This window comes from Molossus molossus, unplaced genomic scaffold, assembly GCF_014108415.1.
Source record: "Molossus molossus isolate mMolMol1 unplaced genomic scaffold, mMolMol1.p scaffold_m16_p_14, whole genome shotgun sequence".
NCBI classification, from domain to species: domain Eukaryota; kingdom Metazoa; phylum Chordata; class Mammalia; order Chiroptera; family Molossidae; genus Molossus; species Molossus molossus.
The window spans coordinates 35,054,551-35,257,380 of NW_023425349.1; the positions used below are offsets into that span (position 1 = coordinate 35,054,551).

Consider the following 202,830-nt stretch of genomic DNA (forward strand, 5'->3'; position numbering starts at 1 on the left):
GGGGATGATTGAGCTTTGGTTTAACAGGGTGCCTAGTCCATCTCTACACCCTGTCCACACACTTCTAGTTTCCAAACTGGGACTCCAGGGTCCCTTTGGTTTCTCCTCAGAGGAGAGGCCTCTGGCTGCCACAGGCCTGCTCAGATCTAGGCCCCCTTGTAGAAGCCACCTCATTGTGGACCCTTAGCTGAGAATGCCCGGGGATGGGGCCAGGTTGATGGGTACCTTTGGCTGGGGGTGAGGGGAAAGTGTTAGACTAGAACCCCAACCGGGGGAGCTAGGCACAGCTTTTTTCTGAGTGGCGAAAACAAGAAGAGAGAAGTGGAGTCAAGGTTGTGTGTACACTGAGCCTGCGCAGTACTCCCCATGGCAGGCTCTGATACCACACCTCCACTAACAGAAGGGGCCGACACACACACACACACAAATTTAAATCCTTTTCCTCAGACCAGGGTACAAAAATGGACATTCCTTACTGGTCTCACCAGGCCTGCCTGGGATCATGCTCTGGGAGGAGGATTCAGAGTCCTCAGCACTGATGAGTCGGGCCTGGACAGGACTTGGGGCCAGGTAAGGGGCTCAGAGTGAAGGGGCCTGGCTCTCCTACGGCCAGGACCAGTGGAGAAGGGTGTTCCAGCTGGGAGATCCCATGGAAAGCAAAGGCCTGATGTCAGTGCAGAAAGGCCTGTGGCTTTTCAAGCTGAATAGCCCCAGCTGTGGGAGCACATGGCTCCTTGTTCATGGGGAGAAGCTTCCAGGCTGGACATATGGTAAGTGGCTGTGGACCTGCCTCTGTACCCTGGACCCCCAATTCTGCCTGCCTGTCTGGTCCCTGCAAGGTGTGGCTTGGGCCTGAACCTGCACTCAGGTCCAGTATCAGTGGAGGGGACAGGGACCACCGACTGTTGCCAAGGACATTGTATTCCTGGGATGGGTCTGAGCCTACCCCTTCCCTATCCTTGAAGTATGGGGGCTGAAGTTAGGGGGTCTCTGGCCTGTGCTGTCTTCCTGCCTTGAGAGCCTTGGTCAACCCTGACCTACCAGCCGCCCACCCAGGGCTTGGGCATCAGCAATCTGGCCTCCATTAGCAACATGGGAAAGCAATTATGTGGGGTCTGGGGAGGAGGGGTGGGGTGGCTGCTGGAGCCTTGGAGGCTGGTAGGAAGGAGGACTGGGGCATCTCCCTGCCCCCAACCCCAAGAGAGAGACCAGCCCCTTTCCAAGCCCTAGGGTGGCTAGAAGGGCAGTGCTATGCCCCTAACCAGACTGGGCCTGGAGTCATCCCTCCTTGGGAGTTCTGGCCCTTGGCCTCACAGAGGCTGCTTGCCTTGAAGGGGCTTGACTGTTATCTGCTGCTGCCTCTCTCAGGCTCTTCCTTTACATCCATTATTTCTCATGGTGGTTCTGGGGATAAGTACAGACATCACATTTTGAAGCTAAGTCAGAATCTGGAGAATTAAAACACTGCTGAGGGGTCTGCTGTGGGGGAGTTGGATCTAAGGCCCAATGTGCATAGCAGCCCAGCCTCTCAGCTCACGAGTTCTTTGTTTCCTCAAGGTGCTCTGGCGATGGGGCACTCCTCTAAGCCCCATTGTTACAATGCTAATTTGTCTCTGTCCCTAACCACTTCTTGCTGAATCAATCCCTATCTCTGTCTCTGTTTCTCCCATTCCTATCTCAAGATATTTCTTTGTCCCAGTCCCTATTATGTTTCTCTCCTTATGTCTTTATTCCATCTCTGTCTCTCTGTGTCTCCATCTCCTATCTCTGCTGCCCTGTTTGTCTCTCTCTAACCATCTCTTTCTCTGTCTTCATCCCTGTCTTTGCCTTCTTGTTTCTCCTGTCTCTCAATCTTCCCTTTTTCTACCTTTCTCCCTTTCTGTCTCTGTGTGTCCACCACCATCTCAGAGTCTCTGTGTGTCTGTTTCTCACTGTTTATCTCCATCTTCGTGTCTCTTTGCCTCCCTCTGTGTTCCTGCGCTGGTCCAGACTCCAGCCTGTGGCCGCTGTGTCTCTCTGACCTGAGCTGGGGGCTATCCTGGCTTCTGCTGCCCCCTCTCGGCCACCTGCCTGCCCTTCATTCCTGCTTCTGGGCAGGCGGCTATCCGCACACACATCCCACATCTGCCTTCCAGCAGCCAGCCAGGAGAGAGGGAGGTGGTTGGGAGACACTAGGCAGGAATCCCTCCTGAGTAGCCTCCGGCCCTGAGAACACCCCAGAGCTAGTGAGCTCACTAACAACCTAGGCTGGGACTCTGAGGAAGTTCATTTTCACATGGAGAGAACGGAATGTTTGGCTCCAGTCCCTAGCTTTGTACACTGCACCTGTGTGTCTATGTTTTGAGGCCCACGTGTTCACTGTGCCCACACCCCAGAGCTACTGAACCTGACCCTCAGATGGTAACACCTGTCTTGGGGTGCAGGGCTAAAGCCCTGGGGGCAGAAAGGGTTGGGTATAATCTTCACACCCTTCTGAAGGAGGGCAAAGCAGGGAAGGAGATCTGAGGAGTGGAGTCTGATAGAGCCCGTCTGAGGAGGGAGGCTGGAGGGGACCTTATCTGATGGCCACTCTGATGAGGAAGGCTAATTTGAAGGTGAGTGGGTCTGAGGGCCTGTGTGACATGATTACTCTGAAGGGAGGCTGGTCTGATCCATGCTGCTGAAGAGATCTTGGAGAGGCCAATCTGAGGGGTAGGCCAATCGAGAAAGGGTCTGAAGGGTCCAGTCTGAGGAGAGACTACTCTGAAGGCACATGGGTCTGAGAATAGGATTACCAACTAGTCCTAACTTGCTTGGGACTTTCTCAGTTTTAGCACTGAACATCTCAAATCTTGGGAAACCCCTCAATCCCAAGCAAACCGGGACTGTTGGTCACCCTATTTGAGAAGGCCTTGCCTAACAGCACCAGACTGATGGGGGAGGCTGATCTGTGTGTGAGTAGATTCCAGGGGGCCTGGTCTGAAAATGCCAGTCTGAGGGAAGAGGCTGTTCAAGGGTAGAAACATTTTTGGGCAGTAATCAGGCCCAGAAGGGAGTAGATAGTTAAGGTCCTTCCAGAAGGGCAGTGGCTTGGGGCGTGGCCACCAGGGGGCAGGGCAAGCTCTCAGGAGAATCAGAGGCAAAGGCCCCAGGAAGGAGCCAGTGTGGAAAGTGTGCCTTCAATAGCATGCCCTGTGCCTCACGAGCTAGTTTGTGGTGATGGTGTACAACCATGTAATTGTGTTTTTGAGTGACTAGGTGACCAGGGGCACATGTGTGGTGTGTGAGTGTGTGGTCTGTGATGGAGAGTATGTATACCTAGTGTGGTTATGCCTGAGGCCTTACCTGGGCCTATATGGAAGAGAGCAGAAGCACCTTGGAGCGCCAGGGCAGGGAGGCAGTGGGAGTGAAGCAGTCAGAGAAGGTTCCCTGGAAGGGGCTGAGATGGGGAAGAGAGACGGGATCCAGGCTTCCCGACCTGTGCCTGCTCCTGCCCACCATAGTATTCCCTGAGAATCCCGACACAAGAGGTAAGTGCTTTGCTCACACTTAGGCATAGCCCCAGACCAGTCTGCATGACTAGGCCCTGCCTTCCTCTCTAGCTTCTCTCCTGCTTCCTTCAGCTGGCTCTCCTCCAGCTGAACACTGCCCCTTCTCCTGCCTAGCCCTGTTCCCCTAACATTGTTCCTATCTCCTACGCCCACACCTGGGTTCATGCTGCGCCCTGCCCAAATGCTCTCATGTGAAGCATTTGCGGTCCCTCTGATGTTGCCTTCATGAAACACTCCCTGTTCATTCCCTCTTTACCACGGACTGAACACCCACTATGTGCTGAGGCCTAGTCCTGTGGGCCTCTTTCTCCACAGGGACTTGAAAGGGCTGGGGACTGGGAGCTGCTAAGGTCTTGCCCATTGGAGGTTCTGAGGGGAGAGGTGTGGACCAGGCAGGCAAAGCCAGGGATCTTTGGGTTAGGACAGCAAAGTGAAGCCGGCATAGAATCACTTCACCCCATCCTAACCCCCACTAACAAAATGAACAAACGCCAAACAAAACAAAACAAAAAATGCTGCAGCAAACTCAAGTCCACCCAAATAAGGAAATTCTTTTTATAAACCTTAAAAATGTGATAGCCAACCCTGGCCAGGTGGCTCAGTTGGTTGAGTGTCATCCTGTACACCAAAAGGTTGTGGGTTTGATTCCCAGTTAGGGCATATACCTAGGTTGCAGGTTTAATCCCCAGGAGGCAACAAATTGATGTTTTTCTCTCATATTGATGTTTTCCTCTCCTCTCCTCTTTTCTCTCTCTCTCTCTCTCTCTCTCTCTCTCTCTCTCTCTCTCTCTCTCATATCCTTGGGTGAGGATTAAAAAGAAAAGTTATAGCCAAAGAACGTAACAGAAGATGATTCTGGTGCAAAAAGTGAGTGGTATGTTTCCTCACCCTATGCCCAAAACTAGCATTGAGAAAAGGCGAGTCAACAAAACACTGAGAATTCTTACTATTATCCTGTAATCTGAGAGAAGTGGACTGCTGAGTAAGTAGATTTAGGGAAAGTCTGGAAAAAAACCTCTGTAAGTAGAAGCTCCTGTGTTCCTTCATGAGACCCCAGGAGAGGCAAGAAGAGCCGCCATGGCTTTATATCTTCCCCAGTGTGGAGCTCAGGTTGGGGGAGACAAGCCAAAGCCTACAGGGTGGGATGTTCCCCACACCCCAGCTAGAACAAGATAGCTAACAGGACCTCAGAGAAGAAACAGAAGTCAGGCCCCAGTCAAGCCACCCTCAGACCACAGAAATGGTGGTGGGTGGGTTTGAAGGCAACAGCCAGCTTTCAAACCATAGCTCCTAAGGAAAGACAAATTGGTCTAGAGAATCTGAGAAGGAGCTCAAGGACCTACATTTCAGAGCAAGGAGAGGTCTACTAAAGTGAGCCATGGTAAATAGTTGTAAGAGAAAAGAAAACGGCATGGCCTTTAGGTATACAAACCACAGCCACAATATAGGTAAGAAGGAGGGAAAGTATGAAGGAAGGGAGAGACGGAGGGAGGGAGGGAGGGGGAAAAAGGAGCAAGGAATACTGAATAAAAAGAAAATAGATGAAGAACCCAATCTAGAAGAAAACACACCAAAGGAATAAAAGCAGATTCCTGGAATGTTCTTCCTGTAATAGAGGGCCTTAATTATAGTATAAGATTAATAGAACAAGAACTCAAAGACAAGATGATAAAATAAGATGAGATAAAGAGAGATTATAGAACTAAGAAAAAATAATAAAGGACCAAAACAATACCATTACAGATGTAATAAACCAGAAACAGCAAAAAACAGAATAGGTATGGCTGAAAATCAAAGTAATGAATGTTGTATAGGAAAGCCTTGTGATACTGAGAGTAAATGTGATGGGCAAAGATATTAAAGCAATCAGAATGACGTTAATAGATAGGACAAAAACAAGCTACCATGAACATAATTGTTGGCAGCCCTAAAGTAGAGTTTCCAAAAGTTAAATAGAAAAAGATATTAAGGTATAAAATACAGAAAAGCTTTCCCTGAAATGAAGGAAGACCTGAATAATCAGATTGAAAGTGCACACCATACACCAGAAAAATTGGTACAGAATAATTGACGTTAAGACACTGATTTAGTTACCAAACTTTGACAATAAAATAAGAATTTTTTTATGCCTAGGTTTTTTACCACAGCTTTTTTATAAAAACCTAGGCATAAAAAGCAAGTCACATACAGGGGAAAATGCAGCCTGATCTCAGATTTCTCTGAGGTAACACTTGGCAAAGATAATGAAGAATCTATCTATCTATCTATCTATCTATCTATCTATCTATCTATTCATCTTTGTTTTGGTTTAAGGCAAATAACTTTACCTCCATGAGCCTCAGATTCCTAATCTTCAAACTAGGGGTAACAAGATTTATCTTAGAGGATTTTTTTTTGTTTTTGTTTTTTAATTAATTTTTGTTACAGATGTTTCTCCTCCCCCCCCCCCCACTGATTCCCCCCTCCCCCACCCTCCCTGCCCTGTCCCCAGTTTGTTGTCCATGTCCACTGTTCACGCATACATGCGTATAAGTTATGTGGTTTATCTCTCTCCTCACCCCCTCTTCTGAGGATTGTCAGTCTGTACCCCACTGCCATGTCTCTGGGGCTACCCCATTCCTCAGACTGTTATGTTCATTATATTCCACAAATAAGTGAGATCATATGATACTTGTCTTTCTCTGTTTTGCTTGTTTCACTTAGGATGATACTTTCCAGGTCCCTCCATGTAGTCTCAAAGGATAAGAGATCTTTCTTTCTTACAGCTGCGTAGTACTCCATTGTGTATATGTATCACAGCTTTTTTATCCATTCGTCTACTGATGGACACTTGGGCTGTTTCCAGATCTTAGCTATTGTAAGTAGTGCTGCTACAAACATGGGGGTACATATAGTCTTTCTGATTGGTGTTTTTAGCTTCTTAGGGTATATTCCTAGAAGTGGGATCACTGGGTCAAATGGAAGTTCAATTTTTTATTTTTTGAGGTAACACCATATTGTTTTCCGTAGTGGCTGCACCAGTCTGCATTACCACCAGCAGTGCACTAGAGTCCCCTTTTCTCCACACCCTCGCCAACACTTGTTGTTTGATGATTTGTTGATGGCGGCCATTCTGACAGGTGTGAGATGATACCTCATTGTTGTTTTAATTTGCATCTCTCTGATGATTAGTGATGATGAGCATTTCTTCATATGTCTCTTAGCCATTTGTATGTCCTGTTTGGAGAGGTGTCTATTTAGTTCCTCTGCCCATTTTTTAATTGGGTTCTTTGTCTTCCTTTTGTGGAGTTGTATGAGCACTCTATATATATTGGAAATTAACCCCTTATCTGATATATCATTGGCAATTATGCTCTCCCATACAGTGGGTAGCCTTTCCGTTTTGATGATTGTATCTTTCGCTGTGCAGAAGCTTTTGAGTTTGATGTAGTCCCATGTGTTCATTTTCTCCTTTGTTTCTATTGCCTTAGGTGATGCATCAGTGAAAATTCTGCTGCGTATGATGTCTGAAATTTTGTTGCCTACAGTTTCTTCTAGGATTTTTATGGATTCATGAGTCACATTTAAGTCTTTTATCCATTTTGAGTTTATTCTTGTGTAGGGTGTAATTTGATGGTCTAGTTTCATTTTTTTGCATGTAGCTGTCCAATGTTCCCAGCACCATTTATTAAAGAGGCTGTCTTTACTCCACTGTTGCTCTTGCCACCTTTGTCAAATATTAATTGAGCATATTGCCTTGGGTCCATTTCTGGGTTCTCTGTTCTGTTCCACTGGTCTATATGCCTGTTCTTGTGCCAGTACCAGGCTGTTTTGATTACGGTGGCTTTGTAGTATAACCTGAAATCTGGTAATGTGATTCCTCCAACTTTGTTCTTCCTTTTCAAGATTGCTGTGGATATTCGAGGTCTTTTTTGGTTCCATACGAACTTTTGAAGTACTTGTTCTAATTCTGTGAAGTATGCCGTTGGTATTTTGATGGGGATTGCATTGAATCTATAGATTGCTTTGGGTAATATGGACATTTTAATGATGTTAATTCTCCCAATCCATGAACAGGGTATGTGCTTCCACTTTTTTATATCTTCCTCTATTTCTTTTTTAAATGTCCTGTAGTTTTCTGTGAATAGGTCCTTTATTTGTTTGGTTAAGTTTATTCCTAGGTATCTTAATTTTTTTTGCTGCAATGATAAATGGGATTGTTTTTTTAGTTTCTCTTTCTGTGAGCTCATCCTTGGTGTATAAGAATGCCATCGATTTCTTGATGTTAATTTTGTATCCTGCTACATTGCCAAATTCATTTATTAAGTCTAGTACATTTTTGATGGCGTCTTTGGGGTTTTCTACGTATAGTATCATGTCATCTGCAAATAATGACAGTTTCACTTCCTCCTTTCCAATTTGGATCCCTTTTATTTTTTTCTTCCTGTCTTGATTGCTGTGGCTAAGACTTCCAGTACTATGTTAAATAAGAGTGGCGAAAGTGGGCATCCTTGCCTTGTTCCTGTTCTTAAGGGAAATGCTTTTAGTTTTTGCCATTGAGTATGATATTGGCTGTAGGTCTTTCATATATGGCCTTTATTATGTTTAGATATGATCCCTCTATTCCCACATTGCTGAGCGTTTTTATCAGAAATGGATGCTGGATTTTGTCGAAGGCTTTTTCAGCATCTATTGATATGATCATGTGGTTTTTATTCTTCATTTTATTTATGTGGTGTATCACGTTTATTGATTTGCGAATATTGTACCAGCCTTGCATCCCTGGGATGAATCCCACTTGGTCATGGTGGGTAATTTTTTTTGGTGTATTGCTGGAGCTGATTTGGTAGTATTTTGTTCAGGATTTTGGCGTCTATGTTCATCAGGTATATTGGCCTGTAGTTTTCTTTCTTTGTAGTGTCTTTTTCTGGTTTTGGAATTAGAATTATGCTGGCTTCATAAAACGAGTTTGGAAATCTTCCTTATTCTTGAATTTTTTTAAATCGTTTGAGGAGAATGGGTGTTAGTTCTTCTTTGAATGTTCGGTAAAACTCCCCCGTGAAGCCATCTGGGCCTGGGCTTTTGTTTGCTGGGAGAGTCTTGATTACATCTTCAATTTCTTCTGTTGATATTGGTCTGTTCAAGTTTTCTATCTCTTCCTGGTCCAGTTTTGGGAGACTATGTGTTTCTAGAAATTTGTCCATTTCGCTTAGATTGTCAAATTTGTTGCCATATAATTGTTCATAGTAGTTGTTAACGATCTTTTGTATTTCTGTGGTGTCAGTTGTTACTTCTCTTCTTTTATTTCTGATTTTGTGTATTTGGGTTCTCTCTCTGTTTCTTGGTGAATCTAGCTAAGGGTCCATCAGTCTTGTTTATCTTTTCGAAAAACCAGCTCTTTGTTTCATTGATCCTTTGAATTGTTTTTTTTTTTTTTTTTACTCTATGTCGTTTATTTCTGCTCTGATCTTTACTATTTCCTTCCTTCTACTTGCTCTGGGGTTTTCTTTTTGTTTGCTCATCTTAGAGGATGTTTTGAAAATGGTGAGATAATATGCCATCCTCCTTTGTGGTAGGCTAAATAATGGTGCCCCAAATATGTCAGCATCCTAATTTTCAGAACTTATGAATGTTAATTTATATGGCAAAGTGATTTCACAACTGTGCTTAAGTTAAGGATCTTGACATGGGAAGATCGTCCTGGATTACCAGGTGATCCAATGTAATTACAACCATTCTAATAGAAAAAAGTCAGGGAGAGGTGATAGGATAATGGAAGCAGAAATAGGAAGATGGAGGAAGGGTCCACAACCAAGAAATACAGGCAGCTGCTAGAAGCTAAAAAGGCAAGGAAATTGACTCTCCGCTCAGAGCCTCCAGAATGAACCAGGCCTGCCCACACCTTGACTCTTGAGCCCAGTGAAACTGATTTCAGACCTTTGACCTTCAGACTGTAAGAGAAGAAATCTGTGTTGTCTAAAGCCACTAAATGTATGGTAATTTGTTAAAATAGCAATAGAAAACAGATACTTACACCTTCTTAGGAACTATTCCCCAGGCCCAAGTTGACCTCCCCATCCATCTTTCATCTCATCTCCTAATTGTTCATATTCTATTTAAGTTTCCTTGAAATTGCCTACCTTCCAAGGCTGCTCAGAGGTGGATAGGTCTCTCTTCCTTTCTGCCTACCTAGCCCAGAAGAGGATCCAGCTTGTTGACAAATGAACAGATGAATAAATGAGGGCTAGGTGAGTAGTTGGTACTTCTAAATAACCATACTCTCTTTCCCTGGTGTCAGGATCTCTCCCTTCCCTATTTCTACCTCTCTCTCCCCCTCCTGGCCTGTCCTCCACATATACACACTCCTTCAATCCCAGAACACTGACCTGTGTCTATATCTCTTACTTCTTTCTTCAGCCGTTGGTCCAAAACATTTCCTGTTGTGAGTCTGTTAGTAGGTTTACGTGTGTGTGTGTGTGTGTGTGTGTTATGGAGACCTATGAATACCTTTATGTGTATTTTCCTGAATATGTGATATGTGTGTAGTGAGTGTTAGACATGTGTCTCTCCCTATATGTGTTTTCCTGTGCACACCTATGTCTGTGAGTAGGCTTGTTGCTTCTGTATACATGTGTCTTTGCTTGTATGTATGTGGGTCTCTGACTTTTGGCTTGTGTGTGTGTGTGGTAGTGTGTGTCTATATATTCAGGGAAGGATACCTTTAAAAAAATTTTTTTATTAATTTATTTTTGTTATAGATGTTTCTCCTTTTTCCCTCATTTACACCCTCCTCCTGATCCCCGCCCCCCATCCCCAGCATGTCCATTGGTTATGCATGCATGGATATAAATTCTGTGGTTTATCCCCCCCCCCACTCCCTCTTCTGAGGTTTGTCAGTAGGGAAAGATACCTTTTGATTTCTGCCCCCAAGGGATTTGACCACCTGATGCAGCAGTTTGTGTGCTGGGATAACTTCTTGTCTCAGGCAGAAGGCTTTTTCCTCCGTGTCTCTTGGAATGAGGATCTCAGGCCCAAGGCAGAGTCAGCCACAGACATTTTTCTGACTCTGGCCTTCTAGAAGCCTAAGCTTGAGAGGGTTATGCTAAGGAGAGGGGACAGGGGGCAAAGCAATTGAGAGTCCCTCCAGATGAAGAGGGGGTCTATGTTTGCATGGACAGGTGGGATCCACAAATACCCTCTAATGATGCCGTAGAAGTGGGGGCAGAGTGGGCTTAGGAAGGGGGGATCCTGGACATTAAACCCCCAATCTGAGCATCTCAACAGGGATCACATGAATCATAACATAAAATACCCAGGACCTCTGCATAGTTGGGGAGGATGGGGTGAGGAGAAGCCCGCAAAATGACCTTCCTACTGGCTCCAGGAGCTGGGAACCGGAAGAAGAATTACACTTACTTTTGTTTTGCTTTACTATTTTAACCATTTTTAAGTGTACAATTCTATGGTATTAAGTATACTCACATTGCAATATATATTTATTTAGCATATATATTTAATTTTTTATAAAACAGAGAAACATTACCAATTTTGCTCACACACCAACTGAACACACCAGTGACTGGGCTCAGTGTCACCAGAAAAACACATACCAGTTGGGGGAGGGGCGCTGTGGAGAGGCAGAAGACACTTCCTACCCCTGTGGGGGAGAGCAGGGGAAGGATGGGAGGGAAAAGCAGGAATGGTGGCTGCAGAGGTGGTGGAGACAGGCAGCCTGGGCTTTGAAAGCCAGGGGCTTCTAAGTGTCAGAGGGCCCTGGGAGCTGGGGACACCTGGTCAGATTTGTGCAGAGGAAGGTGAGGAGAGAGGAGAATGTGGAGCCCTTGGTGGCTGAGAGCACGAGCAGGCCTGAGTGAGGTGCCTTTAACGGATGATGTGGGAGGCCTGAGAGCAGGTAGGAGAAGAACCAGGGCGAGGGCAGCAAAAATGGTGTTTTTTCAAGCACATAGTTACCAAGTCTTGATAAATGTGGGATGGAGAGAGGCAGGAGAGGGAAGAGTCTTGTACAACCCCTGTTGACTGAGAGATGGTAGGACTGTTTATTGATCTAGTTAGTATAGGAGGTCAGGCTTTGCAAAAGTTGCTAATAACCAAGGCTCAGACATTCAATCACTTGCCTATAGTCACAGAGCAAACAAGGGGCAGATGATCTCAGAGGTAGACATGTCAAATGTAAGGCTTGGGGGACCTCTTGGTAGAAGGCATCTGGTCAGTAGTTAAAAGAATGGATGCTGAGGTCAGACAAACATGGGATCCTGTTGACCTTGGACAAGTTGATTAATCTAAGGTTAGTTTCCTTAAGTGAAAAATGGGAAGAGAGTACCTATCTCATAGGATCACTGTAAGGATTTAATAAAATAATGTATATAAAGAAATTAGCATGGTGCCTGCCATATTGTAAACACTCCATAAATCTTAGCTCTCTTAATAACCATAGTAGCAGCAGCAGCAGCAAATATTAGCCTGGGACTTGGGAGTGAGGTCTGGGTTAGTGTTAAAGCATTGTCAGCACAGACCTGGCCAGTGACTCAGTTGGTTGGGCAGCATCCTGTGCATGAAAGGTCATCAGTTCGATTTTTGGTCAGGGCACATGCCCAGGTTTTGGGTTCTGTCCCAGTCCAAGTGTGTGCAGGAGGCAACAGACTGATGTATCTCTCTTACATTGATGTTTTTCTCTCTCTCCTTCTCCCTTCCTCTCTCTCTCAAATCAATAAAAACATTAAAAATAAAACAAAGCATTGTCAGCACAAAAATGGGCACTGCAGCCACAATGCAGGGGAGATCACTTAGGGAGATGAGAGGGTGGGTGCAGAGAGCACAGCCACCAAAGAAGCTGAGGAGGGACCAGAGAGGTGAGGGAGACAGACAGCAAGCTTGAGGTAAGGGCAATGCAGCAAACTTGGGTTTTAATCCAGACTATCATGGCTGCTATGGGCACCTTAGAAAACGCCTCGATTGCTTTGAGCCCAGATTCCTTCATCTGTTCCATGCACCTGTCTTACATGCAGGTGAGGAATATCTATGATGATGTAAAGCTCTGACAGAGTCTAGGCATTTAATAAACAATAGCTGTTTTAGAAGGAGAAATAAAATCCCAGAGAGAGTGGAAAACAAGGGAAGATGGAGTTTCAAAAAAAGGATCAACAACTTCAATGCTGCCAAGAAGTCAACAAAGATAAGGACTAAAAAGTATTCATTGGATGTGACAAGGGGGTGAAAGTGACCTTGGTTATCCAGCTTCAGGAATGATGAGAGCAGAAGGTGGGGGCAGTGGCTGAGGAGTGATGGGAGGTGAGGAAATGGAGCTGTGAAAGGAGGGGACAGCTTTGCAGGGATGATGAGGAGTGAGCAGGTGGGTTCCGGGGCCGGGATAGGCACAGTTTTGAGATGGGGAAATCAGAACAGGTGGCAAGTTTGCCTGTGTCAGAGTGTAGCTGCTTTGTGTCCACCCTGCCCCCACCTGCCAAAGACTGGCTCCAACCCTGGGACTCTTTGTTCTCCACACAAGGCCTTTCTGTCTAGGTATAGACCACAGTACCATCCCAGAGCCCTGGGTCACCTAATGCTGAGGCCAAGCACCTCCTCTCTCTGCCCTACTTTCCAGTGTGGCCTGGGAAAAGCGAACTGTTTCACACCTTCTGCAAGGGCCTTAGCTTCTGTCCCTGTCCTTGCCTAGATCTGCACAGTCCAGGGGAGATGGACAGTAATAACATAAAGAGCTATTCATTATATCCTTTCTCCTGGTTCCTTCCCACCGTACTTAAACATGGCTACATAAGAAACATATAAGAAATTTTTAAAAATGAAAAAGCTTCCTCTGACTCCACATTCTTCCAATCCTTCCATATCTATTCTCCCTCCTAATTCCTATAGTAAATCATCTTGAAAGAATCATCTATATTGCATCTACATTTTACTCACTCTTGAAACCACTAAAATCTGTCATCTACCGCATACCCCATCTCCACTGCCCACTAGAACTATTTCTTTTTCTTTTTTTTATCCTCACCCAAGGACATTTTTCCACTTTTTGTTCAGATAGAGTGGGAGGGAGAGAGAGGAAGAGTGATAGAGAAACATCAACGTGAAAGGGACACATCGAGTGACTGCCACCCGCACGACCCAACCAGGGCCAGGGACAAACTGCAACCAAGGTACATGCCCTTAGCGGGAACCGAACCTGGGTCTCTATGGACTGCAGGCCGATGCTCTAACCGCTGAGCCAAACCGGCCAGGGCTAGAACTATTTCTTGCCAAGATAATCAACAAGCTCCTTGTTCTTAAGTCCACTGGTCCCTTTCACATAGACTACTGGACTTCTCTTTGACATTTTGGATTGCTGACCCTTCCCTCCTTGAACCTCTGTCCTTTCTTGGCTTCCCTGAAACTATGTTCCTTCCTGGTTTTCCTTCTACCTCTGACAGCTCCTTTCTTAATTTACCTTGCAGATTTATCTTCCCCCTGCATCCATAAAGGTTAGTATGGTAGACTACTTTATGTTTTGTTTGAATTGCCCTCCCTTCTGATGGGAACTACTTTTCATTCACATGATTATCATGGGAACAACCATCTTATAACCCTCCCTGGTGTAGGGAATGGCATCTGACCAAAGTCAGGCTGATGAAAGCAAGTCCTTAGGAATTTTGGAACTGGAACTGAAAAGGAGAAGCTGGAACTAGAACTGAAAGAGATGAGCCAACATCTTGTTGGGTACCTGGATTTAAGCTGTAAAGTTGAGAATCGTCAGAAACTGGGTTTATTATTAGGTGGACTGGAGAAGCATAGGAAGCATATCTGGAGAGGAAAAAAAGAGAGAGAAGAGGCAGGGTGGGGATAACAAATGGCTTTCCAGTTCCTCTGACTCTTCCAGTGTATCTCCATCCTGATTGCTAGGCCCTGTCAGCTTCCTAACCAGGCCATCAACATTAGAGAACAGCCAATAAACTCAGCTTCTGCAATTGAGCAAGGCACCTAGCAGTCTGAGGTCAAGACTGAAACACATTTCCTTATCCAACTTAAATATTTACTCTGTTGTCCCCTAACTATTTACAGACCACCCAGTTAGATGTCCCTGTCAGGCAAATGTGATGATGCTTCCCATTGTAAAGTGAGTTGAGTGGAATGCGAGTGAGGCAAGGGCATCATTCCAGGGCAGGTTGAAGAAAAGCTTCCAGCCTTGTCACTCCAGCTAATGATTCCCTATGAAGCCAGAAGGCATAGTCAGAGAGACTGAAAGAGACCCTAGACATAGTGCTAAAAAAGAGAAATCACTCCTTCAAGAGTTTGAGCAGGCCCTGAGTCTTCTTGGCAAACCTGGAGAATAAGAGAGCATGGTTCTACAAAATTCTAGTATTGATTATGGTAGTAGACATATGTTGTATTCATGGATGTCCTTCACCTTTTAGTTTTCTTATTGGAAAATTGTCATTTAAAAACTCAAGCTTCCTCAGCCCTGGCCAGTGTGGTCAGTTGGTTGGAGTGTCCTCCCATGCACTGAAAGGTCATGGGTTTGATTCCTGGTCAGGGCACATACCCAAGTTGTGGGTTTGATTCCCGGTCGAGGTGCGTATGGCAGGCAACCAATCGATGTTACTCTCTCACATCAATGTTTCTCTCTCTCTCTCACATCAATGTTTCTCCCCCCCCCCCCGGAAAGCCATTTGTTGTCCCCACCCTGCCTCCTCTCTCTCCTTTTTTCCTCTCCAGATAAGCTTTTTATGCTTCTCCAGTCCACCTAATAATAAACCCAGTTTCTGATGATTCCCAACTTTACAGCTTAAATCCAGGTACCCAACAAGATGTTGGCTCATCCCTTTCATCTTCATAGCAAGAAGATGGCATCATCATAAGATGGAGTCTCCAACAGCCTAGATCCCTGAGTGACCACAGTGAGCAAGACGACTCTTCTTCCTTTCATTCTGCTGGAAATAATAGCATGAGCAAGAAATACCCATCTTTGTTATTTTAAGCCAGTAAGGTTTGTTACTGCTGTGTTACCTATCTAATCCGGACTGTTATAGGAAAGAAGCAGGTTGGACATAGGGCTTTGATTTCTGCTCTTGCTGGTAGTACCACAAGTGTCCAGCTGTTGGGTGTGGTAGTGGTAATAGCAGTGGTTTCCCAGTGGTTGCAATATTGAGTTCCTACCACAGAAGTGTCATAGAGCTTGTAAAGTTGGCAGTCAAATTGAACTCTTGGTGCTTAGTATTTGGAATGGCAGTGGTGTGGTTTCCTCATCAGGTTGTGTGGTATGGTTTGGGTGTTGTTCCTAGAAACTTAGCCTCAAGCCCTCCTAACAATTCTCAGCTAAATAATATCTTTTAACAAATCTCTTTTATGCTTCAACTATGCAGAGTGGATTCTATTATTTGTGAAAAAGCACTCTGACTAATAAAATTACTATATTTAATAAATCTCATGTTCCATGAATTATAAGAGGCAAGTTATTTTATGAACTACTACAAAAAAAACAGGCTAAAAAACTATTACATGCCCTTAATTGAAAGACATATTCTGATTTCAGAGTTATTTAAACTAGAAAAAAAAAAAAAAGTGCTTTAGAGTCAATGACATATGTTATTAGCAAAAGGAATTCTCTCCCAGATGAAACGGACAGACAGCTGATTATGGTTTTAAAAGAACTATATCATCTGGGAGGAAAAATAAAACCACACCCAATCCTCATAAATGCAGAGATCTATATCTGCTCAATCCCAGAACAATCCCTCAGACACCAGCAGGAAGTGCAGTACATTAATCAGTACAGTGCCCCACAGAGAAATCCTCTACAATGGCACTCTCAGAATACTGGATAAGGGATCTCATCCCTGTAGGCAAGACCTTGGGGCAGCCAATCAGGAACCCCGTAGCTAAAGAAGTATGTCAATAGCCCAGCCGGTGTGACTCAGTGGTTGAGCAGCGACCCATGCACAAGTGGTTGAGGTCGTCAGTTCGGTTCCTGGTCAGGGCACATGCCCAGGTTGTGGGCCCAATCCCCAGTGGGGGGCATGTGGGAGGCAGCCAATTGATGTTCTCTCTCATCGATGTTTCCATCTCTCTCTCCCTCTCCCTTCCTCTCTCTCTAAAAAAATCAATAAAGAAAAAAAAAGTTTGTCAACAGATGACACGAGATTTCCTAGTCCCTTCATTTTCATTGTTATTTGTGGCCAAAAGAATATAGATGATGCTTGGGATTAGTGACCACTGTACAATGCTTTCTTTTTACTCCATTTTATTATCTATTTCTTCTATCTCTAAATATTAGGAGGTTTGGATTTTTTTTAGGTAGGAGGTTTAAAGGTAGTTCAAATGTGCTTTAAACAAAGGTAATAGGATTATTGGAAGCCATTTTTACACCTTGTAGAGACCTGACTATAACTATAGCACAAAGGGACATTATCCAGAGAACCTATATTTGAAGAATAGTGGCCCTATGAGATAACCACCAGAAGCAATAGCTGGATGTGTCACTGAGCTGCCCTCCTTTGGAGAGGAGGTGAATTTACTGGCATATGTATGTGGGATAGTTGGATTATGTAGGTGAAGGCATTTTTGGAATCATATATATAGGAAAACAATATGTGTTGGGCAAAGGGTGAACTACAGTGAACACTTGCCATTCTGCTTTTTCAGGATCTCTCTTCCCCTAGGAACCCCACCCCATCCCAGTGTCCATGGGGTTATCTTGTGGGCCACATTTGATCTTCATTTATTCCTTGACCACAGTTGATTGGTCCCAAGTTAAGTATCTAATTAAGCGGAGCCAATCAGAGTACTTTCTGAGGAATTTGCAAACTGCAATCAAGAAAGAGCCAGTGTCTGGTTGGATACCTCAACAATAAGAAGTTAAGGTTGGGGATTGTCTGAAGTCAAGATTTTCATCATGTGGACCAGAAGAGCATTGGAAGCCAGTCTGGGGGTAGGGATGACAGAGGCTGGGGTGGAGGCAGGGGAGGGAAATGGAGACAGACAGGAAATAATAAAGATGACAGGTGGAGACAAAACCTAATGGCCTTTGAGTCTATTAGTTCCAGTTGTTCCTGAGACATCCCTGTCTTTAGGTTTAAGTTATCTGATTACAAATGTATCTTTTTTTGCTTAAACCAGTTCTTACTTTTCCTGGGTGAGCTCATCACTTTTCTGATTTGACTGCTACCCTTTGCTATTAACTCACAAAATGTTAAATTCCGCCTGGACCTCTCTCCTGAACCTCAGACCTGTTTATCCAACTATCTATTACAGACATCTCAACGTGGGTGTCCAATCGATACCTCAAATGCATCGTATCCAAAACTGAACTCATCTTCCCTGCCACAGCCCCCTGCTAAAGCTCACCCCTTCTCATGTGTTCCCTATCTCAATAAATGGCATCACAGTACCCCTAGTCATCAATCTGGGAGTTATCCCAGATTTTCCCTTTCTCTTACCCCCATATCCTATAGGTCTAAGTGCCTGAGTCCTACCAATTGTGACTCCCAAATGTCCTCAATACTCTCCTGTTCTTTCCACTCCTACTCCCCTACATCATTTCAGTCCCTGTCATTACTCCTTGCCTTCACTCTCAAATACTGTCAATTCCTCTTTCCACCCAGCAGCTCAAATCATCCTTCTGATTTCTGGATATGATCACATTACCCCTCTGCTCAAAATTCTTCAGTGGCTCCCCACTGTTTTCAGGATAAAATCTGAGCTCATGCAGCTGGGTTGCAAATTCACTCACATTACACTCAGATGTGCAATGATATAAGTCCCCTCTGTTTCCTAGAATCAATTTGATCTTGCTCACATTCCCCTCACCCTGCTGGGTAAAAAAAAGGGCAGGGGAACTATAATCAATTCACTCTGGTGAACTCAGTAGGGTCCAGGAATTTTGGGGGGGACAGTCTCTAAGTAATTCAGTAGGTTTGGATGACTCCATCTTTCAGATTATTTTACCATTTTCTTTCTCATTTTCAAGATAGCATTTGGATTTATAGGAATTTCATGTGAATTCCATGGCATTGGGGGAAGGGATCCTTTAGCCATGTAGTCCTTGGCGTTGTCAGTCTGCATTTACTGTAATGTGGTTGGTCTGGTGTAAGTGAATTAGTGAATTACAACCTGGAGAGGTAGCTATTACTATAGCCATTTTACAGATGAGGAAGCTGAGGCTAAAAGCAGTTAATAACTCTGGCCAGGTAGCTCAGTTGGTTAGAGCATCTTCCTAATACACCAAGGCTGCAGGTTTGATCCCCCATTAGGGCACATAAAGAAGCAACCAGTGAATGCATAAATAAGCGGAATAAGAATTTGATGTTTTATCTCTCTCTCTCCCCCTTCCTCTCTAATTTTGTTTTTAGAAAAAGGGTTAATAACTTGCCCAAAGTCACAAAGTTAGGTAAGTGGCAGAATTAGGAATCAATGCCACCCTGATTCTGGTAGGCACTTGGATCTGAGTTTAGAATTCCAGAGATAAGTTAAGGCTGGATTTGGGAGCACTATCTTCATAGTACAGCTTCAGGGATGTGTTTGTCCATGGAGAATATGTAGAATGGGGGTGAGAAGAGGATCCAGTTCAGAACGCTTCGGAATATGAGGTACGGTCGGTCAGAAGGCCTGCCTGATGGTTCCTGCCTAAGCGGATCTTCCCCTTAGGGGAGCTTCCAAGGATGGAGTCATGCCTGTTCCAGCCAGGGCTGAGCCATCCCTCTAGGTACCCCATTCCTGTCTTTCCCAGGGTCCGTCACAGCAGCTCAAAGCACAAATCTCACCCTGGCCAGTTTGGTTCAGCCGTTAGAGCATCAGCCTGCAGACCAAAGAGTCGCGGGTTTGATTCTGGTCAAGGGCATGCACCTCAGTTGCGGTTGAGTCCCAGCCCCGGTCGGGGGTGTGTGTGTGTGTGTGTGTGTGTGTGTGTGTGTGCAGGAGGCAACCAGTCGATGTTCCTCTCTCTCTCTCTCTCTCTCTCTCTCCCTCCCTCCCTTCCTCCCACTCAATCTAAAAATAAATGGAATGATATCCTTAGGTGAGGATACTAAAAAACAAAAACACAAAACACAAACCTTAACTGATACTGGGTGGGAACTCAGCAAATGTGTCCAAAGAACTTGTATTGGCAGAGGTGCTCACACTTCCTGGGCCCAGGGAATGTAGAGCCAACTACAGACCCTCTGGAGTGGGGAAGCAGATTCCAACCTAGGTGGGAGTTGACGTGAGGGAGTATAGGGAGTTTTCAATATGAGGAGGTTGTCTCTTCCCAGGTGTGGGGATGCAGAGACCTCTACCAAGTGTGGAGGGGTGGTCTCCTCGGATACGGGGGCACAGAAGCTTTGGCCTTTCTCAGATGTTAGGTGTTCAGCTCTTCCAGTTGCAGAAGGTGCAAGAAATCCGGCAAGTAGGTGAGCCTCACTGCCTCCACCTCCCTCCCCTTGGAAAAGGATGAAGACCAATAAATAGCCCCTTCTGCCCTCCACCCGCCCCGCCCCGCCCCGCCCCGCCCCGCCTCGCCCCGCCTGCCCAAGGGGCGGGCCAGTCCCCACCCCAGCTCACGACCAATGGCACGTGAGTCTGGAACAGTCAGCCAATTGAACGGCGGTAGCGGCGTGGGGATGGTTCCACCCCCCACAGGCCGCCGGCCGCCGGCCTTCCAGGAGGCGGGGCTCTTCGTTGTTTTTGCGGTCGGCCGAGCCGGGCCGAGCTCAGCCGAACACAGCCGAGCCCAGTCGAACCACGTGTCCGGACCGCCGCCACTGCCGCCGCCGCCCGAGCGCCGCCGAGCAAGCAAGCGAGCGAGCGGCCGCGGCCGCGGAGGAGGCGCCGCCCCAGGGGGAGGAGGTACCCGCTCACCGCAGACCGCCAGCGGCAGAGGCCGCCCCGGTCGCGCCGCGGCGGGAGCGGCCGGCGGAGGCTGCGCGGCCGAGGGGAAGGGTCGGGGGAGGGGACACCGCCCCAGTCCGCCTCCCGCGCCCCCCGCCCGCAGGCTTTCGAGCCTCAGTCGGCGCTCAGCATCTCGCTACCCTGGACCCTCTGGCGGGCGTGCACCGGGCTCAACTCAGGTAGGGGGGCCCTTCTCCCACAGACACGGGGGCTGAAACCCAGAGACAGAGGTAAAAAGACCGACACAGAGACACAGACACAGCCGAGAGAGAGAGACAGACAAAAAGACAGACACAAAAGAGACGCACAGAACCACAGAGACAGACCCCACGGAGAAAGAAGGAAAGACACGTTTAGGGGGACAGAGGGACATACAGCCATGAAAAAAGAGGAAGAGACACTAGAGACCCATAGACACAGGCAGGGAGAAAGACAGAGACTGATACAGAGATACACAAAGAGACAGACTGGGAGAGAAATGAGACATACAACAGAAGCTTAGAGATGGAGACACACGGAGAGACACACAAATATAGAGATGGGTGTACAGATGCAAAGGCACACATCCAGGTAAGGGCATCGAGAAACACACAGACACACACCTGACCTGGAGACAGTCCCACCTAGTTACACAGAGGTCACACCTAGGTACACAGACTCACACATGCCCGCCAGGGCCTCCACAAAGTTCCCTCTGTGTGAGCTGGTGCCTCCGGAGGTCTTGGGCTGGATGACTGGAGTCTGGAGAGTGGGGAGGCAGCCAGGCCATGCTGAAGCTGGTCACAATCCCAATCCTCCAAGGCTTTGGGCTACCTGGGTGCTACCCACTCACAGAGTGCTTTAGAGGGCTGAAAGCTGGGTGGGCAGAGCCAGAGTATGCCCACCTAGTCTAAGAAGGATGAGATATAGATTGCCTGCTCCAGCTTCCCCACTGTGTCTACACACCCCTCCAGGTGCCCAGAGCCAGGCCTGAGCATGGGGTGTTGTTGGCTCTGTAGAGTATTTGGGCCTGCTGGGTCCCAGTCCTCTGCCAGGGAGCCAGAGATGTAGCTCCTTTCTCTCCTCCTCTCCTAGGCCTCACCCTGTTCCTTCTCACCACTCTTTCCTTTACTCTGTACCCCCCACAGGCTCAGGACTGCAGGTGGATATCTCTACTGCCCAGGAATCATTGAATGTGTGGACAGGACAGAAGACCAGCTATACCAGAGTTCCGCCTCGGCATGGGACTTGCCATTGAGGCAGCCCCACTGTTGGCCCTGCTGTCTGTGCTGGTCTGAAGGTGCTGCCTGTCATGGGGGCAGCCATCTCCCAGGGCGCCCTCATCGCCATTGTCTGCAATGGCCTGGTAGGCTTCTTGCTGCTGCTGCTCTGGGTCATTCTCTGCTGGGCCTGCCACTCTCGCTCTGCCGACATCGACTCGCTCTCTGAATCCAGCCCCAACTCCAGCCCTGGCCCCTGTCCTGAGAAGGCACCCCCTCCCCAGAAACCCAGCCATGAAGGCAGCTACCTTCTGCAGCCCTGAAGGCCCCTGGCCTAGCCTGGAGTCTGGGACCTAAGTCCACCTCACCCAGAGCCTGGAATAAGGATCCCAGGGTCCAGCCAGCCTGGGGTCCAGAACTCAGAGTCCTGTCTGGAGCTGGACCTAGCAGCCCAGAGTTTAGCCAGCCTCGCTCCAAGAGGGGCTCTGGTGGCCCTGGGTAAACAGGCCCAGGGTGAGGGTTTATGAGTTGGTGCTAGGGCCTGGGCCATCTGGACTCTGCTCCATCCCAAGGGCCAGGGGCTGGGTCCACCCTCTCCCTAGGCCTAGTGCTTCTAGGTCCTCTCAGTTGGGGAAGCAAACTGGAATCCTTGGCAATAATGGGAGGGTGTCCAGGCTGGGCCCCTCCTCTGGTCCTCCCACTGTTTGCTGGATAATAAATGGAACTATGGCTCTACCCTGAGATTTTCTCCTCTTCCTGAGGGCCCTGAAATAGCAAAATTAATTGTGGGGGGTGGGCTTCCAGACACAAGATTTATTTGTATAAAGTAGGAATGGGTAATGGTGATTGAGGGCTGAGTCCTGGGGTGAGGTCCTGGGACCAGGGCTAAAGCAGGATGTTAAGGGCAGATGCTGGGACCTGATCAAGGGTGGGGTCACACATTAGATGCTAAGGCTGGGCTTATTACTAGGATCAGGGGCCACAGTACTAGATTCAAAAAATAAGAAAGGGACTGAGGCCAGGTCCTTAAATCTTGGGTTTTACTTCCCTCACCAGGTTCAGCAGTTTGTCCAATTTTGCGATCTCCACAGCTGGACCCTTCTGCACCTCCTGCCCTTTTTTTTCCTGGGGAGAAGGGAAGTACATAGGGATGGATGGGCCACTTCTCTCTGGGTTTCAGCAATACCTCCTCTGCCCAGCCTGCCCCGCCCCAGCTGTTCCCTGCCCCTCCCCTGCCCGGTTAGATTCTAGATCCCTGCCTCCCCCACCCCTACCTGATCCTTCCCCAACTCAGGATAGGTGACACAAGGGCCCAGCTGAGGTTTGCAGGAAGCGTCCAGATCTGGCTCTGAACCTCATATGGACATAGGGTCTTGATGCCAGGAGGAGTCGGGGAGGGTATTCACCCACCAACCCTCAGAGGAACAAGCCTTTCAAGCTAGGGGAGCTGTAGCCCTGGGGAGAGGTGGAATCACTGAATGGTGGGACCACCCTTCCCATAGGCAGGTCCCTGGCTGAGTTCTAAGATGGAGCTAAGAGGTATGTGTATTTTAGAAGGAGATGGGTGTGAAAAAAACACAAGTGCCCTCTCCTAGCACTCTAAACCAATATTTTTAGGTCAGGTTGGGAGTGGGGTGCTATTTGGAGCCAAGCCTGCTGTGTCAGACATACCCAGGGTGTCAGGAGACCCAGGAGGGCAGTTGGGATATCCCATGTGATTCTAGATGTCCTTGGCTGGGACAGTTCCTCAGAGAAGCAGATCCTGAGTTTATGACCTTCCCCTCCTACAGAGCACTAATGTTTTAGCTGGTAAGCTGGATTCTAAGTAAAAGAAACTTGGGACACTGAGCTGTGTGTCACTCACAGGCCTTGAGAGCTCCTTGGCAGATGAGCACCAGTCCTATCCTCCCTTCTGTCCAGACAGTGGGGTGTGGGCTAGGCTTGGGCAGCTGCCATTTCCTGCCTTCCCTCTGCTCCAAGCCCCTGCCCTCTCAGCCACCTGTGTTCAGTAGCACCTGCCCCAGCCTTGCCTGCTGAGAGCTCAGCCTGGATCTGGCCTGGGCTGTGAGATGGGAGAGAGTACAAGACCAGCAGCCCCCTTCCTGGCCCCATCCTGGCTGCTGATACCATTCAGAGCTCTGAGTTCCTCCCTGGTGTGACCCTTGCACCTGCTACCAAATCTGTCTCCCCTCTGCTTGTGGGCCAGTTCCTTTGCCACTACTACTACATTTACCTCTGTACTCTAGAATCAGAGAACAAAGATGTCTTTTTCTCTCCTTCCCACATTCCCAAATTAAGTTCATGTTCTCTTCTTGGCCCCATTCCATCCCCTGGGAGGTAGGAGACCTGGCTTTTAGTTCCAGCTTTGTCGTTAACCCTCTATATGACTTTGGGCAAATCCCTTGCCTTTCTAAGCTTCAATTTCCCACCTATATATGCAGTAGTTAGGGTAAGATAGTCCTTGACCTTTGACAAACTTCCCACGGGAAACTCCCTGGGCCAGGAGTTGGACCTATGTGGCCAATCCTGCTTGGGAAGGGCAGGGGGGCTGCAGCCCGCAGAGGAGAGATAACCAGGGGACTTCTGTTTCCACCAATCATTTGGCTGCTGATAGGATCAGATGGCAATTTTACAGGAACCTCCAATCCACCCAAGTATCAGCTCTTAACTGTCACCTGCTGAGGTTCTCTAATCCCAAAGTACCCATGTTCTCGGGTCCTCAGAGACATAGGTCACCAGATACACAGAGTCCAGCTCTCCCAGGCATGACTGACCCTTGCTCTGAGAGGAGTTGAAACTGACTGTGAGAGATCCTTGCCTCCCTGGGTCAGAGTGGGCAGGGCAGGTCCCACCCAGTTCTACCACCCTCACCTCATGAGGGCTGTATTTCTGCCCTAAGAAATGACCATCATCTCTCCCACAGGGCAGTCCAGCTCTGCCAGCTCAAGCCTGGGTCTCTCTCCTTACTAAATTAAGAGCAGATTTTATCTGTTTCACTAATTGTGCTGCCTCCTTCCCCCTCCTTGAGGCCAACTAGCTGGGCTCCAGCAAAGAACTTAAGACCACACCCGACCACCCCAGCCCCAGCCCACCACAGCCTCTGGGCCACAGCTGCAGGCGCTTAGCAGCCTTCTGAGTATTTATAGCCAAGTCCAGCCCCCTCCCCCAGCTGGCTACAATTATAGGCCCAGCCGAACTTCCAGCCCTTGCCTCCCTGCCATGGAAGGGAATAGACCAGGCCAGCACCAGAGGGATGGTGCAGTGGCCCCTGGCTTAGTAGGGGTGCAGAGGGGCAAGTGTCAGTTGTTGAAAAAGACAGGCCCCTGCCCTTGCCTTAAATTGCAGTAAATGCCTCAAATTGCAACTACGGATTCTGCTCATCAGGGCAACTTGGCCCAGCCCTGGCCCAGCTCTGATCCTTGCCTGGAATTTGGCAGAAAGCAAGTTCCATTTCCTTGCTTAGCAACCAAGTGTGCAGGACTGGACTCTGAGCTCCTGGGCTCTGGTTTTTAAGTTGGGCCCTTGAGCTCTGGATTCTAAGGTCTGGGTTCTTAAGTCTGAATCTGGACTCTGAGATCTAGACTTTGAGATCATGGCTTTGAGCCCGAGGGCTCTGGGTAGGGTCTCCAGATCATTAGAGATCTCAGAAAAGAACCAGAGCTCAAAAAGAGGACTGCCTGGCTGCTGACCTAGTTATCCTCCTCATGGCTCATTTCCTTCTTCCCTGTGTGGTCCCACAGTTCCCAGCACAGGGACCGCTGGAGCTGAAGCCCTGTGTAAGTAAGCTCAGCCAATGAAGCAGACTAAGCCCCAAGCACCCTGCCTGGGTGACCAAATAAACCAGTGGTGCTCACGTGTTTCCCCCAGACTTCAGATCTATATGGTCTCCTACTCACCGGATATCTTCACCTGGGGGCCCCCACAGGAAACTCAGATTCAGCATGTCTAATCTGATCTCATTGTCTCCTCACAAACCTGCTTCTCCTATGCGCCTCTTTTGGGATATGACATCACCCTTACCCTGGGTCTCTCAAACCACAAATCTGGGGTTTACCCCCTTGCTTCTCCCATTTCTCCCATCCCCCACCACCCTGGAGACTGTTTCTTTTGGTAGCCTAAACTCTCCAAGCATACCTTTGGCATCTTGCGCAAGTTGGGTGAGAGTTTGAGGCAGGTGACATGCCCACGGTCATCGCCCACAATGATGATGGGGTGGATGGGATTGAACTGCACGTGGGTGATCTTGTTCTTCTTTTTGGCCACTACGGGCTGGTTGCAGATAGCTTCGTACTTGTTGATGGCTAAGTCAAACACATGGGTCTGTAGAGAGGTGGGTGTCAGTACACTTGAGGCTAATGAGGCTTCAGAGGAACCACCCTGGGCTCTCTGGGGAAAGAGGATAGAAGCCTAGCGCACTGGAGCTGGATGCTGTAGAGGGGATTTGTGTCTGCTTATAAAACGTTTAGTAGAAAATTTAAGTCTATAAGAATTAACAATAATAGCAGCTACCACTTATTGAACACTTACTATGTACTAGACTCTGGGCAAGCATGGTACATGGTTGTATCATCTAATTATAATCTTCACAGCCACTCTATAAGGTAGGTTCTGTCATCTCCATTTTATAAATAAGGAGACAGAAGCTCTTAAGGCTAACTTGCTAGTAAGTAGCAGGGTCAGGGTTCCTACCAGTTAATATAAGTAAGGTATTCAGATAGTGTTTGTCATATAAGTACTCAACAAATGTCTGCTCTAATTTTTACCATGCCCTAAGTCCAAACCATTAGCAACTTTTGCCTGGACAGCTGTGGCGGTGTTCTAACTGGACTTCCTGCTTCCACTCTTGCTCTTCTACTACAATCCATCCTCCATGCAGCTGCCAGGCTTAGCTTTATAAAAAATCTAAAATCCTCCAGTAGTCTCCCTCAGCATTATACATAAAACCCAGATTCCTTACTCTAGATTCTCCACTCTCATCTCACATTCTCTCCCCTTTGTTCACTAGACCCCGGCCACACTTGCCCGCCTATTCCTTACACTCATCAAACTCACTTTCACCTCCGGGCAGCTGCACTGGATGTTCCCATGTGTGGATACCGCCCCCTCCCCATCTTCACGTGGCTAGCTCTTTCTAAGCTAGAAAGAGGTGCTTTCTAAGCACCTCTCGGAAGAAGCTTTCCCTGACCACTCTATCTGAGAGACCACTCAGTCCTTTTCTTTTACATCACTCCCTTTCTAAAATAGAACAGCTTTATTGAGATATAATTCAACTATTTAAAGTATAGAATTCTTGGTTATTAGTATATTTGGTTATGCAATCATCGCCACAACCACTTTTAGAACATATTCATCACTCCAAAAAGAACCTTGAACCCATTAGTAGTCATTCCCTATTTTCTCCCACCACCACCACCCTAGCCCTAGACAACCACAAATCTACTTCCTGTCTCTATAGATTTGCTTATTTAGACAAATATAAATAGAATCATGTAAGGTGTGGTGCTTTGTGACTGGATTCTCATACTAAGAAGGCGTTCACGGTTCATCCATGTTATAGCATGTTATCAGTACTTTATTCCTTGCTATTGCTGAATAATAATCCTGTTGGATATACATTTTGTTTATCCATTCATCAGTTGATGGACATTTGGATTCTTTCCACATTTTGACCATCAGGAATAATGCTGCTATGAACATTATCCTCTTTTAATTTCTGCCTAGCACTTAGCACTAGGGGAATTTTGTTGTTGTTGCTTTTTGTCTCTTTCCCTTCCCTAGAATATAAGTTTCATGAGAGCAGGAACCTGAATCATCAGGCCCTGGCCTGGAGCTGGACATCAGAGTTGGCCCTTCATAAACATCTGTTCAGCAAATAGATGACTGACTGACTTTAATGGGATGCCTTAATCACTGCATTCAAACCATAAGCCTCTCAGTTTATATCAAAGTCCACAAGGAAAATGGGTTTGCATCTCAGAATTTTCTTACAAAATACTTTTTGCTGAGCTTTTATCAGTTAGTGTTGAATTCCCATCTCCCCTTCTCAGATTCAACTTGCACATTTCCAGGGTGGGGACTTCACTACCTTGTAGACACTAATTCAATCACAGATCAGCTTTGACTCATAAGTTTTTCCTTATGTCAAGCTGGTACTTGTACTCTGTATCTCCCACCCCAGGGGCCTCAGAGAAGATAACGGCTCTTCATGGCATCCCCCATGCTCTCTCCTTCAAATGAACAGCCCCATTCTCTCCTTGAGACCTCATGGGATGAACAATTCCTCTTCTGACAGGGCCCTGGGTAGCTTGGCCCTTGAAAATACACAGACAGTCCTTGTGTCCTGTCTTCCCCATCCTGGCCTGGGCACAGGGTATGCTCTCTAGGAGGTAGACCCTGGGATACTCATCCTATCTCCAGTAATCGGCTCAGCAGGGTTGCAAAGAGGACACTCACCTTCCCATTGGTAGTGACTGCAGCAAACACAGTAGAAGAGTATGGTGCCCAGGCCACATCACCCACAGCTGAATTTAGATCATAGATGAACATTGGGGTCCTGCAGTGGTGGAGGGGTTTAAAATTCATGACACAGAAGGTTCACAGTGCTAGGGCACAGAGGTCCCAACCCAGGGTGGGGCCTGGGAAAGACAGGGCCAGGGCCAGGTCCCTCACTTGATGGTGTGGTCCCAGATCTTCACTGTCCAGTCGGAACTGCAGGACATGAAGACCTTGGCGTGGTATGGATTCCAGGACACAGCATCCACTGCCATGTTGTGGGCATCATAGGTATCCAGGAATTGGCTGGAGTAGGATTTAGAGCACTGTGGGTTGAGTAAGGGATCAGGAGTCAGGAACGAAAGAGAAGTCAGCAGCCACCACTTCCTTGGAGACCCTGGAGGATCAGAACCTGAGACTCCTCTTCTGTCCTTATCCCGCATCACGTCACAGAGAAGCCGGGGCCAAGCTTCTCTCAGCTCTTCTCACCCACAACACATCAGAGAGAAAGGAGGAGCTTAGACACCTGGGGGCTGGGGTGAGCAGGGAAGCCTTCCTAGAAGCTGTGGGAATATGTTGTAGTCTTCCCGGAGGATTACAGGCCAGGCAGAAAAGGCCTTTTCTCCCTGAGCCAAGACAGAGTGGACTGGGGGTCCTGGGTGAGGTGTGGCCTAGCCTGTGTCCAGGCCAAGGCCTGTGGACAGACAGACAGAGCCCTGGGTCCATCTGCAGCCCAGATACAGAATCCTTGCAAAAATGATAAACCTCTGGCCTTGCCCAGGTACGAGCAGCTACAGAGAAAGGAGCAAATCCCAATTTTATGACTTCCCATTTGGTTTCTTGCTCTGACCAGCAAGCCTCTGTGCCCTCTCTCCTGGAGACAGTGTGACTAAGTCTCATTCCCTCCTAGGCCACCAATGGGAGGAGTGGAAAGGGGGTGGGGATCTCTTTTGCATTCAGACCAGCTCTAGCTGGGCCTCAGGGGGCTCCTGGGAGGCTGCCTGTAATTAACATTCTGTGTCTCTAAGCCTAAGAAAAGCTTGCAGTAGAGCTATTTCTGGATGGATGGAGAGGTTCAAAGGATGTTCACCTAACACAGACCTTGCAGAAACTGGCCATGAAGTTCCATCCTGCCAGCTGGGATGCACCCGATATTCAGAGATAATTTTTCTTGTTACTTGGCCTTCAAAGCTCAGCTCAAGTTCGGATCTCCACTAGGAAATCTTCCCAGAATGTTCCAACTCCCACCCCCACCTCTACCCCCTCCACTCCCAGGAAGGGAGGGAGGGCTCTGAGGGAGGGCTGGGCTGGACTCAATTCACCCTCTAGATTCTTCCTCCCCTTTCCTGCAGTCAGCCCCTCTTTTTGCCACCCAGTTAGCTCAAGAAAGACATTTTCTTCCCTCCAGAAGCCTTCTAGATCTGATGAGTAGTACTAAGATGTGTCAGAATAGGATCTGTTGCGAACGTTAAGCTCCCGGGATACTTAGGTTTAAGCAACCCTGTAAGAAGCTGGCGCAGGGGCCAGACTGCCTCACCTTGTAAATTTTTCCCTCCTCTGTGCCCACTAGGAACATGTAGTCGATCTCTCTGTGGAAGTCAAAAGCAGTGCCACAGCCTTGGGAGAAAAGAGAGCAACCTTAGCTGGGGCCTGGGCTGGAGGCTCCCAGCACCTCCCCTCCACAGCACATCCCCCAGGACAGCCTGGGCCCTGCCCCTGTGAGGGCTGTGGTCAGTCAAGCAAACAGGAACCAGTGCTCTGGCCTGCTGCTGATCCCAGGCAGTTGGGACTCTGCAAACGGCCAGAGCTTCTGCAGACAGGAATGGGGCCTGGGTAAACAAGGCAGGGATTGAGTTTAACAGGGTCAGGGTCAGGGTAAACAGGGACAGGGTCTGCAAACAAGGACGTTGTCTTCTGTGCAAACAGGGATATAGTCTGCATAAACAGGGTGGGGATTGAGTAAACAGAGACAGAATCTGGGTAAACAGGGACCTGATCTGCATAAACAGGGTCGGATCTGCATAACAGCACCTGATCTGCATAAACAGGAACAAGGTCTGCAAACCGGGATGGGACCTGCATAACCAGGGAATGTTTGCAAACAGCCAAGGCCTGGGCAGACCGGGCCAGGCTTTGCCATTACCTCCAGTCCTGGCTTCAGCACAGTACTCAGTACTGGAGAAGGCTATGATCACTGACCCTCACGGGCCGAGTGCTGTGGCTGGGCCTGGATGTGAGTGAGCTGAGGTTCCTACCCACTGTGTGTAGCTGTAGCCCCTCTAGACCTTCTGTGGTGCTGCCCTCCACCTTCAGCTTGATGATATCCGAGTGAACCAGTTCGCTCTGCAGTCACAGAGGGGATGGGGAGGGTACACAGACTGGGCTGGATCAGCAGGGTTGGGGGGTACCTTTTCCATTCAGCTTCCCCCACCCCCCATCCATCCCTGAAGACCCTTTCTAGGAAACAGGCACCTTCACGAGCGTCCAAGACACGATCCTGCCATCAGATGACACAGAGAAGAAGTTAAGGTTGTTGTCCATGTCATCCTTCTGCCACTTGACCTGAAACATCCCAAACTGTGAGCTTTGGGACTCTGCATGTGTTAGGCTTGTGAGCTGAGCAGGGCTTCCTCAAGAACCCATCTGAGGTTCAGAAGCAAGTTCTGGAAGCCCATTTCCCAGAGTCCCATGATTGGCCCACCCTTCCTCCTTCTATCCATTTCTGTCTCTTATCCCTTTACCCTTGACTCTCCTGGGGCAACAGGGCCAAGTCAGGGCACTGCCCTAAACCACTGGCTTGTCAGTGGAGGTGCCCGATTACTCCCTGGGTTGGGTTCAACCTCCTCACATAGACAAGGCCTAGAAAGGACAGGGTCCATCAACCAGTTTCCTCAGTTATAAAACAGGAACCGAACAACACAGGTTTGTTATAAGGAAAAAAAAAAAAAAAAGAGATAATAAATGTGAGGCCCTTAGGTCAGAACACAGCATAAATTAAGTGTTCAATAAATATTAGCTGATGTCCTCGTTATCACTATCATCCTAGGAATTGGGGTGCAAATGTTCTGCAGCTGGTTTTTCCCTGCTTGCCTCCTCCCCGATATCCTCTCCCAGGCTTGCCTTTCTCTAGGCAGTCTTTCCTCTGTTCTCACCTTCACTTCACTACTAGCTCCTGCTTCCAGAATCTTCCTCTCAAATCTCAGATTTGAGCTGCATTTCTCCATCTGCAAATTGGGGTTAATAATCCTGCCCCACCCATCTTCTCAGGGCCAGAAGCAAACATATGGGAAAGTGTTTTGGAGACAGAGCTGTTGTCTTATGAAGATGACATGCTTGAGGCTCAAGTTTCTGTTGCCAGATGTGGAGGCTGGGCTAAGCCATGTCCCGAAGGGCTGGGGAGGGGCTGGGTGCCTAGAGCTTTCCATCCTCCTGCTCCCTCCAGACCTCACACGCTGGGACCACGGTCCCTTCCCTTGTCACAGGCAGAGGCCCAGTGAGGGAGGGCAGGAGCCCAGGGCCACTGCTTGTAACCACAGCTGTCACCATGACTGTTGAGGGGTGCTGGCGGGGAAGAAAAAAGGGGTTGCCCTTCCCCAACCACTACCCAGGCCTGGCAGATCAGAGCTGCAGAAGGGCAGCTGCTCTTTTGCGCTTTCACTGGGGTGCCTGGAACACCACAGAACCTGTGAGACACAAGTCAGAGCTGGCCCAGATGCAGAGACCACTTCCCCTTCAGTGAAAAGGTAGTCCCTTTAAAGAGGGAAAGGGGTGGGAATGTCAAAGGCCAGGCTGTAAGAGGCGCTAGGGAGCTGCAAAAGGAAGTGTTTAATGAGCAGCCGCCAGCATGCATGGAAATTGTATTTCACACCCCACTTAGCAGCCTGATGCCCAATGCGGGGTGGTGTGTGCATTTACAAGTGAGTGTGTATGTGTGTAAGTGTGTGCAAGTCACTCACATGCTCCTGGGGTAGAGGTAGGAGGGTAGGAATAAAGTGTGTGGGGGTGCAGGTGGTAAGTGGGGTTAAGAGAATGAATGAATGCCCAGGAAGCAGGTGGTGGGGAGGAGATGGAGGCTGCTTAACAGTTTCCTTCTCCTCTGCCTTATCTAATTAGGGCAAACCTGCTTGACCCCAGTTTGTGCTCATTTATTTTTCTTGCCACCTTCCCCAGTGTTGTACAGAACACACACACACACACAGAGCCAGCAAACCCTTGCTGGTTGAGGCTTCACAGTGGGCCATGAATGGGGCTGGGTTACTCGGGCAGGCTCCCTGGGGAAGTAGCCTGTGTCATGAGACAGGAACCTAGTTCTTTTTGAACAGACAGCTTTCTCCCCGGTTCCAAAACCTTCCATGGCTCCCTGCTGCCAACAGAATAAAGTTCATCTGCCGCAGTCTGGCATTTGAAATCCAAAATAACCTCCTTAGTCTCCCTGACACACAGTCCCTTTGAGAAAGATCTAGACTCTGATGTTTCTTATATCTCATTCACCAGCCTGTCTCTCCTTTAAGTTCCAGGCTCACACGGTCAACTGGCTGTAGGACATCTCCTCTTGCATCTTACATTAACTTCTGGCTAAACCTGTTCCTCTGTTGCATTTCCCACTTCTGCATATATCCTACTGGGCACCCCAAACCAAATTCCTGGGCACCTCAAATCAGAGCCCCAGGCAGCAGCATCAGTTCTTCCCTTTTCCATATGTTTCCACCCCGCCAGTGTGGCTCAGAGGTTGAGCATCTACCCATGCACCAAGAGGTCACCAGTTCAATTCCTGATCAGGGCACATGCCCAGGTTATGGGCCCGATCCCCAGTGGGGGGTGTGAAGGAGGCAGCCAATTGATGTTCTCTCTCATCGATGTTTCTATCTCTCTTTCCCTCTCCCTTCCTCTCTCTCTAAAATCAATAAAGAAAAAAAAATCAGTTGTTTCCTTCTATTAGTGTTACTGCTTCAGCAGCTGTGGACCCTATCTTCTCATTTCTCTCTCACTGCCTTGGCCTTAGCTCAGGCTTCAAGATTTCTCATGCTGCAGCCAGAGGAAAACTCCAAGACACAAACATAGCTATGTTACTCCTCTGCCCCAAACCTTCTAATGGCTGGGCAGTGGTTTTCAAACTATGCTGGGGTAAATCCTAGGATCCTGGGGAAAGTACTTCAGGGGACAGGGAGGTGGTAATGGGGACTCTGATCCTACCAGTGCAGCTCCACTTTCATCTTTTTAACATATTGGGCTTCCATAAGAACACCTCATTTGAAACCACCGACCTACAAAGTCCAAGCTTCTTACTTGCTAGAGAAGCACACTCATGACTGGGTGCTTGTGCTTTTCTTAGGCCTTGCTCCCTCTCCCTGTCTCTCACACTCTGCTCCAAACGATGTGCTGTTTCCCAGCAGGCCACTCTGCTTGATGCCCCTGTGTCATTGCACCTGTGACCTCTTTGTATCCTTCTTCATCTAACCAATATTTCTCATTCCTCACAATTCAGCTCAGGTGTTACTTCCTCTAGAAAGGCTCCCTGGCCCTATTGGCCCTGCTCCCCATCCCAGACAATCTGAGTGCCCCTCCTCAGTGCCCCCATGAGCCCTCTGTAGCCCATAGCATACTGCCCTGCCATGCTCAGCCTGTGGCTATGGTTATCTCCTCACCAGGAACTCCAGAGACCAAGCCCTTAAGCATCTTTGGCTCCCGGAGGAGCTAACAGGGAGGAGTTACCAAATGGATGAATGAGGAGGAGGAGGTCGGGAAATGAGGGAAAGAAGGGAACAGTGAGAGATAGGCAGGCCCTTCCCATGTCCCAACCCATGATTCCAGCCAAGAACTCTGAATCTTTGGTTTTGCAAAGGCAGCAACCCTGTTTTACTGACAGGATGGTGGGAGAGCAGAAGGCCACCCCTCTCCAGATGACTTCCAGTCTCCCTGGCACCTGCCCAGTGAGAGGGATAATGTGGCTTCTACATGCCCCATTTCTTTCCCCAACCTACTATTTGATTTGAAGAGCATAGCAGAGTGGGAGCAAAGTGGTTGGCTAAGCTTAGCCTCTTGCCTCAAGTGGGCTTTAGGAGGGTGGTCAGGCCAACCAGAGATACCCCACGCTTAGCCTTGGACTATCTGAGAGCAGGGGCAGGGCTGATACTAGTTCAGGCCTGACAGAGCGGCTCTTTTCTCTTCTCCCTGGGCTTTAAAATCCCTGCAGATATCTCTGGATGGAGGCAACGAACTGGGAGGTGTGTTTTTTCAGTAGAGAGAACTCCAAGGTTGCAAGTTCTGGCTCCTGCTTTGGTGGAGAGTGGTGGGGAGAGTGGTTAGTGGGTGGGGCACTTCCCTCCCTCTGCCCCAGCTCTGGGTGGAGGATGAAGCTGAAAGAGCACCATGTCCCCTGTGCCTGGTATTCTTCCCTCTGCTCAGGCCTGTCTGTGAGCTGGGAACCAGAACCTGAGGCAGGCGTCCACATGACTCAGGGAGCTCAGGGCCAGAAGAGGCAGGGGTGTACCGCCTGACTGCAGACTGTCAGGACAGGGGGCAAAGGAAGATGGTAGTCCCAGCACTACCTGATGAGCCCAGAGACCTTGAGTGACTTGAGGCAAAAAAAACTGTCCTTAGATTCTCCCATAAGGTCAGGGTACAGAGCCTCAGAAGAAAGTGGACCTTTGGAACAATGTCAGAGCAATTGAGAGTGAAACCATGAAATGAAACCCACTCCCAGTGTAAAAAGATGGGAGACAGGGTAAAATCTACACCCGATGTCCAAGTGTCTGGAAAAGAGGGGTGTTACAGAGAAGCCTCAGGGTCAGACCTTGCCTACCAGGCCTTATAGTCCCACTCAGAGGGCAGACAATGGGCAGCACCCACCCCTCTCTGGGAGTTCCCCCAAATCTAGCTCAGATGCCATAGGAGAGCCTTGTGGGGAATTGAAGAAACCCATAGACAGGGAACTGGAACCCTTGACCTACTCAGCAGAGGCCTATCAGGCCCTGGGGGTTTCTAGCCACAGGCTCTGGGTCACTAATCATCACACTTAAGAGAACCTTAGCAGACAGATGAGTCCTTTTGATGCGAGCTCTGGGGTAGCAGACTGAGCTCTTACTGTAGACCCTCTTACCTTCTGATTCTCGCCTTCAGCTCTTCTCTGCCGCTTCTCATCCCCTTGGCCTCTGTCATTCCCATCCCCTTGCCTATGGCCCTCTCCTCTCCAAAGTCCCTTCTTCAGTGGCTCCCAGGCCCACATGCTAGTCATCCATACCCAAGTTTCCCCTCCTGGTCCAAGGCTGACCTGCCATACAGGGTCTGTGTGCTTGCCAGACTTGGCTGAGCTGCGGAAGGCGGGCTGGGATTGGAGCTTCTTGAGGTTGTAAATGGCCACATTGCCATCATAGTAGCCTACCACCACCAGGTAGGGGTGGTCCACATGCATGTCGAGACACATGATGCCGCTCTCGCTGCTGAAGGTGTATTCAGGGAAGCTGGGGTTCTTCATGCTGTAGAGTAGCAACATGCCTCGGCTCTGCTTCATGAAGTCATCTGCACCGAGGAAGATGGGCCTCTGTGGTTGGAGGATCTAGTTGCCCTTCCAGGAAGCCCCTGGGCCCCTTCCCCACTGGATGGACAAGCCCTGCCCTGTTCTGCCACTGCCAGAGGACTTCATCTTCTCTGTCTGTGAAATGGGATCATAACCCTTGGCCTACCCTTTCTCAGGGTTCATGGGAGGATCCAACAACCAGTAAAGCTGACCAGGCTTATCTGAGGGACTGACCATCATTCTCTACTCTGCCTGGGGTATAGGAAAGGGGTATGCAGGCTCAAAATATTGGAACATAAAGAATGTGTGTGGGCTTGGGAAGGAGCAGTATCCTTAGAGAGGGTTCAGATGCCTGGGCCAGGGACAGGTCACTGTCCTTAGATGCTTCCATGATACATATGTGCCTCCCAGCCCCCTAGCCAAGGACAGGGGTTTGGTTTGGACTAACATGGAATTAGCCACCTCTGGGCACATTCCCATACTCTCTGGCCCATAATTCCCTGTTGCAGCCTGAGCCCCAGCTCTAGGCATGTTCCAAGAATTGAGAAGTCCCAAGCCAGCCAGTCAGGCTTCCACAGGCCACTGTGCTATCCTTCTGGCCTGGGCACAGCTTTTGTTGATCCACCATGGACCACTTGGCAGAGTTCCTGCTTCCTGTCCACCTCATGTCAAGAGAAGGCTTCCCACTCTTTCTTTCATTCTCTGTACACTTGGTGCCCATCCTGACAATCCAGTCTCTGAACAGAATCCAGTCCCAAGCCCTCAAGTCCAGCTCTCTTGCCACCAGCCCAGGGCTCTTTCCAAACTCAGAAGAGCCAGAGCTGGAGAGGTGGAAGGCTAGAGCCACCCTTCATCTTGGAGGCCCCATACTAAGTAAGGCAGCCTTTGGCTGAAAAGAGGACCCTCTCCCACACACAGTGGTCAGGAAAGAAAATACTTCTGCTCTGGGATAAGTGAGCTTCTCCCTGCTAAGTGCCCCTCCTTGAGGAGCTCCTCTGCATGTATCTCATTATTATAGATGAGCAGGTCTTTCACTTAGTCTTTCACCAAAGGATGGAGTAAGCATGGCCTGGTGTGGCCCAGTAGGCTTGCTTTCTCCAGTGGGAGGGTTGCCTCTTGCTAACTCTGTTTTGCTGGATCATTTCTAAGGCCTCTCTGACTTGCTCTTCAGTGATCCACAAGATTTGGAGGAGGAGAATCAACCATCTCCTAGAGCCTGAGCTGGCAGTTCTCAGAAAGTCATGGTCTTAGGGAGTGATAGCTTAATCCCACCATAGACCTCTCGCTGCCCTTAGTTCCCTCTGCTAGGGCTCAGGCATAGAGTCGTGCCCAGTGAGGATCATAGATGAATGTCTTCTTGAACTGGTAATCACCAGTGGGGGCCTCAGCCCTCCAGCTCTATCCTTGCCCTGCAAGTAACAGCTATAGATTGTGGGGGGGTGGGGGTCACTCTAGAAGAGTTCTAGCTGTCAGGAGAAGCCTGGTCTCCTGCTCAGGATTCAGGGAGGGCAAGATAGGCAGAGGACATGTTGGAACATCAGGCTAAAGCCAGGTCAGTGGGCACAGGGAAGTAGATGATAAGCTGCAAAGACAAGGATACTGAGCCAGCCTCGGACAGCAGGTCCCTCCTCTCTTACTGTGGCATCCCAAATGACTCCAGTTCAGGGCTGCAGCTGTTTTATGACTCCCTTTATTAAGTCATATAAGAGGCACAAGAAGGGATGTGTGGTAGGCTGAATAATGCCCCCTTCCCCAAAGATAGCCATGTCCTAATCCCTAGAACCCATAAACATGTTACTTTGCACAGCAAAAGAGATTTTTACAGATGTGATTAAGTTAAAGACCTTGAGATGGGAAGATTATCCCGGATTATCTGGGTGGACCCAATGTAATCACAGGAGTTCTTATAAGGGAAAGAAGGAGAAAAGAGTCAGAGAAGGAGATGTAACAACAGAAGCAAATGTCAGAATGATACAATTTCTATCTGGAAGGGAGCCACAAGCCATGGAATGTGGGCAGCATCTGGAAGCGGGAAAAGGCAAGGAAATAGATGTTCCCTTGCAGGGGTGGGGAACCTTTTTCTGCCAAGGCCTGTTTGGATATTTATAACATCATTCACGGGCCATACAAATTATCAGCTCAAAAATTAGCCTGCTATAGTTGGTCAGGCTAATTTGGTGAGGCATGTGATGTTAGCTTGTATGGATTTCGTAGGCCTTAGACAGTTCACCGGCTGGACGTTCCCCACCCCCGCTAGAGCCTCCAAAAGGAATGAATCCCTGCCAATCCCTGATTCTTATTCAGTAAAATCTATTTGAGACCTCTGACCTCGAGAACTGTAAGATAATAAATTTGTGTTGTTTTAAGCCAATATGTTTGTGGTCATTTGTTATAGCAGCAATAGGACACTAATGTTGTAGGCAATCGGGGAAGGCTGACCCAAACCCTACCTTTAGGAATCAGAAGGAGATGCCCCCATAGAAGCACCTTTTCCTGGGATCGTTTGGAAGCAGTCCCTCTAGAAGCCAGGGGGATGGATGCAATGATCCTCAGCACTTCTGATGACAATAATGAAATCCTCCCTCAGTTTCTTACACCTAAGCCCTGCCACCTTGGACTCCAGGAACAGAAATGGCCCTTGGATCAGGATTTTCACAGTCTCCAAAGGCAGGGAACCACCCAAGGCTGCCCCAAGAAAGGGCATCAGTGCTAGAGGGTTCCAAACCTCCAGCATGGCCCAGAAGCCATGGTGCCAGGCTGGGCTCAGCCCCCCAGGCAGCTGGGCTTTTCCAAGCACTCTTATCCAATTAGAATTCATATTTAAGCAGTGTGGGAAGTAAGAGCAAAGCCTTGGAGACAGAATACATCAAGCAGGATATTTAATTTGATTTAGGGAAAATGAGGCAAACATTTGAGAACCTAAATAACTAACCAGTAATTAAACTAACAACAGGAATGCCCTTGCACTACCACCCTCGAGCACAGTGGCCTTTATGGACTGTATTTACAAAGAGACCTGACAACATAATTAGTACCGTAAATTTTACGCAGCCTGCAGCAGAGGAGTGATGGATTTGGAGTATGAAGGATGAACAGGGAGAAATGAGGTGGATGAATTTCCATTTTCAGTAAATGAAATTAACATTGCTTAATTAGTGAAGCTGACAAATAAATGATCAGGGAAGATTTAAATCCCTACCAGTGTATCTTTGGCCTGGGCAAGTGCAGGGACAGGCCAGGATGTGGTGTGACTGAGTGGGAATGGGTTTAGTCCTGGGACTCAGGGCCAGGCTTTGGCTCCTTTTGATGGTGCAACCCCTAGAGGGAGGCTGGGCTAAAGGACAGCTTGCTCCCCATCTTCTGTATGATAGCCAATCAGGTCCACACAGAGTTTCTAAGATCTGTTCTATCATCCCTTCCCGACAGACCATAAGGAGTCCCTATTCTTGTGCCATAAACTGGCTAATAGGTTGGAAAGGGCCCCATCAGTGCAGCAGGCCAGCATAATTGCAACCCTACTTTTCTGCTTTTCCTGGACTAGCTCCCTTTGCCCTCCAGTGTTCTTCCACCTGCTTTCACTTGCTGATAGCCTCTTTCTCCACTCTGCTGGGAACATGGAGCCTTGCACTAGGGGGCACCCAGTCTCTGCCCTATATGCTGCAGCCTGGCATGCCCATCACCTGGCACCCAGCAGCCCCAGAGGGGAGGCAGGTGTGAATGCTTCTGTGCTGCTGAAGGCAATTGCCTGGACTCCCTCTCCCCACCAGCTTGCTCCTGGCCTGGTTCAAGGCAACCTACATTGTCCCCCAAATGGAGGATTGCCCCCTGTCCTTCCTAAGGTACATAGCTATCCCTGCCAAAGTCTCATTTGGCTGGGTCAGAGAATAGTCTGGGAATTCTAGGCAAGAGGAGGCCTGGGCTGATCTCAACAGGGTCAAACCAACAACAAACCCAAAGGCTCACTCTGGTGTTTGTTCACATGAGGCAAAGTCTGATGATGGAAGGCTGGCATCTGGAAGCTTCCAAAGACTGTGATGGATGCTGGTGAGCCAGCTGCTCCTTACAATGACCCTATCTAGTAACTAGGGTGCCTTTGCCCTGCCTCAGCTTTGCCTCTTTCTTCCAGGGAAGCACCTGGGCACTCAAGCATGGGACTCCCAGACTCCCAGAGGCGACCTCAGGAGTGAATGTAGGGGCCCTTCTGAGTCCCAGCCCAGCTTGGCTCTGCTCCGGCCTTTGCAGTGTTGTGTGAAGATATGTGGGGCTCTGGAGAATAGATGCCTGTCGAAAGTGGTCAACAGCCCCTGTACCAGTAACATCAACAGCAAACACCACCGCTGCCACCAGGCCTTGCTCCCTAAAAAGAATAGGTAGGGGCCTCGTCTGACTCCCCTATGTCCTCACAGCTTTCTTTGTCTGCTCAGGTCCTCTAAGAGTCCTACAGAAAAGCTAAGGGAAAGACCAATAGACAAATCAACAATGATTGTCCTTTAAGCATGGGTGGTCCCACAGCTTACAGGGCACATTTGCCCCCTTTTAAATAAGTGTGCCTCACAGTAGCCCTGGGTTAGAGGGCTGGCAGGTGTCAGCCTCTCCCTGTCACCAATGAGAAAACTAAGGCTCAGAGAGGCTTCTGGCCCCAGGTCACACCACTGGAAAATGACCCACCAGCCAGAAGGCTTGCAGCTGAGTGGCACCTCCCAGGCATGTGGATGTGGCTGAAAGAACCAACAAAGAGACCCTTCCTGGGCAAGTGCCTGTCCCAAGGAGGCTCCTGGGCCTATTGGACTTGAGGTCATCTATTCCTGGGGGGTGGGTTACTCTTCTCCACTGCTCCTGGAAGAGGCTGCCTCCATGCTCCACATGATTCTGATCAGCCAACCCTGCTTCTGGCCCTAGGTGGGAGGAGGGTGGGGCAGAGCACATGCAGTTTCTTCTCCCACCTGCTGGGGAGCCTGCACACCCCTACTTCAGGCCTGGGCAGAGAGCCTGGACTGAAAGCAGCTTCGTACCCATTCATGTCCACACCCATTCCTGGGAGGGCCTGCCCAGCCCCCCCTCCCTGTTCCAGGCCCAGTAGCTGCAGCAGAGAGGGAGGAATGTGCTAGTTCCTTGCCAGAGGGGGAGGGTGCTTCCAGCTTGGCAGCAGCCCACCCTTAGGAGTGGGGACACAAAGCGGGCATTTAGGGCATCCTCAAAGGCAGCCCAGACCACGAGACTGGGAGCAGCTCCAAGATCTCCTCCCTGAGAGGAATGACAAACACTAACTCTTCTTTACCCACCCCCCCAACTCCCCACCCTGGTCAAAGAATGGGTAGACAGGCAGTCTGAGGGGCAGAGACTGGGAACTTGTAAGCCTGCCAGCCAACAGCAGCTTGGAGAATGGAAAGGTTTTCCTGTTCGCAGAAGCTGATCCTCCCAGCTAGAGAACAAGCTGTTAGCTTGGGGAGTTGCAGCTAACACGAAGTGTGGGGCCCTCTCCTGTTAGGAAGGGGGAACATCCAGACCAGCAAGGAGGTAGGGGTTTTTGCATGGACCCAGGAACATGAAGGAAAAGCAAATTGTCACAGTTACCCACAGTGCTGTCTCCTGATGAGGTGGGGGAGGGCAGGACCCCCCTGAATAACAGTGGTCTCTCAGGGCCCGGGGGCCAAGTAATGACATCCCCCACCCCTTCCTGCTCTAGGGTCTGGTCAGGAACACTCCCCTCCCTCAGCTCCCTATCCTATCCTTCTTAACCATCCCATCCTTCCCCAGGTCTGGTCCAGTCTACCTTTTCATGCTTCTCAAACCCACTTCTCCTTCCCCACTCCATAGTCATGGTTCAGATCCTGCACCAGTCTCTTAACTGGTCTCCCAAATCCAATCTCATGCCTGCAATTCCCCTACACTGGTCATGTCCCTGCCCTTCTCAAATTCCTTCAGTGATTTCCCCTTGGGAGAAGGTCAGGAGACTGTCCTCAGGACAAGGGCCAAGTTTCTTGGAATGGCTTACCAAGCCTTTGGAAGCTGACCCTGGTCCCCTTGACAGCTTCACTTCCCCGACCCTGATTCCCTTGACAGGTTCACTTCTCGCCATATCTCTTGTGCCTCCAGACCTTTGCAAATCCTGGCCCCTCTGCCAAAAGCGATCTCCCTTTCTTTCTTCACCATAACAACTCCTTCAAGGCCCATTTTGGCATATTTCTTTACCCAGCAGCACAAATTGCTGCTGTGATTGTTGTCTTATGACAATTGTGAGCTCCAAGGGCATTGACTGTATTCTAGTTATCTCTGTATCTTTCACACTTGGCAAAGAACTCTGCACTGAATAGGCACTTAGTTATTGCTAGCTAAGTGAGCAAATAAATAGGTATTACTTACAGGAACCATGTCCCACCGCAAACAGATCATTGTACTTTGGATTCCTGCAAAAGAAATATGAACCCATTGGCCCAGGAAATGGACATGGCTCTCCCATGGACATGAGATTTCCTGTGGACATTGGTACCTATTGACACTGAAGACATCTACTCTGGAGGTTAGAGACCCGGTTTATTCTACAATCTCATAAGAATCCCAGTCCCATTTTCTCTCATGATGCTTCGTGTCACCCTCAAGGTAGCTAAGTGCAGCAGAAGTGCCCTGCTTAGGGCTTGGCAACAGGAGACACTCAGGGACTGTAGGTTTGCTGCAATGCCTACACTCACCAGCAGAGGGCGGTGACGGCCAGGCGCTTGGCTTTGTCGTTTTGGAACTTCCAGAGAGGCAGCAGCGTACCCTCCTGGTCCCGGTATTCATCAGCAGCATCCTCATAGTACTTAAAATCTTAAACACACAGACTGTCAGCCTTGGGACTGCCACATTATGGCAAATCCCAGTCCATCACCTTCTATCTGTACCTCTTTGGACAAAACAATTAACCTCTCTGTTTCAGACTGGGAATAATAATAGCACCTATCTCAAGGGACTCTTATGAGGATTAACAGAGTTATATATGTAAAATACTTAGAAAAATACCTGGTACATAGTAAGCTCTCTATATGTGTTATCGTTACTGTAACCATTGTTGTTGGAGGTAAATTACAATAAAGCGGCCATGTCTGCACGGATAAAATCCCAGGTTTGCCCATCTTAATAGCCACTGCCAAGCCCCACTATAGTGAAACTGCCTGGATCCCTTATGGTTTCTCTGAAATGAAGTTCATCTCCTGGCCTGAATTATCCTGCCTCTCGTTTCCCCTAACTTAGGTAGAAGCCCCATCCATCTTTCTACTTATCTAAACCAGAAACCTGGGTAACCCTTGACTGATCTCTTTTTTAAAAAATATGTTTTTATTGATTTTTGAGAGAGAGAGGGAGAGAGATTGAAACATCGAAGTGAGAGAGAAACATCGATTGGCTGCCTCCTGCATGTCCCCCACTGAGGATCGAACCTGCAACCTGGGCATGTGCCCTGACTGGGAATCAAACCAGGACCACTTTGTCCATGGGTTGACGTTCAATCCACTGAGCCACACTGGTCGGGCTTGACTGATCTCTTATATCTCTCATATTTTCCTTCGGATTATCTCTTTAATCCACTCACTTATCTCCAAACCCTTAGCCATTGTCCAGGTTAGGCTCCAACAACAATCACATGGATCATTACACCATTTTTCTAACTGGTCTCCCTACCTCCAGTAACTCCTCCTCCAGCCCATGTTCAGAGCTACCAAGGTGGAAACAAATAAATCACCTCACCATGTATCTCCCCCACCCTGCTAAGAACTCAATGGCTCCTCTTGCACGAGCTCCCTGGTCAAACCAAGGCTCCAGACCACTACTTCCATGTCATTTCCAGCCCACTGTTCACGTACCCTCTATGTATCAAATAGTGTCTAAAATGTCCTACTCCTCTGTCTTCCTGGCAAATTCCTACTCACTCCAGATCCAGATCAAACTGCTCCTTTGCTGTGAGACCTTCACATTCTAGTTGTTGTTTTTTTTAAATTTTTTTTTAACAAGGAATTTATTTTTATTTATTTTATTTATTTATTTTTTAATCCTCACCCGAGGACATTTTTCCATCTTTTTGTACAGATAGAGTGGGAGGGAGAGAGAGGAAGAAAGAGAGAGAGAGAAACATCGACGTGAAAGGGACACATCAAGTGGCTGCCACCCGCACAACCAACCAGGGCCGGGGACAAACTGCAACCGAAGTACGTGCCCTTAGCGGGAACCGAACCCAGGTCTCTCCGGACCATAGGCCGACGCTCTAACTGCTGAGCCAAACTGGCCAGGGCCACATTCTAGTTGAACAGAGTTTATTTCTTTCTCCATTACAGCCCAGTGCCTCTCCTCTGCTGAAACATCTGTCACACTGTGTTACCTCTATCCTTTGCCTGTCTCCCCTACCAGACAGCTTCTGGAGAGCAGGAAGTATGTGATAGTCGTCTCTGGATCCACAGTGCCTAGCACAGGGCCAGCCACAAAACAAACAACCAATGACTGTTCGAAGAACACAATAAAATAAATCAACAAAAGTGAATGGTTCTGTCTTCTTTCCAACCAAGGGTGACCTATGAGAAAATGAATCCTTTTATCCAGTATGGTCAAGGACATGCTCAGACATGGCACCAACCCCTCTCACAATGTCCACACATTGTGGGACTATATTCAAACCTCAAAAATGTCTTAGAACAAAAAAATTAGAGTGGTCAGAGGCATGAGCCTTTATCACATCAGAGATCTCTGAGCTTGGGCTATCTTTGAAATTGCCTTATTTCAGAAAGACTAATTGGTAACACTTCTCTGTTTTCACTTCTCCTTCATGATTACACTTTCCCAGGGGGAAAAGAATATGCAATTTAAAAAACATCAAAGTTCAGTGCATTTTTATGTTACTGTGTTCTTATAAATGAAAAAGGTTCATCAAGGCCAATTTCTCCATGGAAATTAATCGTGTTTGCCACCCTTTGGGGGGCTAGTTTCAGAGGCTGGGTTTCAGGAAACCAAGCTGTGTGAGTGACAAATTCATTCAGAGCTACTGTGTACTTTGATAGCTTTGAAAAGCACTCAAGGTCATTTCCCAGCCTGAATGATAACAAGGGGGCTTGTTTAGGCTTCTGGTGTTGGCAACCCTGGTTTCTATGTCCCATGAGTGAGCAGTGAACATCAAGTCACCAAGAAGAGCCCTAAGCTGTCAGCAAAGGAGACCAGCCAGCAGTCAGGAGCTACCAACTCGGGGGATGCAGCTGCTCCATATAAATGCACAACCTCTTAGGGAAATATAGGCCACTTGGGAATGTGCTGTACATGCCCTGGGAAGGATTCCGTTTTCCTGGCTCTGTCAAAGACATAAGAATTTCCCAGCCCCCAGGATTTAAGCATATCTGAATCAATCTCTTTCTTCACCTCATCACTAATTAATGACCAGCATAGATCTATTGAATGTTTATTTGAAATGTCTCTTCCACCTCAGTGGCTCTGTGGCCTCATGCTGAAGTGCTTAGGCTATGGATCCAACGGGCCTGTTTCTGAGTCCTGATTACACCACTCACACCTCACACAAGATGTAGTTTTGAACAAGTGGCAAAAATACAGTCTGAATTTCTCATTATAATGTGAAGATAATGGTATTACCATGAGAGTGTGGCTGTCAGGATTAAATAAAAGAACACATGCAAATAGCATAGCATAATGCCTGGTACATAGGTCATTCCCAGGGAATGCTGGTGCTTGTTTTTCATTATTACAAGTGTTCCTTTTTCTCCATCCCCTTGATGCAGTCTTGGCAAGGTGTGGCAAGGCCCACTCCACCCCACACCTGAACCTCACCTTCACCTCTGTCTCTGTATCCTGCCCAATCACATTCTCCTCCAGCCCTGCTCTCACGGGGTCGCATCCCTGCTTGGATAGTATGGTTGAACTGTCTTCAGAGAAAGCTCAGATTTCCTGTGTGACATTCTTGGCCCTCCATTAATTAACTGACTCTAACAACCTCTCCAGCCTGAATTTTCATCATTTCCAACAAAGCTCTATTTGGGTCACTGAGCCTACTGCCCCTTGTCCTCAGAGTCCACTGCAATTCATTTTCACCACCAACTCACTGCTTATGCTATCCCCTGCGCACAACATCCACCCTTCTGCTAATCTCCTACTCAAACTCTGCTTACCCTTTGGTATCTAGCTCAACCCTCCCTGAAGCCTTCCTTGATTGCTACCATTTATTGCTCATTTCCCTTCCTTCATTCTCAAGGTTCCCTAGAGAAGTTTCTGTCTGCATCCTAATATTTATATTGTCCCCAAGCAGGACAGAATAAAGAACAGAATTAGAAAGCTCAAGACCTAGCTTTGGGTCCTCTCTGCCATTCACTAGCCAAGTGGCCTTGGCCAGAGCTTCTTCATGTATGAATTAGGGTTAATAATTTTGGCTCTGCCTGCCTCCTAGGAATCCTGGAAGATGACATTGGTTCACTATTGTGAAGGTGTTTCTTGTTGCACCATTGTCAGATTTCATAATTACACACATTTTTTCTTATGCCATTGTTCATGGTTGACCTGTGTTATAGTCTTATCTCCCTAGTCATATCCAGAGGAAAGAGGGATTATTTGTTCTCCCCTTGCACTTACGAGACCTATCATGGAACATTCAAATACTGATCCTGTAAGAGGGATTTTTAATGCAGGCTATAATGGTTGTTGCCAGAACTTCAAATCTTACCCTGAGCAACATCATCATATGTGTTCTGGTTGACCATCCGCTCCACAATTTTAGCAGCCTGCGTCACTTTGGTGATATCATCACTCTGTGGAGATTCAGAGGCAATAGGTTCTCTCATAAGCCAGCACATGAAAGATCATACCCTGAGCCACGACCCAGACTTGCAAATGGGTCAGCGATGCCATTCTGATACCACCCACTCCAGAAAGCTCTGTAAAGGTATCTCATCATGCCTCAAGGTCCAGCTCATCCCATCACACCCTCTGGGAATGCCCAGCTCACAAGTAGCACAAGCAGTCTACACTGCCACACCTGGCTCCTGGGCAGAACTTGCTTTGTGCTCTTTCATTCTTAGCTTATTCTGGAGAAGGCAGATCTCTGAGCATAAGACAGGGCATTAAAGAGAGTCCAAGAAGGGTACTGGAGCAGAGAGCACACAATGGCAGGTAGGGGACTTTTTTTTTATAGGGATGGAGAGATTTCACCAGCTAAGACAATGACAGACTCCCAATAAGGGCCTCAGAGATTTAGTCAAGAATTGAGGAATACATAGAAGCCAAGAGGGGAGACAGACATGCTTGTACACAGGGAGTATCAGACAGAACTGACTCCCAGTCCAGGGCCCTGTGCACTGCCCAGACCAAAGAGAAAGCAGGAAGTTTCATGTCAGAGAAAAATTACTCATTTTGAACCAAAAAACAGATAATCATTCTGTGGAATTCCACAAATCCACGAGGTGAACCACTTAACAGGTTATCAGAGGAGCAAAGAGTTTAGGCTGGCAAGAAAAACCCAAGAGTTTAGGGCAGGTGGCAGGAATGAACCAGCTGAGTGGACAGCCCTCCAGAAGGGCTCCAGAGGACCAGGACCATGGTTTTCAAGGATGAGATTTCCCAGGAGTGGCAGTGGCATGAAGTGGTTATTAAGAGAATGCGTTCTGGAGCCACCCAGGGCTGCATTCCCATCCCACTCCACAGATTAGAAGCCAGGTGGCAACTTTGGCAAGTTGCTTAACTTCTCTGAGTCTTAAAGTACTTGTAATACAGTGGGGATGAATAATTTCACCTGCATCATAGGGTCATTGTAGCATTAAATGTAATAATGCACAAGGTATTATTAACTTAGTGCCTGGTTGGTGACGGTGGTGGTGGTGTCAGAGGAAATATGTAGACCAGTGTGGTGGGGGTTTATAAAGTCATATATGGGGAACTGCCCTTTGAGAGCCTTTTGTCAGTTCTCAAACTGACTACAAGTTTATCTCAGAAAACTGACCAAGGACATTCATGAGAGTCTTACAATCACAGTCCTTAGAGTTCACCTAGTCCCAGCTACTGCCTCTACTGCTTGATTCAAAGCAGAAATCCTTTCCACTCAGCAGCTTCCTGGCAAATGACTCTCCCCACGTCAGACAGCCTCTTCTGTGGTCAGAGAGCCTGTTGGCTGAAATCTACTTCCCTGGGTCTTTTACCCATGGTCCTAACTCTGTCCTCTAGCCACAGAGAATTGTGCATATGGTAATCGCTCCTCTGATGCAGGGCACAGTGCCTCATCCCCTGAGTCAGCACTTCTTCGAGTGAACCCTCCCAGCTCCATCAACTGTGGCTTGACACCATCTATCAATCAGTACCAAGCAAATACTATGTTAGGAGCTGTACATACATTATCTTGGATTCTCACAACAATCTGGCAAAGTAGTTATCATTAGGATGTCTTTACAGATCAGGAAACAGGTTTTAGAAAAACCTAGCTAATAACAAGTCTGTGGAATTCAGGGCCCATACTCTCAGTCCCACACAGAGAGCCAGTTCCTTTGCAATCCAACCAGTTAAGGTTTCTGTAACCATGGTCCCAGCTCAGAGCCCATAGCCAAACCCCTGATATATCGTCAAGTGAACACTGACCCAGGCCAACAGCCCCTCTGAAGCCCCTAACCTGTAAGGGAATGATGAAGAGAAAGTTAAGGGTATGGACAAGGCAATCTGTAGCACAGAAACTTTATCTTTCACCCCAGGATTCCAGTATCCAACATGGTCATCATCACTAAGTACTTGGAATAAGACTGAATGAAACAATTGGGGCAATATCTATTGAGCCAAGGCAGGGAATCCTCAAACATCTCCTAAAATATTTTTTATCAGGCGCAGGGAATTGAGTGGAAGTGGGCATACCTCAGACAAGGAAGCAGAACTACCTTTAATCCATCTGGCTGCTATTCTGGGGTGGAGCAGAGTCACTGTCCTCAGAGCTTTCTGGGAGCTCTCCAGGGTGCTGAACCCAGATTCTGGCTTCCTGTGGACCTCATTCTTCCCACCCTATTGCAGGTCAAACTCATCCTGATTTCCATACTGAGACTCTGGCTCCTGACCCAGCTTTCTCTGTTTTGAAGGGACAAATGTGGCCCTTCAACATCTCCCGGTGGTGAACCTTCTTGCAGTGACCTTTTACTGTAACTTCCATGATGATGGTCAAACCTATGCTGGCTACACCCACAGTGAGCCCCTTAACCATGACCTCTATAACAACTCCTACATGGCTCCTCATGGTAAATTCATCCCAGAGGGGCAAGACTCATTGGCCTAGATTTGCTGGTACCCATGATAAGCTTTGACTTGGTTTCTGGTCCTGAAGACCCACCTAAAAGTTTGAGAGCAAGTAAACCCAAGGACTAAAGGTCAAAGAGTAAGTCATCCTTCCATCAAGGCTCCTTATTCTCACATCCCTTCAACCTGGGAAGACTCCCCAACTCTTCCAGGGTGCACATCAGGCTTTCAATAGCATTCCTCTCTTCTGTTGTCCCTAGCCCAACAATACTGAATCTCTTCTAGCTTCCAGATCTATATAAAACTAGGGGGAAGTGTGGAATGCCAGAGGCAGTTGTAGCTCTCCTCAAATCTTCCCACAAGGAAAGAACTATTCATACTTCAACAACAGCCCCCAACCCTTTGCATGTCTATAAATTCTTCCCAGATAGCCAGGCTTATGTCTACCCAGGGGCCAAGGTCCAACCCAATCATTCTCTGTGACAGAGCCATGGTAACCCTCACCAAACCTGGGACTCCATAGATGTCATCTTCCTCATAGACATCTTCCCCATTTTTTTAGCCACTGGTGTCTTTGTCTTCTCCTTCTCTTTGGTCTTTTCCTGCTTCTCAAGTTCCTCTATGTAGGCATCATAGATTTCCCACTAGGCAAGGGTGAAATGAGAAGGATCAATGCAGGGCAAAAACTTCAGCAAGCCAGCTCCTCTTCAGCCTTTAGGTCCGAGGAACTGATCACACCAACCCCTATCCCATGCCTCCACATCATCTTGTACTTGGCCCACTGTAATTATGTATTCAGCATCTGTTTTCCCTGCTAGCCATCAGATCTAGGACAGGAATAGAGAGCTCTCGGGGAACCTCTTGGCTGGAATTCTACTCTGAAGCCCAGGGGCTTGGTTGTCAGCTGGAGATCAGTATGTTCCAGCCTACTATCCCCATCAGGCAAAACAAATGGGCAAACATCAGGCTAGCTCACACTTTTCTTAGTGATTTATGCAACTCTGAACTAAGAAATTAAAAAAAAAAATTTCCCCCATAGATATGGAATAAACTTATTGGCTCAGCTTGGCTGTCTACAGTACTGACCATACCTTCTCAGCATAAGAAGATAAACAAAAATTAGGGACCCCTACTAACTGTATCTGACAGCAAGAGAAGCCCAAGGACAGCAGAGAAAGCAGCAAGGACCTGAGGCTGGGCAAATGGCCTAGATCACACTGTGTGCTCTCCAGAGCTGGGCAGTCACTGCCACCTGGAGGCCAGAGAGGCACACCTTACATTTAATAATTCACCTATGGGCCAGTACTTCATACTGAAATGTACTTCAATGATATCTCATTTAGAGCCCTCCAACAACCCTGTCAGGCTGCCTGTTGTACTCATTTGACAGAGAAAGAAACAGGTATTAAGGGTGGCATGGTTTGGCCAGGATTTTACAGTATGAGCAGTAGACTTGGGGCCTGAATTCAGGTCTCTTGGCAACATATTCTGCCCAAATCAGCATGCCTATCCAGTAGGACTTGATGGGGAAGTAGGGTCAGCAGGAACACTGAAGGTTGTTGGAAGGGCAGGATTAGAAAGTTAATGCTTCAGAGTCAGCCACAGGGTGGCATGAGTTACAGGGAGTCCATGGGAACAAATGTTTTCCCCTGGTCTTGGAGGAACTTCCAAAAGCCATGCCTCTTTCCTCTTTGGTCAGCTTTGCCCCAGTGGGCATGTGACTGATCCAGAGCTCACTGGGTGGGGACCTACTGTCTGATCAAGAGATTGTTGGATGGGAACCTAGTGTCTCAAGTGCCTGATGTTCAGAGCCTGAACAAGGAGCAGGGAGGTGGATGGATGAGGAGGGTAGACTGTCAGAATCTTTGACCACACCAGTCTCCCTTGTTGTCAAACCAGACAAGGATGCATGGTGGGTAGGGAGAAGGTGAGGGTTTTTAGACTGGCTCAGCGTCTTACCTGATTTGCTGTGGCTGAAAAGTTTGTCCTGGGAGGAGGCTCCATTTGGCATTCTCGGTCCTAGAGAACAATGACAACAGGAAACCTATAGAAAGCATTTAAGCGCCATCTCACTTAATCCACGAGTATATCCATGGGTGAAGCATTTTGGCTGGAGCTGAGGGCAAGGTGGGACACAGAACAGGGGAAGTAAAGAGGGCCAGGACCAAAGTCAGGGAAGTAAAAAGGACCAAGTGACAGAGTCAAAGTCTACACTTTCCATCTAAACCTCCTTCAAAAGAAGGCTAAGCTAGAAAGCAGGGTCAGTGAGGTCACACTGTGCAAGTTTCAACAAGAAAAACTAAATGGGGGATGGACAGATCTGCAAGGAATCAGGCTTGTGGTCAGCCTCCAGAGGTCAGCTTCTGATAGGCCATTGGCTAATTAACATCCCTCACCCTGAGAAGTCTTCTCCTAATACTGGGGTCTCTGGCTCCACCAGGAGCAGGCACATCTGTTTGACCCCCCCCCCCCCAACGGTGTATCACTCAGATTACCAAATGTCAGCATAGGGACTACAGAGGGTGATTAAGAGCTGCCCAAAACCCACCCTGTTGACCTCTGCCCTCCATTCACAAATTCATTTATGTAGAACACTACCTTTTACATATGTGTCTCTCACCTGAAATCCTGAGAGATTCTTTCAGGCTGGTACTCAGGGACCTCCATACTTATGAGCCAGGGAAATTTTCTAGCCTTTTCCAGCTAGTCTATCACATAGACTGTCAACTTTGGTCAAATTGGCTCCTAGCCCCACTTCCCCGGCTCATTCTGGCTTCCTGTCTCTTCCCCAGATCCTGACCTTTTCAAGACCAGTTCAAGATTCACTGTCTCAGTGGGGGCTCTAGTCTCCTTGTTACTCCCTCTGAACTGCTGCCTGGATGGCTTACAGGGACCTAAACACATGCTCCCAGCTCTCCTTGGAGAAGTAACCATGGCATCTACTCTGTCACCCTGCCACACTGAGGGCTGCTGGGGCTTGGGCCAGGCCTGCTTCTTCCCTCCCATGCACAGTACAGAGTTGTGAAGTAAAGGGGCTGGGGTTGAGGCTGCTCTACCCGGAGAGGGTTGTTGAAGGTCTGTGAAGCTCTTTCACTGAAGTTGAACTGGTTGGTGAGCATTCTCTCCTTAGGCGGTTTAGGAGTCATCAATTCTTCTTCAGTCACTTTTTCAGCTACCTGGGTGGGGGAAAAAGACCCATGGGACCAGGACTCAGCCATGAGAAAAAGGTGGTGGGGAATTGGGAGAGGGAAGAAGTCATGTCCTGGAATAGGATGGCAATGGAAAATGGTGTTGATGCCAGGCATTGGTACCTGCAGCCTCTAACTTCTCACTTTCAGCCACCTCCTGCAATGAATCAGCCCTGAAGCCTCTATCTACAGCTGGAGTGGGAAGGGGCAGATAGGTTGGAGAGCAATACTGTACTGTACCTCAGTTGCAGGCACATCTGTTTGACTCCCAGCTTCACCTTCTGCTTCCTTGGGCTCTTCTTCTTCTTCAAGGATTTCTGTTTCTGAAGTTACCAACCTGGAAGACTCCTGAGAACCTTGGTAGGATATTGTTGATAAGCTCAAAGTCACTTCCCTATTCCCTGGCAAAGAAGGCCTTCTGGGTTCCTGCCTTTCAGACCCCACCTGGGTTCTCCTTGGCCTGAGCCTCATGGGTTATCTCTCAGACCTATCCAGGACAGCCAGCAGTTGGATTTTACATAAATAGATCCTCTCCAAATTTCTAGCTTAGCAATCTACTCCTGAGAGTAACCAGAGAAAGGGGACCAGGCTGCAGCCTCAGGCTGGCCCAGAGGCCTACCTGTCGCTAACTCAGCATGGTAGTGCTGCCGCCGTCCTTCATCTGAGTCTTTGGGGATCAGGTTCCCGTCCTGGCTGTAGTGAACTGCCAGTTGGTTCACAAAGCCAATATGCTTATATGTGCCTTCCTAAAAAGAGATGGGGCTGAGTCAGACCAGGGGTCCTCAGAGGGGCTGGAGTCAGAATGTAGTCTGTCTTCATTCTCTAAGGCCTAAGACAGTCTGTCTGTTAATAGATATATAACTCACCAAATCCTCAGTTAGCCTGAAGTTTTCACTGCATTCCAATTTAAAGAAGAGGAGAAAACTGGAATAATTTTTTTAAGTGTATGTGTGTGTGTGTGTGTGTGTGTGTGTGTGTGTGTGTGTATAATTTGTTTATTTTAAATTGATGTTTACAGTGAGGGGAAGGGAGAGGGAGTGATAGAAACATCAATGAGAGAGAAACATCGGCTGCCTCCTGCATGCCCCCTACCAGGGATCAAGCCCGCAACTTGGGCATGTGCCCTGACTGGGAATCAAACTGGTAACCTCTTTGTGCATAGGCCCCCACTCCACCACAGAGCCACACCAGCCAGGCAAAGATATATTTTAAAATACCTTCTCCTTCCAACTTTGAATAGTTCTGGATTTACCTATCATTGGCTCCTATATCTATGCCAGGGGATACTGGCTCACCCGTTTCACCACACAGCCAGGTCACACATAGTCAGCAGATGCATTTGGCCTGGCCTTCTCTTCACTGTACTTAGTGGATGCCAGGGCTAGATAGATCCTCAGAGACATTCAATCCCCAAAACCCCTGTTCCATAAAAGAGGACCACAGAAAACTAAAAAGGGTTGGAGTTTGGCACTTGTTTAGGTCACACAGCAAATGAGAAGCAGGACTAAGCTTAAAGCCCAGGAACCTGGTTCATTCCTTCTTCAACAGATAATTTTTGAACAGCTACAATGTACCAGTATTTTCTAGGTTTCAGGGATATAAAGCTTAGCAAAAACAGACATAACCACTGTAGTCATAGAGCCTAGAGTCTCGTTCCTCTACACCAGCGGTTTTCAACCTTTTTAATCTTATGGCACATATAAACTAATTACTAAAATTCTGCAGCACACCAAAAAATATATTTTTTGCCAATCTGACAAAAAAAATAGGTATAATTTTGATTCATTCACACTGGATGGCTATTGTTGTGTTGGCTGTTGTCATTTTCTTATTTGACAATCTAAAGGAAAAGTGGTCAGTGCCCCTGACTAGCATTGCGTGTTTAAAAAATTCTTGTGACACACCAGTTGAAAATCACTGTGCTAGATTGTCTCCTCATTGATCAGCAACCAAAGGTCCCTTCCTTCATTTAATACAGTTCTTCTCAGCACTTTTCAAGTCATACTGAAAATTACTACATTTGTATGGCATACTGGGTAAACTCACTACAGAGGACACCATCTTATAGGTTCCAGTTGTACCAGACCCACCTGCCCCTGGAGGACTGAAAAGATCACTATTTCTGAACATAGGTTGGGAAGTTCTGGCTTAAAAAATCATCACAGCCTGGCTGGTGTGGCTTGGGGGATTGAGTGTCGTCCCATGGACTGAGAGGTCCCGGTTCAATTCCCGGTCAGCACACATGCCCAAGTTGCATGCTTGATCCCCAGTGGGGGCATGCAGGAGGCAGCCAATCAATGTTTCTCTCTCACATCAATGTTTCTATCTCTTTCTTCCTCTCTCTAAAAAAAAATCAATAAAAACATATTTTATTTATTTTTAATCTTTACCCAAGGACTTTTTTGCATTTATCTTCAGATAGACCGGGAGAGAGAAAGGGAGGAAGAAAGAGAGGAATATCTACATGAGAGAGACGCATCAACTGGTTGCCACCCACATGACCCCAACCAGGGCCGGGGACAAATTGCAACCAAGGTACGTGCCCTTAGTGGGAACCGAACCCGGGTCTCTCAGGACCACAGGCCGACGCTCTAACACTCAGAAAATTGGCCAGGGCAATAAAAACATATTTTTTTAAAAAGTCACTACAGCCCTGGTCAGTGTGGCTCAGTTGGTTGGGCATCATTCCGTGCACTGGAAGGCTGGTTTGATTCCTGGTTGGGCTTGATCCCCAGTAGGGGTTGTGCAGGAGGCAGCCAATTGATTTATCTCTCTCACATCAATGTTTCTATATCTCTCTTCCTTCCTTTCTCTCTCTAAAAAAAAAAAATCAATAAAAACATTATTTATAAAAGAAAAAGTAGTAGCTTTGGAGACCTAAAGCTATTGAATCACAGTGAAGGACCAATGAGATGCAGACCAGTTCTGTGGAGGGTGCCAGGTGGGTTTGGGGGGCTGTTAGAAGGTTGGTAAGGTGAGCCTACCTGGGAGCCTGGGGCTACCCAGCTGGCAGTTGACTCAAAGGAATATTTTCTAATAAGTAGGCTTCCCAGAGAGCAAGAGGAGTGCACTGATACCCACAAGGCAGTGCTAATCCTCTCTGTGTGGCATGCCTCCCAGGCCAACACACTGAATCCTAGAAAGACCCTCTTTCACATGTCAGAAGGACAGGAAGGAGCCCATAGAGTGCACCACACTCCAGCATAAGATCAGGGAGGGCAAGGCAGATTCCTTCTGCCCCTCTGCCCCTTTATGGGCTGCCCAAGAAAGGCCATTAGCACAGCTTAGGAGAGGAACCTTTCAGGAAATATATCTGTATTTGTTCTGACTTTTTTGTGGAGGGGTTGACTACTCAATCTGAAATAAGAAGCAGTATGTTCACAAAACTTCACCAAAACTTGTTCACAATTGTTCATAGCTGCATTGTTCATGATAGCCAAAGGGCAGAAACAATCCAAATGTCCATTAACTTATGAACTGATAAAATATGGCATATTTATACAATGAAATATTTGACAATAAAAAAGAAATGAAGAAAGGATACATGTTACAACATGGATATATCCTGAAAACATGCTAAGTGAAAGAAGGCAGTCACAAAAGACCATATATTGTATGATTGCTTTTATATAAAATGTTCAAAATAGACAAATGTATAGAGATGAAAATGTATTAGTGGTTCCTAAGGCTGGAAGGGATGGAGGACTGAGGAGTGACACCTAAGAGGTACAGGGTTTCTTCTGAGGGAAATAAAAATGTTCTAAAATTAATTGCAGTGATAGTTGCACAATCTGTAAATATCCTAAAATCCATTGAGTTATATACTTTATTTATTTTTTATAATGTATTTTTATTGATTTTTAGAGAGAGAGGGAAGACAGAGGGAGAGAGAGAGAAACATGGATGTGCAAGAGAAAAGTCCATCAGCTACCTTCTGAATGCACCTTGACTGGGAGTCCAGCCCACAACCAGGGCCCTGACTGGGAATTGAACCAGTGACCTTTTGGTGCACGGGACGATGCCCAGTCACCTGAGCCACACCAGCCAGAGCTGACTCGTATACTTTAAATGGGTGATTGTGTGGTATATGAATTATATCTCAATAAAACTGTTGTGTTTTGTTTTATTTTTTAAAGAAAGAAACTATTAATAGTGGTGATCTCCAGGGAAAGGGACAAGGTTGGGCAAAGTCTAATTTTCATTATACTTTTGACTCTTTTGAAATTTGTACCATGTGCTTCCATTATATATTCAAAATAATTATATATGTCTTAAAAAGAAGTGTAATGTTGCTTTGGAGTCAGCAAACTTGTTCAAATCTTGCTTTGAATCCTGGTTGTGTGACTTTTATAATTTGTTTTATCTAGTTGAGCCTCAGTTTCCATAAAATAAAGATAAAAATAGTTCCTATATCAAAGAAACCTGAGGATTATTTGAGATATCATATGTAAAAGGTCTAATATAAGACCTGTCACTATTACACAGTAAGCATGTAACAAATGGATCTTAACATAGTAAAATAAAAAACATAGCCCTGGCAGGTTTGGCTCAGCGGTTAGAGCGTCAGCCTGCGGTCCAGAGAGACCCGGGTTCGGTTCCCACTAAGGGTGTGTACCTTGGTTGCAGTTTGTCCCCAGCCCTGGTTGGGTCATGCGGATGGCAACCACTCGATGTGTCCCTTTCACGTTGATGTTTCTCTCTCTCTCTCCCCCTCCCATTCTATCTGAACAAAATATTGAAAAATGTCCTCGGGTGAGGATAAAAAAAACACACAAAACATACCCAACACTTCCACCTTAGCTCGGATTGTACTTGAGAGCTTTCTTCAGTCAATACTCATAAGAGCTGATTTTGCTATGGCTGAAAACAGTGTTGTCCTCCTTAAAGATGTGCCACATACGTGTCTACTGAGAGAGAACATGTCCATACCACATGTACCAAGAGAAGTCCCTGATGGAGTCACCTGCCTGCCTGAATGTGATTTTAAGAGACACTGGAAACAGAGCCAACTGGGGCTTTCTCCCAGGCAGGAATGTTGGGAAAAAGACCAGCTCCTTGTCCAGAGGGGAGTTTGTACTCCACCCAGGTGTCTGGCTGGAGGATAACCCAGCTTTCAAAGGCCCAATAGTTGACGTTAGTGGAAAATGTGTTACAAACATTGGAAAACTATTTTTCTAACCAAATGATTGACTTCAGGATTCTTGAAAAGAGTGGCTCTGCAGGGCACTTAAGACAATGCAATTAGCAAGAATGCAAGGGAAATTCATAAAGAAATTTCAAAAATCTCTGGAAAACGCCATGTAAAATCTCAGTGTTCCAGCCAAAGACCTTGGTTTAAAGGTAATCTCTCTAATAGCTGAGAGGCTTTTGCAACTCAGCAAGTCATTGCCAACCAAGGAGCTCCTGAGGTGCCTGCCCCAGAGGGGATGACTTACTTACTTTAAAGCTGTACCTGACAATGTTCTGGGGTGCATGAGGGTTGTTGGCAGTCAGAATTCGGGTAAACTCCTCCTTTAGCTCCTAAGGAAAAGAAATACCAAGAGGGTCATACACAGAGGGCCTCCATCCTCCTCTGAGGCTTGGGAGGACCCTGCTGGGTGTCAGCAGATATCTCACACCCAGGTTCTGTGCAGGCTCCTAATCAGTACTGTGGAGGAACACACTCTGAAGCTGGAGGAGTTGGAGAGAACAAGAGTAGGATGCTGCTAACTCACTGCATCAGTCAAATCCAGCTGGTCAGGGGGTCTGACTGTGGCTTTGGACTGGACCCATTCATCTGTCCCTTCTCCCACATCGGTCCCTGAATCTTCATCCTGGAAAAAAATCTCATGTGAGGACCAGAAATGCCTGATCTGCTTGGACAAGTGAGCATGCTGCAGAAAGCCCTTTCATTCAGATACCTCGAAGCCAAGCTCTGCCCTGATACATAGAATACAAAATATACAAAAACCTACTCATGAAAGAGTCCAAAGGAACTGCTCAGGCCAGAGTTTTCATTGCCTGAAAGATCATGGCCACATCAGCCCTGGGGGTCAGGACTTAGCTGGAACATTGTGGTGGGCCCTTGGCCCCAGTAGTGTACCAGAAGTTCTCTCTACTGCCTCCCACCCAGCCCGGAAGCTGACAGCCAGGATCAGCTGCCAAACACAGAGCTTTATGCACTACAGAAGGCCACCTTGCTGTTCTTTAAGCTACTTCAACTTTAACTCATATTTTACCTTCCAATTTGCCACCTTAAGTTTAATCTTACAGCAATACTCTCAGTACTTGGTAACTTTAAGCCTCATCAGATCCTTGGAGCAAAAAAAATCAAGGACTAGGAGTTTTACCTTTCCCTGACAGACAGTTAAACACCTTGCCAACGTAGCCCATGACATAGTAAAAAATATTCACTGTCACAAGCAATTAAAAGTGTACAAATTAACACAATGCAGTTTTTCACTATAAAACTGGTGAAACTTAAAACAAAAACAAAAAACCCCACCACCAAAAAAAGAAAAAGAAAACCAACAAAACAAAACTAATATCCAGTGTTGGTGAGGTTGTGGGAAAATGAGCACCCATAAATTAGCACTGCTTTTCTAAAGAGCAATTTGGAAATATTTATTAAAAGCCTAATAAGTGTTTATACTCTTTGACTCAGATTTATATGTATAGAAATTTATATTAAAGAAACAACCAAAGATATACCCAAAGATTTAAATGCATGCATGTTTGTTGGAGAATTGATTGTAATAGTGGAAAAGAGAAACCATCTAAACGTCCAACAATGGCTTTAAGGACTATATGGTAAAATACTAGGCAGTAATTTTAAATGATGCTATAAAAGTACATTTATTGGTAATGAAAAGCACTCTAAATATATCATGTAAAAAGCAGATTATAAAATAATACCTACAGCCCTGGCCGGTTTGGCTCAGCGTTTAGAGCATCGGCCTGTGGATCAAAGAGTCGTGTGTTCAATTCTGGTCAAGGGCATTTACCTCGGTTGTGGTTCGTCCCTGGCCCTGGTCAGAGTCATGCAGGAGGCAACCAGTCGCTGTGTCTCTCTCACATCAATATTTCTTTCTCTCTTTGTCTCTCTCTCTCTCCCCCTCCCATTCTATCTGAAGATATTTGAAAAAGTATCCTCAGGTGAGGATTTAAAAAAAAAGAGAGGGGAGCCCTGGCCGGTTTGGCTCAGCGGTTAGAGCGTTGGCCTGTGGTCTGGAGAGACCCGGGTTCGGTTCCCGCTAAGGGCACGTACCTCGGTTGCAGTTTGTGTCCCTTTCACATCGATGTTTCTCTCTCTCTCTCTCTCTCTCTCTCTCTCTCTCTCTCTCTCTCTCCCCCTCCCACTCTATCTGAACAAAATATCGAAAAATGTCCTTGGGTGAGGATAAAAAAAAAAGCGGGGAAAAAATAATATGTACAGTTTGAAATTCTATCTAAAAATAAATATACGTAATTTTTTTTTTATCCTCACCCGAGGACAGTTTTTCCATTTTTTTGTTATGATAGAGTGGGAGGGAGAGAGCGAGAAAGAGAAACATCGACGCGAAAGGGACACATCGAGTGGTTGTCACCCACACGACCCAACCAGGGCCGGGGACAAACTGCAATTGAGGTACGTGCCCTTAGTGGAAACCGAACCTGGGTCTCTCTGGACCGCAGGCTGACGCTCTAACCGCTGAGCCAAACCGGCCAGGGCAATACACATAATTTTGATATATGCATGGAAATATCTTGGAGGATACAATATCACATATTAACCAAGAGGTTTCTGGGGGTGGTAGGTTTAAGGGTGATTTTAATGTTCTTTTAGCTCATTTGAATTTTCTTAAAAATAAATAAATAATACTTTCAAGAGAAAAAGTGCTATTAGCTTTTGGTTGAGAGATTGTGGTGGTTTTAGCACTTACTCTCTTCCTGGCTCCTCTGCCCGCAGTGATGCTCTGAAAGAATGAAAACAGAAGGTAAGTCATAAGCAAATCTCCATGGGGATATCAAGGATAGTATTACAGGGAGGCTTCTGCCCAAGGACCTTGCAGAGAAGGGACATTGAGCTTTTCCAAGTCTCAAAAATAGACCTCTCAGTGGCAACATGTGTTTCTTAGCCCAGCCAAGGAAGTCCTGTATTTGAGGCAACCCCATTCCACCATCAGTGGGACTGGCCTATGGAGAGCAACCAAGTACCTTAGCCCTGGGCATGTCTTATTTATAACTAGTTCAACAAACCTTTTTTAAAAGCCTATTTTAAGTGCTCAGCTCTGTACTAGACATTAAGGGGATTTTAAGAGCAGATTATATTCCTAAACACTTGTTTAGGATGAATGTAAGTTCTTTACAAGCAGGTACTTTGTTTTATACACTGCTGTCTCATAATATAATAGGTGTTCAAAAATAGTTGGATAAATGAATGAATGCCATCAAACCCATTAGTAATCATGACCCTAGAAAAAATGTTTTTCCTCTCTGGGCCAAAGTTTTTCATTGGTAAAATACATGGGATTGAATATAATGACCTTCCAGTTTTAACATGCTCAATTTTTATGTTCCCAAGATCAGCATACTCAATTAAACTTGATAAACATTTTTTTGCATATCAATCAGCTCTTGTTTTATTTGTGTTTGCTCTTGTTTCATATTTTTCCTTTTCAAAATAAAAGTTATTTATTTCTCTAAGCATTGTAAACATTTAAAAATTTTTATCGCCCTGGCCGGTTTGGCTCAGTGGTGAGAGTGTTGGCCCGCAGACCAGAGAGGCCCTGGTTTGGTTCCCGCTAAGGGCATGTACTTCCGTTGCAGTTTGTCCCTGGCCCCGGTTGGGGTTGTGTGGGTGGCAACCACTCAATGTGTCTGAGACACATCGATGTTTCTCTCTCTTCCTCTCTCCCTCTCGCTCTATCTAAAGATAAATGCAAAAATGTCCTCGGGTGAGGATAAAAAAAAAAAATTAAAAATTTATCAAACTTTTATAAAATCCTGAAAAGATTTTTTTTTGTATTATTTTTAAGCTTTTGAACATTAAATTCTTCATGCATTTAGAATTTTGGTTTTTAGAAGTGGGAGATTTTGTTTTCCCCCTTCTTCTCTCCCTCTGAGTACATCTGTGCAATGCTTATGCAATTTCTTCTACAACTTGATAAACATTTGTTGAGCATCTATTTATGTGTCAGACACTAACCTAAGCAGTGGGACGAAGACAAAGAGAGATAATGTACCTGTCCCAGTTTGCTTAGGGTCCATGGAGGACAGAAGAGTATGATCAGTGCTCATCATTTACTTACTCACTCACTCAGCATATGTTCCTTTGAAAGCCTGCTCTGGCCCTGGCCGGTTTGGCTCAGCGGTTAGAGCATCGGCCTGCCGTCCGGAGAGACCCGGGTTCGGTTCCCGCTAAGGGCACGTACTTCGGTTGCAGTTTGTCCCCGGCCCTGGTTGGTCGTGTGGGTGGCAGCTACTCGATGTGTCCCTTCACGTCGATGTTTCTCTCTCTCTCTCCCTTCCTCTCTCTCCCTCCCACTCTATCTGTACAAAAAATGGAAAAATATCCTCAGGTGAGGATAAAAAAAAAAAAAAAGAAAGCCTGCTCTGTGCCAGCAATAGAGATATGTATGCACAGGGTGCTGTAGGAATGCATGGAGGCACCTACGCACCCTGAGGTGTATAAGAAGGGCTTCCAGAGATGGCAATTTCTTAGCTGGGTATCAGAGAACAAGTAGGGGTGTCCAGATGGAGAAAATGTTTTTCAGAAGGGCTTTTCTGAAGAGCACAGCATGTACAAAGTCAAGAGGAGAACAGTGGCAGAGACAGTAATATGTTCCACAAACAAACAAAAACCCTACAGTAGCTATACAGAACAATAGGTGTTTCAGATGATGGATCAAGAGGGAGATCAGTGAAGGCTGAAAATGTGAGGGAGGAGCTCTTGGAAAAAGCCAGCCTAGGGCTCCGCAGCCTAGGACAAGGCAGCAGAGAAGACAAAGGACACATGTTGGTGTCAGCTCTCGCTGACAACCTGTGTGATCTTGGTGAAGTCTCTGGGGCTCAGTTTCCCAAATGCAAAGTGTGGGAGTTGGACTAGATGAGCTCTTACAGCCCTTATGTGATAGGGTCTCTGGGAGAGGTTTTGGTGGTAGAGAGGAGAAGAGAGACTCCAGGGGAAGAACAGAGTATGTCTCAGCTTGATCTGGGATTGTTGCTAGTAGGACAGGCAGCAGGATTCAGATTTCTGCCACGTTGCCAAGGTTTCCAGTGATGGGAACCCTTCTCTGAGACTAAGCTGCATGAACCAGAAAGCTGCTTTCCTTTGAGGGGCCTCTGATCCCTAAGGTAACGAGATGGAAACGCCACAATGCCCAATAGCTTTCTGGCCCACATCAGGGCCAATCCCAAACAAAACTGCCAGCCTTAAATAGAAAACAAGATCCAGTTACCACTGCCCCCATAAATATGTCTGTAAAACATTTATCTGGCAATAAAAAAACGGACAAGGCAATTTGAGTGTAATTGTTTTTGGCAGTTGGAAATATTTCAATTAACACACTATAAAAGCCACACTATAATAAATGCAAAACAGGCCAGTGAAATCAGCTACAACCCTGACTTCCCAACCATGGCAAAGGAGATTGAATGTCAGGCTGCCACTTTGGGCCCTTGGTCTTCCAGAAGGAGAAGCCTGACACAGACAAGCCAGAATTCCTGAAACGCTTTTAATGATTCCTCCCAGAAGCCATCAAACCACAGGAAAAAAGAGCCCAAACTCCCTGCCCTGGCCCTCAGAACTCTACCATCTGGCTGCAAGTCTCTATTCCAGTCTGCTCTCCCACCCTTCATGTGCTAGGACTTTGAGATGCAGTCCAGTGAGGCTACTCACATTTCCTGAGCTTGGCCTGTGATTTCCCACCTTTACACTTTTGCTTTTACCATTCCTCCTCCCCAGGAACATCATCTTCTCCTTCACCCTCCCTGCTCCCACCGTCTTTGTCTAACAAAACCCTACCCAACTAGCCTCTGCTAGTCCTTCATCTAACCCTGACATATTATCACCTTTCTCTGACCTCCCTCTACTCTTCTTTCCCTCACTTTGAGCAAAACTCTGCCCCATCTTCCATCACCACCACAAGAACTGGTCAAATGGACACTCTGTTGTCTCTGGGTTTTGGTCTGCAAACGGGGACAGTACTACAAAAAGGAACATAATACTACAGTATTATGTATAGGGGCAGCTTGGAGATTCCAGCAAAGGAGGTCCACCATTCTTATACCATTAACCAAAGAAGGTCCTCTACTCTTGAAGAGGTCATTCTATTTGGCCACGAGTGATACAGGAAAAGGAATCACCCCCGCCTCCCTGACCACCATGGCAGTCCAATTAACCCAGATAATCAATGGGATAACAGATGTCCTAGCCTGAATTCCTTCATAGTAGAACATTTTTCTATTCTTGTTACAGATTTTAGTGTGAGCATTCTAAGAGCAGCAACTGGTAACAACACAGCTGCCTAGAGGTCACTCCTCAGTTCTCTTATAGGACCTGACATTGCTGAGGGCTCCCTTGCTCCTTCTTTAAACTCCTTCTCCAACTTTATTTCCATCACTAACCTCTCCAATAGTTCCTCTCAACATCCTTGACCCCCCCAGGAATATATACTTGACCCCACAGTCTTCTTATTCTATGTACTCCTCTCTTGGGGAGTATGTAGCATATTCCCACCCATAGTTTCATCTTCTTCCATGTGATGAAACTCAAATCTATTTCTATAGCTTGGACTTCACAGAATCTTGTATTTAAATTGATGACAGAGTACTCAAACTCAACATCTTAAACACTGACCTCATTATGTTCTTTATCAACCCTAATCATTATATTCTTTTTCCACACCAAACTTCCATTTTTTTCTAGCATTTCCTATATCACTCAGTGCACCACCGTCCATTTAGTCACCCAGGCTGGAAATTGGGAGCCATCAAAGAGACCTGCCTTTTCCTCACTCTCCCATTAGTATATTTCAAAGTCTAACAATTCTCTTTAATATCTTTCCTAACTATCCTCTCCAGTTATACCCCTCTTAATTCAGACCCTTACTATCGCTTGCCTAACTACATTTGATCTCCCTGACTTTTATTTCTCTCTGTTCTAATAATTACATCATTATTATCATTTTCAACTATTGAGTACTTATTCTGGGCCATTCACTTACTGAGTAATTTATCTTTTTATTTATTTATTTATTTATTTTTATTAAATTTTTTTTTACTTTATTGATTTTTAGAGAGAAAAGAAAGGAGAGAGAGAGAGATAGAAAGGAGAGGGAGAGAGAGATAGAAAGGAGAGGGAGAGAGAGATAGAAACATCCATGAGAAAGAACATCGATCAGCTGCCTCTTACATGCCCCGCACTGGGGACTGGGCCCACAACCTGGGCATGTGCCCTGACTGGGCATCGAACTGGTGACCTCTTAGTGCATGGGTCGATGCTCAACCACTGAGCCACACCAGCTGGGCTAATTTATCTTTTTAAATTATCTCATTTAATCTTCAAAAACATCCTATAGGGTAGGAGCTATCATTATTCATATTTTACAGATGAGGAAACTAAGGCATAGAGATATCAGAAACTGACCCAATCATAACTAGGAATTGAAACCAAACTAATCAGTATCCAGAAGTGATCTTTCTAAAACAAATCTAATCATGTCATTCTCCTGATTTAAAGCCTCCAAAAGCTCCCCTCAGACATGACATGAATCCCAAGCTCCTTAACACAGCATCTACCTCATCTCCGACTCTTCTTCCTACAGCTTTTGGGAGGGTGCTATGAAAATAAAAATTCTGGCCACTGTAACAGGTGATTATTATTGCCACCTATTGGGCATTTATTTACCTGCACTTAGAACTGACTCATAGAATAATATAAGCAACCCATTTGTCCCTGAGAATATTTTAGGGGTAAGAGGATGAAAAATTCTTAAGCTGTTTATAATCATGTAAGTGCCCCCGCGGGAACCGAACCTGAGACTCTCTGGTCCACAGGCCGATGCTCCAACCACTGAGCCAAACCGGCCAGCTTTATATTTTTTAAAGTATGTGATCAGATGTACCCATGAAACCTAAATGTGGGCTTTTAAGTCAACGTTACCTGGGTTTGAGTCCCCACTCTGCTAGTTCTATGACTCTAGGCAAGTTACTTGTCTCCCTTGAACCTCAGTATTCTTACTTTTAAAATGGACATCATAATGACATCTTCTCAAACAACCATAGGCTTGTTAGAAGAATTAAATGAGTCGATGCACATAAAGTTCACAGAGTGGTGGCTGGCCAGAGTTTGTGTCCAATACATAATAGTTGGCAGCATTATATTCCCATTTTAGACCCTGCTGTGCCCTCAGCCACACAGGATCTGTGTAGCCCTTTGCCTATTAAGAAGCAACTGCAATAGGGATAACTCTACCCTTCAACAGCTCACATCTCCAATGAAGAGTTCAATGCTGAAACATGATTGTTCTTGGAAAGAGGAGCTCTTTGAAGCATGCAAACCCACAGATGCAGCAACCTCTTGCCTGGGGCCCAGGAGACTTCATTTACCATTTCAGTTGTCTTGGTCCTTATTTTGAAACTCACTACCAGGTTTCCATTAAGCTGAATTGAAACTAAATACCTCACCAGCTTGCAGTTTCCTGCTTCTAAAAGGGTAAAGTTCTTAGTCCCAAAGGAGCAGTAATTCACCAACAAATATTCCTCTAACTACACAGACTGCATTTCAAATTTCTGAGCCTAGTGCAGTGTCTAAAGAACACAGAAGGCACTCAATAAGTGTAGTTGAAAGAGATTACTAAATTTTGAAGCACTTGATAAAGGGTAACAGGCACTATCATATACTATTTTGGGAGTGGCACCTGACGAAAACTTTTCACAGGGTTATTTGAATATCTACCCAGCTTTTAAATGCAGATACCCCTCAACTCAGTAATTCCACCTTCTTGAATTTTCCTCTAGAAATATTCACACATGCATAAGATGTATGTTCATAATTGCTCACTGCAACATTATTTGTATTATTTTTAAAATGTAAAAACCCAGCTTTTATCAATAGAAGTCTAGTTAAATAAATTATGGTATAGAATGGGATAGTATACATATTTTTAAATATTTTTTATCCTCACCCAAGGATATGTTATTATTGATTGATTTTAGAGAGAGAGGAAGGGAGAGAGAGAGAAAGGAGGGAGGAAGAGAGAGAAACATTGATGTGAGACAGAAACATCTATTGGTTGCCTCCCATACACTCCCTGATCAGGGATCAAACCTGCAACCTAGCTATGTGCCCTGACCAGGAATGGAACCCACAACATTTTTGGTGTACAGGACCAAGCTCCAACCAACTGAGCCACCTGGCCAGTGCTATTATACATATTTTTTTTAAAGAATGATATAAACTTTTATGTATTGTTATGGAAAGCTCTCCAAAATGTATTGTTAATTTTTTTTTTTAATCCTCACCAGAGGATATTTTTCCATGACCTTCTAGACAGAGTGGCAGGGAGAGAGGGAGAAAAAACATCAATGCGAGAGACACACACACCGATTTGGTTGCCTCCCGCATGACCCCCACCAGGGTGAGGGATCAAACCCGCAACCTCGGTACATGTCCTTGACCAGAAATCAAACTCGAGACCCCTCGGTCCACAGGCTGATGCTCCAATTGCTGAGCCAAACTGGCCAGGGCTATTGTTAATTTTTTTTTTAAGTGACAGGAATTGATGACCCATCTGCTTACTTTAAGAATATGTGTGTGGCCCTGGCCGGTTTTGCTCAATGGTTAGAACTTTGGCCCATGGACCAGAGAGTCCGGGTTCGGTTCCTGCTAGGGGCATGTACCTTGGTTGCGGTTTGTACCCGGTTCCGGTTGGGGTTGTGTGGGTGGCAACCAGTCGTTGTGTCTCTCTCACGTCGATGTTTCTCTCTCTCTTCCCCTCTCTTTCCCTCCCGCTCTATCTGAAGATAAATGCAAAACAAAATGTCCTCGGATGAGAATAAAAAAAAAAAATGAATATGTGTGTATGCCTGTTGAAATGGCTATCATCAATAAATCAACAAACAAGTATTGGCGAGGATGTGAAGAACAAGGAACACTTGTGCACTGTTGGTGGGAATGCAGATTGGTACAGCTTCTGTGGAAAGCAGTACAAAGTTACCTCAAAAAATTTAAAATGGAACTGCCTTACGACCCAGCAATTCCACTTCTGGGAATATATCTGAAGAAACCAAAAACACTGATTCAAAATAATATATGCACCTCTATGTTCACTGCAGCATTATTTACAATAGCCAAGATTTGGAAGCAGCCCAAGTGCCCATCAATAGATGAGTGGATAAAAAAGCTGTGGTATATCTACATAATGGAATACTACTCAGCTGTAAAAAAAAAAAAAAAAAAAAGGAAATCTTACCATTTGCAACAGCATGGATGGACCTGGAAAGTATTATGCTAAGTGAAATAAGCCAGTCAGAGAAATATAAGTACCATATGATTTAACTTATATGTGGAATCTAATGAACAAAATATACTAACAAGCAAAATAGAAACAGACCCATAGATATAGAGAACCAAATGACAGCTGTCAGATGGGAGGAGGAGTTGGGTGGCTGGGTGAAAAAGGTGAAGGGATTAAGCAAAGAAAAAAAAATTACTCATAGACAAAGACAACAGTATGGTGATTACCAGAGGGAAATGGAGAATGGGGGAAGGTAGAAGAGGGTAAAGGGGAGATAAGTGGTGATGAGGGAGACTTGACTTGGGGTGGTAAACACACAATACAGTATATAAAAGGTGTATTATAGTTCTGTACACCTGAAACCTGTATAATTTTATTAATCAATATCACCCCAATAAATTCAATAAAGTTTTTTTTAATGCCCAAATGTAAATTGACTCTAAAACCAGTCCATGTAAAAACCAAAATGTGTGTTCCTTATTGGCAGGCAGTTCTCCCAGTGGTAATTCTGGGACCTGGGCTTTTTCTCTCTGACTCTATCTTAATCCCTCACTTTGAAAGCTGCTATCCTGACCTTCATCAAGCTGAAAGAAGGAGACAGAGCATGGATGACTGCTTGTTGGAGGTTTTTATGAGCCAGGCCTGGAAGTTGCAGACGTCATTTCTTCTAACATTCCACTAGGAAGAACTCACCCATAGAACCACATCTTAGTGAAGCAGAGCCTGGGAAATGTAGTGACTATTGAGTGAACTCAGCCACAAATTGTTTTGATGGTCCAAAATGGGAAGACATCAGATGAGTGTAAAGTAATTCTTGGACAAATACATATATATCCAGCAATGCAGAAGTTATTAATACTTATTTCTACTATTAACTATATATCTTTGTTGATTTTAATAAAGATATTTCTGCTGACTCAGAGAAAAAAAGAAAAGTGTGTTGTCCATGTCCCAAGAAGCCCTTATTGAAAAGGGGCCTATAAATCTGAGGGTGTCACAGCAGGGGGGGGTGACAATAAAAATACCTTGCATTTATTTATTTATTTATTTATTTATTTATTTATTTATTTATTATCCTCAGCCCGAGGACCTAACCAGGGCTGGGGACAAACTGCAACTGAGATATGTGCCCTTAGCAGGAACTGAACCCGGGTCTCTCTGGACCGCAGGCCGACGCTCTAACCGCTGAGCCAAACCGGCCAGGGCTACCTTGCATTTATATAGCATCTTTCAGTTTACTAAACATTTGCAAGTATATCATCTTATTTGACTCTTATACTAATATTTTGTGGATTGATGTTAAATTTTGTCAAATTTTTTTCCTGAATCTATTCAGATATCATATGATTTTTCTCCTCTTTTCTGTTAATATGAAGAAGTACCTTGTTTGCCCTGGCCGGTTTGGCTCAGCGGTTAGAGTGTCGGCCTGCGGTCCTGAGAGACCCGAGTTCGGTTCCCGCTAAGGGCGCGTACCTCGGTTGCAGTTTGTCCCCGGCCCTGGTCGGTTGTGCGGGTGGCAGCCACTCGATGTGTCCCTTTCACATCGATGTTTCTCTCTCTCTCTGTTCCTCTCTCTCCCTCCCACTCTACCTGAACAAAAAATGGAAAAATGTCCTCGGGTGAGGATAAAAATAAATAAATAAAAAAAAAAAAAAAAGAAGTACCTTGTTTGATTTTGTTTTTTTAATCCTCAACCGAGAACATTTTCGCATTTATCTTCAGATAGAGCAGAAGGGAGAGAGGGAGGAAGGGAGAGAGGGAGGAAGAGAGAGAGAGAAACGACGACGTGAGAGAGACACATTGACTGGGTTGCCACCCACACAACCCCAACCAGGGCCGGGGACAAACTGCAACCGAGGTACGTGCCCTTAGTGGGAACCAAACCTGAGTCTCTCTGGTCCACAGGCCGACGCTCTAACTGCTGAGCCAAACCGGTGAGGGCTTGATTGATTTTTTTAATGTTGAACTAACTTTGAGTTATTCGAATAAACCCCACTTGGACTGATATATTATTCTTTTTATATATTGCTGGAAAAGATTTGCTAAATTTTGTCGGACGTTTTGCATCTCTGTTCATGAGGAATATTAGCCTATCATTTTCTTTTATTATAGAGTAATAGCTTTGATTTTGACATCATCAAATGAGTTGGGTCTTGTTTAGTTCTCTTCCACTTTCTGCAAGACGTGTAAGATTGGTGCTATTTATTTCTTACATATTTGATATAATAAAACCATTTGGGCCTGAAGTTTCTTTGTGGGAAGGTTTTAAATTATGTATTCAACTTCTTTGTTTATTTATTCATTCATTTATTTATTTTTAAAATATGTTTTTATTGATTTTTTTTTTTTTTTAGAGAGAGGGGAAGGGAGCGATAGAAACATCAATGAGAGAGAGAAACATTGATCGGCTGCCTCCTGCATGCCCCCTACTAGGGATCAAGCCCAAAACCCAGGCATGTGCCTTGACCAGGAATTGAACCAGGACCTCTCAGTCCACGGGACAATGCTCAATCCACTGAGCCACCCTGGCCAGGCTGTTTATTTCTTTTTGATTTTTATCTTTGTTAATTCTCACACGAGGATATTTTTTCCATTGATTTTTATTTATTTATTATTATTTTAAAATTTTTTTAAAATACCTTTTCTTTATTGATTTGAGAGAGGAAAGGACAGGAAGAGAGAGATATAAACATCGATGAGAGAGAGCTCCCCACAATTTGTGATATATATTCATTACTATTTAATTAAAAATGTTTTCTAGTTTCCCTTGTGCTTTTTTTGTTTGTTAATCCTCATCCGAGGATATTTTTTTTCACTGCTTTTTGAGAATGGAGGGGTGTGAGGAGGGGGAGAGAGAGAGAGAGAGAGAAATAAATTGGTTGCTGCCCACACATGCCCCGACCAGGGACGGGGATGGAACCTGCAACCCAGATAAATGCACTTGACCAGGAATCAAATTTGCAACACTTCGGTGCGCGGGCAACGCTCTAACCATTGAGTCATACAGGCCAGGGCTCCCTTTTTTTTTCTTAAAGTGTTTTTTTTTCTTTATTGATTTTAGAGAGAGAGGATGGGAGAGGGAGAGAGAGAGAGAACATCTATTGGCTGCCTCCTGCATGCCCCCCACTGGGGATTTGGCCCACAACCTGGGCATGTGCCCTGACCCGAAACCGAACTGGCGACCTCTTGGTGCATTGGTTGACACTCAATCCCTGAGCCACACCGGCCGGGCCCTTGTGCTTTTTTTTTGACAAGTATTATTTAGAATTATGTTCTTTAATTTCCAAATATTTGGGGACTTAAAACATATTGCTATTTACTTTTATTTTTATTCTATTTTGGTCAAACTATTTCTAGCATGCCATTCTTTCTTTTGTGGAAGGATCTTTGAATTAAGTTAAAATCTGTTAGATTTTAATCTTTTCAAATATATTGAGATTTATTTTATGTCCTAGTGTATGGTCTGTTTTTATGAACATTCTGTAGTTCTTGGGTGTAATTTTCATTCTACATTTTTTGGCTGTAGTGTTCTATAAATGTTAAGTAGGTCAAGCTGATTAACAGATCTTCTGTATCTTTCAATTACTGATAAAGGAGTGTTAAAATCCCCAACCATCATTGTGTATTTTTATATTTCTCCCTTTAGCTCTGTTAGTTTTTGATTCAGATATCTTGAAGTTTTATTAAGCACATACACATTTGTGATTACTTGTCTCCTCTTGAATTGACCCTTTATCATTATAAATATCCTTATTTTTCTTTGGGAATACTTCTTGTCTGGAAGCCTTCCTAGCTTTCTTATGCTTGCCATTGGTATATTTTTCCCACTCTTTTATTTTCAACCTTTCTATGTCTTTACATTTAAACTCTACTTCTTATAGGCAGCATATAATTGAGTCTTATTTTCTTCTTTCCTCGCCTGATAAACTCTGCCTTTTAATTGAAAGTATTGGTTTTTACCATGTTTTTCTTTTTCTGTTTTTCTATCTGTTTTTGTTCCTCTGTTGATCTTTGTCTTCTTTTGTGTTAATTGAGGTGGGTTTTTTTTGTTTTGTTTTGTTTTTTAGTGTTTTATTTTATTTTCTCTATTGGCTTTTTAGCTGTGCCTTTTAGTGGTTGCTCTAAGGTTTGCAATATGCATCCTAAACTTACCATAGTCTACTAAGAATAAATAAATATTATACCACTGCCTATTTCACAATGTAATAACCTTATAATATCTTTCTTTTTAAAAAAATCCTCACCCTAGGATATTTTTCCATTAATTTTTAGATAGAGTGGAAGGGAGGGAGGGGAAGAGAGAGAGAGAGAGAAACATCAATGTGAGAGAGACACAACAATTTGTTACCTCCCACATAACCCTAACCGGGGCCAGGGATCAAACCTGCAACCCAGGTACCTGCCCTTGACTGAAAATTGAACCCATGACTCTTTGGTCTGCAGGCTGATGCTCTAACAGCTGAGCCAAACTAGCCAGGGCTAAGATTGGGTTTTTGTTGTTGTTTGTTTTATTAATTAATTTATTTTTGTTACAGGTGTTTCTCCTTTTTCCCCCATTGACACCCTCCTCCAGATCTGCCCGCCCCCCCCCCCCAGCATTATTGTCTATGTCCATTGGTTATGCATATAAATTCTTTGGTTTATCTCTTCCTACCCCCTGGCCCCCTCTTCTGAGGTTTGTCGGTCTGAACCCCACTTCTATGACTCTGGGTCTATTTTGTTCATCAGTTTATTTTGTTCATTATATTCCACAAATAAGTGAGATTATGTGATATTTGTATTTCTCTGATTGGCTCATTTTGCTTAGCATAATACTCTCCAGGTCCCTCCATGTAGTCTCAAAAGATAAAATATCTTTTTTTATTATAGCTGCATAGTATTCCATTTTGTTTATGTACCACAATTTTTTTATCCATTCATCTATTGATGGACACTTGGACCGTTTCCAGATCTTAGCAATTGTAAACTTGGTGCTATGAACATAGGGGTACATATATTCTTTCTGATTGGTGTTTCAGGCTTCTTAGAATATATTCCTAGAAGTGGAATCACTGGGTAAAATGGCAGTTCAATTTTTAATTTTTTGAGGAAACACCATATTGTTTTCCATAGTGGCTGCACCAATCTGCATTCCCACCAGCGGTGTACTAGAGTCCCTTTTCTCCACACCCTCGCCAGCACTTATTGTTTGATGATTTGTTGATGGCAGCCGTTCTGGTAGTTGTGAGGTGATACCTCATAGTTGTCTTAATTTGCATCTCTCTGATGATTAGTGATGTTGAGCATTTTTTCATATGTCTCTTGGCCATCTGTATGTCCTGTTTGGAGAGATGTCTGTCCTCTGCCCATCTTAATTGGGTTAATCTTGTTTTGTAAATTGATTTTTACAGAGAGAGAGAGAGAGAGAGAGAGAGAGAGAGAGAGAGAGAGAGAGAGATGTAAGGATGATATATCAATTGGCTACCTCCTGCATATTCCCTAACGGGGATCAAGCCCATAACCCAGGCAAGTGCCTGACCAGAAATCGAACTGGTAACCTTTCTGTGCACAGAACAATGCCCAGTCAACTAAGCCACACCAACCAGGCACCTTACAACATCTTAATTACATTTACCACCACCACCTCACCCTTTGCCCTATTGTTGTCATGTATTTTATTTCTAGGTACAGTATAAGTCCCACCTTACAATGGTATTATTTTTGCTTTAAGCAGTCATATGTCTTTTAAGAAAACTAACAGAAGGAAAAAAGCTAGTCTTTTATCTTTAGCCACATATTTACCATTTCCAGTATTTTTTGGTTCTTCCTATAGATAGAGCTTCCATCAAGTATTATTTACCTTCAGCTTAAAGAACTTCCTTTAGTAATTCTTATAGTAAATGTCTACTGAGGACAAATTCTCTCAGTTTTAGTTCACCTGAAAATATATTTATTTTGCCCTCTTTTTTAGTGGTATTTTTTCAACTGATCTTTATTATTGAATGTATTACAGATGTCCTCCTTTTTCCTCATTGATCCCCTCCTCCCCAATCCCAACCCCTCCTGCCTTACCCACACTATTGTCTGTGTCCATTGATTATGCATATATGCACAGAATTTCTTTGGTTTATCTCATCCCATCCTCCCTTCCCCCCTTCTGTTTGAGGTTCATCAGTCTAACAACCAATTTGTACTTCTTAATTCCTTCATCTTTTTCACCCATCCCCCCAGTGCCCTCCCATATGGCAAGCAACAAAAAGTTCTCTATATCTGAGTCTGTTTCTGTTCTGCTTGCTCATTTTGTTTAGATACAATTGTTGATAGATATGTATTAGTTACCATTTTATCGTTCATATTTTTGTTCTTTGTATTCTTCAAGAAGACCCTTCAACATTTCATATAATACTGGTTTGGTGGTAATGAACTCCTTTAGTTTTTTCTTGTCTGGGAAACTCTTGATATGTCCATCGATTCTAAATGATAGCTTTGCAGGATAGAGTAATCTTGGTTGTAGGTTGTTGCTTTTCATCACCTTGAATATATCTTGCCACTCCTTTCTGGCCTGCAAAGTTTCTTTTGAGAAATCAGCTGACAGTCTATGGGAGCTTGTAGGTAATGACCTGCTTTTCTGTTGCTGCTTTTAAGATTATTTCTTTGTCTTTAACCTTTTACATTTTGATGATGATGTGTCTTGGTGTGGGCCTCTTCAGGTTCATCTTGTTTGGGACTCTCTGTGCTTCCTGGACTTGTATGTCTGTTTCCTTCACCAAGTTAGGGAAGTGTTCTGTCATTATTTTTTTCAAATAGGTTTTCAATTTCTTGCTCTCTCTCTTCTCCTTCTGTTACCCCCATGATGTGAATGTTGACATCCCTGAAGTTGCCCCAGAGGCTCCTTACACTATCCTCATTTTTTTGGATTCTTTTTGCTATTCTGATTGGGTGTTTTTTGCTTCCTTATATTCCAAACCAATGGTTTGCTTCTTGGCTTTACCTACTCTACTATTGATTCCCTGTAAATTATTCTTTATTTCAGTTAGTGCATCCTTCATTTCTGATTGGTCCTTTTTTATGTTGTTGATGTTCTCACTAAGTTCTTTGGAGTTCTCCTTAAGTTCCTTGAAGTTCTAAGTTCCTTGAGCATCCTTATAACCAATGTTTTGAACTCTGCATCTGATGACTGCTTATCTCTATTTTGCTTAGTTCTTTTCCTGGAATTTTGTTCTTGTCTTTCATTTGGGACATGTTTCTTTGTCTCCTCATTTTGGCTGCTTTCCTGTTTTTGTTTTCATGTATTAGGTAGAGTTGCTATGTCTCCTAGGCTTTGTAGGGTGACCTATTACTGTAGTTGTCCTGTAGGATCCAGTGGCACAGCCTCCCTGATCACCCCAGCTGAGCCCTCAAGGTGTACCCCTAGTGTGGACTGTACAACCTTCTGTTGTAATTGAGTCTTGATTGCTGTTGGCACAGGAATGGGAGGGATTTACTCAGGCTGATCAGCTGCAAGGACTGGCTGTGCACACTGACCACTGGCCTCTGACTATTGGAGAATCAGCTATGTAGGGGCCCACCACAGAGAACAAGACTTACTTCAGCAAAGCTCTGGTACCCACTGAGTCCACTCATTGAATGTGTCACTTGTGGAGGTGGTTGGGTGGTGGTGCTTCGACGTGGTCTAAAGCGGTCCACTGGATGTGCTGGCTCTGGGGCAAGGTTAGCCATGCCTGTGTTCTATGCGGGACCACCCGGCATAAACGACAAAGTGATCTGCTGATGGCTGCTTCTTGTGCTGGGCTTGGAGGTACCCAGGAAAAGCCAAGTTGTAAACCAAGGCTGGCTGCTTCTAGTGCCAGGTTTGGGCCACTTAACGAGAAGTATGGGGCTCACTGAGACCGGATGCTGCTTGTTTGAGAGATTTTAGGAAAATCTGAAGCAGGATCCAAGACAGGCCAATCCTATGGTAAAACCATTGGAAACAGCTTGGGTGGGCCCAAAAGTTGGGTGGGGCAGAGCCTCAGGGAATCACCAGGGCAGGGCAAACAGTGTGAGCCAGGTTGCTAGAGGCCCAGATATGGCGGCCATCTGCCACCCTGGGGAAGGGCTCACCAAAGGAACAAAGGCCTCCACCAGCACGTCTGTCGGAGAGAAAGCTGCCCTTCTAGTCTTTGTCCCGAAACCAAACAGCTCAGTTCTTCCCCTTATGTCTCTGGTGCCTTTCAAGCTGCCTCCCCTCCATGCTGGAGCTCAGAGGGAGCGAGTTCAAGTAAGTCTGTGCATAGGCCCTTTATGAGGAACTGTCTGGAGCTCCAGTAGCCTCGGCCTCCCTCAGCCTCAGTTCCCACTGGTTTTTACAGCCAGAAGTTATGGAGACTTCTCTTCCTGGCACTGGAACCCTGAGCTGGGTGCCTAGTGTGGGATGGGGACCCCTCACTCCTCAGGTAGGACCTTCACAGCCAAGGTAGAATCCTGATTTTTATCTGCCACACATGGGTGTGGGATCAGTTTGTCCGCGCCTCCACCCCTCCTACCAGTCTCGCTGTGGCTTCTTCTTTAATTTCATAGTTGTAGGACTTCCATTCAGCTCAATTTTAGGTGGTTCTGAATGATGGTTCTTCTGTAGTTTAGTTGTATGATATGGTTGTGGGAGGAGACTAGTAGTGTGTTTACCTATGTCACCGTCTTGACCGGAAATGTTCAGTGGTATTTTTGCTGGACATAAAATTATGGGTTGACAGTAATTTTCTTTCAGTGCTTTAAATATGTCATTCCATTGTCTTCTGACCTCCTTTGTTTACAGTGAGAAGTCAGCTATAATCAAATCATTATTCCCCTGTATGCAATGTGCCATTTTCTCTGGCTATTTTCAAAATTTTATTTTTATCTTTCATTTTTAGTATTTTGACTACGAGAGACCTCGGTGTGGTTTTCTATGTATGTCTCCTTCTTGGGCTTACTGAGCTTCTGATAATACTATATGTTTTCCATCAAATTTAGGATATTTTTGATATTATGTCTTCAAATATTTCTGTGCCTCTTCTCTCTTTCCTTCTGGGATTCCAACTATATACATGTCCCCAATACAATATATGACATATTCCCACAGGTCATTAAAGTATTTTTGTTTTTGTTTTTGTCTTGTTTCTCTGTTTTTCAGATTGGACCATTTCAATGGATCCACCTTCACATTTTTTGTTTCTGATATATATTTTTTCATTGTTTCAATTTTTCTGCTTAGATTCCCCATCCATTAACTGAATATTTTCTTTAAGTCAATAAATAGATCTATAACAGCTGCTTTTAAGTCACTGCCTGCTAATTCTAATATCTAGGTTATCTCATTGGTATCATCATACTCTCCTTTAGATCTATCTCCCTGAACCATAATTAAGAAATTGTCTGAGGCAAAAAGTAAGGATAAATACATAACTCACGTTGGGTGTTTTCCTTCCTTCAGAAATCACTGTTGGGAAGGAATGCCTAAAAGAGTTGCCTCATACATTGTGTCCAGGATTAGAGTTGTTTACAGTGAGAGGGCAAGTTCAGTATGAATTGCTCCAGCATTGCCAGAATATAAATCCCACATGTCAAGGTCTTTAAAAGCTATATATAAAGTGTGCTGCATTTTAAAATCATTGCAGAAATGTGCCATTTAAAAAACAACAACAAAAAAGCCCTAAAGTAAAGACTTGTGTAATGGACAGAACCTTTTGTAATGTAAATATCAGCCCTGAATGAAGACATTGGGCTGTAAAAAATCTGAGGCCCTTCATGCACAACGTATGAGAAACAGATTTGTCAGAAACAATGTAGAGCCCTGGCTGGTTTGGCTCAGCGGTTGGAGCATTGGCCTGCAGTCCTGAGAGACCTGGGTTCGGTTCCCGCTAAGGGCATGTACCTCGGCTGCAGTTTGTCCCCGGCCCTGGTTGGGTCATGTGGATGGCAACCACTCGACATGTCCCTTTCACGTTGATGTTTCTCTCTCTCTCTCTCCCTCCCACTCCATCTGAACAAAAAATGGAAAAAATGTCCTCGGGTGTGGATAAAAAAAAGAAACAATGTAAAAGTTACTTTGGAGTAAAGCAGGTTATACCTTGTACTGGAGAAGCCAAGGAACTATCATACTTCCTTCTAAGGGAAACTGCCCTGTTCACAGCTTTGGCTGCTAAAAGAGCCATAGGATCTTGTTCCTCCTGGATACAACCTAGCATAAATGGATGAGCTGGAATCAATCAGATTCCTTCCCCAAAAGTATAAACTGGGACTACAGAGAGAACTAGTGGTTAGATGGAGATATTGATGGAGATGCTTGTGAGATAGAAAGAGGCCAGAGTGCCCTGGCTGGTTTGGCTCAGCGGTTAGAGGGTCAGCCTGCGGTCCCGAGAGACCCGGGTTCGGTTCCCGCTAAGGGCATGTACCTCGGTTGCAGTTTGTCCCTGGCTCTGGTTGGGTCGTGCGGGTGGCAGCCACTCGATGTGTCCCTTTCACATCGATGTCTCTCTCTCTCTCTCTCCCTCCCACTCTATCTGAATAAAAAATGGAAAAATGGCCCTGGCCGGTTTGGTTCAGCGGTTAGAGCGTCGGCCTGCGGTCCGGAGAGACCCGGGTTCGGTTCCCGCTAAGGGCACGTACCTCGGTTGCAGTTTGTCCCCGGCCCTGGTTGGTCGTGCAGGTGGCAGCCACTCGATGTGTCCCTTCACGTGGATGTTTCTCTCTCTCTCTCCTTCCTCTCTCTCCGTCCCACTCTATCTGTACAAAAAAAAAATGGATAAATATCCTTGGGTGAGGATAAAAAAAAAAAAAAAAATGGAAAAATGTCCTCGGGTGAGGATAAAAAAAAAAAGAAAGAGGCCAGAGTGGCCATGATGAGCTGCTCAAGTGTGTTTCACAGAAACCATGGAAAACTTGGCTGGTTGGGAAATGAAAATAAGGAATGAAACATTCTTGCTAAGAGAAGTAGAGAAAGTAATTACTACTTAATGGGTTTTAGAACCAATAGTTTTCCAGTTATAATTCTAGGCTATTTATGTATTTATAATGCGACCGAAAACCCCCGACATATACACCTTCCCCCTTCATACACCTCCCTCCTTTATTTGAGGTAACTTGAGTGAGCCTCTGTTCTTTGCAACTTAAAGAGCTTAATTAATATACATGTGCCTTAGAGTTTTCCAAGCCCATAAATGGAAGGAGAAGTAGGAAAGCCTTGAGCATTCTAAGCAAAGGGAACATAATCATCAACAAAGATATAGAGGCTTGGAACCACGTGTCTGTCTAGGGATCAGCATTTTTTTTACCCATTTATATTCCAATTTGTCCCAAAGCAACATTTAAGGCTGAATATGTCACACATGAAAAATAAGTAAATGAGAAAATGGATGTAAGGTAAAAATAAAAGTAGAAAAATAAGCCTAGCATTGGTGTAGGGTCCCCACATAACTAACAGAATTAGGCTGCTTTGCATAGAATGAAGGAAGCCTAAACTACTTCTTCTGCAAGCCTAGAACAAGTTAGTTTTCAGAATACTGCAATATGTACCTTTTCATTATTTATTTATTTACTCATCAATGAATTCATTCAGTCATTATTTATTTACCCAATATTTATTAAGCATTTACTATGTGTCAGATTCTAGGATGATAGCTTAAAAAGAACCAAGGTTGAGTTGGTCCTACTTCAAGGGTTCTCAGCCTAGGAGGTAAGATAAATGGAATACATAAACTCACGAAACAAACCAGAATCCAGTGACTCCATTAGTAGGACAAAGTGTTGTGAGACACAAAGCAGTGAAATCGAAGTTTGATCAGTAACTGTGTCTTTTGCTTGCTTCTTCCATATAACTCTGTCTCAGCAATTGGGAAGACTAAATACTCCCTACAAATTTCTAACTGACAGAAAACAATTTCATGTGGCTTGCTCACAGCTGGGAGCCAGAGAATCAAAATTACTCTTCAGCACCAGTTTGCAGGCTGCAAATCCCGGAGATGAGCACAAGAGCTCTCTGCCTTTATTATTTGAGTACCTGGCATGTACTGAGTACTAACAATATACTAGGCTCTCCACAGCAAACAGGGGAGGAGACCAAGTTCAGCCTCCAGTGCTCACAGCTGTTTTGTAATCTGATAATTGTGTATGGCAAACCTCAGACTATAAATCTGAAAATAGCATGACTGTAATTATAACAAAATGCAACAGCCATTGGCAAAATTTGTTTTCTAGTTATCACTTCCATAAGGAATTCCGTAACACTACTAGGCAAAGAGAAGAGAAAACTCTCTCAACTTTGTGCCACTAACCCTCTGAATTATCATCTTTCTCTTTTCTCCTCTCCTGTTACAAAGTGTTCCATCTTCTCTCCATAACTCATCCACTCCCACTTCCTCAGAGATTGGCTGTACCCATTATTTTATGTGTCTCCTTCATCTTCAACTTCTGTCTATGCCAGGGTCCCTCCCCTCAGCATTTAACATATTCAAATTTCACTTTCATCTCTTAAAAAATCCTATCTACATGGTCTTTACTGCCTTCGTAGCTCAATTCAGTCTTCCTTTTACCTCTGAAATTGTTCTTTCCAAGATCCCCAATGACTTACTAATTATTCGATGTCTAGTTCTTAGCTTCATCGACCTCTCAGCAGCATGCAACATGACTGACCACATACTTTGTAAACTCATTGTAAACATGTTCTTCCTTAGGCTTCTGGGACATTATTCTTCTTTGTTGTCTTCTAACTTCTATGCTCACTCCTTACCCTACATTTTGGACTCCTTCCTCTTTCCAAACCTTCAATCGTGGCATTCCTCCTAGAAATGTTTCCTGATTCCCCCAGAATCAGTGTTAAGACCTCCTACCACATGCTCCCATAGAATCCTATGCTACTTCCCCAACCACAGACAATTATTCATTCAATAAGCATTCATTGAGAGTTTCTGATGTGATGGTCACTGTGTTAGGAACTGAGAATACAGATGTAAGCAAAAACATTCACAGGCCCTGTTAACAAGGATTTCAAGTCCAATCAGAGAGACTTACAATAGTTACACAGACAAGTGAATAATTACGCACTGTGATGCATGCTATAGAAGAAAGGATCGAGAGTAATGAGACTATGTAATAGAGGAATCTTAACCCTATCTTAATTAATACTGCAGGAGGCATTGGAGCAGGTTGTAGGGATTGATGTTTGGGCTGAAATATTAGGAGTGCATGTGTGAGGGAAGGTGTGAAGAATGTTCCAGAAAGAGGGGACAGCACATAGAACTGAAGTACAGCAATAATAGGGGAAAAGTGGTACAAGTTAAGGCTTAGAGACCCAAGTAGACCTCAGCTCATATAGGCACTTGAAGGGTTATCTTAAGAGCAATGGGAAGATAATGAAGGGTTCTGAGTGGGGGATGATATAATCAGGTTGACAGTTTGAAAAGATCATTTGATGCAGTGTAGAGAATAGATTGTAAGGGGCATGAGTTGGTGAGGGGAATACAGGTTACAAGGCTTTTATAGCACTCTGGGTGAGAAATGATTGTAGGATGGGCTATGGGGGTGGCAGTGAATATGAAAAAAATGAAATAATTCTAGAAATATTTAGGAGGTCTAGGGGAAAATAATTATATTTAGGACTTGAGGAAAGAAAGAGGTATAAGGATGAAACTAAAGAGAAGGGTCACAAGAACAAGAATATCTTACTTTGGACATATAGAAACATATCAACTTCCCTTAGACTCTGCTCAACCTCTCCTGTCCTCTCTTCTGTGGATCCCAGGTCTAGTCACCAGACTCAAAATCTCTGAATTATCTAAAACTCTGTTTAAGCCTTGTTCCCAATCTTGCCCACTCACCCCTACCCTAGTCTCCCTTCATCAAGATCAGTAGTATTACAAGTATTTTTTCAGAGGGGCTTCTGGAGAGACCACAAAATGATCCAAAAATGCAAGTCTTTTCATTGGCTCTTACAGGCAAGTGATGCAAAATTCTAGACTTTCATATTTTTTATGGTAACCAACTGAGTTATAAAGGAGTACTAAAATTTGTTAGTTATAAACTAAAATTAGCTTTTAACTGAAGTTCACAGAAGACTCTAATTCAGTTCTCTACTAAGAAGTCTGGCTGCCAGGCAATATTTGGCAATGTTGCAAAGCTCCTCCTGTACATATACATATGCAGCCGGTTAGAATTCTCACAATTTTCAGGAAGGACACTTTGTTATTGGGGCATTACTAGTGATGTTTTGAGCTGGTCATGGTTTATGGTGCCTGACATTCATGCATTTTAATGACACATTATGATTCATGGAGCTTCATCATGATCAATTTAATATGCCATGGATTATTTGATTAACCCTCTGGGATAGAGGGATGCATCTCTCTGAACTTATTTTCTGCCACTTCCCTCTTTCCCCTTCCTTGCTGATCTAGAACATGTGTAGCAAGCTCCTATCTCAGGTACTTTGAACTTGCTATGCCCTTTGTCTGGAATGCTTCCTCCCTAGATATTGCATTGCTAAATCTTTCATTTCCTTCAGTTTTTTTCACAAATGTCACCTGTGTGAGGCCTTCCCTGATCACTATATTTAAATCATAATCTTCTGATTTCCTGAACTTCCTACTCTATTTCTCTACTTTATTTTTCTTCTTGACACATACCACACCATCTGTAAACTATATATTTTATTTATTTGTTTATTGAAAATTTACCTCCCACTAAAAGTTAAGCTCCATGAGAGCAGAGGTTTTTTATTCTTTTGTTTGTTGCTCTATCACTAAAACCTAGAACTGTACTGGGCACATAGTAGGTACTCAACAAATTATTGTTAAATGAGAATGGCTATTTATCATAAGAACTTTTTTATTTCTTAATCTCCAATACTCAGCTTTTAAGGCATGGGTATATGTGGTTCAAATGTGAATTATTCATAGCCCTATTGCCAAAGCAGATATTAACGTGAACCTGGAAAAACATGCTTCTACTGTGACATTTCCTTGTTATCCCTCCTTTCTTGTCTCCCCATCCCAGGTTCATCCCTTCCTACCCTTCAAACACACTCAGAGCAAAATTTCCAAAGAACAGCTTGAGGCATTCAGAATTCATATTCAACTCATTTTCAGAAGTTACTATATTCCAGGCATTGTGTTAGGTACAAGGGAACTGAATCAACAATGAACAAAACAGGAAAAAATAAAATAAAATAATCGAAAACAAAACAAACAGCCTTGGCCAGTTTTCTCAGTGGTTAGAGCACTGGCTCACGGGCCGAAGGGTCATGGGTTTGATTTCCAGTCAAGGGCACGTACCTGGGTTGCAGGTTCGATCCCAGCCCTGGTCAGGATTGTGCAGGAGGCAGCCGATCGATGTGTCTTTCTCACATTGATGTTTCTCTCTCTCTCTCCCTCCCTCCCTCCCTTCTACTCTATCTAAAAAAAAAAATGAATGGAAAAATATCCTCAGGTGAGAATTACCAAAAACAAAAACCAAACAAACAGAAAAAGCAAGACAAAACAAACAAACCAAAAAAACAATGAATAAGGCAGACATGATTCTTGCCATCAGAGAGATTATATTCTAGTGGGGATATTATCCAATCCTGCCTCCTGAAAGGGTACTTAATCAGTTGTAGGAGAATATAGTGGCAAACCTGAGACCTGATATATGAAGAGGAGATGAAGGAGAGATTTGGGGCAGGGTGGCATAGAGCAGGTGGGAACAGACACAAAAGATTGTACCAGGCAGGTAGGCAGAGGAAACAACATTTTCAAAGGCCTAGAGGAGAAAGAGAATGTGACTGTCACTTTCCAGGAAGTCAGGACAGTTCAGTTGCTTTGGTTGTGCAGTTTTCACAGAGCAATGATGAGATCTGAAGTAGGGTGGGTAGCAGAGGCTAAAGCTTGCAAGGCCTTGCAGGCCATACAAAGCAAGCTGGACTTTTGGGACTTTATTCTAAAAGCAAGAGGAAGTCACTGAAAGGTCTGATCAATGGAGCAACATGAACAGTACAATTTAAACTCTTCTCTGTCCCCTAACAAACCAACCCTGATCTTCCCTTCTCCACTGTAGGCATCCAAGCCATAGCTGTCTCACATCCACCCTGAAGCTTTTCTGCTGCTCCAACCTGCATGTCTCCCTCCTCAGCTCCAGGAATCCCATTCTCTCTTGTATTTGTATGCCTGGGTTCTGCCCCCCCCACCCCCACCCCATTGGACTGATTGCACAGAGAACAGGGACAACTTCTCAAACCTTTCTAGGTTGTCCCACACTCAGCTCATCACTGATTGGGCTTTACTGAGACAAGAGGGTGATAAATACAATCCAGCCTTTTCTCACACCCCACAAACCAACATTTACATTGTATTAAAACAACCCTTCCCTGGGGGAAGTGGGGGAAAGTGTTGGAGTATGCAGGTTTCTCTGCTTCCTGTCTGTAGTCACCTCTCTCTGCTCTCAGTGTAATTAGCCTCTAACGTCTCCCCTAATGGGCTAGAAAAACTCATCCCTAAACTTATTCACACTGCAAGTGCTAGAAAAGACAACTCTAATCTGTAGTGACAGAAAGCAGATCAGTGGTTATCTGGGGTGGGGGGATTCAGGAGAACTGACTGGGTGGAGGCACAGGGTAACTTTTCAGGGTAGAGGAAGTGTCCTATATCTTGATTGTTGTGGTGGTTCACAAATGTACAAATTTGTCAAACCTTGTCAACATGTACAACTGAAATGGTCCATTTCATTGTATGTAAACCAGACCTCAGTAATGCTGAACTTAAAACAAACTAGACACAGGCAATCGTGTGAGGAAGGCCTGGGATGGGGCAGGGGCTAGGTGGAGGGGAGCAAAATGGTGGGGGGACACCTATAATACTATCAACAATAAATAAATAAAAATTTAAAAGTCAATAGACCAAAGCACAGTACATACATGAGCTTCAAAACAAAGTGCAACCCTGCCATAAAACTAGGGCATGGCCATATGGGAAAAGCAGCTTCCCCATGGTTGTAGAGATCTAAGAAAGATGTGTCCACCTGCTATGGAAGGCCAGATGAAAGAAGCAAAGGAACAAAGGCTAATATGGAGACCAGACCAAACTATGTAAAGTCACAACCAGCATGGACACAGATTTGTTCTCTACAAACCTCCGAATACCTAGGCCTGAGTGACGATTAGTGGGAGAGAGAGCAAGAAAGGGTCAAAGGTCAGTGAGAACACAGGCCAGCGGTTACAAGGAGAGAGAAGATTGGAGTCAACAAGGAAAGGATGATGAAGGACCAGTAGAGAGGTATGATCAGTAGTCATTGGCGGTGGTCAGAGTTCATCGCGAGAGGGCAGGTTGAAGTGTTTGTTACCTGCCTACGTGGCTGCTGTTTCTGGGGCATCTTCAAAGAAGTAGAAAGCACTTCAATATTTGGAGCGTCTACAAAACAATCCCTCGTCTGAAGACAAGAAGTTTGTCCGTCACCTCGATCATGCACGGGAAATCCGGTTCTCTTTCACGTCAATTCCCAGTCTCAAGGGTTCTTTGGGGACAGCCGTCAATGTGGGTCCCTGAGCCTTAGCGAGAGGGAATCGGCTCCTCCCCGACGCGGTTACCCAGCAACTAACCAGCAGCCCCCGCGCAGGCGCTTCTGACTCCTGGTCCCCGCTCGAGGGGGAGGCGGGGCTGGGCACGAGGGGAAGCACAGTTTCACTAAGTTCCGCCCCCTCAGTAACACTAAGATACCACCCCCTCATGAATAATGCACATTCGGGCGGTGTCCCGGACCCGGAAGTGGAGTTGCCGAGTCACCGCAGTGGCTGAGCTGCTGACAGGAGGCGGTGGCCGAGGAGGAGGCGAGGCCAGACTTGCGGCTCTGCCCCGCTACAGCCGCTGTAGTGCTAGGCGAGCCCACGGAGCCACGCGGGCCTTAACCCGCCAGCGAACCTTCCGCCCCGCTCCCACCCGTCGATCTGCTCGGCCGCCTGCCCTCCCTACTCGTCCGGGGCGGCCTAGTCTGCACCACCCAACCGGCTCCTGGGGCCGCCGCCCCGCGCGGTACTGTTGGCGTCCCTGGCCGCGCCCGGCCCTGGGCCCGCTCGCTCGCCGGCACCATGATGGAGGAGATCGACCGGTTCCAGGTGCCCACCGCGCACTCGGAGATGCAGCCACTGGTGAGGGGGCGGGCGGCGGGCAGGCCAGGGTCGGGAAGGGTCGCTGCCTAAGGGGGAAGAAGGAATCAGGCCTTGGGGACTGTACGAAGGGAGCGCCTTCAGATGGGGCAAAGAGAGCCATGAAAACATCGCTGGGGAGGGTGATCTGCAGGACATGAAAACCGTGGGAGAATCCGCGAAGAATGACGGCAAAGGAGCCTGTAAGGGCGGAGGGCACGGTCTGAGGAGGCAGGCCGAGGGAACTATGGGGAATGCCGTCGGATGGAACCGAGAGGGGTACAGTGATGCAAACCAATCAAGGCCCATAGCTGGGAAAGAAAGGAAACTGGCCTGGGGCACCGTGGGCAGCAGGCCTAGTAGGTTGGCGTGAGAGATGGGAAGGCGTTTAGCCCCGGAGGCCTGTGAGATTCAGGGCGGGGGATGGGGCCGGAGAGCAGTCAGTCTAAGAGGGCCTGGGAATAGGCTTGTACAGGAGGAGGGGCCTGCCCGCCGGTTTGCTAGATTTGGATGGGAACGCGGAGGCAGAGAACCATAGGCCAGAGGGTCGGTGCAGGATCCGGGAATTCCCTTCTCCGGAGGAGAGCGCAGGTAGTCTAAGCTGGCGGTACCGGAGCCAAGGAGGAGAGAGCGCAGAGGCGAGATGAAGAAATCAGAGGCACAGATGAGAAGGCTCCGGAACCGACGGGAGAGGGGGCGGGGCTGCGCTGGAGACGCTAGTGCCCACCGTTTGGAAGAGCCCCTATCATCCTAGGCCTACAAGCTTGGAGCCCTTGCTGGGCGCCGATCCTACCGCCTGTCAGCGGTCTCGGAGTAAGGGAGGAATGATGTCATCGCTGCCGGCTCAGAGGAGATGGAAGGGGGAGGGAGACGCGGGCGCACCGAGGCCAGGCCTAGGGCAGACCATGCCCGCTGCCCATAGCCCCGGAGTGGGGGTGGAGGAGTGGGGGCACCGGACTGGCTTGTCCGCCGCCAAGTGGAAGAGAGGCCTATTCTGTCAGTATAGGGAGAGGGAGGCGCGAGGGAGTGCCCGGGCCCTGTTTGCTTTTCTTTCTCCTTTCCTCCTTGGAGTCTTAGAGGGGGAGCGGGAAGGAGGCAGAGCAGGCCAGAAACCTAAAGGTTGGGTGCCCTATTCTCTGAGCTCTGCTGGAACCTAGCAGAGCTCTACAAGCCTTGAAGAGATTGGGCTCTCCTGCCCAGCCTGTGTGGCTCAGTGGTTGAGCGTCGACCCATGCACCAAGAGGTCACCAGTTCGATTCCGGGTCAGGGCATATACCCAGATTGTGGGCCCTATCCCCAGTGAGGGGCATGCAGAGGCGGCCAATCTATGTTCTCTGTCATCATTTCTCTCTCTCTCCCTCCCCCTCCCCCTCTCTCTAACATCATAAAGGAAAAAAATTTTAAAAAGCCCTGGCCGGTTTGGCTCAGCGGTTAGAGCGTTGGCCTGCGGTCCGGAGAGACCCGGGTTCGGTTCCCGCTAAGGGCACGTACTTCGGTTGCAGTTTGTCCCCGGCCCTGGTTGGTCGTGTGGGTGGCAGCCACTCGATGTGTCCCTTTCACGTCGATGTTTCTCTCTCTCTCTCTCTCCCACTCTCTCTGTACAAAAATTGGAAAAATGTCCTCGGGTGAGGATAAAAAAATAAAAAAATAAAAAGAGATTGGGCTCCCTAAGGCTCTTCCCTCTGTGTTAGGCCAGGAGGAAAGAAACAGTTTCTACCCTTGGGCCCCCAGGCCCCTGGCTTACAGATGTGCTTTGTGACTTCCTGAGGAAGCAACCTTCCCATTACAGCAGCCAAGACAGACCTTGGCAGGAACCCATGACCTACTCTAAGCCACACCTTTTGGGAGATGGGAGAGAGAACCATTAGAGGCTACCTAGCAAGATATAAAAGGCATCCCCCCCCCCCCCTTTTGTGACTACTTAGCTCCAGAAGCCAAAATAGAAGCTACATAGATGTGTACCATATTAAACTGAGGAGAGAGATGCTAGCCTGATGCTATCATTAGATTATTTAGGGGGTCAGAAAATCTTGGGGACTAGTTTATCCCATAAACTTGAAGAACTTTGGGCTAGGTTAAGAGGACTTTCCTTTCTGGACTATTTTTCCAGCCAACCTGGCTTGTCAAACTAAATTGCCTTTTCAGTTTTAAGTATCTAATCAAAGGGAGGGTGGATGAAGGAGGAGAAGGAGGATGTCCTAGTGAGGCAGAAGAAAGCAATGAGTTGGTTCTTGCCTCCCATCTGGGGTTCCTAAAAAGGGAGGCAATAACTGTCCAGGGAAAGGGGGAAAGGAATCGAATCACAAGGCTCTCTCAGTTGTCCTTGATGCCTCTGTCATTGCCTAAAGTTCTCAGTGATGGTTTGAGTGAGTAGTGGCCCCAGAAGACTCCTGAGCTGCTTCTTGTCTGTGTGGCTCTGGAATAAAAGTGCAAGGAGACATTTATCAGAAAAACTGTAATTGCCTTCAGACCTTTTCTTGAAGTCTAAAGGAGCCCTTCTTGCTAGGGGCTGCTTTGTTGCAGTTGAGTGAGAGCCTTGTTGAAGTAGCAATACAGTCATCCCCCATTTAAGGGTCATAGACATTGCCCTGCAGATTTCAGCTTCTTGACCCTTGTTCCCAGGTTGAAGCCTAGAGGACTCCCAAAACTCCTTAAATGCTCTGTGTATTATTGAGACCGCATAATCTTGTGTAGAGTTTCCCCAAGAGCCTTTATTTCAGGGTGTAAAGACTTAAGATGTTATACTACATAAGAGAAAGTAAAAGTGGCTCCTAAGAGATATTTGGGTAGACTGTAAAAACTAGGGTCCCAGGTTTGAACTCAGCCATGACCTATTTCCTTCCTTCCTTCCTTCCTTCCTTCCTTCCTTCTTTCCTTCCTTCCTTCCTCTCTCTCTCTCTCTCTCTCTCTCTCTCTCTCTCTTCCTCACCTGAGGATATTTTTTTCCATTTATTTTCAGAGAGAGAGAGAAACATCGATGTGAGAGAAACAATCGACTGGTTGCCTCTCGCATGGCCGCAACCAGGGCCAGGACTGAACTGCAACTGAGGTACAAACCCACAACTTTAGTCCGAGGGCTGACGCTCGAACCACTGAGCAAACCAACCAGGACCCTATTTCATTTCTTGCCATTATTTATTGAGACCTCTCTCTAGAGTCTCCTCTTCTCTGGACTTAGTTTTCTCATTTATAAAATAAAGACAAACTATCTTTTTAAAGTTTAAGCAATAGCTCCTCACTCTCTCTTCCAAAGAATATCATAGGGACCTGATATCACTGAGTCAGCAAATTCATTCACCTTATATTTATTGAGCATCTGCTCTATTCTAGATACTACACTAGGTGTTAGGGACACAGTGGGTAGCAACATAGACACAAATATGGCCTTGCCTTCCTGAAACTTACAGTTCAATAGAAGTTTATCATTTTTGCTCACTCCCTCAGTGTGAGCCCTCTGAGGGCAGAATGGGGGCTATCTCCTTAAACCCTAAAGGAAATAAAGCAATGCCGATGTTAGCATCATTTCCCCTTTCTGGACTAAGCTGTACTCATACAGGCCTGTCACATGGGCTCCATCATCAAATAATCCTCCCCTAATAATAGTGGTGGGAAGAATCCAGAAGCCATTCCTCTGGGGGTGAAATTAAGCTATGGAGGGAAGAGCATCTTTATTTTTTTATTATTTACTTGAAAAAGAAACTCAAGCTTAAAAAAGAGGCCTGGAGGAATGGCAAGAGTAAAAAGAGAAGGCACAGCCAGCACATCTGGGTGTTTCCAAGGTGCTAATTTAAGTATTAGTTCTCAACTTAGTGGGAGGAAGAGATCCCTGCCCTGTTGCTGCTGCTGCTGTTGTTGCAGCTGTCAGGAGTCTTCTGTCTGGGGTGGGAGTTGGTGGCCTCCCTCTTTTCCCCTTCACACCAATTATTTCATTGGCCTGGTTGTATCTCAGCAGCTGAACCAGGCCTGGGCTTATCCCTGAGAGCTCCCCAGGGTCTCTTCCTGTCTCATTATGAAAGGAATGAGAGCTCCTCTTGGAGACCTAGTCCCTGGACTCCACTCCTGCTGTGTCTATCTTCTAGAAAATCCTTAGTGTTTTTGAGCACAGATTTTCCCAAAGAAACTGCCAGGAATGTAAGTTCTGTGTCCAAGCCACATACCTCTCTGATCTAGAGAGCACCCATCTATTTGTTTAAGGCTCTCTATTGAGCAGTTGGGTTGAATTTGGGCTATTGTTTGCATGTGCAGCAGCAGTCGGCTCTCTGGCCCTATTGTCTGTCTTCTAGTCTGGTTGGTGCAGCCTCACAGTCTATGTCTTCTACTTGGCTACAACTGGAGAGGAAGAGAATTGTTGGGGGGGAAAAAATGGAGCTTTTAAAGTTAATTATGTCAGACAAAACCCTGCCCCCTATGTTTTCAGAGACCAACTAGACTAAAAAACAGCATATGGCATCAGACAGGGTCTCTGTACACTTGACAGAAATGCTAGTCTAGCCTTCCTGAAACCCAGGTTGTCTGTTAACTCATTTGTTTAGTTCGTGAGCATATGCTCAGTTCCAGGTACTTTAAGGATAGAGACAAGTGAGATCTCTTCAGTGATTGGCCAGGAGAAGGATGGACTCAAATGGCTACAGGAAAGTTTTAGATACATGTCAAGAAAGAATGGGGATTAATGGAGGGTGTTCCTGAGAAAGGGTGATACCTCCCTTGGGAGAAGATGAGAAATGCTGAAGTTCTGACCCTTTAACCATCTGAACTTAGAAAGTAGTTTCAGGTATCTCCTGCCTCCTGACATTCAGGGATGGGGAAGGTCAGGGAATTAATTCAGCGAGTGAGCAACAGTAACCCCTGAAAGTGGCAGAGAAAACATTGTGAAGATAGCTAGAGCCACGATGAAAAATTGACCTATGTTTATTCTGTGGTCAGGGAGCCTTAAGTTGCCTCTTTGTAGTCAAATGACTTTTCGATTGAAGGGTGGATTCTCCTAATGGGTCCATGTGGCTCATTACCTAGTAGTATTTCTCAGGTTCTGGGATGAGGCCCACCCTTTTCTCTTTTCCTATATTGCAAAGTGAGGATCAGGTTTACTAGGTCTCTACTTCATCCCTTACTACTCATCGCCTCAATCAACAATATTAAGAACCTATTTTTTGCTAGATGTTGTGCTGGGTTCCCTAACACAAAATTTTGCTCCAGGGATATGCACAATTAAGATGGATTGTGGTACCACAGGGTAATGAGCACTGCAGAAAGGAAGAGCCAGGTCCATCAGAGCCAAAGGAAAACAGGAAGGGCTTCCATCGTGATCAGGGAAGGCTTCACAGAAGAGTCATGGCTGAACTGGCTTTTAGAAGAGGAGTAGAAGGTTGGCAGACTGATAAGATGAGATGAGGTCAAGTGTTTCAGGCAAAAGGCATGGAGGAAGAAACAAAAGGATGCATTTGGATAATTGAAGGGCTTAACTTAAGGGAATAACATCATTCAATTTTAATTTAGGACTAACATTTTAGTAGTGAATAAGAGATTAGAGAAAGTAAGATTGGAGATCTGAAAACTAATATAAAGGTGGGTGCAATAATACTCCAGGAAGAAATGATTTTAGTCTAGAGCTGAGAGGACGGGACAGATAAAGCAGAATAGGCAGGATGTGGTACCTATTTGGAGGTGGGGTGGAGAGGTAGGGAGTCAAAGATACATCCCAGGTTCCTGGCATGGTATCTAGATAGCAAGAGGCACCATTACCACCCCCAGAAAACTCAGGGGCCTGTGGACCTCTTGGCTTTAGGGACTGCTTATATGGGAGAAGCCTGCTGTTTTCCTTTGCTCTGCTGTTGAAGCTGCATTATTAGTGTTATGGGGGACTCAGTCTTAGAAAATTAAGGAGCAGTGTAACACTGGCCCCACAGCCTCAAAAAGGATACTGAGAAATGCCTGCCAATGAGTACTTTTCCCCTGTGATGAATGCAAGTGAATTGGTGGCAGCAAGGAGCCACAGTGTTTTTGTTTTGTTTTGTTTTTCTGGCAGCACTTTGGTAAAGAAAAATAAAATCATTTCTTGGCAAGAGAGTGTTTTAAGTTGCAGTTTCTGGCCGGACCTTTTACCAGTATTCGAGGCAAACCTATGGTTTTCTGACTGATAGGCTGAGCCAGGCGCTTTCACTGACTTCTTTTGCAAGAGTCAGAATGGGAAAAGATAACATGTTTCCTTTCTTTGAGACCAGCCTGGAAAACTGCAGTTGGGGTAGAAGCAGTGCCAAGGGAGCAGACTTCTGGGATGAGATTGCTCAAAGGTGACTTGGCTTCTTAAAGGCCCCAAGTGCAGCCTCTGTAGGCAGGCACTTCCATGGTAGCTGGGAGTCAGGATGAGTCATTTCCACCCAGGAGCTGCCTGCTGCCTGCCTGACTATAGCCCAGAGTGAACAGAAATGGAAATCAGAGCCTTCTGCACTTGAACCTGACTAGCCTCAGGGACCCTCTCCTCTCCTTGAAAGGGCAGATGGAGCCTGTGTTTAGAAAGGGGACATGGGCCCTGGCCGGTTTGGAGAGACCTTGGTTCTGTTCCCACTAAGGGCAGGTACCTTGGTTGCAGTTTGTCCCTGGCCCTGGTTGGGTCGTGTGAGTGGCAACCACTGGATGTGTCCCTTTCACGTCAATCTTTCTTTCTCTCTCTCTCCCCCCACCTCCCACTCTATCTGAACAAAATGTCAAAAAATATCCTCGGGTGAGGATTAAAAAAAAAAGAAAGGGGACATGGGAGACACAACTCCTTGCACTTAGTTGCTTCATCCATGCCATCCAGCAGATCCTGGGAGGACGGGCGCAGGGAGCCCCACAGGGGTGAGAAGGAGAGAATCAGGCTAAGAGTAGATACCGAGAGGTGCTGGTTGAAGGAAGCAAGGGCCTGGCTCAGCAGCCTCCCAAGGCATTGTTTCCTAAGGAGACTCTGGTGGGAATCTGGCCATCAGGGCTGGAGAAAGGAAGGAAGAAAGCAGGCGGAGCTGGGACCAGCTCTGAATCTGACTCTGCTCTGGGGTTCAGAAGTTGGCACATGACCCAAAGGCCTCACTGTGGGGCAGCCTAGTGAACTCTTGATTTTTAGGGAGGGACTCTGTAGTAGGGAAGTAGTCTTGGAAGAAGGCCCAGAAGGTCTGGCCTAGGGGAAGGATAGATGGGGATATGTAGGAGTTCCCCCTAGACTTTACATTCTTAGGAGCCAGTTCAAGCAAAAATGTACTTGCATTTGTTGTTGTTATTCAAAGATATCAAATTGAGGATTAAATGGTTATGCTTCTTGAGGGTCAATTTTAAGTTTCTATGATGATGATGATGTATGAGTATGTGCACAAGTAAGAGGGCAATGATGGTCATGAAGGGTGTTCTCTGAATGACCATTCTAGCCCTGAAAAGTATAAATATGACAAGAGGCCACACCCAGGCAGAAATGAGTCCAGCTACTGTGGTTCCTGGCCTGATTTTGCCTGTTTTCATCACCAGACTCTTGGCTGTCATAACCAGAGTCGACCCCATCTATCTACTTAGAACAATACCTGAAGGGATACTTTAACTAAGATTTATTAAATTAACTGCATCCAAACTGTGGAATGGGAACCATATATATTTTATTGTGTAGTTAACTTAAACAAAATTATGTACAAGCTATAAATTATTTATAGTTCCCATATTAATTTGCAATTTTATCCTTATAAAGGAATTGGTGAAGCCCTCAGCCAAACATGGCTTAGACCAACATTTCCTATAGTATAGTATATAGTATATCTTTAGGAATATTGGTCCTTTGAGATACTTTATGGGTGGGGGGAAAATCTGTAGATAAATTCCTTTGGGAAATACTGCACACTATCCCATCACAATGTTTACTAGCATTTTAAAGGCTCTGAGAAGTTCTGCAGTAAAGAAACCTTTCCAGCTTTGTTTAACTCAATGGTTTCCAAGATTATATAACCATGGAAATTTTTTTCATGTTCTAGTTATTAACATCTTATGGAACCAATGTGTTTCATAAAATACTCTTTGGGAAACTCTGGCTTAGAAATTAGTATCTCTCCTGATTCAGTCTAGATTTATATTCTTCTCAGTCTTTTTGACCCCCTTATAACCCACACCTTTTTCTTCCATACTAGTCTCTAATGGGATGTTGTTGCTTTGTATCAGGGTCTGAACTTATTGCCATCAGTAGGAAGATTTTAGTGAACTTTGGTCAGGTATAGAAGCAAATACTAAATGCCTAATTTTTCTCAAGATATTGTTTAGGGGCATTTATTTCCCTTTGAGTCCCTCTACTAACTGATAATGTGGTGAAACCAGCATTTTCACCATTAACTTTTTTTGACAGTTTCACTGAGATATAATTCATATACTGTACACTTTACCCATTTAGTACTTTACTTTTAATTCTAGTGTGGCTGCTGCATGCCTCAGTTCTTTTTCTCCTTTTTACCTGTGGGTTATGCTCTGCCTTTTTGTGTTCTGCTAAGCAATAGAGAATATAAAGATTATAGTTCAAATCTCTCATCAAGAAGAATCCCATCTCAATTGAGATTTAAACTGAAAACTGGATTCCTGATTAGGGTTCCTCACTATTTCCTCTGCAGTACCATTAAATGTTCCTGCTAATTACAGCAGCTGAAGAGGCATTCCTGCATAATAATTTTACATATATAAAATGGGGCCTACTTTATGGGCTAGAAAAAGCATGGATGATAAGCAGATTTTATCCCTTATGCTAATGCCCATTGATCAGCTGTGGCTGCCTGGAGCATGTATTAAGGTGTATTCTGAGGCAGAGTCTTGGTTCAGTGAAAAAGAATGACATGGTTGGTTTTCCATGTCTGCCATGGTCTTCAGCAGGGGAAATATCACTTCTAGTACTCTGCTTGCCATCCCAGCAGTCCTGAATCATTATAGTTATACTAGGCAAAGAACACAGGAAAGGAAAACTCTTGGAGATGATAGCTAGCTCAGCGATCTGCTTCACTGAGGAGTTGGACTCTTATGATGTGGCTCTTTAATTAATGAATGGAGAAAAACGGTCTTTCCTACTCTGATCTTCAGCATGGGTTTTTGAAGTATTGACTTGATATAAAATTAATAATCCTTCTTAAATAGATAGGTCAGGTAAGAGGGAGTATCCTTGGCTCTGCTGAGCAGATAAGATGGGAAAAGAGGAAGATTCAGGGAGAGATCTCATAAATATCACATAAGTGTTTGGCCACACTTATGGTGAAAATATAAGCCCTCACCGAAGTAGCAAGAAGAAGAAGTAAACTACTAGAGGAGACCTTAAGCCCAGCAGTTACTGGAGATGAAAGGCCCTACTGTGGGCTATATAGCCTTAGCACTCTTTCCCCCTACCCCTACCCCCAAGCTAAACAGTCCCTGTTTTTTTCTCTACTATTTTCCCAGAGACTGGTTTCCAAATCCCTAGTCACCCTGGCTGCTCTAGTAAATACTTTTGAGTTACTGACTCTTGTAACCAGACACAGACCTCTCCATGTGATCTGATCTGCCCAGATTACAGTGGGGCTGTCATTCTCCATAATATTGGTATTGTACTTATATTATTGTTACTTGAGGTTTACGATCATATTTAATAGCTATATCTATTCTTATAGTGAACTCAGGACACACCTGAAATAGGGTAGCCCTTTGCCTTAGCAATGTAAAATCAAGGCAAGAACCTGGAAGGACATCATGGGCTAGGCTGAATGCTAATATAGGTAAGGGTCCACTGGGTCTAGTGAGATGATGAATTCATACCTATTAGAAACTATACCACATGTGTCTATTTTGACTCTTATATTCTCAGAGTAGTAGCTGGCTAAATTCAGCAATGGAATTTAAATAAGAATCTAGGTATGCCTTGGCTAGTTTTGCTCAGCGATTAAGAGCATGGGCCCACAAACTGAAGGGTCATGGGTTTGATTCCAGTCAAGGGCATGTACCTGGGTTGCAGGTTTGATCCCTGGCCCCATTTGGAGGTAACCAATCGATGTGTCTCTCTCACATCAATGTCTCTCTGTCCCTCCCTCCCTCTCTTCCAGTCTCTCTAAAAAAAAAAAAAAAAATCCAATAGAAAAATGTCCTCCCTTGAAGATTAACAAAAAATAATCTGAGTGAAGCTGTGTGATTGGGTAGCCTAGGGTGGACCTTCAAAGAGAGCCAATGTTTATGTGAACAGAAAACATAATGTAAGTCTACTATATGACATAGCCACCAGAAAAGCTAATGTGCTGTTGGGCTGCATTAATACAAGTATGAAATTTGGGTCCTAAGAGGGATAGTCCTTCTCTGTACTGGTTAGCGCTATCTGAAGTCCTGCATGAAGTCCTGCGTTCTATGCTGATATCATCATTCAGGAGGGAGTGACTGGAATGATTAAAGGAATCAACACCATATGTGAGAACAGTTTGAAAAACTGAGGCTGTTCAGTCTATTTTTTTTTTTTTTTATCCTCACTCGAGGACATTTTTTTATTTTTTGTTCAGATAGAGTAGGAGGGAGAGAGAGGAAGAGAGAGAGAGAGAGAGAGAGAGAGAGAGAGAAACATCGACATGAAAGGGACACATCGAGTGGCTGCCACCCACACAACCCAACCAGGGCCGGGGACAAACTGCAACCAAGGTACATGCCCTTAGCGGGAACCAAACCCAGGTCTCTCTGGACCGCAGGCCAATGCTCTAACCGCTGAGCCAAACTGGCCAGGGCTGTTCAGTCTATTAATAAAACAGTCTCAGGGAAAGCATTTCATGGTTTTCAATTGCCTGAAGAGGACTAGAGTTAAGAAAGGAAAGATGGTTAGACTTCATATTACTTGTGGCTTCACAGGGAGGAACCAGGGCCATTGTATGGGAGTGTGAACATGCTTTGATCTCTGGACTCCACTGCCCCCTGTTCCCTGTGTTAGCAGTATTTATTTATTTATTTATTTATTTATTTATTTATTTATTTATTCATTTATTCATTCATTCATTCATTCATAATCCTCACCTGAGGATGTTTTTCCATGGATTATTAGATCTAATGGAAGGGAGGGAGAGAGGAGGAGGAGGAGAAAGACAGAGAGAGATGGAGAGAGAGAGATAGAAACATCTATGTAAGAGAGAAACATTGATGAGTTTCCTTCTGCACGGCCCCAGGGGATTGAACCTGCAACACAGGTATGTACCCTTGACCAGAAATCAAACCTGCAACCCCTTTGGTCCATGGGCTGATGCTCTAAGCCGCTGAGCCAAACCGGTCAGGGTTGTTAGCAGTTATTATTATTATTATTGTTATTGTTATTATTATTATTTTATTGATTTTAGAGAGAGAGGAAGGGAGAGGGAGAGAGAGATAGAAACATCAATGAGAGAGAACATCAATTAGCCACCTTCTGCCTGCTCCCCACTGGGGATTTGGCCCACAATCTGGGCATGTGATTTGACCTGGAGTTGAACCAGCGACCTCTTGGTGCATGGGCTGATGCTCAACCACTGAGCAACACCAACCAGGCTTGTTAGCAGTTTTAAACTGAGCCAGAGGCCAGAGCGCCTGGAAGACATGTTGCTCTTTGTAAAGGGCCACACTCTTTCTAAAGTAGGATCTAGGAACAAAATTCTACCAATAAACATGGCTTATTGTGTATGTGCAATATAATCATGTCAAAATATCCTCTGTGGAACTTAGTATAAACAGCACTTTCCTGGTTTTCTGTTAATGTGTATTTGCTCATCTTTCCTATCTTTTAAGGCCTATCACAAAAGTGCCACCTTCTTCTTGCATTCTTTTCTTTCCTTTGGTAAGGTGTGCACCCTCTGTTCTACTTGTCCTGTGGCCCCAATACATTGTCTTTGTGTGAAATTTGTGGATGCAGTTGTCTTATTCTTATCTTAAATTCCTTTTTAAGGTAGATGAAAGATGTTTCCAAAGTACCTGAACCACCTTGTGAAGGAGATTGGGGAAGTCATTTTTGCCAATTATATAGCTATGTAAGCAGAATCCCTGAAAAGTAACTAGGCTTGGCCACTATCCAGCTGGAGTTTGGCATGGCCTAGACTAGAATTCAGGTATTGTGACTCCCAGGCCCATGATATTTCCTTCAATTTGAAACCAGTTCAGTTCTTCTGCATCATCAATTAAAATTTCTCCAGTAGCTTTTAAGGCATCTACACTAGGCTTTTTTCTCACCCAGCTGGCCATACTTTCTCCCATTCATGCCAGCTTTCTAGTCCAGCCAGGCCCTTTACCTCCTCTCATCTATTGGCATCCTGATGCCTTCTCTCCTCTTAAGAATTCTCTCCCCTCTCCTTCTCTGCCTACTCCACTTCTACTCATTCTTCAGAGGTCCATATAAACTTCCCTTCTCCAGGAAGTCTTCCCTTGAGCTCTCAATCAATTCTAAAAATCTCTATAACCTTTAGCACATATCTTTATACATATGATATCCTGTTTTGGGTTGTCCACTTTGATATGTTGTGAGTCTTATAACCCAAATCCCCCTTTAACTCCTTGGAAGATAGCTTTTGCCCTCAGAGCTTACAGTCTGGCAAAGAAGAGATGTGCTCTTGTGAAACAGAACTATAGAAGACAACAACTGTTTCCTTTAAGGGTCGGTAGGAGTAGATAGGAGGTTGAGAAGTTATTCTGAGGAGGGGACCAGTCGAGACCCAAAGGGGAGTGTATAGGTAGGAATTAATGAGTAGAGTAGAAGGTACATGTGGGCAGTTGTGGGAGATTCAGAGGGATACATGGATTGGTGCACTCATTATTCAAAAATAATGAATTTTGAGCATCTGCTATATGCAAGACCCTGTACTGGACACAAGGAATAATATGATGAATAAAGCAAACATGGCCCCAGCCTTAATGAGTTGGCCATCCAATGGGAGAGACAGATATAAGACAAATAAAGTGCACAAACAAAATTACAGTTACAAACTATGACAAGTGATAGAAAAGATAAGAAAGAACAAGGTAGCATGCAAGAGAATAATAAAGCCATCATTTTAGATTGGTGATGTCAGGTAAGGCTCCTATGAGAAAGTGATTTTTTTTTTTTTTTAATCCTCATCCGAGGATATTTTTCCATTTTTTGTACAGATAGAATGGGAGGGAGAGAGAGGAAGGGAGAGAGAGACAGAAACATCGACGTGAAGGGACACATCGAGTGGCTGCCACCTGCACGACCAACCAGGGCCGGGGACAAACTGCAACCGAAGTACATGCCCTTAGCGGGAACCGAACCCGGGTCTCTCCAGACCGCAGGCTGACGCTCTAACCGCTGAGCCAAACCGGCCAGGGCGAGAAAGTGATTTTTTAGCTCAGACCACAAGAGAAGGACCTTGAATGCTTTGACTTGCTTCTTGCTCTCTAGTGGGGTAGGGTTTCCCAACTGAATTGGTAGTCTGAATCCCTTACAAATTGGCCTTTCTCCCTTTGCAGGATTAGGCAAGTATTCAGGAGTGAGGGACGTAGAAGAACATTGGAGGGCTATCCAGCCCCTCTCCCATTGATAGTACAGCCAATGGGATGACTATGCTGCCAGCTTTGTTGTGAGGCTGGAGAGGCTATTTATAGAGTTGTGATGTATAATATTTAGTGAGCTCTGCTGATGGAGAGCTCCTTCTTGTCTTACAACATTGTATGACTTGCACACATTCTCCTGTTGAAGGAAAAAATATTTGAGTTCTTGGAGGGAAGGAAGAGTGCCAGCATGGATGTCCTGTTCTTTGTGCATCAAGCAGGAGGTTCATTTTCTCTTTACCACAAAAACCAAATGCTACAAGCAGTTTTGTTCAGGGACAGGCCTGCCTCTGGAGGGGAAGCCAACATTCACATTGGCATGCAGATTGGAGCAGTTGGTGAGAGGGGCTTCCATTGGGCTTCCTGCAAATCCTGAAAGTGTTCCCCATGGATTTTAGCTTCCAGAAAGTCCTCTCTGCTCTCAGCTGGTCTGCTGATTCCAGCCTAGGCTCAGAGTTGATCACAAGCTCAGAGAAAGGCCAAGTGGGGATAATGATGTAGTGAAGTGGTGGTGGCTAGTGGTTTGGGGAAGAGGAGGAAATTATGTGGAGTTAGAGAAACCAAGTTGGGGGTGATATTCAAGGTAGCAAACATTGGCACCAAAAGGAACCAGTCAGGAACCAAGGTTTGGCCACCTATCAGCCTCCTTATCAACTTCCTGATGGAACCTCACGTTTATTATCCTTCATTCAGTCAGGAGCGAGACTTACAGGAGTGAGGTAACCTCTGGGAGCTCCCATGAGAGCAGTTGGTTTGAGTATCCTTGAGGGGTATAGAGATCAGGGTGAACTAGTGAGGGCCATGGGCTTTAGACAAGAGCTGTGCACAGTAGTTGTTGGCTGGGTACATTCTAGCTCTATCGCTTTTGTTATGACCTTGGTCCAACCTATTTATAAAATAAATAATATCATGTAAGTATAAATGAACTGCAAATTACTGTATCATTTCTGATATAAGAATTGATGGTGATTAAGAGAATAGTGATTTCCTTTTTTTTTTTGGTCAGCATTTCCCAGTGGAGCTTTCTGGGGAGAGGGTAAAAAGATGGTTCATTCTTCTCATCACCAAATGAGAAGAGTCCTTAGCCAATTTGACAGGACCATGATGAGGCTGGTTTAAGATGGAAGTGGTCTGTGCTCCCATTGATTCTCAGAGGGGGTTCCATTGAGTGGGCCTGGACTGGAGGAGGCTCTGTCCCTGCCCCTTCCTGCCATGGCTGTTGCAGAGTCCTGTTGGAGTAGAGTCTTTCTGGAGCACCCCACTATGGATACTAGTGGAGGATGTCTTTCTGCTGTTTCAGCTCCCAAAGGCTGAAACAAATCTCAGGGCTCAAGAAACATTTGAAAAATCCACATTGCTACTATGGTTACTACTCTCCCCACAGAACAATAGGCTAAAGAAGGAGGCAGATTGCAGTCTAGACCTTCTTCAAATTTTTTAAACATATTGTCATGGAAATTTTCTAACATATACAAAGTAGAAAAAAGGTCAAATGAACCCCCTAGTACTCATCACCCAACTTAAACAATTATCAACCCAGAACTAATCTTGTTTCATCTATACCCTACCTACTGGATTACTGTGAATAATTACTTCATCTATAGTCCTCGGTCTACTGTATTTCTGCAAACTGTTAATTAGATTTCAGGGTTTGATCAGATTCAGATTTAACTGTTTTGTGAAGAATACTTTAGAGTGTGTTCTGTGTGCTTCCTATTGTATCACATCAGGAGGCACAGGACACATGGTTGTTCTACTTTATGTAATGTTCAGATTGATTAGAGGTGTAGTTAGCCTGGTCTCTTCATCACAAAAGTTCCCCTTCGGCCTTTTACCTAATGTTTTTAGCAACTATTGATAGTCATTGTCTCAGTACATTATTTCATCAAGAGTTCCCTTCACATCTGGACAACAAAGAATCTGTCAATTCTCTGCCTTCATCCCCCACAGGTATCACAGATATCCCTAGCACTTTCTTCTTTAGGTCTACTTTTTCTATCACTTCCCTTATCCTATACCATCATTTCATTCCTTGTCAACCCAGGATGGCCTTAGGAAATCTTCAGGCTACATGTACCTACCCTGCTTCACTGTGGACCTATGTTTCTGAGGGGAGGGTTCTTCCTTGGAGTCTGTTGTCACTGAGACACCACTGTGTCTTCTGGTGAAGCTCTTGGTTCTGCTCTGTGAACTCTGCTAGGACCACGCTTGACCATGCTGGGGTGTAATGGCAGCTCTAGTCTTTTTCTCCTGTGGGAGAGAGTACAGCAGAGGCTGGGTTTATTTTACCTTCCCAGGGATTTCTGAGCAGCCTTCTTCTATGCTGAAGAGTGTCTTTCTTACTTAGTTCCTGAGCTTCCTGCCCCAGCCGGAGCCCTGGCAGGTAGCCAAAACTGGTTTCCTGTTTAGCTGGGCTGTAGTCTGGGAGAGGTTGGAAGAGGAATTGGGATGGGCAACTCTAGCACTCTTAGGTCCTTTTCTCCTTCCAGCCAAGTTAAAAAAACCAATGAGGACTAGAAAACAGCTACCACCTTCTGGTACTTTAGCATTCCTGTACTGCCCAGGATCTCCACTCCTAGTTTCTCTCCCTACATAAGAAAGACTATAGAGACTATGTACTTCTGTGTGAGCATATGCCCCAAACAAACAGTGCATGTACCATGGGCACTGGTGAGCCAGCTAACCAGGTAGACACACAGAGGTTGAGTGCTGCTTCCTATAAACCTAAATACCCGTGGGCGCTGTGCCTGCCCACAAAAGAGCTGTACCTTGCCCTGGCCAGTTTGGTTCAGCAGTTAGAGGATTTGGCCCCATGGACCTAAGAGTCGCAGGTTCAATTTCTAATCAAAGGCACATACCTGGGTTACAGGTCCAATCCCTAGCCCCAGTCAGGGTTGTGCAGGAGGCAACCAAATGATGTGTCTCTCTCACATCAATGTTTATCTTTCTCTCCTCTTCTCTCTCTCTCTCTCCCCTCTCCACCCCCCCTCCCCCTTCTACTCTATCTAAAAATCAGTGGTGAAATATTCTCAGGTGAGGATTAACAACAACAACAAAAAGTGCTGCACCTCCATTACCCCAGCCTAATAGCTGTTAGTCCCCTTAGTTTTGTTTAATGCACTGAAGCATCTGAAGGATCAGGAAGTCTGAGAGGTGGAGGCTGACTAGGGGCTGGTGGAGCAGCTAAAAAACACTAGAAGTTTTATAGTGACAGCCCATCACCCAGTATAGGATTTCTGATCAGAGTCTCGCAGCCCTGAATGCCCCACTCACATCCCTCCACATGTCTAGTTCTTCTTTGGGTAATGAGGATGCTGAGGGACTCATTTTAGGAAGAGACCTGTTATAGATTACTTCTTTGCTCTCCTCTTTTGGATGGCCACAGTGGGAATTGTGTGAAGCCCTCTCCTTTTCCTTCCCATGAAAGGAGATATCAGAGGAAAGTGCTGCCAAATAGCAGGGATGCCCAGTGCAGACCCTTACATTTCAACAGCTTCTTTCTTGCTCTCATTCTAAATACTTGAATCCTTAACATGGAGTGCAAGGCCTTATGTGGCCCAGCTCCTGCCTGCCTCTCCAACTCATCTTATAACACATCACTGCATCCAACCTTACTGGCTTTTCTTTGATGTCCCAGGTTCCCCTCTGCATTAGGCCCTTTGTACATGTTGTTCCCTCTGAATGGAATGCTTTCTCTGTACCTTCTACCTTTTTTTTCAGTTGACTCTTACTCATCCTTCAGATCTTAACTTAGCTGCAATGTAATCACAGATGGCTTCTTTTAAACTCTAGATTTGGTCAGTGGCCTTCTTCCTGTTGTACTTTTATATTTGTGATTTTACATGTTTGTATGGTTATTCTATTCACATGGGTACTTTTGAAGGCCAAGTTTCATGAAGGCAGAGGCCATATGTATTTTTACTTTCTATTATGTGTACTCTGCCTTGTAAGGTGCCTTACACATAGTAAACATTCACTAGATATCTGTTGAATGAGTGAATGAATGAATTAACTGAATAAATTCAATCTTTTGTATCCTTTCCTTGGTAATCCCATGTCATATCTGAATATCATATTCAACCATACACCCTACAGATATGTGTCCTGCTATTTATGAGCACTTATGGTATATCTGCTGCCAGACACACATTTTATTTAATCCTTTTTTTTATCCTCACCCGAGGACATTTTTCCATTTTTTGTTCAGATAGAGTGGGAGGGAGGGAGAGAGAGAAACATCGACGTGAAAGGGACACATCGAGTGGCTGCCACCCGCACGACCAACCAGGGCCGGGGACAAACTGCAACCGAGATACGTGCCCTTAGCAGGAACCGAACCTGGGTCTCTCTGGACCGCAGGCCGACGCTCTAACCGCTGAGCAAAACCGGCCAGGGCCATTTTATTTAATCTTTCAACAGGGTATATGAAGAAGATATGCCCTTAATCTACAGAGAAGGCACACTGACACCCAAGGTCATGCAGCTAATGAATGGCAAACCCCAGTTTCAAGCCCAGGTGTGCTGAATCTAAGCTCATACTCTTAACCACAACACGACACTGCCCCCTTTTGGCAGTTTGGAGAGTTGTCACTGAGAGCCTTCTGTCACTGGGCCCTGGTTAATTTCAACCCTAAATCAATACTTTTTGGAACATAAAGTCCCCAAGAAGCCATTATCCAGTTTCAGCCCTCATTGTTTTAGGAGGGACTGTGGAAGGACACAGAAAAGGGAATTAAACCAGGACGCCCCAATGTCCCTGGATGCATGTGTCTTAGGGTCTGCCTCCCATCCGTTTTCCATGGGCCTTTGACACCTTCAGGGTTTAATGAAATGTCCTATTTTAATGACCAGAAGGATCAGCTGTAGAAATGGCCTGATCAGCAGTGTCTTAGAGAGTAAGAATGGCCTGATTAAGATCCTTAAAAAGATAATTGAGAGTGAGAGAGTTTGTCTTTCATTTTTTAAAAAATATGTTTTTATTGATCTTTTAGAGAGAGAGAGAGAAATATCAATGAGAGAGAGAAACATGGATTGGATCACTTCTGCACCCCACCCCACCCAGCCCCACTGGGGATCAAGCCCACACACAACCCAGGCATGTGCCCTGACTGGGAATTGAACCAGGACCTCTCAGTCCATGGGATGATGCTCAACCCACTGAGCAACACAACCTCGGCAAGAGTTTGTCTTTTTGTGATTTAGTCACTAAAGATAGAGCTCTGGAAATTAGCTTCAGTGCTTTCCTGGGAAACTCAGACTCAATAAGAAGGCAATAACTCTTGCTGTTGATTAGAAAAGCTCAAATTAGTCAATATTCCTAGCTCCTTTTGGTGACCAGGGAAATTGGGACTGATGAATACTTTAGACTATAGACTAGATAGAAACAAAGTAAATGAGGAGAGAGTAACAGAAAATAATAATAATTTTAAAAAGCTACTATTTTGTTATATGTGTCAGGCATGCTACAAAGCATTTTACATACGTTATTTCATTTCATTCTAATACTGGCCCTGCAAAATAGGTAATGTTACATCTGTGGGAAAGCAAGAGACATGAACAAAGGTAACCTGCCAAAAGTCAGACAACCAGCTGGCCTTTAGAACTAATCCAGGTCTTTCTGACTTCAAAGTCTGAGTAACCTCTCCACCTCCCAGTTTGTGAGAAATATACATTGTCACAGCCTCTCTGGAAAGAAAACAGGCAACATAATGTGTGCATGCCCATTGACCCCCCCTCAGCAATTCCACTTCTAGGAATTTATTAATTTAAAGAAATAGATAAGTGTATAAAGACTTTAATATCTTTTTTTCTTTATTGATTTTAGAGAGAGGAAGGGGGGGGAGAGAGAGAGAAAGATGGAAACAGCGATGAAAGAGAACATCAATTGTCTGCCTCCTGCATGCCCCCCACTGGGGATTAGGCCCACAACCTGGGCCCATGCCCTGACCGGATATCGAACCTCTTGGTGCATGGGTCGACGCTCAACCACTGAGCCACACCAGCTGGGCAAGACTTTTTGAACAAGATAAAATAGTTATAAATAAATATAATGTTGCAATATTATAACATTATAATAGTTGCAATATTATGATTATGATAATGGGGCGGGGGTGGAGGAAGCAAACAACATAAATCTCCATCAGTAGGGACTGATTAAATAGGAAGCCTTTTTTTTTTTTAAATCCTCATCCGAGGATATCTTCATTGATTTTAGAGAGAAGAGAGGAGAGAATGAGGGGAAAAAACGCATCAATCTAAGAGAGAAACATCAAGTGGTTACCTTACATGCCCTGACCAGGAATTGGACTGGCAACCTGGGTGTATGCCCTGACTGAGAATCGAACCTGCCACCTTTCAGTGTACGGGACAACACTCCAACCAATTGAGCCACAATGGCCAGGGCCATATAGGAAGCCTTTTAAAAGGAAGGGTAGCCCTGGCTGGTTTGGCTCAGGGGTTAGAGCTTTGTCCCGTAGACCAGAGAGTCCCGGGTTTGGTTCCCACTAAGAGCACGTATCTTGGTTGCAGTTTCTCCCTGGCCCCCATTGGGGTCGTGTGGGTGGCAGCCAGTCGATGTGTCTCTCACATCGATGTTTCTCTTTCTCTCTTCCCCCCTCTCTCCCTCCTGCTTTGTCTGAAGATAAATGCAAAAATGTCCTCAGGTGAGGATAAAAAAATAAAAATAAAAATAAAAGGAGGGGGTAAGATCTAATATGAATTGACAGGAAAAAGATGTTCAATATATATATATATACACACATATATGTGTGTGTCTATATATTTTTAATCCTCACCTGAGGATACCTTTCCATTGTTTTTTAGGAAGGGAGAGAGGGAAAGAGAGAGAAAAACACCAATGTGAGACATATATCGATTGGTTGCCTCCTGCAGAACCTCCACCAGGGCCAGGTATCAAACCTGCAATCCAGGCGTGTGCCCTGACCAGGAATCGAACCGGGACCTCTCAGTCCATGGGACGATGCTCAATCCACTGACTCACACTGACCATGCAGATATATATTCTTTATTGTGGTAAAATGCATATAACATAAAAGTTACTATTTTCACATATATTTGAAATATGGATAATCTAATTAACCTATGCTTAAGTTTGTGTGTGTGAATACACATTTTAAAAATCTGAGAAAATATAATAAACTGGTAATAGTTCTGACTTACAGGAGAACTTTCATGTTCTTTTATGTGTTTGAATTTGTTTACCTCAAAGTATTTGAATTTGTTATGACAAACCAATATTATGTTTTCTCTGATCATTTTTTTACCATTTTAGGAAACAAATGATCAAAAATCTTGCTCTTTCTACTGTATCATGCCTACCCAGGAGATACAGCTCTTGCCTCATAATTCCATATTTTTCAATTAGGTATGCACACCAACAAATTGGTGAGACAAACTGGCTATAAAAATGCTGCCATGCCCTGGCCAGTTTGGCTCAGCAGTTAGAAGAGTCGAAGAGTTGCACGTTCGATACCTGATCAAGGGCACATAACTCAGTTGCAGGTTCGATCCCTGGCCCTGGTCAGGAGCTCATATGGGAGGCAGCCAATCAATGTGTCTCTCTCACATCGATGTTTTTCACTCTCTCTCTTTTTCCCTTCCACTTTATCTGAAAACAAAAAAAAATCAATGGAAAAATATCCTCAAGTGAGGAAGAAAGAAAGAAAGAAAGAAAGAAAGAAAGAAAGAAAGAAAGAAAGAAAGAAAGAAAGAAAGAAAGAAAGAAAGAAAGGGAAAGAGAGAGAGAAAAAGAAATGCTGCCAGATACCTGTATGCCACTTGTCTGGCCAATCTTATTTCTGCTGGGCACCACCAGCTTTGGCCACACTTGACTCAAATCTATTCACTTCCTTCTCAAGTTCTGTAGAACACTGTAGCTTTGGGGAGGCAGTTTCTCTGGAAATAGAAAGCCATCCACATTGATCAGATACATTCCTGGCTCTTATTGCCTGTTTAGAGATCTCCTACAGTCTCATATTCACCATAAAGAAAAGCATGGGACAAAATTATTCTCACATTCCCCAAGGTAAAGCCATGATCGCTGATGTGTCAACAGTCTTCTTAGTGGTTCTCTTTGGCTCTGGCCTCCCTCCCATTAGTGTTGCTGCACACTGTGTTGTGGTTTTCAGTATGGCCTTTTAATGTGGTAAAGTAGGAAAGAGGTCCAGAAACTTGGAACCAAGCCCTGGCTAGGTGAGGGGAGCTGCTTAGCTTTATAGAGTGTCAGCTTTTTACTCTGTAAAATTAGGGTAAATAATAGATGCTGGATTTTGAGGCCAATAAAAATTGTCTGTATGATACCATAATGAAGGATACATATAATTTTATATTTGTCCAAACCCATGGAATGTACAACAAACACAAAGAGTGCACCATAATGTAAACTGTGAACTTTGGGTGATTATGATGTGTCAGTAGGTTCACCACTAGTAACAAATGTACCACACTGGTGGGGAGTATTAACAATGGGAGAGGCTGATTATGCATATGTGAGGTGCAGGAGATATTAGGAAAATCTCTGTATCTTCCCCTCAATTTTGCTGTAAACCTAAAACTGCTCTTTAAAAAGTGTTAATTTTTAAAATGGTACTATTTCTCTCTCTTAGGCTTGTCAGAGATCAAATGAGGAAAGGCTTTGAAAGTACAAGTTACAATGCAAACATCAAGATCTATTTTTTTGAACTTAATCTTTTTTTATTTGCATTATAAATTCTTTAGTTAAGAAGCATGGAATAAGTTGGTAAGAACATGAAGCAGGATTTTGGCTGAGAGTATGTAAAAAAATAAAATTAATTAAATTATAAAAAGATGAATGTTAGATATTTTGAAGGAAGTGCTACCTAGGCTCATGCTTAGTTTACCAGAGGGAAAAAGGGAAAGAGGTGGGTCAAAATAACCCCCTAGGCACGTCAAAAGAGATAGGAGGCAACTTGATACCCTGGCTGGTTTTGTTTAGTGGTTGGAGCATCAGCCCAAGGACTGAAGGGTCACAAGTTCGATTCCCAGTCAGGGGCACTACCTGGATTGCAGGTTCAATCCCTAGCCCAGGTCAGTTGGGGTCATGTAGGAGGTGACCAGTCTATGTCTCTCTCACCTTGGTGTGGAAATATACCCTTGGGTGAGGATTAACAAAAAAAAGAGAGAGAGAGAGAAAGACAAGAGGCAACTTGAAAGGGCTCCCAGAGGCCAAAGCTGGAACAATTTGAGCAACAAAATAAATAATGATAGTATTGGATTATAACCTCAAAAGAAAATAAATATAATTAATCCATTCTGATATAAATGAGTGAATAAATAAACTGGGAATAAGGAACAAATTATTAATTTAGAGTTATAATTTTTATGTATTAAAAAGTTATTAATATTTATTTTAAAGTTTTATCTATAGAAAGAATGAGATAAAATTTTAAAATACCTTTAGAACATCATAGTAATCATTGCTGCTGGCAAGATCCACTGGTTGCTAAAACTGATGGATAAGCCCTGCTGATGTGGCTCAGTGGAGTGAGAGGTCCATGGACTGAGAGGTCTCAGTGGACTGAGAGGTCCCATGGACTGAGAGGTCCCATGGACTAAGAGGTCCCAGTTTGATTCCCAGTCAGGGCATGTGCCCAGGTTGTGGGCTCGATCCCCAGTGGGTGGCAGCCAGGAAGGAGGCAGCCGTTTGATGTTTCTCTCTCACACTGATGTTTCTATCTTTTTCTTTCTTCCTCTCTAAAAAATCAATAAAAACATATTTTAAAATAAAAAAAAGCCAGGCTGGTGTGGCTCAGTGGTTGAGCATTGACCCATGCACCAAGAGGTCTCTGATTTGATTCCCAGTCAGGGCACATGCCCAGGTTATGGGCCAAATCCCCAGTGGGGGGCATGCAGGAGGTGTCCAATCGATGTTCTCTCTCATTGATATTTCTATCTCTCTCCCTCTTCCTTCCTCTCTTTCTAAAATCAATAAAGAAAAAAAATTTAAAAGAAAAAGAAAATAAAACTGGTGGGTGAAACTTTAAGAAGAAACAAGATATTTGCATAGCCTGTAAGACTCTCAACCAAAATATGTATTAATTATTGTGGTAGTTTTAACTGATGTCCACAAGTTCTCTGATACTCCTTTCTATAGGAAGTAGAACTTAATTTACCTCCCAATGATTGTGGCCTAGACTTGCTTCTGATTAATGGGATGTGGTCAGAACAAGAGAAAAATAGTAACTTTATGGTGAAAATATCTGGCAAATACCACCCTAAGTGATTAAAGTTAACATCACCAACAGTAAGTCATATACCCCCTGATGTGCTCTGATGCAACGGCACATCACCTATATGGTATTCTTCCCTATAATCTATAAGCTCAGTCTAATCATGAGAAAACATCAGGCAAATCTAAATTGGAGGAATATTCTAGAAAATGTCTGCCCAATACTTTTCAAAAAGTCATGATCATGAAAGTCAAGAAAAGACTGAGAAACTAAGGAGACCGTGGAGACATATTGATGAAATGCAGTATAGATCCTGGAACAGGATTAATGGAAAAACTGGAGAAATTGCATAAAGTCTGTTGTTTAGTGAATAGTGTAGATTTGATTAATGTGCATGATTGTGTAAGATGATAACATTAGGGGAAGCGAGGTGAAGGGTGTACAAGGACTCTGCACTGTCCTTGTAACTTCTGTAAATATAAAATTATTTCAAAATAAAACAATTTTAAATGACCCTCTACTTTTTAAAATTTACTTAACTGGGGAAATGGTTGTGCCATTAATAAGATAAAGGTAGTTAGAAGGAAGAAGTAGGTTGGGGAGGGGTATGACATCAGTGGAAGTAGTAGGCGTTGGAGATGTGCATCTGGAGCTTAAGAAAGAGGTCAGAGCTAGAGATATAGATTTGGGATTAAATCCCAAAGAGATACTATTATTATATTATACTTTCAAATGCAAGAAGAGAACATGTGGAAGGAAACAGTGACCACACTGAGGAAAGGATATGTGTCTAGAGTATGAGCAGAGAAACAGTAGGGAGGGTGGTCAAAACAGATAGGGGTAGGATGTTTTCATAAAAGCCAAGAGAAAATATAATTTCTAGGAAGATCTAGTCAGCACTGTCCAATGATACTGGAAGGGGCTGGAAGATCACCTGAGAAAAGAACACTGGGTTTTAAGTAGGAGCTTAGTGCTGATGTCAAAAACAACAGTGTTGCCCTGGCAGGTTTGGCTCAGCAGTTAGAGCATTGGCTTGCGGTCCGGAGAGACCCAGGTTCAGTTCCCGCTAAGGGCGGCGTGTACCTCGGTTGCAATTTGTCCCCAGCCCTGGTTGGTTGTGTGGGTGGCAGCCATTCAATGTGTCCCTTTCACGTCGATGTTTCTCTCTCTCTCTGTTCCTCCCTCTCCCTCCCACTCTACCTGAACAACAACAACAACAACAACAACAAAATGGAAAAATGTCCTTGGGTGAGGATGATAAAAACAAAACAAAACAACAGTGTTAGTAGAGTACATAAGGAGAGGTGGGGTGGTAGACATAGAAACCAAATGGCCAGAACTCAGCCAAGTAAATGGGTTGAGCAAGCCAGTGTTGGTGCTGAGGGGAAAGGAGCCTTTGGAGGAGAGTGGGACATTCCTGGGGAGAGAGACAGAAAGCACTGGCCAGAGCAGGTGGGCCAAAGGGCTGAGGCCCAAAGCTCAAGAAGTAGAGAGAACGTTGACCAAAAGGAATGTCCTGCCATTTTCTGGCTGCAGGATTCAGGCTGAAAACTAGAAGCCCCGGGTCAATAACTGCTTTTTTTTTTCCTTCCTGAGCTAGGAGGCCATTCTGTTTCCCAAGTCCCAGCTTACCCTCACTGTGGCCTAGAAAGTTAGGCCAGGCAGGAAATGAAGTAAGTGGAACTTATTCATCCTATCTGCAACTTTTATCTAAGATGGAGAATAATTTATGTATTAATATTAGGCATTAAATAGCATTACAGAATGATTTCTATGGGGTATGTGTATGTGTAATAAAAGCTACCCTTGACTGATTACTTATCATGTGTCAGGGACTGTGTTAAGCACTTAATATGTACACATTATCCCATTTAATTCTTTCAACAAGAATATGCAATGCATACTGTTACTTTCCTCATGTTAAAGGTAAAAAACAGACCCAGAGAGATTAGAAATTTGATCAAGATCACACAGATAAGTAAATGGCAGAGTTAGGACTTTCTCCAAAACTCACTTTTAACCACTATGCTATACTGCCTCTTACAAACATTTATGTGTATGTGTGTGCACATGGACACACAAGGACTCAGGCTGTGTGCCAAGAGGTTAACGGGGATATAACTCTGGGTGTTATGACTAAGGATGTTTTTAAAAATATTCTTTTGTGCTTATCTTGACATTTTACAGTGACTGTGTATTCCTCTTGAAATCAGAAAAAGAAATTGATATTTTATTTATGTAACTTTTAAGTTTGGGTGTTCTTTGCCAAAATTCTGTAATACCCCTAATGGGAACAAAGCAGATGCTTTCTGCTCAACTGCAGACAAAGGAAACTCTGCCTTCTCTTCAGCAGTACAGGCTCTGCAGTGACAGTAGGGAGAATCTGGCACGCGTGCACACGTGTGTGTGTGCGCGCGCGCACACACGTGAGTGCAGCAGCTGCGGAAATGAGGAGAGGAACTCTCTGAAGATGTGCCAGATGGAGAACTCTCTCCCTCACCTACCTTGTCCCTGTGCCAGGCCTCTTTAGTCCTGAGCATCCAAAGGTACTGGAGATATTTTTCACACATACCAAGATCCTCAACTTTACCCTTTGTTGAAAATCTGGTCAGGGAGCAAGATTGCTTGAGTAAAGCCCAGACTGCAGCTATAAAGAGTAATGGGAATCATTCTGGAGCTACTTCAGGCCATGAAGGACATGGTTCAAGCAGGCAGTTGGTATTAAGGCTGGGCAGGGAGGAGCCAGCAGCATCTAAGGCTGGCATTAACCGACAGGTGAGGCTCTTGTCCAAAGCTGCCAAGTCTTCAGGTAGAGGCAATTCAGAACCCTGGAGAGCTCCTAGAGAGGCCTCAATCCCTTCCAGGTCTGAGAAGCCTAGCTGCCTAGTCCTTAAGGCCCTTGCTCATTTAATTTTAAACAGCCTTCCTACATGTGTCTCTAGCTGTGAAAGGGCCTGCCCTCTTCTCTTCAGAAAATAAGTTCTATGGATCCAAGGACTCCCCCTTACCCCTTCTGGCCCCTGCCCCACCTTTCCCCACAAACATCTAGCCTGACTGAACTCTGTTGAGGTCACCATCACTCTGAAGGTGAAATAAGCTTTTGAGACAACCATGTCAACTCCTAAGGTGTCCTTAGCCAGGGCCTGACACCCTGATACCTCAAAGCTGTAGGACTCTGGGGGGAGGGTAAGGGTGGTGGAACAAGGGAGTGTGAAATAGGCCTTTCTCTCTAATACTCCTGTACCTGCACTGCCCTCTTCAATCTGAGAATGAGGCAGGGGAAACTAAGGGGAAATACTGAGCAAGTTTCAAAGCCTGAAGCTGCAAACTTGCATTACTGGACTGTTGGCCTGGTATTGGGAATACACTTGATTTAAAGACATCATTTTTAGGGGAAGGACATTGAAATATAGTGGAAGGTGGTAGATGTAGGAAGTAGAAGCAGAAATGAACTAGTGAGTCTGGGGCTTCACAGCCTGCCACCCCCACTCTAGCCATACAAATGACCCCTAGACAGAGAATTAAATACCACTGTGGAGGGGTTCTTTCTAAATCCTCCAAATCATCTAGAGGAGAAATGTGTGTGTAAGGGCAGAGGAATCATAGTCATTTACTAGGGATTTGATTTTCTAGTTGAAATTTCCTCCTCTACCTCCAGGCCTCTTCCATGGCTAAATGAATCAGAACCAGCAAATAAGATTACTATGCCCTCACTTTGATTGCCTGGTTTGGTGAGTGAGGAGGAAGGTAAGTCTAACTGAATTGAAGCTGAGTGAAAACACTCAGGATCCCATCCCTGCCAAGCAGCCCTGCTCTGGGCCTTGTGCAAGGCTCTCCTCCATTGCTTTCTTCACCTCTTAGAGTCTCCTGGGTCCCTTACTGAAGAAAATCTCTGAGCCCTAAGGCCATTTGATATGTCTTATAACTCAAAGAACGTCCTGGTCAAAGAAATAAGCATTAAAGCAATAGTGAAACCACCAGAGAACAGCTGCATGCTCCCTCCCTTAGCACCAGCCAGTCATAGTGGGGCAGGGAAGAGTAGGGAAGAGAAAAGAATGGTGTTTTCTAAGCCATAAGTGGACCTGTCAGAGTTTGGGCTGGCAGGACTAGGATTGCCCCTACCCCTGACACTCCTGGAGATGAGAGCATAAACAATGTAGTAACTAATTTATTGAATGAAAGATACTCAGAGGATCTGGATCCAGACTGTTTCTCAGCCCGGCCCCTCTCTTGCCTTTAGATATAGTGTATTCCAGCTTCTGGGGGAGGCTCTTCCTATAGGATTAAGCACAGGGTTTTGATACACAAGGAAACCTGTAGAAGAAATTATAACAGAGGAGGACTCATTCAGATTCCAGGAGAATTGTTAGTGTTGGTTTCTATTAAAGTAGAACATGCCTAACCTCATCTGATGCTTGCTTTTGGCCTGTTCTCTCAGGGGCAAAGGTGCCCCACCCCCCACATGCTTGCCTTCCTTACAGTCATTGTTTTATTTAGGAGCAGTGATTATGTGACCACAAACCTTACTAAACTGAATACAATCCTGAACATTCAGAAGAAGAAACAGTTTAGGACTCAGGGGAGGGAGCAGCTGGCTGGAAAGAAGGGTCCATGAATTTTAATCCCAGGAATGCCATCTGGTATTGACCTGGGACAACTTATTCACTTTCTGCCGTGCAGACTCTTTCTAGAATCTCAGAGCCTGAATAAAAACAGACCTGTGAGCTCAGAGAGTGAAACAACCTGTCTAGACTCCCAAAGTCAGTGCAGTTCACAAGCAAAACTGGAATCCACAGACCCTACTCTCTAGCCAGAGATTTTGATTACTGTTCAGGGAGGTTTCTTATGTCTCCTTTGCTGCCTCCTTGCCCTTATGTCTGAACTCCCAAGAACTTTCCTGCCTTGGGCAGTACACTTCCATGTTTATAAGCCTCACACTGTTAAAAAGCTCTTTGAACAGACAAAGGATCAAGCAGCCCCATTCTTCTATCCCTCCAAAGGGTTTCCTGATGGTTTAGATTCCAAGCTGGCTGCCCACTCCTCTAATACTCAACAATAAGAGTTGGGTCTTACTTATATAAAGGCCCAAGTAGAATTCTATATCTGATCTGCAAGCAAAATCGGAGCCTTGCCCTTGAGTCACAGAGAAAGTTCTGTCTGCCCAGCTAGTGATCAGTTCCCACGAGAAGCTGACTTAGGTTTGAGCTGCTGCTTTGGCCATTGACCTCAAGTGGGGTTTTTTGTTTGGTTGGTTGGTTGTTTTTGTTAATCCTCACCCGAGGATATTTTTTTCATTGATTTTAGGGAGAGAGTGGAAAGGAGGGAGGGAGAAACATTGATGTGAGAGAGACATATTGATTGGTTGCCTCCCACACAACCCTGACTGGAATGGGAGTCAAACCTGCAACCCAGGTACGTGCACTTGACTGGAATTGAAGCTGTGACCCTTTGGTCCATGGGCTGATGTTCTAATCGCTGAGCCAAACTGGCCAGATCTTAAGTGGGGTTTTAACTAGGCCAGGCCTTTAAGTAAGCAAGTGAGAGAAGGTTTTGAGGACTCCTACTTTGGCTGTTCTCCAAAATAACTTCCTGTAAGGTAACCTTTCAGCCCCTGGCAAGAGGCTTACATAGATGAAGTGGTACTATAAGAAGCACACAATACAACATCTGTCTGGGACACTATTAGACAAGCCCTGGCATAGCCTGGCAGGCCACTGGCCTTTCGCCATCTCTCTGTTACAGAAATATCTTTGCTGTGGCTTCAAACCAAGTAGAAGGAAATCTGTTTGTTATCAGATTATAGCCCTTCATTCTCTGTGCTAGGCACTGGGAGGATAGAGTGGAGAAAAGCATGGTCCTTGCCTTTATGAACATTTACTAAACAAATAAATTACACAAATAATAATTTAAGTAAAATATGATAAGTACATGAAAGGAATGTATGAGGGAGGGACTGTGAGAGTATATTATAGAGGAGCCTAACCCAGCCTGGTATTGATGGGAAACTTCTTTTAAGGGATGATGTGTCAGCCAAAGCATGAAGGACAAGTAAGATCTGGACATGAGGCAGAATGATCTTGGTGCTCCACTAGGAGCAAAGAAAACTGGTGATACAAAGTAGTAAGGTAAAGGAAGAGTGCAGAGATGAGGTTGTGGGAACATCATTCTTTACCACCATTCTTAGCTCAGTTTGAGTGACTCCTTTAAAAAGGGAGGGGGGGCTAGTTGCGACACACCTAAAGTGCCATGGCATGATCCCCCCTCCCCCGCCCCTGGGAGGCTGGTGCTTGTTCTACCTTCATGGCACGGGGGACGCTCACAGACATGCTCATGAGAGATGCTTCTAGCCCCAGCCTGGGGTTCACACAAATAGAGTGGTCCTCACCTGGCAGCACAGCTCAGAGGAGGGAGGAGGCAAGAAAGACTAGGCACTTATTTTCACTACAAATCCTCTCTGTATATTTTTCCATTGCTTTGAACTGTTTATTAATACATGACAGAAGCCATTTCCCTATTTAGATGGTTCCACTGGGAATTCTATACCATCACCCCTCTCCTGAGGTAGATAAAAAATGTCAGCTTTCAAGATTTTATACTTGGATTTCAGAAACTAAATTACATTACTACATCCGGTGAGACGGCGCCGTTGTCTATTTCTATCTGCACGCTCCAGGCACTGAGACCGATAACATCAGTGTGTCGAAGCAGTTCAATCCAGACAATTTGCAGCTGGCTGGAGCTGGGCCAGAGGGTAGGGAGTGGCAAAATTCTCTCAGAATCCAGAGCAGCCCTGGGTTGACTGTAGACTGGGATCCAGGATTTTCAGGTTCTTCCCATAGACCATCAGTTCTCTCCTATCTGTAGAGAGAGAACACATCTTAGATGTAACAAGGAGTTGAAAATTACTCTCTTAAACACTGGAACAAGATAAAATCACTGAGGATCTAATGCCCAGGTTTTCACTGAAGTGAAAGATAGAAGGGAGTGGGGTTGAGGGGGGAAGAGTGGAAGTCATCATATAGACAAGGCAGGTTCCAACTACCTATGAAATTAGGTGTCCATATAAAAGTCAAATATGCCTGGAAATGGTTATTCTATGCTTCTTTGAAACCCAGATGCGAGGACTTGTAACTAACCTTCTGACTGCTACATGGTTGTGGAATGAAGAGAAAGCATTGTTCTCCTGCCAGGAAACACAGGAACTTTTGAAGTTTCCTTGCTAATTGTAACCAACATTTAACCCTACAGAATGAGCATCCTTTCACAGCCAAAAAAAATTTGTTTATTTGCCAGTCCTCTGCCCTAATGCAAACCTGGCTTTCCTGTACCTCAATGCTCTGCCCACTCACCCATAGGTTCTAGTGGTTGGATGGACAGAAGAACTAGGATCTACCCGAATTCTAACTGTATAGTTCGGGTATAATGTAGTTACTAACTCCATTACTATACCTGAGGGATGGATTAATAATGAGGCCAAGTGATTCTTTAGTTTTATAGAAAAATATTATTGAAGGTAATGTTCATACTTGGTGAAACAGGTATTCAGTGTTCTAGAAAAATCTCAATGCAGCCTGTTCTACACTGTCCTAGATTCCCAGGCTGCTCCTGTTAGGTCTGTGCAGGCCTCTGGCCCCAAGAACTAGAAGCCCAGGGTCTTTGCTGCTTTCTGCCAATGCCTGGGGTGGATGATCCAAGACTAAGTCAGGGGACTGTGGTACAGCCAGAATTGGGGGCAACTACTCACCTCTCTGCTTGATGTTACTTTGAAGTTGGCCAGGCCCTGGTCATCCCCCCTTGCCTTCAGCCCACCCTTGCCCAACTTCTTAAGAAATAGCAGACCTGCCATGATCTCTGGACCATGGCTGGACCTATCTACTGGATGGCTTCTCCCTGTGGGGAGTCTCAAGCCTGCCAAGGATCAGACACATAACTGTTGAGAACAAAATAAAATTGTTACTGAAATATCAGCAAACCGGAGAAGAAACACTGTCTTGAGTTTTCTTATTTGATGTTTTCAAACAGCTGGTCCTTCTCTGCTGCCTCTTTCCTGGGACTACCCTCAACTATCCTCTAGTCTTTCATCATTTAAGTGCTCCTCCAGGACTCTTGTTCTGGTTCCTCCATTATCCTTCTCAAAAAAATGTGTCCTTCTCAGACATCCATGACACCAAACTCTCCTTGGTCCCCTGACTCTGATCACAGCTGTCCATCTTCTACTACCCCTTCAGTGTTGGTGCTCCCCAAGTTCTTTCCTCTGACCTTTCATATCTATGGACATACCAGTGCACAAAACAAAATCATTAGAACTTGCTCTTATTTCTGTTTCTCTGTCTTGTTTGGTGGCATCACAATTCACCCAGTCATCTGAACCAGGAGGAAACCTGGCAGTCATCTTTGCCTTGTTCTTTACCCTCAAACTCAGATCCAGTCAGCCACTGAGCCCTGAGTTTGACCTCAATGTGTTTTTCTGCTTCATTCCCTTTTCTCCAACTCCACTGACTGCCTTTTTCAAGTTTTTGTCACCTCTTGCAATGCCTCATATCTGGTTACCCTGCCTACAGTTTAATCATTCCTTCCCATTCTCTCTACATGGCTCCCAGAGTGATCTGTCTATATAAATCTGACAATGAGCTGAAAATCCTTCAATAGTTCCCCATTGTTTCCAGTTAAAGTTGGAAGCTCTGAACATGACTTATAAAGCCCTTCATGATATTAAGCCTTCCCCCCATTCTAGTCTCATCACCTGCCACTTTACCCCCTACCATGTAACATTCCAGCAAAATGGAGCTATTCCTTTTGCCTGCTGTATAGTCATACATGTCTTCCTCTCCACTTCTTTCTTTTCTTTTTGTTCTCTATTCCTTTCTTCTTCATCTGTTTCACTTCTACCTTCTACTCATCCTTCATGCCTCGGCTTTCTTTGGAGAAGCCTTCCCTAATTTCCCAGGGTGAGATAGGTGCTTCTGTCCTGTATACCTACAACACTCTATACAAACCTCTGTTCCAGCACTTGGCATATTAAAATTATCTACTTATTCATCTGTCCTACTCACTGGTCTATGAGCTCTTCATGGGCAGAGATCATATTTATATACACACTACCCATTATAGTGCCCCTAAAATGTGAAACCAGAATTGAATTTTGGTGGCTAAGATTTTTCATCTCTTGTACTGTCCTCTGCTTTTCTCTCCTGGGCTCAGAATTCTTAGTTCCCAATGCCTTTTTTTGCCTCTCTCTCTCTCTCTCTCTCTCTCTCTCTCTCTCTCTCTCTCTCTCTCTCTCACTTTCCTTCTTGAGTTACTGACTACTTCAGTGGCTCCAATATGTCCTTCCTATAGAGAACTCATTGAACAGGCAGTTGGTAATCAGAAAGCATCCATGCCATTTTCTAAAGAGGAGTTCCAAGTGTGTGCTGAGCACTGAAGACATAATTAGACTAGTACCACCTGTCAAGTGCCTGCTTTACAAAATAACAGTCCTATAGTTGTGTAGTTCTGATATGCTATTAATCTCATGACTTTATCTGATGTCTCTGAGGAGGGGCTGGGGTACAAGAAATGAGCAAATTAGATTCAAATCCTAGTGCTACTATCTTTAAGGTGTGACTTTGAATATATTACTTTATACAACTTGTTCACTTTTATTTTATTCTATTTTTTTAATCCTCACCCAAGGACACTTTTGCGTTCATCTTCAGATAGAGCAGGGGGGGGGGGGGAGAGAGAGAGAGAGAGAGAGAGAGAAACATTGATATGAGAGAGACACATCGAGTGGTTGCCACCCACATGACCCCAACTGGGGCTGGGGACAAACTGCAACCGAGGTACGTGCCCTTAGCAGAAACCAAACCCAGGACTCTCCAGTCCACAGGCCGATGCTCTAACTGCTGAACCAAACTGGCCAGGGCTGATTTTCCACTTTTAAAATGGGAATGATATTTACCTTACTTGGTCTTTTAGGAAGATTGAAAGATAATATATATAAAGTACCCAACACCATAGCTGTACATATAGCAGGTGTTCAAGCAATATTGTCTAAATGATTTGATGAATTCTAAAAGAACCATACCTGGGCTACGTTGTTTTGAACAGCTCTCTTCCTGGGCCCAGCCAGAGCTCTTAGCAGAGCTCCCTCCCCAGTATGAGCTTTGGGTGGTCCCCTACTTCTTCCCTCGCCAAACTATTGCCCTCTTTTCACACCAAGGTTATAACCAGGTTAAGGCTGGGGAAGAGAGCTCTTTGTGGGACTTGTCTGGAGATGGTATAGTTGTAGAGGGGCTATTCAAAGTGTGGTTTCTATACTGAGAGGTTGTATGAAATGCAGACACTCAGGCTCCACTCCAGACTTACTGAATCAGGATCTGCATTTAAACAATATCCCCTGAAGACTTGTATGCACATTAATGTTTAAAAAGCACTATCCGAGAGATTCATACATAGACTCAGCCAGTGTGGAGGGATGTAGGCTGTGCAGGGTGTCAGAACTGCCTAGAAGAAGTGAAGGCAGCACAGGTGGGGAGGAGCTGGGGGGAGGTATACTGAGAGCAAAGGAGGTGTTCTTCAGAGGTGTGGGCTGCAGTGCTGTAGGGAATCTCTTTGGGTGGGTGTTGGTTATTGGTTGTTTTAGGGACCGGTTTCTCTTCACCACTCACCTTCATACTATTTACTCGTCCCTCAGGTCCTGCCAATCTTTTTTTTTTTTATTGTGGTAAAATATACACAACATAAAACTTACCATCTTAACCAACCTATGTATTCCTCAGGAATGAGATTGTACCCTTGAGTAAGTCAGCGTCACTGTACCAGCCAGGGAGTGACAGATGGGCAGTGAAAGGCCCTCTATCACCCTGAGCCAGGGACTCCAGGACCATCTTGCTTAACAGATGAATATTGTATGCCTAAAGAAATATATAACCAGCAACTGGCTAGCTTCATGGCTGAGAACTTGCCTTGAGCTTATGCTAGGCTAGAATCTCATTTTCCCTACTCTTCCACTACTAACTGGCTACTCCTGTGCCCCTCTCTCATTCTCTCTCTCTCTCTCTCTCTCTCTCTCTCTCTCTCACACACACACACACACACAAACTGACTTCTTGGCTAACACTCTCCAACCTCCTTTACTTTTGGACTGGGCCCTGAGCTTCCAGGGGCCCTTAGCATTGACCTCCCTGAGCAAAGCAGGCCCAGTTACAGTGACTGCTGGCCCTAGGCTTTGTTGGAGGCAATGAGAGTTTGTTTCACCAGAGCCACCTATTTCTCTGTTAAACTCTCTTAGGACTGAATCCTTGTTTGCCTTTCCAATAAAAACACTTCCCCAGCCACCTACCTAGAGCCTCTTTTTTTTTTTTTTCTTTATTGATTTTAGAGAGGGAGAGAGATGGAAACATTGATGAAAGAGAACATCGATTGGCTGCCTCCTGCATACCCCCCTCCCCCCGGGATCAGGCCCACAACCTGGGCATGGGCCCTGACCAGGAATTGAACCAGTGACCTCTCGGTGTGTGGGTCGACACTCAAACACTGAGCCATACCAGCCAGACATACCTAGAACCTCTTAACCCTTCTCTGTGGGAGACTTGTTTGTGCATCTTAGTAAAGGAAAGCTCCTGCTCTGCTCAGCCCACCCCTGTGGCAGTGTAGGGGTTGTAGCAGCAGCAGCAGCAACTAAAAGTAGTAAAAATAGAGTCCAAGCCCCAGAGCTGAGCCAGTCATTGCTCTATATTCTCTTGCCAAAGTATACAATTACCTAATACCCGGATTTTTTATTTAACCAGGCTTCTGTGCAGGCCTGACCACCATTCATGCATTCCTGCCTCTCGTGCTCCTCTCCCTCTCCACCTTAATATGCTAGTTTGTGTGCCTATCATCTCCCCACCTTTATACTGAAATATCCTTGGCAAGAATCAGGTCTTGATGTTTTTCTCTCCCCAAAACACATTGTGCCCTGACTGTCCCTTGTTGGTATTCAGTGAATATCAAGCTTTTTTTTAACACATGGCAGGCTCATCAATGTTTATTTATTGGGATGACAAAAAGGAAAGAATAGGAGGCTGCTCTGGTTAGAGAGCCGAGCTTTAGAGATATTTATGAGCAAAACATGGGGCTTGCCAGGCATGATGGAGTTAGAAAGTTAGAACAGGCTGAAAAGGAGAGGAAGGGCAAGAATAGGAAATGCCACAGAGGGGAGAAGCTGTTTGATACCAGCCCTCCAAGTCCATGGTTCATTGCAGACAAGTAGTTCTTTACTCTTCCAAGGCCAAAGGAAAGGGATCAGAGATGACAGCTCTGTGAAAGCCTTTTATAGACTGACAGACTATTACTTTTCTTTCTTGGGAAATCAAGGAGTCCAAAAGATTCATGAACCAATGCAGGCCAGGCATAGTTCCTTGAATAACTGAAATTACTAAAATCCTCAAGTGATATTTGGGGCTAAGATCTAGACAAGGATCTATGACAGTCTGGCCCAGACCAAACATTAGTGTCCACTGACATTTCTCCTGCTTTAGCTTTCTTCTATATGCAGGGCTGGGGACCCTTCAACCAAATGCCCTTATTGATTTCTGAGTAGCATCTCTCCTCAGTGTCCTATGCCTCCTTTCTTACCTTGGGAAACTGGAATCCACATCCTGGAAGGAAATGGAAAGATTCTCTGGACAATGCTCCCTAAAGCTCTGTTAGCCCTGAACATCTGGTTCCTTTCTTCCCCTCCTCTGGGACCTGCCTCCAGAAACTAAACCCCAAATCCCCCAGCCCCTCCAGCTCTCTTGATTTTAGAATCATTTCCCCTCTCCTAAGAAAGTCCTCATCCCCAAAAGCTGTGTTGGCTGAACCTGAATAAAAAAGAGGAGTAGGGACCGCTTTCTCTTCACCACTCACCTTCATACTATTTTCTCGTCCCTCAGGTCCTGCCAATCTTTTTTTTTTTATTGTGGTAAAATATACACAACATAAAACTTACCATCTTAACCATTGATGGTCTATTTTTATTTATTTTTTATCCTCACCTGAGGACATTTTTCCATTTTTGTTCAGATAGAGAGGGAGAGAGAAAGAAACATCGATGTGAAATGGACACATCGAGTGGCTGCCTCCCACACAACCCCAACCGGGGCCGGGGACAAACTGTAACTGAGGTACGTACCCTTAGTGGGAACTAAACCCAGGTCTCTCTGAACCACAGGCCGACGCTCTAACCACTGAGCCAAATCAACCAGGGCAGTGGTCTATTTTTTTTTTTTTATCCTCACCCGAAGACATTTTTCCATCTTTTATTCAGATAGAGTGAGAGGGAGAGAAAGGAAGAGAGAGAAATATCGATGTGAAAGGGACACATCGAGTGGCCGCCACACTCATGACCCAACCAGGGCCAGGGACAAACTGCAACCGAAGTACATGCCCTCAGCGGGAACCGAACCCGAGTCTCTCGGGACCGCAGGCCGATGCTCTAACCGCTGAGCCAAACCGGCCAGGGCAATTTTTAAAGAAGTTTACACCTTCACCCCTTTGTCCATTAAGTGAGATGGTCTTTTCCTAAAGAGGTTGAAATAGGAGAGGAGCAGGATTAGCGGCAGGATGGTGGGCTCATAAACCTTTTAGTTCACAAGACTGTATAGGCCAATACCTGTGTCTCTAGCTGGTCCAAGGTAAGGCAGGAGCCTCCTCAATGTCTGGTTGGGGGTGAGCTTAAAGGTGGGAATGAAGGGGCTAGGTCAAGCCCGGCTTCCTAGAGGAACGAAGGTTTCTCACTTTCTGGCTCTAGCTCCTACCACCTGGGTCATAAGGCTTGTCCCCTAGGCTTTTATGCACAGGCTTCTCTTAAGCCACAGGTGCTACAGTGGATATCCCTGAGTTGAAGTATTTGTCCTATATCCCAAATGAAGGCTTCTTGATTATAGGGATTCTCTGTGAGTAGGAACAGGAATGAATAGCAGAACATCAATCTAGAAAAGCAGTCCTACCCATGAAGAAGACAGAACAGGATTCTAAATCTTCTTTTTTAAAACTCACTGATATCGCCCTGGCCAGTTTGGCTCAGCGGTTAGAGCGTCGGCCTGCGGTCCGGAGAGACCCGGGTTCGGTTCCCGCTAAGGGCACGTACTTCGGTTGCAGTTTGTCCCCGGCCCTGGTTGGTCGTGCGGGTGGCAGCCACTCGATGTGTCCCTTCACGTCGATGTTTCTCACTCTCTCTCCCTCTCACTCTGTGCAAAAAATGGAAAAATATCCTCAGGTGAGGATAAAAAAAAAAAATAAAAATAAAACTCACTGATATCTTGTTTCCCCATTCAAAAATAAATCTAGTTCTTTGCCATCCTAGTACTAGCTTCATATATCTTATGCTTTTCTCTCTTTGTTTCTGAGTAGCTATTTTTTCGAAAAATAAATTATGGAAAGGGAGTAGGAGCTGCCATTCCCACTGGTATAATTCCAGAACCATTTTGGCTAATTCTCCCACCCCAAGTCTGAAGCAAGGAAGACTCACTTTGTGAAGTTCACCTCCTGACTCTGCAATTACAGTCACAGTTTCTACAGCTGATGTGCTGGCACAGGCCAAGTACCAGCTGAAGCGTGGGGCCAGCTACTAGGAAGTGCTGCTGTTCCATTTAGAGCCTTTCCTAAGCTTCAATATAACAAAGTCTCCCCTCCTTTTTAAAATTTGTAGCCTCAAGTCAGGAGTATTTTGTCTGGCAGGTGATGCACAGAGGAAATTATATTTTTTGAAAGAAGATTCCCCATAGGGAACCAGGTAAATAAGAACTGCAACAGAACTCTCTCAGAAGATAATGGATAGATGTGATGACCTGAAATTCCCTGACACACAGTAAAAATTAAAGTATTAAAAACCAGCTACAGAGCCCAGCCAGTGTAGCTCAGTGGTTGAGCATCAACTCATGCACCAAGAGGTAGCCGGTTCAATTCCCGGTCAGGGCACATGCCCAGGTGTGGGCCAAATCCCCAGTAGGGGCATGCAGGAGGTGGCCGATCAATGTTTTCTCTCATCAGTGTTTCTATCTCTCTCTCCCTCTTCCTTCCTCTCTCTCTAAAATCAATAAAGAAGGAGAAAAAAATGTATAAACCAGCTATAGCTCTCAGTCATGATTCAAGGCATGGTAAATGGGAAAAATCCTTTGTGAAAGCAGTTTGGCAATATGTATCAAGAATATTAAAAAATGCTCATGTTTTTTACTTAGTAATTCTTCTTGATGTAGAAAATGATTCTAAATGCAAATATCTATGGATTTCAGTGTAGCATTATTTATTGTAGTGAAATTTTTAAACAACCTGAATGTCCCAAATAATTGAATGGTTTAAAAGTTATTGTATATCTCCTCTAGGGATAGTATGCAGCCACTAAACTGATAGTTATAAAACTATATAAAAGTATGGAGAGTTGATTATTTTCTAATACTAATTTTTAAAAATACAGCATATCAGATACAAAGTGTTTTTCTTTAAATGTTGTTCTATGTACATGTATTAACTGGTACTCTCTAGTTGTAGGAACAAAATCAACCTCAAGCTAATTTAAGCTACAAAGGAGACTAGACTATAAGGACATGAGTTTCTCATAGTGTCTAAGGTCAGGCATGTAGGCAAGCCTTGAAAGGGTAGGGCAAGCTGTAGAACCAAAGCCTGAAACCTAGGGAACACTTTCTCTATCTCTGGTGTTTGCTTCTTTCTGAACATCAGCTTTATTCTTGTCTCCTTGCCCAATGGCTTTCTCTGCTACCTAATCCACAGTCTTGAGCTTTATATCTCCCCTTAGTCCCACTTCCCAATTTTGGGGAGACTGATGTGTTCCACCTGGTCCAAGCAGGGGTGGGACCACACAGAACCAACATGGTACCTGGAGGCCCATCTCTGTGACCATGAGGACAGGAGCAGCACTAGCCTCCAGAGAGGGGAAACCCCAGAGTGCTGCTATATTAGTACACATACAAGACTCAAATACACTAGAACATTAACAGAGGTTGGCTCAAGGTGGTGAAACTAAAGGTGACTTTTTAAAAGTTTTAGCACATATTACTTTATAATAGATCTATTAAACTTGCAGTGGCTACAGCTGGTTGTTACTAAGTCTGGGATCAGCTGCACCCTCCTCCATTTTGGTTTTCCCAGTAACAGCCACCACAAAAATATTAAAGCTTGGTGGTGCTTGTTTTTAGTAGTGAATTATCTTCTAGGAACTGTATAAGGATACAGAAAACCCTCAGCTATTTACAGGGCCAATCTGAGTTTTCAAACTCTAGTCTGAGCATAAGAATCATCTTTTTTTCTTTTTTGGAGAACTCTACTTTGTCCCAAATGCTCTGTAGAAGTGTAGTGTGTATAAAGAAAGAGTGTTTTTCTCCTCTGCATTCTGCTATCAGCACCCAGTTCAGAGCTGGAAAGAAAGTGGACACTCAGTGTTTTGGCTTTATTTGACTTGAATCTTCTTTTAGAGAAAAACCTAGAAGATTGCTGAGATTTAGACTAATGAAAGAGGCCTCCCTAAGGATCCTCTGCCTTTCCCAAATTCAGGCTTCACAGATTTTTCTCCAACTTTTCTCTTCTTCTTCCCCTCTTTGTAAGAACCATTAACAACATTTGGAGAGATGGTCTCCCTTCTGTTTCTGTGATTCTCCTCCAGATTTCCCCCAAAGACTTTACCCCTGTGAGAGGTCTTTGTCCTTTCCTATAAGTGGGACTCCTAAGACTCTTAATATGTCCCTAAAGGATAAAAGTCCTGGCCAATTGCCTGGCACTGCAGGCAGCTCCTTGAAGAAATCCTGAAGAAGGGGAAGTGGGGAAATAAAAGTGAGAGCTACCCAACAACTGGACTCAGGACATGGGACTCAGGACTTCAGGTCATACCACAGAGTAGGAGCTGTCATTGTCTAAATGATTCTCATGTTGAGGTATGGAGTCAGAGACAGATGGGAATGCCACAGAGGCTGAATGAACAGCCATCTGCAAGAAACTAGAGAAGTATAACCAATGCCTAAATCGCTACTGAATATTCTTGGATAGGAGACTAAGATTCTGCCCAGCCATGGACATTGGACATAAAGGCATTATATATCCCTCTAAAATATGATATCTAAACATGCTTATCCCCATCCACTGCCAAAACATGTTTTGGGAGAGAGACATAACCCTGAACAGGGGGACCAGAGCCCCAGGTAGTTTCTGAAATGACCTCTGGACAAATTGTGGCAGAAACAGGAGTTGGTCTTTGATACCATATCATGCTGTGCTCACCTGTCAGAGTGGTCTGAGCTCCTGGTCTTACCTGCTTTCCTGTTTCCTTATCAGTACCATCTGTCTTCCTGGCCCTGTTTCTGCTCTAGGTCTATCCTGCTTCCTGCTTGTGCCCAGGGGGGAATGAACAGGCTATAGACATGACTTTATTCTAGAGGTAGCCTTTCAACATTTCACAACTCAGATCTGCATCTGCCAAATCCCTTCTAACACTAGAGGAAAATTCATGTGTGTCCAGCAAAGAAAGGTTAGATAATGTTTGTACAAGCACTCTGCCTCTTCATACCTCATTCTAAATCTATTTCAATTTCCAGCATCCTGATAATTAATGCTTGGAGGCAAGGACAGAGATTGTCTTTCCTGTGGGAAAGCTAAAATTGAGTCATGTCTCTACCCTGAATCATCCATGCTCAGTCCACAAGACAAACGCAGAATTGTTCAGCACCATGGAAAGCGCCTTTCATCCTGGTTATGAGATCAAGGGTGGGTGAAAGATGAGAATTTGTAGCTGGGAGCACAGCCAGTCTGATCTCCTTCCACTCTTGGCCAGCCACCAAGTACCCCTCTTTTTCCATCCCTGTAGTATTCAACTCCTTCCCTTACCTAACTAGGCTTTTAGGAATGAACTCCTTTAACTTTTCACCTATCTTTCTGCCTCCATGTCATCTGCACTCCCCACCCATCTTCACTTTCCTTCCATTTCAGTAAGGAGCCTTCCTCCTCTGGCTCAAGGTTCTGGTTCCATCTCTTCTTGACTCCTCAAAGACCATTTCATATCAAACATCTTTTCTACCCATTTTCCTTCCCCTCAGTCTAGCACAGTGGTGTTCCCTAGCTCCAAAGGAATCTTTCAACTCCAAAGACTCCTCTGGCTATTATTCATTCTCATTTCTTCACTTCCCAGACTGGATCCTTGAAAGAATAGCCTGTGTTCCATTTCTACTTCCTTAGCTACTATTTCCTCCTAAATCTCCTATAATCTTGGCCCTGTTCCTACCTTTCCATTAAAACTGTGCTTTCTGAGGCTACCTATGACTCTTATTTCTAAATATTGCCTTTATCTTATGGATCCATCTGTTTATTTGACACTGTCGATTTCTTCCACCTTGAAACTCTACTTAAATGGCTTCCTAGATCTTTTCCTACATCTCATCTTTCTGCTTCTACTCAGTCTCCTTCTACTCGTTCCCTAAAATTGAATATGCCCCAGGGTCCCATCCTTGATTCTTGTCTTTTAACACTCCCTTCAGTCTCTCTCAGATGGCTTATTCACCTTTGTGGCTTCAATCACCACTAGCCCTTACCTTTTTCCTGAGATACCAAACTTTTTTTTTTTTTTTTATCCTCACCTGAGGACATTTTTCCATTTTTTTGTTCAGGTAGAGTGGGAGCGAGAGAGAGAGGAACAGAGAGAGAGAGAGAAACATCGACATGAAAGGGACACATCGAGTGGCTGCCACCTGCACGACCAACCAGGGCCAGGGACAAACTGCAACCGAGGTACATGCCCTTAGCAGGAACCAAATCCAGGTCTCTCAGGACCACAGGCCGATGCTCTAACCGCTGAGCCAAACTGGCCAGGGCTAGATCCCAAACTTTAAGTGCTACTGACTGATGATACCATCCAGGTGTCCAAAAGACACTTTAAAACTCAACATGTCCCAAACTGAACTCATTTGGTTTTTCCTGGCAGAGTAGCTGTGCCTTCTCCTTCATTGTCTATCTTGCTAATTAGTGCCCCTTTCCCAATTATTCCAGGTAGAAATGTCTGGACTCCTCTGCCTACATTTTTTTTTTTTTTAATCCTCACCTGAGGATATTTTTCCATTTTTTGTTCAGATAGTGTGGGAGGGAGAGAGAGGAAGGGAGAGAGAGAGAAACATCGACGTGAAGGGACACATCGAGTGGCTGCCACCCGCACGACCAACCAGGGCCGGGGACAAACTGCAACCGAAGTACATGCCCTTAGCGGGAACCGAACCCGGGTCTCTCCAGACAGCAGGCCGATGCTCTAACCGCTGAGCCAAACTGGCCAGGGCCCTCTGCCTACATTTTATCTCTAAAGTCTGCCAATTCTACCGTCTTTAACATCCTCCTTTCTTTTCTTTCATCGTCTGCTTCTGCTTAGTGTAAGTCCCTACCATATTTTCCTGACACTGCCGCAATAGTTACCACCCGTCTCATTCCCCTGTGGCTATTAGAGGGTCCTTCTTCATCTCAAATCTGATCATGTTACTCTCCTGCTTAAGGCTTCATTGGTTCCCCATTATCTTCTGCATAAAGGACAAAATCAAGGTCCATCTTCCACCACCATCTGAGCCCTTCTGACTCCATGACTTCATTTCCTGCCACTTTTCATCATACCTTCTAGGTTTAAACTATAACAAAATACTGACTTTTCCTTGAATATGCAATGTTAGTCTTATGCTTCAGAGCCTTTGAAGATTTTTCTGAATGGCCTTTCTCCTTCCTCTTAAGCCAACTGATGAATTAATGTTATGAGAGCTTTTAAAGTGGCTTCCTCTATGAAGTTTTCTCTGATCACCCTCCCTTAGTCACTTTCCCTCTACTTTTCTATGGCTTTTGTTACCTTTATTGATAATTACTGGGAGCTCCTTAAGGATGGGCCTATTTTCTATTTATCTTTATGATCCCCAGGCCTGCCATTGTTAAATAAGTGAGGGGAAAATCCAGCATAGTGGAGTAAGGAGAGAGAGGAGTCAGAATGCCCCTTTGGTCAGGCCCCTCCTCACCCTGTGGAGAGAAAACCTTTTCCACAGATAACCTCCTCACATAAATCAAGCCCCAATCTGTGGGGTGCCAGGGCTACAGCTGTTGGCCAGTCACTCCCAGAGCACACTGTCCATGATGGTGTGGGCTAGCACAAATACAGTGCTCAGTATGTACTATCTGAGTACTATTCTAAGTGCTTGCATATATTGACTCATTTTAGCCTCACAAAAACCTTTGACATGGATGCAGTATTAGCATTAGTCTCATTTTAAAGATGAGGAAACTAAAGCCCAGATCACACGTAAATGGAGAAGCTGGGATTTATAAAAAGAATGGGTTGATAAGCTGATATTTGTTGAAGTTAGTGATTTTTTAAAAATATTTTTTATTGATTTTTTTTTAGAGAGAGAGGAAGGAAGAGATAGAAACATCAATGTGAAAGATAGACATCAATTGCTGCCTTCTGCATGCCCCTTACTGGGGATCAAGCCCAAAACCTGGGCATGTGCCCTGACTGGGAATCAAACCAGGACCTCTCAGTCCATGGGACAGTGCTCAATCCACTGAGCCACCTTGGCTGGGCAAAGTTAGTGATATTTATCCAAGATCTCACTATATTATTTTCTCTACTTTTGTGTAAGTTTAATTATTTCTATAATAAAACACTTTTTAGCCCTGGCCGGTTTGGCTCAGCGGTTAGAGTTGTCGGCCTGCGGTCCTGAGAGACCCGGGTTCGGTTCCCGCTAAGGGCGCGTACTTCAGTTGCAGTTTGTCCCCGGCCCTGGTCGGTTGTACGGGTGGCAGCCACTCGATGTGTTCCTTTCACATCGATGTTTCTCTCTCTCTCTCTGTTCCTCTCTCCCTCCCACTCTACCTGAACAAAAGATGGGGGAAAAAATGTCCTCGGGTGAGGATAAAAAATAAAAAAATAAAAATAAAACACTTTTTAAAGACCAGATTGGATTAAATCAATGAATTTTAACTTTTTTTTTTAAGCAACAGAACCCTTTCTCCAACCAAAATCTTGTGGAAAGGCTGATATGTAAATGAAATAAAAGTAGATCTACTCTGATTTAAGAGAAGCCAGACACCCTTCTATTGGTCCCTTCTTGCACTCAGCCCCTCCCAAGGCACAGGGTTCAGAGAACACAGTTTAATGAAAATCACTGGATCAGATTAAATTTAAGGATTCTTCTGGCACTTTTGCCTTCCTCTAGTTATATTGGTTCTGCACTGGCCATTAGTCTATATATCCTGTTCCAGAAACAGTAAGACAGGGCTATTAATCATTTCTGTAGTCAGTGGAGAATTTGAAGTGTTGCAGAAACAAGGGTTACTATTAGAGATGAATTTCAATGTCTGTCTCTGCTGAGTGTTTATTAATAATCTTGCTAATCCCCACTCTAGTTCCTGGATCTAACTCCTGTCAGATGTCCTTAGGGGCATTTTAAATTCTCCCTGATTTCTTGGAGCCAGATACTTCCTTCTGCCTATATTCCTCTCTGATACTTACATTCATGAGTATTCACATTTAATCTCCCTGATTACATTTCCATGTGATGATCATAGTGTATTGGCTGCATTTCTCAGAAAACACATACAAGAAGCCCATAGTAAGGGCTTGAGTTTGCAGGCACGGTGCCAGAGATCTTTGTTCTTGCCACTAAGATGGCCTTCTATTGTGGACAGTGACAGAGAGATGCTGAATGGTGAGGAGGAGCCTGACCAAGGGGGCATTCTGACTCCTCTTGGTCTAGGGCTTTGCACCCTGGCTCATGACCCAAAGGGACTGACAGTTTCACTCAGGGATCAAATGTCACCAGGACCTTCCCGGTAGCCATGAGGATGACATGTGGGTCCCTGTGACCAGAGTTGCCCAACAGCTTCCCAGCCCTGAGTCAGGCCCCATCCTTCCTGCACAGTCTCCCTACAATATTATCATTGTTGCCAAGTACCTCCAGCCTGAGAGAAGAAACTGGTAACTCATCTGTACTGAGGAGGGAAAAGTTATCCCCAAATGCCTGAGGGCTTGTGTTTAAAAGTCAGTTCAGGGAAAGGACAGTGAGGCTTAACACTCTCATGGGATGGACGGGGTAGAGGGTAATAGAAAATATGCACTCTTGGAAGGCTAGACTGTAGGAGATATCAGGGTTCCCCAAAGAGAGAAAGGATGGCTGAGGTCAGGACCCTGAAGAAGAAGAAACAAAGAGCTGTGGGATGAGATAGAAATGAATGTCCCAAAAGCCAGTGAAGGAAATCATTTTCAAATGGATGTGGTATGTGTGACATGTGACAAATGCTACAGAAAAGGTAATGTGACTAAGGAAGTTGGAAATGTCCCACAGGTACCTTTATGGGATTTACCCTTTGAGAAGCCCCCCTCAGTCTGCTTTGGGATTGACCCCTCCCTGTGGCCTAGGGGAAAAGTTAGAGCCCAGCTGTCAGGTCTCCATGTCTCCTACAGGTAGCACCTGCAAGGCAATTTTGGCTGCAGAGAGGCATGTAAGGGTCGCTAGAGGCCTGCTTCTCCAAGGATTCAGGGAACAGGTGTTGTCAGTAAGGAGGAGCTGAGCCAGGGAAGCAGAGGATGAAGGATTGGAAAGATATGTGGCATGGGAAGTTACCTGAGATGCAGCCACTGCAGCACCCAAACTTCTGAGCAGAGCCTCCTGCCCTGTCTGCCTCAACTACAGCTAAGGGTTGGGGGTCAGAACAGAGGACAGAAGCCCAGGTTCTGCCCTCCGAAACTTGAAAGCCACTGTAACAACACAGCCCACCCAGAGCCTTGCACTCTGGATGGCCTGAAGGAACACAGATAAAGTCAGGATTCCCTCCCAGACAGTCTAGACTTTTCCCTTTCCCCTTAGTGACAAGCATGTTTTCATTTCTACTGCCTCATTCTAAACTTTAGAATCAGAAGCCACCGTAATGGTTATATTTCCTTCCCTTGCTGAGTCACCAACAGCCACTCGAATCTCTGGGTCTGAAGCATTCTTCCTGCCTGTCTGCCTGCTCCCTGTAACCCCAGAGGCAGAACAGGCACAGCTTTGGATCCACTCTGCAGTCCTTAGACTCTGTAGGCAGACACCTTGGATGGCAGCACTTATATCAGTGGGCCATCAGTTTTTCATGGAGAAGGTGAATGACTCCAGCCCCTTCCAACTGACTTAGGCAGGGTGGGCCAGGGCCCTGGATATTGTAGCAGTAGTTTGTGGCGTTTTAGAGGGATGAGTGAGGTTAGATTAATGAGTAAGCAGCACAGGACTAACTGGCCACCAGCTGATTTATCATTATTTGGCTTCTCACCTACCATACCCAGCCAACCTTTCAGGTTTTCCCAGAAGACAACTTTAGGACTAATCTGTGAAATAGAGAAGTCCTCATAAGAACTCTTTTTTTGTCCAGTGGCTGCAGCCATGAAGTATGGCCTGGGTTGGCCAGTCAGTTCTCTGGATCCTATGAAGGGACCTATCCAGTGCTCGGGGAAGTGGAGGGAGAAGGTCTGTTTTAGGGAGCACCTACTCTGACCTTAATGCAGACTTAAACTCACAGGAACCTAGAAAGACCTTTCCAAACAAGTACACAGGAAGGGCCCCGAGGAGCAGGCAACTAGTATGGGAGGTTGAAGAGGAAATCCTATGAGTTTAAAGAATTGCAGGAAGCTGGATTACACAGGTAAGTATAAGTGAGGCCAAGATCCTTGGCTCTTCTACCCAGTTCAGGGTTCTTTCAAGGTGGATGGGTCTGCCTCTCCCTACCTGAATTTCCTGCCTGTTGCCAGGGGCAAATGCCCTCAGAGGCCCAGGGGACAGGTGGTAAGGCCAGCTTCAGGGCTGAGAACAGCCCCATGTGTTCACTTCCATACAACTCCCTGACTCTGATTTCTCCCTGCCAGGACCCAGCCGCCGCCTCCATCTCAGACGGAGACTGTGATGCCCGGGAGGGTGAGTCAGTAGCCATGAATTACAAACCATCCCCGCTCCAAGCGAAGCTGGGTGAGTGGGTCTGGGGGGTGAGAGAGATGTGGGGAGTGAACAAGGTGCTCTAGGCCGGGTCTGCAATAAGGTGCTACAAATAAACCAACTCAGGCTAAATGATTTCAAAACTCAAGCCACCAAGTCGTTGGCACTGCCTGGTATCTTATTTCCTGCAAGGTAAAGAGGGAAGTTACAGTTTTCTGCAGGACCCAAAACTCTAGGAGGGATCTCTGAGGCCAAGATGGCTCCAGTTATTCCAGGGAATAGCTGCAGCAATAAAAGCATGGAACCCCAGAGAGAGGGTTGGAAGTCCCATTTGATACTGAGCTAGGCTGAGAAGAAGCTGCTGTAGAGATGGGTGTCGGTTGCTATGTCTGAGGGGCAGAAAGGAATGAGGATTCCAAAGCCTAGGAGCTGAGACTCTCTCCCCATTCCTTCCTCTGTCCGTCTGGAGATCTCAGGGCCTGTTGGTTCCTGTTTTGGCAAGTTTTTCTTAGTTTTTCTTAGTAAACTCAAATATCTCTCCCACTTTCCAGGGTCACTTTTCCCTTGGGGTTTTTCTCATGTCCACTCTTATGTCAGTTTACACTACAGCCCACTCTTTGGAGCCACTTGGCTCCTAGCCACAGCCTATAGCCCCTGCACCTACTGATCTCTCTTCACCCTAGACTGAACACTGCCCTTCTCCCTTTAGGGACCAAAGTTTTGCTCACCCAAGCCTGCTTCATATAATAGACTTTTACTAAAAATTTGGGTTTCATGAAGAGAAATTACAAGACGGTACATCCAGAAAAGAGTTTTCAATTAAATACAGGTCATCATTATCCTTCAACTCCTCTTCTACCCCTTTCTTCTCAGGCTTCAGCTGCCCACCAGATAGTGACCCCTTCAGCAGTCCTAAGAGTGCTTACCCATCTATTCTTTTTTTTTTTTAATCTTCACCAGAGGACATTAGTCTATTTACCTTCAGATAGAATGTGAGGGAGGGAGAGAGAGAGAGAAACATCGATGTGAGAGAGACACATCAACTGGTTGCCTCCCACATGATCCCAACCAGGGTCAGGGATGAATAGCAACAGAGGTACCTGCCCTTGATCAGAATCCAACCCGTGACTCATCGGTCCATGGACTGACACTCTAACCACTGAGCCAAACCAGCCAGGGCTACCCATCTATTCTAAAACCTTCTCCCACTACAGCTCCTAGGACTCCTTTTCACAGTTTTGTTTGTTTGTTTTACCTTGCTTTTTTTCCTTTCAGACCACATTAGGGAACCCCTCAGGCTATTTTTCTAAACAAGAGAGCAGTTCTCTAAGTGGAATTTGTTCCTCTCCCAAAAACACTAGACTCAAAGTGCAGCCAGTTTTATGTACTATTGTTTTTGTTTGTTTGTTTTTGTTGTTTTTAATCCTCACTTGAGGATATTTCTACATTTTATCTTCAGATAGAGTGGGGGAGAGAGAGAGAAAGAGAAGGAGAAACATTGATGTGAGAGAGACACATTCATTGGTTGCCACCCGCAGGACCCCCAACTGGGGCTGGGGACGAACTGCAACCAAGGTATGTGCCCTTAGCCAGAATTAAACCCGGGACTCCTTGGTCCACAGGCTGACGCTCTAACCACTGAGCAAAACTGGCCAGGGCTTATGTACTATTGTTTAATTTAATAATACAAGTGTCTTAACAAGTATAACTTCTTTTATTCTCCCCAAGATAATCATTCCAAGCTTTAAAAAATATTTTATTTTGTATTTTAACAGAAGTGGTATCATACTGTACACATTTTCTGAAACTATTTTTATTTTTTTTTCTTTATTGATTTTAGAGAGAGAAGAAGGAAGAGAAAGAGATAGAAACACTGATGAGGGAGAACATGGACTAGCCGCCTTCTGCAGGCCCCCCCACTGGGGATTGGGCCCACAACCTGGGCATGTGCCCTGACCAGGAATCAAACCGGCAACCTCTTGGTGCATGGGTCGACGCTCAACTACTGAGCTACACTGGCCGGGCTTAAATATGTTTTTATCAATGTTTTAAAGAGAGAGAGAAAGAGAAACATTGATATGAAAGATACATTGATCCACTGCCCCCTGCACAACCCCTACTGGGGATCAAGCCCACAACCTGGGCATGTGCTCTGACCAGGACCTCTTAGTCCATGGGGCGATGCTTAATCCACTGAGCAATGCCGACCGGGCTTCTGAAACTTTATTTGTTTTTGTTTTTGTTTTTCACTTAATGTCTTGGAGCCCCTTCCACTGTTGGTATATAGAGAATGATTTCATTCTTTTAAGTGGTTGCATAGTAGACTGTAGTTTGATTTTGCCAGTTTACTATTTGCATTTTTTTTACTTTTAAACAATCCAAACATGCTTTTAAAATAACACTTTCCCTCCCTTTCCATTACATTACCATCAAAGCTCCTCATTAAAATTTACTACCTTGTCCCAGTAGTACTAAGGGAAAAAAAATCACCACCTCCAGGAATTTTAAGGCAAATTGCACCCCCTTGAGGTTTGGAGTGGTAATAGTAGCTACTGCCTGCTGAAAAGAAGCTGAGCAAAAACTGAAGGAGTCTGATGAGCTGTGGCAAAGAAAGAGGGTCAGCCATCTGGAGATGAGACAGTCAGTGACATGGCAGCAGGGGAAATTCCAGAGTCACCATAGCTGGAAATGCCCAACCATCCTTCCTCTTCAGAGCCTGTGGTTATTTTCTGAGAGCTTTCCCCTAGCGTCCCTCTCTACCCAACAGTCACTTTTTCTACACCTGAGTTTTACTTGAGATGAGTAGGAAAGGGTAGACAAGCCTCTTCCAGGGCCCAGACAGATTCCTGGCTACTGGTAACAGTGTCACACACCAGACAGTAGGTCACCTGGTGGCCAACCCTATGATTCTGGTAAGCTCTGGAGCCTCAGAGAACTCAGAGGCTGGCAGAGGAGTCAGAAGTATAGCCAGAGGCACTCCTCCAGCGTCTTGCACCTTAATCTGCAGGCCCCATTCTGCCCTTCCCACTCCACAACCTTTGATGGCTCCTTTTCCTTCCTCATTAATCTCAAACCCCTCTATCTGGCATTCAAGATCATGCCCAAGTTTGTAATCAGAGGGAGCCCCCAACCCCTTAGCACAGGACCTGGGATTGGTGACACAGATGTTAATACATAAATGACTGAATAAATGTATTCTCCTTTTCAACCTGTCCTCCCTTCATCCCATCCAGATCTACACATACTATGCTCACTTCTAAATGCATTTTTGTATACACTATCCCGCCTTCCTAGAATTCCCTGCACTTTCCAGCTCAAGATATCATCAGTAGGGAGCCCCAACTGCTCCATCTCTCCCTCTGTAGCCATTCTCAGGTATCAAGCACACACTAACTGCTCCATATGGGAGTACAGCTTCTGGAAGACAGGGGTCAGCTTCCTCCTTTTGTCCCTCACTATCTGTCTCAGGTTGTACAGGGCCAAGTACTGTCTCCACCGAGCAGTAGGGCCTGGAGTTAGGATCCCTGCCACAGTTCCTGGAGAAGCAAAGGGTTTCCCAATGGAGGCCCAGACTAGGCTGCCCCAAGCAATTAGGTAGGGTGACCCTGGGGGCAGGACACAGCTTCCTTCCCATGTTTCCCTGCAGAGAAGCAACGGGAACTGGCCCGGAAGGGCTCCCTGAAGAATGGCAGTATGGGTAGCCCTGTCATCCAGCAACCCAAGAAGAACAATGTCATGGCTCGGACAAGGTAGAGGCCCCACACCTCCCCACCTGGGCCCTGCCAGTCAGCATCTATCTCTGTTGGTCCTGAGCCTTCCCCTCTTCCCTCCTTCTTCAGGCCTAGCTCCTCTTGAGAGGAGAGAATTTCAACAAGATCCAAGGCAGGGGGTTGGGGGAGGAAAGGGAAGTGGGGCCCAACCCAGTTCCTTGCCAGGCTTATGTGCTACAGTTGCCAATCCAATACCCCAAATTCTTCACCCAGGCTGGTCGTTCCCAATAAAGGCTATTCTTCGCTTGACCAGAGCCCAGACGAGAAGCCACTGGTAGCCCTTGACACTGACAGGTGTGTATGGGGATGTTGGGGCAGCTGGGCAAGCCACAGGAACCTGTGTGAACATACAAATGAACTGTACAGGTCACACCTGTTACATTGTTAGTATTGGGATATTCCTTGGACAGCCAGGAGCTCTCCAAGGGTGAAGCCCCAAGGAATGGAATTTTTTACCTGGAGGTGGGGAAGAGCAGAGAGAGGAAAACGGGACTGGTGAAGTCTGCTGCTATTCTGGGGCAACTGATCCAATGACTGCCCTGAGAATGGGCCCTGATTCAATGCTTAATGCCCTCCCCCTTCAAGGGAGCAGTCCTATTGCTGGGAACACATCTGGTTAGACCTGGACTTTGGGGAAACCCAACAAGCCAAGGTGATTTGAGCCTAGATAAAAAGGGGGAGTGTTGAGGGGAAAGGAATAGCATCTTTAACTCAGAAGGAGGTTAAGGGTGGCCATTTATTTAGAATGGTGGGGCTAGGGAACCGGTTTTAAAACTGCATTTGTACAGCAAGCACTGTTTGCATTTAGATCATGCTGTTTATTTGGAAGTGTAAGAGAAGGGTGGAGTATTGATTGATCAGGGTGGGGGGGGGGGGGTGTAGGGAATTTTCTATTTAATTTCCAGGAATCACTTCCCCTCTGTCTTCTTTCCTCCATGGCCAGCGATGATGACTTTGACATGTCCAGATATTCCTCCTCTGGCTACTCCTCTGCTGAGGTGAGGCCCCACCCTAGACACACTCCTCCGAGAAGGCATGGAGCCAAATGCCAAGTCACACCTGAGGGGAGTTGTGGGCAAAGCTAGGCAGAGCCCCTGTGGGGGCGGGGTCTAAATAGGACCAGGCCTGGAATGGGATGAGTCTGAAAAAAGGTGAGGCAGTTACACCTTGGCCTCAAGTTAGTGGATCCCGGGATTAGGGGAGGGACTTAAGTCCAGCATTGGCACTTAAGTAAAATGCAGTGTGAAAAATAGGTGACGACTTTTAGCGGTGGGCCTGAAATAAGGTCCGGGCCCTTGTAGAAGCAGGACCTGAGGTGGTAAGTTGTCCTTAGAATGGGGTGAGGTCTTTCATGGGCGGAGCCTCACAAGGAAGTGCCAATAAAGAAAGTGAGGCCAGAACTGAATTCAGGGCGAAGTCAGGGCTTTTAGAGAGACCCTGGGAGCCGAAGGCCTGGAGAGACCTTCAGGCTGTGGGTGGTACCTCAAGATCTCCCGAGCCTGACCTCCCTCCCCTTTGTCTACAGCAGATCAACCAAGATTTGAACATCCAGCTGCTGAAGGATGGCTACCGGTTAGACGAGATCCCAGATGATGAGGACCTGGACCTCATTCCCCCCAAATCCGTGAACCCTACCTGCATGTGCTGCCAGGCCACGTCCTCCACTGCCTGCCACATTCAGTAGCGGGTGGGGCCCCGCAGCCAATGGAGCTGGGCCACTGCGGGCCAGGTTAGACTGGGCAGGGGCTGACCCCTCCCCAGTTCTTCTGCCTGCCTCCTGGCCCTGCGTCCCCTACAGCCGCCAACCTCGTAAAAGTCATTGCTTCCTCCTATGGTAGGACGTGTACCTCCGTGTGTTCATGGAGCCGGAGAAACCAAAACCGGGTCTCTCTCCACCCCAGGGGCTGAGGAGGGGAAGGGGCTGTTTGTTCAGTTACTTGGGGGGACTTTGCTCAGCACCTTGTCTCTCTCCCAAAAGGTGTAATCCAGTGGGGGAGTGGGGAACTGGACAGCAGAGAAGCCAACAGTAATGTGTGGGGAGGAGGAATCGCAAAGCCAGGGGCTTGGCCCCACCCCAGCGAAGCCATGAACCCTCAGCCCAATAAGGAAAGGGGCTCTGAGGGAGAAAGGCCCCCGGGCAGTGGGGGCAGGGCCCAGCACTTTGGAGCCCCTTTGGCATCTCCTGCCTGCCCATGTACCTATTTGCATTTCCCCCCTCACCTCCAGATGGGAAGCCTGGCAAAGTTGCCCACTGGGATATTGTCCCCCACCTATCAGATCACTGCCTTCTTCCTCCTCTTTGCCCCATTCACCCCTCCTTCCTTGTTCTCTGAGTTGAGGGTAAGGTGGGCCTTAGAGACAGGCCAGCATTTGGGATGGTTGGGATGGTATTATCTGTCCTCACCTGCCCCTAAACAATGTATCTCTCTGCCAACTGCTCCCCACCACACACACACAGAGAGAGAGAGAGAGAGAGAGAGAGAGAGAGAGAGAGAGAGAGAGAGAGAGATGCTTCAATTCATTGGTCTCTGTCCCGGGCTGGAAGCAGGCTGGCCTCGAATGCCCCGTTCCCATGTTACTCCAGCCCTAGATTTCAGATCCTGCTTCCCAATAAGAATCTCCAAGGAAGCAAGCTGAGGAGAGTACTGTGGCTGCATATGTATGCTAGGGAGAGCTTGGCAGAATGTGTGTGTGCCTGAGTCTGTCAGGGTGTGTGTCTGTCTCTGCAGTGGGCCTGTCTTTCTAGATGTCTGTTTCTGTCATAGATGGTGAGGAAGTGACTGTGTGGTCTGTTACCAGTGTGAGAGGCTGTTCAGCAGTGCAGTGAATTGACAGCCCTGGACTGGGGGTCAGAAGCCTGGGTTCTAGACCTAGCTCTGGCATTGTCCCTGTGGTCTTTAACAAGCCAGTTGCATTCCCTAGGCTTCAACTGTAAAATGAGTAGCATCTGAAATTATTTTTAAGGTTTTGGAGGAATTTTTTCATAAGAATTTCTGTGGAGGTGTATAGGGAGGACTCTGTGTCTTTGAGTACACCTGGGAGGCTTCCGGAGTTGTATATCTGTGTGAAAAGGAGAAAAGGAAGTTTCTATGGGACCTGTGTATGTCTGAGTGCATGTGGATCTATTTGGGAATACATGTTTGTGTGTCTATGAATGTGTATGTATGTGTGAGTATATTTTGTGTCTGTGGGTATATATTGTGTATGTAGCCATATGGGGTGTCTGTGAGTCAGAAAGTGTGTACTGCTGCTTCTGCTGCTGTTGCTGGGGTGGAGAAGATGCCAGAAAAGCTAATGATGAAAGTCAAAAGGGAGGAGGTGATCAAGGCCCTCCCCTGGGACTGAGCAATATAGACCTGCTCCCATGTGAAGAAAAATGAAAGCACAGTTAGTCTAAGACTGCTCAGGTCTATGCTCCACAAACCCCATATCCCAGGGCCAGGGTATATATCCCGCATTCTTCCATACTGCCACTTCACAGCCCATTCCCTGGATGTCATTTCTGGGAGGTGGGAGCTGGAAGGGGGAGAGGGTAATGGGGAGAGTAAGGCTGCTAGCTTAGGAAGGGTAGCAGCTCTCCCTACACCATACCCAGGGGCTGCCAAAGTGCTGAGGTGCAGCTCTACACTCTCAATTCCTCCAACCCACCCCTACCTCCTTTAGTACAGGGACCCTGGTTAGATGTTGAGAAAATGCCAAAGGGAGACAAGGACAGAGACAGTACCTGCAGGGCCCACAAGGCCTATACCAGCCCCCATCTGTGCCCATCTCTCCCACCATGGTCAGATCCCTACACCCTGTCATCTGGGCCCCAGAGCCAATCGTCCTACTACTATCACCACCACCCTGGGCTCCTTGACTTGCCCTTTGAGAACATAGGTACCTCCTCTTTTCCAGGCAGGGCCCCCATCAGGGCTGATTTAGACTGCTACCTTTGCTGCTGACTTGCTGTGTGACTATGGCCCACTGCTGAACCCTCTGGTCCTGAGGAACCAGGGAGAAGCTCCCTCCCCACAGGATATACCTAGTTCCCTGGCAAGCAAGGGCTTGACTGAGGTAGTGTACAAATGATAGAGGGAGGTAGGAAGCTGACAGCCAGCACTTTCTGGATCTAGAGAGTGTGTGGTTCCCTCCTTCCCTGTCTGGGAGGATGGAGAGGAGGAATTGAGGCCTTAGCTTGCCCCCTGCCACCCTCCCCCCTTGTAGATACTGCCTTAACACTCCCTCTACCCTCAGCTCTGGCTGCCACCCAGCCAGGTTTCTCCGTGCTTACTAATTTATTTCCAGGAAGGTGTGTGGAAGACATGAGCCGTGTATAATATTTTTTTTAACATTTCCATTGCAGTATTGACCATCATCCTTGATTGTGTATTGTGTAACACAAATAACGATATTAAAAGCATCAAACAAGCCAGCCTCAGCTCCCTACCTGGGGTATGGGCAAGGGGAAGGTGGGCTGGGAAGGGGAGAAAACTGATCCTCTGAATGCACATTTCACTCTACCTCCACTCATGGGTTCCCAGGCCAGGCCTGCCACTGACCTGCTGCAAGACCCTGGTGAATACTTGACCCCTTGGAACCTCCATTTCTCTTCATCAGAGTAAGAAGCTTGGCCTAGAAGATCTTCAGGGACCCTCTGAGGGAGGCAGAGGCTGGGAGTAGGAAGAGAATTAGACCTCCTCAGTTCCCCAGGGCTGGGACTAAGCCAGGTGATATCATAATGGGCAGTGCCCATCCTGGAGGGGGAAACAGGGTGGGGTAGGAACAGGAAGGCTGTGGGAGAGGAAGGTTGAGAGATCCTCCATAGAAGGGGTCACACCAGCTAAGAGCACCTGCTGGGTTGGAGGTGTGGGTGACCTAGGAGAGGGGGTGATCACTGACGGTTTGCAAGATCCGGTGGTAGGTAGAGCCCACCACAGCATTCCCTAGACCCTACTATGTTCCTCTTCTCTCGAAAGACCAAGACCCCCATCAGCACCTACAGTGACTCCTACAGGGCTCCTACCTCTATCAAAAAGGTCTATAAGGACCCACCTCTGTGTGCCTGGGAAGCCAACAAGTTTGTGACCCCGGTAAGTAGAGGTTGGGGGTAGGGGCAGGGGTAGACCAGTGTGTATGGCCATGCATGTCTGGATGACTAGCAGTGAGTGGTTTTCATTATGTTTGTTATTGTTTGTAGCTTTGCACATGTGTTTTTTATCCTTTTGCCTAGGTGTGGAATTTATAATGATATATATAAGAGAACAAGATCCTGCCTTAATGGTGCCCTACCACACCATGGTAGGAGGTGTAAAGAGTTAGATAATAATCAAGAAATAAATAAGACTTTTATAAATTATCCAAAATGCTATAAAGGAAATAAACAGGGTAATGGAAATGGAAAGTAATGAGAGAGAAAACTACTTAAATAGAGAGATCATAGAAGACCTAGATGAAAGCCATGTGAAGTGATGAAAGAATAAGGTTTCAGTGCAAAGGTCCTGAGGCTTCCTGTAGGATATGCCAGAAAATGTTCAATAAGCATGTTTTTATACATGTGTATCACAGTCTCCTTGTATCTGTCTGTGCAGCTTGCACAAAATGGAGAGATCTGTGAATCTAATTGTGACTGCCTAAGGAAATTTATTTGCGCACACCATCCAACAAACTTTGTTGAGGATCTACACGTGCCAGGCACAACTTAGATATAACAATGAAGGGCCAGGCACTGCCTTTCAGGAGCTTTCAGCCAAGAAGTGAACAAAGTCCTGTGTAGAACATGCACCAGCAAAGGCATGGGCACTAGTACAAGAGCTGGAAAGGGGAGAGCATTCCCAGGACTTTAGGGCAGGTCTACTAAGAGATCCAGGGGGAGGAGGCTTCCTTCCAGCAGAAGAATCATAAAAAAGGGCAGCCTGGAGGCTAGGACCCACCAGGAACTGAGAACTGCTGGAGCAGAGTGAGAGGTTAGCCATATGGTAAGAGGAACCTGCAGACCACAAAGGGCCTCAGGCTGTGTTGAGAAACTGAAGACATAATGCTCCAAGTTTTTAAATCTATGAGTGTCATGATTAGATTGTGAGTTATGCCACTCTGGCTACAGTGGCAGGAGATTGAAGGGGCTGGGGCTGAGGACAGAAAGCTGAGTGAGATGGTAGAGGATGAAGGAGGAGGATGTATGTGGGAGATAAGAATAGACAATAGTGCCCTGGCCCATTTGGCTCCGCGGTTAGAGCGTCAGCCTGCGGAACAGAGAGACCTGGGTTCAGTTCCCGCTAAGGGCACATACCTCAGTTGCAGTTTGTCCCCGGTCCTGGTTGTGTCGTGCGGGTGGCAACCACTCGATGTGTCCCTTTCACATCGATGTTTCTCTCTTTCTTCCTCCCACTCTGTCTGAACAAAAAATGGGAAAAAATGTCCTGGGGTGAGGATAAAAAAATAAATAAATAAAAATAATAGACAGTAGCCCTGGCCGGTTTGGCTCAGCAGTTAGAGCGTCGGCCCACGGACCAGAGAGTCCCAGGTTCAGTTCCCGCTAAGGGCACGTACCTTGGTTGCAGTTTGTCCCAGGCCCCTGTTAGGGTCGTGTGGCTGGCAACCTATCGATATTTCTCTCTCTCTCTTCGGCTCTCCCTCCTGCTTTATCTGAAGATAAATGCGAAAATGTCCTCCAGTGAGGATAAAAAAAAGAATAGACTGTAGTAGTAAAAAAAGGGAATTTATTGGATAAAAGAGAATTTCTATTTTTATTTTTTAATTTTATTTTTAAATATTTTATTTTTAAATTATAGTTAATATATCCTCCATCTTGACTGGAAGTCCCAATTATAGGCGAGAATTTTAAATATATATGTATATATATATATACACATATATATATGTGTATGTTGTGTATATATATATATGTTGTATATATCAAATGTTCCTTAAGGATAAATTCTTAGACATGAAATTGTTAGGAGAAAGGACATGAACATTTGAAAAACTTTTGATATACATTTCAAATTGCTGTAATAAGGTTTGTAATAATTTACATGCCCCCCAGCAAAATATGAGAGTGCCTGCCTGCTTTTCCAGACTCCATAGAAGAAATTTTTTTAAAAATAGATCAACATATCTTGGTCACTATCAGGATATAAAGAAGAGAGGAGAGATTAGGATGATTCCTAGGTTTTGGGTTCTGGCAGTTGGAGGGATGATAGTGCTACAAACTGAGATTTGGAATCACAGACCATAGAGAAAGATTTGGAGTTCATTTTGGGACAAAAATATTCAAGAATTTTCAGGGAAAGATGTCAGTGGATAGTTATATATACTTAGCGCTGATGCAAAGGAAAGAGGTTTGGGCTACAGATATAGATTTTTAAATCATCAATATATAGGTGGTAGCTGAAGTCATAGCAGTGAATGGAATCACCAAGGAAGAGTAAGAAAAAGGCCAATGACAGAACTATAGAGAATATCAATATTGCCCTGGCCGGTTTGGCTCAGCGGTTAGAGCGCCCGCCTGCGGTCCGGAGAATATCAATATTTAAGGAGTAGGTAAAGAAAGAAGAGCCATAAAAGGATACAGAGTAATAGGAGGAAAGTCAAAGAGAAACCAACCAAGATGGCATTGTTAGACAAAGGCCAGTATCAAATGTTGTTGACACAGAAAGGAATTTCTTTGATGTAGTAACCCTTAGTAGTAACCTGGCCAGACAGCTTCAGGTTAAGTGGGATTAAGGATGAAAAAAAGGCTCTGCTTTTGGCAGTACGGTGGTCTAGAAAACTCTGAAAGGCCCCTATGCTTCAAAACAGTTATATCCTGCATAAAAATTAATTTTTATTTTGTTTTGGACTCTCATGTTGGTGAGCAGTAAGTATACTTAGAAGAAGGATTGCCCTGAAGACAAATGCCAATATCAGCACTACACGCAGGAGTTAAAGCCTTAACCTAACTGAAAGATGGAGGAACTAAACCTGTAAATTCCAAACTGAACCGGAAAATTCAGTGATCTCTGGCTCCCTGCCCCCCAAAACACACACACACACACACACACACACATACAATATGAATGTATATCTTTTATGGTGAAAAATATTTTCAACGTATGTTCAGGTATTCTTTAGAATAAGGCCAATCGAATCTGAGCTCACATTAAGAGATATAAGGAAACAGCCCTAGATGGAGTGGCTCAGTTGACTGAGCATCGTCCCATGCACCAGAAGGTTGCAGGTTCGATTCCATACATGTCCAAGTTTCAGGCTCAATCTCCCAGTTGGGGACGTGCAGGAGGCAGCCGATCAGTGTTTCACTCTCACATCGATGTTTTTTCTCTGTCTCTCCCTCTGCCTCCTTCTCTCTCTAAAATCAATAAAAACAGTTTTTAAAAAGAAGATAGAAGGAAACAAGCCACCATGTGATTGCAGAAACAACAGATTTAAACCTCCAAGAACTTCAGCTATTGGAATTAACAGTTAAAGAATAAAAAATAATTATAAATTTTTAAAAATAAAATGTAAAATTATCAAAATGAGCAAACAAGAGATTATATTTTTAAAATACCAGACAAGTGTAAAAAAGAACTGAATAGGAATTTTAGAAATGAAAACTGTATGTGTTAAGACCAAATATTCATATTGAGATAGTGGATGGGTTAAAGAACAGATTAGACACAGTTTAGGAGTGTCAGTGAAATGAAAAATAGAATAAAATACCTGGCCGGTATGGCTCACTGGATTGAGTGTTGTCCCATGGACTGAGAGGTCCCAGTGTGATTCCTGGATAGGGCCAATCAAATCTGAGCTCACATTAAGAGATATAAAGAAACAGCCCTAGATGGAGTGGCTCAGTTGACTGAGTATCGTCTCATGCATCAGAAGGTTGCAGGTAGGGGGCATGCTGGAGGCAGCCTATCGTTTCTCTCTCACATTGATGTTTCTCTCTCTCTCTCCCTTCCTCTTTCTCAAAAAAAAAAAAAAAAAAAAATCAATAAAAACATATTTTTTAAAAGATAGAATAAAAAGTTTTCCAGAACGCAGCACAGAGAGACAAAGAGATAGAAAATATGAAAGAAACATTAAGCAATATCAAAGATAGATAGAGAAGATCCACACACATTTAATTGGAGCCCTAAAAAGAAAGAACAGAAAGAATGGACATTATCTGAAGAGTAAAAAGCTCTGAATTTTCCAGAATTAATGAACAAAATTAATCCACAGCAACAGAATAAATAAAGAAATTTCACACTTAGGTACCCCACAGTGAAATTGCACAACACCAGCTTAAAAACAGACAGAAATTGTTTTCCAAGTGTCTTCCTTTCAAAAACAAAATAAAGATAAAGAAGAAAGATCAAGACATTCACAGGCAAATAAAATCTAAAATGTTTACTATAATCAGACATATAGTAAAGAAACTTCCAAAGGATATACTTTGGGGAGAAGGAAAATTATCACAAAAAGAAGGTCTGAGATGCAAGAAGAAATGGTGAGCTAAGAAACTGGCAAACATGAGATAAATTTAAGCAAACATTGTCTATAGAAAATAATTATAATAACTTTTAATTTTCAAAATTTATAAAAAAACCAAAATATTGGAAAACAATATCAGATAAGTTGTATATTGGAAAATAATATAATGTGAAATGCATGGATAGGAAAGGACTAAAAACTGTCAGTCACAGATGATATAGTTGTGTATATAGAATCTACAAATTATCAGAATAAAAATTTAGAAAGTTGGATGAATATAAGATAGAGTCAATCAATCTTTACATCAACAAATATTTAGAAAGCATAATTTAAATATCTATATCAGCCCGGCCAGTGTAGTTCAATAAGTAAGCATCCACCCATGCACCAGGAGGTTGCCAGTTCGATTTCCAGTCAGGGCAAATTCCCAGTGGGGGGCATGCAGGAGGCGGCCAGTCGATGTTCTCACTCATTGATGTTTCCATCTCTCTCTCTCTCTCTCTCTCTCTCTCTTCCTCTCTCTCTAAAATCAATAAAGAAATTTTTTAAAAAAATAATAAATAAATATATATATCATTCTAGCAACAAAAATTAAAAGTAAGTCGAAATAAATCTAGCAATGTATGTAAACTGTTTGAATAATACTATAAAACTTTGAATACTTAAATGGAGAGGTATCACATGCTGTGGATAGGAAAAGTCACCAAAATAAAGATTCAGTGTAATTCTGATTAAAATCTCAATATATATTTTTAAGAACTTGACAAGCTGTTTCTAAAATTTATAAAGAGGATCAGAAGTTCAAGAAATTGCTAAAACAGCACAGGCCGAGGTGGCTTAGTTGGTTGGGTGTCATCCCAAGGCAGCTGATTGATGTGTTGCTCTCATATTTCTCTCTCTCTCTCTCTCTCCCCTTCTCCCTTTCCCTTCTTTCTCTAAAAATCAATAAAAATATTTTAAAGTAAAGTAGTTTTACTTCTTCAATAAAAAATTAATTTGTTTTGAATGAAAAAAAATTTTTTGAAGAAATAGCTAAAACACACCTAAAGAAGGGGACTTGCCCAATCAGATATTAATATTTACTGCCAAGCTATATAAATGCATAAAGCATGGTATTACTGCATGAATAGGCAAATGTACTAATGAAATAAAATAGATCAGAAATGGAGCCACGCATATATGGAAACAATGTGCAATAGAGATGACTGAAAGTAAAGCTATGGGAAAAGGTAGATCAGGCTTGGGTAGCATTACAATCTGTGGGGGGAAATAAATACTTAGTAGGACAATTGGTTATCCATATAGATAAAAATAAAATTGATCCTGCCCTGGCTGGTTTGGCTCAGCTGTAGAGCATGGGCCCACAAACCAATCAGTCGCAGGTTTGATGCTGGTCAAGGGCACGTATTTTGGTTGCGGTTCATCCCCAGCCCTGGTCAGGGTCCTGCAGGAGGCAACCAGTCGATGTGTCCCTCGCACGTCGATGTTTCTCTCTCTCCCTTTCTCTCTCTCTCCCTCCCACTCTATCTGAAGATAAATAGAAAAGTATTCTCAGGTGAGGATTAAAAAATAATAGTAATAATATAAAAAATAAAAATTTTAAAAATTGATCCCTAACTCACACCAAACCCGAAAAGCAATACCTGACTAATTAAAGACTTAAGGAAAGTAAACTATATAACTTTTAGAAGAAAATATAAGACGTTATCTTAGAGTGTAGATGGATTTCTTAAACAAATCACAAAAACACTACATGAGAAATTAATAAATTCAACTATGTTAAAATTAAGAACTTCTGTTCATCAAAAGATACTACAGAGAAAATGAAGATATAACAGGCCTCAAACTGAGAGAAGATATTTGCAACATGTGACTGACAAAGAATTAATAGATACAATATATAAAGAACTATAGTTCTCTGGGTTAAAATTAAGCAAAAAACCCAACTACAGTAAGTGGATATTTAAGACATAAACTCACAAGAATAGTGAGAAAGAAGACACATGGCAACAAAATTTCGGAAGCTGGAGAGTATAATAGATTGTTAGTAAGTGACTTAGCAGATCTGAGAAAGCTGAATCCAAAGCCAGCAGTGGGAAATACAAGACATAATTCAACGTAAAAGTACAGAATCTTGCCCTGGCTGGTTTGGCTTAGCAGTTAGAGCATTGGCTCTCAGACGGAAGGGTCAAGGGTTTGATTTCTGGTCAAGGGCACCTATCTGGGTTTCAGGTTCAATTCTCGGCCCCGGTTGGGATCATGTGGAAGGCAACCAATCTTTCTCTCTCCCCTCCCCTTTCTATTCCATCTAAAAATCAATGGAAAAATATTCTCAGCTGAAGATTTTTTAAAAAGGACAGAATCTTCACAAGCCTCAAGAATTAATACTAGGCTTCTTAAAGATGGAACAGGATCAAAGCTAAAATAAGAATCATTTTAAAGCTGTTTAAGAAGAGTTAAGCCCGGCCTTTGTGGCTCAGTGGTTGAGTGTCAAGCCATGCACCAAGAGGCCGCTGGTTTCATTCCCAGCCAGGGCACATGCCCAGGTTGTAGGCCAAATCCCCAGTGGGGAGCATGCAGAAGGTGGCTAATCAATGTTCTCTCTCATCGATGTTTCTCTCCCTCTCTCTCTCTCTCTCTCTCTCTCTCCCTCTCCCTTCCTCTCTCTCTAAAATCAATAAAGAAAAAAATTTTTTTTTAAAGAAGCAGTTAAGCCCTGGCCAGTTGATCAGGCACTGTTCATGCACTGAAAGGTTGCTGGTTTGATTCCCCATCAGGGCACATGCCTGGGTTGCGGGCTCCATCCCTTGTGTGGCATGCAGGAGGCAGCCAATGTTTCTCTCTGCCTCTCCCTTTCTCCCTCCCTCTCTAAATATCAATAAAATAAAATAAAATAATTAAAAAAGCAGTTAGTCCTGCTCAGTTTGGCTCAGCAGTTAGAGGGTCGGCCTGCGGTCCAGAGAGTCCCTGGTCCGGTTCCTGCTAAGGGCATGTACCTCGGTTGCGGTTTGTCCCCGGCCCCCGGTTGCGGTTTGTCCCCGGCCCCCTGGTGGGTCGTGCGGGTGGCAGCCACTCGATGTGTCCCTTTCACGTGGATGTTACTCTCTCTCTCTCTCTTCCTCCTCCTCCTCCTCCTCCTCCTCCTCCTCCTCCTCCTCCTTTTTCTACTTCTCTCTCCTTCCCACTCTATCTGAATAAAAATGGGAAAATGTCCTCAGGTGAGGATTAAAAAAAAGGCAGTTAAATTCACTAATCCCCTCTTTCATTCCATATCATAGGGTGACTACCGACCCAATCTCTGCAAAAGTTAGAAGGCTTATTTTTTTGGTAAGGATCTCAGTACTGGGGTACCAGGCCCAGTTGAGGGCAAGGTACCATACTGAAAACAGGTGGACCTCTATATACTGAATGCTAAAACCTGAAGTAGCCCTCTTGTCCACTAGTTCTCAGAACACTGGCAGCTACGCCATTGCCCTCAGGCCAAAGATTGAAAGAGTCTCTTCTGAAGGATTTGATCAAGAAGAAAGACCTACAGATACTGACAGAGTTTGCAAAGAAAGTCTAGCCCCACTGGTGTGGCACAGTTTACTGAGCATTGTTCCATGCACCGGGAGGTTGCGAGTTCAATTCCCAGTGGTGGCACGTGCAGGGGTTGTAAGCTTGATCCCAGTGAGGGGTGTGCAGGAGGTGGCCCATGGATATTTCTTTCTCATCCATGTTTCTATCTCTCTTTCTTTCTCTCCCTTCTTCTCTCTGAAATTAATAAAAACCTATTGAAAAAAGTAGTCTAGCCAGATCATCCTACAATGCTGCTCATGATTGACAAAGCCCATAAGCTTTTTTAGTCACCTACTCATAAACATAAGCAGACAATCAAAGATTATAGACGTCTGAGAAAAGCCTTGAATGGGAAAATTGATGATCTCTGTGAGTTCTTCTAAATGACTTTGTATCTATGTATGTATATGTCTGAGTGTGTATGTATAACTGTACATATGTAAGTGTGTCTATGCGTGTATCTGTGTATACATAGGCGTGTGTGTGTGTGTGTGTGTGTGTGTAAAGCTTGGGGAGGTAACATGTCATGGGGCGCCTCCATTCATATGGAGATTGTGCAGATCTGCCCACAGAACAAAACCTCAGCTGAGCAAAAAGTATCCAAGAAGCCCCCTAGCTGAGGGGTTTTCAGGGTGGTAGGGACACTAGGAACACCGAAGTCTCATCCCTGGTCAAGAAAACCCTCTCCTCTTTATTTATTTATTTTTTTTATCCTTACCCGAGGACATTTTTACATTCATCTTCAGATAGAGCGAGAGGGAGAGAAGGAGGAAGAGAGAGAGAGAAACATCGATGTGAGAGAGACACATCGACTGGCTGCCACCCACACGACCCCAACCGGGGCCAGGGACAAACTGCAACCAAGGTACATGCCCCTAGCGGGAACCGAACCCAGGTCTCTCCAGACCATGGGCCGACGCTCTAACCGCTGAGCCAAACTGGCCAGGCTCCTCTTTAGATCAAAAGGGGGAATGCAGGTGGCAGTGCCACCATCCCAGCACCTTGTTGCCCACGATTAGGAAGTCCTTTCTGGTGTCTGACTTTGCTAGGAGTCCCGCCCCAGTGACCCAACTACCTTTTCATACCAGCTGCCTACAGAGACCTATGGGCCCACAACTAACTTGGCATTCTACCCTCAGCTGAGGACAAGGGGGACCCAAAGGGAGGCCTTAATCTTGGATTCCACAGCTCTAGCCCAACAAGGGATAATGGGATAAGATGAAGTGAACTTCAAGAAGCAGAGGGGCCCTGGTGGGTTTTGCTCAGCGTTTAGAGCATTGGCCCATGAACCAATGAGTCTCGAGTTTGATTCTGGTCAAGGGCATGTACCTTGGTTTCAGTTCGTCCCCAGCCCTGGTCAGGGTCATGCGGGAGACAACGAGTAGCTGTGTCTCTCTCATATCAATGTCTCTCTCTCTCTCTCTTTCCTTCTCACTCTATCTGAAGATAAACAGAAAAATATCCTCAGGCGTGGATTAAAAAAACAAAACAAAAGAAGCAGAGGGGCCCAGGGCCTGGACCAATGTCAGGATAGGAGGAGGACCAGGGCAAAGTGACTGTCAGGGTCAAGGGTAATAATGGTAACAAGATCAGAATCACAGCAGGATCAAGGTCAAGTCAGAGACAAGGAATTAGATTTTAAAGTAAGGGCCCCTTCAGTTCTATTCTCCTTCAAGGTGTCAGATTCCAAAAGAGCCCTCTCTGTCCAAAACACCTGCATAAGGTAGCCAGCTTCCAGGGAAGCCAGGCTTTCCTGAAGCTCCAGGTTATAACAGGGGCCTGTTGCTCTGTTGGGGGTAATCCAGGGCCTGCTCCCAGGCAGTGTACAGTCTGGAAGAAAGAGGACAAGAACTTCCAACTTTGCCCTTAAAGAGCTCCCAGTCAATGAAAGGACAGACATTAACATATTAGAAAACCACTCTGACTGAAGGCAAATGCCTGGCTCTAAGCGCTAGTGTTGGATGAAAAGAAAGAAGCAACAGAGTAATTCAAACAAGAGAACTATGCAGAGGAGGCCAAGGCTGGCATGGAAATCCCTCTGGCATAGGTCGGGAGATCCACCTGGCTGACCTTCTCAATAGGGGCAGGATCTAAGTCCAATAGGACTCCAAGGCTGAAGTCTCTGTGCACCGAGTCATTTCCTCCCCCTCCCGTTGCACAGGGCCTGACTAAGAGTGCGCAGCGCCATGTGGATCCTGAAGCCCTGCAGAACATGGTCAGATGTGCTGTGCAGAATTACAGCTATGAGAGTTCCATACCAGGCCACCCCTACTTGCCTGAGAAATACTGGCTCTCTCAAGAGGAAGGTAGGGCCTCATACCCCTCACCTAACTCTGATCCCATTCAGTGACCCCAACAATGACCCTCCGTTTGAACCCAACTGGATCCTCACCTCCATCCTGCTCAAATATCAGTCTTATCCGAATCCGTGACCTGGGCTTCTTCTCTAACCACCCCCAGCTTGACTCCCAAACCACCTGACCTGACACTAACCCTAGAGGAAATTCAGGCTCTGACTTTTGGGAGCTCCTTGTCTGTGCCAAAGAACTGGAAGAGGCCTGGGTCTCATCCCTAGAGAAGTAGAGGGAGTATTAACTTCCTCCAAACAAATCCAAGTGCCGTCTCCTTTAATTTTCTTAGTGACCCTCTTCTATCAATTCCCCTATCTCTCCTGCATCCCTCTGCCTCACCATACCTCTTTCCTCTCCACCTGGAAGCCTTTTCCAATCTCTTCCTGCCTAAAAATTCTCTCTTCCTTCACCCCTTCAAAACCAAGATTTTTGGAAACAGTCTATACTCAGTTTCTATCTACTTCTTCACTTCTTATACCTTATGAAAAATTATCTTTCTCATTTGATTAGGTGTTAATGATCCGTCTCTCTGTTCATTCCAAAAGAGCAGAGAGTGTCTTAATCACAGCTGTGCCCCCTCTACCTAGAACAGCACCAGGCTGCATAAGTATTTGTTGAATGAATTGATGACAAATCTTTATCCAGTTGAAACCTAGGTATCTGCATCTTCTATATCCTATGCTATTGTGTGGCCAGGCCAGTGTGGCTCAGTGGACAATTGAGCGTTGTCCCATGGGCTGAGAGGTTCCAGTTGTGGTTGTGGGCTCGATCCCTGGTGGGGGAAGTGCAGGAGGCAGGCGATCGATGTTTCTCTCTTACATCAATGTTTCTCTCTCTCTCTCTCTTCCTTCCTCTCTCTCTAAGAAAAAAAAAAATCAATAAAAACACTTTTAAAAAACTGCTATTGTGTGGTTCTAACTACCATATCCACGATACTCTTCAGTATTTACCTTATGAGACCTACCCTATGCATTTTAGTCTCTGACCACTCTCTACTTCTTGAAACTCCTTTCTTCCTCAGCTTCTCTGATGCCTCAATTCCCTGGGTGTCTTGTCCACTCATTCTGGAAACATGGGGTTCCTCAGAGTGCTAATCAGAGCCCTCTTTTCTCCTTACTCCTCTCCTGAGACCATTTCATCTAACCCATGTCTTTAATTACTGACAACTCAAAGTCTTTATTTCTACCTTGACCTATCATCAGAATTCCACTCTCCATCTGACTATGATCATCTTTACCTGAATATCCCAAACACCCCAAAGTCAGTATTCCAACCCACCAACCCAGAACTCCAGATCTCAATACTGGACCCCATACACACACCTGCTTTTCCTCTAGGGCTCCTAGACCTCCTTTCCTGATGTCTCACATGTGTTCTTTCAGACTGTTAGGAGAGTGGATCACACAGGGCCTTGTTGGACAGACTGATTGGGTGGATGGGATTTTGAAGGGTTTTAAGTAGAGAAGTATTTTCATCAGATTTACATCTGTAGCCTTGGCCAGTTTGGCTCAGCAGTTAGAGCGTCGGCCTGTGGACCAGAGAGTCCTGAGTTCGGTTCCTGCTAGGGGCACGTACCTTGGTTGCAGTTTGTCCCAGGCCCAGTTGGGGTTGTGTGGGTGGCAACTAGTCGATGTGTCTCTCTCACATCCATGTTTCTCTCTCTCTCTCTCTCTTCCTCCCTCACTCCCTCCCACTCTATCTGAAGATAAATGCAAAACTGTCCTCAGGTGAGGATAAAAAAATAAAAAGAAAAGGAAAAAAAAGATTTACATCTGTGAAAAAGTGCCAGAGCTTCTATGTAGAGATTGGATTGTAGGATTTCAAAGATGAGGTAGGGAGATTAGTAGGCTAATAAAATATAGTTTTCTAAATTCTAAGTGTTTTACATATATTAATTCATTTAAATCCCACAACAATAGTAGATAGTACTATTACCCCCCTTTTTAAAAATTTTTTTAATTGATTTTAGAGAGAGAGAGAAGAGAGAGGCAGAGAGAGAGAGAAACATCGATGAGAGAGAACATCGATTGGCCGCCTCCTGCATGCCCCCCACTGGGGATTGGGCCCATAACCTGGGTATGCACCCTGAGCAGGAATTGAACCGGTGACTTCTTGGTGCAGGGATCGATGCTCAACCACTGAGCCACACCGGTCGGGCCTATTACCCCTCTTTTTAAATTGAGGAAGCAAATACAGTGAAATTAACTCAGTCGAAATCACACACAGTTTATATCTGGCAGAGCTGAAATCTGAAGCCACAGTCTGTCCGCGGAGTCCATTCTATTGATCACAACATTATATCATCTCCAGGTTAAGGCACTGCAGAGATACAAGGGGAGGAGATCATGGGAGGCTGGAAGGAGGGGATCAATTTAAGTAATTTTAAGGGACAGAATAAGCAAACTCTGAAGACTGGATGGGGAAGATGAGAAAGAGGGAGGAATTGGAAGGAGGCCCAGTTTCCATGTTGGCTCATTCACGGAGGGTGGTTCCAGGTTGAAAAGAGATTAGCTCAAAGGACCCAGACCCCCTGCAGAAGCAAGCCTTAGATAGAAAATGGGCTGCATCTCAGTGTCTAAGACAAGTATGGGGCCAGTCTGGGCTTTGACTGGCCTGAGGGAAATCAGCGAGAGTCCAGTTTTATGCTGGGGATCACAGGAGAAACATTTAGAAAGTCTCAGATTCTAGGATGGAATAAGGAGTAACAGTCAGATGTCTCCCTAAACAGACAAATGCAGCCCAAACTACTTGTGCAGTGACCGGTACAACACATGGAGAACGGGACCTTACTACTGCACTGGCTGGAACAAGTATACCACATGCCTTCCCCAGCTGCCTAAGGTATCTACTGTGCTCAGCACAGATGGGGTCTGAGACACACACACACTTCCCAAACCACAGTGTTAATTACTCATCCCTTTCCCATCAACAATGCTCCAGGGTTCTTTCCCAACTGTGAAACTAGGGTTTGCATTTTCCAGGAGACAAGGGAACCCAGGAGTGGAGCTGTGCTAGATCACTGAGTCCCAGTCTCTGGGGACTGGGTTCACACTGGGTCCCAATCTCTGGCCAGGTGTTTTAGGGACATGGCTAGTGTGCACCACTTGATGAGCTACCTTCCTGAAGTTTGTCACTTGGCTCCTTCCCACATGTCTGGTGGAGGAGTCAGGGATAGGCTAAGTCTACCTGCTCCACTCTCCACTCCTTTGTGATGTAAGCAAGGACAAAAGGAGGAAAAATAAGGCCACTAAGAGGCAATGCAGATAGATATAGGAAAGTCTTCCAAGGAAAGAAGGAGTCCAGGGCAGTCCCAGGGAAGAGGGAATGTGAGAGGTTCTGAGGCCAGAGCAGTGGTTCTCAACTGCAGGCTGACAGCTGACCTTAAGTTGACTGAACCCTTTTAAATCAGAACTTTCTCAAGAATCAGAGCGTTTCACAGGTTCCCAGGAGACTCTGATGGGCAGGCAATATTGAAAACACTGTTAGAGAAACACGGAGACGTAGCTAGACAGTCAGCAAGACAAGCAGGGTTGTCAGAGACTCAGGTGCCGAATGGGTCCAACTACAGTTTCATTCCTTCCCCCACCCCACCCCACCCTACCCCACCCCACCCTACGTAGGCGGAGTAAACGCGTTGCCTGGCGACAACTCCAAACACTCAGAGCCTGGCAGAGAGAGGAGCACCAGAAGGGCGGGATAAAGCGCGGCCTGGGACTGGTCTGGGTGTTCTGTGAGGAGGAACCCCCGAAAGGGGGTCTTTCCAGGTCAGAGCTTGAGGTAGCGTGTTTGCCATTTCCAGGAGGCCGGGATGGAGACAGTAGTTCGAGGAATGCCTTTGGAGTACCCTCGTAAGCCGGAGCGACTCAATGCCTATGGTAACGGATGGTGGGGCGATAGAGGGGAACGGGTAGAGGGAGGCCAGAAAGAGAGTGGGAAGGGGACGGACCTGTGGGACGAGGTAGAGGCCAAGGGCACTGAAGAGGGTGTAACCCTGTCTCTATCTGTCCCTGTTTTTGTCTCCATCTCTCCCTGTCTCTGACCCCGTCTCTTGTCTCTTCCCATTCTTGTCACTCTCTGTCTGGGTCTCCCGGGCTGGGGACCTGCGGACCCAGAGCGCGAGGTGGTGGTGAACATGCTGAACTCGCTGTCACGAAACCAGACGCTGCCGCAGATCACGCCCCGATGCGGGTGCGTGGACCCGCTGCCCGGCCGCCTGCCCTTCCAGGGTTATGAAAGCCCTTGCTCCGGCCGCCACTACTGTCTGCGCGGGATGGACTACTGCGCCACCGGGGCACCCTGCACCGAACGCCGACTGCAGCCTTTGTGCTCAGCGCAGCCTACTGTAAGGTTCGCAGGGCCCCGCCCTGCTCAGCCGGGACCCGCCCCAATACAAACCAGGTCCCCAGAGTCCTGTCCTACCCCGGCTGCAAGCTCTCCATCCCGAGCCACTTCTAGCCTTCCTCCTCTTCACCAGGCCCCACCCCGCCTAAGCCAGCTCTGCCGCCTTACCCGCCCTCTCCCTGTCTCCCTCTCGGGCCCCACGGCCTGAGCAGACCGCTGAAGCGGGAGAACCTGCACGAAGATTCCCCCAAGTTTCTGATCCTGCCCCTCCTGAACTGTGCTCAAGGTCAACCTGGCTCCAGTGTCTGTTCTGGAGGCTCCGTCAGAGGGTTCTGTTCAGAAACCCGGAACACTAGTCGCATCCCCTTCCCACGCCCGCCGGCCACACTCTCTCCCTTGACACTCGGTCCTGGGGACATATTCCCAGAAGTGTCCTCTATTCCTAGACCTCGGGTCATCGTCAGTAATAGGCAGGGTTACTGCCCAGTGCTAAGTGGGCAAGGAAATGGTGAATGGATTACCAGAGGGCCCTGGCCTCATCGGAGCCCCGCACTACCTCCGGAGGTAGACAACATTGTATGTTACTCCTGAGAAAACTGAGACCGGAGCGCTCAGCCGCAGTCCAGACTTTTCTCTATACCCGGCGGCAGACAAGGCGGGCTGAACCACAGAAAACTACAATGTCCACATCGGTCTAAAGAGCTGTCCAGGGGGTGTTTCTGAACACTGCCCCTAACCCTATGGTGATCCCTTCCGCCCCTCCTAAGTGCGAAACTGGGTCTTATCCCTTACAAGGGAATGGGGGAGAGAGAAAGTGCCTGAGCCTCAGAAATGTCACCTGTCGATAGTGTGGAGTAATTGCGAGGATCCCGGGACTCCCACTGGATGGCAGAAACAAGGCCTTACAGGGAGGGGGACTTTCAGGTATCTTACCAGAGGCAATGAATGCTTCGATGGTGTCTAGAAAGGCCAGGAGGCCTGAGGGGAGGATCTCCCAGCCGTAGGACTGACACCCCAGGCGTCGCTCTGAGTCCTGGTCTGGTCTTGGGTGCTAGGGCCAAAACAAATGGACCGACATTTCCCTGCCCGCCGCTTCCTCCTCCAGGAGTGTATCGCCCTACGAGCACCGGCCCGGAATGCACTGTGCTGTTATAAATCCCCCGCTGTCATATTACCCATGTCCGAACCTTAGGTAAGTCTGGCGCACATAGGAAAATGCATATGCACAGTGGAGGTTCCCTTGGCACCTTGAGGAACCGATTGGGGTGGGGGTGGAGGGGGACGAGAGGAGGGTGGATTAGTTTGGGTGGAAACTGTCCGCTGCGGTGCACTGACTGAAAGATGCCACCAGGGGGTGCTAGTGCCATGGGGAAGTCAAAACAGGCAAGGAAATGGAGGACCCCATGAGGGCTGGGAGGCTGGCATTGAGGGGTTACAAATTGGCAGTGGGACTTAGAGTCAAGAGACCAGAGCGTTAAGTTCCAGACTTGAAATAGAGGGTAAGAAATCAATGTTAGGGCCTGGGTATTGGAAATCAAGAATTTGACCACCGAACCTGAGGTCAATGTTGGAACCTAGGATCAGTATTAGGGGGCCAAACGTTGGGATAAGGTTAGTATTGAGAATTGGAATCAGACGGATGAGGGTCCAAAAGGGCTGGCTCATCTCTCCCCACAGGTGGGATACAAGTCACTTTAAGAAGACCGGTGGCCCCCAGAGAAACAACTATGTTGTCCACCCTGAGTTTGTGTCTGAGACTTACCCTGACTACTGCTGCTGGTAGAGCTGGAGCCAGGCCGAGGGGGCTGAGCAATAAACTTTTTCACCCCATAGGCTGCCTCCTGTGTCCTCACCCAGCAAGATCTGGCAGTGAGGAACCAGTCACTCAGGCATCTGCCAAACTCCCTAAACTGAGATGTAGTTTCTCAAAGTCAACCTGCCTTGAGTCCTCCCCACTCCCATCATTTCAGTGTTTCCCTTAGGTGGCCCTGAGTGCCCTATATCCATGTCCACAGGGTCTTCCTCCCCTCCACCCCAGATCCACCCATGACCCAAACTAATGGGTCCACCTAGTCATGCAGGAAGGGCCCTCCCGCTTAACATTACTCTAATATCTCCCAAACGTAGATGCTCCTCACCCCAGGATCTCAGTAGACCCAGAATCCTCCATTCTACAGTCAGAGCCCTGTCCCTATACCCACAGCTCTTGATCTCTACTCCAGGAGTCTCCCTCACAGCCCCTCAAAAGCCTATGTTCAGATACTTTGCTACCCTCCCCCACCCAAGTCAAGGGGTCCAAAACAATTTTGGAGGGTTTCACGACCAAAAAATTTCCAATTACAAAACAAAGCCCTGCTTCTATGTCCCTCAGGGAGCAAGGGGTGGGGTGTTCGGGAATATCTGGGGTCTTCAGTATTTTTGCACCCCACTCCTCCCCAGGGCTTGGGTATGGCGGGACACGTCCACTTCCACTTCCTCAAAGCACAGGAATTTCCAACGGTTGTCACTAAGGGGTGAGGGGATGCTGCAAAATACCCAGAGGAAGCCAGTTTTCTAGGTTCCTGACCTCAGGGGCTGCTGGTCTGGACTGGTGAAAACTGACAGCTTGGGCCTCCCTGCTGGGGAAACCAAGATCCCTCCCTAGGGTCATTGATTGGATCCGCCTTATATTGAGCCACTGAGATTCTCCCAAATTCCGTTACCCTTTTTCCATATGGGAGAGCTAGTAAAATCTTTATACAAAGACGGACAGCCTCCACTTGCCCAAATCTGGAGGGGAAGGAATCCCAAGAGCCAGCCCTGCCCCTTTATCCTGCCGCTCGCTCCTTCTCCTACACATCCCAAATTTAGCCTGGAGGTGCAAGAACCCTAACATTCTGCAGTTGCTCCTTCCTCCAAAACTACATTTCCCAGCAGTTCCGGAGAAGAGCCCCGCCCGCAAGCGGGTAAGCAACGCCCCAGTGGGGGCGGAGCCAGGAGGCTCCGGGCTTGCTGTTGCCCGGAGATGCCCGGAGCTGAGCACAGAGCAGTAGGAGGAAGGTGGGTACCTAGAAGCAGGGCCTCAAGTCCCGGTGACAATGTGGGAGGAGGGGTCTGGCCCCAGGGGCAGGGCTGGACTCCGAGGCCCTGCGCGAGACCAAAAGACCGGGGCGTGGCCAGACAGCCAGAGGGTGGGGCCTCAGCTGTCCCCAACTAGACAGCGCTCCGCGCTGCGCTTGGCAGCTCTACTCTGGCTAGCGTGGAGATCTGCAGGAGCCTACCTTCACCCCTACTTTGGGGTCACTGGGTGAGTGAGCCCAGGGGGAGGGCCTTGGAGGGTTTCTGAGGAAGCACGCTTCCTTAACTTTCGTTCCTACTGCTGAGTGGGTTGGGAGAGCCTGGACACCTGAGTCGCTGTGGTTTCCAGGGGGAAACAGGCCCCTTGACCTCAGTCTGTCCCTTCGGACTTTGCAGCTGTTGGGCGGGTCACTGGGGGTGGGTGTATTCCAGGCTGAAGGCGCAGTCACTAGATTCCCCCGGATCCCGTCGCTGAGCAGGGAAATGGACTGGATCGAGTTGCCTTTGACATTTCCACACATTCCCCTGGGAACTGTGTTCGACAAACGACTCAGCTTCTAATGGCCTCCCTTCAATTGGGCCGGTCCGTGACCTCCTCCTCATACCTGCCTAGGGGCTGGCAGCCAAGATTGAGGTTGACCCTAGCCAAGTGGGGAGAGGCTTGGCTAGGGCCAACCCCACCTGCCGGCATCAGCCTGTGGTTAGTCTGACGGCGGAGGCGGCAGATTACAGGAGTTTGTAGCGCCAATATTAACACCGGAACCACTATTCTTCCCCCATAACCCAGGTACCAGATGCTATTAAAATTGCCCCTTTCTCACCTTCAGAAATCCTTCCTGGAGCAAGCAGCAGGGCCAGCCCATGGAAAAACATGCCCACACCTACATGATGGAAGTCTGATCCAGCCTCTTGACCACAAAGCTCCTTTTCTCTTCTGCATTCAGACAGCCTGTCAGACCATTATCTCCCATCTCCTAAAGCTTAGGTTGTGGAGGATTAAGTTGGCTTTTTGGATTCAGGTACTCTTGCTACTTCGGTTACTTCAAACAAGTTCCTTGTTGTGATTGGGCCACTGTTTCTTCATCTGTACAATGGGCACTATTGCTATGCCTCTTTTTCAGCATTATTGTTATGGTGGATGCAGCGGTGGCATTTGGGAGACCAGATCAGGGCCTGCATGGTGTGGGTGCTCAGGCCTGTGGGCTCCTGTCCCTCTTCAAAGAACCTCCGAATCCTAGAAAGTTAAGATTCTCAGAAATTAAGCTGGAAAAAGCTTCTGAGGTCACCTTGGTGGCCTCTCCATGCCTCTAGGGGTCATGAGATGGTCTGATTTGATATGAAAGTCTTGAGAATGAGGAGGTCCTATTCAGCTATAAACTTTTCCTCCTTATTCTGTTAATGCCCAGAATGGGGCCTTGGTTGTCTTGAATGAATGAATATAAATGTACAGCAGCTCTGGCCTGGGCCACCTAAGACCTACTTTGGATTCTGTTTAGCTTGAGGGCATCAGCTAAAGATTACTGCCTGTATTTCTCCTCAGACCTTTTTTAACCTGTACCTACAGGAAGGGGGGAGGTCATACTTGGGTGGGGAGTTTGAAAGCTATGTGGGCTGATAGGAAGGCAGTAAGAGGCTGTTCCAAACCAGCCAGACCACACAGCTTAGGGAATGGGGGCAGAGAGCACAGAAAATGAGGCCTTGAAATAGCACTTTGGGGAGGGGCAGTGTGGGGAGCTGAATATTGACATCTGGGATCAAAATTCTGATCTGCACCTGGTATTCTTGATAGTCTGTCTCTTCATGGGAGAGGTGGGCAAGGTAAAGATCCTGAACAGTTCTGGCATCTCCTGGGAAGTCGTGGTTGACTTAGAAACAGACACTGGCATCTGGGAGGAGACTAATTATTGTTTGCCAGTTTCCTTCTCTCCTTCCCCCTAGCTGGTGCAGCTGGCAGGCTGGCAGTGTGTATGTCTGTGTATGCACCTGGCTAGGGCTATTTCTTTGTTGGACTCTGCCCTTAGGGCTAAATCAGGAAGGGTCAGTGGCCTTGAGTGGCAGATTTTGAGATATACCTCCCCCATATGTTTTCCAGTCAAATCTGGATGTTTAGCATACAGTGTGTGAGAGTATATGAGTGTAGAGGCAGGGTGGGGGGCGGGGGGAGCGGCATCTGATCCATGGAGAGCTGGTAGGTTGGGGAGAGATTTAGGTGAAATCTCCTAAAGCAGGTGGCCTGAAGAGGATTTATGTTGGGGAAGAAATTAGGATAGGTCTGGCCAGACATGGAATCAGAAAGGCAGATGAGACCACCTCATGCTTTGAGCCTCAATTGCAAAGCTTACACTTCTGACTTCATCATTGGGGTCATGAGAAGCTCTCTAAACTAGGAAGAGATGTGGTCTGATAAGCTCTTTTTTTTATTATTTAATCCTCACCTGAGGACATGCTTTTATTGATTTTAGAAAGAGGAGGGAAAAGGGAAAGAGAAACATCGATGTGAGAATGAAACATCAATCAGTTGCCTCCTGCACATGCCCCGACTGTGGAATCAAACCCAAAACCTAGGTATGTGCTCTGACTGGGAATCCAACCCACAGCCTTCCAGTACATTGGACAACACTCCAACCAACTGAGCCACACCAGCCATGGCCTGATAATTTCTTTAGAAGGATCACCATGATTGCTATAAACAGAAGGTATTGGGGGAGAGGGTGAAGACAGGGAGGTCTGTAAGGGAAGTGTTGCAATAATACAGGGGAGAAGAGACAGTGTCCAAAACTAGGGCAGAGGCAGCAGGACAGTGGGTGAGTGACAGAGACAAAGCCAGGTGGTAGCTGACCCATAGATGTGGTGCTGGGAGCAGAAAGGTGGGCAGGGAAATGGATTGGTGAACAATGGCTGAAAGCAAGGTGGAATTTGAAGACAAAGATGGGGAGATCTGAGAAGCCAGCCACCATGGCCCCCGAACCAGGCTTCTAACCCCAGCCCTAATGTCTGAATCCAACCCTGCCTCCCCCAAAACCAAGCCCTAGGACTGATCTAATCTCCAGATTTAATCTGGCTTCTGATTAAATTCCATGCCTGAGTTGTTTCTCCTTGCTCTCTCCTCTCTCCTTCTGGGGACAAGAGAAGTCATCCTATTGCCCTATGAAAGGTCTCAAGGTGCCCGGCAGTGTGGCTCAGTAGATTGAGCATCGTCCCATGAACTGAGAGGTCCTGGTTCAGTTCTGGGTCAGGACACATGCCCTAGTTGTGAGCTCCATTCCCAGTAGGGGGTGTGCAGGAGGCAGCCAATCGACGTTTATCTCTCATATCAGTGTTTCTATCTCTATGTCTCTTAAAAATGGGGAAGGGGCTCAAAGAGCTAACTGAATTATGCCTCCCCTCTCCGACGATGACCACATCTCTGGGAAACCAGGCCTCTCTCCAGATCCCTCCCCTTGTCTTCAGCTTGAAATGCCTGGCCCCCCATGTGTGATCCCAGGAGGTCTGATATTTTGTGATCTGGATAGCTCCCTGACCCTGTCTGGGTTTGTTTCTTCCCTACAAAAATGGGATGCATGCCATCTGCCTCTCCCCATTTAGAGTTCTGTTTAACTTCAGCAAGCATTAGGGCCCTTGAGAAAGGGTAAGACACAGATTGTCCTCGTAAGTCTCACCTTTGCCATTTCTAAAACCTGTATGTCCCAGAATACACCTCCCAAAGTATACACCTTTCTTGCTGAAGCAAATGGAAATACTGAGGAATGAGAAGGTCAGTTTTGCCTCTCTCTTCCCTTTCCAGACTCTGGCAGGCCAGGCTCAGATGATCTTTGTCAGGTGTCCCCACTGCCGGTTCCTTCCTTAACTGAGGGCTGATGCCCCAAAATCCTCCGGAGAAGAGCCAGGCCTACCCCCGCCAACGCCCTGGGCGCGACACAGGCTGTAAGATCCCCGAGGCTGCCTCAGCCACAGCCATGTACACCTTCCTGCCTGACAACTTCTCACCTGTCAAGCCCAAGCCATCAAAAGAGGTGAAGCCGCTGCTGGGCTCAGCAATGCTGGGGTTGCTGCTGGTGTTGGCCGCAGTGGTTGCCTGGTGCTACTACAGCGCCTCTCTACGCAAGGCAGAACGGCTGCGGGCAGAGCTGCTGGACCTCAACCTTGGAGGTTTCTCCATCCGTAACCAGAAGGGTGAGTTGGTCTTCAGCCTGGCCTTCCGCTCTGGTGCACTGGACCTCGACTCCTGCAGCCGCGATGGTGCCCTGCTGGGCTGCTCTCGCACCGCAGATGGGCGTCCTCTACACTTCTTCATCCAGACTGTGCGACCCAAGGACACAGTCATGTGCTACCGCGTGCGCTGGGAGGAGGCGGCGCCAGGGCGTGCAGTGGAGCATGCCATGTTTCTGGGAGACGAGGCGTCGCACTGGTATGGCGGTGCTGAAATGAGGACCCAGCATTGGCCCATCCGGCTGCAAGGCCAGCAGGAGCCGCAGCCCTTCGTCACCAGCGACGTCTATTCCTCCGATGCAGCATTCGGAGGCATCCTCGAGCGCTACTGGCTGTCATCGCGCGCAGCTGCCATCAAGGTCAACGACTCGGTGCCCTTCCACCTGGGCTGGAACAGTACAGAGCGCTCTCTGAGGCTACAGGCACGCTACAACAATACGCCCTTCAAGCCATCAGCCGGCCTTGCCGCTGCTCCAGAGCTCAGCTACCGCGTGTGTGTTGGCTCAGATGTTACCTCCATCCACAAGTACATGGTACGGCGCTATTTCAACAAGCCGTCGAGGGTACCAGCACCAGAGACCTTCCGAGACCCCATCTGGTCCACGTGGGTGCTGTACGGGCGCGCGGTGGACCAGGACAAGGTGCAGCGTTTTGCCCAGCAGATTCGACAGCACCACTTCAACAGCAGCCACCTGGAAATCGATGACATGTACACACCTGCTTATGGTGACTTCGATTTCGACGAGGTCAAGTTCCCCAACGCCAGTGACATGTTCCGCCGCCTGCGCGACGCTGGATTTCAAGTCACCCTCTGGGTACACCCATTTGTCAACTACAATTCATCATCGTTTGGAGAGGGCGTGGAGCGAGAGCTGTTCGTGCGTGAACCCACCGGCCGGCTGCCAGCGCTAGTGCGCTGGTGGAATGGCATCGGAGCAGTGCTGGACTTTACGCGCCCCGAGGCCCGTGATTGGTTCCAGGGGCACCTGCGGCAGTTGCGCTCGCGCTATGAGGTGGCCTCCTTTAAGTTCGACGCGGGTGAGGTCAGTTACTTGCCGCAGGACTTTAGCACCTACAGGTCGCTGCCAGACCCCAACATATGGAGCCGGCGGTACACTGAGATGGCGCTTCCCTTCTTCTCATTGGCTGAGGTCCGCGTGGGCTACCAGTCACAGAACATCTCATGCTTCTTCCGGCTGGTGGACCGTGACTCTGTGTGGGGCTATGACCTGGGGCTGCGCTCGCTCATCCCCGCCGTGCTCACCGTCAGCATGCTGGGCTACCCGTTCATTCTGCCGGATATGGTGGGTGGCAACGTGGTGCCTGAGCGCACAGCGGGTGGCGGCAATGTGCCAGAGCGCGAGCTCTATGTGCGCTGGCTGGAGGTGGCCGCTTTCATGCCCGCTATGCAATTTTCAGTCCCGCCCTGGCAATACGACGCTGAAGTGGTGGCCATCGCGCACAAGTTCGCAGCACTAAGGGCCTCGCTTGTGGCACCGCTATTGCTTGAGCTGGCTGGTGAGGTCACTGACACTGGCGACCCCATCGTGCGCCCCCTCTGGTGGATCGCTCCGGGCGATGAGACAGCCCACCGCATCGACTCGCAGTTCCTCATTGGGGACACACTGCTGGTGGCGCCAGTATTGGAGCCAGGCAAGCAGGAACGTGATGTCTACCTGCCCGCGGGCAAGTGGCGCAGCTATAAGGGTGAGCTTTTTGACAAGACCCCAGTGCTGCTCACAGATTATCCCGTTGACCTGGACGAGGTAGCCTACTTCATCTGGGCATCCTGACCCAGCCCAGGACCCGGCAACCCCACAGCTCTAACCCCAATCTTTATGCAGGCCTTTTACCCTCAGTCACAACCACCCCCTAAATCCCTAGGAAGTCCCTACCTCTGTACCACCCGCTAAGTGGGTGCTAACATAAATATGCTCCACTCAACTCCTGTAGGGCCAGAAAAGGAGGCATTGAAGCAACCTCCCACTCCTATGCACAGTCCTAACAGCCCCCTTCCCTCCACACTCAACCCTGTCTGCAGAAACCTTTTCCCTGGGGTGGGGGTGAGTGAGCTCAGAGGGAAAAGGTCAGTTCCTGTTACACATGGTTGGATTTTAAAAGCACAAAGAGAAACCTCACTCTCCATTCTGGCCTGAGTGGCCATCTTGTCCTTCTGAAGTGGGGACTTGATCCTCTTTCAGGTCCCAAAATAGCCCCCTGCCACACTTAGAAAGGGTACATTCTTGGAATTGGAAGCCAGGCCTTAAGTTCTCAGTACTGGCCTGAACTATGACTGACCTGGTTCCACCCCAGCTGGTGAGAAGAGACGGGGGTACTTGGTCAACTGACAAGGAGGCCAGATGTCCCCTCCCAGAAGACAGAAGGACTTGGTTCAGCATGGTGCCATCATCATCGTCCCTCATTTGTGAAGAAACTCCTAACACTACACTAACCCATCTGTGTGCAAAAATGCACTCAGCACTGCCTGATGGGCAAAAACTTGCAAGACCATTCAGTCTAGACTTGGTGCCTTAACCCAAGAATGTGTGTGTGTGTGTGTGTGTGTGTGTGTGTGTGAGAGAGAGAGAGAGAGAGAGAGAGAGAGAGAGGGAGGAGGGGGGATCATGTGTCCCTGGATCTATAGAATGAGCACAACATGCCTGAGACTAGATAAGCCTGAGAGGGAGGGGCCAGGAAGCAAATTTGAGGTTTTGATTGTTGAGTTGGCCTCCTCCCAGGTGATGTCCCTGGGACTCTGGTAGAAAATAAACAACTCCTTCAAGATTTCTCAGCTGCCTCACTCCCTGCACATGTGGCAGGGGTGTGGCCTAAAAGGGAGCCATATTCTTATTCTGGTGATGGTGGGCTTCAGCACATGAACTACATGTGTACATCTCTGCCTGCAAATACACATACAGGGTAAGGTCTTTTTTTTTTTTTTAATCCTCATCCGAGGACATTTTTCCATTTTTTGTACAGACAGTGTGGGAGGGAGAGAGAGGAAGAGAGAGAGAGGGAAACATCGATGTGAAAGGGACACATCGAGTGGCTGCCACCCGCACGACCAACCAGGGCCGGGGACAAACTGCAACCAAGGTACATGCCCTTAGCGGGAACCGAACCCGGGTCTCTCCGGACCGCAGGCGGACACTCTAACCGCTGAGCCAAACCGGCCAGGGCCAGGGTAAGGTCTTTAATTTCAGCCATTTTTCCTTTCTAAGAAGAACAATCTCAGCCAGAGCCTTTTTCTCCTGACTTTACAGCTTAGTCTGGAGAAGAAGTGGCTTGCCAGAGCTGGGAGGTGGGAAACAGGGGAGGGCTCAGCCTCCTTCCACAGCTTGGACAGCAGAACCAGTCCCTCAGCCCGAGAGAATGCATCTCTTTACCCACCCTGCACCTCCTCTATTTTCTCAGTGTGAAGAATGCCTAATGAAAATTTAAGGGCACTCACAGATGCCCAACTTCAGTGCTGTTTCTACCACTCATCAACAAGCTGTGTGACCTTGAGCAAGCTGCTTAACCTCCCTGAGCCTCAGTTTCTTCATATGTAAAATGGTGATAATAATGCCTACCTCCCAGGTTGTTGTGGGAATTATAAGCACAGATGTATGTAAAGTGCCTGGCACAATTAGGTGCTCAATAAAGGTAGCTATTATAATACTATTTCTTGTTTACTTGCTTAAAAATGACAAAAATTTTTCCCAGCCCAACTACTTTCCTCTGGGCTGGCATGTGACATGCTCTTCCCAACCTCTGCATATAGCACCCATTGAGGTCTGAGTTTATAATCCAAAGGACACTGTGGTCCAGGAGTAAGGCAAGAGAAGAGATATCTGAAGGTAGAATGTTGGGAGATAGGATTCCAGAGTCCCCAGAAGATAAGTGGAATTAGCTTCCACCTCCTTTTTATCAGGAGCATATATCAATCAGTACTCAATAATGAGCCTCTCTAGACCCTGGTACCCAGACATGTGCTATGGAATGACTGTAGACTCAAGCTGGGTCGTAGAAAGTTCCCTGCATGGCTAGAGAGTATGACTACAGCTTGAATGGCCCTTCAGCTTTCTATGCCAGTAAACTGAAGCCAGTTTACCCAACCTCTCAGGCCTTCATTTCTTCATTTTTTTTTTTAATCCTCACCTGAGGACACTTTTGTATCCATCTTCAGATAGAGCAGGAGGGAGAGGGGGAAAGAGAGAGAACCATCGATGTGAGAGAGACACATCGACTGGCCGCCACCCACATGACCCCAACCAGGGCCGGGGACAAACTGCAACCAAGGTACATGCCCTTTCGGGAACCGAACCCGGGACTCTCTGGTCCGCGGGCCAATGCTCTAACTGCTGAGCCAAACCAGGCAGGGCCATTTCTTCATTTTTTTAAAAAAATGAAATTTGTAGGATTCATTGAGATATGTATATAAAGCACTTATGCAAAAATTGGCAGAGTAAATAATGAATGGTAGCTTCTGTCAATTCTTAATTAAAAATGAACAAAGAAAATGCTGCCTAGAACCTGTGCTGTCCAATATGGTAGCCACTAGCCACATGTGCCATCTTAAATTTAATTTTCAAATTAATTAAAATTAAACATAATTAAAAACCCAGTTCTTTGGGCATACTAGTCATATGTAAAGTGTTCAAAAGCCATGTGTGACTAGGGGCTAACATATTGGACAGTGCAGATTATAGAACATTTCCATAGTTGCAGAAAGTTCTATTAGAGAGTCAAAGACCAAGCAGTGTATACTGTCTGAAATGGAATAGGAAGAGATAAAGTAATCTGTAAGGCCTAAGTAATCTGGCAGAGAGGAGGAGAGTACCCTTTAGAAGGGCATTAAGGGCAGACAGCAGTATTTTACAGCCTAGATGGGGGAGGGGCACATCATGCCCACCAAGCACTCACTGGGGGTTAAGAGGTGGGGAGGAAAGCATGCCCTTGTTTGGCCAATTTCTAGAAAACTGAACCTTGGCTTGTGATTTGGTTTCTAGTCTGGCTTCTGCTGTTGGCCTGGTTATTCACAAAAGCACAGATAAGCAAACAAGCACTAAGAGAGGAAGGTATTGGCCTGAAGTCACACAGGAAATTAGTAACCAACACTACTGGAACCTGGTGCTCTGTATCCAGATGCCTAGAACCTCCCACCCATCATTCGCTCACCTGCCAACAGCATGGCTCAGCCCTGGCCTGTATACCCCCAAAGATGGAGAGCCAGCTGAAATGTGTATATCTGAAGGTGTCACCCAGCAGGCCTGATTCTAGGCCAAGAAGTGTTTTCCCTTCCTTCATTGACATCATAAAAGAGAAATTCAAGCCCGGCTGGTGGCTCAGTGGTTGAGCATTGACCCATGCACCAAGAGGTCGCCAGTTCGATTCTCTGTCAGGCACATGCCCAGGTTGTGGGCCTGATCCCCAGTGAGGAACATGCAAGAGGCAGCCAATCAATGTTTCTGTCTCTCTCTCCCTCTCCCTTCCTCTCTCTCTACAAAAATCAATAAAGAAGAAAAAATTAAAAAAGAGAGAGAGAGACAGTCAAGAAGTTGAGGTAGGGGTTGGAGCTGGAATGGCAGAAACTATGAGAAAGAGCTGACCCTTGGAGACAGGAGGAGAGGAGAGAACTGGGCTGGAAGCTACCTCTACCCCTATTCTACAGGATGCCCGGAACTCTGGCCCCTTCCAGCCTTGTTCAGCCCCCCATTCCTGCCAACACCTCTGTGCATTCAAAATTTCTCCCTCTCTGCACATCTGCATTGGTGTGAGGGCTGCCACTCCTCCATGGAGATTTCAGCAGACTTTTAGTGACCAGAATTCCTCAATGGTTTCCCCTTTACCCTTGGGCTGGTGTGAGGCAGGGCTGGGCTGATACAAAGGAACAGGAACTCCCTTCTCCAGAAATAATGGTGAAGAACTGAGTGGCCACTGCAGGATATCTAAGGCTGGGACTAATGTCTTCATTCTGTGACCCTAAGAAACTCCGAGAGTCTCTCTCAGTTTCCCTTACAATACCATATGAATCAGGTGAACCCTGGCCAAGCCCTTTCTCTAAGACCAAGATGTAAATTTTCTGCAAGGGTCTTTGTGCTTGTTCCTCCAGATTTAGGTAAAATGTCTCTCACCCTGGCTGGCTCCAGAACAAATCTTCTGCTAGTTCCCCACACTGAGCTTTTTGGTACCTTTAACCCTCCTCAAGCCCAAGGCCAATATTGACCTGGTCACTATCCCACGTCAGACCTTATGAATTCTAGCCTATACCACTGCAATGGACTCCTCTTTCTGCTCTTTGACCTTTCAATCCAATCCACATAGTATCCAAGGAAATCTTTTTGTAATTTAACTATATTGCTTAGAAAATAAATCACACTTTGGTGTTCAAGGCCTCTAAGATCTGAATCCTCCTTGCACCTCTGTTTCTGTTTTACTCACACACACATATACATATGAACACATTTTGAAAAGCACTTGAAGAAATACTACCTTCTGTTTTGAGAAGAGCTCCACAGCCCATCCCAGCAAGGGGTGGTTTACATAGACCCAGCTTTAAAGAAAACCGCAGTGGCAACTGGGTGATTTCCTTTCTTTTTTTCTCTCTCTTTTTTAAAATTTCCTTTCCTGCCATTGTCTGACTTAGTGGGACTTCTGCTGACACCCTTCCCTCCTGGCACACCCCAGCTCCCAAGGAACAACCTGTTTTTTGTCTTAAGGCTAGTCATTTACTTCACTATGCCCAAGAACCTTTCCAGCAGCTTGAATGGAGGAGAGAATACTTTCTCTTTTTCAATATACTTCACCATTTCAATAGAATATAGGGGAAAACTGAGGATAACCTCCTCTTTTTTTTTTTTTTTTTTTAAATTGAGCTATCATTGACACACCATTGTATTAGTTGCAGGTATACAATGTAATGATTCAATATTTGTGTATATTATATTCCTACAATAAGTCCAACATTTGTCACCACACGTAGTTACAAAAAAAACCTTTTTTCTTATATTGAGAACATTCAAGATCCATTCTTCTAGCTACTTTCAAATATGCAATACAGTATTATTAACTATAGTCACCAAGCTGTACATTACACCCCTATGTCTTATTCACTTTATAACTGGAAGTTTATGCTTTCTGACCCCCTTCACCCATTAAGGGAGGGGATAATTCCTGGCCTTGCATGGCAAGCCCTGAGTTTGGCTGGGAGTGAGGTTGGGGGAGGAATGGGAAGGAAGAGAGTGAGGCCCTGTCCCTGGGAGTTCCCAGTATGAAGAACAGGAAGAGGTTGTGCCTCTGTATTTTGTATCACTGTGCTGTTTTTCCCTCTCTAGCTCCCTTTTCCCTCCTGGGAGAGCCTAGTTAGGAATTTCCTATTACACAATCCTGAGCAGGAGGTGAAGTGGGAGGGGAAAGGAAGCAAAGCAGGGCAGGTTGGGAGGAAGGGAGAGAGCAGCTCTCTCTGGGCACCTATAGCACAGCGTCAAGGTAGCAGCAGCCTGACTGGTGTGGCCCTCCTCTACAAAAGAAATAGGTTGAGTCACAGGCTGGACCTATGGAGAAGTCAGCCTCTGCTTTCCAAATGTGGGGGACCCAGCTTGGGTCCCATATTCATACAAGTATTTCGATTGAAATTCTACCATTAAAACGACCATTATCACTTCATTCTTTAGGGTCTTCAATTCAGCAAACAAGTGCCTACTGTGGGGGTATAAGGTTTTGCTTTTGGGGATCAAGAGGGCATTTTGGTTTTCCAGAGCCTCTGTTAAATTCCCCTAAAAGTGGGCAACTTAAGATCACCCTAGTGAGGATAAGTCCATTAGATGCTTCTACACGCTGGGGTGGTGGAAGCAGCAGTGGGAAGAACAGGTAGAATTCCAAGAGGAGCCTCTTCGGGTGCAGGTGGGGAAACAGGATGTTATTTATAGGATGGGTGGTTATTAGGACAAGTTTCCAGAAGGAGATACTCTGGAGCTTGGAGGGCCTCAGATTGAAGGAAATTGTGGCCTCAGCCCCACAGCTCTTTTTTTTTTTCTTTATTGATTTTAGAGAAAGAAGAAGGGAGAGGGAGAGATAGAAACATCGATGAGAGAACATCGTTTGGCTGCCTCCTGCATGGCCCTCACTGGGGATTTCGCCCACAACCTGGGCATGTGCCCTGACTGGGAATCAAACTAGTGACCTCTTGGTGCATGGGTCGACACTCAACCACTGAGCCACACCGGCCGGGCCCACAGCTCTTGAACTAGCTCAGCTGGCCAGAAGCAAAGTGGTGATGATGACAAAGTCCACTCCCCTGCTACATCCCAGTCTCCGTTCCTCTCTCCCACCCTTATATACCTCCCATAATGTGCCCAGTCCCATCCTGCTGTTAATTCTTCCTGCAAAGCGAGCAACTGAACACAATTAATGGCCTCCCCCTTCTCCAAAGTACCCGTTTAGAGTACTTTAGAGTACTCCAAAGTAGAGTTTAATGGAAAACTCTGTGTAGCCCAGAGGAATGACCCCAAAACTACATATGATATTATAAAGCAGAGTTTTTTCTCTGGCATGCCACCCTCAAAGCATCCCTTCTTAAGCCTCAGTTTTCCCAATTATAAAAACAAGCAGCAAAATCAGGTCATTTTCAGGTCCCTTCCAACTCTGATATATGAGGTCTTAGCATCTTGAGATTCCACAGCCTTCCATGCTGGGAGCACAGGGCTGGCCAGCCCTTGTTAGGAAGCAGCTAGTCTGTGGTTTGGCACCACTGCCCAGCAGGCATTTATTAAATCAATGGGATGTGGTCCCTGCTGGCCAAGAAAGAGAACATTAAGCTCCAAAAACTTCCTGCAGCAGGCCTCCTTCAGAGTGCTGTTCAGAGGGGTAAGGAACAAAACCATTCAGGTCCCTGGCAGTGCTCCAAGATGCTGTTCGCTAGTACTTTTGTCCTGTCTGCATGGAGAACCAGTGACTGAAAACATCTGGAAGCCTGCTTAAGACCTGGATGACTTCTCTCTTCTTCCCCTAGAGGTGGCAGTTCTTGCCCCTGGTAATCTGGGTTGACCTTTGCCAATGACCCTTCCCATCTAATCTTCTGCACGTCACTGGGCCACAACCCTCTAATAAAATCCACATGAATCCAGCTGCTAACAGCTCATGGAAGGGCTATAGGATCTAACACCTGCCCTGCATTCCTTGAGCCCTAGTAGCAAGGCAAAGGGGGGCTGAGACCCAACTCTTGCACTTCTGAGTCTCACAGTTGAGTTGTGAAGAAAAGGAGTAGGTGAGAAGAGAGAAAAACCAATGATGAGGAATTGCTAAAGGTGGAGAAGGCAGCTGCAGGCAAGAAGTGCATGTGTGTAGCAACAGGGCTACTGGGTGGCACAGCAGAGCCCCTCAGGTCTGAGCGGCACAGCAGAGCCCTTCAGACCTGGGCATGCCTCTTGCCAGTGACCTCAGTCATGCAGACAAGGCCCATGCTGACTCTGGGAAGCAGGACTGGGCCAAGAGGTTGGAGTACATGTGTCACTGATGTGGTGGTCCAGGGTTGCCTGTCCCTCTTCTCCCTGCTGTGATCTGGGCTATGTCCCAAAGTTCCTTGGGTCTCTATTTTAGAAAAAAGTTATTGAGCACCTAAAACATATATGCCTGGTGCTGGGAGATATACATTAGTGAGCCAAACACACCCCTTCCTGTGCTCCAGTTCCACTCACTTGCATATTCCATCTGACTACAGGTAGAAAAGTCTCAGTGGGAGTGGGGTGAGAGTGCTTGGAGTTCCAGAGGCAAGAAAGGCCCCCTCCCTTAGCTTCTCCGGGGTACAGTGCATGGACACAGGATTCCCTCTGGCTAAGGTCAGAGCTCCGATTCACTTTAGTGTTCTTCTCCCACCAAGGGCAAGAGTCCAAGAAATAAATACAACCCTGGCTGGTTTGGCTCATCAGTTAGAGCCTCAGCCTGTGGACCAGAGAGTCTCAAGCTCGGTTCCTGCTAAGGGCATGTACCTTGTTTGTACCTGGCCCCAGATGTGGTTGTATGGGTGGCAACCACTTGATGCGTCTCTCTCCTGTTGATGTTTCTCTCTCTCTCTCTCTCTTCCTCCCTTCTGCTTTATCTGAAGATAAATGCAAAAATGTCCTCGGGTGAGAATAAAAAAAAAAAAAAAAAGAAAGGAAGAAATACAACAGGTTAAAGGACAGATAAGCTGCTTGAGGTTTATTAAGTAAAAGGATGTACTTCTTTTTAACTCCTCCTTTGCCTTCCTTTCCACCCAGCTAAGATTTTTGCTTGTTCTCTGGGAGTCCTCAGCTGATTTTACTAACCTATCTGCTCTTTGCTATGATTAACCAAAGACCAGCACAACCAGCCCCAGAGCTGAAGATGGGTTCATGTCAGAAGGCCCTCAGGATCCTACTGAGGTGAATGACTCTGTTTCAGTCAGCTCAGACCACTGTGGAGCAGATAAAATGGTGTCCTTCTTGGAGCACTGCCTTCATTTCCTTGAACTGAGCCAACTGGCAGGCCTCATCCAGCCCCAGCCAGCGGTAAGCTTGGTGCTCGTGGGAGAGGCGGATCTCCACGTCATGGTCCTTCACTTCTGCCAGCCAGTAGATGACTGTTTTAGGCTTTTCCCTGGCCACATAATTGAGCTCCCTTCTGAACCCCTCAATGATGGTCAGCTGGCTTGCTTTTAGGCCTGCTTCCTCCTGAGTCTCCCGTAGGGCTGTTTCCAATTCATTTTCTCCTGGTTCTACATGACCTGGTTAGGAGAAAAGAGAAAAAGGGAGATAATCTTCAAAAAAGCTGGATTTTCCAGGTTGGATGGTTTAAAGATGGATCTTTGGTGACTTTTCTAGCTGTTGCTAGGCTAAAGGGGAGCCTAGAGATTGGTAATATCCTAACATGCCTAGGAGTGGGGTACAGGGCAGGTAGTGTCTGGCTCTGCGGTGTCTGGGAAACCCCTCCTCCCTACCCCATCTTCTCTGCAGAGAGTGAAACAGACCATGTGTTTGGCAAGTCTGATCTAGAATACTGCTCCAATGATGGTGAGAAAGATGGCCTCCCTTAGACCTCTGCTTTCTTATTCTTTAGAAGCCCTCCTCATCCCATATTCTCAGGGAGACCTTTCCCTTGGAGACCTTATAGTGATTTTCTCAAGAGGAGCAGTCCTTTCTTGGCAGATGGGAGCTAGCTGAGAGTGAGCACTTTGCCTACAATGCTCAGTGAGTTAATACTGTCTGCAGTTGGTCTCTAAAGTCTCAGGCCAACAGACAAGCTCAAAACCATGCACTGAGGCACCAGCAGCTGTTTCCAAGTAGCTATCAAGGCTTTTCCAAATTGTTTTCATCTTTCTAACTGAGCAAGACCAGATTCCAGTTTCATAGGGAAAGTCCTGATGGGAACTGAGACTACGGACAAGCTGAGAAACAGTTCTAAGAAAATTTTTGGCAAGGCCCAAACCCAAGCAGAAAGCTGCCAAGAAACTGTTGTAAGAGAACTTGAAGCTCTGCAGACTGGGAGCAGCCTCTAGGCTCTCCCTGCAAATTCTGTTTGCCCGGAGAAGCCAAGGACTGGGAGGGGTCTGGCAGCCTCTGTCAACACATGACTCCAGCAAGTTGCTGGGGGCCTCCTGGTTCAGGAGCTCATGGGGAACAGGAATTCTTAGCTCTTCCCTTCTCGGTTCAGAGACAGGGCTATATCCTAGCCTTCCTCATTCCTAGTGGTCCTCATAGTACTTCCCTGAGTCAGCTGCTGCTGCACAGTTGACAGAAAGCAACCAGCAGTTTGGACTTAAAAACCGTTCTAGCCCTGGCCAGTTTGGCTCAGCGATCAGAGCATAGGCCTGCGGTCCAGAGAGACCCGGGTTCGGTTCCCGCTAAGGGCATGTACCTCGGTTGCAATTTGTCCCCAGCACTGGTTGGGTTGTGCGGGTGGCAACCACTCAATGTGTCCCTTTCATGTCGATGTTTCTCTCTCTCTCTCCCTCCCACTCTATCTGAACAAAAAACGAAAAAATGTCCTCGGCTGAGGATAAAAAAAAAACTGTTCTAGCCCTGGCCGGTTTGGCTCAGCGGTTAGAGCGTCGGCCTGCGGTCTGGAGAGACCCAGGTTTGGTTCCCGCTAGGGGCGCGTACTTCAATTGCAGTTTGTCCCCGGCCCTGTTCGGTTGTGTGGGTGGCAGCCACTCGATGTGTTCCTTTCACGTCGATGTTTCTCTCTCTCTCTGTTCCTCTCTCTCCCTCCCACTCTACCTGAACAAAAAAAATGGAAAAATGTCCTCGGGTGAGGAAAAAAAAAAAAAAGTTCTAGCTCATGGCTTCCGGAGAATTTTCTCTGTATCGTACCTCATATAGAGCCATACACACAAAGACAGGCAGGTAATGCATTGAAGGACAAAGGTAAGAGGGATGCTGGTGGTGACAGAAGTGACTCTGATCCCAGATGTCTTACCTTCCCTCAGAAGTGTGTGGGAGAGTTTCTAAGCACACCTTCCCAGCATTAGCTATTCAGCATTCTGTCCATCAATGTTAAGAGGGCAACTTCTCCCGCAAGCCCAGGCAGGAAAAAATTCAGATAGATCCTTTGAAATCTTTCAGTATCAGGAGACAAGTGTGACTATTCCTATTCACTGTATTTTTGACACTTCTGTCCCTTTTTCACCTTGTTTTTCCCTAATGAAACTCACATGGGCACATTTTATTTTCTGTTCCTTTTTCCTTGTTTTCCTCTACCCCTGGATCCTTGTTCACCTCCACCTTTCCTACCTCACTCACCCACCCTCCCTTCTGTCTGGGGGCTGTTCACTCTGAGCTCCTGACCTGCAGCCCAGTAATGACTTGACCCCAAGGACCCCAATGCCCAACCTAGTGCCTTCCATCCTTCCCAGACATTCATCACAGAGTTCTGGCGCTGTAGTGAATGACACACACACACACACACACACACACACACACACACACACAAACAGGTGATGCTTCTGTCCTGGGTTTCAGTCACAGAGTTCTATTTCCAGCTCTGCTCTAGCCTAGCATGGAGACCCTGGATACGCAGAAGGGATCAAGGGCTTCAACCTATCTCACACCCTCCTGCTGGACAGTTACTGGAAAGCAAAACTTGTGTGAAGCCTGGCAAGGTGGATTTCTGAGCTACACTTGGCATTTCCTCAAGACCCAGCCCCTCTGGCTACTCTTACCTTTAGGAGGAGTCCAGTGATGAATGCCATCTGACGCCTGCAGCAGTAGAAACTCAATTGCAGTATTGTCCACCTTGGGAATGAGTCGTCTTCGGAAGATGATCAAGCCACAAGCTTTCAGGGCCATGGTCTGTTTGAGAACTTAATAAAGAAGATGAGGAACATTGGGAAGTTACATAAAGCAGGAAGATCCATTGTGGGGTGGGAAGGTAGTACTGTGGTGCTGGAGAGTAGCATAAACCAACAGTGACCTCATCACCTACAGAAAAAGGCAGCATGCCAAGGGTCAATGGGGGAACCCAGGAATCAGAGACTCAGCTTTGTATGTAACTGCAGGACGCTGGTCCCACCCTGTCAGTGTGGCTCTACCTCAAATCGTCCAGATCTCCCTGCTAAAACACAGGGCTGGTGTGTGTGTTGAGACTAGAAATTCTTGACAGCAAATCCACTGAAACTGGAGAGATGCAGGAAATGGGAGAGATGTGGTGCAATATCATTAACAAATCCACAAGCCCATTTTCCCCAGCCTCCAGCCTGAGTCTCTGGATCAAAGAGATGCCAACAATATGCTATCTGATGGCTCAAAGGGGGTCACTTAGGAAAGGTAGTTTGGTGTACACTTTTTTGTCATTGATTTTTTTTAGTCTTTTATCCATGTTTTGGAATGTTATACATCCACATGGTTCAAAATTCAAAGTTCAAAAAGGGCACACAGAAAAAGGTCTCTTTCCCACCCCATCAGAAGCGAACTAGCATAGTGGTTAAGAATGAATCTGGAGCCTGGATTCAAGTTCTGACTCTGCTACTTATTCCTAAGCCTCAGTTTCCTCATTTGTAAAACAGGATAATAACAGTTCTACCTCAAAGGGTTGCTGTGCAGATTACATGACTTAAGTTTTGTAAAGTGCTTTAGAACAGTGCCTGGTATACAAATAAATTGCAATATGCTTAGAAAAATGTCTGGAAAAATACACATCATTAATAGTGTTTTCTGGAAGATGAGATTATGAAAAGACTTTCATTTTCTATTCCACATATTTCTGTATTGTTTGGAAATTTACAGAAAACATGCACTAATTTTATAATCAGCAACAATAAAGATTAAACTTTGTTAGTCTTTTACCATTTCATATGGTCTTTTTTTCCCCTTTTTCAGAAAAATATGTCAAAAACCAAAGACAGGAAGGGAGAAGAACAGAAATATCTGCAGAACTGAAAAAAAAAAAATTACCTTCTGAAGGGGAACATGTAATCAAGGTAACAAAAATATGGAAGATGTTTTATGCAAGGCCCTGCTAAAGAAAACCTTATGTCATTTGGTCATTCAACAAATACTTATTGAGCACCTACTATGTACTAAGTACTGTTGTAGGCCTTTGCCCTCATGTAGTTTATATTCTAGTGGAAGAGGCAGACTTTAATTAAATAATTAAGCAAATTAAAAAATAATTGCCAATAAGGTATGTGCTACAAAAGAAAAATGTATGATGGACAACTTGACCTTGTTTAAGGTATCAAGGAAGGATTCTTGGAAGAAGGGATGTTTGAGCAGAAAAGTAAATGATGAGTAAAAGATAAGGTATGTGCTACAAAAGAAAAATGTATGATGGACAACTTGACCTTGTCTAAGGTATCAAGGAAGGATTCTTGGAAGAAGGGATGTTTGAGCAGAAAAGTAAATGATGAGTAAAAGATAAGTTGGCAAAGGGAAGGAGGAGAGAGACATGCTCCAGGTGGAAGGAGCAGCATGGACAAAGGTCCTGAGGTAGGATGGCAGAACTGAAAGAAAGCTAGGTGTTTCAAATGCAGCAAAGGCCTGGGAGAGTGGCCCATACAAAAGGAGACCTGAATCAGCAGGGCCTCTTCTGCAAGATTCCAAGGCCAAAGAAAGAGCTGGTACTCACAGACAGCAGAGCTAATTGCAGAGACGGCGGCTGAGGTAGGAGCTGAGGGTCTCTATGGCACCCTTTTTGGTGCTCAATCAAGATGAGCCTGCATCTGCCTGGCTGGTGTGGCTCAGGGGATTCAGAGTCATCCTATGGACTGAGGTCCTAGTTCAATTCCCTGTCAGGACACATGCCCAGGTTGCAGGCACGATCTCCAGTAGGGGGCGTGCAGGAGGCAGCCGATTGATGGTTCTCTCTCACATTGGTGTTTCTATCTCTCCCTTCCTCTCTCTCTAAAAAAATCAATTAAAAAATAATTTTATATATATATTTGTTTATTTGTTTATTTATTTATTTAAGATGAGCTTGCATCTATTCAAAGGCATAAAAATCAGACCCAAACTGAAACCTGTTTCGGGGCAATTCTCAGGTCTGCCAATAGATGGTAATGTTACTCTAAGGAATAGTAATTCCTTGCCAGAAAACCAAACACACCCAACAGTACAACCTTTCCAGACTTTTCTAAACCTGTAATGAGAGTTTTTAAGGACTGGAAAAAATTTCAAAAAGGGTTTCCGAAAATGATCTATGCTATCATACACTGTTGGTGAGAAAGTAAATTACCATATCCCCACAGGAGGGCAATTTGGTTATGAATATCAAAGCATAGCATATTCCCTTAACCCAACAATTCCATTTCTAGGCACTCTGACATACAGAAATATATGTTTAAGACGCACACACAAGAATGTTCATTACAATTTTGTTTGTAATAGCAAAAAGAAAAAAGGCAAAAATAAATATAAATCCATAAGGGAATAGTTAAATAAAGTACAGTATATCTATATCATAGAAAATTATGTGTGCTCTTTCTTTTCCAGACCACGCCTGTGCCTCCTCCCTCTTTCAACCCTCAAGGCATGTATCTCTCTCGCCCTCTTTCTCCTTTGCTCCAAGTACCCTTCTACAACCTCTGTAACTTTCGAAATAAACTTTCCTTTACAGTTTGAGAAAGAAAATTATGAAGGCATAAAAAATGAGGTAGAGCCCTGGCCAGTTTGACTCAGCGGTTAGTGTTGGCCTGCGGATCAAAGGGTTGTACATTTGATTCCTAGTCAAGGGCACGTACCTGGGTTGCAGGTTTGATCCCTGGCCCCCGTGGCGGTCGTGCAGGAGGTGACCAATCGATGTGTCTCTCTCACATCGATGTTTCTCTCTCTCTCTCTTCCTTCCACTCTATCTAGAAAGCAATGGAAAAATATCCTTGGGTGAGGATTAAAAAAAAAAAGATGGCCCTCATGTTGATATCTCTCCCTCTCCCTAAAAATATTATTAAAAAATGAAGGTAGAGCCAAATAAGCTGCTTGTAAAAAGATTTTTCAGACACACTAAGAAAAAAAAGTATGGTTTAGAATAGTATGTATAATGCGATCCTGTTTGAGTTTAAAAATTCATATTTAAACTGGTAGCATATTTTTTAAAAGTGTCTAGAAAAGGAAAATGTTTATATATTTTATTTTTAATTAATTTATTTTTGTTACAGATGTTTCTCCTTTTTCCTCCATTGACACCATCCTCCTGATCGCCCCCTCCTACCTCCCTGTCCCCAGCAGTGTTGTCTATGTCCGTGGTTACACATACATGCATATAAGTTCTGTAGTTTATCTCTTTCCTCCCCTGACTCCCTCTTCTGAGGTTTGTCAGTCTGTACCCTACTTCTGTGTCTCTGGGTCTATTTTGTTCATCAGTTTGTTTTGTTCATTATATTCCACAAATAAGTGAAATCATGTGATATTTGTCTTTCTCTGATTGGCTTGTTTTGCTTAGGATAATACTCTCCAGGTCCCTCCATGGCATCTCAAAGGATAAGAGATCTTTCTTTCTTTTTTAAAAAAAAACAACTTTTTTTTTCCCTTTTTTGATTTGAGAGAGAGGAAGTGAGAGGGAGAGAGAGAGAAACATCGATGAGAGAGAACATCGATTGACTGCCTCCTGCATGCCCTGCACTGGGTATCGACCCCACAACCTGGGCATGTGTCCTGACTGGGAATCGAACCAGCAACCTCTTCGTGCATGGGTCAATGCTCAACCACTGAGCCACACCAGCAGCATGAGAGCTTTCTTTCTTACAGCTGCATAGTATTCCATTGTATACCACAGCTTTTTTATCCACTCATCTATCGATGGACACTTGGGCTGTTTCCAGATCTTAGCAACTGTAAACAGTGCTGCTATGAACATAGGGGTACATATATTATTTCTGATTGGAGTTTCAGGCTTCTTAGGATATATTCCTAGAAGTGGGATCACTGGGTCAAATGGCAGATCGATTTTTAATTTTTTGAGGTAAAACCATACTGTTTTCCATAGTGGCTGAAACAATCTGCATTCCCACCAGCAGTATACTACAGTCCCCTTTTCTCCACACCCTCACCAGCACTTGTTGTTTGATGATTTGTTGATGGCAGCCATTCTGACAGGTGTGAGGTGATACCTAATAGTTGTTTTAATTTGCATCTCTCTGATGATTAGTGACATTGAGAATTTTTTCATGTCTCTTGGCTATTTGTATGTCCTGTTTGGAGAGGTGTCTATTTAGGTCCTCTGGCCATTTTTTAATTGGGTTCTTCGTCTTTTGTTGAGTTGTATGAGTACTCTATATATTTTGAAAATTAGCCCCTTATCTGATGTATCGTTGGCAATTATGCTCTCCCATATAGTGGGTTCCCTTTCCATTTTGATGGTTGTTTCTTTTGCTGTGCAGAAGCTTTTTAGTTTGATGTATAATCTGGTAGCAGGTTTTATTAAAAATTGTGTTCTGTTTCCCTGGTCTCCCATTTATGCTGAGAACTTTCCCCATTCTGGAAGCCAAAAACAAAGGTTTCAAATTACTAATTCCACATATAGGCAAAAACAGGTATCTGGTCCCATTCCTTGTCCCCTCTTCCCCAGGCCCCATCAAGATGCTCAGAAAGTACTAGCAAATTATAAGTGTAGAGCACCTTACCCCTGCCTTGGGTGGACACCCATGGAATGAATGTTAAAATCCCTAGATAAGCTTTGGGATCCAAGACAGGGCACAGTGACTTCCCTACATAGGACAGGAAGCCCAGAGCATTCCTTCACACCACTGCCATCACCAACACAGCATGGGAAAATAAAGATGGGGGAGCCAAGAAAGACAGGCCTGGAGTGGCCATGTGGAGCCAATGAGAAGATGGGAACAGACCAATATTTTCCTATGGGGAGGGAGCTTAGTAAAAGATCTGAGCTGGCGGGAGATCACATCTACAATGCAAGGCCAATGTAGAGCCAAATGGCTTTATTGCACGCATCTGGGTGCAGGAGGGCTGAGTCGCAAATTTTGAGCTCAGCATCGAAGTCTCTTTGTTCTCTGGCTTTTATAGGCCCAAATACAGAAACTAAAAAAATACTACATTAAAAAAAAACCCACATTCTCTTGACACTGCGTAATTGGTGCTGGGGGGCTGATACAAGTTGTCTCAGAGGTAAGGAGTATGCTCCAGCAGAGGTCTGGGCCATCATTAATTTCCTTCTTTTTTATGGTACCTTCAAGTTTCCCAAGGCCATCATTAACCCCTTATCTTTTTTAAAAATTTAATTAATTAATTTTTGTTACAGATGTTTCTCCTTTTCCCCCCACTAATTCCCCCCTCCTCCTCCCTCCCTGCCCTCTCCCCAACTTTGTCGTCCATGTCCACTGTTCATGCATACATGCATATAAGTTCTGTGGTTTATCTCTCTCCCAACTCCTTATCTTTATGGTTCCTCTGGGTGTCAGTCCCAAGTTCTTTAAAAAACTGCTTGGGTGTTTATGTGCAGGAATAACTGGTCAGAATGGAGTTTAATTTTGTTAAAACATTATTAACCCTTTCACTTAGGGGAATATCAAGGGCACACCCTAGCAAAAATGTATCTCAGTAGATACCAATGTGCACGAGTGACAACATCTAAGAACCAGACTGACCAATGGTTCATCTCAATGAGACCAGAGAGCTAGTATCAAGACTAAAATTAGATGCTCTCAAATCATGGAGAGGACAGTTCTACAAAGGCAGAACTCCTATATGTCCTTTCAGTTGTTTGGCTTGAGCCAGCTGTTCTCTAGAATTTCTCCCTCCTTCCCCATACATATAACCTCCTATTCATCCTTTCAGAAGCAGCTCAGCTGTCACCTCTTCTGTGAAGCCTTCTGGCTTCTAATCACTCTATCTTCTGGGCTTTTCATATGGCTTGAATAAATTTCTACTATAGGGTTTAATGAGAGAAGCCAAACACTATAAGCAATAGAAAGTTAAGAATTTAGTGTAGGGCCCGGCTGTGTGGCTCAGTGGTTTAGCACTGACCCATGCACCAGGAGTTTGCCGGTTCAATTCCCAGTCAGGGCACATGCCAGGTTGTGGACCCAATCCCCAGTAGGGCATGCAGGAGGCGGCCAGTTGATGTTCTCTCTCACTGATGTTTCTATCTCTCCCTCTCCCTTCCTCTCTCTTTAAAATCAATAAAGAAAATAATATTAAAAAAAAATTTAGTATAGGAATTAGACCTTGTACAAGTATAGAAGTTGAGGGAGAAATCCATGCAACTCTGTTGTCTCTGCATCTGGTGTTGGGCCTGAAGTCTCTACAGGTCTACAAGGCCAGCAGTTGGGAAGGAAAGCTGGCTGTGGAGAGCAAGGAAAACTGGAACCTGTGAGAACAAATCAGGACCTATGAGGACAACTGAAAATCAAGGACAAACCGAAACCTGCAACTTTTTGTTTACCATCTCCAAGCTCAATGACGCAGGTGACTTGCAGAAGCTAGAGCTCTTTGCCACAGAACTGAATGTACACCTGGCCCAGGACTCAGAGTAATTGAAGGAGGAGATTCATTGGAATTGGGGAGCTGCATGCATCGGTGCTGTTGTGCATGGGAGCCAGCAGATCAGTGTCAAAAAGTATGCACTGCCACCATGCCTGTTATCCTGTTCTGTTCTTCACAGTGTACTGGCAGCTACTTCACTTCAGTTTTCCAAATCTTGAATAAAATTTTCTTGAGGTCAACCCTAACCTGGAACCATGCAGGAAAGGAATTTTGGGAAACCTAGTTCTAGCTTAGCTAAGTGAACATAGTACCAAGTATGGTAAATCTCTGTAACTCTGGCAGGGAAGAGCCAGACCATGAGCTCTGCCTCCTTGGGACTCAGCAGCACAGCAGGCCTCAACAGATGTTCATTGACTTAACAGAATTCTCTCTCTACCCTTCCCTTCACTCAAACAAATGCTCAGGGTATGTTCTGGGAATTTAGGAAATAGCACAGTGTTTTTCTAAAAGGTGCCATTTACATAAAAGTCAATGGAGGTATTGTTGGAGGTTTTCTGTTTTTCTGGAGTCCAAGGAGCTGAAACTGTCCTGAGGTTTGAAAGCAGCCCGCTTACTCTCCCTTTCCCTCTACCTCCCTCTCCCCCTCCCCCACATACACACAGACTCCAAATAATTTCAAATATCAGGGGGTTAAAGAACATAGTATCCAATATGCAAAATATGCCTGCTGCCAGAATTGCTGAGGTGAGAACTCCAGACTGACAGCAGGCAATTCACACTTCAGAAAAGTGGCAAAGTGCCTTAGGTGTTTAAAAAACCTCAACAACAACAACAAAACCATCAATGTCATCAGAAGGTTCCAGAAGCTGAGGGAAAGGACTCTTATCTTTCTCCATATATACACCCTAGAAGGTTAAGGATTTAGGCGCCAAAATATAATTCACAGATAAAATGGCTATACTGATGTGCTGTTTCAGTATTTTCATCAAATTAATCAGAGTGTTCTTGCAACCATAGTTTAACTCCAAACTCTCAAATATACCTTTAGATACAGAAAGAGCTCCCCAAATCATCCCCCAACATTTTTTTTTATCCTCACCCGAGGACATTTTTCCATTTTTTGTTCAGATAGAGTGGGAGGGCGAGAGAGGAAGAGAGAAACATCGACGTGAAAGGGACACATCTAGTGGCTGCCCCCCCCCAAAGACCATCCAGGGCTGGGGACAAACTGAAACCAAGGTACGGGCCCCTAGCGGGAACCAAACCCGGGTCTCTCTGGACCACAGGCCGATGCTCTAACCGCTCAGCCAAACCAGCCAGGGCCCCAACTTTTATTTCATAGTCTAAAATCCCTTTAGCAGAAATAATGTTTCATGCCACCATCTTATAATTTTTATTTTTATTCTTCACCCGAGGATATTTTTCTATTTATCATCAAATAAAGTGAGAGGGAGGGAAAGAGAGAGACAGACAGAAACATCAATGTGATAGAGCCACATCGACTGGTTGCCTCCTGCACTTGACCAGGGCCGGGCCGAACCACAACTGAGGTACGTGCCCTTGACTGGAATCGAACCTGCGACTCATTGGTCCGCAGGCCGACGCTCTAACTGCTGAGCCAACCTGGCCAGGGCTCATGCTACCATCTTATCAATTAAGCATCTATACTGTGCCAGCTACACTGCACCAGGTTCTCTGCATGTATCTTTTTTCATGCTCAAGACAATCCTCATAAGCATTTTATGATGATGAAACAGATTCAAAAAGGTTAAAACACTTGCCCAAAGGCATAATTCATCTGTGAATGGTGGGATTTGAATCCAAGTAAGCCTAACTCCAAAACCTATATATTTTTTCCATTATACAGCTCTCCTTACCATGAAAGAGCAGGGGCTTGGGGCACAAAGGGCCCTGAGAGAGGACATGCAAATGATTTATAAAATTACTTCCAGTTCCAAAATTCCCAGTCTTTGATCTATATTCATATGTAGAATTTTTAAGATGTCTGGCTGGAATCCTTTTACACAGAACAGGTTTTAGTTGGAGGGATGTGTAGATGAAGGGCCTGGTGCCCAAAGATAACCCTGGAGGAATAAAGTGTAGCCTGAGGTCCCTAACCTTTGCCTCACTGATAAGGGTTTCTATGCCTCCTCTGCTTTTCCCCAGGAAATAGGGACCTAAAACCATATGTTCAAAACTATACCCAGTAGCATGGGGATTCCAAAGTACCAAGTGTTAGGAACACCCTTGATGTTAGCCTTGGATAAGCACACAAACACCTAACTTAAGGTGCTGGAGCCCAGGAAATTTGCCCAGGCCATTTGACTATGAGAAGGGCCAATTATGCTGGCCCACAAGCAACTCTGTGACTGCTCAATTTTCCCTTATTTTCTACAGTATAATGGTCTTTTCTATGATTCTCCAACTCCCTTCTTCCCTTTCAAAGGAGTGGACTGAAATGAGCTACCCGCCTATGAATAAATTTCTCTCTTGTAACAACAGTAGCAAAAAGAGAAAATGAAACAGAAAACAAAAAAGCCCCCAACTACCACAACTAAATTGAGACAAAGAAAATGTCCCCTCAATTGCACCTTTCCATGCACATCTGCCACTTTCTTTTTTGAGACCAAGCTGCTGAATCATCTTGCTATCTTAGCTATTTGGCTGAGTGAGGAAACAGGAGATTTCACCAGCAATGACATGAATATTGGCTTCTAGGATGAGGCCAAAGTCAGACAAGGTTGAGACAAAAATCATTCCTAGTGAAGGGAAAATGTTAAGCGGCCTATTAGTGCCACCTGCTGTCCAATTCTGGAAAGCAAGCATGAGGAATTCTGATATTAGCCTGAAGGGATTTATTCATCTTACATCTGTTTAGTGTGACCCATGCAACAGGGTGCGACAGGATTGAAGAGTAGATATGAAGCTGAATACTACAAAGCTCCTCCTATCTAGTGGTTCACAACCTAGTGAAAGTGGAAGATATTTAAACAGACAAGTCACCAGTGTGTTTTGTGCTTCACAGGGGTATGTGTAAGATGGAAAGATAGCAAAGAAAAAGGAGTGATTATCTTTAGGTCAAAGGGATACCCTATAAAGATTTTGAAGGATGGCTAGGAGTTGACCAGAAAAATAAAAGTGGAGGCAATGGGCACTCCAGGCAAGAGGAGTGTAGGCAAAGACCCTCAAGCGCAAGATGACATTCCATTGCTAAACAGCTTAGTTTTTATCTTGCAGGCAATGAGAAACCTTTGACAGCAACGAGGGCTATAATATGGTGAGACAGACATTTTACAAAGGCATTATGGAAGCAAGAAAGGAGGAAATGAATAAAAGGAAAGATTGGAAGCAAGGAGACCGATGTTACAAGCCTGTTGCCAACAGTTTAGATGACAAATGATATGGAGTTAAATTAAGGCAGAGACAGTGAGATAGGAGAAGGGATGGATTTGAGAGATATCTGAAAGAGAAAATTAACATGATTTGATGTTTCACTGTCCAAGTGTCAAAGAGAAAAAGGTGTTTGGTTTGGGTGACTAGGTAGAAGAGAAGTAGGTAAAATATGGAGTAGAATGTAAGCTAATGATTTGAGACAAGTTTAACCTAAAATGTTATAAACTTAAAATGTTATAACCACAAAGTAAATTGACATATGGGTCTATAGTTCAGTGATCCCATCTCTTCATTTCCCAAGGTGCAAATTTCCATTAGAGAACAATTTTGCTTTCTCCATAGGTACCTCTACAGCCTACCTCACAACATATGGGTAAGTTCTGCTTGTGCATGAGCATTTCATCCTCTTTCAGGCAGAAACAGTATGGCATAGCACAGAAAAAACATGGCTGGTTTAAAAAATTTTTTTTTTCTTTTCCTTTATTGATTTTTTTAGAGAGACAGGAAATGAGAAGAGAAGAGATAGAAATATCGATGAGAGAGAACATTGATTGGCCACCTCCTGCATGACCCCCACTGGGGATCGGGCCCACAACCTGGGCATGTGTCCTGGCCAGGAATCCAACCAGAGACCTCTTGGTACATGGGTCGATGCTCAACCACTAAGCCACACCAGCCGGACAAAACATGGCTGGTTTAGACCTAGCTCCTTAATTTAACAGTTGTGTTACTTTGAGAAAACTACTTAACTTCTCCAAGCCTCATTTTCCTCATTTGTAAGATGAGAATAACTTCTGCTTTTCAGTTGTTATAGTTTAAAATAACGTATAGCAGCCACTCGATGTGTCCCTTTCATGTCGATGTTTCTCTCTCTCTCCCTTCCACTCTATCTGTACAAAATATCGAAAAAAATGTCCTCGGGTGAGGATAAAAAAACAAGAAACAAACAAACAAAATAATGTATAGCCCAACCAGTGTTGCTCAGTGGTTGAGCATTAACCCAGGCACCAAGAGGTCGGTCGCCAGTTCAATTCCCAGTCAAGGCACAAACCCAGGTTGTGGGCCAATTCCCAGTGGGGGGCGCGCAGGGAGGCAGCAGATTGATGTTCTCGCTCATCAATGTTTCTATTTCTCTTTCCCTCTTCCTTCCTTTCTCTCTAAAATTAATAAAGATGAATATTGTTTAAAAATAAAATAATGGCCCTGGACAGTTTGGCTCAGCGCTTAGAGCGTCAGCCCGCCGACCGGAGAGTCCTAGGTTCGGTTCCCGCTAAGGGCATGTACCTCGGTTGCAGTTTGTCCCCGGCCCCAGTTGGGGTCACGTGGGTGGCAGCCACTAGATGCGTCTCTCTCACATCGATGTTTCTCTCTCTCTCTTCCTCCCTCTCTCCATCCTCTATCTGAGGATAAATGCAAAAATGTCCTTGGGTGAGGATTAAAATAAATAAATAAATAAATAAATAAATAAATAAATAAATAAATAAATAAAATAATGTATACATAGGGTCTGATATGTATCAGAAGTACTGAATATATGTGAGTCAGTTTTATCCTTGTATCATAAAAGGTCACCAGAAAGCTTCTTTATTTTTTTCTTAAGTTCTATTTTTTTAAATCCTCACCCAAGGACATGCTTTCATTGATCTCAGAGAGAGAGATAAAGGAAGAAGGGGGGAGAGAGAGCGAAAGAGAAAGAGAGAGAAACACTGATTGGTTGCCTACCATTTGCACCCAAATAGGGATCAAATACAAAACCTGGGTATATGCCCTGACTGGAATCAAACCTGAGACCTTTCTGTGTATGGGATGATGCTCCAACCAACTGAACCAGACCAGCTAGGGCTTTATGTTGTTTTAATGGCATGCTCTTAGCTTTTATTGAACGTTGACTAAAGAAATGGCTTTTCATATTTTCTAGAAAATTGCTGGCAAACACACCATTCATTACACCATGTATATCCCTTATGTAAAAGGCCCCACATCCTTTTAATATAGGTACTCGAAAGAAGTTTCACTCTTTTGAAGAATGTATTGTTTCCTTCATTATTAGTTATTTCTTTAACTGACAAGTTTTGAGCTAAATTGGGTATTCAATTACAGTAGGTCTACTAGCCCATTGGCTACTATATTTGTTTCTATTATGAAGTTAATAGCTACCTTTTTTTGTTTTTTACCCTCACCCGAGAACATTTTTTGCATTTATCTTCAGATAGAGTGGGAGGGAGAGAGGGAGGAAAGAGAGAGAAACATCGACTGATTGCCACCCATACGACCCCAACCGGGGCTGGGGACAAACTGCAACAGAGGTATGTGCCCTTAGCAGAACTGAACCCAGGACTCTCTGGTCCGCCGGCCGACACTCTAACCACTGAACCAAACCGACCAGGGCAATAGCTACGGTTTTTTGAGTTGTTAGTACTTGCCAGGAATTATGCCAAGTGCTTCATCTTCATTGTTTCCTTCTTTCCTTTTTTTTTTTTAATCCTCACCCAAGGATATTTTTCCATTAATCTTCAGGTAGAGTGGCAGAGAGGGAGAGAGACAGAGAGAAACATCAAGGTGAGAGAGACACATCAACTGGCTGTCTCCTGCAGGGTCTCAACCAGGGCTGGGGATGAACCGCAACAGAGGTATGTGCCCTTGGCTGGAACTGAACCCGCGACTCCGGTTAGAGCCCGCTGACGCTCTAACCACTGAACCAAGCCAGCGTTCACTGTCATTGTTTCTTTATTTTTTTTCTAAAGTTTGTATCTTTTTTTTTTTGGTAAGTGCCCCTAGCAGGATCCGAACCCGGGACTCTGGTCCACAGGCCAATGCTCCAACCACTGAGCAAAACGGGCCAGGGCCATTGTTTCAATTAATCTTCACAACAACCCTCTGAGGCATCACCACCATTTTTCATAAGAGGTTAAAAGGAACCTATGGCTCAGTGATGGATCTGGGTAGTAAGTCAAAATCAGGTGGCTGGTGTGGTTCGGTTGGGCATCCTCCAGTGCGCTGGAATGGTTGCCGGTTGGATTTCCGGTCAGAGCACATGTCGGAGTTGCCTGCTCGATCCCCCAGTAGGGGGCGTGCAGGAGGTAGCCGATGGATGTTTCACTGTCACATTGATGTCTCTCTAAAAATAAAAAATAATTAAAAAAAAAATCAGGTCTGCCTGACTCCCAACATCATTGATCGTTACCTCAACTCTATATTAGCAGTCTACATTTGGCTATTTGCATTCAGCTTACTTTACTTATATATTTTATTTTTATTATTATTATTCTTTCCTTTATTGATTTTACAGAGACAGGAAGTGAGAGGGAGAGATAGAAACACCGATGAGAGAGAACATCGAGCCTCCCGCATGCCCCCTATTGGGGATCAGGCCCACAACCTGGGCATGTGTCCTGACTGGGAATCCAACCGGCGACCTCCTGGAGCATGGGTGGATGCTCAACCACTGAGCCATACTGGCCGGACAATATATTATACATGACATATGACATATATTATATATTTTAAATATAATAACAAATACATAGGGCCCCAACCAGTCCAGAACAAAGAAAAAGAAAGTGATGTTTTAAGCAGTGAGACTCTGGTATGACTTTACTTCCACTATAATTGCCACGATATTTTCCATTCAATAAATGAAACAATTAGAAAATATAAAATCTCCTTTGGAAAGAAGGCAGGGTTTTAAGTTTAACAGCAAGGTGAAAACTGAGGCCCAGGGAGGGGAAGGTATAGCGCGCTCGGGCCGCTGGGCCCTAAACCCGGGAACTCGGGGATCCCGGCGACCCATCCCACCACCTCTTACAAAGGGGGAAGCAAGGCTCAACCAGCACTAAACCCTTCTTTCTCTCAGTGCACATAGGGAAATTGAGGTCCTGAGTGCCGACCCACTCCTCACTGACAGCTTCGCGGAGGGCGCGCCCCCCCTTTGACCCTGCGGCGATGAGAGATTAGGCCTTTGCAGAGCCTGAGCCTCAGTTGCTCCGCGGAGAACTAAACCCAGAGGGCCTGTCATAAAGTTACTCACCCCAGGCGGAGGGAGAAAGGAGGCGGCTCGTGGACGGAGACGGGGAGTACGTCGACCGATCCAGAGAATGCGATTGCGCTTTGGGCGACCAATAGTATGAAGTAGAAGGAGTCTCGACCCGCCTCAAAGCTACCATTCTCTTACTTAGAACGCCGCGAGATCTTCTCTCAAGCGGACTGATTGGTTGAAAGAGGGAAATTGAGAGTTACGCCCACTGCTTTATCGGATCCCTGATTGGTCGTCTAGAGGAGAAAGCGGTTAACGTCAACGAGTTCCCTGGATGCCCATTGGGGGACAATGCGGGACTGCCAGCGCGCGGGCGTCGGCGCGGGCGTTCGAACCCGTGCTTGGCAGTGTTACCATGGGGATGCGGCCTGGCAGCAGCCTTAAGTTCGTAAGTTAACGGGATACCTCCGTCGCCCGTCTGGGGGCTCTGTCCTGTCGTCTTCTGTCCTCAGACAGGATTGACTGTGGAGAAATTTAGAAGGCTCCGAGGTGAGAAAGGGCGAATGAGAACCGGGGCTGAGTACGCTAGGTCGGGAGCCCTGGCGCCTGCTCCGTGGAAGAAGCACGGTGCGCAGGACGTCCGCGGAGCGCGCGAGGAGGCCGGCGGTTGTGAGTTGCCGGAGCGCACAGCCTTTCTCTTACCCTCATCGCCATATCTCCTTTTCTTCAGCGTTTATCTTGAACTCCACTTCTATGAACCCTTGTCTGAATCTTGAAATCTTCCTGTCTTTGAATCCATAGCCTTGACTGGAACTTCTCTTAGAGCGCTTCTATTCCTCCTTGGGTTGTGTACTTCTGCGAACCCCATCCTCCTCCTTTCTCCCATGTAGTACTGAGGTCTTTGAGACAAGGCAAGCGTTTTTCACAATGTCGTAGACAAACAGACATACCCTGGCGATATTGCGGGTTGAGTTCCAGACCACCGTAATGTGAGTATCGCAATAAAGCAAGTAGTAATCTTTTTGCTGTGGGAGGGTACTATCTTCAATTTGTAAGAAACGCAATCCCCTGAAGCGCAACAAAGCGAAGCGCAATAAAACAAGGTATGCCTGTAGTAAACTTTTCAGGAAATGAGTCTAAATCACTACAGATAGAGGGTTCCCCTCTATGCCATATCCCATTTCCTCCTACCTTACAGAGATGATTTTTTATTTCTATGGGAGTAGAGGGTGGAAACCCTAATCTCATATGCAAAAGGATTTGAAAGTTCAAGGTTGGCTTTTCCTGAATTGTGGCTTTTAGTCTTGGTCTCCCAATGCTTTTATTAGACTCCATCTGTATTTATTAGTCTTTGCTTAAAACAAGTCATTCTGTTGTTGCTGTATCCCAAGAGAATTTGTCTCAATTTCTTGTGACCCACAGCTATTGTCACATTTTAAGTGTGTTTCAGAAATGCTGTAAATCATTTTCTCCTTTGTATTTATTTTCTGCTTGTAGTCTCTCTTCTTCAGTGCATGTAACAGTTGCTCCGGTAGCTGTATTCATCAGGTGTCCATAATAGAACTGCATTATCAAGATTGTTTAATTGTTAACTCCTAAAACAATATGTACCCAATGTGCATCGTTAATGATTCTTTTTTTTTTTATCCTCACCTGAGGACATTTTTTCATTTTTTGTTCAGATAGAGTAGGAGGGAGAGAGAGAGAAAGAAACATTGATGTGAAAGGGACACATCGAGTGGCTGCCACCCGCACGACCAACCAGGGCCCGGGGCAAACTGCAACCAAGGTACGCACCCTTAGCGGGAACCAAACCCAGGTCTCTCCGGACCGCAGGCAGACGCTCTAACCGCTGAGCCAAACCAGCCAGGACCGTTGATGATTCTTGTATTAAAATCATAGCTCAATAACTTGAATAAGGGACTGAAAAAGTCAGATATAGCAACTGTGTTCTATTATCCTCTTAACAAAAGTTTGCACTACGAAACTGCAGATCTGTGACATGTAATGGAAACCAGACTGGGGATTCAGGGTTTGGTCTTGGCTCTGTCTCTAACTCAGTCATTGTGGCTGGCTTTGCAAGTCATTTAGGAAACTGTGTGTGTGTGTGTGTGTGTGAGAGAGAGAGAGAGAGAGAGAGAGAGAGAGAGAGAGGGTTAATTCTCACCCAAGGATATTTTTTCCATGGATTTTTAGAGTGAGTGGAAAGGAGGGGATTAGAGAGAGAGAAACATCTAATTGGTTGGTTGCCTCCCACATGCCCCCCAACGTGCACTTGACTGGGTATCAAACCTGAGGTGACCCTTTGGTGCGCTGGTTGATTCTCCAACCACTGAGCCACACAGGCCAGGGCTCATTTAACCCTTTTAAAGCTCACTTTTTCCATCTGAAAAGTCAAAAGGTTGAATTAGATTAGAATTCCTGTGGCTCTACTATCAAGTTAATCAAACAGTTGATGTCAGGCATCATGCATTCAGTTTCCAACGGCAATGCAGGTGGGAGTCACAGTTACCATTTATTGAGCATTTACCCTGTGCACAGCACTATATCAAAGGTTTTATGTAAATATTACATTTTCCTTAGCATAGTACATGAATGTGCTGCTCACATAATATTTTACATAACTTTTGGTTTATGTTGTTATTGAAAACTTCAGCTATTCATGGGGCAAACTAGGGCATGGTCCTCTCATGTTCCATTTTAGGTAGCAGTTTCAACAGAAATAGCAGTTTCTTTCTCTGGGCTGCAATTTTGTTTGTAAAGTGAGGGTTTGAACTCTTCTCAGATCCCTTATAGATTAATTGATCTGTTGATTCAGTATCCCATGCTGACTTAGCAAACCTGTTTATAATTTGTGCAGAGTAGATTTTCAACAAATTTTGTTAAATAAATAATATAGTTCTATTTCTTAAACTTGTGTTATGGTCATTGTATACTTCTGAGTTACTGTCTCAAGGATTTTGATGTTCATGTTTTATTATACAAGATTTCCCATAGACATAAACTAATAATAGATACCATTGGTATTGGAAAAACTCAGTTTTCCACCTGTGTCTTTTTTTCTTTGTAGAGAAAAACCTCAGTTCTTTCCCTCCTATATGTCTCCTTTGTATTTACACAGAACACTTCTAACATTTCTGGTCACCAAATGTTAGGGGGGTTTCCCCCACCAAACAATTCTCTGTGATACCAGCTGGGTGTCCTACTGTTTAGCTCAGTCTATCAGATCCCACAGGGTGAGGACTCAGTTCCATAAGACTGCTCCCATACCATTTCACATACCAATTGCAAGTAGTAGGTCCCCAGGTTACCCACAACTTTTGTCAGGTTTGGTTGCAAATCAGAGGTTCTTACTACCCCCTTTTCAGGTTCATTTAATTTGCTAGAGTGACTCACACAACTCAGAAACACTTAAATTACATTTACCAGTTTATTAAATGATATAGCCCTGGCCAGTTTTGCTCAGTGGTTAGAGCGTCGGCCCTCGGACCAAAGAGTCATGGATTCGATTTAGGTCAAGGGCACATACCTCGGTTGTAGTTCATACCTGGCCCTGGTCAGGGTCATACAGGAGGCAACCAATCACTGTGTCTCTCTCACATTGATGTTTCTCTCTCTCTCTCTCTCTCTCTCTCTCTCTCTCCCTCTCTCCCTCCCTACCTCCCTCCCTCCCTCCCTCCCTTCCCTCCCACTCTATCTGAAGATAAATGGAAAAATCTCCTCGGGTAAGGATTTAAGATAAATAAATAAAAGGTATTATTAAGGCCCTGGCCAGTTTGGCTCAGCGGTTGGAGCGTCCGCCTGCGGTCCGGAGAGACCCGGGTTCGGTTCCCGCTAAGGGCATGTACCTCGGTTGCAGTTTGTCCCCGGCCCTGGTTGGTCGTGCGAATGGCAGCCACTCGATGTGTCCCTTTCACATCGATGTTTCTCTCTCTCTTCCTCTCTCTCCCTCCCACTCTGTCTGTACAAAAAATGGAAGAATGTCCTCGGGTGAGGATAAAAAAAAAAGATATTATTAAGGGTACAGGTGAAGAGGTACATAGAGGGAGATCTAGGAGGGTCGTGAGTACTGGAGCTTCTGTGCCCCAGATTTGGGGTGCCCCAGATTAGATGTGTTCACTAATCTGGAAGCTCTTCCAACACCATACTTTGAGAGTTTTATGAAGGCTTTATCATATAGGAATGATCAATTCCTAACTCCATTTCTACCGCTCTTTTCTCTTTGGAGAATGGGAGGTAGGGTTGAAAATTCCAAGCTTCTAATTATGGCTGCTCTGGTGACACAGCCCACCCAGAGTTACCTCAGAACAAAGATGCTCCTAATGCTTTATCACTTAGGAATTTACAAGGATTTTAGGAGCCCTGGGTCAGGAACCAGGGGAAGAAACCAATATATATCACCTCACACCATTTTATTTGTTTATTTTTGGTGTGGTTTTTTTTTTTGTTTGTTTGTATCAGATACTGAATTTAGCACTTTATTTATATCCCAATTAATTCTCACAGAAGCAAACATCTTTTCCAAGTCACTATTATTTTTTGCCTCCAGTTTAACTGCAGTAGCTTCCTAAATGAGCTTCCTCCTCCTGTTTTGCCCACCCTCCACTGAGCCAAACCGGCCAGGGCTGCCCACCCTCTATAATCCATTCCCCACAGAACTAGCAGAGTGAGCTCAACCTTCCTAATGCTGCGGCCCTTTAATACAGTTCCTCATGTTGTGGTGACCCCCAACCATAAAATTATTTTTGTTGCTACTTCATAACTATAATTTTGCTACCATTATGTCTTAGGCGACCCCTGTGAAAGGGTCATTCGACCCCCAAAGGGGTCGCGACCCAAGGTTGAGAACTGCTGGCTTTAAAGATTGAGTCCTTTTCCCCCTTAAAATCCTACGATGACTTCCTGTTTCACTTAAGTTAAAATTCAGACACTGTGACATGGCCCAATAGACCCTACATAATCTAGTCCCTACCTTTCTACCCTCATATCATACTACTATCTCTCTCTGTGCTAAAGCCAAATTGGTCTTCTCTTATCTACTTGATCACGCCATGCTCATTTACACCTTAGGACCAATGTGCTCTCCTGGAGTGCTCAGCCTCCTGATCTTTACATGAATAACTCCAAATATTTTCAGATTTCACTTCAAATGTTCCCCTCTGAATGAAACCTTTTTTGATCATCCAATGTAAAGTAGATCCTTCACCTTGCTTTATTTTTTATTTTTTTTAGGACCTTCTGGTGAAAACTGGATGACTTACTAGACAAATTCAAAAAGAGCTGTAAGCACTTGCTTTATTTTTTTTATAGTACTTATTACTATCTGAAATTATCTTATTTATCTCCCCCCACTGGGATAATAGCATGTTTAGGACAATCACTTTCTCTGTTTTGTCCACTGCTGTATCCTCAATGTCTAGAATAGAGTCTAGCTCATAAAAAGCTCTCAAAAACTATTTCTTGAATGAAAAATTTTTGTTGGAACTGAGACTGTAGCAATTCATTTGAGTAATACAACCTTGTATTTTTCTTTCTTTCTTTCTTTTTTTGCTGCCTAGGAGCAGTGAGTCAAGGCACCACCAACTCTGCCAGATTTTCTTGAGCAATCAAATTACCCTGATACAAAAGTTCCTGCCACCTATGACTACAGATGCTATCAAATGTTTTTGTATAGTTTAAAAAATAGCAAAGGGGCCCTGGCCGGTTTGGCTCAGCGGTTAGAGCGTCGGCCTGCGGTACGGAGAGACCCGGGTTTGGTTCCCACTGGGGGCGCGTACTTCGGTTGCAGTTTGTCCCCGGCCCTGGTTGGTCGTGCGGGTGGCAGCCACTCGATGTGTCCCTTTCATGTCGATGTTTCTCTCTCTCTCTCTCCCTCCCACTCTATCTGTACAAAAAATGGAAAAATGTCCTCAGGTGAGGAAAAATAAAAAATAAATAAATTAAAAATTAAAAAATAGCAAAGGGCCCTGACTGTTTGGCTCAGCGGTTAGAGTGTCAGCCCATTGACTGAAGGGTCATGGGTTTGATTCCCAGTCCAGGGCACATGCCTGGGTTGCAGGTTCAATCTCTTGCCCCAGTTGGGGTCTTGCAGGAGGCAACCAATCAATCTCTGTCTCTCTCTCTCCCTTCCACTCTGTCTAAAAAGCAATGGAGTCCTGGCCAGGTTGGCTCAGCAGTAGAGCATTGGCCCACTGACCAATGAGTCCCGGGTTTGATTCCAGTCAAGGGCATGTATTTTGGTTGCGGTTCATCCCCAGCCCTGGTCGGGGTCATGCAGGAGGCAACCAGTTGATGTGTCTCTCTCACATCGATGTTTCTCTCTCTCTCCCTGTCCCTCCCTGTCTCTCTACCTGAAGATAAGTACAAAAGAAATAAAATAAAATAAAAAGCAATGGAAAAATATCCTTGTGTGAGGATTAACAAATAAATAATAAATAAAAATAGTGTAGGGACATGTATTTACTTATTCATTAAATAATAATTGAATGTTTATTATTTCCAGATATTGTTTTAGCTACTGGGGATGAAAAGATGAATAAGACACATTTCTTAACCACAAGGAGATCATATTCTAGTAGAGGAAATAGACATACTCATAGATAATTGTTACAGAATGTAACTGCAATGATAGAGATATGCAGAAAGTATGATATCAACACAGAAGGGACAACCAACCATATCTGGGGAGGTCAGAAAATACCTCATTTGTGTGTTTCTTTTTTTTTCATTTGTGTTTTTAATAAATGGGTAAGAGGTAGCCAAGTAAAGTGAGGTTTCATGAGAGTGGGAGGAGGCCATTTAAGAGTACAATGTAAATAAATGCACAGAGAAATAAAACCGTCTAAGAAGTTGACTCACCGGGAGAGAGAGAGGAAGGGGCTAGACTTTGGAAGACTTTGTAGGACATGCTAAGGGTTTTGTCCTTTAACTAGGTGACAGGATGCCACTGAAAGGTTTTAAATAAGAAAGTAGTGTGGTCATACTGTATTTTCAAAAGAATGATCTGGCCCTGGGCGGTTTGGCTCAGCAGTTAGAGCATTGGTCTGCGGTCCAGAGAGACCCAGGTTCGGTTCCCACTAAGGGCACGTACCTCGGTTGCAGTTTGTCCCCAGCCCCGGTGGGGGTTGTGTGGATGGCAGCCAGTCGATGTGTGTCTCTCACATCGATGTTTCTCTCTCTCTCTTCCTCCCTCTCTCCCTCCTGCTCTATCTGAAATACAAAAATGTCCTTGGGTGAGGATTAAAAAAGAATGATCTGGCTCTGTAGTATGGAGGACAGTTTGGAGGGGCAAAACTGGAGGCAGGCAGAGCAGTTAGGAGACATGTAATGATCAAGGTAAAAGATAATGGGGTTGAACCACCAAGGCTGTAGTAGTAGGAATGAGAATAGTAGAGGGGAAATTTGACAGATATTTAGGAGATTAAATTGAGCAAATTTATTGATTAGATATGGGATTAAAAGGAGAGGAAGAAGTCTAAGATGCTTCCCAGTTTAGCTCTGAGTGATTGAATAGATGGAATTGTCACTAACCCAACTCCCTCAAGGAACAGAAAGGTGGAGGGGCAGATTTTGTGGTGAGGTAATGAGTTTGCTTATTGATAAGTAGTTCAAATGCTCAATCATGGGGGCATTTTGATAGTGATTCCTACATGGTTTTGATACTAGACATCCCTAACATTGCCAGTTTTATTTTAAAGTCACACTGGAATTCTGGAAGTACCCACTTAATAATATCGCACAGTATCCAGGCCAAAAAGATTCTAATTGAGGTTTCCCCAGTAATGAGGAGCTCTGTCTGTTAGTCTTTTAAATTAGTTATCTTTTTATGTTGTGATTTGATTCAATAAAATTAATGGTATTGAATCATGTAACCAACATATGGATATCTGTTCACTTTAAAAACAAATTATTTATTTAAAATGTATCTTTTTTTTTTTTTTAATTCCTCACCGAGGATATTTTTCTATTTATCATTAGATAGAGTAGGAGGGAGAGACGGACAGAAACATCGATATGACAGAGACACATTGACCAGTTGCCTCCCACATTATCCCGGCCAGGGCCAGGGACGAACGAGGTACGTGCCTTTGACCGGGATCGAACCCGTGGCTCTTGGTCCGCAGGCAGACACTCCAACCGCTGAGGCAAACTGGCCAGGGTCCACAGCTTTTTATTTTATTTTTATTTTTTAGAGTGGAAGGGAAGGAGGGAGAGAGAGGGAAAAACCATCAACATGTGAGAGACACATCAATTGGTTGCCTCCCGCATGATCCTGACCTGGGCGGGGACTGAACCTGCAACCCAGGTACATGCCGGTGACTGGGAATCAAACCCACAACCCATTGGGCTGAGGCTCTAAACACTGAGCCAAATCAGCCAGGGCATACCACAGCTTTTCTTATCCACTCATCTACTAACAGACATTTGGGCTGTTTCCAGATCTTAGTTACTGTAAATAGTGCTGTTTTGAACATAGGGGTGCATAAATTCTTTCTGTGATGTTTCAGGCTTCTTAGGATATATTCCTAGAAGTGGAATCACTAGGTCATATGGCACTTCCATTCTTAATTTTTTGAGGAAACAACATACAGTTTTCCATAGTGGTTGCACCAGTCTGCATTCCCACCAACAGTGTACTAGAGTACCCTTTTCTCCACAACCTCAACAGCACTTGTTTGATGGTTAGTGGATGGCAGCCATTCTGGCAGGTGTGAGGTGATACCTCATTGTCATTTTAATTTGCATCTCTCTGATGATCAGTGACACTGAGCATTTTTTCATATGTCTCTTGGCCATTTGTATGTCCTGTTTGAAGAGGTGTCTATTCAGATCCTCTGCCTATTTTTTTTTTATCCTTACCTGAGGACATTTTTTCATTTTTTTGTTCAGATAGAGCGGGAGGAAGAGAGAGAGAGAGAGAGAGACATCAACGTGAAAGGTACACATCGAGTGGCTGCCACCCGCACGACCCAACCAGGACCGGGGACAAACTGCAACCGAAGTACATGCCCTTAGCGGGAAGCGAACCCAGGTCTCTCTGGACCGCAGGCCAACGCTCTAACTACTGAGCCAAACTGGCCAGGGCCTCTGCCTATTTTTTAATTGGATTGTTTGTCTTCCTTTTGTTGAGTTATATGAGTACTTTATATATTTTGGAAATCAATCCCTTATCTGATGTATCATTGGCAAATATGTTCTCCCATACAGTGGGTTCCCTTTACATTTTGATGGTTGTTTCTTTTACTGTGTAGAAGCTTTTTAGTTTGATGTAGTCCCATTTATTAATTTTTTTCCTTTGTTTCTCTTGCCCTAAGGCGATGTATTGGTGAAAATTTTGCTTTGTGTGATGTCTAATTTTGCTGCCTACATTTTCTTCTAGGATTTTTATGGTTTTAGGACTTATATTTAAGTCTTTCATCCATGAGACAGCTCTTGCCTCCTTTGTCAAATAGTTATTGACCATACCATCTTGGGTCGATTTCTGGGTTCTCTGTTCTCTTTCATTGATCTGTATGCCTGTTCTTGTGCCAGTACCAGGCTGTTTTTATTACAGTGGTTTTGTAATATAACATAGTATCTGTAATTGTGATCCCTCCAACATTGTTCTTCTTTTTTAAGATTGTTGTGGCTATTCGGAGTCTTTTTTGGTTTCTTATAAACTTTTGGAATTTTTGTTCTAGCTCTGTGAAGTATGCCGTTGGTATTTAATAGGGATTGCATTGAATCTGTATATTGCTTTGGGTGGTATGTTCATTTTAATGATGTTGATTCTTCCAATCCATGAACATGCTACATGCTTCCTTTTTTTTTTTTATGTCTTCCTTTATTTCTTTTTTCAATGTCCTGTAGTTGTCTGAGAACAGGACTTTTACCTCCTTAGTTAAGTTTATTCATAGGTATCTTAATTTTTTTGTTGCAATGGTAAATGACATTTTTTTCCCTTTATTGATTTTAGAGAGAAAGGAAGGAAGAGGAAGAGAGAGATAGAAACATCAATGAGAAAGAACATCAGTTGGCTGCCTCCTGCCACAACCTGGGCATGTGCCCTGACTGGGAATTGAACTGGTGACCTCTTGGTGCATGAGTCAGTGCTCAACCACTGAGCCATACTGTCTGAGCAGTAAATGTTATTTTTTAGTTTTTCTTTCTGAGTGCTCATTATTGGTATATAAATATGCCATTGAGCCTGGCCAGTGTGGTTCAGTGGATTGAGTGTCATATCATGTACCGCAACCAAGGTATGTGCCCTTGACCTCCAGGGATGCTGGCAGTTCTCAGTGGTGTCTTCAGTAGCAGGGCAGGTGGCTCTTAGCTGCTAGAGGGGTTGTGGGGTTAGCGGCTCTGTTTTGGGGCATGGCCCTCGACTGGTGCATCTTGTCTGCTGTGCTGCTGCTGCCGTTGCTGTCATTGCTGTCATCAAGGGCAGATCTCAGTTCCTGAGTGCTCTGCTGCTGGTGGGGGTGAGGGCGGTGTTAAGCTCCCGAGCCTTCGAGCCTTCGAGCCTTCGCTGCTGCTGCTGCTGCTGCTTGGGGTGGGGGTAGGACTCCTCTCCCAATCTGAAACTCCTGCTGCTGCCCAGGGTGGGGCTCCGCTCCCAGTCAAACCGCTGCTGCTGTTGGGGGCACAACTTGGCTCTGAAGCCTCTGCTACTGCTCAGGTTGGGGTGGCTCCACTCCCGAACCAGCCCCTCTTGCTACTGTCGGGACTGTGTTTGGCATCGTGGCTACTGTATGCTGGCCCACGTTGGCACAGCAGGTCCGATGATGCAAGGCGCATTCATGGCCATGGGGTGCTGGGCCCTAGCTGCCTCCCGCTGCCTCCTCCCAGGGAGGACCCAGTTGATCTTCCAAAATGGCGGGGCCTTCCAGCCCCAAGCAGGGAGAAGCACCCTGCCAAGCAGCACGCAACCCAGCAGTAGCTGGCTGCTCCCTCGTCCATAGCATGGAACTGTCTGCCCTAAATTTCTACACTGCTGCGTGGATGCTCATCCATACTCACACTCACTCACACTCTCCCTTGCATTCACTCACCTTCTCATACACTCACCCTAGCTCCGGTCCTGCCTACCGCCATGTTTTTTCCTCCTCCTAAAAACAAATTCATATCGTTGTTTTTAATGAGTTATCTATGCCTTGATTTCTCTTCATTTTTAAAAGAGGGTGATGATACTTGCCATCTATCATAAAAAGTCTTGGAAGATTAATCAAATATCACAATTAATTACATATTAATAATTTAGATTCCAGTGAATGGAATTATTGTTGTAATTTTTCTTTGGTTTCTCAGTGTCACTCCTTTAGAAATAATTCCTCATACCATTTTGGCAACAGTTTCCAAAAGAATATAACCCTGAGTACAACAATCTGTGTCATCTAAGTAATTTATAAAATCTGATTGCCATAGTTATTTTTCCAATTAAACATATGAGATATATTTTGTTGAAAGTATTTTATGACTGCAAAATGGCAAAAATCTGCAACTGGATTAGACCATGAGTTTAAAAATAAAGCACTGCCCCACTGATGTGGCTCAGTGGATTGATTGTCCTCCCATGGACTGAGAGGTCCCGGTTGGAATCCCGGTTTGATTCCGGGTTTGATTCCGGGTCAGGGTACATGCCCAGGTTGAGGACTC

At 45.5% G+C, this 202,830-nt stretch overlaps 6 protein-coding genes, 1 long non-coding RNA gene and 1 other non-coding gene across 17 annotated transcripts; 5 read left to right on the forward strand and 3 right to left on the reverse strand.

The window, feature by feature from the left end:
- Positions 1-20,354: 20,354 nt before the first annotated feature.
- On the forward strand, positions 20,355-22,315 carry ENHO (energy homeostasis associated). Its single transcript, XM_036261642.1, has 2 exons — positions 20,355-20,560; positions 21,509-22,315. Exon 2 carries the CDS (start codon positions 21,673-21,675, stop codon positions 21,901-21,903), a length of 231 nt encoding a protein of 76 aa, XP_036117535.1. The 5' UTR covers positions 20,355-20,560; positions 21,509-21,672; the 3' UTR covers positions 21,904-22,315.
- Positions 22,316-22,373: 58 nt separating this feature from the next.
- DNAI1 (dynein axonemal intermediate chain 1) lies at positions 22,374-85,035 on the reverse strand. Its single transcript, XM_036261372.1, has 20 exons — positions 84,784-85,035; positions 59,902-59,934; positions 57,715-57,813; positions 57,440-57,520; positions 52,620-52,746; positions 52,241-52,356; positions 51,869-51,988; positions 50,772-50,831; positions 49,322-49,456; positions 46,273-46,357; positions 42,278-42,395; positions 41,952-41,995; positions 35,343-35,590; positions 30,545-30,634; positions 30,328-30,415; positions 29,610-29,689; positions 28,250-28,398; positions 28,034-28,133; positions 25,715-25,900; positions 22,374-22,705 (listed from the first exon to the last, which is right to left on the reverse strand). Exons 1-20 carry the CDS (start codon positions 84,811-84,813, stop codon positions 22,607-22,609), a joined length of 2,088 nt encoding a protein of 695 aa, XP_036117265.1. The 5' UTR covers positions 84,814-85,035; the 3' UTR covers positions 22,374-22,606.
- A 186-nt stretch (positions 85,036-85,221) lies between these two features.
- FAM219A (family with sequence similarity 219 member A) lies at positions 85,222-139,494 on the forward strand. 4 transcript variants are annotated; one of them, XM_036261908.1, is made up of 6 exons: positions 85,222-85,585; positions 133,175-133,274; positions 136,888-136,990; positions 137,225-137,305; positions 137,955-138,009; positions 138,537-139,494. In XM_036261908.1, exons 1-6 carry the CDS (start codon positions 85,526-85,528, stop codon positions 138,693-138,695), a joined length of 558 nt encoding a protein of 185 aa, XP_036117801.1. In that variant the 5' UTR covers positions 85,222-85,525; the 3' UTR covers positions 138,696-139,494. The 4 variants fall into 4 exon arrangements, with proteins under 4 accessions (XP_036117801.1, XP_036117802.1, XP_036117803.1 ...); XM_036261909.1 differs by having other exon boundaries at positions 85,285-85,585; positions 138,540-139,494; XM_036261910.1 differs by having other exon boundaries at positions 85,285-85,585; positions 133,175-133,223.
- LOC118630167 lies at positions 110,907-113,055 on the forward strand. The gene is made up of 3 exons (XR_004959525.1): positions 110,907-110,981; positions 111,659-111,854; positions 112,967-113,055. It is a non-coding gene; the product is annotated as an uncharacterized LOC118630167 (long non-coding RNA).
- A 2,454-nt stretch (positions 139,495-141,948) lies between the features above and the next one.
- On the forward strand, positions 141,949-158,526 carry CUNH9orf24 (chromosome unknown C9orf24 homolog). Of its 4 annotated transcripts, XM_036261849.1 has the most exons (7): positions 141,949-142,083; positions 152,166-152,310; positions 155,084-155,196; positions 156,155-156,230; positions 156,468-156,702; positions 157,802-157,888; positions 158,374-158,526. In XM_036261849.1, the coding sequence occupies exons 1-7, from the start codon at positions 141,949-141,951 to the stop codon at positions 158,477-158,479; spliced, it is 897 nt and encodes a 298-aa protein (XP_036117742.1). In that variant the 3' UTR covers positions 158,480-158,526. The 4 variants fall into 4 exon arrangements, with proteins under 4 accessions (XP_036117742.1, XP_036117743.1, XP_036117745.1 ...); XM_036261850.1 differs by lacking the exon at positions 158,374-158,526 and having other exon boundaries at positions 156,468-156,697; XM_036261852.1 differs by lacking the exons at positions 141,949-142,083; positions 152,166-152,310; positions 155,084-155,196 and having other exon boundaries at positions 156,114-156,230; positions 156,468-156,697.
- A 1,150-nt stretch (positions 158,527-159,676) lies between these two features.
- Positions 159,677-166,482, forward strand: MYORG (myogenesis regulating glycosidase (putative)). Of its 2 annotated transcripts, none has more exons than XM_036261245.1 (2): positions 159,677-159,735; positions 163,538-166,482. In XM_036261245.1, the coding sequence occupies exon 2, from the start codon at positions 163,611-163,613 to the stop codon at positions 165,753-165,755; it is 2,145 nt and encodes a 714-aa protein (XP_036117138.1). In that variant the 5' UTR covers positions 159,677-159,735; positions 163,538-163,610; the 3' UTR covers positions 165,756-166,482. The 2 variants fall into 2 exon arrangements, with proteins under 2 accessions (XP_036117138.1, XP_036117137.1); XM_036261244.1 differs by lacking the exon at positions 159,677-159,735 and adding an exon at positions 160,638-160,772.
- Positions 166,483-174,102: 7,620 nt separating this feature from the next.
- NUDT2 (nudix hydrolase 2) lies at positions 174,103-191,301 on the reverse strand. 3 transcript variants are annotated; one of them, XM_036261287.1, is made up of 4 exons: positions 191,251-191,270; positions 189,647-189,734; positions 177,119-177,259; positions 174,103-174,685 (listed from the first exon to the last, which is right to left on the reverse strand). In XM_036261287.1, exons 3-4 carry the CDS (start codon positions 177,243-177,245, stop codon positions 174,369-174,371), a joined length of 444 nt encoding a protein of 147 aa, XP_036117180.1. In that variant the 5' UTR covers positions 177,246-177,259; positions 189,647-189,734; positions 191,251-191,270; the 3' UTR covers positions 174,103-174,368. The 3 variants fall into 3 exon arrangements, with proteins under 3 accessions (XP_036117180.1, XP_036117181.1, XP_036117183.1); XM_036261288.1 differs by lacking the exon at positions 189,647-189,734 and having other exon boundaries at positions 191,251-191,301; XM_036261290.1 differs by lacking the exons at positions 189,647-189,734; positions 191,251-191,270 and adding an exon at positions 183,572-183,655.
- A 5,124-nt stretch (positions 191,302-196,425) lies between these two features.
- On the reverse strand, positions 196,426-196,488 carry LOC118630342. The gene has a single exon (XR_004959585.1). It is a non-coding gene; the product is annotated as a U7 small nuclear RNA (small nuclear RNA).
- Between the last annotated feature and the right edge of the window lie 6,342 nt (positions 196,489-202,830).

Coding starts and splice junctions, on each gene's coding strand:
- MYORG (XM_036261245.1), top strand. CDS start 163,611: ATGCCCCAAAATCCTCCGGAGAAGAGCCAGGCCTACCCCCGCCAACGC.
- CUNH9orf24 (XM_036261849.1), top strand. CDS start 141,949: ATGTTCCTCTTCTCTCGAAAGACCAAGACCCCCATCAGCACCTACAGT. Junction 156,231..156,467: donor GGAGCGACTCAATGCCTATG/GTAACGGATGGT, acceptor CTGCGGACCCAG/AGCGCGAGGTGGTGGTGAAC. Junction 156,703..157,801: donor TCAGCGCAGCCTACTGTAAG/GTTCGCAGGGCC, acceptor TTCCTCCTCCAG/GAGTGTATCGCCCTACGAGC.
- ENHO (XM_036261642.1), top strand. CDS start 21,673: ATGGGGGCAGCCATCTCCCAGGGCGCCCTCATCGCCATTGTCTGCAAT.
- NUDT2 (XM_036261288.1), bottom strand. CDS start 177,245: ATGGCCCTGAAAGCTTGTGGCTTGATCATCTTCCGAAGACGACTCATT. Junction 174,686..177,118: donor TCACTGGACTCCTCCTAAAG/GTAAGAGTAGCC, acceptor TCTCCTAACCAG/GTCATGTAGAACCAGGAGAA.
- FAM219A (XM_036261908.1), top strand. CDS start 85,526: ATGATGGAGGAGATCGACCGGTTCCAGGTGCCCACCGCGCACTCGGAG. Junction 133,275..136,887: donor CCCGCTCCAAGCGAAGCTGG/GTGAGTGGGTCT, acceptor GTTTCCCTGCAG/AGAAGCAACGGGAACTGGCC. Junction 138,010..138,536: donor CTGGCTACTCCTCTGCTGAG/GTGAGGCCCCAC, acceptor CTTTGTCTACAG/CAGATCAACCAAGATTTGAA.
- DNAI1 (XM_036261372.1), bottom strand. CDS start 84,813: ATGCCCCAGAAACAGCAGCCACGTAGGCAG. Junction 52,357..52,619: donor CCATGCTGAGTTAGCGACAG/GTAGGCCTCTGG, acceptor TATCCTACCAAG/GTTCTCAGGAGTCTTCCAGG. Junction 30,635..35,342: donor ACACAGACCCTGTATGGCAG/GTCAGCCTTGGA, acceptor GGGATGTTTCAG/GTCAAGTGGCAGAAGGATGA.